This window comes from Sminthopsis crassicaudata, chromosome 2 (genome assembly GCF_048593235.1).
Source record: "Sminthopsis crassicaudata isolate SCR6 chromosome 2, ASM4859323v1, whole genome shotgun sequence".
NCBI lineage: Eukaryota > Metazoa > Chordata > Mammalia > Dasyuromorphia > Dasyuridae > Sminthopsis > Sminthopsis crassicaudata.
The window spans coordinates 481,070,044-481,346,697 of record NC_133618.1 but is presented as its reverse complement, the minus strand read 5'-3'; the positions used below and the strand labels follow the sequence as shown (position 1 = coordinate 481,346,697).

General features: G+C 35.7%; 5 protein-coding genes and 1 long non-coding RNA gene across 9 annotated transcripts; 3 read left to right on the top strand and 3 right to left on the bottom strand.

The window, feature by feature from the left end:
• The first annotated feature begins 78,577 nt into the window (after positions 1 to 78,577).
• C2H16orf87 (chromosome 2 C16orf87 homolog) lies at positions 78,578 to 93,044 on the top strand. Of its 2 annotated transcripts, XM_074293297.1 has the most exons (5): positions 78,603 to 79,087; positions 83,902 to 83,998; positions 88,107 to 88,289; positions 89,230 to 89,248; positions 91,831 to 93,044. In XM_074293297.1, the coding sequence occupies exons 1-5, from the start codon at positions 79,022 to 79,024 to the stop codon at positions 91,850 to 91,852; spliced, it is 387 nt and encodes a 128-aa protein (XP_074149398.1). In that variant the 5' UTR covers positions 78,603 to 79,021; the 3' UTR covers positions 91,853 to 93,044. The 2 variants fall into 2 exon arrangements, with proteins under 2 accessions (XP_074149397.1, XP_074149398.1); XM_074293296.1 differs by lacking the exon at positions 89,230 to 89,248 and having other exon boundaries at positions 78,578 to 79,087.
• Positions 93,045 to 131,970: 38,926 nt separating this feature from the next.
• On the bottom strand, positions 131,971 to 185,167 carry LOC141557525 (uncharacterized). Its single transcript, XR_012486814.1, has 6 exons — positions 185,089 to 185,167; positions 176,867 to 176,986; positions 172,354 to 172,474; positions 135,848 to 136,049; positions 133,675 to 133,760; positions 131,971 to 132,475 (listed from the first exon to the last, which is right to left on the bottom strand). It is a non-coding gene; the product is annotated as an uncharacterized LOC141557525 (long non-coding RNA).
• Positions 154,256 to 208,526, top strand: MYLK3 (myosin light chain kinase 3). 3 transcript variants are annotated; one of them, XM_074293292.1, is made up of 13 exons: positions 154,256 to 154,386; positions 172,811 to 172,901; positions 173,798 to 174,218; positions 179,670 to 180,178; positions 182,578 to 182,683; positions 184,836 to 184,929; positions 187,635 to 187,744; positions 190,606 to 190,747; positions 198,270 to 198,340; positions 204,006 to 204,134; positions 204,815 to 204,967; positions 206,423 to 206,555; positions 207,293 to 208,526. In XM_074293292.1, exons 1-13 carry the CDS (start codon positions 154,303 to 154,305, stop codon positions 207,371 to 207,373), a joined length of 2,124 nt encoding a protein of 707 aa, XP_074149393.1. In that variant the 5' UTR covers positions 154,256 to 154,302; the 3' UTR covers positions 207,374 to 208,526. The 3 variants fall into 3 exon arrangements, with proteins under 3 accessions (XP_074149393.1, XP_074149392.1, XP_074149394.1); XM_074293291.1 differs by lacking the exon at positions 154,256 to 154,386 and adding an exon at positions 162,368 to 163,096; XM_074293293.1 differs by lacking the exons at positions 154,256 to 154,386; positions 198,270 to 198,340; positions 204,006 to 204,134; ... (1 more) ...; positions 206,423 to 206,555; positions 207,293 to 208,526 and adding exons at positions 162,368 to 163,096; positions 196,192 to 196,550.
• Positions 208,527 to 210,358: 1,832 nt separating this feature from the next.
• Positions 210,359 to 219,371, bottom strand: ORC6 (origin recognition complex subunit 6). Its single transcript, XM_074293295.1, has 7 exons — positions 219,074 to 219,371; positions 218,253 to 218,382; positions 216,111 to 216,274; positions 215,766 to 215,855; positions 211,984 to 212,099; positions 211,415 to 211,483; positions 210,359 to 211,013 (listed from the first exon to the last, which is right to left on the bottom strand). Exons 1-7 carry the CDS (start codon positions 219,136 to 219,138, stop codon positions 210,895 to 210,897), a joined length of 753 nt encoding a protein of 250 aa, XP_074149396.1. The 5' UTR covers positions 219,139 to 219,371; the 3' UTR covers positions 210,359 to 210,894.
• Positions 219,371 to 258,226, top strand: VPS35 (VPS35 retromer complex component). Its single transcript, XM_074293294.1, has 17 exons — positions 219,371 to 219,731; positions 225,266 to 225,364; positions 237,328 to 237,424; positions 238,022 to 238,145; positions 241,158 to 241,340; positions 242,380 to 242,593; positions 242,979 to 243,062; positions 243,736 to 243,845; positions 245,383 to 245,479; positions 245,576 to 245,724; positions 246,888 to 247,095; positions 247,363 to 247,518; positions 250,613 to 250,735; positions 252,960 to 253,139; positions 254,182 to 254,421; positions 255,124 to 255,267; positions 257,221 to 258,226. The coding sequence occupies exons 1-17, from the start codon at positions 219,729 to 219,731 to the stop codon at positions 257,398 to 257,400; spliced, it is 2,391 nt and encodes a 796-aa protein (XP_074149395.1). The 5' UTR covers positions 219,371 to 219,728; the 3' UTR covers positions 257,401 to 258,226.
• Positions 258,227 to 263,726: 5,500 nt separating this feature from the next.
• LOC141552930 (histamine H3 receptor-like) lies at positions 263,727 to 272,607 on the bottom strand. Its single transcript, XM_074284840.1, has 3 exons — positions 272,380 to 272,607; positions 271,655 to 271,876; positions 263,727 to 265,065 (listed from the first exon to the last, which is right to left on the bottom strand). Exons 1-3 carry the CDS (start codon positions 272,605 to 272,607, stop codon positions 264,196 to 264,198), a joined length of 1,320 nt encoding a protein of 439 aa, XP_074140941.1. The 3' UTR covers positions 263,727 to 264,195.
• Positions 272,608 to 276,654: the final 4,047 nt, after the last annotated feature.

Below are 276,654 nucleotides of genomic sequence, written 5' to 3'. Positions count from 1 at the left end.
GGAGCTGACTCAGATGTCGCGATCTGGCCCCAGCTGTAACCTGCCTGACCTTGTGTACATTAGCCCACACCAATGAGTGCTCCCTTACTAAGAATAGCTGGAAAGGACTTCGGACGTCACCCACGCCCTCAAGCAGAGGAGGAAATTTAGACTCCAGAGAAGTTTCTTACAACATAGCACAACGCGCATAAATGGTGGAGGAGCCGGCATTGGAAGACTTCAGACTGCAGACCTCGTGGGGTTTGCACTGTGTATCGTTTCCCCGGACATGTGTGCAGAGCCCACTTTTGACACACACACATACCTCTGTGCCCTACAATACTACTGTTTTTTGATCAGGTGATTGGAGGGGGCCCAGAGGCACACACAGCTAGGAAGTATGAAGTGTCCCAGGCGGCATTTGAACTCGGCTCCTCCTGATTCCAGCGCAAGTGATCCATTCAAGCTGTTTTGAGACTGGTAGATTTAATGGACGGGGGACTAAATCCTCTGAGAGCCCTAAGGATTTGCAAAAAGAGATTTGATTCTTTGGCTTCTGAGGTCTCTAATAGATCAGTTGATTAATCTACATTAACATGATCAATTATAGATTTCAGATTGGCACCTCGAAGCAATTTATGTCCCTAGAGAATGAAGTAATTAGACCAAAATTACCTAGCCATTATTTGCCAGTCATAAGACTTGAATTTGGGTCTTTCCTCATTCTAAAGTTGGTCCTCTAGTCCCTAAGCAACTTTGTCACTAAAACTACGGCCCGGGGCCACTTGGGCCCGCTGAGGATGTTTATGCAGCCCGGGGTTATGGCAAATGGGCTGAGTGGTGGAGACAGAGTGTGAGCTTTTGTTTTTACTATAGTCCGGCCTTCAAACAGTCTGAGGACAGTGAACTGGCCCCTATTTAAAAAGTTTTGACGACCACTACTAGAGACTTCACTGTTAAGGAAATAGGACCAAAAGTGTGATATCATGGCCATGTTCGAAGAATTAGATTAAAGGTAGAATCTGAATCTGAGGCTACTCTAAATTCAGCATTCTCACCTCATCCTCTCATTCATACTACTCTCCATGATTTCTTCCAGTTCTAAATCTTGCCATGCTGGAAAATACTCACCAAAATAGTATGTCTCTGATACATGGCCTTACTCTCACTATTATGCCATATGTCAATAATTGGTAAATTGGTCAAAATGATTGTTATGAAACTAAAAATACCTGATTCATACAAATGAAAATATTAGATTTAGAGTTAGAAGGGATGTTGGAGATCACTTAATCCAATCTTTTCCTATTACAAATGAAGAAACTGAAGCAACTTTTCTTTAAAAAAATTTTTTTTAGGTTATACACATTTATTTTTTTTACATATTTCCATATGTCACATTGGGAGAGAAAAATCAGAACAAAATGGAAAAACCATGAGAAAGGAAAAAAAATGGTGAAAACAATATGCTTTGATCCTTATGCAGTCTCCATAGTTCTCTCTCTGGAGGTGAATGGCATTGTCCGTTCAAAGTTTATTGGAATTGCCTTGAATCACTGAATTGCTGGGAAGAGCTAAGTGAATCATAGTTGATCATTACACGATCTTGCTGTTGCTGAGTACAATGTTTCCTTGGTTCTGTTGACTTCATCCAACATCAGTTCATGTAAGTCTTTCCAGGCTTTTCTGAAATCAGCTTCATCATTTGTCATAGAACAATAATATTCCATTACTTTCATATATCATAACTTATTCAGCCATTCCCCAATTGACATGTATCCATTTATTTTCCATTTATTTTGCTACCTCAAATAGAGCTACTACAAACATTTTTGTACATATGGGTCCTTTTCCCTTTTTTTTAATGATCTCTTTGGAATACAGACCCAATATTAACACTGCTGGATCAAAGTATATACACAGTTTTGTAGTTCTTTGGGCCTAGTTTCAGATAGCTCTCTGGAATGGCTGGATCAGTTCACAACTCCACTAACAATGCAGTAGTGTCCCAGTTTTCCCACATCCCCTCCAACATTTATCATTATCTTTTCCTGTCATCTTAGCCAATCTGAGAGGTAATATTTCAGAGTTGTCTTAATTTGCATTTCTCTAATCAATAGTGATTTTGAGCATTTTTTCATATGACTATAGATGACTATAGAATGATTTGTATTCTTATAGATTTGACTCACTTCTCTATGTATCTTAGAAATGAGGCCTTCATCAGAAACACTGGCTGTAAAAATAGTTTCCCAGCTTTCTGCTTCCCTTCTAATGAAGGGAATTATGATAATTATGGAGGAAATGGATAAAATGTGTGCATTGTGAGTTTAGAGAAAATAGCTTTTCCCTAGGAAGAATAATCTTGGGCATTCTCCAACTGATAAATGGTCAAAAGATATGAACAGACAATTTTCAGGTGAAGAAATAGAAACTATTTCTAGCCATATGAAAAGATGCTCCAAATCATTATTAATCTGAGACATGCAAATTAAGACAATTCAGATACCACTACACACCTTTCAGATTGGCTAACATGGCAGGAAAATATAATGACAAATGTTGGAGGGGATATGGGAAAACTGGGACACTGATATATTGTTGGTGGAAGTGTTAATACATCCAACCATTCTGGAGAGCAGTTTGGAAATATGTGCAACTGTACATACCCTTTGCAGTGCTACTACTGGGCTTATATCCCAAAGAAATCTTAAAGAAGGGAAAGGGACCTGTATGTGTAAAAATGTTTGTGGCAGCCCTCTTTGTAGTGGCAAAAAACTGAAAACAGAATGAATGCCCATTAGTTGGAGAATGGCTGAATAAATTGTGGTATATGAATGTTATGGAATATTATTGTTCTGTAAGAAATGACCAGCAGGATGATTTTAGAAAAGCATGGAGAGACTTACATGAACTGATACTGAGTGAAATGAGCTGAACCACGAGATCTTTATATGTTAGGATTCTTACAAGGTGCTAAGTGGGTTGTCTAATTTAGCATGGTACTTAACAGTTCTCTAATTCAGAGTTCACACCTTTAAAAGAGCATATAAAAGGACAAGCCCACTGGAAACTCCAGGAGATTCAGAGTCAGGTTTCATCCCCACTTCCACCTTTGTGCTGGCTGGAGACATTCAGGCAAGAGTTCTAGGGAACCAAGGAGAGAGGAAGGCCTCCAGAAAACTAGCTGAGCCCCAAGTGAAGGAGATAAGATTTTGGAAGAGACAATAAAGGAGTTGGAATTTAACTCCTGGCTGCATTTGGGACGATTGAACTGAACTGAAATTAAGGCTGCCTACAGAAGCCCCCCCAAGAGATCTGCTCCAAGAGAATGATTACAATTTAGAGAAGAGAACATTACATTTTGGCGCCCAAATATGGGACAGATAAGATCTTGATTTCAGTAGAAAAGCCTCTGATCCTGATCCAGTGGAAAAGTCTCTCTGACCCAGAAATTAGGGTGAGTATAACAAGGAAACTTTGTCAAAGAGCTAAAGTAGAATTTCAGCAAAATGGGGCAAATTTTTAGAAAACAGCCTTCTGTTTAAGGAAAATGTTTAGAGAGCATTGTCAAGGTTATGAAAAGCCAAGGATTGATTATAATTTTGGAGCAGATCACTGAACTTTTAGAAACTATATAGTACATATCTCCTTGGTTCTTTATGGAAAAAGAATTGGATCTAGAGGAATGGAAATTAGTAGGAGAGCAACTTTGTCAATACTATAACAAAAATGGACCTGACTCAATTTCCAAAGACATGCTTAATACATACAATTTAATACAACTGGCTTTAGGAAATTATAGAAATTATAGAATAAGGAAAAAGAAGAAAGAGCAGAAGTGCTAACTAAACTAGGTGAAAAGGATGAATCAGATAACAATAGAGTTAAGTATAATTCTGAGTATGGAACTTCACAACAGGAGCCTTTCTCATCTCCTCCTCCCTTCATGGATGGAGGGAGAAGGAGAAGGGGGAGAGGCAGTAACACAATCAGAACCACCTATTAAACAGCCTATGACAAGATTAGAAAGAGCATTGGTTAAGGCAAAAATGAAGAGGATATATCTGATTTTATAGATCCATATCCTGTGATTGAAGAGCTTGACTCTTCAGGTCAAAAAAGGAGAAGATACACTCCTTTTGATTTGAATAAAATTAAGGATTTGAAAAAAGGTTGCACTCTTTATGAGGCCATATCATCTTATGTTAAGATATTACTAGATAAGTTGTCTTATGAAATCCTAACCCCAAATGACTGGAAATCCATAGCAAAGGCATGTTTAGAACCTGGAAAAATTGTTGTGGTTTTTGGAGTATCATGAATTATGTAGGATTCAAGTCAGATTCAATAGGCAAACAGGACTTAACACACAAGTCACTTTTGACCAACTAGCAGGTGAAGGTCAGTATGGAGAGAATCCAGAACAGATTAATTATCCCATAACAGTGTATGAGCAAATTTCTAAGGCTCAATAAATGTTTGGGGTTCCCTCCCTGGACAGAAAGATGGAGGTGAAGCCTTACAAAAATAGAGCAAGGTCCCAATGAACTTTTGTGGATTTTGTGGGATGTTTGCAAACAGCTGTCACAAGAGCTATTGGAGAAAATGCAGCTATAGAAATAATGACCAGACATTTGGCTAAGGAAAATGCCAATGAGGTTTGCAAAAGAATTATATGGGGACTATACAAAGATGCTCCTTTAGAGGAGATCATAAGACGCTGTGCTACAGTGGGCACAAATGCTTATTATGCCCAGACAATGATGAACATGGAAAGACAGGGTCCCTCTTGGCAAGGGACTTCTAAAGAAACTCATCGATGTTTTCAATGTGGAAAAGTTGGGTATCTAAGAGCTCAGTGTAGATATGGAGATAAAGTGAGAAGACAGGATGAGAGAAGACCTAAAACCCTATATCCAAAATGCCACAAGGGCTTTCACTGGGCCTCAGAATGTAGACAGACCCAGGGAAATGAGAGATGGGGCCTAGCTCCAAGCCCTCAATCAATAGATAGGTGGGGCATGATGGCAGCTGAATTTACACCCAGAGAGTCTTTAGAAGGTCAGGACTCTGATGAGATCAATTAGAAGAAAAGTAATCAGATAGTAAAAAGGGATTACATTTGGGGAGAATACAGGGTAGTGTCCAGTGCAAACAGCTCCAATGTAATTGCCAGATGATGAGCAGAAATTTAGAAAGTGGTAAATAGAAGGGAATTAAATAGGTTAACTGCCTGGGAGAGAGGGTTTGCTTGTATTTCTTCAGATGGAGAAGGAATCAGATGGGTGCCAATGAGTTGTATTCGCCTTATCCATCAGAGACAGAAAAGGAGAAAAACCTCAAAACAAAGGAGAAGATCTAAGAAACATCTGACACTGAAAGAGCATGACTAATGATAAAGACTGTTGCAGGACTTGAAAACCAACAGGAATCATTGGATTCACTAACGCAAGATGAGACTGTTGCAGGACATGAAAATCAGCAGGGATCATTGGATTCCTTGAGATGAAAAATTGTTGATGAGACTATTGCAGGGCTTCAAAACTTGCAGGAATTATTGGATTCCTGGCACATTAACTAATGGACAATGGATTCCTTTTGGACTATTTCTAGGACTTATGGATATGTATAATTCCTCATGTGTTATGTTACTATGTGCTTATGTGATTTATGTAATTATGTGTAATACCTCCCATATTGATGAATTTATGTATACCTGTTTCAAGTGACCCCCTTCAGAAACGCACTAATATGATTTGATTTCCCATTTCCTTTGAGGTTTCATTTCCCTGAGAAGTCAGGGAGGGTGTAACCCTCCCTTTTTATGATGTTTTCACTTCTTTTTTGAGCAGTCAGGGAAAGCATGATCACCTTCTTTTTGGGGTTCTCACCTGTTTAAGAAATCAGAGAGGTCATGTCCACCCTATGTTCTAAATCAAAAGAAAAGGGGAGATACTAGGATTCTTACAAGGTGCTAAGTCGGTTGTCTAATTTAGCAGAGTACTTAATAGTTCTCTAGTTCTGAATTCACACCTTTCACACCTTTAAAAGAGCATATAAAAGGACAAGCCCACTGGAAGCTCCAGGAGATTCAGAGTCAATATTTGTTCCCCTTTCCACCTTTGGGCTGGCTAGAGATATTCGGACAAGAACTCTCGGGAACCAAGGAGAGAGGAAGGCCTCCAGAAAACTAGCCGAGCCCCAAGTGAAGGAAATAAGATTTTGGAAGAGACAATAAAGGAGTTGGAGTTTAACTCCTGGCTGCATTTGGAACTATTAAACTGAACTGAAACTAAGGCTGCCTCCAAAAGCTCCCCAAGAGATCTGCTCCAAGAGAATGATTACAATTAGAGAAGAGAACATTACAAGTATACACTTCAACAACAACAATACTCTTCAACAATGAGATGAACCAAATCAGTTCCATTTGTTCAATAATGAAGAGAACCAGCTACACCCAGTGAAAGAACTATGGGAAACGAGTGTGAACCACAACATAGCATTTGTCTAAGCATTTTTGATTTCCTTCTCAGGTTATTTTTACCTTATTTCTAAGTCCTATTTTTCTTGTGCAGTAAAGTAACGGTATATCTATATCTATATCTATATCTAGATATATCGTGTTTAACATATACTTTAACATATTTAACATGTATTAGTCTACCTGCCATTTAGGGGAGGTGTGGGGGGGGAAGGAGGGGAAAAGTTGGAACAGAAGGTTTTACAAGGGTCAATGCTGAAAAATTATCCATGCATATATCTTGTAAATAAAAAGCTATAATAAAATAAAATTAAAATTAAAAAAAAAAGAAAGAATAACCTTGGAAGTTAAAGAAATAGAGCTTCCACTTTGTGTAAATAGAGTTCCTCAGCCTAGTAAGGATAGGAAGAGTCTTACTGATTTTCTACTTGAAGTAAGCCTCCTCTATCTTAGAAATTTCTTAGCTTACCAAGAAATTATAAGACTAACCTCAGAAAAATGCATTATCCTGCTAGAATGAACCTGGTCTCTGCAAATTCTGAGATTTACCACATCCTAATTCCAAAGGTAGTATATTCTCTACTCCTTTCCCTGTGACTCAACCTCCCAATGTAAAAAGTGAAGAGTTATCTCATCTGAAAGGTTCCTTTTGTTGGCAAGATAGCATTTATATGGTATTTTAAGGTTTGCAAAGCACTTACAAGTATTATCTCATTGGCTTCTCAAAACAATCCTATGAGATAGTTGCTGTTATTATCCCTATTTTATGGTTGAGGAAAATGAAGCCAACAGAGGTTAAGTGACACACAGCTAGTAATTGTCTGAGGCTAGATTTGAAATGAAATTTTCCTGATTCCTGTTGTTTTTACGCAAGGACTTGGATCAAAGTCTTACAGAATGGATAGGCATTAATGGTTAATGCTCTGTATCATTAAAAAAAATTTTTTTTTAAATTTTCAATAGTATTTTATTTTTCAAATACAGGTAAAGATAGTGTTCAACAATAATTTTTGTAAGACTTTTTTTTTTTTTTTTTTTTTTTTTTTTTTTGAGGCTGGGGTTAAGTGACTTTCCCAGGGTCACACGGCTAGGAAGTATTAAGTGTCTGAGACCAGATTTGAACTTGGGTCCTCCTGAATTCAAGGGTGGTGCTCTATCCACTGTGCTACCTAGCTGCCCCTGTAAGGCTTTTGTGTTCCAGATTTTTCTCTCTTTCTCCTTCCCTCCTTTATTTTTCCTCTGTCCTCAAGACAGAAAGCAATCTGACATCGGTTAAACTTACACAATTCTTCTAAACATGTTTTCACATTTGTCACGTTGTAAAAAAAAAATCAGACCAAAAGGGAAAAAAACATGAGAAAAAAAAAAAAAAAGTGAAAATACTATACTTCAATTCACATTCAGTTTCCATAGTTCTTTCTCTGGATGGAGAATTGCCTTAAATCACTGCATTGTTGAGAAGAGCCAAATCCATCACAACTGATCTTTACTCCGTCTTGTTATAGTGTACAACGTTCTCTTGGTTCTTCTTGCTTTACTCAGAATCAGTTCATGTGAGTCTTTCCAGGATTTTCTGAAATCAGTCTGCTCATTATTTCTTATAGAACAATAATATTCCATTACATTCATATATCAATACTTATTCAACCATTCCTCAATTGATGGGCATCCACTCAATTTCCAGTTCCTTGACACTACAAAAAGGAGTGCTACAAATATTTTTGTACATATGAGTCCTTTTCCCTCTTTTATGATGTCTTTAGGATACAGACCCAATAGTGAGACTGATGAGAACTAGATAAGGGGTACCTAAATGAAATTAGGTTTAATTGAAGTCCATTGCAGGTTCGGGGCACAGGGAGTCAAATGGAGCTCCCCTGCAACCCCTTTGGATTTGGCGCAAGGATACAGAGTTAAAGAAACTCCTGATGAGGAAACCCCCTTGACTAATGAAAATCATCAGTTTTTCCCTGACTTGCAGAGTTACTTTGGCACTGAGAAGTTATATGACCAGAGTCATAGTCAGAAGGTGTAAGGGGCAGGTCTTGAACCCTAGACTCACACTATTTGCCTAAGCAGCATTTTCTTGGAGTATTGTCTTACAACAAATGCTTAATGTTATTTGAGTTAAATTGATATATTCAGGCAGGACATCTTATCCCATTTATTTGCATAAATCCAAGAGCCTTACTTACGGATCAGAAAGTTGCTCAGAGAATAAAGAATTAGAGAACTAGAAGTTATATTTTGGGGGGGATGTTTTCATCAATATAGATGAGGATATTAGATTATTTTCTCTTAAGGCCAATCCTTTAAATAAGCAGCTTAATAACTGTATCTTCTCTAAATTTTGTTCATTTTCTAGCACTTGGTATGGTGCTTGGCACACTGTAAAAAGTTAATATTTTCAATGATATTTGTATCATAATACTCTCAGGCATACAACAGAACATCTGGCAATTAGATACAGATTTTCCCCTCTCCATAGTTTTCCTCAAATTATGCATATATTATACATTACTATTCTACATATTATGCATGGGCAAGTTCTAAGCCTGTTTCACCTAGAAAACATACCTCTCAAAAATGTTATTTTGATCAGTTAATAAAGAAAATAAGTGAGCCATAGGAAAAATTATAGTCATAAATTTAGAACTAGAAAAAGCCTCAGAAGTAACTTAATTCAACTCCTGTTGTACGAGAAAACTGAAGCAGAGGAAGGTTGGTTCCTCTATCTCCCAATAGTAAAATATTGAGCTGAACTACCTAGAATGCTGAGAATTGAGTCCATTTTCCCAACTAGATAGCCTTCATTCTTCTAATAATTCTTGTCCCTATTTCTGACACAAGTTCTTTTGTCTGTACTATTTTTCGTAGCTTTTCTCTCAATGTTCACATATTCACTTTGCTATAAGGAACTGAAATTGCATTGGAGTAGGCACTCAGTGACAAAGTCTCAGAACCTCAGTGTCAAAAAAAGATTTCAGCAGTCATTTGGTCCAGTTTATGAAAGTTATGCCTAGTCTAGACTTTAGTAAATTTGCAATTCATAAGGGGTAAAGTGAAGAGACACTCATGGAGAGTGACCTGCTTTTGTGTGAATAGAAGAGTCCTAAACTTCTGTGTAGCTGTTTGCATATGAAAAGGATAGGAGAAAGCCTCTGGGAGGTTTATTAGCAATCAGGAAGGACAAAAAACTCCTCTCATAGTGATGGGAGTTAAGGTCCCTTTAAGATTCCTTTCTAATTGCCCAACCCATGACTGACCTTGATTCACAAATCCTGGTCAAAGGCACCCTTTGAATATCTGGGCCCAGCCCCACTATCAGCTCAGCTTTCCCCAGCCCTCACCTGATCTGAACTAACTAAAAAGCCCCCCAAGAACTTAGGGGTACCTCCCATCATCTTCTAGGTATAAAAAGGGCCAAGCCAGAGCCCTCTTTGCAGGAGCCCTCCCAGCCAACACATGGTATCCTTCCAGCCATGTAAGGGTTCCTGCCCGCCCAGCAGCCACCTTTGGCCCTGGCGTCTTTCTAACTGAACTTTACTTCCAAATTTCTACAATAAACCTTTTATTTATCCATCTAGGTTTTCGGGCCTGTAAATTCATTTAGAGGGCACACTGCGCCTCATGGGATCTTTGCACTGAGAAATGGGGTTTCCCCCTTTTCTTTCCCTCATTAATAGCAGAGACCCTGAAGGAGTAGAGCTGGAAAGACTTCTGCCAGTCCTAGGCTAAAGATTGTACCTGAAACCAAAGCTGAAGATGGTAGGACATGATACCCACCCACTGAGGAGTGAATTCTGGGAATAGTAGAGTAGAGGGACCCTTTCCAGCAGAGATGCCCTGCTCTGTGAGAAAAAAGCCCACGTTAATCACTCTCCAGCACAGATGGCACAACCACAGGAACTTTGTGAGGACTCCACAAAGAGAAAAGGGACATTGTGTCTCTGTGTTTGTGAGGTGCCTTGGTCATATTTTTTGTATGTATCATTACCAGTGAATTTTATGTTTGAGCCCACTCTTCAAACAGAAACTGTGCATTAGTGGGAAAGCATATCTCCATCATAAGGTGGAAATGTCTTTGTGTTTACTGCTTTTACTATTCCACTTTAGTAAATACATTTGCTTCTGTTTGAAGCCAAGGCAAAACAAATCTATGCTCCAACCACAGATGCAGAAAAGGGTAAAGTTGATCAGTTCTATGAAGGCCTACAACATCTAGAAATAGTACCCCCAGAATGTCATATTCATCAGAAGAAGGAATAGGAAGGAAAGGAAAAGATACAATGAATGCGGGATTCCAGAGAATAGCAAGGAAAATGAATGAGCAAGCTTCAATGAACAATATAAATAGAAGAAAACAACAAAATGAGAAAAATAAGAGAGTTCTTTAAGAAAATTAGAAATATCAAGGGGATATTTCATGCAAAAATGGGCATGATAAAAGATAAATATATCAGGGACTTAACAAAAACAGAAGTGGTGGCAAAAATATACAAAAGAGCTATATAAGAAAGATCTTAAGCTCATCAATAGCATAGTTACTGATCTAGAATTGGACATCCTGAATATTAGCTATTTTTATTGTTTTCCTATAAATCTTAGATATCAGATGCTTATTAAAGATTTTTAAACCATTTACCTTCATCCTTGAAAAAATTGATTTTGTTAGTGAAAAAGCTTTTCAACTTTATGAAATCAAAATTATCTATCTTTTTTTTTTGCATGAAGAGATCTGAAAGATATGTGGCCAACGTGAACAGGCTGCAGTGTATAACCCCTAAAAACCTTTGAGGAAGTATAGGAGTGAAAATATCAAAGAATTAGACATTAGGAAGAGAAGATGGGCTGATTAAGTAAAGAGGGTGAGGTATGAGGTAGATGGTGAGAATGCTTCAGATATCAGGAGAAAGCAAAGAAGATTTTCATAACTTGAGTGGATTTCTTATGGTGAATCAATGGTAAAACGAGAAGAGTCAAACCCAGGATAGAGAGACATAAATAAGTTACCTCTGTATCACTGAAGGGAATGTTCAAATCAATGAGATCACAGATCCATTTGAGTATGCACTTTGATCTTATAATGGTATATGGCATAAATTTTTTCATTTAAACCTAATTTCTGCCAAATAGCTTTCCATTTTGTCCAATTGTTCTTGTCAAATAAGGAATTTTCCCTCAAATTATGTATATCCTCAGGTTTATTGGACCCTATTTTATCTGCACCTAGATTGTGTAGAAGTTAGAGAACTGCACCAGAAGACACTTAATAACTGTGTGACCCTGGGTAAGTCATTTAATCTTTGTTTGTCTCAATTTCCTCAGCTGTGAAATGGGGATAATAATAATACCTACCTCCCAGGATTGTTATGAAGTTAAAATGAGATAATACTTATAAAATGTTATGTAAATTATAACTATTATTATTTCTTATCTATTTGTACCTGTTTACTTTTTCATTTTTAGGCATTTGAAAGATTGTTCTGAGTTTCTAATAATATTAAGAGAAATTCAGACCAAAACAACTTTTCATTTTCACCTTATAGCTACAAAATTGGCAGAGATGATAATTGAGGGGAATAGTTAATGTTAGGCCATAGAAATACAGGAATACTATTATATTCTTTCTAGAACCATCAATTAATCCAATCATTCTGTAAAGGAACTCAGAAGACTAAAATGTCCATACCATTTTACTTAGCCATCCCACTACTAAATACATAACCCAAAGGGGTCCTATGCCAAAAAAGTCTCCTAGCAGCACTTTTTGCTAGTAAAGAAATGGGAACAAAGTGGGTGCTCAATGATTGGGAAATAGCTAAATAAATTTCATGATGTGAATGTAGTGGAATGTGATTTTACTTTAAGAAATATCAAAATAAGAATTCAGAAAAATGTGAAAAGATTCATATGAAGTAACATAAAGAGAACCAAAATAATATGTAGAATGACTACAATGACATAAATGAAAGAATAATAGAACTAAACTGAATAGTGTATAATTATAATGACCAAGCTTGACCCCAGAGAAGAGTAGAGATTCAATGAATCAATTAACAAGCATTTAATAAATACCTATTATTTGCTCCAGACACTGGGTATACAAGCACACAAAAATAAAATAATCACTACTTATAAGGGATTTACATTTCAGTAAGGGAGAACAAGAATATACACATATATCTAGCATCTATGTATACATCTACATTTATATGTACATTAAATATATATGCAAACAGTATATGTATATACATATATGCATAAATATATACATATATAGACTTAATGAATAAGTATATATGCATATACATATATATCATATGTATGTATATATGTATATATATCATATGTATCTATATATATACATATATATCATATGTGTATATATATATATTATTGAACCTTTGGTTATTGGCAGATTGCACAGTGGATAGAAAGGTGTATTAAGAGGTCAGAAAGAAATCAGTTCAAATCCTGCTTCATATATTTACTAAATATATACATATATGTGTGTGAGTAGGTATACAGATGCTTACTTGTTAAGTTCAAGTAGTCATACATTTTAAAATTAAATGTGTTTATTTAAAATGTAAATGCAAAATAGCATAAAAAAAACAGAAAGAAAAAAAAATGTCATGTGCCCAGCAGAACATAAGGAGGGTTCAAAATGTATAACAATAAATTTCCCTTTCAAGAAAGCTTCTCTGTAGGCTTTCCTTTATTCCTTGCTATGCACTTTTTACTTTATTTTTTTTTCCTTTTCCTCTCCCCACCTCCCCCTGTAGAGGGAGGGCAGATTCAGTAGGTAAGAATTACCTGGGGATTGGTTTCTCAAAGGAAAAGACTTTATTGTCATATAATAGGATAGGATCAAGCAGTATCAGGAGCCTGGTTGGTCTAAGGAGGTACATCAGGATGAATATTTTATAAATAAAGGTAGAACTAAAAGGGAAGATATTTACTCTTTGGTTGTTGGTTAGACTCTCTCAAGGGAGATATTTACTTAACAATTGATCAAATTTTGAGAAAAATAAGGAATAAAAACATGTTGCAGGACCCAAGCATCCTGGCAGCCTGTTTACTAGGACCCAAGTTCCTTACACCTGGATGTATGGTCAACCAAGTAGTTATTTTCCACAGCCCAAGCCCCCTTGCACCTGTTCTGGTGGGCAACAACAACTTGTTTCTCTTCTCTAATTACAAAGAGTTAAACATGAATATATTTATGTGTACACACACATATACATATATATATGTTTATTATTCATATATACACATACATAGACATCCACATCTAAAATAGTATTAATATGGCTAATAAATAATGTAGATTTTTCTCTTGATTCAATCTTTTTCTTTTTTTTAAATTATAGCTTTTTATTTACAAAACATATGCATGGGTAATTTTTCAATATTGATCCTTACAAAATCTTCTGTTCCAAATTTTCCCACCTTTCCCCTACCCGCTCCCCTAGATGGCAGGTAGTTCAATATATGTTAAATATGTTAAAATATATATTAAACCCAGTATATATATATATATATATATATATATATATATATATATATATACACACATACATACACACACATACTTATACAGTTATCTTGCAGCACAAGAAAACTCAGATCAAGAAGGAAAAAAAAAACTCTGAGAAAGAAAACAAAAATGCAAGCAAACAACTATAGAAAAAGTGAAAATGCTATGTTGTGGTCCACACTCAGTTCCCACAGGCCCCTCTCTGATTGTAGATGGTTCTCTTCATCACTGAATAATTGGAACTGGTTTGAATCATCTCATTGTTGAAGAGAGCACGGCCATCAGAATTGATCATCATATAGTCCTGTTGTTGCTGTGTACAAAGACCTCCTGGTTCTACTTATTTTACTTAGCATCAGTTCATGTAAGTCTCTCCAAGCCTCTCTGAGATCATCCTGCTGGTTGTTTCTTTCTTTCTTTCTTTCTATTTAAAAAAATTATTATAGCTTTTTATTTACAAGATATATGCATGGGTAATTTTTCAGCATTAACAACTGCAAAATCTTTTGTTCCAATTTTTCCCCTCCTTCTCCCTACCACCTCCCCCAGATGGCAGGTAGGCCAATACATGTTAAATTTATTAAAGTATATGTTAAATACAATATATGTATACATGTCTGTACAGTTATTTTGCGGCACAAAAAGAATTGGACTTTGAAATAGTGTACAATTAACTTGTGAAGGAAATAAAAAATGCAGGCGGACAAAAATAGAGGGATTGGGAATTCTATGTAATGGTTCACACTCATTTCACAGAGTTTTTTCGCTGGGTGTAGCTGGTTCAATTCATTACAGCTCTAATGGAACTGATTTGGTTCATCTCATTGTTGAAAATGGCCTCATCCATCAGAATTGATCATCGTATAGTATTGTTGTTGAACGATCTCCTGGTTCTGCTTATTTCACTCAGCCTCAGGTCATGTAAGTCTCTCCAGGCCTTTCTGAAATCATCCTGCTGGTCATTTCTTACAGAACAATAATATTCCATAATATTCATATACCACAAATTATTCAGCCATTTTCCAATTGATGGGCATCCACTCAGTTTCCAGTTTCTGGCCACCACAAAGAAGGCTGCCACAAACATTCTTGTACATACATGTCCCTTTCCCTTCTTTAAAATCTCTTTGGGATATAAGTCTGTTGTGACCCTGGATATCTTAGAATTAGCTGGAGTCAGAATAAGCAAAAATCTTTATTCTTGTTTTGGGGTCGCTCTCAGGGCATAACAATCTCCACACCTCCTTCCTCTCTCTCCACTGCCAAGAGAATGAATATCCTCCTCCTACTCTATCTACTGATCTCACTTCCCCTTCTTTTCCACACCCAAGGATGGAGCCAACACAGAATAGTTAATAGGGTCATCCTCCAAACATGTTAATAGAGAATTGTCCAATTGGTGATTAGCCTCAAGTGCTAGATTACCTTGCATCTAGGTTAAATATATCTGCTCAGTTCTAGCCCTTTACATCTCCCACTTTCTTTTTTTTAAGACATAGGTGGTCATGCCATCCCTGACTTCTCAGGAATGGAGGTTAAAACACCGAAAAGGAGGTGATCACATCCCCCCCCCCCCAACTTCTCTGGAAGGGAGATGAAAGCACTAAAAAGGAGATAATCACACCCTCCTTGACATCTCAGGAAGGGAGATGAAAAGTACCAAAGGGAAGTGGGGATTGCTAGCGGGTTTCTGGGCTGAAAGATCTTATTAGAGACAGGTATGCACAAACCCATTAGCATGGGAGGTATTACACAAAAACATAGCAATAATACACAAACTATTAGTGATCACTCTCCCCACAGTCAGTGCAGGCTCGATGTGGTGTAATAAACATGAATTGTACATGCAAATAGTGATATGACAAACAATATAAATCAACATGGTCTTGTAAAAGATTTCCAGAAGTCCTAGAAGGAGGGTATGTAAACAACAGTCATACATACTCCTTCTTCAGCAACCAAGAGATCGTCCAAAACCAATCTATTGTCCATTGTTTCATGTGTCAGGGAATCCAATGATCCCCACAAGTTTTTGAAGTCCTGCAACAGTCTTTTTATATGTTAGGGAATACAGTGATTCCTACAGGTTTTGAAGTCCTGCAATAGTCTTATGTCTCAGAGAATCCAATGATTCCTGAGGGCTTTCAAGTCCTACAATAGTCTTATGATGTCTCAGAGAATCCAATGATTCCTGAGGGTTTTGAAGTCCTACAACAGTCTTATGATGTCTCAGAGAATCCAATGATTCCTGAGGGCTTTCAAGTCCTACAATAGTCTTATAATATCTCAGAGAATCCAATGATTCCTGAGGGCTTGGAAGTCCTACAATAGTCTTATCATGTCTCAAAGAATCCAATGGTTCCTGAGGGTTTCAAGTGCAACAATTTTTGATGTCCATGAGTCAAACACCATAACTACCATGCTCTTGCAGTAGTGGGTACAGTCAGCAGCAGAACCATCCGATGTTTCTTGGGTCTTCTCCTTCATTTCAAGGGTCTGCTCCGTCTCTCTCCAATTGACAAGGCAAATACAGCTCGTTGGCACCCATCTGATTCCTTCTCCATCTGTAGAGATAAAAACAAACTCTCTCCCCCAAGCAGTTAACCTATCTGGTCCCTTCCATTCACCATTTTCTGGGTCTCTCAACATGACCTGGCGATTGTCTAAAGACAGTGGAGCTGCTCGCACTGGACACTGCCCTTCTAGTAGGTTATAAAACCTGTCTGCTGGAGCCAGTGCATCTTTGTCAAAAATTTAAAAAATTAATGGTATAGAGAACTAAATTTAGAAGTTCTCAAGGGTTACCTGTGGCTCCCCCTTTCTTTTGTTTTTGGAGGAGTGTCTTAATATCTCTGTTTCTTCTCTCTACTATTGCCTGACATTGAGGATTAAAAGATATGCAAGTGGTATGTAAAATCTTATACTGTGCACAAAACTGTGCAAAATGTTTAGAAGTATATGCAGTATATTCAGGTCCATTGTCTGTTTTTATTGCTTGTGGCACACCCATAATTGCAAATGCTTGTATAAGGAATTCAGTGACCACTTGGGCTGTCTCTTTTGCTGCTGGTATTGCAAAAGTGAATCCTGAATAAAAGATAGATGACCAGAAGATTTATAATGGGACACATCCATTTGCAAAATTTCATTAGGTCTCAAACCATAAGGATTCTTCCATGGAGGGAGTGTGGGAGCATGGATAGGAAGGCAAGCTGTACAGGCTTTTGCTATGCTCCTAGCTTCTTCTCTTGTTATTCCAAATTGTAAATATAAAGCTTGGGCAGCCTGGTGATATTTAGAATAAGATTCTTGGGCTTCTTGAAATAAAGGAGTATTGGCTAACATAGTTAGAAGGCTATCTGCCTTTGAATTACCATCAAAAATAGGACCTGGAATCCACTATGAGAGTGGATGTGCAAGATATAAATCTTACCTGGATGCTTTCTCACTGGCTCTTGAAGTTCCTTAAAGAGCTGATATAAATTGGAGGGTACAAATTTTATTTGGGCTGTGGCAATTCTTTGTACCACACGTACTGAATAGGCCAAATCAGATCTTATATTTATGTCTCCCAGATAATAAGTAAAAGCTAGAATGATTGCATACAATTCATTCTGCTAAGTGGACTGAAAAGGAATTCTGACTACTTTCTAGTTAAGTCACGAGAGTATACAGCACAAAAATTATGTTTGGATGCATCTGTAAAGATAGTTGGTCCTTTAAGAGGAACTTTAGAAACTTTTTCTTCCAGAATCCATCGCCAATTATGTAACAGTCTGGTTATCTTTAATGGAGACCCATGTGATAAATTTGGAGCCATGAATAATAAAATTTGCCACTCTGGGATGGTTCCACAGCACACATTAACTTGTGTATTAGTATAAAAAGTATATATCTTGTCAGGCCTTATCCCAGATAATTGTCCTGCTGGCTTAATAGCCTTTAATACAATTCTAGCCACAAGCACTGGGTAAGGAGTAAGGCTCTGTTCTGGTTGTCTCCTTGATGAAGGACTGCTGTGGGTGCCTCTTGCATAGCAAAAACTGATATTTCCAAGGGTTTTTGAGTGACTCTTTCAACCACATTGGATAAAGCCAGTTCAACTTGTCTCAAAGCCTCTTGAGTTTCTTTTGTAAGCTGGCATGGTGAGTTTAAAGCACTGTCTCTCCTTAAAATGTCATATAATGGTTGCAATTGACAGGTAGTCAAGCCAAACACAGGACACATACGTTGGATATCTCCTATCAATTTCTAGAAGTCATTTAAGCTGTTTAGCTTCTCTGTTCTTAAGGAGAGTTTTTGTATCGTATTGTATTTGTATTGTAAGCACCTTAGGATATATCCTTCATATCCTAAATATTGAAAAGGAGCATGTCTTTGAATTCTTTCTGGAGTCATATGCAATTTATAATTCCTTAGTGTTTCTATGGTCTTTTGTAGACATGCTTTTAACATTTGTTCCTCAAGTGCACATCCAAATATATCATCTATGTAATGTAATAACATTACTTTTGGAAATGCTTTTTTTACTGGAGTAAGAGCAGCAGCAACATACATTTGACACATAGTAGGACTGTTTTTCATTCTCTGTGGCAAAACTGTCAATTCATATCTTTTATAAGGCTCAGCTAAGTTAACACTGGGCACTGAGAAGGCAAATCTTTTCATATCCCCCTTATCTAGAGGGATAGAATAGAAACAATCCTTAATGTCTATAACCCATAGAAGCCATTCTCTAGGCAATTGAGTAGGAGATGAAAGTCCAGGCTGAAGAGTTCCCATAATTTCCATCTGTTCATTTACCTTTCTTAAATCAGTCAACATCCTCCATTTTCTAAATTTCTTTTTTTACAACAAATATTGGGGAATTCCAAGGACTTAGAGAAGGTTGTAAGTGTCCTTGGTCAAGTTGCTCCTGTATTATGTCTAATAAGGCCTGAATTTTATCGCTACCTAAGGGCCACTGTTCTATCCACACTAGTTTATCACTTTTCCATTGGATAGGAACAGGTGAAAGTGGTGGCAAGCCTTCAACAGCAGCCCTGCCTAAAAACCCAAAGTACTCATTTTTAACCCTAATTGTTGTAAAATGTCTCTTCCCCACAGATTGATGGGGATTTTTTCAACTATAAAAGGAGTAAAAATTCCTGTTTCAAATATCCATCTCAAAGAGGTAGCACTAACTTCAGCTGCTATTGATCCTCCTACACCAGACATGTAGGTGTCTGCCTTAATCTTTGGTCAGTAACTAGGCCAGTTGGCACCTCTAATGACTGTGTGATCTGCACCTGTGTCTACCAGTCCTTCTAATGGTATGCAATTTATATAGATGGTGAGCATAGGTCGATCAGCTGTCACAGCTTCTGTCCAGTATATTCCTGAGTTTTTTTGCTTGGAGTCAGAACATGGGTGACTATCACCAGGTTGCTTATTAGGGGTCTGTATCAATAAACTCGATGCTACTACTTCCCCAGTTGATAAGTCACACATTGTCTACCTGTGTTAGTGACTGGGATATTATCTACACATTCCCCAGTTTCCCACATCAGTGTATGAATGAACACTGTTTTGTAAGTACTCTCAGGAGGTGAAATGGTCAAGCCTACTGTGCCTGGAGGCAAGAGATCCATAGGCTGGAGAGGTATCACCATTGTCCCAGCTGCATACAACTCTATCCTCCCTAATTGTAATCCCTTTCTCCCCTCAAGTTGCTTCCTGGATGATTGGTCATATCTGGGTATTGGACTTCTAGGCATTCTCTGGGTGTGGCATTGGCTGCCATCATGCCCCAAGTGCTTTTTGACTGGGGCCCTCATCCCGTTTCCCTGAATCAGTCTAAACTCTGATGCCCAGTGGAAGCCTCTGTTGCATTTTGGACATGGAGTTTTGGGTCTTGTTCTCATACCCTGTTTTCTCACTCTGTCTCTATGCCAACATTGCACTTTCAGATGTCCTACTTTACCACACTGAAAGCATTGACAAGTCTCTCTGGAAGTCCCTTGCTAAAAGGGACCCTGTCTTCCCATGTTGGGATCTTGGGAAGTCTGCATCATAGCCTGGCTATAAAAGATATTTGTGCCTACTGTGGCACAGCGAATTATGATCTCCTCTAAAGGAGCATCCTTGTGTAGTCCTAGTATAATTCTTCTGCAAACCTCATTAGCATTTTCTTTAGCAAATTGCCTTACCAAAGTGTCTGTTACTTCATTTTCACCATTAGTCTGTGTGACAGCTGTCTGCAAACATGCAACAAAATCAGCAAAGGGTTCATTTGATCCTTGTACAATTTTTGTGAAGATCTCGCCCTTGTTGTTTTTACTGGGGAGAGAAGCCCATTCTTTGATAGCAGCAGTAGCAGCAATTTGCTCATATGCTGCTATGGAGTAATTAATTTGTACTGAAACTTCTGCATAAGAACCTACACCTGTTAGTTGGTCGCAGGTGATTGAAGTATCAACTCCACTTTGACTATTTTGTTGGGCTTGTATCCTACAGAGTTCACTATATTCAGAAAGCCACGACAAGTTTTGTCCAGGTTCTAAGCATACCTTTGGTATAGAGTTCCAGTCACTAGAGGTCAAAGACTTCATAAGCCAAATTCTATAATATCTTAACATAAGCTGATGTTGCCCCATAGAGAGTGCAAGCCTTTTTCAGGTTTTTGAGGATATCTATATCAAAAGGGTATGCATAGTTTGATAACTTTTTTGAGCATAATTCCAAATTCCTCTCCAGAATGGCTGGATGTATTCATAATTCCACCAACAATGTATCAGTGTCCAGTTTTCCCACGTCCCCTCCAACATTCAGCACTATCTTTTCCTGTCATTCTAGCCAATCTGACAGGTGTGTAGTGGTATCTCAGAGTTGTCTTAATTTGCATTTCTCTGATTAATAATGACTTGGAGCATCTTTTCATATAGCTAGAAATAGTTTCACTTTCTTCATCTGAAAATTGTCTGTTCATATGCTTTGACCATTAATCAATTGGAGAATGGCTTGAATTCTTATAAATTAAAGTCAATTCTCTATATATTTTGGAAATGAGGCCTTTATCAGAACCTTTGACTGTAAAAATGTTTTCCCAGTTTATTGCTTCCCTTCTAATCTTGTCTGCATTAGTTTTGTTTGTACAAAAGCTTTTCAATTTAATATAATCAAAATTTTCTATTTTGTAATCAATAATAATCTCTAATTCTTCTTTGGTCACAAATTCCTTTCTCCTCCACAGGTCTGAGAGGTAAACTATCCTATGTTCTTTGAATTTATTTATAATCTTATTTTTTATGCCTAGACCATAAACCCATTTTGACCTTATCTTGGTGTACAGTGTTAAGTGTGGGTCAATGCCTAGTTTCTGCCATACTAATTTCCAATTTTCCCCTGCTGGTTGTTTCTTACAGAACAATAATATTCCATAACATTCATATGCCACAGTTTGTTCAGCCATTCCCCAACTGATGGGCATCCACACAATTTCCAGCTTCTTTCCACTACAGAAAGAGCTACCATAAACATTTCTGCCCATGTGGGTCCCTTTCCCTCTTTTAAGCTCTCTTTGGGATATAAGCCCAGTAGAAACACTGCTGGGTCAAAGGGTATGCACAATTTGATGACTTTTTGAGCATAGTTCCAAATTGCTCTCCAGAATGATTGGATACATTCACAATTCCACCAACAATGTATCAGTGTCTTATATTTCCCACATCCCCTCCAACATTTGTCATTATTTTTTACTGTCATCTTAGCTAATCTGACAGGTGTGTAATGGTGTCTCAGAGTTGTCTTAATTTTCATTTCTCTGATCAATAATGATTTAGAACACCTTTTTATATTACTAGAAATAGTTTCAACTTCTTCATCTGAAAATTGTCTATTTATATCCTTTGACCATCTATCAATTGGAGAATGGCTTGGATTGAATCTTTTTTTTTTTTTTAACTTTGACTTTGTCTGAGATCAATGATTACTACCTCTAATAAATTCTACTCCTGACCATTGTTCCTGTGTTTGTGTATATCTCTTGTTTCCTATCTTTAAGTCTTCTACTTTTACTTCTATCCCTTATCCTGCCTTACTCCTTCCTCCCTGCTCCCCTTCTTCCTTCCCAATCCCTTCCTTATCCTCTTTTCCAATTCCTCCCCCTTTCCCATTATTCTACACACCTCAAACACTCCTTAATCTACACATCCTTCTATACCCTCCTCTATCCCATTTCCTCTTAGATTTGGATGGTGCTTTACAATTTTTGGTATATGTAGGTATTATTCCGTCTTTAATTCATTATTGATGAGAGTAGGATTTCAGAACTATAAACCTTCCATCTAATTTCTCTGTATCCGTTCTTGCTCTCACACCTCATTTGTATAGTATAAAGAATATTACAGACACATACACATACATGCATATATATAAAGTTCTATTTTTCCTTCTTGTTATATGATTTCAGGACAATTTTCTTTAATTATTTCTTGTACTATTTTGTTCAGTTTGTTTTTTGGTCATAGCTTTTAGATAGTTCAATTATTCTTGTTTTCCCTTATTGATCTGTTCTCCAGATCTATTGTTTTTCTTATGAGATATCTCACATTCTCCTCTATTTTTACATTCTTTAAATTCTATTTTATTATTCCCTGATCTCTTATAACTTGACTGGTTTTCCATTGACTAGCTCTAATTTTCAGAGTAATTTTTTTCCATATCTATATCTATATACACATACATACATATATATATGTATATATGTATGTATATATATACTTTTCTTCCATACACTTCCATATAGATAAAATATATATAATATACACACACACATATATATATATAAATAATTGTGTATATATCTAAATATACATACATACATATATACACACTTGCTTGTATATGTATTCGAGTGCTTATACATGTATTCATTTATACATATAGTCTATACACACAGAAAATATCTGTTTGATATGTCTACTAGAAAACTGGTATTTAGCAGGAATATACTGCTAAATGTTTAAGAACCAGCTCTCTCCAAACTGTCATATTTTTACATTTAATCTGCTTTGTTAATGTTTTCTCCATCACTTTCTTAAGCTTAGACAGTCAGTCAATGAATAACCATTTACAAAGCACCTGTGATATGTCTGGCAATATAAATATAAGCAAAAAGAAAAACAAATCCCTACACCCTAAGAGATTTACATTCTAATGGGAAAGACAAACACATGAAAAGAAGCTGAAGAGATGGGAGTGGGGGATGGGATATGACAGAAAAGTATGGAGTGCAGATTGTGGGAAATAAAAAGTTGGTTGGCCTAAGTGCCCTCCCAATAGAGGTTTTGGGGGAAACCATTCAATCAGAGGGAAGGGGTCCAACTGTAGAGGATATAAAATCAACAAAACAATTAATGAAGTCCTGATGTAGCATGTTTTTCTTTTTCGTTTTGCCCAGGCAATTGGAGTTAAGTGACTTGCCCAGGGTCACACAGCTAGGAAGCCTTAAATGTCTGAGGTCAGATCTGAACTCAGGTCCTCCTGACTTCAGGGCTGGTGCTCTATCCACTGTGCCATCTAGCTGCCCCACAATTTCTTTCTTTCTTTTTTTTTTTTTTTTTAATATTGTTTATTGTTTTATTTATTTATTTTTCCTGAGGCTGGGGTTAAGTTACTTGCCCAGGATCACACAGCTAGGAAGGGTTAAGTGTCTGAGATCCGTCCTCCTGATTTCAAGACTGGTGCTCTATCCACTGCACCACCTAGCTGCCCCCCCCCCCCATTTCTTAAAGATAAAAATAAATTTGCATATTAATGAGACGGATGTGCTCATTTATTTTTATATAAAGAATTAAATCTTGTGAAGAAATTAAAATCATTTCTAATCATATGAAAAGATGCTCTAGATCACTATTGATCAGAGAAATGCAAATTAAGACAACTCTGAGATATTACTACACACCTCTGAGACTGGAAAAAAAAAAATGATGAATGTTGGAGGGGATGTGAGAAAACTGAGACACTGATACATTGTTGGTGGAATTGTGAATGCATCCAGCCATTCTGGAAAGCGTTTTGTAACTATGCTCAAAAAGTTATCAAACTGTGCATACCCTTTGATCCAACAGTGTTACTACTGGGTTTATATCTCAAAGAAATACTAAAGACGGGAAAGGGACCCACATGTGCAAAAATGTTTGTAGCAGCCCTCTTTGTAGTGGCCAGAAACTGGAAACTATGTGGATGCCCATCAATTGGAGAATGGCTGAATAAATTTTGGTGTAATGTTATGGAATATTATTGTTCTATAAGAAACAACCAATAGGATGATTTCAGAGAGGCCTGGAGAGACTTACATGATCTGATGCTGAGTGAAATGAGCAGGACCAGGAGATCACTGCACACAGCATTATCAATATTATACAATGATCAATTCTGATGGACATGACTTTTTCCAACAATGAGATGATTCAGGCCAATTTCAATGATCTTGTGATGAAGAGAGCCATCTGCACTCAAAGAGAAGACTGTAGGGACTGAATGTGGAACACAACATTCTTTTTGATGTTGTTTGCTTGCATTTTGTTTTCTTACCCATTTTCTTTCCTTTTTAATATGATTTTTCTTATGCAACAAGAATTGTATAAATATGTGTACATATATTGGATTTAACCTATATTTAACATGTAAAACATATATTGGATTCCTTGCTATCTAGGGGAGGAGGTGAGAGGAAGAAGGAGAAAACCTGAAACATAAGGCTATGCAAGAGTCAATGTTGAAAATTTATCCATTCATATGTTTTGAAAATAAAAAGCTTTAAAAAAAAGAATTAAATCTTTTTTTAAAAAATAATTACAGTTTTTATTTACCAGATATTTGCATGGGTAATTTTACAATGTTGACAATTGCCAAAACTTTTAAAAAGAATTAAATCTCGGTGGAATATTTGATATCTTTTACTGTTTGCAGAATTTTCAAGTTTAAGAACTTTGATCTATATGAATATTGAAATCAATATAAGGACAGGATTTTGGGAGGAGAGAAAGATGAGTCAGGTGCTAAATTTCTTGAGAAAGGAGAGAGAATAATCTAGGTGTTAGTATATTATGATTATCATATTTTTGTTTGATTAGAAAACTTTAATTGTGTGGACTTCAAAAGAAAAAAAGTTAGGAAGGGAGGGGGAAAAGGAAACATCTGGAAGTGATGATAGGTAACAAAGAGTGTTCAGATTTCCCTTACAGGTCCACTAGGGATGAGGTGAGGGTGAGGGAGCGAGAGAAGGTAGTGCCAATGTTGGGGAGAATAACTACAAGTGCATTATCAGCAGTGGAGACCAATTCTCTCTGAGGCATAATAGACTGAAAGAATGTAAGAGAAAGAGTTCTAGGATAAAAGGGAGTTTGTTTAATATGAAATGAGAATCCCAGAGGGTACAGTGGAAGAGGTGAACAGGGTTGGATTGGGGTAAGAAGGATGGGGTGACAAAAACTGAGGAGGACACAAGGAATGATTTTCTCTTAAATTACCTCTGGTTATTATTGCTGTGGTTCAGTTGTTTTCTGAGATGTTTAACTCTTGGTGACTCCACTTGGGATATTTTTTTTTTTAAGAATTAATTTTATAATTATAATTTTTTTTGACAGTACATATGCCTGGGTAATTTTTTACAACATTATCCGTCACTTCTATTTCAAATATTCCCCTCCTTTCCTCCACCCCTTCCCCTAGATGGCAGGTATTCATATTAAATATGTTATAGTATATCCTAGATACAATATACTCATTTCCCAGTGTTCCTTCTCTGGGTGTAGCTGATTCTGTCCATCATTGATCAATTGGATCTGAGTTAAGTCTTCTTTATGTTGAAGATATCCACTTCCATCAGAATACATCCTCATACAGTATTATTGTTGAAGTGTATAATGATCCCCTAGTTCTGCTCGTTTCACTCAGCATCAGTTGATGTAAGTCTCTCCAAGCCTCTCGGTATTTCTCCTGCTGGTCATTTCTTACAGAGCAATAATATTCCATAACCTTCATATACCATAATTTGCCCAACCATTCTCCAATTGATGGACATCCATTCATCTTCCAGTTTCTGGGCACTACAAAAATGCTGCCACAGACATTTTGGCACATACAGGTCCCTTTCCCTTCTTTAGTATTTCCTTGGGATATAAGCCCAGTAGTAGCACTGCTGAATCAAAGGGTATGCACAGTTTGATAACTTTTTGGGCATAATCACTTGGGATTTTCTTGACAAATATGCTGGAGTAGTTTGCCATTTTCTTTTCCAGATCATTTTACAGATGAGGAAAGTGAGACAAATGGGGTGAAATGACTACCTCAGGATCACATAGCTAGTTAGTATCTGGAGCCAGATTTGAACTCAGAAAGATGAGCCTTCTTGCCTCTAGGCCCAGCACTCTTATCCAATGCAACACCTAGATGCCCCACAAAATTGATTGAGCATCTATAATATTTTAGGTACTTAAGATACAAAGACAGAAATAAAATTCTGTCTTTAATGAGCATTTTATTTGTCATATCTGACTATTTATGACCCCATGGACTATAATACACCAATACTATCTATTCATGGGGTTTCTTTTTTTTCTCAGTAGTATTTTATTTTGGATGGAACTCCCCTGGCTCACTGGGCAACTCTCCCCACCTCAGGATATTCCTTTACTTAATATCAGGAAGCAGTAGAGGGGGAAAGAGGCCCCATGTTCAGGGACAACTGAGGGCTGGTCTGGGGGTGATATGGGTTTTCAGCATTCATTTTTGTAAGATTTTGAGTTCTCTCTCCCTCCCTTACCTCCAGTCTCCTCAAGACAGCAAGAAATCTGATATAAGCTATATATGCATGAACAATTATGGGGTTTTCTTTTTTCTTTAGTTTTTTATTTTATACCTTTTTTTTTTTTTTGACAGAACATATGCATGGGTAATTTTTTACAACATTATCTCTTGTACTCACTTCTGTTCGGATTTTCCCCTTCCCTCCACCCCGTCCCCTAGATGGCAGGCAGTCTTATACATGTTAAATATGTTATAGTATATCCTAGATACAATATATCTGTGCATAACCGAATTTCTTGTTGCACAGGGAGAATTGGATTCAGAAGGTAAAAATAACCTGGGAAGAAAAACAAAAATGCAAACAGTTTACACTCATTTCTTATGGGGTTTTCTTGAAGAAGATACTGAAGTGTTTTGCCATTTTCTTCTCCAGTGGACTAAGACAAGTAAAGATTAAGTTACTTGATCAGAGTCGCATAGCTAGTGAGTATCTGAGATTTGAACTGAGGCTTTTCTGACTTCAGGCCCAGAACTCTATCTACTTAGCCACCCAGCTGCCTTCTGTTTATTACAGGTATAACTTATATGCTCTGTTCCAGATCCAGGCTGCTACATCTGACCCTCCAGATTCCAGGGGGTTACTCTGAAGAGTTGGGATGTCTTCTATTGCCATTGGCTCAAGCCCTCAATGTCTGTGTCCTCTCCCTCCTATTGATAAGGGCCCATCTCTAGAACCTCAATGCCATTTTAACTACTGAACACCAATTAGCTTTTACAAACATATATTCCCTCCTCACTCTCACCTTGTTGAGTGTTTAGATTTAAGAAAATAATGAAGAAAATGTGAATAATGCAAATTAAACTTAAAAGCATGTCATCCATTTTTTTTCCAAGGAGCTGTTTGTTAAACATTTACTAGCACACCACTGTATAGGAACACTAATGGATGGCAGAAGAGGAGAGAAGCTCACAATTTCCAAAGGTAATTCAGAGTGTGATATGGGCAAAACTTGGATCTGTTTTTTCACTTTGGAGGCCATAGAAAGGTTGCTAGCTGGGTCTATATCTGGGTTATACTGTCATACTAAATAGATGCATTTGATTAGTTTTGCTAAACTGCTTCTCCCCTTTTTTATCTTTTATTTTTTGTTACAGGATTAGTACTCTGGATAGGAAGGGGAGGACGGAAGCAATATATTGGGAAATGAAAATGATCTAAAAATAGAAGATAACAATATAATTTTTAAAAAAATGTAGACAGCTGATTCATACTGTTAGAGAGTTTCTAAGAATGGAAATTAGAATTAAACTCAGCACTTGTAGCTACCCCACCAAATGTAGTGATCAACATACAGCCAATATGTATCAGCCCACTACTCTCTGTATGTCTCTGTCTCTTCTCTATCTCTATGTCTTTTTCCCTCTTTCTCTTTCCCCCCTCTCTCTTTGCCTCATTCTCTAATTTTAGAACTTTTCTAGTCCACCAATGAATATCGGATTGTTAGAGACCAGATCCTTAATCCCTGACTAACCTTCTTGTAAGGACATGCTGTGGGTCTCAAGAAAGACTGGGTGGGCAGGCTTTGACAGACCAGCACATCTCTACAGTTCTCAAAAACAACTCAAAGCACACATCCTACTGATCAATAGGATCACCTTCTGTACACAAAGAACAGTACAGCCACACAATGTGCTGGGCATGTTCTTTTGAGTGCTTCTATCATATTGTACAAGCTGTTGCCAGGCAGGGATTTGGTCCATGTCTCTCTCTCTCTCTGTTTAGCATTCAGCAAAGTGTTCCTCTCTCAGGCAGCAAAGCACCGAAAATGTCCTGGTGGTGATGATGCTAAAGGTAATAATAATGATGGGGATGAGGATAGAGATGGGGATAACTGATGGTCATGATCATGGTGATGATGGGGGAGAGGTTGCAGCTTTTATTAACTGTTGTTTATCTTCCAAGGGAAGGCCAGGACCACTAAGTTAATTGTCCTTATTTTTAGCAACAAGTCTAATTGAGAAGCAGTGTGTAAGACCCAGGTTAACTATACCAACAAAAAAGATCGGAAGTTCTCTTTTATAGAACACTAGTTGACATTTATACTGCTTCTCTCAGCCATTGCTTTATTTGATCCAATAGTTCTGTGAGGGAGGTGGGGTAGATATCATCATCAACACTTTACAGGTGGGGAAACTAAGGCGCAGAGTGATGTTCAATAGCCCGCCCAAGGAGCAGAGCCAGAATTCAAACCTAGATCTCGATTTACATATCCAACACCCATCCACAACAACCTTGTTGTGTCACATACAAATATGACAATCCTCACCTGCTACCACTATCAAGTGGGACTGGGGCTGGTTGCCAGGAAAGATGCCCTCTGCATCCCACATTTCCTTCTCTGTACTGAAGCTACCCTCAGGTTGCCTTTTTGTAATATCTTTTTTTTTCTTAACAATAGTATCTTTTTTGTTCATTTAATTGAGTTTGATATATTTTTTTAAAATTTAAGGAAGGTCAACAGGCAGTGCCAGCTGACTTATCCATGGCTACCTATCCAGAGATAGCCCTGTTTTTACAGAAAGGGAATATCACATGGATGAGTATGGTATTTGTTGTCTGCCAATGGGATGGAATAGTCAAGTGATGCTGGGAACTATATGAAGTGGGTAGCTGGACTCAGATTCCAAAATTCATAGAAGGGATCTCAGGATTTAGAAGCCAACAGAAGCCTAAGAGATCATCTGGCCCATCTGGCCCAACACTTTTCATTTGGCAAATAAATAAACTAAAACCCAGAGGGAAAACAGACTTGCCAAATGTCTAGTAATAGTAATTACTATTAAATGATAGTAAGCAGCAGAGCTGAAGCCGAAATTGAGGACCTCTGTTTGCAAATCAAGGCTTTTTCCTTCAAGCTACTATTGAAGAAAAAAATATTAATTCTAATACTGTACTCTACATTTAGGCATCTGACTGTCAGAAACAATTTCATTTAACATTCATCAATATCCAGGTCATTTCTATGAGATTTCTCATAGAGAGATATTCAAACTGGCACAGTTCACTATGCCTCCTGATATAACTCCCTGCCTCAGCTCTCTGCCTAAGACAGAGATAACATTTATATGAATCGTGAAGAAGGAAAAGATATCTTAAAATAAAGTCTGGGTTAACATTTCAGAATGGAGAGAAGAATATTATTATTATTATTATTTTGTAATACTTGTCATAGTGCCTTGCACATAGTAGAAGCTTAATAAATGTTTTTGATTGCCTGACTACATGCTGTGGGCCTTAAACATTCCTCAAATGAAGGTTAACATTCTCCTTATCACTGGTCATTTATTAGGGACTACTATGTGGCAGGCATGGGGCTAAGTACTGGGGAACACACAGAAGGGCAAGAAACAATTTCTGCTTTCTAAGAACTCACACTCTAATGGAGGAGATGAAATATGAATGACTATGTACAAAACCAGATATATACAAGGTAAAGTGGAAGTAATCTCAGGAAAAAAGCACTAAGATTGAAGAGGATTTGAGGGAAAGGCTTCTTAGAAGGAAGATGAGACTTTAGCTGAGGGTTGAAGGAAGCCAGGGGGCCAAAATAAGGAGGAAAAGAGTTCCTGCCATGGGACAATGGACTACTTCTTTTTCTTTTTCAAATATAATACATCGTTTCCTCCCTTCCCCTAGGAGGAGAAGTGATAAAAAAAAATAAATAAATCCCAGAATGATTACAATCCAGAGACTAATCTTCTAGATGTTTTGAGAAATGTGATATTTATCAAGGTAACTTATTCCTGATTGACTTTCTTAACAAAATGGAAGACTAGTAGTTTAATAGAAATGCTTTTAACCTCATAATATTTTGCCTAAAGTTTCCAGTGATAGTTTCTTAGGGATTGAAGTGAGCAGACTCTTGCTTAGAACCCATTCAGGCAAGGTGAAGAGAGAAGAAAGAAACTAAGACCCTGTAAAGACCAATATACGGAGTATTGTGGTTTTTGTAAGTTGCTTCAAAAGCTTATTTTAAGATGATTATAGCCTTTTGTCAAAGTTGGCTATAAGGAGCAGCCCTTTTTGTATTGGCAAGGAACTGGAAACTGAGTGGATGCCCATCAGTTGGAGAATGGCTAAATAAGTTATGGTGTACAAGATCAGGTCAAAATGGGTTCATGATTTAGACATAGAGTGTTATTATAAGCAAATTAGAAGGACAAAAGATAGTTTACCTCTCAGATCTGTGGAGAAGGAAGGAATTTGTGGCCAAAGAAGAACTGGAGTTCATTATTGAACACAAAATAGATAATTTTGATTATATTAAGTTACAAACAAAACTAATGCAGACAAGATTAGCAGGGAAGCAATAAACTGGGAAAACATTTTTACAGTCAAAGGTTCTATTAAAGACCTCATTTCTAAAATACATAGAGAATTGACTCAAATTTATAAGAATTCAAACCATTTTTCCAATTGATAAATTGTCAAAGGATAGGAATAGAAATTTTCAAATGAAGAAATTAAAACTATTTTTAGTCATAAGAAAAGATACTCTAATTCACTATTGATCAGAGAAATGCAAATTAAGACAACCCTGAGATACTGCTGCATACCTCTCAGATTGGCTAAAATGACAGGAAAAGATAATGAAGGTTGGAGGGGATGTGGGAGAACTGGGACACTGATAGATTGCTGGTGAAGTTGTGAACTGATCCAACCATTTTGGAAAGCAATTGGGAACTATCCCCAAAGGGCTATCAAACTGTGCATACCCTTTGATCCAGCAATGTTTCTACTGGGCTTATATACCAAAGAGATCTTAAAAGGGATCTGTTTATGCAAAAATGTTTGTGGCAGCCCTTCTTTGTAGTGGCTAGAAACTGGAAACTGAGTGTATATCCATCAGTTGGAAAATGGCTGAATAAGTTAAGGTGTACGAATGTTATGGAATATTGTTCTGTAAGAAATGATGGATGATTTCAGAGAGCATGGACTGATACTAAGTGAAATGAGTAGAACCAGGAAATCATTGTACACAGCAACAACAAGATTATATGATGATCAATTCTGATGGATGTGGCTCTTCTCAATGATTCAGATGATTCAGGCCAGTTCCAATGATTTTGTGATGGAGAGAACCATCTGCACCCAGAGAGAGGACTGTGGGAACTGAGTGTGGATCACAACATAGTATTTTCACTCTTTTTGTTGATGCTTGTTTGCATTTTATTTTCTTTCTCATTTTTTCCTTTTTGATTTAATTTTTCTTATGCAGCAAGGTAATTGTATGAATATGTATGCATATATTGGATTTAACATATATTTTTACCATATTTAACATATATTGAATTACTTGTCATTTAGGGCAGGGCGTAAGGGGAAGGGGAGGAAAAATTGGAACAAGGGTTAATGTTGAAAAATTATGCATGCATATGTTTTTAAAATAAAAAGCTTTAACAAAAATTTAAAAATGAATAAAATAAGTTATGGTATATGAATATTATGAAATGTTATTATTCTATTAAAAACAACCAGCAGTATGATTTCAGAGAGGCCTGAGGAGATCTACATGAACTCATGCTAAATGAAGTGAGCAGAACTAAGTGAACATTGTACACAGCAACAAGAAGATTACATAATGATCAACTATGATGGACCAGGCTCTTTTCAACAATGAGCTGATTCTGGTCCTTCCAATAGGCTTGCGATGAAGAGAGCCGTCAGCATCCAGAAAGAGGACTATGGAGACTATATGTGGATCACAACATAGTATTTTCACTTTTTTGTTGTTGTTTGCTTACTTTTTTTTTTTCTCATTTTTTTTCCCTTTTTGATATGATTTTTCTTGTGCAGCATGATAATTGTGGAAATATGTATAGGATAAATGCAGATGTGTAACATATTTTGGATTACTTGGTGACAAGGGGCAGAGTAAGGGGAAGGGAGGAAGAAAAAAAATTTGGAACACAAGATTTTGTAAGGGTGAAGGCTGAAAACTATCAATGCATGTTTTTTTAAAGTTTCTTTTAAAAATTATTATTGTAACTTTATTGACAGAACATATGTGTGGGTAATTATTTACAACATTATCTCTTGCACTCACTTCTGTTCCGACTTTTCCCTTCCCTCCTTCCACCCCTCCCTCAGATGGCAGGCAGTCTTATACATGTTGAATATGTTACAGTATATCCTAGATACAATATATATGTGCAGAAACAAATTTCTTGTTGCACAAGAAGAACTGGATTCAGAAGGTAAAAATAATCTGGGAAGAAAAACAAAAATGCAAGTAGTTCACGTTCATTTCCCAGTGTTCCTTCTCTGGGTGTAGCTGATTCTGTCCATCATTGATCAATTGGAACTGAATTAGCTCTTCTCTATGTTGAAGATATCCACTTCCATCAGAATACATCCTCATACAGTATTGTTGCTGAAGTGTATGGTGATCTTCTGGTTCTGCTCATTTCACTCAGCAACAGTTCACGTAAGACGCTCCAAGCCTCTCTGGTTTCTTCCTGCTGGTCATTTCTTACAGAAAAATAAAATGCTATAACATTCATATACCACAATTTACCCAACCATTCTCCAATTGATGGGTATCCATTCATTTTCCACTACAAAAAGGGCTGCCACAAACATTTTGGCACATACAGGTGCCTTCCCTTCTTTAGTATCTCTTTGGGATATAAGCCCAGTAGTAGCACTGCTGGATCAAAGGATAAATGCATATGTTTTGAAAATAAAGTTTGTTTGTTTTTTAAAGTGGCTACAAGGTCAAGACTGATTTCTTGAAGTAAAGGAAATATTTTTCCAAGGCCTTTCTCTAAGAGATTGGGACCTATTTTTGTCACAATTCTGATAGCTCCATTGACTTGGTCTAATAACCATATACATATGCATATACACACATATATGTTTATATAAAAGATATACATATTTTGAAATTATTTTAAAATTAGAAACTAAAAGTTCCTCTTATTAAGGACTCTTTTTATTTATTTATCTATTATTTATTTTTTTTAATTTATTTTTTTATTAATTTTGTAATTATAACTTTTTTTTTGACAGTACACATGCATAGGCAATTTTTTTTTTTTTACAACATTATCCCTTGTACTCCCTTCTGTTCCGAATTTTTCCCCTCCTTCCCTCTACCCCCTCCCCTAGAGGGCAGGCATTCCCACACATATTAAATATCTTATAGTATATCCTAGGTACAAATATATATATATGTGCAGAACCAAATTTTGTTGTTGTTGTTGCAAAGGAAGAATTATATTCGGAAGGTAAAAATAATCTGGGAAGAAAAACAAAAACAAAAAAATGCTCACAGTTTACACTCATTTCCCAGTGTTCCTTTTCTGGGTGTAGCTGATTCTGTCCATCAGTGATCAATTGGAATTGGATTAGCTCTTCTCTATGTTGAAGATATCTACTTCCATCAGAATACATCCTCATACAGTATTGTTGTTGAAGTGTATAATGATCCCCTAGTTCTGCTCGTTTCACTCAGCATCAGTTGATGTAAGTCTCTCCAAGCCTCTTTGTATTCCTCCTGTTGGTCATTTCTTACAGAACAACAACATTCCATAACATTCATATACCACAACTTACTCAACCATTCTCCAATTGATGGACATCCATTCATTTTCCAGTTTCTAGCCACTATGAAAAGGGCTGCCACAAACATTTTGGCACATACAGGTCCCTTTCCCCTCTTTAGTATCTCCTTGGAATATAAGCCCAGCAGTAGCACTGCTGAGTCAAAGGGTATGCACATCTTGACAACTCCTTGGGCACAATTCCAGATTGCTCTCCAGAATGGCTGGATTCTTTCACAACTCCACCAACAATGCATCAGTGTCCCAGTTTTCCCACATCCTCTCCAACATTCATCATTATTTGTTCCTGTCATCTTAGTCAATCTGACTGGTGTGTAGTGGCATCTCAGAGCTGTCCCAATTTGCATTTCTCTGATCAATAGTGACTTGGAACACTCTTTCATATGAGTGGAAATAGTTTTAATTTAATAATCTGAAAATTGTCTGTTCATATCCTTTGACCATTTATCAATTGGAGAATGGCTTGATTTCTTATAAATTAAAGTCAATTCTCTGTATATTTTAGAGATGAGGCCTTTATCAGAACCTTTAACTGTAAAAATGTTTTCCCAATTTCCAAGGACTCTTTTTAACTCTTGATATGGTTAGAATTTAAGATGATCATAACTATTTGCAATTTCTTTTGAGTCTTTGTGACAATTACAGCTTTTTTAAATGAAATTCTTGTTTCCATACTGTTCAAAGTATCATAATGATTTCTAAAAGGAAATCATATCAGAGGTTTTGATAGTAGGATTATAAGATTACAGTTTTAAGGGTGAAGTCAAGGGTGATATGTTATCCTATTTGCTCAGAATCTCTTGAGAACAAACGATAGTATGTTCATTCAGTCAAATGTTAGTTGAAGTGAGCTATTGACCAGTAGTCCAAAAAAAAAAAAAATCCATTTACCCTTAGGCTTACATAATGTTTCAAATTGAGTTAAAGTTAAACTTGTGATGATTCAAATAACTAAAAGGTTCAAAGCAAAGTTAGACACAAGGGCATTTGAAAGGATCACCATTGACGTAATTCTTGGGGAATTATATTAAGTAAATATAATTGAAAAAATTGTATTATCAGTTGCTGTTGATTTAAAAAAAGAACTGGCTTGGATACCACATTTTTAATCAAAGAAGTTACTTGAAACACAATAGACATATACTCATTACCCTGTGCTAGAAAGTGAGATGGAAGAAAGGGAATGAGTGAGAGAGAAGGCAAAGAGTAAGAGGGGGAATGGAAAGAGAAGGAAAATAAGGGAAGTAGAGAAAGGGGGAATGAAAGAAAGTATGGGAGGGAGAAAGGAATGAGAGAGAAAAAAGAAAGAGGAGGAAAAAGGACAAAAAATCAAGAGAGGGAAGAGAAAAAGGGAAAGAGAATTCAGAAAAAAAGTAAGAAAGGAAATGGATAGAAAGAAAGGAAGAGGAAAAAGAAAAGATGGAAAAGAAACAGAGAAGAGAGAAAACAAAATGTCTTTCTTTTAGAAAGATCATTTTAAAGCCATATTTCCATATTTCCTTAGTTTCTTGCTTCCTGGTTTTGCAAATAGTTTTAACCTTAACTCTGTTGCTTTTGGCACTTTGGAATGGTTTCAGGAAAAATCCAAGCTATCATATTCTTGGCAGTTCAGTGAAATAACTTTATTTGTTAAAGTTCATTGATAGCACAGAGAAAATATTAAGCATGAGAGAAATATTTTTAAGATGTCTACTTTCTGAGTTATTTGCTACATGAAATAAAGCTGTCTTCTACCTAAAGGATCTCATGAAAAGTTTTTTGAATTTAGTAATTAAGAAAATTGTTGAATACCCAATGACAGTCTGCATTTATGTTTTTATTTTTAAAACTTCAAAGCCTTCCTTCTTTACCTCCCTTCTCCCAAAAAAGTTTCATCTAGTCCCTAAACAAGGCAACTTTCCTATTTCCATCTGAGGAACATGGCATAAACTATGACATAGGCTAAATTACTTTGTGGGTTGGACCCCCAAACCCAGTATTTTGTCCTTTCATTATCCTTTGGTAATGGGGAATTAGGATCAGCTTTTGGCTCTGCCATTAAATTGGCTCTGTAGTCTTAAGCAATCTCTTCCTTTCTGGGCCCTATAAATGAGAGATTGGACTCTAATGTTCCCTTGCAGCTCTAAAATCTATGATTTATTGTTTCCTTGCTATGTACTTTTTAAGTTTTAATAAGAAGCTCTGAGTATTCTCTGACACAGTAAAATGAAGGTTGCCAAAAGGCAGAGAAGTTTTGATCAAAAGTCAATAATTATTAGAAGAGGAGAAATGATGGTCTCCTGAGACCCAGGCACAGTGAAAGGGTCTTCTCCCAGACACCATTTCTCCCATTCACTATCTCTCCAAAAACTCTGTTATTTGGCAGAAAGTTCCAAAATGAGACTTAGGCAGTTTCCAGTTCCCAGTTTTTGGAATACGAGGTGACCTTGCTTTGTAGGTAGGCTAACTCTAATTTGGAAGAGACCTCAAAACTTGGGTTCTTAATCTGGAGTTTATACAATTAAAAAAAACATTTAGAAAGTTTCAATATAATTATTTTCCTTGTTAACTTTTGAAATTTGTTTTATGCATCTAAAAACTTTTTTTTTCCATGAGAAGGGATTCATAGGTTTCATCAGAATGACAAAATGGTTTATCACACAAATACTGAGTAAGAAAGAACTTTTGTGTTAGAGATTATTTGTTCTAACCATATCATTTTAGAGAGGAGGAACTTGGAGTTTGTCCAACCAATAGTGATTTGTCCCAAGTAATGCAAATACCATAGGAAGGAAGATCTTTGGATCCAAATTCAATGCTTTTTCCACTGTATCAGGTGATTTCCCTTTTTTTGGCTCAAAAAGTCTCCTTCACCCCAGAAAGCATCACTTTAAAAACTAGAAATACTGGATCATTCAGTGGGGAAGAAAGCCATGCAGTTAAGAAAAGCAAATTAGTTTGCAGTGAGAGCAGCAGAATAATGAGGACTAGAATTAGTGGGTACAAAGAAATTTTGTACAGCTCTTTTAAAAAAATGTATCTCTGAAACAAAAGTATCATTCAAAACAAGAAAATGAAAACATCTTTATTTTTAGAGCAACACAGACTAGAAATGTGATCTAGGCCCTTTCATAGAATAATGAAATCTGAGATCTAGAAGGGACTTTAAAGATCACCAGAATCCAACCACTTTATTTTTTTAAATTAAATTTTATTTTTTTATGTAACAAAAATTATTTTTTCTCCATCCCACTTTCCCCCAAAATAAAACAAACAAAAAATCTTTTGTAACACATATGCAAGTCAAGCAAAACAAATTCCTAAGTTAACCATGTCCAAAAATATATGTCTTTTTCTACATTCTGAGTCCATCATTACTGTGTCAGGAGGTGATTAACATTTGTCAAATTCTAGCTGAATATTGGGTTGATCAGAGTTCTTAAACTGTTCAAAGTTCTTTGTCTTTACATTGTTGTTGATATTATATAAAGTCCCTTTATTTTATAAGTAGGGAAACTGAGACCTACTAAAAATGGTAGATCCTTCTTTTCAAAGGCTCTTGATAGCTGAAAGTACCAAAGTTTCTTAGTCATATCTCAGGTATATGCTTCTGGGATTTTATTTTCACTTACTTCCTAATACTAGATTGGCTTTTCTCCAGCTTCTCAGTATGCTTCAGGGGCACTTTCTTCTGCTACCAATATGGTAGGTTCTAAAGATATTTAACATTGTATTAACATTAGTATAGAATATAGACTAATAAATTTGGAGTCAGAAACATTTGGGTTCAAATCTCACAGCTTATACTTAACTAGTTGTGTGACCCAGACTTTGGAGAGGGAGTGTTTTTCTACCATCTTATTAAATAAACTTTGGTAAAAGTTTAAAAATTAAAAAAAAAAACTCTAAACCCCAAATCCTAATACAAAACTAGTTATGTGACTCCAGACAAGTCTCTGTATGTCTGAAACAACTCTCTAGTGTTTATTTCCTAAATCACTGCAATCTGCATTGATGGAGTCCAGTGGTCCAATGTCAGGAATTCCTCACCTTGACAAAATGATAAATCTTTCCATATTCTTATATTGGTATTCACTTTGACCAAGGCAGAACATGATTGAGAAGTTTAATTTCTTGTCTTCCTTCCTACATCACATGTTACATAATACATTTCAGAGTTATTTTGGTAGTGATTTATGATTCTCAGTCTTAAATAGCACTTCTATTATCCAGACAAATACCATATAATATGCTTGGGGCAAATAGCATAAAAGGAACTCTCACATCAGCCTTAAAAATATTTTGTAGATATCTTTTTTAATATCACATACATTTCTCAATATATTCCAGTCTCTTGAACATTCCTAGGTTAAGTCATAACGAAAAAAGAATAAAAAGTTCAGCATAGCTAACTTTTTCAAAATTATCTGACATTTTATGCTATATTCTATACCCATTAACCCTACTTCTGCTAAGAGGTTGTGGGGGAAGATGCCTTTCTTATATGTCTTCTGTGGGACCTAGCTTGGTCATTGTAATTTCAGAGCATTTGGCTTTCATTATTTTGTTATTGTTCTTTTTATTTCCATATTGTATTCTTTTTCTGATTCTGCTTACTTTATTTCTCATCACTATATTTGTCTCTGCACACTTCTCAGTATTCATTATATTCATCATTTCATGTGACATAATGATATTCCATCCATTAACATACCACAATTTGTTTAGCAAATGATGGCTACCTACTTTGTTTCCAGTTTTTATTATCACAAAAAATGATGCTGCAAATATTTTGTTGTTTATGGGGCTTTTCTTTTTTATCATTGACTCTCTTGGGGGAGGTACAAACTTAGTACTAGGATTTCTAGGTCAGGGATATGGACACTCAAAATCACTTTTTAAAATAAAATTTCAATATTATTTTATTTTTCCAATTACATGTAAAGGTAATTTTTAGCATTCATTTTTGTAAGATTTTGAGTTCCAATATATTTTTTTCTCTCTCCTTCCCTTATCTCCCTCTCCCCAAGATAGCAAGCAATCTGGTATAGGTTATTCACATTAATCATCAAATTTACTTTTTAAGATAAATTCTGTTTAGAAGATGATAGAAATAGATCTTAGAAAAGATCTCAAACACAAAGACACAGAGTAGTGAGAAAGCAGGGCACTGTCCAGTAGAGGAGACTAGGGATAAAAGGAAAAGCTGCTGATCTAGGAGAAATTAGGGAAGGACAAGGCTGAGGTATAGCTGGGGAAGTGGGAAAAGGAGGAGGCAAAAAGTAGTATGTCATTTAGTAGTATGGAAGCAGACAGATCTCTCTTCTGTTAGAAATATAAAGAAAGGATTTATCTTTGGAGTAACTGAAAAGAGAAACCTATTTGTATTTTTAAAAATAAAAATTCTGTAATAAAAATTACATCCTGTAGGATCCTTCTATATTATGTGAGTGCTTTGATTTTTATTGTTGCTTTTGGTCACTCCAAAACGACTGGGATCAGAGAAATTCTCAAAGCTGTGGGGACATCCTGACTACCTTTGCACCTCTTTGCTAAGATTTGAATAATCTAAATTTTAAAAAATTGTTTCTAGAAGACATATTCCTAAAATACAGAGGACAGAATTTTCTTCCTCATTGGCTTTCTATTTTAAATATTTTTTCTCTTTAACTAGGTGCTAAACATAGTTGCTTCTATCTGCTGAAAGGATGAGACTCTGACAAGAATCTCTAAATTTTGGCAACCTATACTAAATCCCAGATTCTCTTGCCCTAGTGATACGGCTCTGTTAGCTCTTTCCCTCTTCATCATACAAGTCTACTGTAGGCATACGTTATAGACAATGTAAACTCTCTTGTTACAAAATCTATTCCTCATTCTATCAAGATGACCTAGTTGAATACAATTTACTGTTCTACTAGAGAACTGATAACTACTGGATGTTTCAGTTCCAGTATCTCATTGGGTCTAGAAACTGTATTTCTCTAAACCATGGTTTATTTGTTTGTTTTCTCCTTTAGCTGTAACATTTGTTTGGCTATTCTCTCATTGCTTGGAGGAGACAGATGCGCTCTGCTTAAGCAATCAATACTGAAGGAAAAAAAAATTAAAATTGTACTCTGTGATTAGGCACTAGTCTGTCAGAAACTATTTAACATAATTTAAGATTAATCTAATTCTGAGTAATTTCTGATTTAAAAAGAAAGAAGGAACCAAACTATCTACGTTCCAAACCCATTTTAAATAACATTTATAGAAATCCAAAAATGAAAATCAAGATATATAATAATGTACTTCTGAGTTAACCTTTCTCTTCTCCTTGGGAATCAATAGGATTTCTCTTGTATTCTCTGTTGTATCTGAGAATCCAAACTGAATTGGAAGAGGTTAGAATATTTCCTGTTGAATAGAAAAGGATACTTTGCTTAAGGTCTAATTCATTCATAAGATAAACTGAGGAGATTGCCCTGAAAGGGTGAATATTTTGATCTGGTAAGAGGATAGAGAAAGATAATTAAAGTCATTTCTAGTTCAGTTTGGATTTTCAGATGTAGCTCTGTGGGGAAATTCATACTGATTCCCAAGGAGAGAAATGCAAGAGGAAGGGAATATGGTTATTCGACCATTGGGAATGTTAACCCAGTAATGTATTGTTATCTGGTTAACATTCTTAATTTATTCAACTAATGAAAGGTCCTTTTTCTTTTCACCCTAACCTATCCTACTTTCAAACTAGAAAGTAATGAAAGAGCAGTTATTTCTTTTCTCCCAGGAGTTAATACTGGCCCAGGAGGAGGTAAGGATGGGACACTAGAGGAGGGAGATAATTTATTTTCTGTTAAATATGTTCTCTAGTTGTGCTATGCTTATTCTTTCTTCATAGATTGTGAGTTTCTCAAGATCAGGGACTTTTGCCTTTCTTTGTGTCTTTGGCTTAACAAAGTGCCTGGCACACAGCAGGTGCTTAATAAGTGCTTTATCATCTGCTTGCCTGAAGTACTCTTAGGAGATATCACCTTCTCTCTAAGACTGAACCAGATGATGATAGTTTCATAGTTCTTCATACCCAAAGCAATATAATCCCCGGATGCCTCTTCATATTCTATGGAACCACTTTTTACTGGTAGTACTTAAATAAATCTCTATTGCTGACTAAAATAGGGTAAATTGTTTCACATATCTCCCTCCCAGTTCCTTATGGGGTACCTCCCACTTGTTCAGTATCTCCCAGTGAATCTTTTGGTTTAGAGATACTCTTCCCATTTCCTCTCTCTATTGTTTCCTATTTGTTTCCTGTTGCCTTCTCCCTCCATGCACTGGAAAATAGAGGGAAGAATTGGGGCAAAGATCTGGGATAAGCTATGACACATGAGAGTGCACATGTATACATATAGAGAGAAGGAATTGAAGAAGTAACCTGTAATTACATTTTTAAAGAATGATATAAATATAAATTGTAATCATTCTTAACAATCAGATTCTGAAATCATGGAATTTAAGACTAGAAAGACTTAGAGATCAGTGGATTACAGATTTTAAAACTAGAATGACCCTTAAAGGTTATCTAGTCCAGTTCTTCCCCTACCTACTCAGTCAAGAACCTTGCCTCTTATATCACTGGAAAAAAAAAAAAAAAGTAATTCCCTTCAAAAAAAAAAAGCTCCTCTTTCTCCCCTCTTCCTCACTTCACATCACCCAGATACCTTCCAGCACTATTTTTTCCTTCACAAAGGTGAAGGACAAAGGTCTTCCATGAAGATGTCATGGTCCTCTTCATTACTAAGATAAAACCTTCTACATCCATGAGTTATCCCATTCTATATATGTCTTTTCCATCAGATTGCTCCTTCTAACATCCTTAATCTCTCACTAATTTTCAATTGCTTCCCTACTGCTTATAAATTCTCCTACATCTCTTTCATCCTCAAAAAAAAAATCCTTGCTTGGTTTGTCCATTTCCCTTAGATATCACCTATTCTGTTAGTTGTCTCTCCTTTCTTTCCTGGTTAACCTCCTTGAGTAGGCCTTCTACAATCAGTGTCTCTACTTACTTTACTTTTCTCTTACTCTCTTTTTAATTCTCTGTAGTTTAGCTTCTGACCACAATTCAACCGAAACTCCCCTCTTTAAAAGGACTAAATCTAAAGGTCTTTTCTCAATAGTTAATTTTTCATCCTTCTTGACCTCTCTGCAGCTTTTGACATTGTTGATTACCTTCTTCTCCTTGCTAATTTTTTCTTTGTAGGTTTTTGGGACTGTTTCTCTCCTGGTTTTCTTCCTATCTGTCTGACAATTCCTTCTTATTCTCCTTTGCTGGATTTTCTTTCAGGTCCTACCTGGAAGGTCTTCCAAAGCTGTGTCCTGAACTTTCTCTTTTCCTTCTATATTATTTTACTTGATAATCTCATTTGCTCCCTTGGATTCAATTAGAAAAATCACTTAATCCTATTTTCTCCAGTTTCCTCATCTGTAAAATGAGCTGGAGAAGGGAATGATAAACTATTCTAGTATCTTTGTCAAGAAAACCCCAAAAGGGATCATGGAGTCAAACAAGATTGAGCAACAACTCAACAATACCCTCTCTGCTGACCTACAGTCATATCTCCAACTGTCTATTAAACATTTCAAACCAAATGTTCTTTTTTTATATATAATTATACCATTTTTTGACAGTACATATGCATAGGTAATTTTTTTACATTATCCCTTGTACTTCCTTCTGTTCCGAATTTTTCCCCTCCTTCCCTCCACCCCCTCCCCTAGATGGCAGGCATTCCCATACATATTAAATATGTTATAGTATATCCTAGGTACAATACCTATGTGCAGAACCGAATTTTGTTGTTGTTGTTGTTGCTGTTGTTGTTGCAAAGGAAGAATTGGATTCAGAAGGTAAAAATAACCTAGGGAGAAAAACAAAAAATGCTAACAGTTTACAATCATTTCCCAGTGCTCTTTTTCTGGGTGTAGCTGATTCTGTCCATCATTGTTCAATTGGAATTGGATTAGCTCTTCTCTATGTTGAAGATATCCACTTCCATCAGAATACATCCTCATACAGTATTGTTGTTGAAGTGTATAATGATCTCTAATTCTGCTCGTTTCACTCAGCATCAGTTGATATAAGTCTCTCCAAGCCTCTTTGTATTCATCCTGTTGGTCATTTCTTATAGAACAATATTCCATAACATTCATATACCATAATTTGCCCAACCATTCTCCAGTTGATGGGCATCCATTCATTTTCCAGTTTCTGGGCACTACAAAAATGCTGCCACAAACATTTTGGCACATACAGGTCCCTTTCCCTTCTTTAGTATTTCCTTGGGATATAAGCCCAGTAGTAGCACTGCTGGATCAAAGGGTATGCACAGTTTGATAACTTTTTTTGGCATAATTCCAGATTGCTCTCCAGAATGGTTGGATTCTTTCACAACTTCACCAACAATGTATCAGTGTCCCAGTTTTCCCACATCCTCTCCAACATTCATCATTATTTTTTCCTGTCATCTTAGCCAATCTGATAGGTGTGTAGGGGTATCTCAGAGTTGTCTTAATTTGCATTTCTCTGATCAATAGTGATTTGGAACACTTTCATATGAGTGGAAATAGTTTCAATTTCATCATCTGAAAATTGTCTGTTCATATCCTTTGACCATTTATCAATTGGAGAATGGCTTGATTTCTTATAAATTAGAGTCAGTTCTCTATATATTTTGGAGATGAGGCCTTTATCAGAACCTTTAACTGTAAAAATGTTTTCCCAATTTGTTACTTCCTTTCTAATCTTGTTTGCATTAGTTTTGTTTGTACAAAAGCTTTTTAATTTGATATAATCAAAATTTTCTATTTTGTGATCAATAATGATCTCTAGTTCTCTTTTGGTCACAAATTCTTTCCTCCTTCACAAGTCTGAGAGGTAAACTATCCTATGTTCCTCTAATTTATTTATGATCTCATTCTTTATTCCTAAATCATGGACTCATTTTGATCTTATCTTAGTATGTGGTGTTAAGTGTGGGTTCAAATCAAATGTTCTTAAATTTAATATGTTCAAAATTGAATTTATTATCTTTCCTTACAAGTCTTCCTTTCTTCCTAAGCTTCCTATTATTGTTGAGTATACCACCATCTTCCCAGTCACAACAGAAGTATCATCCTGACTTCTTATTCTCTGATCTTGGTGAAAGTTTTCATCACTCAGACTACAGACTTTGGTTAGCCTCCCTGTCTCAAGCCTCTAGTTACTCCCCAGTCCATCCTCTACTCAGATATCATAAAAATATTTTTAAAATACAGCTCAAACTAAGTCATTTTCCTATTCAATCAACCTCAATGGCTCCCTATTAGAAAATTATTTATTTGGCTCTTAAAGCTTTTTATATCCAAATCCCTCTAATCTTTCTAGTTTTGTTATTATTTACTCCTCTCCACATATTCTCTGATCTGGGTTCCTTACTATTCTTTAAACAAGATACTCTGTCTCTTAACTATATGTATTTTTACTGGATTTCTCCATGCCTAGAACTCTCTCCTCCTCATTTTTGCCATCTGGTTCTCTTCAAGCCCCAGATAAAATCTCACCCTCCATAAGAAGCCTTTCTCAGTTCTCTTTATTGCAGTGCCTTCCTTCTTCAGTTTATCCTGAATATATCTTAATCAAACATAGTTGTTTTCAAGTTGCCTCCCTATTAGACTTCATAAGAGCAAGGACTCTTTTTTGTTTGTTTGTTTGTCTTTCTTTGTATCCCCATTACTTGGTATGGTGCCTGGCACATGGTGAGTATTTAATCAAAACTTGCTGTTCACTTATTAATCTTTTTATTTTACTGATGATTAAAAAGATTAGAGACCTTATGATTTGCCCAAGATTACACAGGTAGAATTTGAACTCAAATCATTTTAATCTAAATTTAGGAACTTTCAACTACCCTGTCTCTCAATTATTTAATCCATCTCTTCAATTAATAGAGTAAAACTCTGAGGATTGGCTGTATGAGGATATATGGCCACAGATGCAAATAATTTGACCTAAACTTTGCTAAGCCAGCTTTAATTTTACTAGGTCATGTCAGTACTTATAAATCCTGCCTATTGAAATTAGATATGGACCTACACTTAATACCATATACCAAGATAAGATCAAAATGGGTCCATTATTTAGGCATAAAGAATGAGATCATAAATAGATTAGAAGAACATAGGATAGTTTACCTCTCAGACTTGTGGAGAAGGAAGGAATTTGTGACCAAAGGAGAACTAGAGATCATTATTGATCACAGAATAGAAGATTTTGATTACATCAAATTAAAAAGCTTTTGTACAAAGAAAACTAATGCAAACAAGAGTAAAAGGGAAGCAACAAATTGGGAAAATATTTTTATAGTTAAAGGTTCTGATAAAGGCCTCATTTCCAAAATACATAGAGAACTGACTCTAATTTATAAGAAATCAAGCCATTCTCCAATTGATAAATGGTCAAAGGATATGAACAGACAATTTTCAGATGATGAAATTGAAACTATTTCCACTCATATGAAAGAATGTTCCAAATCACTATTGATCAGAGAAATGCAAATTAAGACAACTCTGAGATACCCCTACACACCTGTCAGATTGGCTAAGATGACAGGAACAAAAAATGATGAATGTTGGAGAGGATGTGGGAAAACTGGGACACTGATACATTGTTGGTGGAGTTGTGAAAGAATCCAACCATTCTGGAGAGCAATCTGGAATTATGCCAAAAAAGTTATCAAACTGTGCATACCCTTTGATCCAGCAGTGCTACTACTGGGCTTATATCCCAAGGAAATACTAAAGAAGGGAAAGGGACCTGTATGTGCCAAAATGTTTGTGGCAGCTCTTTTTGTAGTGGCTAGAAACTGGAAAATGAATGGATGCTCATCAATTGGAGAATGGAAGAATAAATTGTGGTATATGAATGTTATGGAATATTATTCTTCTATAAGAAATGACCAGCAGAATGAATATAGAGAGACTTGGAGAGACTTATATGAACTGATGCTGAGTGAAATGAGCAGAACCAGGAGATCATTATACATTTCAACAACGATACTATATGAAGATATATATTCTGATTGAAGTGGATATCTTCAACATTAGGAAGATCTAATTCAGTTCCAGTTGATCAATGATGGACAGAAACAACTACACCCAGAAAAGGAACACTGGGAAATGAGTGTAAACTGTTTGCGCTATTGTCTTTCTACCCAGGTTACTTTTACCTTCGGAATCCAATTCTTACTGTGCAACAAGAAATTTGGTTTTACACACATATATTGTATCTAGGATATACTATAACACAGTTAACATGTATGGGATTGCCTGTCATCTAGGGGAGGGGGTAAAGGGAGGGAGGGGAAAATTCGGAAAAGAAGTGAATACAAGGGATAATGTTGTAAAAAAATTACCCAGATATATGTACTGTCAAAAAAAATTATAATCATAAAATTAATTTTTAAAAATCCTACCTATTAAAACTCCTTTACTTTCTCAGCTGATTAGGTTTATAGTATAATGAATTTTGATTCATAAACAAAGTTTAGAATTTGAGTTGTTTTTTTTTTTTCTTTTTTTCTTTTTTTTTTAACTGTGAGTTTGGAGAAGACCACCCATTGGCAACATTAGATTCTCTTCTGCATACTCACTGTTAAACCCAGAAAATAAATGACCAAAGAGCCACAGAAGTTAAGCAACAAGGTCGTACAGTAGATAGAGCACCAGCCCTAAAGTTAGGAAGACCTGAGTTCAAATTTGGCCTCAGACACTTAACACTTTCTAGCTGGGTGACCCTGGGCAAGTCATTTAACCCCAATTGCCTTAGCCAAAAAAAAAAAAAAAAAAAAAAGTGAATGTTGAAAACTATCTTTACATGTAATTGGAAAAAATAAAATATATTAAGTCGGGGAAAAGCAACCATTCAACTCTGAAAAAATAAAATAGCTAACAGTGATCATTAGCAAAAAAAAAAAAATTCTTTATTCCATTAGAGGGAAATGAGACATTTATGCCTACTACATTAAGGCTGAGCCTTGATACCTGACCAGACAAAACATCAACAGTAAGTTATTACTGCTGTAATAAAGAGTAGTGAATCACAATATCAACAGTGACAAAAAAAAATCTATTCATAACAGAGCTTCTGGGCCTGCTAGTGCTTGCCTGAACTCAGGGATCATAAATTCTGTGATTTATTTGCTAGAGAATTTATCCAGAGGGAGAATGCAAAGGATTGTTGTTATGTCAAACTTGTTGGGTCTTAGCTCTGGAAAACAGGATGTCTCCTACTAGTAAAAAAAGGGAATGGAAATGAGAAGGGTGGTCTTAGCATGAGAATCCTGACATTACTAGGGATATCAGTGGTAAAAATGTGATAAAGGGATCAAGGAGGAATGTCCTTGAAAAGTTTCATGAGTTTCCTAATCAACCTGATGAGATTATGAGGCATGACCATTTTTTTTGGAAGCATCCAAAGGACTTCTTTCCATGAAATTGGGCTTATGATTTGCTGAAGCTATTTCCAAGATGATTGATTGACTGGAAATCAAGCTGACAGACTTTTGTTAGACAAGTTGTAACACAAATATGGAAATATATTTTTTCCATAAAAGACTGCACAGATCTCACCAATATCATATTGCTTGCTGTCTTGAGGAGGGAAGAAGTCAGGGAGAGAGGAAGAAAAAATTGGAATATTTACAAAAATGAATGTTAAAAACTATCTTTACACTTATTTGGAAAAATAAAATACAAAAAAAAAAAAAAGGATCTTCACACTCTGGTTTATGAGTGAGCTGTTAAACTAGTTCTTTTCCTTTTGTAGCTTTGGTTTTTTGCCAAGTGTTTTACAAGTTGCATCTTGTTTGGAATTCCCCTGTTCAGAAGACAGTAGGGAGCAACAAAGCAATTGTAGAAGAAGAGGGGTGGCACAGAAATCTTCCTTCCTTATCTTCCCATGCATATGGCTCAAGAAGGTTGTTTCTGGATAATGTTTATAGCCCCCAGTTCCTATATGGAAGATGGGGGCTTTTGAGAAAAAATGTGAAACTACAAGATAGCCTTCTATCCTGAAAAAAGGGATTTCCTGAATAACAGGAAATTTTTGTTTCCTGCCATCACCAGCTCCACCACTTCACATATATATGCTTCTTTCAAAATGTATTTTGAAAACTAATTTGACATTAGGTATGTTTGTCTACACCTATAGTCAATCCCTACTACTGAGGAGGCTGACACTAGTAGATCACTTGAGTTTAGGAGTTTTTGCAGAGTGTTAAGTTAATCTTGTGTCTATCCAAAGTTTAGTACCTATATGGTAAGACCTCTGATGGCAGATAGTTACCAAGCTGTCTAGGGGAACTAATTAGGCCAGACTGGAAATGTAACAGATTAAAATTTCTGTGTCAATCAGCAATGGGTGACCATTGTATTTTCAGCCTAGGTGAAAAAGGAAGGAAGGAAGGAAGGAAGGAAGGAAGGAAGGAAGGAAGGAAGGAAGGAAGGAAGGAAGGAAGGAAGGAAGGAAAGAAGGGAAGAGAAGGAAGGAAGGAAGGAAGAAAAAAGGTAGGGGGAGGGAGATAGAGAAGAAGGAAGGATAGGATTGGAAGAAAGGAAGAAAGAAAAGAAAAAGCTAATTTGAAGCTCAACTCCTACTGATGGTAGTTATCTAGAATTCTTTAATTTCTTGAGTAAAATACCCAAGGCAGTTATGTGAAACAGAACAACAAAAACTAAGAAAATTCCCTTCAGGGAAAGGCATCACATTCAAAGTTTTGGTTAATAAAATTGTTTTCAATTAATATACACATTCAGTTACTTTACTCAACTTAATCATATTCCTTAACAGAGAGGAAAGGAGTCCCTATTCTGATTCCTGCACCACAAAGTAGAAATGACATAAATTCTCTGAGATGTACAATATAGAACATATTAATCCAACATCTTATTTAAGCCATTAAGAACTATTTTACCATCCCTGGGGCAGAAAAGACAGTGGTAGATCAGAAGCCTGAGGAGGAAGGGACTGAGAAGCTGGAACTAGTCATTAATGATCGTTGGTCTGGACTCCATTTCTATCAATTTCTTACAAGACTATAAGTTATTCTTGACTCCAGGAAACTAGAGATTTTACAGTGTGCTTTTCTTTTCAAGTCTTAGGTAAATCATTGATAATCACATGGAATGGAATGGAACCATTCTTCGAATTCTTAGACTCAATCCCCACTGTAGTTCAAGGCTTATTGTCAGGATCAACTGACAATCAATCATGATCAAGGGCAACTTTGGCTCAAATGGCCCATTTTCAAGAGGAACTTAAGGTCAATTAGATTTTTGATGAAGTTAACTATGGGCCCAAAACTATCCCATTATATAAATATATTAATGTACCTTTGGATGAATCATGATAAGCAGATCTTGTCATTTCTACCAGTACAAAAAATAATCATTTGGTTAAAATAACTAGGCATGTCCATAAAAGTTATCTAGTAATCAGACTCATTCATTTGGTTAAAGTAATTAGGTATGTCCATAAAAGTTACCTAATAATCAGACTCATACATTCAAGTTGTTTATATTCTTATGTACTTGCTATAAAGACTTTTATTGCAAATTCAAGATGGACTCATTCATGTGAAATGTATTCCAATGACAATGAGTCATGAGGATCCTCTCAATAAATGAAAAAACAACTCCTTGACTCATAGTAACAATAAAAGTGCCTATATGATCACCTTCTATTTATTTCCCTTTAGCACCAAGGATAGGGGTCATGATGTTAGACATAGAGTTGGAAGGGACCTGAGAGGCCATGTAATCCAACCTCCAATGGAGCAGCAACTTTTTTTTTAAGTTTTATCAATACTCTCCTTCTCTCTTATATCATCAATACCAATGACCTCCTGCATAGATTTCCCCCCTATAACTAGGAGTTGTAATTAAACAAATTAAATAACATTAAATTTAAAAATTTTAAAACAATAAAATTAACATATTGGCAATATCTATATAATAATTAGCTCTTATGCAACAAAGTGCTTTAGGTTTTAACATATATTATTTCATTGAGTCTCTACAGCAACCTTGGGAGATAGGTGTTACCACAATTCTCATTTTTCAAATGAGGAAACTGAGGAAGATAGGCTAAGTGATTTGATAGGGATCAAATAGCTATCTGAATTGTGAGGAAACATTTGAACTCAACTCTTTTGACTCCAAGTTCAGCAATATATCATTTAACTGCTTTTGTAAACCTCACTCTGTGCCTTCTCTTTAACAAGAGTAAAGTCATTTTTCAGTCATGCCTGATTTTTGGTAACTCTATTTGGGATTTTCTTGGCAGAGATACTGAAGTGGTTTGCCATTTTCTTCTCCAGCTCATTTTATAGATGAGAAAACTGAGGCAAACAGGATTAAGTGCTTTGCCCAAGGAGTCACAACTAATAAGTGTCTGAAGCTGGATTCTGATTCCAAGCCTACTGTACCACTGGCCTATTATTGATTGAAAATCAAATATTTTTTCTTTATTTCATTCTTTTCAAAATTTCTATTTTATTATATGCATGATTATTAAAATAGTAGTACAAATATGCACTTTATAAATAAGTATATATACACACTTTGGGATACAAAATTTTTTTTTAATTGATAGGGATACATAATCAAAGAATTTCAGAGAACATTGCCTTAAAGTCAAAACAAATAACTTCATTAAAGAGAGTTCTAAAATCTTGCAATGTTACCTTATTTTCCATTAATTGTAGTTATTATGTAAATTGTTTTCTTGGTTCTGTTTATTTGGTTTCTGCATAAGTTCATACAAGTCTTCTCTAATTTTTCTGATCTCTTTACATTTGTTATTTCCTGTGATCCAATAATATTTCATTACATTCATATTCCACAGCTTGTTTGGCCATTTTCCAGTTGATTGGCACCTGTTTTACTTTGTGTTTTTTGCTACTACAAAAATATTGGTATGCCTATTTTTTTATATATGGATATTGTGAAGGAAATGAACAAAAACTTTTTTTTTTTTTTACTGTGAATCTGGAGAAAACATTTCCCTAATTAGAGCTATAAAATTGTGTAAATACAGATTAGGGCAAACAGAAGGCATAAGACTTTCTGTGTTAAAGGAGGCTTCTATTATCTTAGAAATGTTGTTCTATAAGTATATATGATAAGACTTCCCCTAGAGAAATTCATTATCTCACTGGAACAAATATGGTTTTTGCAGTTGCTGAGACTCCAAGGTTAGCAAGTCTCTCTCAAATCACCAGACATCCCATTCCTATTACTTGTTCTCCCAAATAAAAAAAGGGGTGAATAGTCTCACGTGATAGGCATCTTTTGCTGACTATAAAGTCACTTCAAGGCTTTGTAAAACTTTATGTGTATATATCCAACAACTGATATTAATTCAATTTTTTCTTTTCTGAACTTGCCTTCTGATTAATTGACCTCTAGTCAAAGGACCAAGGTGAGAAGAATTACTCTTCAAGAGACCCTATGAGTTGAGGAATTCTTCAAGACTTTTTGTCTTTGACCTCTTTGGATATAGAAGCAGAAGTGATATCACGAGGTCAAAGTGTTCAGCTAGATGAATGCATTTTCTAATACTTTTTCATGCTTTCTCCAGAAATGAAGGACCAATTTACAGCTCCACTCATAGTATATTAGTGTGACTGTCTTTTCACAATTCTTTCAATCTTAACTTCAGAAACCATTTTCCTAGATTTAACCAACTTCTTTCTGCAACTCTCAAGAAATAAATTTATTTCAGATCTGACATTCTCCTAGATTTAATTATACTCGACAAAATCCACAAACAATCTGTTAGGATTTGCCCTTACTATCAATTCTTGTACATTTTGAATCCAATGCTGAATGTCAAGGACATATAAGTTGCAAAATTTTGCATACAAAATATTTTTGGGGCTCCATGATACCAATCTTTGAGTTTTGCTTAAAGTTAGATAGCAATAACTACTTTGGGCCCTGATGTAGTAAATTAATTTATAAGCTATTTATAGTTTTTCTTCTGCTTAAAACAACTTCCTACAAATGACTCAGTTTTCAGCTGGAAGAGAAAACTGGAGATTAAAATTGGCCTTTTTGTACAATGAAGTTTAAACTGTTCTTTTGAATAGTATTTTCCTTGCTAATTTCAGAGCTTGTATGCAGTAATTAAGGACAGCCTGCTAAATAAAACTTCGGCTTTCAAGATGATCTAGTTTCCATTACTGAAGTTTCCTTTTCAAACTCAAATGCTTAATTCCCTTAGGCTTTTTGCATTGCCACTAAACTCTATTTCTATATTTTATGTTTTCCTATCTAGGTTGGAAACCTTTCTCTAATCTGCTCTGTTTCTTTCCCACTCCTGAACAAAAACAGCAAGTTGAAAACCATCCAAAAGAGCACATGACTAGAAACACATTTTATTCTGTGCTGATAGATACATAAATCTTTCTGATTTAAAGTAATTTTGGTCAAACCTTTATTCCCCTTGTGTTCTTAGTGGAATTTGCTTGAATTCCAGAAGGATAATACTTCAGGCCACCTTTAGGTCTGTTAAAAGCACCAAACAAGAAAAAAACTCTCTTAGGTTACCTGAGATTTTCATCTGTTCATGTTTTCTGATTTTCTTTTTTTCCTCTATAAGAAACAAAATATCTTACCAAGAACTTTACTGACTCACTGATGAATGCAGTAAAGATTTATTTTATATTCTTGCAAGAATGGGTACATAGGTCAGTAGACACACCTTTGAAACTCTAAAGGCACACTATCCAGAAGCACAAGTCCCTCCCTATCCATTAATTGGATATTTCAGAAGTTACACAACATGAATTCTTTATTTCCTTACATAGCTAGTCCTTACCCCAAAGGAACTTACATTCTGGAAGGAGAAGATAACAAAGGAGGGCTAAGGGCAAAGAATAAAAGATTCTCAGGCTACCATCCCTGGTTACAAAAATTGGTCCCTGTCCCCAAAAAGGGGTAAAATAAACCTCCACTCTTGATTATTTTTAGATTTTTAGATTTTAGATGTATATTTTTAGTTTTCTAATTTAAGTTTCATTTTTCCAATTTAATTTTCTGTGGAAACCAAATAAATATCCATCCATTCCCCGCATTTCTGTCTTATTCTTTAGATAAAGGATTTTTTTCCCCTAAAATTCATTCAGCAAATGTTATTGAACAATTATTATTCAGTACACAAAAGAGCAAGTATTAAGTACTCACCTAGAATTGGAAGAGATCTTAAAGGTCATCTAATTCAACCTCATTTTACAGATAAGGAAATTGAGATCTGTAGAGATTAAGTGACTAGCCCTAAGTCATATAGGTAGTAATAATGGCCAACTGCCCGAGGTCTCTCACTGCTACCCTATAGAAGGTGGCTTAACATCTTAGACTTGGGTTCAATTCAATGACATAGTTATTCTTGTCCCTGACAACAGATTGTATCTAACTCCCTCTAGCTGTCCTATAAATGTGTATTTAGGGTCATAAAGGTGTCTGTGGAAATCCTTGAGTGAATCCCAGAGAATCTGACACACTTTGGAAAACATACCAGAAGTGTGATAATTGACATTTGCTGGAAAGTATCAGTTGCATAAATAAGGAACAATGGTATATGTTGAGGCAGCTAAATAACACAGTGATAGATAGAGGTGATGGATCTGGAGTCAGGAAGGCCTGTGTTCAAATTTGGCCTAATACACGTACTAGCTATGTGATCTTGGGCAAGTCATTTAACTTCTGCCTATTTCACTTTTCTTAACTGTAAAATGGGGATAATAATAGCATCTTTTCCCCAGAGATCTTATGAGGATCAAATAAGATATTTATTTTTTAAAAAGCGCTTAGCACAGTGCCTGGCATATAGTAGGCACAATATAAATGTTTATTCCCTTCCTCCAGACTTATATACAAAAACATATTTATACACACATATGAGTTAAAATGTTGAGAAACTGAGAAATACACACACACACATACATACACAGATTAAAATATTGGGGAACCAGTATTTAACTGGGGTATTTCTCCCACTCTTTGTTTTGTATCCAGGAATTTGGACTGGGTTTAGTCTTATTGGCGTCTGTCTTCTGAGAGGAGTTAGAACCCCTTGTCTCATACTCTTTGGTTTAATAAATGCCCCATACCACTGCTCAAGGTTATAACTTAGGTTATGGCTCATATCTAGTGCTTTTCCAACTATAAAATAATCAATGTACAGTATGAATCAGGTATAAAACAGGTAATTAATTTATTCCTTTACACAAAAGAAATGCTAAATATAAAAGATTCACTTAGCATTTTAGAATAACTTAAAACAGGATTTGGTAACAGCTTATAATCATTATTACTACCTTTTGGGAGGTTAATATATGAACAGTATCAGACCATGAAATAATTTGCATAACTGCTAATTTTACATGTCACTTCAGCCCTTTATTGTCCAAACACTATTAACTCTATGATAGAGTAGTTCTTGAGGATCCCTCTACCACCATACATCTCTGATGCAATCTCAACCTCTCAAATTTATAAGGTACCTCTCCCCCCATGTCAAAAGAGATACCCGTTCACCTAAAATTAGGAAAGAACAAAAAAGATAGTCCAAATTGGTAGTTAGTCATTGGCTTATTTAAGCAAAACATGTATTTGGGATCAGGGATTAGGTCAAGCCACTCTTTCTACTCCCATAAATCTCTTCTCCACTCACAAAATCACTACCCTAGTTCAGCCCCATCATCACATTTTGCATGAAATTTTGTAGTAGCTACCTAATTGACCACCCTGTTTCAAATTTCTCTCCCTGTAACCTTCACTCAGCTGCCAAAATGAACTTCCTTAAGTGTGAATTTGACCCTGTCACCCCCTTGTCAATAAACTCTAATGCCTTCCTACAACCTCTAAAATAAAATATCAGTTCTCTGTTCAGCCTCTAAAGCTCCCCATAAACTGGGATCTTTCTAATTTTCTATTCTTCTTATACTTTTTTCCCCTCAACATTTTTTACAACCTAGCAACATTGGTCTATTTGTTTTTTCTTAAAAATGTTCCATCTCTTAGCCCCTTGCCTTTGTCCTGGCAATCCTCCATGGCCAGAATGCTCTCCCTACTCACCTTCCTCTCTTAGCTTCCTTTTCTTCTAGATTTGGCTTAAATCTTGCTTTCTGCAAGAGGCCTTTCCTGTTGCCTCCAGTACATATTAACTATTGTCTTTCCCTTTAGGATTCTCCTCCTCCTCATTCTTATTTCTTCTTCTTCTTCTCCTCCTCTTCCTCCTCTTCCTCTTCCTTCTCCTCCTCCTCCTCCTCTTCCTTTTCTTCTTTTTTTAGGTAATAGGGGATAAATGACTTGCCCAGATGCTCTTGACTCTGGGGCCAGTACTCTACCATGTACTGTGCTACCTACCTGCCCCTCTAAGATTATTTTCTATCTATTCTATATTTTGGCTCCAGGCCACTGATAAAAAGCAAGTCACTCAAGTGAATTTTTTTTTGGTTCTCCAGTGCACATAATATTTAACTTTATGTTAAACTATACTCTTTGAAGTATGTAATAGTATTATATCTTAAAAAATATATATACCTTAATTAAAATACTTTATTGCTAAAACATGCTATCATCTGAGTCTTCATGAATTGTAATCTTTTTGCTGGTGAAAGGTCTTATGTCATTGTTGATGGCTGCTGACTTATTAGGGTGATGGTTGCTGAAATTTGAGAATGGTTATAGCAATTTCTTAATAAGACAACAATGCATTTTTCTGCATCCCCTGACTGTTCATTTCACAAAAGATTTCTCTGTAGCATGCAATGTTGTTTGATAACATTTTATCCACAATAGAACTTCTTTCAATATTGGAGTCAATTCTCTCAAGCCCTGCTGCTGCTTTGTCAACTAAGTTTATATAATATTCTTTACTATTATTGTGCTTCAGTGAATAGGGAGGCCAGAGGAAAGGGAAAGAGTTGGAGAGCAGCCGGTAGATGGAGCACTCAGAACACAATTATCAATTAAGTTTGCCACCATAAGCAAAAATTGTGGAGTCCCAAAACAATTACAGCATCAAACATCAAAGTAATATCAAAAAACATCTTAATGGATATAATAATAAAGAAAAAAGTTTGAAACATTGTGAGAATTACCCAAATGTGACACAGAGACGTGATGTAAGCACTTGGAAAAATGGCAAGAGACTTAACATAGTGTTGCCACAAATTTTTAATTTGTAAGAACAAAAATAACTCCCCCACTCTCAATATCTGCAAGAATAATAAAGGGAAGAGCAATAAATGAGATATGCAAGTGTCTCCCCCACTAGAATTGTAAGAATTGGGACTGTTTTGCCTTTCTAGCATTCTCAGTGCCTAGCACAGTGCCTGGCTCACATTAAGCACTTAATAAATGCTTGTTGATTGATTAACTGGATCTGTCATTTCATCCATGTAAGGAGTTCTCTGTGATGAATTCTCTCTATCAGAACAGATTTATGCCTTCTCTTCAACATATTGTCTTAGACAGTTGCCTAAATAAACGCTGTTAGATTGTGGGTGTCTGGAGGGTACATAGGACCAGTTTCCAGGAAGTGTTTCCTAGCCAGAGAAGACAATGTAATGACTCAGGTTTTTATAGCACTTTAAGACTGCATAGTATGTTATGAACAGATCTCCTTTGATCCTCAGAGCTCTGCTGTGAGGTAGGCAGCACAAGTACTATTTTCATGGAATCTCAGATCCTGAAAGGACTTCAGAGGCCAGCAAGCTCAACAAATCACAGAGAAAGGAATTGATTAAGTCAGCATCATATGGCCAGAAAATGGCAGCGTCTGGGATTTGAACCTAAGTCTTCTGACTCTACATCCTATTGACTTTCAGTGATAACAGTAATAATAATTGTTATTTGAGGTTTCAGGAATTAGAGAATGCTTCATATCCACTAATTCATTTGAGTCTCTCAACACTCTTCTATAAGACATGTTTATCTCCATTGTACAAATCAAGATGTGAGGCTCAGAGAATTTAAATGAATAGTGCATAGTTACATAGCTATTAAATGTCGGAGGCAGGATTTGACCCTTGACTTTTCTAATTTATATCATTCTCTTATTCTGGAAAAGCATCTGGAAATCATTTGTGAAGCAGAGTAGCTCAAAAAATGCTTTCTCTTACTTCTGTTCTTTCTGCCTGACCAACACCTCTTCCTTCCAGCACTTATGTGGGGCCTTGAACACTGTAAGCGCTTAACAAGAATTGGTTGATTTGATCTATTGAATTAAGCTATTATTCTTTGCATGCTTTTCTTTGCTTGTATATGTGTGTATTTGCTATGTATAATCTGTATCAAATTGCCTGCCTTCTCCATGAGAAAATAAAGGGAAAGAATTTGAAAGTCAAAATTTAGAATAATGAATGTTTTTTAAATGTGCTTATAATTAAAAAAAAATGTAAAATGTGTGTGTGTACTCACCTGGATTGTTACTCTACCTGTTTAATCTTACTGATCATCTCCCTGAGACTAACACCCAGGGAAATGTTTTGCTTTTGATGCCTATAGAGGAACCAAGTAGGAAGCTGTGGCAGTGGGAGGTTACAGAGCCAAGGAGTGACAGGCACAGATGAAGAGCATAAGAAAAACTTCACAGACTTAGTCTTTATGCTGAGGAGGAGGGGGAAGTGGAGAATTCCATGGGATTGTAAATGATGAGACTGGAGCATCTCCCTGCTGCAGGGGACAGACTCTGCTGAGGGAGTCAGCCATGGGCTAGTCAAGGGCACCACCTAGTGCCATCACATAAGCTCTGCATTTTCAGTGGGCCCAAGGGCTCTTCCATGATTGCAGAGAGCCTGTCTGGTTATGGGTCAAATATTGTATCACATTACAAGAGAAGATAGAACATCGGCATAAGAACTTTGCAGTTTTAGAGGATTTTAAGGTTACAAAGCACTTTCCAGAAAACAGCCCATGATCAGAGCCTTAAGTCTTATCCTGAGCATCCTAGGCAAATTTCCTTTTCTTTTTCTTTCTTTCTTTCTTTCTTTCTTTCTTTCTTTCTTTCTTTCTTTCTTTCTTTCTTTCTTTCTTTCTTTCTTTCTTTCTTTCTTTCTTTCTTTCTTTCTTTCTTTCTTTCTTTCTTTCTTTCTTTCTTTCTTTCTTTCTTTCTTTCTTTCTTTCTCTTTCTTTCTTTCTTTCTTTCTTTCTTTCTTTCTTTCTTTCTTTCTCTTTCTTCTCTTTCTTTCTTTCTTTCTTTCTTTCTTTCTTTCTTTCTTTCTTTCTTTCTTTCTTTCTTTCTTTCTTTCTTTCTTTCTTTCTTTCTTTCTTTCTTTCTTCTTTCTTTTCTTTCTTCTTTCTTTCTTTCTTTCTTCTTTCTTTCTTTCTTTCTTTCTTTCTTTCTTTCTCTCTCTCTCTCTCTCTCTTCCTTCCTTCCTTCCTTTCTTCCTTCCTTCCTTCCTTCCTTCCTTCCTTCCTTCCTTCCTTCCTTCCTTCCTTCCTTCCTTCCTTCCTTCTTCCTTCCTTCCTTCCTTCCTTCCTTCCTTCTTTCTTTCTTCTTTCTTTCTTTCTTTCTTTCTTTCTTTCTTTCTTTCTTTCTTTCTTTCTTTCTTTCTTTCTTTCTTTCTTTCTTTCTTTCTTTCTTTCTTTCTTTCTTTCTTTCTTTCTTATAACCACTTTAATTTTTATTAGCTCTTGGAAATATTGAAAACTATTATAATAATGATAGCATTATACTATTTAGGTTGCTGACAGAAAATCCTCCAAAGCCTGTCAAATACATCTGACTTGGAATACCATAGGCAAAGAATTTCAATTAAGTAGTTTCTGAAAATTGAAGTTTGGCTAGTGACCGTCTTCATTCTGATTACTTTCTTTATTGTTTAGTGGGATTTTGTTCAGATATATCTTAGTTTAAGCAAACCCTAATTAGAAAAAGCCAAATTTACCAAAAAAAAAAAAAACCTGAGAAAGAAATAAAAAGAATACATAAATTAGGAAGAGAAGATTCTCTTTGCAAATTATAAAATTAATTCTGTATCTGGGAGGCAGTATGGTACAGTAGGAAGAACACTGGCTTTGCAGTGGGAGGATGTAGGTGTGAATCTTGACTATACTTTATTAGCAGTGTGAATTGGGGTAAGTCACTTCACTTCAGCATCCACCTCTGTAAAATAAGAAGGTTGAACCACATGATTCATTTGGGTTATAGATTTAGAATTGGATATAACCTTAGATGTTTTCTATTCCTATTGAACAGTAAGATATTTTTATGTATTTAAAAATGATTCATGAAATCCAAAAATTGGATGATAACTCAGAGAGAATCTGGAATATAAAATGTCTGTAATATACTTTAGAAGCTCACTAGCTCTTGGGTCAACAAATTCCAACTTTGGGTAACTTGTTTCAGGAATCCTTTTATTTGGGTTGTAAACATGTAATTTCCACACAAATTTTCTGAAATGTAGCTTTTGCATAGAGGAAAGTATATGCTTTGGTCGAAGCACATTACATATTTCCAATTACCCCACTCTTATAGGGTATGTTTGTGGGCACTTAAATTGACAGACATTTATTGAGTACTTAATGCAAGTCTAGCATGTTACTAAATCCTAATTGTGTGTTCATGTGAACAAATAGTTGTAGCATTGTTTATGGTTTAGATTATCTTCTCATTTACTGTCTAAAGATCACATTTACTCCTATTCTAGAGCTCAATACTCAATACAATGCCATTTGTCTCTAGAGTAAGGACAATATGATTTTTTTTTGAGGGAGGGAGAGGAAATGAAAATAAAATATAATTGGTAGAGTAAGATTCCACCCTGATAAAACCATAAGCAAATCTAAACAAAATAACCCTCCACCCAAAAAAATGAGGTCTAGACATAGGAATACAGAATCAAAGATTTAAAGATGGAAGGGCTATCTAGTCCAATCCCCTCACTTTATATTATTAGAATATTTTCAAAGGAACAATTTCTTCAGTCATTTCTACTTCAACTCTGGAATTTTTTGTAAGTAGGTGACCTACTTAAGACAATGATTACTGACCTATTTAAAACTCTTCTCATAGCCTACAGTTAGTATTCCATATGATCCTGGCTGAATTTGAAAGGAAATTACAGTCCTTTTTCCTCTTCTTCCCATGCTTATCCAATTTAAATTTAAATCTTAAAATTAAAAAAAATTCCAAACACAGTAACTGAATATTACACTGGCATCACTGTGTTAGAAGAGTAAGAATATAGCTTTTAGTGCATTGGGTAAATCTTTAATGAAAGATTTATTTAAAAACAAGATTGAACATTTCATTAACTAAGAAGGTTTAAAAATGATCAGTACAAAGGACAAGATGCCCATACATAATGTTGCAATTATGTATGCAATATCTCGAGATCTTTATATCTCAACATATTGAGGTATAAACTGAGGAACCATCAACAAAAATTTAAAAACTTAAATGATTATGCATAAAAGTATGAAATCCAAATTAATACAATTTATTGAAATGTGTAAATTGCTTTGTAGCATCCCCTCTGGACTTCCCCTATCTTTCATTCACAGAATGAGAAGCCAGGAGAATGACTATCATAAGACTCAGGATGATCAATAGGTCAGCCTGAATATTGCTTGGGAGCCTCCATCAATGTGTTTACCTTTGATAGTCAGCCAGGAGACACAATTAGTTCAAAGCAAAGGCATTTACTGAGGTGGCATTGTAAGAACAGCTGCAACAAAGCATTCCTTCCTTAAACCCAGGTACTTTCCCTCACAACTATATAGTGTCAGTAAGAAGAGCGGGCATTTGCAGACAGTACTTTAGTAGAGAGTATCTCCTGTTGGGAACATGCATAGCCTAGGCAATTCATACTTCTGGTACTGCAGGGCCCTGACTTTCTTTCCTTTTCTGTGGAATCTTCAGGCTGCTCCCCAAAGGCCCAACTCCTGATGTTAGGGACTATCTCTTTTCTCATTGTGCACAAGTCCCATTCCTATGGTCTCTTTCTTTTAAAAAGGGTCACCAGGTGTACTGCTGATCTTTTGTCAATGGCTAGCTAGCTATCCCCTAACTCCATCAATTTTGAAAGAAGAAATTGTTCACATTTAGTGAATGTATGTATATATGTATGTATGTATGAATGAATGAATGAATAAAAAAAATTAAGTACTTACTCTGTGCCAAGTACTGGGGACACAAAATCAATGGATATTCCCTAACCTTAAGAAGCTTATATTAGAATAATAGGAGGAAACCCTATGTTTAGATAGGAGCATGGTGGACAGAGAAAAGTATTTTGGTTTAGAAAATTATAGAAATGGTTAAGGCAACAATAGGGCAACCCACTGATCATGGTAAAGAGGGAGCAGAGTACAGATACATTTTTTAAAACTTAATTTAAGATATCAATACTTTTTCCCTTATCTTCCATAGCTTCATTAACCAGAGAAATCAATTGATCAAGGAGGTCCTAAGAGACTCTTTCCCACTACAGCTCTAATACAGTTTTGAGACTTGGATGGATCTGGGATTTCATTTATAGGAGTTTTTCTTACAGTGGTACAAATCATAAGCCATTTTTCTCAGTCTGTGCATCCTCACAGGAATTTCCCCAAAAATGTTAAGAGACTGATGTCTTAATGTTGTTTGGACACCATTAGAAAATATGAGGGATCTCTAGTCCAACCTTTTCATTTTTACAGATGAAGAACAAAAAGCAAGAAAGGTTAGGTCATTTGTCCAATGTTATGTAGATAAAAAACCCATTAGAGGCAAGCTTTGAATCCACATTCTCTGAAACTGGATTCAGTGCTTTCTATTGCACCATGCTCTTAACTCTCTGATGATACCTAATCATAAAAGAAAACAAGACATTTAACATATAATAGCAGAAATTCCAACAAACATTTATTAAGTTCTAATTATATACAAGTTATCATGTATCCACAAAGTCATAGATGTAGAGCTGGAAGGACCATTAAGAGGTATCTAGTTCAATTTTCTCATTTCCTCATTTTTCAGATAAGGTTAAATATCTCTCTCATAGAAGAAGTAGGATCTGAATGGTGAAGTTACAATTTCAGATATGTTCTTTCCACATGTTGCCATACAAAAGTAAAGACAGAATAAAACAATGGTATAGAGGAGAAGGACATGTTACAAAGTCAAATTTTATGTTTTTAGGAGTGAGATGAATTCAAAACTTTCTGGAGGAAAACTATAATAAATTTATTTATTTTTGCTGAAGCAATTAGGGTTAAGTGACTTGCCCAGGGTCACACAGTTAGGAACTGTTAAGTGTCTGAGATCGGACTGGAACTCAGGTCCTCCTGACTTCAGGGGTTGTCCTCTATCTACTGTGTCACCTAGCCACCCCAAATTTATTTATTTTTAATACACTTTATGAATCATGTTGGGAGAGAAAAATCAGAGCAAAAGGGAAAAACCATGGGAGAGATTAAAAAAAACAAAAAACAAAAAAAAGTGAACATATCATGTGTCGATTTACATTCAGTTTCCTTAGTTCTTTTTCAGGATGCAGATGGCATTTTCTGTCCAAAATCTAGTGGGATTGTTTTGGGTCACTGAACCACTGAGAAGAACCAAGTCTTTCATAGTTGATATCACATTCTTGTTGTTATTGTGTACAATGCATTACTGGTTCTGCTTGTTTTATCCAGTACCAGTTCATATAAATCTTTTCAGGTCTTTCTATAATCAGCTTGTTCATCATTTTATAGAGAACAACAAATTCCATTACTTTCATGTACCACAACTTGTTCAGCCATCCCCCCAATTGATGGGCATTTTCCAATTATTTGCTACCACAAAAAGTGCTGCTACAAACATTTTTGCATATGTAGGTTCTTTTTTCCTTCTTTATGATTTCTGGAGGAGAACTGAATATTTTTCTTGTCCAGATTGTAAATTCTGTGAGGGCAGGAACCAAGTTTTATTTATTTTTCCTTCTATTTCAATGACTGGCATAAGCCTCTGTACATAGTAGTAATTTACAAAACATCTGTTGAATGGATGAAGGAATAAAGTCCCTGATCCCCAGGATATTGTAATCTCTATTATTCATAGTTGTCATGAAAGGATTGACCAATGAAAGCCCAGTCCTTTCAGCATACTAAAGCTGAATCACAAAGATTTGTCTGAAACTTGATCAGAAAGGGGTCTTTTCCTTCCCTACCTCAGATCATGTACAGTATCCTGATTTTCCTGTGAGCTTGCTATAGGATTATAAAAAGAGAAACAAAAATAAAAATCACCCACCAAAACCTTTTTAATAAGCAGCTGAGCCAGAAATGGGTGTGCATCCAAAAGGCTTGCATGTCCAGTCAGGCAGGAATTGCTATAAGCCTCCGAGTAGTTGAAGAGGTAGTAGCTAACCACTCTATCTCCTCATTTGGAGTGGGATGTGTCTGCCATCACACTGCTGTTTCTCTTTTGAGTTTATTTTTTCCTGGTTTAGAATGTCAGAGACAGAACAAATCAAATTATGACATGGTGAGCTTCAGGAGGCCAGAAAATCAACTACTGGCCCAGGAATTGAGGTCATGGTAGAGTTTCAAGTAGATGCAGCAGCAGAACCTGGTGAAGAAACAGCTCTGAGTAGGGGGTCTAACACCTGTCCCACACATGATGATGCTTAGTTTTTGCTATACCGTCTCAGTAAATACCCCTTTATTTATAATACAACATCTAAGTGGTGTTAATTATATTGAAGAAAGATCAACCTTGAACTGATATTGAAGAGATACCACCCTGGCAATTAATGTTATGGGAAACACACTAGAGGGGAGTTTGTGAAAAATGATAACAGACAACTTCAGATGCTCAGATTTACTCATAAAATCCTGGGGGAGGAGGGGAAATAGGAGGCATGCGCTGAGTTCCAGAGTGAATCCAGAGCTTACCATTAAAAAACAAAGTTCATCTACTACTTTATGGGGTCCAGACATCAGGACAATATTCAGGACAATAGAACTGGGCAATTGCTAGAAGTTTTAAAGGATGGCTTAAGGCTGAGTTCAGAAGACAGGACAATTACTTAGCACCAAGTGAAGTTTAGGAAACAATAAGGCATGAAAGAAAATCAGAAAATCAAAGAAAAGGTAAACCAGGGAATACCTTCTAGTCTTCTTAAGTTTTCCCAAGTCTAAACAAAAACAGGCAGGTTACAGACAGAACTGCAAGGGAGGAATTTCATCACTGCCCTTAGAACCTACGGCTACCTTGCAAAAACTGGCAGTTATTTAAAATTACAGATTTTTCAATGAGTTTTCTCAAGAGAGAATTCCTATCTATAATGCATTATTATTATTTTTAATAATATATGCATGGGTAATTTTTCAACATTGTCCCTTGTAATCACTTCTGTTCCAACTTTTTCCCTCCCTCCCTCCACCCCCTCCCCTAGATGGCAGGCAGGCAGTCTTATACATGTTAAAACATGTTTAAAGTATATCTTAGATACAATGTATGTGTGCAGATCCATATAGTTTTCTTGTTGCACAAGAGAAATCGGATTCAGAAGGTAAAAATAACCTGGGAAGAAAACAAAAATGCAAGCAGTCCACATTCATTTCCCAGCGTTCTTTCTCTGGGTGTCGCTGGTTCTGTCCATTCTTGATCAATTGGAACTGAATTGGATCTTCTCATATAATGCATTATTTTAAAAATCATTAATATCTTTATTCTTAAAAGGTAGAAAAGGAAAAAAAAAGTTTAGTAAAATGGAGTCCAATTGTATATATCATATTCCCCACCCATAATTTCCCTACCCTTTCATGATACTTTTTTTTTAAACAAATCAGGTTTGAGGGCTTTGAGATGTTATGGCAGGCAAAAACACTAACTTTTAATCTTTATGACGAAAATCTCTTTCTATAGTATTCCATCTTTATGTAGAAATGGAATAAAAGAGGGAAAAAAGCCTTTAATACTATATAATCTCACACTCAAATCCTCCTCTGATGCTATATTCAAGGGAGAGGTGATGAGAGTCTTATAAAATTATGCAGGCAGAGAACACTTGCTCTGGAAGATCCTACCAGCTGGGATTTAATGGTACATTGCATGTCTTACTAAATTCAGAGTTCTTCGGAAGAACATCTCAAATGTTCTTTCCAGCTCTTGAGTTCTGCAATCATTAATGTGCTATTTGGGTTTAGGATGTCAAGGAACACAAAATCTCATACTAAATTGATCTAACCATATTGTATATTGAATAATATATAAATCTTGGACTCATTCAGACTATCTATATTTATACATAGGAGAAAAGGAGAGGTGCAAAAGTACCTCTTTGCCCAATCTTTGCCTAGACCAGGGAAGTGAAGCTGCATGGGCAATTGCTCCCAAGATATAGACTATCCAGACACACTTTTACCACTTGCGATGGGACCACAGATTCTAGGTATATAATTTTTTAATAGATGCTTTTTGTTTTTTAAGTCACACTAATTTCTGAATATATTCCTCCCCTTCCCTTAACTCAATAAGCCAACTCTTGCTTAAAGAGAGAGAGAAATTTAAAAAGAAAAAAAAATTCAGCAGAACCACAAACAATTCAGATAGTATATATCCATACCTGGAGTCCTCCATCTGTATATTAAAAGGAAGGAGGTTCATTTTTTCAATTCTTCTCTGAGGTCAAACCTGGTTATTATAATTATGCAATATTCAGTTTTGTTTTTCTGTTCTTTCCATTTACATTGCTGTCGTCATTGTTTTTTTCTTGGTTTTGCATACTTCATGATGAATCAGTTCATATTAAACCTCATTTTTCCCTGAATTCTTCATATCTATTTTCCTTATATCTAATAATATTCTATTTGTATACCACAATTCTATTATATCTATGTACCACAATTGAAGAAGCCATTCTTCAATCAATGGGCACCTATTTTGTTTCTAGTTCTTTCTACCATGAAAATTTTGGTACATTATGACAGATGTGTGTGGCCTTAGGCAACTCACTTACCAATGTTTGCCTCAGTTTCCTCATCTGTAAAATGATCTGGAAAAGGATATGGCAAACCACTGCAGTATTTTTGCTAAGAAAACCATAAATGGGGTCATGAAGAATTGAATAAAACTGAAATGACTGACCAACAACAAATCAGGTGGACTGCCAGATCAAATATGATAGAAGCTTTCCTATCTACAGACACTTTGTGTCATAACTGGTCAGACATCAAAGCTCATAAGCTTTATCAGACTTCTAAAGGGATCTCTCACACACACACAAACATTAAGAACTGCTCATTTTAGGCTGTCTTGTGTTGCTCTGTCAAATATTTTTATTTTATGAAATTTTTTTTATATATGTGAGACCTTTCTATTTGATTTTTACCGCCTTGAAATCTATATCGACAGCAGGATTGCTTTGTAAAAGAGTGTAAGAATTTGATGACCTTTTAATCATACTATCAACTTGCTTCACAGCAATTCATAGATCTACCAAAGGTGTATAGTGTATTTGTCCCTGTTTCCCAAAAGAAGGTTTGGTTGGAGAGGTGAAGAATTGAAGCCCCTTTGCAAATGTGTTTATCTTAATTAAATCAAAAAAGTCAGTAAACACTATTGTTTATAAATCACTTCAGGATGCTTTTGGGGACTGTACTCTTGAATATTCATAAGTCACTGGAGCTGTCTCTATTTTATCATCTTCTTCTAAGTGAAAGGGCTGATCTAACAAGCCTGCATCAATTAGGTTATTGTTTAGGTGATGAATATTTTGATCACTAAGAGAAAGAAAGGCCTGCTTTAATAAAAAGTCTGTTTGATTTTGGAGTCAAACGATCAAGTTTCCTTCCTTCTCTTTCTTTCTTTCTTTCTTTCTTCTTTCTTTCTTTCTTTCTTTCTTTCTTTCTTTCTTTCTTTCTTTCTTTCTTTCTTTCTTTCTTTCTTTCTTTCTTTCTTTCTTTCTTTCTTTCTTTCTTTCTTTCTTTCTTTCTTTCTTTCTTTCTTTCTTCCTTTCTTCCTTTCTTCCTTTCTTCCTTTCTTCCTTCTTCCTTCTTCCTTCCTTCCTTCCTTCCTTCCTTCCTTCCTTCCTTCCTTCCTTCCTTCCTTCCTTCCTTCCTTCCTTCCTTCCTTCCTTCCTTCCTTCCTTCCTTCCTTCTTCTTTCCTTCTTCCTTCCTTCTTTCTTTCCTTCTTTCTTTCCTTCTTTCTTTCCTTCCTTCTTTCTTTCTTTCTTTCTTTCTTTCTTTCTTTCTTTCTTTCTTTCTTTCTTTCTTTCTTTCTTTCTTTCTTTCTTTCTTTCTTCTTTCTTTCTTTCTTTCTTTCTTTCTTTCTTTCTTTCTTTCTTTCTTTCTTTCTTTCTTTCTTTCTTTCTTTCTTTCTTTCTTTCTTTCTTCCTCATAAAAATGGCTTTTTATTTTTCAAAATACATGCAAAGATAGTTTTCAACATTCACTCTTGCAAAATCTTGTGTTCCAAATTTTTCTCCTCCTTTTACCTTCCCCCTCCTCCAGAGAGCAAGTAACCCAATATAGGTTAAACATGTTCAATTCTTCTAAATATATTGCCACATTTATCATGCTGCACAAGAGAAATCAGATTAAAAGGGGGGAAATGAGAAAAAATAAAACAAGAAAGCAAACAGACATCAAAAAAAGATGAAAATACTATGCTATGATTCACATTTAGTCTCCATAGTCCTTTTTCTCAATGCAGATGGTGAAGTTTATGGGCATTGATATCTAGTCAGTTATGTCGCAAAGCATTTGTAGACAAGAACATTTCTATCAAATTTGATCTAGCAATGGGTCTCATTTGTTGTTGCTCAGTCACTCTTTGTGACTCCAGTTAGGACTTTTTTAGGAAAGATACTAGAATAGTTCACCATTTCTTTCTCCAGCTCTTTTTACAGATAAAAATTTGAGGCAAACAGTGCTAAATGACTTGCTCAGGGTCACACAGTGTCCAAGGCCAGATTTCAATTCATAAGATAAGTCTTCCTTACTCCAGGCTTTAATAACAATGGGTTTAGTAACAATAGTAATTTTGAAGTTGTGATGAGGTTAAATTATATTTTAAGATATCTATAACTATAATATGATATCTATGAAAATATAAGTGATTTCTCTTCATAATACAGACACAAGGATGGTTAAAAATCTTGTGGTTTATTATCTACATTCATCATGGGTGGAACTGCTAAATTTACTTTAGAGGTCATGGAAAGTTAGGTTTTTTTTTCCTATAAGTTCACAGACACCCCTGAAATTTATCCACACACCCTTTGGGGTTTATGGACTCCATGTTAAAATCCTTTTGTCTTAAAGGCTTTCCTCTGGCAAGAAGTCTCTTAAAGATTGCCTCAATAAAATGACTAATGTGGAAATGTTTTACATGATTGCACATATATAATATATGTTGAATTGTTTATCCTCTAGGAAGTAGGGAGGGGAAGGAGGGATAGAATTTAGAATTTAGGATCTTAAAGAAACCCAAAAATATTAAAAATTTATTTTAACATGTAATTGAGAGCAACAAAATATTAATAATTTTTAAAAATTGTCTTGACAGATGCAACAATTCTCTGATTATTATTAAGCAAAGCATAAAAGAGAGATATGTATGTTACCTGAAAGTATTCATCATTATCATAGATAATATCCTATTCAAAGTCCAAACAGAGGAGACATTCACAAAGATTTCCTCCAGTTTGCAAATGTATTTTACTGATTACATCAAACAGAAGTTGCTTTAGTGAGACCTATCATAACTCAGGAAATTGGCCTAATAATCAAAACAGGAAAAACTAAATAAAAAACTTATTGTCCAGGACATGATATTCTATTACATTGCAAGCTAGACCACTGAATTAAAATGACAAATTTCATAATAATAAAATGACAAAATGACTGATTGAAGAAATGCAGATGGAAAATGAAATGGGTCCTCAAATGAATAATAACAATGCTCTAATAATGGAATACATGTAGCCCTTTAAAATTTGCAAAGTGCTTTATACATGTTATCTTATTTAATCCTTGCAACAACTCTAGAAGTTTATTATTATTATTATTATTCCCATTTTATTGGTAGAAAACTAAGGCAGACAGATATTAAATGACTTGCCCATGGTTATATATCAAGTAAGTATCTAAGGGAGGATTTGAACTCAGGTCTTTCTGTTTTCAAGTCTGTACCATCTAAATGAGAGAAAGAGAGTGGTCTGCATTAAATATGGCAAAGTGTACTTTGCTAATAATAAGGCTAAGCTACTCTTTAGTACAAGTATTCTTTTTTCTTTTTTTAAAGCTATACAAAACTAGTGATAATAGATAGTAAAAAGAGTAGTAGATTTGTAGATGGAAGATCTGGGTTTGAATTCCTATTTTGCCCTTTGTGATACTGAACAAGTCACTTAATTTTTCTGTACCTCAGAGTCTTCCTCTATAAAATAAGAAAATTGGAATAGATGCTCTAAGGTCCCTTTTGGGGTAGCAGCTAGGTAGCTCAATGGGTAGGAAGTCTGGCCTGGAGTCAAGAAGATTCACATTCCTGCGTTCAAATCTGATCTCAGACACTTATTAGCTGTGTGACTCTGGACACGTCACTAAACCCTGTTTGTCTGAGTTATCTATAAAATAAGCTGGCGAAGGAAATGGAAAACCAGCACCGTATTTTTGCCAAAAAAACCCCAAATGGAATCATGAAGAATCGGACAGGACCCAACAGCAACAAAAAGGTGGAACTTCAAATTCTACTTCTATAATCCTGGCAATGCTCTGTGGTTGTGAATCTTAGAATATCACAGTTTTTGAAGATTGCATATTTTGCTTTATATTTTAAAACATCATTCCAACAAAAGGTCCCTAGGCTTTACTAAGCTGATTAAGGGGTCCATGACCCCTGGTAACAAAGGCTATCATTGAGGTATATATACCAGTATGACCTGACAAAGGAGGCTTCCTGTTCAGGTAGTTAAGAGAGGAAAAGTAAGCGATAACAGGAGATAACCTGAGGGCTTGATGAAGACTATTGACATCTGTGGTTGATCCATTATAGAGAATAATGAAAGAATGAACAATTTTACACAAAGGAGGATGAGGATGAATTGAGATTTGTCCTGATAGTGGGAATTCCCACCATCCAAGAATTCATATATCCACTGAAGTATAATAAAATCATGTTTCTCCATCATTTCATGATTTACTTGTATTGTACACAACAGCCATGAGGCAAAGTAAATATTATACACTTCACTTTACAATGGGAGAAACTGAGGCTCATTAGGTTGGTCCAAAATCATGCAGATAGGAAATGTCAGAGCAAAGATACAGACTCAGGCCTCTGACTCCAGGCTGCCAGGCTGATTTTGTATGACCTGTTCATTCTTCTAGTTACTTTGTTTTCTAAATAACATAAAAATCACATGCATTTGAAGAATTGTCATGACCCAGCAAAGCAAAATAACTTGTGAAGCATTCTGTGTTCTAATATCATATATAAGAAGGAACATGGGAGTTGAAGCTACTGGGATTTCTAAATGTCTTTTTTTCAGGGACAAAGTAAATTATTCCCTTTAATTTTCCCTTAGGTATTTAATTAAGGATAGCTCATGTCCTAATTACAAGAGAGAACAAGAAAGGGCTTTAAATAGATAGCCCGATTTATAGAGTACCTAATACCTGTAATTAACAGGGACCTTCTCTCAAGTAATTGCATATTTGTGAGGGTAGAATCCTATCATCCTTTTATGCTCATGTAGGAAAGATCTATTGAAACACAAGAAATTACACAAAAAGTTAAAGCAGTTTCTCATTTGTGACACAATCTTTTTGTATTTTTTTCCTAGTTTCTAGTTTAAGTTGCTTTTTCTTTTTCATAATCTAATTTAAGATAATGACAGTTCATATTTATTTAGTGTTTTTGAAAGATTTATTTTCACATACATTATTTTACTTGATCCTTATTTAATACAAGGATTATTGGCCCCATTTTGCAGATGGAGAAAATGAGGTACTAGAGTGACTATTCAGTCACACAGCTAATAAGGGGAACATCTGGGACTACTCTGGTCCTCCAGTTTCATTCAGATTTAGAGTTTTTCACTATGCAATATATCATAACAGGAACATCACCTGTGTTCTGTGTAGTAGTCACAATCAGCTATATTTTTCCTCTACTTGGACTAGCAAGGCTTGAGTATCCCTTCCTATGGAATCTCCCCTTCCCACTAATTTTCCTGCCAGTAACCTCTTCCCATGTCTCAACCCTACCTGTGAGGCAGATATACTTTGTACTATTATATATATATATATATATATATATATATATATATATATATATATATATATATGTATATATATATATATATATGTATATATATATATATATATATATATTTATACTATTATGATGAACAGGGATTCACTGTTACAGCTCTTTTTATTAAATGGAGGATTTATTGGCCTTATCACTAAGCTTTGTGGCCCATTGAGACTTATCATTTGTCCCACTTCTGAGCCTCCTGACTCAGATTTTGTCATTTGCTCTGATACAGCTCCCTAATGACCATCCCATCCCTCCTGTAGCAGAGCCCTCCAACCTATGTTGTCTCCCCCATTTAGAATGTGACTTCCTTGAGAGAAGGAACTATTTTGCTTTTTCAATTTATATCTCCAGGGTTTAGGTACATATCAAGTACTTAATGTGATTTTTTCTTTCATTAATTAACTAATCTGCAACTGAGGTAGGATAATTGGGGCTTTGTTCTAGGGTACTAGCATCCAGAATATGTATTTTCTTCCCATGGAGGTTCTCTAGCACAATGGCTTCTGTCCCCTTGCCCATCTCCTCTCACACCATTCCTGCTTAACAGTTATTCAGATTCCTTTCCTTTCTTGGCCCCGGGCTACTATTGTCAGGATCATTATGCCAAGACCACCCCTCCTTTTTACTATTAGAAGATACCCTGTTTTCCAAAGCTAAGACCCAGCAAGAAAGCTGTGCCCTGAGCTAGGCATAGCAACAATCCTTTGCCATCACCTTCTGAATGAATTCGGGGCAGCAAAATCCCAGAATTGTTTTGCACTAGCATCAGGTCATTCCTGAGCTCAAACACTTACAGGAATCCTGTTCTGGTCATAAAGCCCTGCTATGAATCACACCAGTCTCATTGTTGCTATTATCCCTCATTGTCAGGGTCACAGGTCACTATATAGCCTTTACTGTATGTATTAAGATTTTGCCTCACTAAAACAGATCTTCTCAGTATCAGAGCAGACCTTTACACATAGCTAGTTTTCCTCCTCCAACAGGAATGAGCAAAGTTTTTGCTTATCACTGCTGTTAGTTCCATTTTAAATTTTATTTCTTAAGAGTTAACAGTGGTTGTGAGAAGCTGTGTGAGCTCTTTAATATTTTTCAGTTAATTGTAGTTGTGATAACCTTTATGAGTTCTTTGGGATTTTCAGAGTTAAAGGCTATTGTATAATCTTTTTGATTCTCAGGTCACTTATTCTCAGAGATAAGAAGTTCCTCCTTGCTATTATGTTTACCTTCTGGGACTTATCTTCTCCCATTGCCATGTTTACATGTTTTCTCTTTTGACCTCTCCCTTTCTCTCAGCATTGGAAGGCCATGGCTTGTTAGCTAGCATGAAGAGTTTTAGGCCAGATTTTCTAAAGCATTACCCATTCTTGATCTAGCATAACTGACTTCCTCCAGGGTGAATTGTCAACTACTTTTCCCTTCACCTAAATTTGCCTCAAGTTCCAAAATGATTAGTTAAGACTCTGCATATATTCCTTAGAACCATTTGATAGGGTATTGGGATGTGGTCTTTCAAAGATGACAGATTAAGGGCTAGTCAATGTTTAGGGAACAGTACAGTTTGAAATTTTCTGTATTTTGTTCTTAAGTATCCAGTGTAATTTTTTTTTTTTTAAAGAATAACTGAGATGAGTGCCATCCTTTCTCTTACCATCCATGTGCTCTCACATGTCTTTAGAGAACAATGAAAAGAGCATTGAACTAGGAGTCAAATAACCTGGATTTTTGCTAGTCCTATTCTTATCATTCACTTAACAAATATTTATTCTAACTGTGTTCTAAGTATCCTTATTTCAAAGATCTGTGATTTTTTTCTTGTGGCCACCAACTCTTGGGTAACAATAAGAGCTCTTCCAGAAACCCCATTCTGTCTCCAACTCAGCTCCCTTAAATCATTCAACCATGAATCAAATTCAACCCTTGTAGAGAATAATGACAACTACTTCTGAGTGCTAAAACCACAGACCCAGAAAAGACAGTATTTGCCATCAAAGTCTTTGGTGCTGTCAATGGTTCCATACCAGCTTGTATAATTTTATCTGTAGAAATGGTATCAAAGAAGAAACATCATTATTATTTGCTTGCCACTACTCCTATGGGACTTTTCCATTTGTCTTGCAGCTGAATCTTCTAAATATATTATTCTCACCTTAGAATGTGAGCTCCTTGGGAGAGCAGACTGTCTTACTTTCCAATTTATATTCCCAGTGTTTAGCCTATGACTTTGCACATAGTTAATATTAGCTTTTAATTCACTGACTCAGTTATTCATTCATTCATTTCATTCCATTCACTCTTTGTTCTCAGAGACTGGACAAACACATTTAAAGATTATTTGGGTAGAGGAGTGCTAGCAAGCATTCTTAGTTTTCAAGGTAAGGGAGTGGGAAAATGGCCTGAGCTTCATTTGACTGTATCTTTTTTGCATGTCCACTGTTGACTATGAATGTTCCTCTCTTGATTTTGTCTTTCTTTTCTCTCTGCTCTTCCATATACTACCCAGATCGACCAGTTCAAAATTCCTGATATGGTCAAATTCAAGATGTTTCTTCCAGAGCCACAAAAATGCTGTCTTTCTGTGGGATTAAAAACCCAGATTACTGGTTAAGGTTTCAGGGTTGCACAGTGCCTTCATGAAAATCTGTTCAAACCTGTCCCAATATCTGGTTGTATGAGTACACATGGAATATTTATTCTACATAATAAGTACAAATTAGTTTAAAGAAATAGAGGGTAAGTAAAGAGATGAAGAGGGAGAACATTGTAGACTTGGGAGATGGTGAGGACAAAGACACTGGAGATGGAATGCTGCTTTGTGGGAGGCTGGACCAGAGTGAGGAAAGGGATTAAGTATATTAAGACTGGAAACGTTGTAGCCCCTTAGTAAAGGACTTTAAAAACTAAATAGAATTTTTATATTATCCTAGAGGCAATAGGGATCCATTGGATTTGTAGTGAGTAGAGAAGTGCTGTGATCAGGATTTTGCTTAAAGAAAATAATTTTGTTATCTGTAATATGGAGTGAGGACAAATTTGAGCTAGGATAACCAAAAGGAGGCCATTATAATAGTCCAAGTGAGAGGGAATGAGATCCTGAACTAAGGTGGTAGCTGTGGTAGTGAATATTCTGATAATTCTTTCTTTGCTTTGGATGATAGGATCATATAAGACACTTAGAAGAGACCTTAAAGATCATGAAGTCTAAGTCCTCTTTTTCTAGAGATAAAGAGACTGAGGCCTTGAGAGCTGAAATAACTAAGAGAAGATTGTAATTCTTATGTCTTTTTATATTTCTTTGTATTCTTCAAACTTCTGTAAGAGTATCTCTGGAATTAATACCTCTGTTTTCTATGAGTTAACCTACCAGGCAGGTATACTAGACACAGAAAAAGCATGTTTGCTGAAAGGAGCCAATCAGGAGCCTACTTACTATGAGCCAAAATTGGTTCCCTCTCAGGTGATTTTGCTGATGTTTGATGACTGACCTTGCTGAAGTTCACACCCCAAACTGACTGAACCCAGTCTTTTGGTCAATTTTTTCCTACAAAACATCCTGCTTTTACATTCCAGCCTGTTCCTGGGAAAGGATATCCATTTTTTACTCTAACTCCTCCCCAAACTTCCCCTTTTTGGTTTTCAATCATAAACTTGTTCCTGCTTCTCCTAGGCTATGGGCTCCTCATGCTTTGTATGTTGGGGTGTCTCAACATTAGCATATGATTTTCCTCCTAATAAAACTTTTCTGTTTTTAAACTCAGCTTGAACTCCTCTGCATTTTGAGGGGAAGGCTTTGCTTAGTTGACACTGCCTATGTGCTAGGCCATGGGGACACAACAAAAAAAGTCATACCTGCTGCTTTCAAGAAACTTACTTCTATAACAGTATATTTATATATGTGGATATATATATGTGTGTGTGTGTGTGTATATACATATATATATATATATATATAGATCCAACATATGTATATATGCTATGTGTTAGGATTCTTACAAGATGCTAAGTCACTGGAATGGATATAATTATCTAATTTAGCATGGTACTTAACAATTCTCTAGTTCAGAGTTCACATCTTTCACACCTTTAAGAAAGGATACTTTTAAGGGCTCTCATAAGTCCAGGGAGTACCCAAAAGCCCATTCTCTGGGAGGATATGAGGAGCCAGGATTCAGGAAGGAGTAGTCAAGACTTCATTCCCACTTTGACATTCGTGCTGGCTGGAGACATTCTGAGAAGAGCCTATTGGGGAACCAAGGAAAGAGATAGGCCTCTATTAAAGCTAGCTGGACCCCAGGAAAAGATTCAAGACTTTGAAGCACACAATAAAGGATCTGGATTGTAACCCCTGGCTGCATTTTGGGATTGTTGAACTGAACTGAAACTAAGGCTACCTCCAGAAGCTCCCCAAGAGCTCTCCTCCCAGAGAACAACTACGATTTAGAGAAACAGAACATCACATTTTGGCGCCCAATGTGGGGCCTGATTCCAGTGGAAAAGTCTCTCTGACCCAGAAATAAGGGTGAGTAACAAGGAAACTTTGTTAAAAAGCTAAAGTAGAATTTCAGTGAAATGGGGCAAATTTTTAGAAAACAGCCTTCTGTTTCTGTTCAAGGAAAATGTTTAGAGAACATTGTCAAGGTTTTGAAAAGCCAAGGGTTGATTATAATTTTGGAGGAGATCACTGAACTTTTAAAAACTATGCAGGTCATATGTCCTTGTTTGTCTATGGAAAAAGACTTGGATCCAGATGAGTGGGAATTAGTAGGAGAGCAACTAGGTGAATACTGCAATTCCAATCCAAACTCAATTTCCAAAGACACACTTAATGCATACAATTTAATACAACTGGCTTTAGGAAATTATATAAGTTATAGAATAAGGAAAAAGAAGAGGGAGCGAGAGGGGGAGGTGTCGACTAAATTAGGAGAAAAGGGGGATGAATCAGCTAAGAATTCACAGCAGGAGAAATTAGATCATTTCCAATCCCCCGAGTTATCTCCCTTAATTAACCCTTCATGGGTGGAGGGAGAAGGAGGAGGGGAAGAGGCAGAAACACAAACAGAATCACTTGTTAAGCAGCCTATGACAAGATTAGAAAAAACACTGGTCAAGGCTAAGAGAGAAGGACAGGATGTAAGTGATTTTATAGATGCATACCCTGTGTTCTAAATCAAAAGAAAAGGGGAGAAGTTAGGATTCTTACAAGGTACTTAACTAATGGATAATGGATTCCTTTTGGACTATTTCTAGGAATATGCTCCTTGTGTTATGTTACTATGCATTTATGTAATTTATGTAATTATGTGTAATACCTCCCATACTGATGGATTTATGTATATCTGTTTCAAGGTCATGACACCTTATGTTCTAAATCAAAAGAAAGGGGGAGATGTTAGGATTCTTACAAGGTGCTAAGTCACTGGAATGGATATAATTATCTAATTTAGCATGGTACTTAACAATTCTCTAGTTCAGAGTTCACACCTTTCACACCTTTAAGAGAGCATACTTTTAAGGGCTCCCACAAGTCCAGGGAGTACCCACAAGCCCATTCTCTGGGATGATATGAGGAGCCAGGATTCAGGGAGTCAAGACTTCATTCTCACTTTGACATTCGTGCTGGCTGGAGACATTCTGAGAAGAGCCCATTGGGGAACCAAGGAAAGAGATAGGCCTCTATTAAAGCTAGCTGGACCCCAGGAAAAGATTCAAGACTTTGAAGCACACAATAAAGGATCTGGATTGTAACCCCTGGCTGCATTTTGGGATTGTTGAACTGAACTGAAACTAAGGCTACCTCCAGAAGCTCCCCAAGAGATCTGCCCCCAGAGAAGGATTACAGTCTAGAGAAACAGAACATCACAGTTACACACACACACACACCACACACACACACCACACACACACACACACACACACACACACACACACAAACAGAACAAATTCATAAATACAAAACAATTCAAATAAATAATAAGATGCAGAATTCGTTGAAAAACACAAGAATATGTCATGCAGTTACCAACATCATGTAAAAGGTAATGGGGGAGGAAGAAAAAAAGGAAAAGAAATTTACCAATGTATTATATATTTAAAAGGAATAACAACTTATACATAATACAGTTGCAATTTTGTGGGCAATTATCTTTTTTATTGTCATGAAGATTATTGTTTTATTCCGTCAATAAATTTTTTTTTTAAAAGAAAACAAACTGTAAAACTAAGTTTTGAGGGAAACAAGGACCTAGGCAGTAATGCGTTCAAGCCTTGGGGATAGCCTTTGCAGAGGCAGGGGAAGGAGACAAGGGCCATTTTGCCTGGGCAGTGGAGGACCCTGAAGGTAGATTGGTGTCGGATTTAAAGTCTTACTTATAGAGAAAATATTCAGCATCCGTAGCATTTTGTTGGATAATGGGAGGTGACATAGTCAGACCCGTATTTTGGGAAAATCCTCCTAGTAACTGAATCTTCTCTCTCTATAAATGGAGGGGACGACCCGTTACACAGAAATACCCGACCACGCTCCATTTTCCAGATATGGAAACTGCAGCACATAGCATTTGTGGAAGGTCACACAGCATGTTAGTGGTCGTTGAAGTTTGAACACTAAATTCGATGCTATGCTCCCAGGGCTGCCTTTATCTGTAAGCTCAGCCTTCCCGCTCCTTTCTCCTTATGAGATAGGGGTGGGGTCCTGGCTAAACTGTCAACTACTTCTCTCTTCTGATTGGTTAACTCTTCCCTTATTACCACTAAGCCCCTCCCCAACAGGGGGCCTGTCTGTCAGGCAAGGCGAGGGGTGTGGTGTTTGTCACGCCGGCGCCTCGCGGCCTTCTGTCCCCGCATTCCGCTCCTTGCCGCCGTGCGCAGGCGCGGCGCTCCCTCTATATTTCCCCCTCCCCCCCAAAAAAATCCAGACAGAGATCCACACACTAGGATATGCGAGTGCGCGCAGGCGGGTTTGGCTGTGTGTCTTGTGGTCGGGTAGAGGGGCTTGAGGGGCTAGAAGAGGGGAGGCGCGGAGGCTGAGGATGGGATGGGTCTGACCCTTCATCCTGCAGCATAAACGCTCCCCACCCCCACCCCGCCTCCCGCGCCCCTCCCCCTCCGGAGCTCCGCCCTCCTCCCTTCCGAACCCCCGAGGGCGGCTCGAGCCCCTAGCTTGCTCGGTCAGTCTGAGTCAGTCAGTCAGTCAGGACGCGCGGGGCGGGGCTGAGGCCGAGGCCGGGTCGGGCTGCTGAGGAGGGAGGGGAGGAGCTGCCGCCTCCGCGGCCAAGGGGAAGGAGCATGTCTGCAACTAGAGCCAAGAAAGTGAAGATGGCCACCAAATCCTGCCCAGAATGTGATCAACAGGTGAGTGCCCCTCGCCGGCTCCCCGGGCGGTGCTGGGGGCCGCGGTCAGGCCGGGACGGGCTGGGCGGGAGGGGGCTCGCGCGGCGCCGGCGAAGCGCGTGCTGGGCTGGGGGTGGGGATGGGGGGGCACGAGGCGGGGCGCGGGCGGCCGGAGGCGGGGCGCGGGCGGCGGTTGGCCAGAGGCGGTTGGGGCTGGAGAAGGGGCCGGGTGACCGATCCGGGTGGCAGGGGAGGGGGCAACAGTCCCCGCTGTCTTCTAGGTCCCTTGACTTAGGGGGCGGAGGCAAGATGGAGAGATAGTCTCTGAACGTGGCCCTCGCTCCCTTTGGGGTGCTCTGGGGTGCCCCAACTTACTTAGGATAACTCGGGCAGGCACCCCGGAGGAGGGGGCTGCTGGGGCGGAGGAGGAAGCCCTGCTGGGATCTTTTTTTGGGGGGAGCTCCCTTCCCCCCAGGTTAGGGATCTGTCCCTCCTTCAGCAGGGGACTGTCCCTTCCCCAAAAGGGGAGGTCCGATATGAGTAGGCAGGGCTAGTGATCTTTGGACTGGCTTTTCTCCCACCTGGCATTTAGGTTTGTCAACCCTTCCCCCCTTTTATTATTTTGGGGTGGGGGCTGTCAGCAGACCAACTAAGAACTACATTTATTCAGCACTTATTGAATCCTGCTAACAATTCCTGGAACTGCAAGAAAAATAAAAATTCGTTCAATTCAGCACAGAACGTGTTAAACTCCTAGGTACTGTGCTAGGTGCTGGGTAATGCCGCCTGCCCAGCGCTTACTGTCTTAAGAGGTGGGTCAGATTGGGGAGCAGAGGGAAGGGGAATGAGATCACAAAGATAAACAGAATACAAATAAAATATGAGTAAGTGGAGTATAAAGGATTTAGAGCTGAAAGTGCCTAATAGAAATTCGATTCCGTAAAAGCATTTAATTTATTTACATGAAATTATTTAAGAGATCTGGTTGCAACTATGCATTTTTGTAGAAGAGGAAAGAGTCTTGGAGGGAGTAATGGACTTATACAGCTGGAATTCAAACCTAGGTTCTTGACTCCAAATCTGGCGTTCTTTCTGAGCTGCTTCAGATGAAGACATGGAAAATGGAGCAAGTCCTATTCCTCCCACTCTGGAAAAAGTCATTCTGTACATAGTTACCACCGGTGTCTAGACTGGATTAACTGCTAGTCCTTGCAAGCCCGTTCTGCCAATTTGGGCTCTGAAGGGCACTTTGTCTACTTGACTAAAATAAGATGGCTGTGAGCCGGCAGGTTGGTGCAGATGGTTTCTAAATGAACATTTAACGCCCACTGTCTTCTGTAGGAGAATAAATGCCAAATGTCTGTTACTTGAATCTAGGCCCCCAGCACTGATTGTGTACTCTTGCCACATTGGGTTGCTGTGTTCAGTTTTAAAATATGTGAGTGGTTGGCTCAAATATCTTGCCCCTGTGTGATGGAGGGGGCCACTCTAATCTGACAGCAGAAGCTACAGTTAATGAGATTTAACTCGTTATTTTTGAATTTTGAAGTCTGTTCTCTAAATTGAACGAATGACTTTCCGTCTCTGATTTTTGAATGGGAATTGCTCTGTATCATGTCACTTATGCTTAAATCCCTCCAGTTTTAAGGTTTCTTAGGTGTAAAAAAAATCTCATTTATGATGTCAAAAACATAAATCACTTTTATATGATGATTTTATTAGAATGATAAAATGCAGATTTGAGTATTTTTCACTTGTACCACTGTGGAATATTTTCAAAATGACTCCCTCTTTTGTCCTCCTTTTTTTTTCTTTCCTCTTTATCTCAGTAATTTTCTTGCAGCTATTTTTCGAAATGATTTTATTTTTAAAAGCTAACAGTACATTACATACTTTTAAGGAGAAATCTTGTAGGTTGACAGTGATTCTGTAATTTTTTTTTAAAGATCTATTATGGGCATTTGGTGAAAATGAGGATCAGAGAAATGTTGGGCAGTTTGTGCAGTTCTGGTGTTTGTCAGCCATACCACTATGCAGATTATCTAGCAACACACAAATGATTTAGTAGTTTTACATTCATGGTTTCCAGAGCAAAGAATTTCCGTTCCTACTATTTTTCTTTAATGGACAAAAGAGGGGAGGGAAAAATATTAATAAAATTCTGACTCATATTTTGGCTTGTTTTATTTGCCTTTGCAAAAAAAGTTATTTCCATATTAAATCGTTTCCATTTGTTCTGGTTAATTGTGTAGAAGTTTAAGATTCGTGTGGTATGCATTATGTGTTCTCTCTTATGTAGGGCATGAGTCTTTGCAAATTTTGACATGTTTTATTTGGCATAAAGCAAAGTAATGTTTTAGGAAAAAGCTGTAGCATACCTGTTTTTACTATCCTGACTGGAGAAAAGAATAGAGAATTTCTAAGGAAGATTTGGCCTGAGGCCTTATAAGTAATCAAAATAGTGTTTGGATTTTTTATGATAAATCACAGAAATGCTGTTACTGTTTCAAAATGAAATAGCCTTTCATGTAAAGAGGAGAGGACCAATTAGACCTGCCATTGTTTTTTTTTTTTTTAATCTAGTGTATCTGTTCAGTTGCATGACATATTTAGGAACTAGGAACTAAGGAAAATAATACATTAAAATAACTTTGTAATGGAGTGTATATTAAATGCTATCTTATGGAAAGAAGCTGGGGAGAAAATATCTAAATTTTCTGGTATCATGTAATCCTTTGTTGTGTAGGTATGTTATTCTTTGATTTGAATGTAAGCTCTGTGAAGACAGGAATTGTTCCTTACCCAAACTGTGTGCCTCATAGTGCTTAATAAATGTTTGTTAAATGAAATGAATGAATAATTCTGGTTAGAAATATTCTTTTTTAACTATGCTTTCTAGAGCAGATAAACTATAAAAAGCCAAAGTTTTTTTTTTTTTTTAAAATAGGTTAAAAGAGTATGGGATGATTTTTTTTTTTTTATTGCATTGAGTTGTATCACAGATTATAGTACATGTCTTTTCTGTTTTTATTACATTTAACTAAAAATTCTTAATTTGAAAATACCTCATTTAAATGTTTATTTTTTATGGCCTTTAGTAATTTGGGGAATGCATATTAATTGCACAACAAAAATATCTAAAGTACAGAGGCTGAACAAACAGAACCACAAGTTTTCATTTTCTTTGTAACATCTTTGCTAACGTGTACCAAAAATGCAAAATAGATAAATTTAAACTTCTAACATTTAAACCCATAATGCTTTTCATCCTGAAAGTGTTTCCCGTCCATTAACCACATAGTCTGCCTAGCCAATTTTGTGTATTCAAGATTCTTGTCAGCTCTCCGGTATCTTTACTCATGTGTATGTTTCTGTTTTTCCTTTAGACATTTTTTTTTTTTCCATTTAAGTGCTATTCCATTGGACAGATAGCAAACATTAAATCTCTTCCATGGAAAAGAAGTTAGAATTCCTAGCAGGGCAAATTTAAATGAAGTACTCAGTAATGTGGTTATTTTATAGCCTTGACAAAATAAGACCCAAGATTTTTTCCTTATAAAATTTACCAGCTATACTTTGGAAACTGAAACAAAATAAGTAGACTGTAAAGAATTGGTGAAACTATACTCATACCAAAAATAACAGTAATGTTTTGGGGGTTTATTTTTTTTTAAATCCTGATTATATGCTTAGAGTATTTCATTTATTACTAGCATCAATATGTAAAATTTAAGAATTTTGTAGGAAGTTACACAAACTCTTTTTATAATTAATCACATAATAGTAAATGGATATTATCTGACTTGCCTGGCTGTTTTATGAGAGGTTATTTTATTAGAAGGTTATAGGAAATCATTCTGTTGCTTTAAAAAAATCCCCAAAACTTTGTTAAACATTTTAGAATATAGCAGCTCTGAATTAGGATGTTATCTAAGAAATAATTTTTTGATAAGTGTATAGGTGGTTGGTTTAACAATAACAATTTGAAGAAAAAACCAGGCCAACATGTATGTAAATTCTAATCCTCATATACAAATTTGGGCTTTTTCTTCTGTTGAAGGTAGTTGGTGGTGTTATTGAATAGGGTTTGTCTGGTTTCCTGTGTACAAGAAAGAGCACTATTTAGAATTTATTGAGATGAATCAGTGCAATAAAAGTCTTGCCGAATGGGAAAAGATCAGTTCTCTGGAGAATCTTCCCCCACTCTCTACTCTCCTCTTTTTTTAAAGTTTCTTGGAGGTCAGGGTTTGTTTTTTTTTGTTTTTTTTAAGTTTAATAAATACCTGAGTTTGTTATTGAAATTGCTTACTCCAACTTCCATTATTGAGGAGCCACATATTTAAAAAACTGATTATTGATCTTTTTTGAGAAGCGAAATTAAATTATTATAGAGTTAAATTGTTAATTTTTCTTATATAGAAATTAAAAATAACCTTGTTTGGTATTCTTCAGCAAAGTTAAAAAAACTTCTGCCAGAACTGTAATTTAATTAGATCAAATGTTTACATAAGATTATAAACCATTCTGTAAATACATGAATAAAAAACAATAATATAACTGAGCCTTTTAAAGACAGAACAGCAGGAGAATGGGTTTCTTTACTATTGAATTGCAGTTTTCTAGCTATAATCATTTAACTGGTAGTACTGAGATTAATTTCTTTTATATGGTACTGCTTTTCGGGGGAGGGGGGACAGTCCATGTTCAGTTGTCAGGGCTAGCTTAATGGAAAGATAATGGGAAAAAATTTCCTGAGTGTTTCTGCATTAGTGATTTTTAGATATGAGGAAAATCTTGTGTTTTAAAATTTTAAAATGTGTTTCCATTTTTTCCAGGTTCCTGTAGCATGTAAATCATGCCCCTGTGGTTATATTTTTATTAGTAGAAAGCTTTTAAATGCAAAACACTCAGAGAAATCACCATCTTCTGCAGGTAACCCAGACTCTTTACTATCAATTTCAATTTGGTGAAAAAAACTATAAATGATCTTTTTTTTTAAATTTATCTAGATTTAAGTCTGTAAAATTACTGTAAACTTAGAAATCAAAGTGTTTATATACACATATGCATATATATGCATATATATAAAAAACTTTCTGAAATCTGTTTGTGGCATTGATATTGATTTATTTGGTTTTTAACTGAGGAAGGGAGTTAACCTTAGTGCTGGTAAAAAGTCTCCCAGAGATGTTTTTTTGTTTCGTTTTCCCTAATTCTAGTTTGAAAATTAATGAATTTGGAAATTTCAAAGTACTAATTAGTGAATTCATTTAAACCTCCAACTCTATATATGCTAGGGATAAACACATCAGACTACCCCTCTGAGAAAATATGTTGGGGGAAAGGCAAAGGGAGTAGGCTTTTTATTAATGTAAACATCCTTGATTTACATATGGTTGTAGTCAGTACTTTTCCTAAAAGATATTTTATGTGAACATGGGAGAGGTTGATATTTAAAGAAGTCTTATGATATATTTCAAGATATTATGTATAACGCTCACTTAAAATGAGGTAGGTCTAAAGCACCTTTGAAGCATTTGGAGTTACAGAACTCCAAAGGGCAAATTATCCCCAAAATATTTTACTTAGAAAACTTTATCTATCTTGAATTACTTTTATTTTGTGTTTTAGAAAATAATTTTTCCCATTAATTAGAAGTGCAGTAAAATTCTTCAGTACCATATTCTTTTGCTGTGATGGGACACCTTTACCTCCTTTCATTGTGATGATAAATAGACTGTCATTTCAGACCAATGAAAATCATCCTATATAGTAGAACAGATTTCAGTTCTTTGCACTGCATCATAGGTTTTAAGAGAAGTTAGTGAAGGCTGAAATAGAGGAGTCTTTATTGAGGAGGTAGAAATTGAGCTACATCTTATAGGATGGGTACTAATGAATAAATAAGAGAAGATGAAGAGAATTGCTGACAAGAGTAACAGCATTAACAAAAGCACTAAGGAGGTAATGAATATAAACTGTTTAGTGCATAGATAATTGGAATGGAAGGTGTGTTGTACAGCCATAAAAAATAAAAGTTGGCAATGCATAGTGATGGGACTAGATTATGGGAAGCCTTAAAAGCCAAGCAGAGCAGTTCAGACTTGATATAGTGGATAGGGAGAGGCCTTAATTGGCTTTTGAAGCAGAGTTGAAAAGAAATGACCTATTTAGAATGAGAGGTGAGTGTTGTAGAATAGTGGAAAATAAAAGTTGATTAGGTAGGAGGGGGAACCATTTGATGGAGGGCTTTAAAAATTAGGCAGAAGATATGTTAGACTTGATATGTAGTAGATTAATTTCTAAGTAGGAATGTGGCATGAAATATTTTACATAAGATGATTTTATCATTGGTATAGCTTAAATTAAAAGAGATAGCAAGCAAGAGGTTGTTGAAATAATCCAGGTATAAGATGATAAAGGTTTAGACTAAACCATTATAACAGGATGGATATAGGGGACAAAGAAGAGTAAAGAGGCACAGATGACTTAGTTTCTAAATTGGGGAGAGGGGTACTAGACAAATTGTGGTACTATTGACAAATGGCATAGTTAATAAAGGAGCTAGTTTTGTTAAGGGCAAAGAGATGTTGAGTTAAAGATGTAAGATATTTATGTGAAGATGTGCTGTATTTGGAAATATAAGATAAAAGAGATTAGGAGACTACTTTTTAATTAGGAATCACATAGTAGCGATCTAAACTTTATGGGAGCAGTCGAGTCCCACAAGAGGAGTAAGTATGGATAGCATAAATAATGGTGGGAAAAAAAAGATTGACAAGAATTGATCAAGAAAATAAAACCAGAAAAATAAAAGTCTCATAGAACGATTTTGCTCTTACTATAGTTAAAATATCTTCTCTCTTAAATGGCTACTACCACCAGCTCTAATCTAAATTATTGCAACAGTTTCCTAATTGGTTTCCCAGCCTCAAGCCTTTCACTACTCTCCATTCTGCAACAGTGAAAAAATAATTTTACTTAAGCACATATCCAAATGTGCTCGTGACTTGCCTATTCAATCAATGTAAGTGGCTTTCTACTGCCTCCTTTATTTAACATTTGAAGCCTTAGATAACCTAGTCTCCACCTTTTCTTTTTCTGAGATCCAAACAGATTTACTTTCTTTCTCTCATTTCAACTTCAGTCTCTGAGCTTTTTCACCACTAATTTTATATTTATGCTTTGTATATATATATATATATATATATGTGTGTGTATATATATATATACATTTACCACCCTATTTATAATGTGAGCCCATTAAGAATAGTCATTTTATGTACATATATCTCTGGTATTTTGAATACAATGCCTGGTGAGGATTAGGTGCTTACTAAATATTTGTTGATTGACTGACTGATAAAAATACCCAAGAAAAATTATATGAACAATGTTGAATAGTTGTTCCTCATGTGAATAACTTCATCTATGAATAATAATCAGAATTTGGTGGCAAATTTAAAATTAAGTTTCTTAAATTTCTGAAGGGTCCCTAATTAGATAAATTAGATGAACTATAAAATACCAGTTTTTGAAAATAAGCTATGAAAATAAATTTTCAATAAGTAAAAATTATAAAATTTTCTACTTACTGATAAATATACTTTTATGTTACAGTTGGAAAATGAAACTAGTGTCCATTTAAATTTAACTGATTTTGAATATGAAGTTCAGATACTTAAAATACATTGACTATAAGTTATATATATCTAGCAAGTTGGGAGGTGGAACAAAACTCTGAGGTATGAAATTTGGTCTAGATGAAAATGTAAATATTAACAAAATTCAGTTTCACAGGGTAGGGTGGTTGTTCTCATAAATGTTAAATCATTTTATTTATGGTTTTACCTACTGCCTTCCTTCTCTTCCCATCCTTTTTGGGGAGAGGAAGAGATGAAAAGAAGTATTTGAAGATACCTTTGAGAATTTAAATTTTTTGGTAGTTGTGTGATAAATGAAATCCAAAATTTTCTCTGTTTTTATATGTTGCTATGAGAATTAACTGTTCTTTGACACATACTAGAGAGAGAAGAGTGAAATTTTCTTTAGGTATTTCCATTTATTTTGCCCTCTTTTTCTATAATAGAAAATTTTTGGAAAATTAATTTTTTTTGTTTTATGGATTTCATCTCTAAAGGTGTATTTTACAGTGATGTTTGAATAATTTGTTAGAAAATAGAATTATTAGAATGAATATGCCATTTCTATTTCCTACAACAATATTTGCTTTTTAGTTCTAAGACTTGAACTTCATATACTATAATATCAGAGACTTATCAGAGACTCAGTATTCCACAGAGTTCCAAGCAATATGGTATAACTCAGTTTATGTTAACTACCTCAATATAATTTTTTATTTTATTTTCTTATTTCAAATTAAGATAAAAAATATCCCATTATACAATTATATAGAATATAAAATATAGATTGTACCTGGATTTATAATGTTTTTCTTTTCAGTATTAACATTAATATTGATATTAGTGGTAAAATATCACCTTTCATTCCAGTAAAGACTGGCAGGGAAAAATAGCTGCTTGTTTTGGTGAAAATGCTTCTTCAGGGACTAAAATGAAATTACTTAATTTGCCTAAATAATATTGAGAACATGATCATTCACTATTCATTATAAGTTAAAGTTAACCTTCTGAATCAGAATCAGGTATTCATATTTTTAAACCAGATTTGAGGTGGGGAGAAAAAGGGAAGTGGGAAGGTTCTTGTTGTCTCCTTTGCACTTCTACTATTTGATTTGGGGGGAGGAATGTGGGAAGTTGTTGCCTTCTTATAGGAGTTTGGAATGAAATTGGGAAAGAAAGAACTTTTCCCCTAGAAACATTCCTCTTACTTTAAGCATGGCCAAGATTTAGAATAAATTGAGTTTGTTTGTTTTTTTTTAAACAGGCATTCCATAGTTGTGTACTTAGACTCTTTTGAAATATCTATTGCCTTGTAGAAATTTGAATATTTGGAAAGAGATACCAAGCCAAAATTTATTATAGCCTTCAAATTTGTGATTTTTTTTTTGTCTATGCAGAAAATAAGCATGATGCCAAGAGAAGACGAACAGAGAGAGTTAGGAGAGAGAAGATTAATTCAACAGTAAATAAAGATTTAGAAAATAGAAAGAGGTCTCGAAGTAGCAGCCAATCAGATCATATCAGACGAGGAAGAGGAAGACCTAAAAGTGCATCTGCCAAAAAACACGAAGAAGAAAGAGGTATGTCCAAATGTACCATCACTGGCTTAGAGTTTGTTTTTTAAGTATTAAAATCTTTTATCATAACTGTATAGAACTCATCAAACAATATGGCTTTGGGTTTTGATCACCTGAATTTAAGAAGATTGTCATAAATGCTTTATTTTTCATTATAAATTAGATTACCAATATGTGAACACATATGTGTTCATATGTGAATTACATGTTCCCGTAATCATCATATAGCTTATAAAATCAATAGAAATTTTATTTTCCTTGCTAAAAGTGAAGAGAAAGTTGAGTTATTCAGCTAATGTATCTGATTTCATTGGCTTTCAAGTCCAAGAAACAAAATATGAAAAGTGCTAAACATCCTATTTGAAATATTTGGACTATTTTTACATGTAGTTTAACAAAACAAACTTAAGTTGACAAACCTTTGTTTTTTTCCTTAATTTTTATTGGTAAATTTTTTTTTGTTTTCACATGACTCTTATTTCTCCATATAGCCCCCTCCTAGAGAGCCATTCCTTATAACAACAAAAAAATTCCCAGTTCATCAAAACAAAGCATGCTTCAACCAAGTCTGACTTTGTTTTGAGTTCCAGGCCCACAATTTCCCCCATTCCTTGCCAAGAAGGGGAGGAGAATAAATTTTTTTTTAAAGAACTAATCTGCATTCTGCTAGTAAGTTGTTTAGAAGAACTGTTGTCTTACAGGATTTAAAAAATTTTTTAAAAGATTGCTATTGAGTGCTTTTTTTCTTTTTAAGAATGAAGTTTTGAATTGTTTAGCTTTTCATAATAATTAGAGGGCACCATTTGAAAAGTAAAAAATCTTTGCTGTTTAATCTAAAGCTAGTTTTTACTTATAAAGAAAAATTCTGATCAACAGTTTTTCCTTAACTTTTAAAAATTTACTTATTCATAAATACTTTCATTGAATCCCTGTTTTTTTGTAGGACTTGGTAGATGCTTTAGGTAAGTATGATAAATAAGATATGGTCCCTCTTCTCATTGATAAGTTTAATTGATGTTTAATAAGAGAAATAAAATTTATGCAAATAACCATGCATAGAATATTAAAGTTGTAATTATGCATACTATAATATGAAAATATTTGACCATTTTTGAGGGAGCCTTTGCTTAAGTACTTTTTTTTTTCTTTTGCTTCAGATAGATATTCTTAGATGAGTAAAAAAAGTTGAATGTGCTTCTTGTCTGATAGAATGATTGGAAGAAAAGGCTGTTATGTTAAGGTTAGGAAATGTGAAATAGAATAGAAAAATCAACAAAGAATGGGGAAATGCTGTTTCATATAGAAAATAAAATAGTTCCTTTGGTTATTAGAAAAGGGATTATAGCCTAAAGGAGAGATAGACTAAGAAAGTATTTGAGAGTAGGTGACAAAGAGAGAATGAGGGAACCAAGATATAATCACTTTTAAGTCAAATGAATTTATTTGTATAGTATTAGGATCTTTGAAGTATCCTTTTTTCTTGATGTGCAAACTTTTTTTTTTTTAAAGGAGCAAATATTTGGAGAATGAAAGGTGTTTTCAGTTTTCCAAAATAGAAGCACTTTTTAAAGAAAAACAGCTAATTTTTGGAATGAATGAAATGCCTTTTTTTTTTCTTTTTTTAATATTTGTGTGTTTAGATTTTTTAAAAGGCAAGCAAGTGAATTAAATCTACTTGTGTGGATATAATTGGAGTCTTTTATTAAGAATTAATGCTTTCTAAATCTATTATTATGTTGTAAAGGTCAACTTGTGAAAATGTGTGCCATTTCTAAATATTATAATTGGTATTTCATAGATTTTAAAAAATGGTATTCCTGACAAGTCAGTTAATTTACTTTCGGTTTTAGCCTATAGTCCTGAACTTCTTATCTATAAACACTATCTACAAACACTTAATACTTGAAACATTTTGAAGTAAGTTATAACTGGAAGACAACTAAAAACAATTTTCTTTAAAAGAAGTTTTAGGGTTTTAACATGTATGAGTTAACACCTAAAAGGCTTATTTGAAAAATAGAAATATTTCTAAGTGTCCTTCATGTTGACTCTATTTTTAAAAAATGGTTAAAGAACATTTTTCAGATTTAGTTTGAAGTTTATTATTATAGTGCTTAGGAAGTCAAAAGTTCCCATAATACAATTGCTAACCTTTACCCAACAAAAAAGTACTTAAATGAATTCTCAATTTTGAATTTGTTGTGTGGTTTTAATATTTTTAATTATGTAGGTATGAAATTCTGGCAGATTCATAATTATTCAACATAATTAAATTTTATTTTTTTATTGAAGTTTTTTATTTTCAAAACATATGTAAGGATAATTTTTCAACAATGACTCTTGCAAAACCTTGTGTTCCAATCCCTCCCCTAGCTGGCAAGTAATCTAATACATGTTAAACATGTTACAAAATATATGTAAGTTGAATATAGGCATACATATTTACATAATTATCTTGTTGCACAAGAAAAATCTGATCAAAAAGAAAAAAATAATAAAAAAATAAAATTCAAATAAAAGAAGTGAAAATGCTATGTTGTGATCCATACTCAGTTGCCACACTCCTCTTTCTGGGTCTAGATGGCTCTCATTGGAACTGGCCTGAATCACCTCATTGTTTATTCAACATAATTTTAATACAAAGTTTTACTACTGCATTTAAAAAATAAAAATACCTTCTTCCAGGCGGCTAGGTAGCCCAGTAGATAGACTGTTAGATTTAGAGTTAAAAAAAAAAAAAAAACTTGAGTTCAGATTCAGCCACAGCTATGTAACCCTGGATAAGTCACTTAACTTTTCCACTTTAGTTTCTTCATCTGTATAATGTAAAATCCTCACAGGATTGTTGTGAGGATAAACTGAGATGATAATCTACAAACCGATTTTTAAACCTTAAGCTATATTTATATTATATTGTTTCACAATTAAGTAAGCAAAATTCATATTTACTGTTAACCCATTCAAAAAAAGTCAAAATTCTTCAATTTAGAAAATGAGGATAGTTGTGAATGGGGTGCTTTGAGACTTGAAATAATAAAACTAACATATAGCTCTTTAAAGTTTGAAAAATGTTACATATATCATCTTAGTGACATTAGCTAGGCTGGCAGACCTTTTATTATAATTTAAATTTTCTACAGTTGTGGCCTAACAACAAAGTAAGCAGTTAATGTATTTATAAAGCTGTACTTGTTTATCAGAGGGGGTCATCTATCATTGTGGAAAAGATCAAATCTATTTTAATTTAAAACACTGGACTTCATCATAATTTGGGCAGGGAAATATTTTAATTTTAGTATTTATTTATTGTTAAGGAACCTGAGTTTTAAGTTTTCACATATCCTCAAAACTGGTTCCAGAAAATAATCAAATATTTTAATTATTCATTGTTACAGAATTATTTTTAAAATGCAATCTTTAGTTCTAGAACATAGCATTAATAAATACAACATTTTACATCTATTAACTAGTACTTTAAGGTGATGCCTGATTGTTAATTGAATTTACCACTAAATGTAATAATGTTTTAACTTTCTTTTAACAGAGAGACAGGAAAAGGAAGTTGACATCTATGCTAACCTTTCTGATGAAAAGGCTTTCGTATTTTCAGTCGCCTTGGCAGAAATAAATAGAAAAATTATCAATCAAAGACTTATTCTCTAATACTTGTCTGCAGAACTTCTGGAACTTTCTTCAGGATTACATCGACAAAATCTCAAATTCTTAAAGACTCTCAGGAGTACTCTGCCTGCATCTACAAGGGCCATTGATTCTTTCCTTTCCCTTTTCCCCCTCCCTTTTATCCTTTACATCATTTAGCCTGTGCAACAGTTTTTGGACAGAGTTGTAGACTTGGACTTTTCTGTGTCTCTCTTGTTTACCAAGAAACAGTGTCAGTGTTTCATTCATGTCTGGAATATGTGACTACATTTGGCCTTTTGAAAATATATGCCGGATGAATGAAAAGGAGAGAAAAGTGGAGGAAAAGCAGGAAAATAAAATGCTTGATAGCATTTAGATTTGCCACCAAAATATTTTAAATTTTTTCAGAGTGATTTTGCTTTTTAAAATATATTTCAAATTTTTCAGCTCTTTAACAGTTTACATATGTACAGTTCATCTAACCTTTATTAATAAATTGGTAATTGTTATTTTATTGAACTGAGTATTAAGAGAATATATAATGTAATTTTTCTCTTAAATTAAGGTTTGTTCTTGGTCTTTTATTTTTATGGTTGAAGGTCTAGAGTCTAGTTTGTATCCTGGTGATGCTTCTAGGCAGCTAGTTGATAAGTTGGGTGATACTTGAAGATAAATATTAAGGATATGTCATACAATTCAGAAATATCACCATGTCCTCTTGAATATGATTTATTTCTTGGTTGAACAAAAGTTTTTTTTTTTTTCTGCTCAAGTTGGTGCCTGTTAACCTAAATATAAATTATATTTATTATAGGCAAAGTGTTTCATGGTTACTCATTTTTAAGCACTAATGTTTTATCTGGATGGATTTATATCCAATATCTTCAAAATGATTAAAATGTAACAACCTCATTCTCTGGAAATAAAAACTCTTAAGGTAAAACTAATAACATAGTTTTAATAATATTGGTCAGCCCTTTGTTCTAGTGAAGATTGTCATATGTATTTTCATTTCTTACATTTTTGCAATGTGTGAAATGTTAAATTGTTACAGCTTATCTATTTTGCACTAAATGCTATTAAACTCTTTATTCATAAACTTAATGATTTAACATATTCAATCCTCAGCTCTTTCTTTAATAAAATCCAAATTAATGTGGTTTATATTAAGGTCAGTGAATAAAGTTAGGAGTCTATTTCTTATTCCCAATCACTTTCATGTCTTTTCTGCTCCATTTCAACAATACTACTACTATGCATTATATGTAGGAGAGGGGGGGTGGGTATCCTAAAAAATAATCTACTTCATTTTTCTGCTATTGTAGAAACCAGAAGAGGAAGTTTAGACTTGTCCCAAAGTAGTATTAATGTATGATTCTTAAAAATAGAGTGACTCTGGGCAAGTCATTTAGCCCCAATTGCCTGTCAGAAAACAAACAAGCCAAACCAAACCTAAAAATTACTAGAAAAGTCATTTTAGGATCTTCATTAAAAATAGTGATATAGCAGTTAAGGTACTTGTAAAGAAAGATTGTCATATGCAGAAGTGGTTAGTTTCATTTTATTTTCAGATATTTGTTCAGATATATTCAGATAATATTTCAGATATTGTCAGATTTTGTTCAAATAAGGAATTAACAATGTAATTGCTGTGAAATTATTTGCTTAAAATTTACATGAGGAAAAGGAGCATGCTAAAGTTTTCTCTAGTTGAAACTGAATTTAATATATTTTATCAATTATATTGCCTTATTAAAGCAAGATTTTTCTTAAAACAGTATAATTTGGATATTTTATATGGTTGATCAGTGGTCTCAGAAATGGGCCTTCACTTTTGGTACAAAAATTGATCATTAAAATGAACTTCTAGTCAGCAAATGTTTTAAGAACATGGCAGTTAAAATGTATGTCTACTAAAATACTTTAAAAATTCTGAATTTGTTCTATGAATATATGGGTCTGTTCAAGAGCTGTTCAGTCTTAAATATAAGGTCCATATAGAACTCATTTGGGAACTAGTCAGCTAGCTACTTTTCTATTTACATCTTATATTTCATTTTTTAAGATTTAAAAAACATGTTCTCAGTATTTGGAAGCTGAAGATTTGATCTTTTTTTAAGATCTTGTTTTGTAATTGTAAATTATCTCTGTGAAGGGTCAGAAACAGAGAATTTTACATGTCCCTTAATTTTTTGGTCAGCTTTTGAACAGTGTACACATAAAAAATAATAACGCTTTTGCTGATATGACAGGCTGAACTCAACACAATTGAATGAATTAATATACTTATCTTCCCAGGGCCCACCTACAGTGAATTAGGTATTTATCTTCCTAGAGCCCCTCCAAAATTGATTTATTTCTAGTTTATTATCTTTGCCAAAATGATGACTATGAAAGTAAAATGTTATCATTTCTGATTTTATTTACTTTATTAATGATTTGGAACATTTTTTCATTTTCTATTTGAACTGTAAATGTTAAAATAGAATCAGTTTAGGACTGATAACTTTTGTATTATTCTCTGGGTCAAACCATTTCTATAATCCTGTGTTTCATTCTAGACATTAGATTTTAGGAAGAAGACTTGTTTTAGCTGAAGGGGGAGGCTAGGGTGGCTTAAGGGTCTCAAAAATATATAGTATTCTATATGAGAATTAGTGGGGAACTGAAGGTGTTTAGCTTAAATAAGAAAAGATTGAGGGGAGAAGAGTGGATAGTGTGTCTTGAATTTGAAAAGTTATATAGAAGAGGGATCTGACTTGTTTTGCTTGGATTCAAAAGACAAAGGAGATGTTGCATAGAGGCACATCTAAACAATATAAGGAAAAATTTTCTAATAGCACTATTTTAAAGTGGAATGAACTACCTTAGAATGTACTAGTAGGTTACCTCTTCACATGAGATCTTTAAGCAGGGCCAAATAACCACTTTGTTAGGTAAATTGTAGAGAAGATTTATTATCAAGGCAAAGATTGAATTAGATGACCTTATTTTTAAGTATGCCCCTCTTTCTACTCCCCTATCCCCTATCCTCTAGGAACTATCCCTCATAATAATTAAACCTTTTAATTTTAAGATTCTGTGCATTGATTTTAATGTTTTATTCTTAATCTGAAATTGAGTATTATTAGTAAAGATATCTTAACAATGAAGCAATTTTTGTATGCTTTTAAAATACATGCTGAATTTGATATGTGTGCCATCCTGGGTTAGTTAATTCTCAAAGAATTTATCTTTAAAATGGCCATAATAATAAACCTCGCCATCTACAGGTTAACAAATGATCAAGTCCTATCTTTTAGAACAATAATCCAGTCATAGAGCTTTTGTTTGAGGACAATGTAACAGCTAAAGAGATTGCCTAATATATTAATGAAACAAATTTTCAGGCAGTTACCATTTTATGGTTTTGTTTCCGATGAGTGAAAAAAGGACCACATCATACTAAAGAGGCTAAATAAAACTACAGACTTCCCTCAAGATGGCCGAATGACCACTATATAGGGTGGTATTTATCTCAGGTTTCACAGTGTCAGGCATCTAGGTAGTGTAGTGTATAGAAATCTTTTGAGTCAGGAGCAGTCAAAAACTGCATCAGCTGCTTGATCCTTGGAAAGACACAACCTCCCTAGATCTGTTTACTCATCTGTAAAATGAGATTGGAATCCATAACCTCCAAGGTCCCTTTTCAGCTTCATAATCTTAGCCACTGTCTCTTCACACTGACTTTTGAGAAATCTCTTTTCTTTTTGAGAAAATCTTTAAATTAATCTATAGTGTAGATTAATAACTTCCATAAACAAGATCTTTTTGGTTTGGCCACTTGCAGCAGTGGTAGGTCTTCCCAGGAGGCTTCTTAATTTATTACCTAAAGGTAACTTGTCACTTTGAATTTTAATGATAACTTGCATAGTTTCACATTTAATCACATAATATAATAGCTGCTATCACATAATTGCTATTTTTGCACAAAAGGCTTCTGATGCCTTTCATCATTGTCTAAAGGTAATCCTGAGTTTTTGAAGGCTTGATTATTAGAATGATGGCATCTTCTCTTAAGCTGGAAAAACCTTCAGTTCATAGGCTTAGAAATAAATTCTGCTTATAGATAATTGCGGCCATGATTTTGATCATGAAACAGATAAAAATGGCTTTTGAGTCTTGGGCAGCCCTCTTCCATGCACTCTTACCTGCAGTAAAATTATGGGTCCAATTCAGTGTTTATCTGCTTATTTGTTCAAATACACTGCTTATCCTAACTAACTTCTAACTAAATATCTAAGGTAATATTATTCATCCTTTTTTTTCCCCTATGTGGATCATGAAGATAATCCTTTTTTTTAGTGGAGATGGATCTCAGTGCTCTACTGTATGCCATTATAAGAGGTAGAAGAGTAGTATGTGTGGGATAGGATTCTAGGAATCGGTAAGCCCTGGGATGTAACTAGATACAATTAATACAATTCTTTCTTCACACAGAAGGATTTGGAAATCCTCATCTACGTTCATTTTTGTGTCAGCAAACACTTGGGAAACTGCATTTTCCCTGTGTTGTGCTTTCTCAATAACATAGAATATTTAACAAAGTCAGTGCTTCCATTAAAGTAGCTTATGTTAATATGTATCCTGGATACTCTTTGTTGACTCAGAGTCTTAAGTTTAGCTACATTTTTGCTCTACTGTAATATCAAATGTTAAGAAATAGCAAAATCTTGAATTCCTTACATCCTGTCAAGTTTGTGACTGAAAGCTTAGTCTACTGTAGCAAAAATATGAAAACTAGTTCCTGCTGCATGTTTTCATTAAGCATACTTTTAAACATAGATCTTTTTTAAGAACTGGAACCTTAAGAGTTTGTCTAGTCCAACACCATTTTATAGATGAAGAAACAAGCCCAGAGGTCATAGCTTGCCAAATGACACGAGTAGAAGAGCTGGGTTTCAAAGTCAGGTCTCCTGTATCCAAATCCAAATCCAAATACTTCATAGATCTTTCTCACATAGAATTTAGATGAGAAAGCCAGTTTTATTTGGTTGCCTTTTTTGTTGTAGTTGCTAATACAATAAGATTCCCCACCCCCAATTCTCCACTCTTTTTCCCCTGTGAGAGATTTGAAATTTTTCTTGTGCTTTCAAATTGTCAACTCTAGTGTGATATTCCCCCTTTTCCCTCTAATGATCCATATTTTAATATAAAATTAACATTTATGCTTATCAGATTTTTTAAAAGGTATGTTTGACTTAAAAATTTATCTTTGAAAATTCCTTATAGTATAATTATGCTAATAGTAATGTTACAATCTTACTTGAAAAGTATTTTAACTTGAAAAAATCTTTTGATTTTATATTTTAATTTTTAAGTATGCCCTTCCCTCTCCCCCCCTATTCCCTATCCTCTAGGAACTATCCCTCATAGTAAAATGAGAAGGAAAAAAGCAATTCAGCAAAAGTAACCAACATATCAACTAAATCTAATGATATATGTAATATCCCACATTCCTAGATGCCTAAAAAGTTGAGAGGGAAGATAATATATTTTTTCCAGCTCTTTGCAGCCAGACTTGGTTGTTATAATAGAGTTTAACTTGTTGAGACACTAAAATAGTGGGAAGGGCACTGGATACAGTCAAAGGACTAGAATCCTAGAACTTTGAATTCTAATTCTGCCATTTTCTCTTTATATTTTCTATGTCTTAGTGATTCCTTATGACTGAAGTCATGGTGTCTGTAATACACTAACTATGAAAGCCTATCACACTGTCTCATTTTTACCAATGATAAAATTTTATAAAATATTATTTTGCTTTTCTGAACTTAACACCAAATAAACATTTCTCTATGCAAAGTAGACCAGGAAAAGGATCGTACATGCAACTGTATATTTCTCTTATGTAGAGCTTGCTTTTTTAGGTATATGTAAACTAGTTTTCGAGCTTGGAATATTATTCCTTAACTATCCTGAGTGAGGGAGGGAATGATGACTCATTTTAACTGTATGCAATCATGAAGGATAGAGTTAGAATAGCAAGATTAAGTAAAGGACAGATAAGATTCTGTACCAGTGTCTCCTCCTCAGAGGAAAACAAGGTACTTAGCTTTAGGAATGTTCCTGTACCCTTCAAGGCACCCTTCAAGGCATGTCATGATCTCTCCTAGAGAGGAATAGGCAAGATTCTAGAAATAGTAATTGCATCCTATAAATTACATTTAGATAATGTTGATATATACACCTTATATGGACATCACATACCTTATATATAAAATTCAGCATGTAACTTTAAAACTGACCTTATGTGTATATTTTTTTCTTCCCTTCAGATCTTTGCATTAAAAAGATACTTAAAAGACCCACTTTTTGTTCTTGGCAATCCTTACTCCCTGGCACTAGTGTATCCCTCCCATTAAAAAAAAAAAAAAAAAAAGCCTTGTGAAAAATAGGCATAATCAAGCAAAATAAATTCCTACATTATCCATGACTATGTCTCATTCTAATACCTTGAGTCCATTATCCTTAATCAGGAGATTTGTCATTGGCTTTCTGGAATGATGGTTATGGTGTCGATCAAAGTTAAGTCTTTCAAACTTGCTTACTGTGTTGTGATCTTTGTATCATAGTTCTCTTGGTTCTGTTTAACTGCATTGGTTCATACAAGTCTTTCTAGGTTTCTCTAAAACAGTTCATTGGAAATAATTTCTTAGAAAAAATATTGTTAAACATTCATATGCCATTTATTTAACTATTCCCCAACAGATTATCTCTTTAGTTTTCACTTCTTTGCTACAATTTAAAAAAAAGCTGCTTTAAGAGTTTTTGCATAAAATTAAAACAACTCTGAGGTACCACCACACATCTCTCAGATTGGCTAAGATGACAAGAAAAGATAATGATAAATGTTGGCAGGGATATGGGAAAACTGGGACACTAATTGTTGGTAGAATTGTGAAATCTCTCTATTCTGGAGAGCGATCTGGAACTATGCCCAAAGGGCTATAAAACTGCATACTTTTGACTCAGCAGTGTCTCTATTGGGTGTGTATCTCAAGGAAATCTTAAAGAAGGGAAAAAGGACCCACATGTGCAAAAAGTATAGCATCTCATTTTGTGGTAGCAAAAAATTGGAAAATGAGTATAGATGCCTATCAGTTGGGAAACGGCTGAACAAGTTGTGGTATATGGAGATAATGGAATATTATTATTTTATAAAAAACAATGAACAAGCTTTTCTAAAATCGAAAGGCCTAGAAAGATTTACACAAACTGATGATGCTGAGCGAAATAAGCAGACCAAGGAATACATTGAATACAGTAACAAGAAGACTTGGTTCTTTTCTGTGGTTCAGTGATCCAAAATAATCCCAATAAACATTGGACAGAAAATGCCATTTTCATTCAGAAAAAGAACTAAGGAGACTGAATGTAAATAAACACATGCTATGTTCACTTTTTTTTTTTTTAATCTCATGGTTTTTCCCTTTTGCTTTGATTTTTCTCTCCCAATGTGATTCATAAAGCAATATGTATTCAAAATAAATAAATTTACAAAAAAGAAAAGGAATTAAAAGAATAGCTGCAATTTATATAACTAGTATGTATTGTTCTTTAAAGGAAAAAGAATAGAAAAATGATTTATAACTTTAAAGACTATCATTACACAATGCTTATATATATATACATATATATATATATATATATACACACACACCCACAAATTAAAAAAAAAAACTATGAAAGAAGTTTTTCCTTTTTCTTTGATCTTTTTGGTTTACCGTTCTAGTCATTATCTGAGTCATGTACAGTGTACTAGTGTTTTAGGCAGAGTTCCAAATTGCTTTTCAGAATGGTTGGACCTCTTCACATTTCTTCCAACAATGCATCAATATTCCTATATTCCTGAAACCCCTTCAACAGTTGTAATTTCTCTTTTTTGATCAACAATGCCATTCTGATGGAGGGAACCTCAGAGTATTTTAATTTACATTTCTCTGGTTATTAGTATTTTGAACAATTTTTCATATCTACCTTATTTTGCAAATGAGAAAACAAACCTGGGAGAATTTGCTTTAGGTAACAGTGAGAGAGTTGGGATTAAACATGGTCCTTCTGAGTTCACATTCAGTGTTATTTTCATTTTACTATCTCTTACATAAAACTATCCTTACAAAAATATAGGAAGTCATAGAATCATGGATTTAGAACTGGAAGGTTCAGTAAAAGTCATCTAATCCAGTTTTTACAGGTGAAGAAACTGATGTTCAGACATTTGAGCTCCAAATTCAGTGCCTAATCACCAATTCTTTGAAAATGTTGTAGCCCAATAAGGTTTTATTATTGGTATAAGTATTCATTTATGTTCAAATCTTTATGACTCTGTTTTGGGGTTTTCTAGGCAAAGATATCTCAATAGTTTGCCATTTTACAGATGAGGAAATTGAGGCAAACAGGGCTAAGTGATTTGCCTAGGATCACACAGTGTCTGAGGCCCTATTTGAACCCAAAGAAAAGTCTCCCCATTCCAAGCTCTATCCCATTATAAAGTAGTTTTGCCTTTAAGGCAAAGTTCATTGAATGGTTAAGATAGGGCATTCTTTAAAGGTCAAGAAATTCTTCCTCAATTATTAAAATGATAAATGGAGTTTACTTAAAATATTATATTATTGAAATTAATTAGCTAAGTTCTTTAATTCACCCAACCCTTTGGATAGATTCAAAGATAAAGGAAACTCAAGCTAAAAGTCTGAATAATATTAAATAGTTGGACTATACTGAACCTCAATAAGTTTCCAATTTATTTCTTTTGAAAATGTATTATCCACTAAAATAACTTCAAATAATATTATAATCAACTAAGGGTGCTTAATATCTATATGCATTCAAGCTAATTTTAATATATAATATATAATTTTCAGTCACCTTAAGGGCTCATCAGAATGTTTTATATTCATTCTCATCCATTTTCTCTCCAATGAATTTGTAATTGGTATGTGTGCCATTTTTTTGGTTTTATGTTATTTGTTTCAATATGTACTTCTTGAGTGAATTTGATTTATTTCCCTATATAGCCAATGATTTCTGAGGTTATGGTTTAATGTAGTGGTTCAACTATCATCAGGGGTAGAATAGATTGCTTTAGAAATACCAGCCAGTATTACCGTCAGTAAGCATAATATGTAATGGAAATAAACTGGAACCTTTCCCAATAAGATCAGGAGTGAAACAAGGTTGCCCACTATCACCATTACTATTCAATATTGTATTAGTAATGCTAGCCTCGGCAATAAGAGTTGGGAAAGAGATTAAAGGAATAAGAGTAGGTAATGAAGAAATCAAACTGCCACTCTTTGCAGATGATATGATGGTATACTTAGAAAACCCCAGAGATTCTAATAAAAAGTTATTAGAAATAATTCACAACTTTAGCAAAGTTTCTGGGTACAAAATAAATCCACATAAATCCTCAGCATTTTTATACATCACCAATAAATTGCAACAGCAAGAGATAAAAAGAGAAATTCCATTCCAAACAAATGTCGAGAGCATAAAATATTTGGGAATCCATCTACCAAAGAAAAGTCAGGGATTATATGAACAAAATTATAAGGCAGTTGCCACAAAAATAAAGTCAGATTTAAATAATTGGAAAGACATCCAGTGCTTGTGGATAGGCCAAACAAATATAATAAAGATGACAATACTCCCCAAACTAATCTATTTATTTAGTGCTATACCGATCAGACTCCCAAGAAACTATTTTAGTGAACTAGAAAAAATAACAACAAAGTTCATATGGAAGAATAAAAGGTCGAGAATTTCAAGGGAATTAATGAAAAAAAAGTCAGATGAAGATGGTCTAGGTATACCTGATCTAAAGCTATATTATATAGCAGCAGTCACCAAAACCATTTGGTATTGGCTAAGAAATAGACTAGTTGATCAGTGGAACAGATTAGGTACAAAGGACAAAAAAGGGTACAACTATAGCAATCTAGTGTTTGATAAACCAAAAGATACCAACATTAAGTATAAAAATTCATTATTTAAAAAAACTGTTGGGAAAACTGGAAATTAGTATGCCAGAAATTAGATATAGATCCACACTTAATACCATATACCAAGATAAGATCAAAATGGGTCCAATAATTTAGGCATAAAGAATGAGATCATAAATACATTAAAGGAACAGAGGATAGTCTACCTCTCAGACCTGTGGAGGAGGAAGGAATGATCATTATTGATCACAAAATAGAAGATTTTGATTACATCAAACTAAAAAGTTTCTGTACAAACAATACTAATGCAAACAACATTAGAAGGGAAGTAACAAATTGGGAAAATATTTTTATAGTTAAAGGTTCTGATAAAGGTCTCATTTTCAAAATATATAAAGAATTGGTCCTAATTTATAAGAAATCAAACCATTCTCCAATTGATAAATGGTCAAAGGATATGAACAGACAATCCTCAGATTATGAAATTGAAACTATATCCACTCATATGAAAGAGTGTCCCAAATCACTACTAATCAGAGAAATGCAAATTAAGACAACTCTGAGACATCACTACACTACATTGACTCTAATTTATAAGAAATCAAGCCATTCTGTCAGATTGGCTAAGATGATAGGAACAAATAATGATGAATGTGGGAGGGGATGTGGGAAAACTGGGACACTAATACATTGTTGGTGGAGTTGTGAAAGAATCCGGCCATTCTGGAGAGCAATCTGGAATTATGCCCAAAAAGTTATCAAACTGTGCATACCCTTTGATCCAGCAGTGCTACTACTGGGCTTATATCCCAAAGAAATACTAAAGAGGGGAAAGGGACCTGTATGTGCCAAAATGTGTGTAGCAGCTCTTTTCGTAGTGGCTAAAAACTGGAAGATGAATGGATGTCCATCAATCAGAGAATGGTTGGGTAAATTATGGTATATGAAGGCTATGGAATATTATTGCTCTGTAAGAAATGACCAGGATGAATTCAGCAAGGCTTGGAGAGACTTGCATGAACTGATGCTGAGTGAAATGAGCAGAACCAGAAGATCACTATACACTTCAACAACAATACTGTATGAGGATGTATTCTGATGGAAGTGGATATCTTCAACATAAAGAAGATCCAACTCACTTCCAGCTGATCAGTGATGGACAGAAACAACTACACCCAGAGAAGGAACACTGGGAATTGAATGTAAAATATTAGCACTACTGTCTATCTACCCAGGTTACTTATATTTTCAGAATCCAATACTTAACGTGCAACAAGAAAATTGGATTTACACACATATATCTAGGTTATACTGTAACACATGTAAAATGTATGAGATTGCCTGTCATCTAGGGGAGGGAGTAAAGGGAGGGAGGGGAAAATCTGGAAAAATGAATACAAGGGATAATGTTATAAAAAAAATTACTCATGCATATATACTGTCAAAAATTATAATTATAAAATTTAAAAAAAGGGAAGCAATAAATTGGGAAAAGATTTTTATAGCTAAAGGTTCTGATAAAGGCCTCATCTCCAAAATATATAGAGAATTGACTCTAATTTATAAGAAATCAAGCCATTCTCCAATTGATAAATGGTCAAAGGATATGAACAGACAATTTTCAGATGAAGAAATTGAAACTATTTCTAGTCATATGAAAAGATGCTCTAAATCATTGTTGATCAAAGAAATGCAAATTAAGACAACTCTGAGATACCACTACATACTTATCAGATTGGCTAAGATGACAGGAAAAGATAATACCCCAAAGAGATCTTAATAGGGAAAGGGACCTGTATATGCAAAAATGTTTGTGGCAACCCTTTTTGTAGTGGCTAGAAAGAGGAAATTGAAAGGATGCCCATCAATTGGAGAATGGCTGAATAAATTGTGGTGTATGAATGTTATGGAATTTTATTGTTCTGTAAGAAATGACCAGCAGGATGAATACAGAGAGGCTTGAAGAGACTTACATGAACTGATGCTAAGTGAAATGAGCAGAACCAGGAGATCATTATACACTTCGACAATACTGTATGATGATCAATTCTGATGGACGTGGCTCTCTTCGACAATGAGAGGATCCAAATCAGTTCCAATTGATCTGTAATGAACAAAACAGCTACACTACAGAAAGAACACTGGGAAATGAGTATGGACCACAACATAACATTTCCACTCCTTCTGTTATTGTTTGCTTGTATTTTTGTTTTTTTCTTCTCGGGTTTTTTAAAAATCTTTTTTCAAAATCTGATCTTTCTTGTACAACAAGATAACTGTATAAATACGTATACATATATTGTATTCAACATATACTTTAATATATTTAACATGTATGGGACTACCTGCCATCTAGGGGAGGTGGTGGAGGGAAGGAGGGGAAAAATTGAAACAAGTTTTTGCAAGGGTCAATGTTGAAAAATTACTCATGCATATGTTTTGTATATAAAAAGCTATAATAAAAAAATGCTAGGCAGGGTGGTTTAGTAAAATAAAAATTGGATCTAGAGATAGGAAAAAAATACCAGCCAATTGTTCTTTTGCTTCTATGTGCTGTCCTTATTTTTTTAATTTAAATTTAAATTTTATAATTATAACCTTTTTTTGAACCGTACATATGCATGGGTAATTTTTTACAACATTATCCCTTGCACTCACTTCTTTCTGACTTTTCCCCTCCCTCCCTCCACCCCCTCCCTAGATGGCAGGCAGTCTTATACATGTTAAATATGTTATAGTATATCCTAGATACAATATATGTGTGCAGAACCGAATTTCTTGTTGCACAGGAAGAATTGGATTCAGAAGGTAAAGATGCAAACAGTTTACACTCATTTCCCAGTGTTCCTTCTCTGGGTGTAGCTGATTCTGTCCATCATTGATCAATTGGATCTAAGTTAGATCTTCTCTTTGTTGAAGATATCCACTTCCATCAGAATACATCCTCATACAGTATTGTTGTTGGAGTGTATAATGATCTCCTGGTTCTGCTCATTCCACTCAGCATCAGTTCATGTAAGTCTCTCCAAGCCTCTCTGTATTCATCCTGTTGGTCATTTCTCACAGAACAATAATATTCATATACCACAATTTACTCAACCATTCTCCAATTGATGGGCATCCATTCATTTTCCAGTTTCTAGCCACTACAAAAAGGGCTGCCACAAACATTTTGGCACATACAGGTCCCTTTCCCTTCTTTAGTATTTCTTTGGGATATAAGCCTAGTAGTAGTGCTGCTGGATCAAAGGACATGAATAGTTTGATAACTTTTTGGCATAATTCCAGATTGCTCTCCAGAATGGTTGGATTCTTTCACAACTCCACCAACAACGCATCAGTGTCCCAGTTTTCCCTCATCCTCTCCAACATTCTGCATTATTTGTTCCTATCATCTTAGCCACTCTGACAGGTGTGTAGTGGTATCTCAGAGTTGTCTTAATTTGCATTTCTCTGATTAATAGTGATTTGGAACACTCTTTCATATGAGTGGAAATGGTTTCAATTTCATCATCTGAAAATTGTCTGTTCATATCCTTTGACCATTTATCAATTGGAGAATGGCTTGATTTCTTATGAATTAGAGTCAGTTCTCTCTATATTTTGGAAATGAGGCCTTTATCAGAACCTTTAACTGTAAAAATATTTTCCCAGTTTGTTACTTCCCTTCTAATCTTGTTTGCATTAGTTTTGTATGTACAAAAGCTTTTTAATTTGATGTAATCAAAATTTTCTATTTTGTGATAAATAATGATCTCTACTTCTCCTTTGGTCACAAATTCTTTCCTCCTCCACAAGTCTGAGAGGTAAACTATCCTATGTTCCTCAGATTTATTTATGATCTTGTTCTTTATGCCTAAATCATGGACCCTTTTTGATCTTATCTTGGTATATGGTGTTAAGTGTGGGTCCATATATGTGTTGTCCTTATTAAAAAATAATTATGAACTAAAAATCATCAATAAAGATGCACATTTCTATTTACAAAAGTCAGAAAGAGAATTATTATATAAAGCTGTGAACTTGCTAGAGTTTTGAAAATATATTTTGAAAATACATGATAATACCAACACTGAATCCTTGTTGACTCTGATCCCTTCTAAACTTGCTCTCTTCTTTGTATTTTAAAATATTTCATGTTCTTTTCTTTTTAATGTCACTATCCTCTACTTTCTCCACAAATAAAAGCCCAACCTTACAACAAATATATGTAACCAAGCACAACTATCCTATATTGTATGATTGTGTCTGAAAATGTATTTCACTCTGTATATTAAGTATATCACTTCACTAAGAAAGTGGGAGTCATGTATCATCATTAGTCTTCCAAGATCATTATTAGTTATTTCACTAAGTCTTATGAAATTTTCACTTGCATTGTATAGGTAGTTCTTCTGGTTCTGCTTTTTTCACATTGTATCACTTCATACAACTTTCCTCTGTTTTTCTGAGTCCCTTTTTCTTTCCCCTTTTCTTGGTTGGTGGTCTAATCATCTATTACATTCATTCATTTTAATTTGTTCAGCCATCCCTCTTTTGATGGTCACTCCTTTAACGTCCAGTTCTTTGCTATAACAGCAGATGGCGCTATAAATATTTTTTTTCAATTAAGTCTTTTCTCTTTGTCTTTAATCTCTTTAATAAGCATAAGCCAAAAGGTATCAACAATTTAATGACTTTGGAAACATAATTCCAACTGCTTTCCAGAATAGCTCGGCCACTTCATAGCTCAACCAACAGTGCTTTAGCATACCTTTTCATTCGTGGGTCCTCCCAACCATTGTCATTTTCCTTTTTATGTTATCTTTACTAAACTGATGGGGGTGAGATAGACTATCAAAAGTTTAATTTGTTCTTCTGTAGGTATTAGTGATTTGAAACACTTTTTCTTGTGGTTATTAGATTTCTTCTTTTGAGAAATACTTGTTTTTATCCTTTTTTTTGCATTAGAGAATGACTTTTCTTATATATGGTTTCAGAGGTATTAGACTGGCTACCAAACTACAGGTCTATAGAGCCATGTGCTGAGCTCACTGTGTGCCTGTGAAATCTGGACAGTGTGCCTGCACTATGGCCGGAAACTGAACCGCTTCCATCTGAATTGTCATAGGAAGATTCTGAAGATCGCCTGCCGGATCAGATTCCAGATACTGAGGTCCTTTCTCGAACTAAACTGCCAAGCATTCAGACTCTGCTGCAGAGAGCACAGCTCCACAGGGCTGGCCACATTTTTCCAATATCAAATGTATACTTGCCAAAAAAATGTATTTTATGGAGAACTCACAGCTGTGTGAGCAAGCGCTTACAAGGGGGTCAGAAAAAGCCACACATAACTCGACTTTAACATAAGTGATGTCATCTTGGTTCTCTGATACAAAGGACAACCAACCATAAACATACATGTTTATACATTTTTGTACTCGTATGCATAGATATGAGATACAGCTTGGAGCAATAGATAGAACTTGACTTAAAGCCAGAAAGACCTGAGTTTAAGTCCTACCAAGTAATACATATGGCAAGTCTTTTAACTTCTCAGTGTTGGAGGCAACCCAAAAAGGTGTCATAAAGAGTCAGACATGACTGAAACACAACTAAACATTTCATAGTGTATTTTGAGATTTTCCAATGTTTTTCATTTTTCCCTTGAATTTCTGATCTTTTTTGTTGCTGTTGTTTAGTCTGATGAGTTTTGTTATAATTTCATCTAGTTCTATTAAATAATGCTTTGGTAGTTTGGCTGGGCACTGAATAAGAAGATTAATTTATGTAGATAGTCAAAACATTAGCATGGTCCAGCCATGACTAGTTAATTCTTCTCCAATTACTTATATTTTCTTTTATTTCTGTAATAGTTGTATTTATATAATTCCTGTATCTGTCCCAGATATTTTATAATTTTGAATTGGTTTATCTTTCTGCTGGGTTTTATTAAGTACAAAGAGCCTGATGATTTTTTTCAGAATACTGTTATTGTTGTTTTTAATATTTAGCAAAATCTCCAGTTAAGTGAACCGTTATTATCTGTAAAAATTGAGAATTTTGTTTCTTCTTTGCCTGTTATTCATTCAATTTGTTTTTCTAAATGTATCTTAGAACTCTATCTATCTATCTATCTATCTATCTATCTAGAAAATTAATCTATAGCATTTTAGAACTATCACTCACTGATTACTTCAGGCACCATTCTATAGAGACTGTCACTGGCTAAAAGTTTTTCTGTTTAGGGAGATGTCTGTTTTTAGGTACATTTGTGAGAGTTCACTCTGGACCTTCTTTCTCCACCTCTGACAACTTTCAACCAGATTACCTTATGTTGGACACAGTATAATTCTAGTATGCTGGAGCTTGACAGAATTGTTTGATAAATTTTCAGTGTGAGCATGTATACCTTAGAAATCAGCGCTTGATGGAGAAAATGTTAAACTTTGAAATGTCTTTGGTTACACTTCCCCCTCTAGAGAACTGATTGTTAAATATTTACAAGCATACTCCTTATTGAATGCCTCTCCTGGCCTTTAAATCTTTCTTTCAAGCTCATCTGAGTTAGTGCTGGCTTCCTTAGTAGAAAAGTGTATTTAAAATCTTTTTACAACTGAAAATATGAAGAAATAATGTTCTTATCTAAAAATCCTTTATGGATTCCTTTTGAGAAGGTTGATGATAGGTAGAAGACAAAAAAGGTGTTTTTTTTTTTTTTTTTTTTTTTTTTTTAATAAAGAAAATGGATTAAGGGTAATAACCAAACTTAACTCTTCCCTTGTTCTGACATTACCTCCTCATTCACCTGAAATGATTAACATTAGGACTTTTCCTTCCCAATTGATAAAGTATCAAGGTATATAAAGCAGTATCAAGAGAACAATATGTGCAATAATAAGAAGAAAATGAAGAAAAAAAGGACATCTAAACTGAACAGTACAATAACCATCTTAGTGCTGGAGTACACATAATGAAACATCTTTCCTTAAAATAAAAGTGAAGGACTCTTGAGTATGGAATGTTGTTTCTTTTGTGAGATATGACTGATTTCAGATAGTTTTGCCTTTTAACAGTTAAACTGTAAGACACTTAGCACAGTACCTGGCACATAGACACAAAATATATGTGTATACATAAATGTATGTTATAATAAATGTTAGATATTATTATTGTTATTTAGGAAGGTGAAATCAGAAAGTGATCTTGATATAAAAACAAATCATTAATAGAACTTTTGAAAAAGATATAAAATTAGCTTTTAGAAGGTCCCTTTGTATAACTCCAGGTGCAAGAGGAGTGGTCTTGGAGGAAATGTAATGGTAACTTGGTTATTCAATAATTTTGGAATGTTACATATTATGGTCTTTTTCTTGTTCAAGATTCCTATAAATGTTTCTTGAAATCATCTTGGGGCAATCATGTTGGAGAACATGGAATAATATCCCAGTTTAGACATTTCTTTCTCTAAGCTAGAAATGCTTTAGAATATAGATTTATGTTAAATAAAATTGTTTCTGGCAGTTGGGAACATAAAAAAAAAACAACAGAGTAGCTTAATATTTTTTTTTCTTTGACACTGATGAAATATTTTTACTAGTTTTTACTTTCTGACCATCTTTTTATGCATTTCTAGATTTCATTTTAGTCAGTGCATATTTGTCATTGCTTTAACTGGGGCTAGTTTCAAATATTTGTTGAGGTTTCTAAGGAAGAACTGAGCCTCTGTACATACTGTATAACAGTGATATCTTGACCAGAAATCTCCCTTCCTATTTCTTCAATGAACAATCTTAAAATAAACTATGACTTAGCTGGGTTTATGCCAAGCTTTCTACAGATTCATTTCCTTCCCTCCTTCTTCCCTCTTTTCCTTCCATCTCTTATGCTAAGCTATTAATTTTCTTTCTAATTCTTTCTTCCCTAGCTTTCATTTCTTTTCCAGTTTTTCCTGAAACAACTCACACTCTATTTATAAAAACATTTTAAACTGGGTTGGTCTTTTTTTTTCCTTTTGTAAATTCTTGTTTTACTTTTTCCAGGAGCTCTGATTGAGTTTGTATTCAACCTATACTAGTTTCTGAGGCATTGCTTGTAGATATTTTGAGTTATTTTCTTCCTCATTTGTGTCTTGTGCATCTCTTCTATTATGGTAGCTCATTATGGCAAACTTCTTTGTTCTTTCTTTCAGGCAACTTCCTGACTTCAGATCTGATGTTAGGTCCATGTTCTGCATACTTTTGGAGGAAAATTCTGATTCTCTTGCTGCTTTTTTAGGGTATTGAGTATTGCTTTTTTAAGATCTCAGGAACAGACTGGTTACTTGCAAATTTTCAGTGCTCCCAAAGGAGTCTAATCCAGGAAGAAGTCAAATTGCTACCTCCCTGGTCTGAACTCTGCAAGTTCCTGACTTGAGTCTGAGACTGTAAAAGAAACTTGCTGTACTCTAGACCTTTATCAGCTATCAGTAAATTCTCTTGGTTCAAAATGGCAGAATTGTATGTTCCCCTTTTACCTGGGTTTCCTACTTTGGTTACTCCTCTGTAGGCTGTGCTTAGGAAATGAGATTCTGATTTGAGCCTGAGTCTGAACTGCAACACTACTGATGACTGCTGCTTTATAATACAGTTTTAGGTTTGGTATTACTGAGTCATCATTCTTGTATTTTTTTCATTGATTCTCTTGATATTCTTGATCTTTTATTCTTCCAGATGGGAATTTTGTTATTATTTTTTCTAGTTCTATAAAACAATGTTTTGACAGTTTGGTGTAGCACTGAACAAGTAAACTAATTTAGGCAGAGTAGTCATTTTTATTATATTAGCTTGGCCTAAGCCATGAGCAATTGATATTTTTCCAATTGTTTAAATCTGACTTCATTTATGTGAAAAGTGTTTTGTAATTGTGTTCATATAGTTCTTGGATTTGTCTTGGCAGATAGACCTCCAAGTATTTTATTTTGTCTACAGTAATTTTAAATGGAATTTTTCTATTTCTTGGTGATGGGCTTTGTCAGTAATATACAAAAATGCTGATGATTTATGTGGGTTTATTTTATATCCTGCAACTTTGCTAAAGTTGTTATTTGCTTCCAGTAAGTTTTTGGATGATTTTCTAGGATTTTCTCAGTATATCATTATATCATCTGCAAAGAATGATAGTTTTATTTCCTCATTGCCTATTCTAATTCCTTTAATTTATTTTTCTTATTACTAAAGCCAAAATTTCTAGTACAATATTGAATAATAGTAGTGATGAAGGACATCCTTTTTTCATCTCTGATCTTATTAGGAATGTGACTGAGCTGTACCATTCCTGCAGCTGCTACTGTCTAACTTCCTTTTTCCTCAACAGACCTCCCAGGGCATCTCTATTATGCTCCTCTCTCCCATGTTTACAGATCTACGGATCTCTGTTTGTCTCTCTATGCTGATCTGCGCCAGACAACGAGCTCATTATGGATTTCCATGTTAGGATTCAGTCTGGTTCAATTTATAGATCTGTTGGGAGAAGTTGTGGATGGGAGCTCAGCTACATGGATTCCTTCTATTCTGGGATCTTTGCTCCTGCCCCAAAGTGCTATGCAACCATAGACAGGGTATTCAAATGTCTGGCAGTGATATTTCAGTTTTTATCTGAGCTTGTGGCACAGCTGCCTATAACTAAAACGTAAAATTTAATCATTAATCATCTAGCAGTATGGTGTGGATGAAGCACTGAACTTGGATTTAGGATGACTTGGATTTACATCCTTAGTTACTTACCAGCAATGTTACCCTGAGCAAATAATATCTCAAAACTTTATATTACTTCATCTGTAAAATGGAGATAATAACACCTGCCTTTTTCAGTATTATATTAAAGTTCAAGTGAAACCATGTGAAATACTTTGCAAACCTTAAAATGCTATAGAAATGTCCCAAATGTGGACATCATTCTAATAGCTGTGAGCTATCAGACTTGAATTTTAATTGGCAAAATGTTTGTGGCATCCCTTTTTGTAGTGGCTAGAAACTGGAAAATGAATGGATGCCCATCAATTGGAGAATGGTTGGGTAAATTATGGAATATTATTGTTCTGTAAGAAATGACCAACAAGATGAATACAGAGAGGCTTGGAGAGACATCAGTTGATGCTGAGTGAAATGAGCAGAACTAGGAGATCATTATACACTTCAACAATGATACTGTATGAGGATGTATTCTGATGGAAGTGGATATCTTCAACATAGAGAAGAGCTAATCCAATTCCAATTGATCAATGATGGACAGAATCAGCTACACCCAGAAAAGGAACACTGGGAAATGAGTGTAAACTGTTAGTATTGTTTGTTTTTCTCCCCAGATTATTTTTTCCTTCCAAATCCAATTCTTCCTTTGCAACAACAATAATAAAATTCGGTTCTGCACATATATATTGTACCTAGGATATACTATAACATATTTAATATGTAGGGAAATGCTTGCCATCTAGGGGAGAAGGTGGAGGGAAGGAGGGGAAAAATTCAGAACAGAAGGGAATACAAGGGATAATGTAAAAAATTACCTATGCATATGTACTGTCAAAAATGTTATAATTACAAAATTAATAAAAAATTTTAATTGGCAGATATTGATCTAATAATTAACAAAAATGGTTAAACACAGAACAAAATATATAAAAAACATATTAGCTAAATCATTTGCAATTTCCTAAAAGGAAAAAAAATCAACACATTTTACTAAGATAATTTTATTGTTTTTATATTCCCTTGAATGGGCATAGGTGAGAAGAGTACCAGGCCTGGAGTCAGGAAGATTCATCTCCCTGAAGGAAAATCTGGCCTCAGATACTTTCTAGTTGTGAGATACTGGGCAAGTCACTTAATTCAATTTGCCTTGGTTTCCTCATCTGTAAAATGAACTGGAGAAGGAAATGGAAAACCACTCCTTCTCTTCGCCAAGAAAACTCCAAGTGAAATCTTGGAGAATCAGATATAACTGAGAAATAATAACAAATTCCCTCTGATCTTTTATATATATACTTTTTTGTTTGTTTTAAAATATCAGTGCCTGTGATTTCCTTGATATGGGTACTTTCCAGGGAGGAACTTTTCTCTGCCAATGGAGAACAGTGCATATTCCTCAATTTAGAGAATCTAAACCACTGTGACTAAGTGACTTCTTTGATCAGTTCTATAGCCAGTATGAATCAGTGGCTATCTTTTTGACTCTGAGGCCAGCTCTCTAGTTACTATGAACACTAATTCCAACTTGTATTTTGACTGCTTTTCTCTTCAAAACTACCAATTTAAAGGCAAGGAGGGAAAGCATTCCTATAAATAATAGAAGGTAAGCCTTATATTCAAGTAGAAATTTAGTCACAAGAAGCAAGAATAATATCTTTGCTAAAGGTAATTAAAAAAACAAGTTTGAAAATTGGTAAACTCAAAAGTCATACATTTTCTCTAGAAATCATGCATTAGACTCAAGACTACTTCAGACAATGACTGGCAACATGTTCTTTGAGGTGAGAAGCACATAAAGAATCTAAAAAGATTTTTTTTTTTTAAAGAACACTTCTAATTTTGAAATGGAGCTGGTCAATGCAACCTCTTCCTACATTTTTACAAAACAAAAGCCAAACTCTTGGGTGGTTTCTAGGCAACATAATAAAAGTCACAGTTTATACGCAACCAAAAGATAATATAGTTTTCCTACTCTACAATAAATCCCTTCAAATGTGGCACAGAATTAAGATTTTTTTTAAATAGAAAATATATTTATAGCTCTAATGACCCATAGAGGAAATAAGTGCCGGTCAAATAATTTATTCCTGAAAGCTTTCTTTGTCAAAAGTGGTTCTCTCATTGGGTAAATGATTTCACATTCAATCCAAAGATGTGTTTTTTTAAATATGTGAAAAGGCCACCAGATAGACCTCATTAACTTGACAACAATAGGAAAATCACTGGATTCCAGAAGCAGAAAATTTTCTGCTATGTGGAAACGTATGGTTCAGCTATTTTGCCTCTATCTCATTCTCTTTTCAAATTTAAATGTTTGGCAGCATGACTTCCAGGAGACTTGAAGAGTTTATATATATATGCATATATATGTGTGTGTATATATGTATATGTATATATAGATATATATGTGTATACATATTCATGAACACATGCAATATATATGTATGTGTATATGTATACATGTATATTTCAATCACTTCTGTTATCACTGGTGAGAAATCTGTTTCAGAGTCTTTTCAGTGTTCACAGTGCCATTGGCCTATCCTATTTCTTGGCTGAACAGCTGTCCAAGATGTAATTATGAAGTATTTTTGGAGTGCTATATATGACATACAGTATTTTGAAACAATTCATATAGTTAGGTATGTACTAATTATTGTTTTTAAGTTACTAATCCATATGACCTTCAAGGATCCATAAATATTTTTCTACGCCTACTATGTGCCAGATGCCAGGCTAAGCTCTAGAGATGCACAAAAAACCATTTCTAGTCCTAAAAGAACACACAAACTAATAGGAGAGACAACATGCAAAAAAATTATATATAAACAAGATGTACACAGGATAATCTAGAGATAATAGAGTGAAGAAGGTAGCATTAAGGGAAAGGTTTCTTGCAAAAAAGGTAGGATTTTAGCTGAGATTCAAAGAAGTCAGGGCATTTAAGAGGTGGAAATGAAGGAGAGATTTCTAGCAGCTCTCAAGGGAAATTCATTTCTATAGAGTAGAATACACAATAAATACATAAAAGAGTTCTACAACATAAATACAAGCTAAATTTTTTTGTGTGGTGGGGAGAAGACCAGTCATTATATTGTTCATTCTGGACCAACTCTTTGTGATCTCTTTTGGAGTTTTCTTAACAAAATTATCAGAGTAGTTTGCCATTTCTTTCTCTAGTTCTTTTTACAGATTAGGAAATTGATGCAAATGGTGTTAAGTAACTTGTGCAGGGTCACACAACTAGTGTCTGAGGTAGAATTTGAACTCAAGTTCTCCTGACTCCAGGCCTGGTGCTCTTCCTATTGTGCCACCTAATTGTCTTTCCAGTTAACTTTAAAGGGAATAGGAAAGATTTTAAGTAGAAGAGGGCTTCTTAAACTTTTTCCACTCGACCTATTTTTGCTCAAGAAATTTTTATGCAACCCTGTCTCAAATCTGAGCAGAGGTACTTCTGGAAGCATTCATGCATGCACCATGCAAAGTGCGCATGTTATGTGTTCAGAACCAAGATGGGAGTGAAGTGGTTCAATGCAATATGGACAAGCACTGCCAGAAACACCTTGGTTTCATTACACATTTGATTTTGAATTAATTTTTGATTGTTGCATTCAGAAATCTTTTACTTTTGCCAGATTTTTCAAGACCCCCAAATTCAACTATAGGACCTTCTATGGGGTCTTTACCCAGTTTGAGAAGATATGATGTAGAAGATAATATTTGATGAGACAACATTTCAAAACCTATTGGATACAACAAAAGCAGTAATCAGAAGAAAGTTATATTTCTAAATGCTTATAGTAGTAAAAGAGAAAGAATTGGATATGAAATTTTAAAAACTAGAAAAAGAACAAATTAAAAATCCCCAATTGAATACTAAATTGGAAATCTTAAAAATTAAAGGTGAGATTAATACAATTAAATGCTAGAAAGCCTTTGAATTAGTAAATAAAAGTAGGAATTGGCTTTATGGGGAAAAACACAATAGACAAAGCATTGATAATATGATTTTTTAAAAGATTAAAAAAAGCTATATATCACTAATATCAAAAATGAAAAGGATAAATAACCCCATTAATGAAGATGAAATCAAAGCAATTGTTAGGAATTATTTTGCCCAATTATATGCTAATAAATTTAACAATTTAAGTTTGAAGTAGAAGAATAGTTGCAAAATACACATAAACAGAAGAGGAAATAGAATATGCTAAAAAATCTATTTTAGAAAAAGAAATTGAATAGACCGTAAATGAGCTTCCAATGGGAAAAAACATTGAGATCTGATGGATTTACAAATGAATTCTACCAAACATTTAAAAATCAACTAATTCCAATATTAAATAAATTATTTGGAATAATAGCTAAAGAAGGAGTCCTACCAAACTCCTTTTATGAAACAAATATGGTTCTGATATCTACAAGAACAAAAACAGAGAAAGAAAATTTCATTGTTGAATATAGATGCAAAAATCCCCCCAAAAATATACTAGGTAGAAGATTATAATAATATATTACAAAGATTATACATTGTAATCAAGTAGGATTTATACCAGGAATGTGGGAATATTTTAACATAAGAACTATTAACATAACTGATTATATCAAGTATAAAAGTAACCAAAAACAATATCAATAGATATAAAAAAGCTTTTGATAAAATACAACACTCATGCTTATTTAAAACACTTGAAAGCATAGGTATAAATGCATTTTTCCTTAAATGATAAGAAGCATCTATCTAAAACCACCAACAAGCAAAATGGGAATAAATTAAAATATTAGGAGTGAAACAAGTATAGCCATCATCTCCAATATTATTCAGTACTATAATAGAAATGCCACCAATAGCTATAAGAGAAGAAAAAGAAATTGAAGGAATCAGAATGGGCAATGAAATAATAAAACTATCTCTTTTTTTGTAGATAATATAATGATGTAGCTGAGAAATCATAGAGATTCAACTAATAAACTAGCTGAAATAATTACTGATTTTAGCAAAGTAACTGTAAATAAAATAAACCACATAAACCATCAGCATTTCTATATATCACCAACAAAACCCCGTTAAAAGATACAGTAAGAAATGCCCTATTGAAAATAACTGTAATACAATAAAATATCTGGACATACACCTGGCAAAACAAATTCATAATTAATTATAAAACAGTTTTAAATACAAATAAAGTCTGACTTAAATAATGGAGAGATATTAATTGTTCTCAGGTGGGCAGAGACAGTATAAAAAATTGACAATTCTACCATATTTATTTGTTACAATCCAAATTAAGTTACCAAAAATTGTTTTGTTGACCTATAAAAATAATAAAATTTATTTGGAAGAACAAAAATTCAAGAACATAAAAAGAATGAATAAAAATGCAAACTTTAAAATTAGATGGATATTTGTTTGAGAGAAGACAGAGAATTTCTGGATGAATTAGGATTGATTTCTCTGAAAAAACACATATGGTAAAAAAAAATTCCCTAGTTAAAAAAATAAAAATGCAAAATGGGGAGGTTTAACAATACCAAATCTTAAACTGCATTATAAAGCAGTAATTATCAATGCTATCTGGCAGAATGGATTAAGAAATAGAAAGGTGGATAAGTGGAACATAATAGACACATAGTACATAATACTACAAATAATCATAGTAATGTTACATTTGAAAATTGTGAAGATTTAAACTTATGGGATAAGAATTCATTATTTAGTAAAAATTGTTGGGAAAATCAATAAGCAGTCTGGCATAAACTGAATATTCCAGGATAGGTCAAAACAAATACATGATATAAAGATATAAACCAACATATCATAAATAAATTAGAAGAAGATAAAGCAGACTTATGAATAAGAGAAATTTATGTATAATTGAGAGAACATTATGAAATGTAAAATGAATAATTTTGATTACATTAAATTAAAAAGGTTTTGTACAAATAAAATCAATATAGCTATGATTAGGAGAAATAAGAAAATTGAAGAAAAATGTTTATAGACAGTTTTTCGGATGAAGGTCTCATACCTCAAATATATAGAGAACTTTGTCAAATTTATAAGAATATGAGTCATTCTCTAGTTGATAAATGAGTGGGTAGTTTTTCAATGAAGAAATCAAAGCTATAACTATTGATTAGACAAATGCAAATTAAAACAAATTTTGAGATTTTTTCTCACATCTATAAGATTGGCTAAAATGATAGAAAGGGAAAATGACTAATGTTGAAGGGGACGTACAAAAATTGGGACACTAAAACACTGTTGGTCAAACGTTAAATTCTAGCCATGTTGGAGAGCAAGCTGAAATTATGCTGAAAGATTTATGAAACTGTATACTCTTCGACCCAGCAACATCACTATTATGTTTGTTTCTCATGATGATCAAAGAAAAAAGAAAAGAACCTCTATGTTATAAAATATTCTGGTGGCAAAGAACTGGAAACTGAAGGAATGCCTATCAGTTAGGAAATGGCTGAAAAAGTTGTAATATATTATTGTAATGGAATACTACTGTGCTTTAGGAAATGACGAGCAGGTTGATTTTAGGAAAAATCATGGAAAGACTTACATGAAGTGATGAAGAACGAAATGAACAGAACCAAAAAAAAAAAAAAATGAAGTTGCAAAAAGAATAAATTAGAGATAGAAGAGATTTGCTTGTAAAGAGACCAGTTAGAAGGACCAAATAGTTAGTTAGTCCAGGTAAGAGGTGATTAAGGCCTGAACTAAGATTGTGTCCATGTGAGTAAAGCAAAGGAAACATGTGGAAGAGTTAGTTTGGAGAGGAAAAATAACAAAATGTGGTAACTAACATATTATGTGCAGTGAGAGTGTGTGAGAAATAGTAAAGAATAATATCAATATTACTAACCATGGTGACTATAAGTATAGTAATTCTTTCTACTGGGGAAAAAAAGCAGGGAGAATTTAGAAGAGACTTTGGTTTGAGGAATAATTTCCATTATAGACATGTTCAGTTGAGATGCCTATGGAATATTTAGTTTGAAATGTCCAATAGGCAATCAATGATGTAGTATCAGAGCTCAGCAGAAAGCCTAGGGCTAGTTATATAGACTTGGGAATTAACCACACAGTGATATATCTTGTTTGTTCCTATAGTCAATGCTTACTCTATCCTGCCTTTTAAAAAGTTTTTTGGGGTAACATCATTTCTTATATTTCTGCACTCCAAGGTATCTTGTTTATGTCACAGTGACAATTGGTATTCCATTCCTTAAGTGAAGTTGAATTAGAAAATAATTCAAAGTTACTCATAATGTGTGTGCAAGAGTCCCTGGAATATTCCCATTTCTGTTGCTAGGTGGCAATCAACTTCCAGTGATAACTTACTAAGTAGATGTCAGTTGTTTACGTTTGGGATTCTAGAATCTTCAAGGAATTCTCTTGCTCAGCAAATAATACACATTTACTTCCTTTCCTCTTTGGGGTTTGAAATACTATTTTCTAAAGTGAAAATAAAAATGAATATTTGGGTTCATGGATTAGACTTGCCATATTATATTACAAATAACCCACTTACTGGTATCCTGCTACTAATCAAACCTGCCAGTGAATTCTGCTTTTAATTTTATAATAAGGTATTGAGAAAAAAGTGCTCCAACTCTGTCAATATCTTCAACAATGAACATTTACTTAGTGCCCCTGGATTCAAAGAAGCTTTCTAGATGTTCCCTTTATCTAAGATGATATATGTAAAACTGGAAAAAACCTCAGAAGCTACCTAGCCCAATCTCCTCATTTTACAGATTAGGAAACTGAGGCTCAGGGAGTTTGAATGACTTTTCCAGTCACACAGGTAAGTATCAGAGGTATAATTTGAAATATTCTTAACCCTTCTCTTCATCCTGCAGAGGAGATTATAGCAACATGTCACAAAACATTTCCCTCAATGTTTAGCACAAGTTTTGTCCCTTCCAAAGGGATCACCCTAACTCTAAGTAATATGTCCCCCTTCTTGGGCATCTGTAGCATTTAATTTCTTTTTCCATTAATAAATGTTATTTTAACTTTCATAGGCAGGAATGATCATTCAAACAAGTAAACAAAAACAAAATAAAATATACATGTATATTTGTGAGCTGTGTATACATTTGAACTGCTTCCCATATGTGGTAGAGGAGTATTAATGTGTAGCTCAAAGGGAGGCAGAATAGATACATCTAGCCTTTTCTCTACTCACTTTTCAGCAAAAGGAGATTAATTTCTTCTAGGAGGGGGCCACAGGAAGTGGGGGCTGGAAGCTTAGCCTACTCTGTTCTTCTTAAAGAAAGTGGATATGGGGCTAGAATTATATCTAAATATATCTATATATCTTTTAAGTGTTATTAGTCTAATGGGTATAGTTTTCAGATTCAGTTTTCAGGTTCAAGTTAAACTTCAGATTGATGTTTATTAGGTTAAAGAGGATCTGAACCATTATATCCAAGGTTTGATTCCTTTCACACTGATGCCAGTTCCATAATGAACATAATGAACAAAGAAAGCCATTTATCCAAGCCTATAATAAAACAGAAATCAGAAAAGGTATACATAGGAGACTATACACTAGGAAGAATGAACGTCTCTCTTCTGCTCCCCCTAATTCTGTCTTATTGCTCAGAAAATGCCATACCAATAGACTTTGGAACTTGGATTATATACAGGCAAAATCATAGTTCTTCTGCTATTCATTTTGTCCTTTAAAGAGGAAAGATAAAGGCAAAATCATTGGAAAACTGATTCCTTTTTATTAGATCTAACACAAAGAACTGGTTTCAACCTGCAAAAATCTGAACCATACAATTTATCTCCATTTGCCAAATCACAAAGCTCTAAATAAAGGCTTGTAAGCTAATCAAACCACTGAAAGGAAAAAAAAATAGCTTAAATAACACAAAATTAGAAAGTGATTGCAAATTTATTACTGAGTTTGTTGTTAACATATTTTGATAGGTTTTTTTTTTGCTTTTTCATTTTGTATCACTTCTACAAGTCATAATTCTTGAATTCTTCATGTTATTTCTTGCAAATCAATAATATTCTATTATAGTTATATTCAAATAAACAATTTGTACAGTTCTACATGTTGTAGAAATGTATATCTTATAAAAATTTTAAAATGCATTTTAGCTTGATATTTCCCTCCTATTCAATTATGAGTTCATTTCAATATCTATTTGACATGCATGTCAAAGATACATGTATTGATGTGATGATGTGCCAGCTATTCAAATAGATATCTATATAAAAAAGTATTTTCACCCCTTTGGCTTTTCCTGTGCAAAATTTTTAGGAGAGTTTTTTGGAGTAATTATGGAGTTCCATGAGGAAACTTTATAATATTCTAAGCTTTGATGCAATCATTCATGTTGTCTTTATACAACACCATCTGAATGACTTTATCATCTTTGGGGAATCCTCTTCTATTTGGATCCTGAGGAAAACCATTTGTGAGCAAACATATCTTTTTATTACTTGCTTAACATGAAAAATCTGAGATTAACTTAACAAAATTATATCTATGCTTATTTCATCAAGAATTTTATATGATCTTAACATATACATGATTCTTTGTTGTTAATTTGACATAGGGTAGAATATTAGAGTTAATCTATGTTTCTTAGATTAGAGATTTTGAATAAGTTTTCATGTTTGAGAAATGCCTTAATATTTATTTTAATTTTTTGAGGTAGCTAGATAGCACAGTGGCTGGATTGCCAGACATGGCACCAGAAAGACATGAGTTCGATTTCTACTTCAGATCCTGGGCAAATTAAAAATCTGTCTTCTTTTGTTTCTTCATCAGTAAAAAGGGGATAATAATAGCACCTATCTCCCAGGGTTGTTATGAGGATAAAAAAGATATTTGTAAAATTATTGGGAAATTTTAAATAATTATAAGTATTAATAGTATTTGTATTTATTATCACTGACATCACTATTGTTATCAACAGAATAGGCTTATTAGTTAAAATCAATTATTTTGAATCATTATATTATCTTAGCTATTATTAATAGTATTCTTCATCTAATTTCCTACTAAAGAATGACTATTATAAATAAAGTGTCAGTCTTGTAGAATTTTTTATTCTGAACTTTTATCAGAAATGCTTAGCAATTTTTCCTTGTTTTCTTTTTCTGGTTACATAACTTTTTGTTGTGCAGAAGCTTTTTGTTTTTATATCATTGTTAGTTGAATTAATCTATCTTGATTTTTATAATTACCTCTAAGTTAAAGATGGTTAAAATTTTGTGCTCTTTCTTTAACTGTAAAATAATAAATAATAAAAATAAAATAATAAATTGTCTTCTCTTTATGATTAAAAAAATAGATCATTGATTCATTTGAGATTGTGATGAATTATGTGAAATGATGGCTTGCTCTTAATTTTTGCCAAGTTGCAATTTGTCTTTCCCAATAGTTATTGTTGAATAATGAATATTTTTTCCTCTGGGTTTTGTGACACTGGCTTTGTCAAACACTATTCTACTATATGTATTTGCTTTCAACTCATTAATTATCTATTCCTGACCTATTTTTCTATTTTTATACAGTATAATTACTGCTGTTTAGTATATTTTAAGACTTAAGAGTACAAATTTCTCTTTTTCCAACCCTTACTTTTTTATAATTTCCTTTGATGGTCTTTATTTTTTGTCCTTCCATATCAACTTTGAAATTATTTTACACAATTTTATGCAGTCTATTTTACACAGTTCTATGAAATATTTCCACTGCAATTTTGATCATGATAGCAAAATATTTGTAAAATGATTTGAGTAATGTTTCTTTAGCCTGACCTTATAATTTACATAGAATATTTACTTATTAAGTTCTTTAATTTCTGTAAAAAAGAATTATACTTGTCTTTTTATAAATCTTATGTATATTTTGGTAGGCTACTTACAATATATTTAATATATTTTTTTCATGCTTAAAAAAAGCTTTTTGAGAAATTGGCACTCAGATAATATCATAGGAATTCATTTGGAAGGATCTACAGAGGCTATGGAGTTCAACATACATTTGATAAGAATCTGCTTTTTGATATAATCTGCCAAGTGTTTTCTTGTTTGAAGACTTCCTGGAGTGGCATTAGGCAGCAGTAATCAGGGCAGAGCTGCAGTGCTCAGACAAGGACAATCCAGTTCTATGGGCTCTGTAATCCCTAACACCTTGTCTTGAGATACCAAAGTGCATCCTAGAAATCCAATATTCTGAACTTCAATGATTTAGGGATCCACCTGAGAAGGTGGAAATCAGAGCAGGAACCAGGGAATCTAAGGGAAGATCAGGCAGAGATAATCAGCTCTCTAAAAAGAATAATTGGAAACACAAACTGATCTGGTAGAAAGCCCCAATTCAGGAACTAAGGCTATAGAGATGAATACATTTTTTAAAAAACCCACAAAATTATATTAAAAATTATTACAATTATAGAAATGCCTCCACAGAAGAATCCATTATATCTGAAGCAGTGACAAAGGAAAAAATAGATTTTCCACAAGAACTACATGAATAATTAGAAGAAATGAAATAAACACTCTGGAGGAAAGAATTCGGAGAATAAGTAGTTGAGAAGATATAGTGATGACCCTTATCCAAGAAATAGACTCACCCCAAACTAGAAAAGATTAAAGAGAAATCAATGACTCCATGAGATAACAAGAAACATTAAGATGAAAAAATCAAAAGATTGAAAAAATAGAAGAAAATATGAGATATATGATATCATAACGAGAGTACAAACCCACATGGAGAGCCTATTTCCAGAAAGGCATGATGACATGAAACAGTAAAGATTTGGAGCAAGTGAAGACATCATGTAAGTGGCTCGGCTTTCTTGGTGATGTGATTTAAAGGAGTCTGCATCTTTGACTGGATATAGAGCCAGAAGTAGTTATAGAGCAAAACTGGGGTGCATTTAAACAGGCATTTCTAGTGCATTTCTGTAGGGTCTCCTCACCTCCTCAGCTGCTGACAATGGAGAAGGAGGACAAAATGCTGAGTTCTTTTGGTAGAAAAAGGATCATAAGCTCCCTTATTCTCTGCACAAAGCTAAGAATACATAACCTTGCTATTGCTCCAGTTTCTCTTGTGTTCATTCTTTCCTGCTTCTAGGCAAAGGAAAATAGAGATAGCTATAAAACTGTGAATTTTGAAAGATTAGAACAGCAAACTACCAAAAGGTCCAGGAATGGAGTCCGTATCAGGTTTTGCACCCAGCTTGTCCATCATTAAGCTCCCAAATTGAGAAATGATTTTCAGACCTAGCTCATCCACAAGAGGTCTGAGGCTTCATCTAGCAATGATGCTTCATTTGTTGCTGTGGTTGTTGTTTTAACATTTTGCAAAATTTTGAGTTCCAAATTCTTTCTCTCGTTAACCCTTCCCCATTTGTTGAGAAGGCAAGTAATATGATACAAGTTATATGTGAAGGCATGAAAATATTTTTATATTAGCCATGTTGCAAAAAAAAAAAACCTCCAAGAAAAATAAAGAAAATGACAAACAATATACTTTGATCTACATTCAGAGTTCAACAGTTCTCTCTTTGGAGGAGGATAATATTTTTCATCATACCTTTGAAATTGTCTTGGATCATTGTTCTCAATCAGAATAGTCAAATCTTTCATAATTGATCAATATTATAATATCACTGCTACTATATATACTGTTCTTGGTTTGTTTGGTTTTTTTTTTCATTTCACATATAAATATTCCCAGGTTTTTCCTGAAACAAGTGATACCACATTTGGTTGTGAACTTGGTGAGGGTAATAATAGGTAGAAACTGTCAAGTCTGAGTCTACTTTCCCCAGAGACTGAGATGGGATAAATAATAGTGAGGTATTGGGAGAGGAAATATTTATACTTCTGTTCTTTGTTGTATCTTTAAAGTAAAAATCTCTTTGTAGAAGATAGATAATATTAATTGGTTAAATGGAACTAGGGAGGTAGTCACTAGCTGTCAACAGTGAGATAACATAGTGGAAAGGGGCCTCAACCTGATAACATTAAAGAAAAGATACCCCAACCCCTGAGGAGAACTCCTACAATGCTGAGGAAAAAATGTATCCCTCCTCATTCAGGAAGAGTGAGGTTCCAAAGTCATTGCTACTTCAAAAACAATTGACTTGGAAAACATCAAGGAGAGATAATACAAGAAACATTGGAATCTGTGAAAAACATGATATTAAAACAACACAAAAAAAAATCTGGACATTTTGTTTCAAGAAGTTACAAATGAAAACTGTCCCTATCTATTAGTATTAGAGGGCAAAGTAAAAATAGAATCCACTGATCTTCTCCTAAAGGAAACCCAGGAGGAAAAATTCCAGGAATGTCAGGGCCAAAACCCAGAGTTCTCATATCAAAGAAAAAGAATTGTATACCCACAAAAAAAGCAGTTTAAGTATCAAGGAACCACAATTAGGATCATATAAGATCTGGCAGCTACATAAATAAGAGGAAATATTGGAAAACATTTTTCCAAAATGCAAAAGAATATAAGCTTATATCCAAGAATAGCTTATCCAGATTCATTCATTCAATCATTCATTTATTTTTTTTGGACTAGGTGAAAGAGGCCTCTCTACCTAGTATTAATCACTTAAATAGTTGTAAGTTCAGTAAAACTGCTGAAGACCTTTACTTAGAAAACCAGAATTCCTCAGGGAGGGGAGGTTTGGGTTGGTTCTGTTTTAAAGATTGGAAGAGAGGGTAAAAATAAGGGATAGTAAAAAGAACCACATTAGTGTTGAAAGGAGGAAGAAAAGAGGCAGATCTTTTATTGTTATAATTGGGCTGCATGAAAAGATAGACAAATATGGAAGAAGGGATTAGGGATTGGGCCTCAGATGAACTTGTCTGTTTTCTTAAATGAGCAAAGAAAGATTGAATAGGCACACACTGTTAGGTGTAGAAGTATATCCAACTCAACAGGGAAAAAGTGGGGATGGGGTGGGGGAGGATTAGGACAATGGAAAACACAGGGAAGGAGTAGTTACAAATAAAATAAACTTCCTGATCCTGAAGAAAGGATTAAAAGGGAAAAAAAAAGAACTAGAACCCAAAGCTTGTCTCTTACATAAATGAGGAATGATTGAGCAAATTGTGGTACTGTCTATACATATAAGGGAATTTGATGATTCCTTAAGGAATAATGAAAGAGATGATTTCAGAGAATCTTAGCTAGTATAAACAGATGCAAAGTGAAGTGAGAAAAATTATAAGAATAATTAATATATAAGGATAACAATATTGGAAAGAAAAATATCTTTGAAAGTTTTAAGGACTCTGAACAATACAACCATTCAAAACATGCTTCCCAATAAACTGGGAAAAAATGATAAAGGCCTCATTTCTAAAATATATAGAGAATTGACTCAAATTTATAAGAATTCAAGCCATTCTCCAACTGATAAATGGTCAAAGGATATGAACAGACAATTTTCAGATGAAGAAATTGAAACTATTTCTAGTCATATGAAAAGATATTCCAAGTCATTATTGATCAAAGAAATGCAAATTAAGACAACTCTGAGATACCATTACACACCTGGCAAATTGGCTAAGATGACAGGAACAAGTAACGATGAATGTTGGAGGGGCTGTGGGAAAACTGGGACACTGATACATTGTTGGTGGAGTTGTGAAAGAATCCAACCATTCTGGAGAGCAATTTGGAACTGTGCCCCAAAAGTTATCAAACTATGCATATCCTTTGATTCAGCAGCATTACTACTGGGTTTGTATCCCAAAGAAATACTAAAGAGGGGAAAGGGACCTGTATGTGCAAGAATGTTTGTGGCAGCCCTTTTTGTAGTGGCTAGAAACTGGAAACTGAGTGGATGCCCATCAGTTGGAGGATGGATGAATAAATTGTGGTATATGAAAGTTATGGAATATTATTGTTCTATAAGGAACGACCAGCAGGATGATTTCAGAAAGGTCTGGAGAGATTTACATGAACTGATGCTGAGTGAAATGAGCAGAACCAGGGGATGATTATACACTTCAACAACAAGATTATACAATGATCAATTCTGATGGACTGGGCTCTCTTCAACAACGATGATTCAAATCAGTTCCAATTAATTGTTCAGTGATGAAAAGAGCCATCTACACCCAGAGAGAGGACTGTGGGAACTGAATGTGGTTCACTACATGCATTTTCACTCTTTTTGTTGTTGCTTGCTTGCATTTTATTTTGCTGCTTCTTTTTTTAAAAATTGGTTTGATTTGATTTTTCTTGTGCAGCACAGTAATTGTATAAATATGTATGCATCTATTGGATTTAAGATATATTTCTACCATTTTAAAACATATATTGGACTACTTGCCATCTAAGGGAGGGAGGGCGTGGGGGAAGGAAGGGAAAATTGGAACACAAGATTTTGCAAGGGCTAATGTTAAAGAATTGTCCATGCATATTTTGAAAAGTAGAAAGCTTTAATAAAAAAAACAACAACAACAACAACAAAAAAAAACATGCTTCTAGAGGGTCTTATCATGTGACCCACTTCTGTTAAAGATGCAAGAACATATAATTTTGGACATAGGCACTGTTTTGCTTGACTATCTTTATTTGTTACAAGGAATGACTTTTCCCTCTTTTTTTTTCCTCTTAATTTTTAATGGGAAGGATTTTGGAGAGGATGGTTAGCAATATTTTTCTTTAAATTTTTCAATAATGTCCAATTCTTCATGACCCCAGTTGAGGTTTTCTTAGCAAAGATACTAAAGTAGTTTACCATTTCCTTTTCTAGCTCATTTTTTACTCATTAGGAAACTGAGCCAAACAGGGTAGGGGGTCACACAGATAGTAAGTGTTTGAGATGAGCTTTGTACTCAGAAAGATGAGTTTTTCTGACTTTAGGCTTAGTGTTCTATCTAGTGAGCTACCCAGTAGCCCATAGCTAGCAATACTGATGCCTGATGCCAAAAATCAGAGAATTTTAAAAAATGCCCCCAAAAACAAAACAGAAAAGCAGAAGGAAGCACAAATAGGCAGAATAGTTTTGAAAGTAATCTGTGAAAGTTATTATATCTTTTTTTAAAAGTAAGTGGTACAGAATAGAGGTTCACAGTATCATGTAGAATGCTCCTTCTGTGTACTGCTTATATTAAAAATTTCCTTTTTTGTGTTTAAATTCAGAATTTTTTTTTAATTAGTAGGGGGAAAAAGGAAAAAAAAACTTTGTCTTCCAATATGTTAAAATTTTGAACTTTATGTCATTTGCAAATGTCACCTTTTAGTCAATTTTTCTACCAAATTTTTTTCTTTTTTTTTGTTGATGGTGATATATAGAAATTTGATGATTTTATGGGCTTATCTTCTATATCACTTCTTTGCAGAAACTACTCATTATCTGTTTAATTTTTTTTTTTCATTTCTCCTCTAGGATTTTCTAAATTAACCATCATAATGTTTGCTTCCCTCTTTAGCTTCCACCTGTTTAGCCTCCTCCTAACCTTTATTGCTTTAATTCTTTTTTTATGTTGCAATTATCAACATTTATAGTTTTGTGTCAAATAATTAATGATGAGAACAAGCAACTTAATTTATCCCTGTTCTTAGGGGCTAAGGTTCTAAGTTTTCTCTGTTTCAAAAAATTCTGGTTTACAGATTTAAATATAGATTTGTTGTATGGAGAAAAAAATCACTTTATTCTTATGTATTTTCTAATTTCTTTTTTTTTTTTTTTTTTTTTTGCTGAGGCATTTGGTGTTAAGTGACTTGCCCAGGATCACAGAGCTAGGAAGTATTAAGTTTCTTATGCATTTTTAAACATAAAGGAATATTAAATTTTATTAAATTATTGAAGAGTTTCTGTATCTATTGATGATAGATTTAAAAAGTTGTTTTTAAGAAGAGAGGAACATAGTATAAGGAAAAAAGTTAGAACTAGAATAACTCTTTATATAAAGAACTATTTATATCTTACTTCTGTCATTTTATTTAGTTTGAGTTTGAGGCACACCCATTCAGGGATTAAGGCTTGTTGCTTTGCTTAAAAAAGCCAAGGTCTTCCACTGCATCCAGGTCCATCTCCAGTCATCCTGATCTATGTCTGGCCACTGGACCCAGATGCTCTGGAGTGGAAAATGAGGTAGGTGAGTTTGCCAGCCCTCCATCAATCCAATTCACTTGCATGTCATGGCATCACATCCCTGATGTCATCGTCCTCTTCAAAAACAAAGGACAGAACAACAACACTTTACTAGCTAAATTTCCACAAGCAAATTATCTAATTTCTATTTCTTCACCTCTAAAAGGGGGACAATGTCTATAATACAAACCTCATAGAGTTGTTGTAAGAATCAAATGAAATAATAAGTGGAATGCATTTTGTAGTCCTTAAAGTGTTTTGTAAATGTTAATTACTGAGATTTATTATGCTATTGTTTTTCCTTCACATCAACCTAAAATTCTTGGAATAAATCTAATTTGATCATAATAAATATTTGTGTGATTTATTGCTGTATTCACCAATTTTATTTGATTTTTTTTGCACTCTCAGAAGTGGTTAATATTCATTCCCTTTCCCTGAGGTTGTGAAGAATTCTTTTCTCATTTGTGATGTGGTTTTAAAAAAATTATATATATATATATATATATATATATATTTAGGTAATTGACCCATTTGGGACATATTATAGTGTACCAAATAAGATGTTAATCTATTTCTATTTAGTCAATAAGCATTTATTAATGTCCCATCAAGTGGTAAGATGCTGTACTAAGCATTATAAATACAACTATGAATACAAATTCACATACCAGTTCTATTTTAGCTTCTGTCACTTGACACTTAACTAGCTGTATGACATTAGACAAGTCACTTAACCCCATTGCCTTCTTCCCTCCTCCCCCAATAGTAACTGCCCTCAAGGAATTTACAGTCTAATAGGGGAAGACAACACACACACACACACACACACACACTCTCTGAAAAAAGGCTGAAAAAGGAAGAGAAGGAGGAGGAGCATTGTGGAGAATTCAAGAAAGTCCTTCAAGCAATGCAGTCAGGTGAGAAATGAGGGAATGTCTGTGAGGATCTCTATATTTATATAAAGCAAAAATTCTCAATGGTTAAATATCTACTGAATTTATTTATACCTTGTTCAAGGCACTGTACTAGCTTTGCTTCTTTGAATTCTGGTGATACCATGACACTATTGAACTCAATAGACAGAATGTTCAACGTGGTCTCAGGAAGACCTGAGTTAGAATCCTGCTTTAGATACTAGTTGTGTGATTGGGAAAATTACTTAAACTCTCTTACTCTCAATTTTTGTAATTTGTAAAATGGGAATAATAATAGTATCTATCTCATAAGGGTCATTGTGAGGACCAAATGAGAGAACATGAAAAGTGACTGGTGACCTTAAAGCACTTTATAAATATTGGTTATGATTATTTTATAAAATGTGAAATCTGAAAACTAACAGAAAGGTTGCTTTAAAAAAATAATCAATGTGACTATATATTCAAAACTATTAAAAGAGAAATTAGTGTTCTTATTTCCCAAAGCTCTGTTCTGAGCTGTCTTCTGTAGAGAGCTGTAGAAATGATAATTAATCTTATCAGTTCCCAGGAGTTCAATGATCATTTCTAATTGAATAAGTCTGATATCTAATATCTGGTCCTAATCTCTCTTCCTAACCCCAGGCTTGAATTGCCAGAAATACATATACCATAATATGAAAGAGTGAACAAATCTGAAGAAGATCTATAAAGGGGCATACACTGAGGGAATGCAAATGGCCAGGAAAGATGTTTGGAAGGGCAATTAAATTTATTTTTTACTTTGAACTTAAATACTCCCCAAATGGTATTTCCATATACCCAGCAAAACACATAAAAAGTATTGTATGTCAATTTATGAATCTTGATTTTATACTACTCAGCTTGTAAAGTATATACATTTTATATATTTAGAAACTGCACTGATTTTCTGTGCTTCCTTAACGTTCTATTCTCTTCTATGCCCTTCCTTTCCTCCTTCCTCTCCTCCTCCTCTTCTTCTTCATTCTTCATTCTTCTTTTTTCTTTTTTTCTTCTTTTCTTCTTTCTGCAGTCCCATGAAGCTCACAACACTGCCACCAAATTAGAGTAAAATATAATTAGGAAATATTTAACAAAATAAATAAAAATGCAACAAAACATAGATAATGAGTTTTCCAAGTCAATCTGTGATCCACAGAATTTCTATTTGACTTTGACTCTACTGCTCTATCCATACAGAGCTGACTTGTTATGCAATAAATGGATTTCAGATGTCTCAGGATTACCCCAAATCTGGTAAATTTACCTGTGTGTTTTTCTGTGTTTTTCTCATTTGTTTCACAAAGCTTCTAAAAGCGTCATAGTCTTTATCTTAAACTTCTCTGTGCAAGCCTGATTGTAGAGTTGGCAGTTTCTTATGGGGCGGCTTTCAGCATTTGCTGGGCTATCTGAAAAGGAGACACCTGCTACTTGTGTTACTTAGTAACCAAGTTGATCCCACTCTCGCACTTGTGGCTAAATGTGGTACAGGGCCTGGGTCCAGACTCTGGAGCAGGAAATAGAATATAATATCCATCACTAGGGAAACAATGGCCTAGGTTCCTGATTTAACCCTGTGCTAATGAAAACAGTTCACTGAGCTGGTCAGCAGAGAAAGGGATTGCAGTCCTGAGTGATTAGGGAGGGGGTTAGTGTGGCTGTCCGGTTCTCAGTTTTCTCCTGAGTACCCTTGGTTATATCCTTGGGCAAATCACACAGCTACCCCAGTTCTTAGTTTACTTGTTAGTAAGATGGAGGTGATGCTACTTACCTATATCACTGAGGAATTATGAAAGCAAATATTTCAGAAAGACAATTTGACATCCATGGATGGAAGGCGGTATGTAAGTGCAAATAATATGTTTATTTTTAAATGTAGTTAGAGTGCTTTCAGCAAAAGTGCTAAGTAAGTGACTGATCCAACCAAATGAAACAATTTTGGGAACCAATAAAAGGATATAGTGTAAGGAAGAGGGGAGATAACCTAAAACAAACTAAATGTTAAAATTTCTTGTTTTTATGAGTGAATTCATTGACCATTTTGTGTTTGTTTTTTGGAATTATTCTCCAAAGTTTCTATTGTTGTTCATTCGTAAACATCTTTGGCATCATTTTGATTTTTTTTTTGGCAAAAGTTTTTCAACTTTCAAAAGCAAAAACATCTCCAAACCAAAAACATAAGGCAAAATGAATTGAAAAGTGAAGTTTGTGTATTCTAGAGGAAAGGATTGCATTTATTTGGTAAATTGTTAAGAGGAAGCTTTGTTCCACCAAAAAGAAAAATCAGGCATAGTTACCATTACTTTGGTTTATTTCCTTCATGGAAGAAATTCTCAGCCTCATTAATTACTATTTATGTATCTTCAGTTCATTAAAGTCTCTACAATTAACATGCAGCTTTCGTGCCATTCCTGAACATCTTAGTTTCCTGCCAAGTTGGGATCTTTGAAGGAGTTAGTCAATCATTTATAAGTTCCTTTGGTCAGTTATACATTTCTCTGGTGTGTGTTATCTGCCCAGGACATTTTTAAAAAATAATCCAGGTATGCATTGACCATAATTCTTTTTCAAAATTTTATAATAGCAAGAGTCCTGCCTTAAAATTTTAAACTTCTTATTTTGAAGGTATCCTGATTCTTTGTAATGGAGGAAAACTCTGGTGGGGTTTCAACCTTTATTATGGGATCACTTGATGGAAGGGTCCAAAGAGACATTTTGTAGGATTCTCTTCTCTTCTTCCTTTTATTCCTTTGTTTTGGAGATAGTAATTGTGCAGGAGTTACTATATATTTGCTGATTACCTGCAGTATGAGACATTGTCATCTATTATAATTGATATATAAGACTTCAGGATTTACAAAAGGTTCCATATACATCATTTGATCCTAATAACAAATCTGGCAGTTTGGTGTTATTATAATCCACATTTTACAGATGAGAGAATTGAGGTTCTGAAAATTAAATTACTCACCAAAGGACTGCAAAGCTAATAAGTGTTTCAAGTGGACTTTGAACGCAGCTATGCCAAATTCCATGTCCAATACTTTATCTAATACTATAGTTAAATGTTAGTATGTTTTCTAATCCATCCTGTCTATCCCTGTCAAATTAATCTTCCTTAAATACTATCCTACTCAAGAACTTCCAGTGACTCTCCATTGCAGGCCAAATCAATTGCAAATTACTCTGTCAAGTTTTCAAGGCTTTCCCATAATCCATATTATTCTGGCCAATCAAATTCTCTCTTCAGCCATCTGCTTTGCCAGGTGAGCCTCCTCATAATCCTAGACCATTACTGCCTTTCTTGTTTCTTTTCCTTTAATTATGTCATCCTCTTTACCTGTATTCCCCCTCCTTTCTGCCTATCCAAATTCTGCCCAAAGCCATCTCATTCTTTGGGAAGCTTCTGTGCTCTGATTATTCCTTGACCTACTTATCTTTGACTTCTTATAGAATTTATAATTTATACCATACAATTTATATTTTAATACCATCTAAATTATTATATCCTATCAAAATGATCTGCTTTGATGTACAAAACCTCCTCAGTCTTTTAATGCCTCACGATGGCATGAAGGTGATTCTGATTTCTCATAAGCTATGCTTGTGGAGGTCATGAATTCAATTATGCTAGAGAAACTTTGTGTGAATTTATTGTCTGTCCATGAACCAACTCAGCTAAGAACAGAGGGGCTCATCATCAGAAGGATAGTTACTTGCTAATCATGGCAACAATTGAATCAAAAGTCCATATTGCTCATGAATCTTCATGAATCCCTAGTATTTACCAAATATAATTTAGATTTCTCTGCCCAGTATCCAAAGTTCTCCACCATCTAGAGGTATTCTATCTTTCTAGCCTTAACTCATATTATTCTATATTCTAGTCATAATAATTGACTATTTGCTCTCTGAATGTACCCTGTACTATCCTGTGTTCTTGCCCTTTTACATATTATTCCTTATGCTTGGAATGCCCTCTAATATTTTTAGAACTCACCAAAAATGTCACCTTCTCCATGAAGCCTTCCTTGAGTTTCCAAGGCAGCAAGAATCGTGGATCTCATATGGCACCTTGTTTTGTAACTATAATGAGATTTTCCTGTGTTAATAGTACAGCATGTGCATCCATGCTTGTGTCTTATTCTCCTACTGAATTATAAACTTCACGAGGACAAGGACCCTGTTTTATCTCAACTTTTAAAATAACAGGTAACAATATAGAGCTTTATTATTGACAAAAGTGCTTTCCTCTAGAATCCCTATAAAAAAGATAGTGCAAGTACTATTATTCCCATTTCACAGATAAGGAAAGAGAGGTTAGAGAAGCAAAGTGACTTTTTAATAGTCACATGCTAGTAACCTCAGAGGTAATATTTGACCTCAAGCCTTCTGACTCCCCAGCCAATGAATCTTCCAGATATCTCCTACCCTATCTCTGTATATGCTGTATACATGGATACACATGTTATACACAGTGCTCTGTATACATTAAGAGTTTGTTGAGTGAATGAGTGAATGCACTTTCCTCTATTATTTGCTGTTGTTACTTGCATGAGTGATATTTTTTCACTCCAACTGGACTTTGAATTCCCTGTGAGCAGGGGCCAAGTCTTATGTCTCTCTTTTGACTGCAGTGCCTAGAACACTGTTGGTGCTGGTGGTCATGTGGAGGGAGCAGCTAGTAAGTACTCAGCAACGATTTATTGATGGATTTAAGTGAAACTTTGGCCTTTTAGGAGCCATATAGTTACGTGGATATGTTTATAATCTATTTTGGTTTTCTTAAGTGCCATATCATAACCCATTCAACTTTATAATTTACAGTCACCTGCTCTTTGTGAAGGTTGATTATATGCTAGATAAATTGCATATAAGAGCTCTCGCCAGTGATGGGAATGTGAGAGATCCAGTACAATGTAATTTGGGGCATTTCCAGCCTTAACAGCATGCATGTGATTTAATTGAATATGGCTAAGGATCCCAGACCCAATAATTTTAATTTCCATCACTCTTCACTCAGAGGAGCCAATTCTAATTACAGACTTTTCCCCACATGCATTTCTTGGTTTCATCCTGGCAGAACCTTGACTCTTGCTTAATAACTTTCTGGATGACTGGGCTTGGCTCAATGTGGGGAAATTTGCCTGTAATTTAATAAGTAAACTGTATTGGTGTACAATCTTCCTCAGCTTCTTCATGCCTACAGCATCTTTCCACAGACATCAATAACACCTGGAACCTATGGTGTACTGACTACCTCACTCCACCCTACCTGCAAGAGTAATTGGCCCACCTCCCTTCTCCACCAAAGCCTGAATAATTAGTTGCTTAGTCCACAGAAGCTCTGAGCTTCTATAAAACAAAATGTCTTCTTGCCTTTAAGATTTCCTAGGCTAAAAGAAAATGAACTGAAGTTAGCTTCCTTTTTTAAGGAGAAAGGGATATAATTGAAGAAAGAGGGCTATATTTCTTTCTCCACTCCTTATATCAAAATTTATCAGTCCCGTATTCTATTATCTCAGAACCTTACTTTGTACTAAGGGATGGTTATCCAATCTGAAATACTAATTTTGACTAAGCCGTTAATGGGCTAATACACTACTTTCCCCAGATGAAATATTTGTCTTTAAATAGGGGCCTTATAGAAACATAATTTCTTAATCTAAAGATGCAGCTTTAATGATGTGACTATATTCACCATATATGTGTATACACACACACACACACACACACACACACACACACACACACACACACACACAGTAACAACAAGTCAGAGAGGGAGATATTTGGGACCTAGATGACATTTTGGATAACCCTTCAGTTAAGCTATAAAAGCATTTGCCCACTCCAAGGGCCAACTCTGTGAATAATGTCATCAACATTCCTTTTTCTAAATCTTAGAGACAGGAAGGAATAATTGCCTGAAGCTGACTGAGTACATCCAGGAGGTACAGCTATGGGATAAAGGTGTTTTAGGGTATCAGGTCACTTCTGTTCTCTCCCAGCCCCGGAAAGGCAAAACCATAACAATTTTTACCACATGTATTGAAAATTCCTTCTTGCCTTTTTGGGGTTGTTCATTCCTGTCTGGGTGAGAGGGAAAACTGGCCTAGACTTCACAAAGTTGTGTGATTGATATAATTGTACACAGAGCTTGAAAAACTCACATTGCAATATCACGAGAGCAAATTTTCCAGATCTGGTTTCACAAGATAACAATTTTCCTTATGTTTTCCAAGCAGAAGCTTCTTGTCATCATAAACACAGACAATTTCAACTTTACTAAGAGAGAGAAGGAACATCTTATTCACCCATTTCCAAGGATCTTTTGTGTTCTATTTAGGATGCAGCTTATATATTGCTTTTTGTCTGAAAAGAGAAAGTAAGGAAACACCTGAATGTTCTTGAGGAATCTAAATCAGTAGGCTCAGAGGGTGGAGAATTGGCACATGTAGTCACTAAGTCCCTATCAGTGATCTCCAAAAGATCACAATATGTATGAAGAAATGATTCAGAATTACAGAAGGACACTGCCCTCCTTTTCCAAAGGGAAGATAATAGAATTTGCAAATGACAAGTCAATATACTTGATATAGTGACTTTTGGAAAAATTCTCATATGTATCATTGAAGGAATGGGTGAGAGAACAACTAGAAAAGGAAGCAAAGAGTGATTACAAAGAACCAGAACAGCTTTATTAAGAATATTAAGAATAATTCATGTGAGATTTGATCAAACTTTTTTGAACAATACAGTGATTGGAAGGAGTGCAAAATCTAGAGTCATAGGACTGAGGTTTGAGTCTTAGCTCCATCACTCTGTACTTTAATGAGATCTCTCAACCTTTTGGGGCTTCATTTGTAAGATGAAGGGACTGAACAGCTTTATGTGTCATTTTAGCTCTGGTCTCTTATTTTACAGTATGATTCTATGATCATGTAAATAGGAACTTCTGCTCATCAATCTTTAGGCTAACACAGAAAAAGTGAACAACTAAGAAAATTTTTTGTTTTATATATACATATACATTTTCACACAAACACACATCAAGGGAGATTGCTTAAAATCAAAAGCATGAACACAAGAAGAATAACATTGTCCCCCATATACTTTTCAATATGTTATGATCATATCATCTCTGTCAAAAATCTCTAAATTTCAAATTGCTGTATTAGCTTGTTTTTTTTTTCCCCCATGATACAATTTTCTATTATCTTTCCAGAATGGATGTATAAACCATTGCCTAACCCTAGTATTTACAATTCCTAATGAAGTATCATCTCCAAATTTAATTAGTGCATTTTTACTTCTCTTGCCAGAATATTCATGATAAAACAAAGCCCCGGTTTGCTAATGATGTGCCCTATACTGTTTTTTTTTTTTTTTATTTATTTCTCACAACTTCATCCCTTGTAAATTTTTCCTCCTAAACTTTCCATATTATCTTTTTATTTTAAATTACTGTGAACTTATATCTAAAATCAGGTGGATTAATTTGTCAAATAAGTGCTTCTGCAACATTTAAAAAAAAAGAATTGGTCATTCTAGGCTAACCTAGTTTCCCTTTTTGATAAGCTTATTAGGCTATTCAATCAGGAAAGTGCTATCAATACAATACATTTTGATTAAATTTAATGATATTTTAAAAATGTTTGTTGATTTAAAAAATATTACTGACACTTTCTAATTCCTTGTTCTCTCCCAGTAATACTTTTCTTTCTTACTAAGAAAAAGTTAGGCAAAAAGCAAAAAAATAGACAGAAAAAAATTATGTGACCATATCTGACAGTCTGTACAATATTCTGGACCTGTGGTGCCCCAAATTGGAACCAATATCACTAATTGACTTTGTCCTGGGTTCTGATGTACCTTAGCCTTCTTTTCATTTACGTTATTGTGTTTTCATGCAAAAATACAATGAAATTGTGTTTTCATTTTTTCTCTTGGTTTTCCCTTCTTCACTCTGAAGAAGTTGGTAATTTCTTTTTATATAATCAAAATTTCCTTCAGTAATCTTTCTCCTCTTAGAGAGTCATCTCATATAACAAAATTTTAAAAGAAAAAAAAAACAAGGAAAAACTCAGCAGACCTGAACAATACTATGAGAAAGTCTAAAAATATATGGGGTGTATCACCTTCATGACTTCTCATGTCTGTAAGGAATAAAGGAAGATTTTCCTCTCATATATCTTCTTTGGAGCCATACTTATTTTTAAAAATAAAATAATTTAACAACATTCACTTTTGTGGTTATTTTTTCTATTTATATTGTCATAGTCATTGTGTATATTGCTTTCTTAGCACCTTTTACTCTGCATCAGTTTATCTTTCCATGTTTCTCTGAATTTATCATATTCATAATTTTAAAAAATACAATAATATTACATTACATTCATGCTTTGCAATTTATTTATCCATTTCCCAATCAATGGACATCTCTTTCATTTCCAATTCCTTGCTAATCAGAAAAGGTGATGCTATAAATTATTTAATGTACATGGGGACAGTGCTTATCAATGATCTTCATGAGTTATAAAGATCTGTAGGTCAGAGAATATGGACATTTTAGTCACTTTATTTGAATTTCCAAATTGTTTTTTTATCTACAGCTTTGTTCCTATATTACCATATTACCTCCAACATTGACCCCCCCCCCCATCTATTTTCACCTATTTGCAGAGTGTGAAGAGAAATTTCAGGGTGATTTTGATGTTCATATCTCTTATCATTAGTGATTTGGGGCTTTCTTTCACATAGTTATTAATAATTTGTAATTCTTTTGAGAATTGCTTTTCCCATATCCTTTGACCACTCATAGGTTGAGAAATGTCTTTCAGTCATGTATTCATTGCTTAATGTTAAAAACCCTCATGAGAAAAATTTAATATTTTTTCCATATGATTTAGTTCATGTAATCAAAGTTTTCCATTTTATCTTTTTTTTTTTTTTGATATCATACAAAGTACTTATGTAAAACCCAAAACAAGCATCTTATGTGGTAGGAACTTTCTTAATACATAGAGGAATAAGGCAAGAATGCCCACTTTATTTAATATAGTTTTGGAAATGTTAGCAATTATAGTCACACAAGAGAAAGAAATTAAAAGCATAAAGTTAAGTAAAGAGGAAATAAAACTAATTTTTTTGCTTATTTGCTGATGACATGATTTATTTAGAAAATTCTAGAGAATCAGTGAAAATGCTAATTGAGACAATAGTTTCAGCACAGATGCTAGCTACAAAACAAAATAAAAATTTAACAGCATTTCTATATAATAATAATAATCCAAGAGACCAAAAAAGGAAAATCTCTTTCCAAACAACTACAAAATAAAACATTTGGAAATCAATGAATGAAAGTACATGTACTATATACCTGTATATATTCAATTACAAAGTGCTTCTTAAAGAAATAAAGAACAGCTTAAATAGTTGAAAGAATATTTAGTGCTCATGGCTATGCCATGCTAATACAATAAAAATTACAATGCTACTAAAGTTAATTTATAGTTTTGATGCTATACCCAGTAAACTATCAAAGGGATATTTTGGAGAACTGTAAAACAATAATAAAATTCATCTGGAATATAAAGAATAAACATGAAAAGAGGTAAAGATAAAAGGGCTTCTAGATCTCAAATTATATTGTAAAACAGCAATCATCAAAACCATTTGGTATTAGTTTAAAAAAAATAAATCAATAGAACAGACTAGATAAGAAAGAATGAGAAATGTGAACTCTATAACCCAGTGTTCAACAGACCGGAACACATAAATTGTTGGGGAAAGAATCCCCTATTTGAATAAACTGCTGAGAATACTGGAAATTAGACTTAGTCTAATACCTTATGCCATATTCTATAATAAATTCTAAGTGGATATGCATGTTCTTAATATTAAAGTTCGTAGAATAAAAAAGTAGAAGAGAAGAAGATTATACACCTCTCTCAGCTATGAGTAGGAGATGTATTCTTAACCAAACAAGAGATAGAGACAATTACAAAAGTTTGCAGGTTCTACAGCTATTTCCCCCCCAAAATTTGCTAGCTAAATACTTTGGTGTCTATAATAATGGCCTAATAGGATGATGACATATGATATCATATTATATGATATCAAATGGAATCATAATAGATTAAAATGTTGAGCAAATCCTAATAAAATGAAATTTAATACATTTCAAAAATCAACTTCACAAGTACAAAATATCAGAGTCGTGTTTAGATAACAGTTTTTTTTTAATAAAGAAAAGAGTTTTATAGGACTGCAAATTCAATATGAAACAACAGTTGGCTATGGTAGCCAATAAAAAAAAAAGACTCAATGAGATCTTAGGTTGTATTAACAAAAATTTAATGTACAGAAAGAGAAAAAGTAATGGTTCTTTTTACTCTAAACTTATTGAATCTTTTCTGGGCACCTCATTTTAGAAAGTTAGAGAGCACTTAGAGGAGAGCAACCAGAATAGTGAAGCATACTGAGATGATGTCACATGATTTTCAGTTGAGAGGACTAGGAAAAAAATATTATCTGGAAGAGATAATATTTGGTGGGATGGGGGTTAGGGACAGTAAGGAGGAAACAGGCAGGTATATACTGGTGAAAGTTTAATAGTCATTGGGGGGGAAAGAAAAAGAAAGAAAGAAAGAAAAAAAGAAAGAAAGAAAGAAAGAAAGAAAGAAAGAAAGAAAGAAAGAAAGAAAGAAAGAAAGAAAGAAAGAAAGAAAGAAAGAAAGAAAGAAAGAAGAAGAAAGGAAAGGAAGGAAGGAAGGAAGGAAGGAAGGAAGGAAGGAAGGAAGGAAGGAAGGAAGGAAGGAAGGAAGGAAGGAAGGAAGGAAGGAAGGAAGGAAAAAGGAAGGAAGGAAGGAAAAAAGAAGGAAGGAAAAAAGAAGGAAGGAAGGAAAAAAGAAGGAAGAAAGGAAGGGAAAGAAAAGAAAGAAAGAGAAAAAAGAAAGGAAAGAAGCAAGAAAGAAAAAGACTAGAAATTCTTGCTTTTGTGGAGTTCATATACATATATTTGATGAGGCATTTGGATTGAGTGACTCGCCCAAGGTGACACAGGAAGTGTTAAATGTCTGAGACCAGAATTGAAGTCAGGTCCTCGAGACTTCAGACCTGGTGTTTTATCCACTGCACCATCTAGTTACCCCGATAAAAAAATTTTAAAGTGTACAAACAAGAAATACAGGTATCTTGAAAGTCTTAATTCAATATTGAGCTTTTAAAGCTGAAAGACTATTTGCTGATACTTCAAATTGTGCTCATCTTCTCAAAATTGAAGGAACTTCCATGAAGTGATCTACTCTTTTTCTAACTTCCTTTCCCAATGCTTATTATTAATAAACATTATAATATACTCTTCTGATTCTTTACCTTAGCATTTCCATTTACCTGAATTTTCTCTTAACTGCAAGGAGGTCTAGAGTTAGCCAGAGATAAATAAAAATGTAAATTAAAGCAGAGAGCCAAACTTTTGCCTAAATATCAGCAGTTTACCTAATTTGGGGCTCAGAGTCATTGAACTCCTAACTTTTCACTTAATACAAGCTCCCTAAAGCAGCAGAATGGGCAGCTAGGTGACACACTGGTTAGAGAGAAACCTTGGAGTCAGGAGGACCTGAGTTCAACTCAATTAGCTGTGTGAACCTAGGCAAGTCGCTTTGCAATAGCAAATAGTATTTTTGCCAAGAAAACCCCAACTGGGATTGTGAAGAGTTGGACACAACTGAAACAATTCAATAACGAAAGCACAAAAGGAGGGAACCATATGGGAATGGATCTGAGAACACGCTAGGCTTAAAATGAACTAATTAGTATACCAAGATGTCATACTAATAAAAAGTCCCAAAAATGGAATAGGAAAGTGGTATTGGATTCTCCCTTTGCTAATTAGTGACTTCAAACAGAGACAGCACATCATCTTGATTTGGATTGGACCAAATTGTTTTTCTTTTTTTTTTTTTCAGTCAATTCTTTAAAAAAAAAAAAAGACACTCAAGAATCTGGCAATTCACCTTCTGCCTTTGTCATATGTGCCTCTCAAACAACAGAAAATAACTATGGAGCTATTCAAAGTGCAGGCTTATTTTGGGAAAGGGAAGGCTGAGTTAGTGATGCCCTCAGGTGGAGAAAATTGCTTTGTAATACCATTAGCAGCTATCCAGTTGAACTATTTTCCTTTCAATCTTTGATTCACCAACCCTCTAAGGACCCCGAAAAAGTACTTTCAAAACAATAAGGATGGAATTGTAGTTTGGAGAATCACACTGTAGAGGGGAGAATAGATTTTTCATTCCCTGAAGATGATAATTTATTAGGGAAAGGTCTCAATCAGTCACTCAGTAATTGAGTATTAAATGTCTACTATGTACCTGACACTATACTAAAGATTGGATCCAGTTTCCTGGGTTTGGTCTTAGAATGAAATGAAGCACTTATAGGTTATTTCATCAGTCAATAACAGGAAGCTTACTTAGCTATAGAAAGGAGAGAATCTTTATCAAGCATGCAACAGCAATTAAGGTCAGATATGGAAACTGTTAGTCTGCAGAGCAGGGGGCAGTGATTGACTTCCTTATCTACCAAATCTAAAGGGCTCTAACTCAACATGAGTGAACTTTTTATGCTCTTTGGTGACTAGGAAACTAGGCAGAGGCTATCCTGAGCCTGATCAAGGGAGCTATAGCTTGAGCCTTAGCTACCTGGACTAATCAAGTTCTGGGATAGTTTGTTGCCTCTCAGGAAAACAAAAAAACAAAAAACTAGCCTGTCAAATTTGGGGGTGGGGAAACCCTGATAGATGTCACATTATTCAAGAATATATACCAAATAAAGCTTCTTATTTCACAGGTGTCCCTAAAACCAGTGAATATGCATTTCTGTAAATTCTCATGTCTTTTCACTGCAATATATTCCTTTAGTACTATGATTGCTATGAGATCTGTGAAATCATATCCTTAGAGCAGGATCTTTGCATAAACAGGGGTACCTTTCTCTTCCACCTTATCCTTATCACAAAGTATTTATTCACTTTGACAGGAATAACTTTGATTAAGGATTTACAATGTACAGAGCTCCATGATAGATAATGAGAGAGATACAGGGGTAAGAAAAAATACTGCTCTAACCTTGCAGAAATTACAATCTAATAGAAGGATAAGGGACAGAGGATAATTCTGATGGTCTTGAAGTTTATGAAATAAGGTAGACATTATTGACTCAGAAAAACATTCAGAGTCCACATCTCCAACCTGGGTACAGCAAGGAGTAAGTCAGTTTGAGAAGCTGATTGTCAATATAACTGAGATTGTATGTTAAGGCTTAGCATAAGGTAGAGATGCAACTAATGCAGAACTGTAGAATGTCCAGGTTGAAGGGAATTGTAGATACCATGGAGTCCAATCTTCTCAGTTTATTTATGGGCAAACTGGAGCATGAGAATGAGAAGGTTGTTTTTGTTTTTTAATTTTCAATAGTATTTTATTTTTCCCAATACATGTAAAGATAGTTTTCAACATTCATTTTTGTAAAACTTGGTGTTCCAAATTTTTCTCCTTCTCTCTCCTTCACCTCTCTGTCTAAGACAGCAAGCAATCCAATATAGGTTAAACATATGCAGTTCTTCTAAACATATTTCCATATTTGTCATGCTGTACAAGAAAAATCAAATCAAGAGGGAAAAAACACAAGAAAGAAAAAAAGCAAACAAACAACAAGAACAAAAATGGTAAAAATACTATGCTTTGATCAACATTCACTCTCCGAAGTTTTCTCTCTCTGGATGCGGATGGCACTTTCTATCATAAAACTATTAAAATTGCTTTGAATTACAAGTTGTTGAAAAAAAGAGAAGTCTATCATAGTTGATCATCACATAATCTTGTTACTATGTGTATTATTTTATTGGTTCTTCTCACTCAGTGTCAGTTCATATAAGTCTTTCCAGACTTTTCTGAAATCAATTTGCTCATTATTTCTTATAAAATAATACTATTTATATACCATAACTTCTTCAGCCATTCCCCAACTGATGGGCATATACTCAATTTCCAATTCCCTGTTGCTACAAAAAAAGGGCTGCTACAAATGCTACAAATTTTTGCACATGTGGGTTATTTTACTTCTTTTATGATTTCTTTGGAATATAGACTCAGTATTGAGACTGCTAAATCAAAGAGTATGCACAATTTGATAGTCCTTTGGGCATACATAGTTCCAAATTGTTCTCCAGAATGACTGGATCATTTTACAACTCTACCAACAATATATTAGTGTCCCAGTTTTCCCATATCCCCTCTAACATTTATCATTATCTTTTCCTGTCATCTTGGACACTCTGAGAGGTGTGAAATGGTACCTCAGAGTTATTTTAATTTGCGTTTCTCTATTCAATAATGATTTACAGCATTTTTTCATATGAGAAGAAGTGATTTCTTCATCTGAAAATTGTTCATATCCTTTGACCATTTATCAATTGGGGAATGACTTGTATTCTTACAAATTTGAATCAGTTCTCTCTATATATATTTTAGAAATGAGACTTTTATCAGAAACATTGGCTACATTATTTTTCCCAATATTCTTCTTCCCTTCTAATATTAGCTGCATTGGCTCTGTTTGTGCAAAACTTTTTAATTTAATGTAATCAAAGTTGTCCGTTTTGAATTTCTTAATGTTCTCTAGTTCTTTTTTGGCTATGAATAGCTCTCTTCATGGATCTGAGATGTAGATGATTACTTTTTCTTCTAAATTGCTTATAATATGTCTAAATTATGAACCCATTTAGACCTTATTTTAATATAGGGTGATAGATGTTGGTCAGTGCCTAATTTCTGCCATAATATTTTCCAATTTTCTCAACAATTTTTGTCATAGTGAGTTTTTTTCATTAAAGCTGTTTATTTTTAAAACAAATGCATACATAATTTTCAACATTCACCTTTGCACAACCTTGTGTTCCAATATTTTTTCTCTTTCTCTCCCCTCCCCCCTCCCCTAGACAGCAAACAATCCAATGTGTTAAACATGTGCAATTCTTCGATACATATTTCCACAACTATCATGGTTCACAAGAAAAATCAGATCAAAAAGGAAAAAAAAATGAGAAAGAAAACAAAATGCAAGCAAATAATGATAAAAAAAAGGTTAAAATACTATATTGTGATCCACACTCAGTCCCAACAGTCCTCTCATGCAGATGACTCTGTTCATCATAAAACCACTGGAATTGGCCTGAATCACCTTGATGTTAAAAAGAGTCACATCTGTCAGAATTGATCATTATATAATCTTGCTGTTGCTGTATACAATTTTTTCCTGGTTCTACTTACTTCACTTAGCATCAATTCATATTATTCTCTCCAGGCCTCTCTGAAATTATTCTGCTGATCATTTTTAATAGAACAATAATGTTCCATAACTTTCATATTACATAACTTATTTGGCTATTTTCCAACTGATGGGCAGCCACCTGGTTTCCAGTTTCTTGCCACTACAAAAATGGCTACTATAAACATTTTTGCACACCTAAGTTCTTTTACCTTTTTTATGATATCTTTGGGATACAGGCCTAGTAGAAATACTGTTAGATCAAAGGGTATACACAGTTTGATAGTCCCAAAGGACTATGGACATAGTTCTAAATTGCTCTCCAGAATGGTTGGATCAGTTCACAAACATAGTGAGTTCTTATCACAGGAACTGAAGTCTTTGGTTATCAAACACTGGATTACTATAGTCATTGATTATTATGTCTTTTGTACTTAACCTATTCCACTTATCCACTACTCAATTTCTTAGCCAGTACCAAATGATTTTGATGACCACTGCTTTTATAATATAGTTTTATGTCTGGTATGGCTAGGTCACCTTTCTTTGCTTTTTTCCCCATTAATTCTCATGATATTATTGACCTTTTGTTCTTCCAGATGAATTTGATTAATATTTTTTTCTAGTTCTATAAAATAATTTTTTGGCAGTTTGGTATGGCACTGATTAGGTGAATAATTTAGATAGAATTGTCGTTTTTATTATATTAGTTTCTCTACCTGTGGGCAATTGATATTTTTCCAGTTGTTTAGATCTAACTTTAATTGTGTGAAAAGTATTTTATAATTGTGTTCATATAGTTCCTAGTTTTGTCTTTGCAGGTAGATTCCCACATATTTTCTATTGTCTAGTTATTTTAAGTGGGATTTCTCCTTCTTTCTAAATTGTTGCTGGGCTTTGTTGGTAACATATAGAAATGCTAGTGATTTATGTGAGTTTACTTTATATCCTGCAACTTTGCTAAAGTTTTAATTGTTTCTAGTTTTTAATTGATTCTCTAAAATTCCCTAAATACACCATCATATCATCTACAAAGAGTGATTATTTTGTTTTTTCATTACTTTAATTCTTTTCATTTCTTTTTCTTCTCTTATTGCTAAAGCTAGAATTTCTAGAATATACTAGAGGGATTTGTTATTTTCTTCTCCAATGGATTAAGGCAAGCAGAGGTTAACAGGTTCACACGGGTGAATTTCTGAGGCTAGTTTCATGATCCCATTTGGAGGTTGTCTTGACAAAAATTTTGGAGTGGTTTGTGCCATTTCCTTCTCCAGCTCACTTTACAGATGAGAAAACTGAGGCAAACAGGATTAAGTGACTAGTTAAGATCACACAACCAATAAGTGACTGAACTCATGAAAGATGAATCTTCCTGACTCCAGGCCCAATATTCCATCCACTGAGCCATGTAGCTGGGCTAGTCATTTAACCTCTGTTTGTGTCAGTTTCTTTATTTATAAATGGTGATGAAAATAACTTCCACCTTCTAGGTTATTGTGAGGATCATATGAAATACAATTTGTAAAGTCCATATAAGTGCTAGCTATTATTTTATGAGCAAAAGCAGGGAGGTGGAAAACTGGAGAAGGAACTGGAATGAGAAAGGGAAGGGTGTGGGGACTGAGAGAAACCCGATTGGACTGAAACATAGAATACTTAAAGGGAATAGTATGAGATAAGGCTAGGAAGATGGGAAGATTGTGAAGAGTCTTAAATAGAAGGATCAGGTGTAATTGTGTCAGGGAAAGTTCATTATAACTGGAAAGTACATTGGATAGAGCCTTGGTTTTGGAGTCAGAAAGACCTGAAATTGAAACTCATCTCTAACACTTCCTGGTCCTGCTCTGACCAAGGCAAATTCATTAAACTTCTCAAGGTATAACTTGGGCATGGGAATGGTAGTGTGATGAGATAGTAACTGAGCCCCTTAAACGTGACTGGCCACCAATAGCTTTGCCTTCCTACTACCACTTTCTTGTAGTGTATTCTGTCTAGATAACTCATAAAAATATTTTTTAAAAATCATTGTGGCTATTCCCACTGCTTTCTAATTTTCCTAAGTATCCTATATAAAAAGACTGTCTATATGAGGTTGGAGGATGACATTTAAGATGATTAAAATTTTGTCTTTCTTCAATCTTTTATAATAGATGCCAATCTAAGATATTTGAGGAGTGAAAAAGGAGAATATTGAAGTTGGGAAACAGAAGCAGGAAGGGAAAAAAGAGCAGGAAGGGGAAAAGGAGCAGGAAGGGAAAAAGGAGGAGAAAGGAAGAAGAGAGAAAAGAGGAGAAAGAAAAAATTTTGAACATCAGTGAGTGAAGAGAAATGAATGAAAGGAATGAGAGAAAGAGAGAGGGTGGAGGGAGGGAAAGGAATAGAAGAAGAGGAAATAGAGTTGGAGAAGATGAGACAAGGAGAAAAGGATAGAAGGAAAAAGGAAAGAGGAGGAGAAAGTGAAGCAAGGTAGAAAAAAGGGAGGAAGGACAGAGGAAAGTGAGATGAGGAGAAGATGGGAAGGATAAAAAGAGGGGAGAAGGGAAGAAGAAAGAGAGAGGGCAAAAGGAGAAAGAAAGAGAGGGAAGAAGAAAAGGAAGGAAGGAGGGAGGGGAAGAAGCAAGTATTTATTTTGTGCAACACAATGTGTACTCAGGAGGACAGAGAAAGGGTTAAAGGAGACAGAGTAGTGGAAGAGGAAAGAGGTGGAGGAGAAGTAAAAAGGAGGGGAATGAAGGGGGAAAAAGATAAGATAGAAGAGAGAGGAAGGGAGAGGAAAGGAGAAAAGAGCTTCCTCTGTTACAATATCCATACTGATCTTAAGGTTAGAGGAGAGAAGAAAGAGAAGAGAGGGAAAAGGGAAAAGAAAAAGAGAGGGAAAGAAAAGAGAGAGGGGTGAAGGGGAAGGAAGAAGAGGAGAAAGAGGAGAAAAAGGTAGAGAGAGGAGGGAGAGGGGAAAACAGAGAGAAAGAAAAGAGGAGGAGAAAGAAAAAAGGGGGAGGGAGGAGGAGAGAGATTAAGGAGACAGAAAAAGAGAAGGAAGAATTAAAGAAATCTCTATCTTCTACTTTCTGTTTTCTAGGATGTTCTCTAAAGTCCATCTTTAAATCCTATAATTTTAAATCTTTCTCTGTTTCAAAGCCCAGCTCAAGTGTTACTTTCTTGATAAATTGATAAACTGAATCAAGCTTGAGGAGCCTTTCTTTGGCCAAATCCCCCTCCCATTGGCCTATGTTTGAGATTTTCCCATTTCCTTTTCCTTTGTATCAAGGCACAGAAGGCTTGACAGTGGATAGAGTGTTGGATGGAGCATCAAGAGATCTGAATTCAAACTTCATCTCCAAATTAAATCTCACCTTATCTAACTTGTTTTCTCATTTGTAAAATCATGAGGAATGGGTATAGATAGAAAGCAAGAAAAAAGGTATGAGTGGAGAAAGGACCAAATCAGGCATTTTCTAGATACAGTGAGGAGGTTGGGACTTTTTTTAAATGGGAGACTGTGAGATAGTTTTATTTCAGTATAAAGATTTTACTGGATTGAATAGATCAATAGTATTCAACAATGTGGTCCAGAAGCCAAGAAAGTGAATTCAACTTTAAGTTGTATTCATAGAGGTTTAGTGTCATCTAAAACATTCCTTTCCTGTCCTCCTTAATGTTAGTGCTTTCTTACTGAGATTATCTGCAATTTATCTCTTATATGTACACATTTGTTTCTTTATTATGTGCCTCCATCATTAACCTTTCCTCCTTTGGACTGGGAATTCCTTAAGGGCAGGGAGTATTTTTTGCCTTTCTTGGTGTCCCCAGTGCCTAATACATAATTGGTATTTAATATATGCTTGTTGATTTGAGTAGATTTATTAGCTCACATCTCCTCTGTTCTTGGATACACCACATCTACAGGATTGCATTCAGTTCTGGGTATCATATTTCAGGATGTTGATAATCTGGAGTGTATCCTGAGGAGGGTGACCAGCATTTTGCCCTACAAGGGTAAATGGAAGCAACTGGGGAGGTTAAGGCTCAAGGAAAGATGAATTAGAGACATAACACCTTTCTTCAAGTATTTGAAGGACTCCATTTGGACAAGGGATTAGATTTTCTTTGCTTAGCTTTGCAGGGCAGAATTACATGCAGTGGATGAAGATTTCAAAAAGTCAGCTGAACAAAAATCAGTCTAGTTCTATGTAATGTTCCTACGAGCTAGCTCTTTGGAGCTAGCCTTGGTCTTAGTGGAGGAGTGAAATAGGCAGGAGAGCCACCAGGAAGATGGTCAAAGATGAAATGTCACATTTCCAGTCCTCTCAGCGCTTAAATACCTCAGCATGATTACATCGTTACAGCACACTATGTATGTGTGGACTAGAGAACTATTACATCACTATACTAATTACATGTGAACTAAAGAACCATCATCTCATCAATCACATTGAGTAAACACCCTGTTGTAAGTATCCTTGTTTCAAGTATACTTTTCTCAGAGTTCCGGCCCTCTACAGATCTAAGCCATGATGATCCTTATCCCAATTCCCACCCCTACTGACTAGTCTGGTCCCCAGAGCTTGGCTATCCCACAAAATTCTAGGCAGTATCTGGAAGGAGCAATGGGATGTCGTTCTCTAATGTAGAAATTCTTAATCTTTTTTTTTTCAAAATATTTTTAAATGCATAAAATAAAATGCTTAGGATTATAGAAGAAACCTATTATATTAGAATACATATATCAAAATACATATATATATATTTTTTAAGTTCAAAGATCTTAGGTTAAAGAACCCTTACTCTAGACTCTTACTCTAATGCTTAGATATTTACCAGTGTGCTTTCTCCCAAGGATTATCAATTGAGTATAATCAACCAGTCTTAAGTAGTTTTTAAGAAAGGGAAATCTGCTAAGACGGTACATAAGAACAGTGTGCAAAGCATTACCCCTAAGCCTGTGACATGCTCTTGCTCCAGTATATACAGTCCTGGGAAAACTGGGCTCAAGCTCAGAGAGCACACATGGCAAAGGGATAGCTCATACTTCCTAGTGACTGAAAGAAATTTCCTTCAGTCATAGGGTAGTCTCTTTTCAAGGCTTCTTATAGAGCTGTGAGTCCATGTCTGTCCTTGGCTCCTAACAATGCAAACACTAGGAAGATGTCATTTAAGATGCTGACGAGAAGATGAGAAGATTCAAAATCCTTTGAAGTTGGCAAGATTCTCAGCTTGAAAGGAAAACCTCAGAAGGACATGTGACCCTTCTGAGGTAAAGGTTGAAGTCTCTCCTCCTGTCTTGTACTACTCCCTTTCCCCAAAGATGATTCCTTCTCAGGGGTTTTAGCTAGAATTCCACACTCACTCAAATTTCTGCAATTTTCTCCTGATTTCAACTGATAATTTATATATGATCCCTGGAGTTGCAGCCCAAATTTCCTGACCTATCTGAACACAGTTCTTGGACAAGTCAAAGTCCCAACCTTCCTCTCCTCCCCCTTCTCCCCCAACACCTGAATTTGTTCAAGACATATTCTTGATTGATTAATTGAGATATATCATGCTCTATTTAAGGCATCTAAGCTGAAATGCTGGTAGGGTGGTTTCTATATACAAAGTTTTGCATATAGGAAAAAAATTCCTCATAATTAGAGCTGTTCCAAAGAGGAATGGACTGCTTTGGGACACAGTGAATTCCCCTTCAAGAGATTTTCAAATGGAGGCGAGATGAAGATGTTTTAGAGAAGATTCTTGTTCAGCTACCGGTTATACTATATTAGATGCCCTCTGGGTTCTGTCTCCTTTGGCTTTAAAATTTTATAATTTTGTGATAATTGTTTACGTGATGCTGCTCCAGAAGCCTGATAGTCACAGGGACTGGAGGGCCCACACAGTGTTGGGAGAAGGTATCACTTTACTTTCCTGGGCCATATTTAGAAAAGGCTGTGGAGCCCAGAGGGGGCTTGTTCTAGGATGAGGGCCAAGTACCCTAGAGGAAGACAGCTCAACCTCCTGTTGGGTAACAGGCAGCCACATCAAGGAGGGCCATCTGTTGTCAAAGTCAAAGTGACAGGAGGAGAATTTTTATCTGCTCGAAGTTCCATAATTTATTTTTGAAATTCCTGTGGGTGGTGTACATAAGACTTCAGGGCAGGCCAGAAGCTTAGCTTTGTTCTCAAGGCAAGTCAGTTCTGCTCTTGCATTTTCCTGGGAATCCCCTATCTATGACAGTTTAATGACAATTCAATTTTATTCAGCATTAATTGAATGCTCATTATGTGCAAAAGAAGAATAAGGAAGATGAAAGTAGTGCTGGGTTTTTTTTGGTTTTGTTTTGTTTTGTTTAAAGCTGGGATCCGTAATCTTTTTTGTGTCATTGACCTCTTTGGCAGTCAAGTGAGAAACCCATGGAATCTTAGAATTCATAAAATAAAATAAACAGGATTATGAAGGATATTGAAATATTTTGTGAAAAAAGTTTATGTACTCTAGGTGAAGAGCTCTTGATCTAAGGCGTTGTTTTGATTTGTGTTTCTGGAAAAAATAGTGGGGAAGGAAAAAGAGAGAGAGAGGGAAACAAAAATAGAGACATGGGGGGGGGAGAAAAGACAGATATAGAGACAGAGAGAAAGAAAGAAATCAAGACAGAGAGACACAAGAAGAAGAATAAATATATATAATATATAAATATATAAATAAATATTAATAAATGTTTTTCATTACTAGTTTATAGTTATCTAGCACTTTACAATCTATAGAATACTTTCCTTATAACAACCTGAAAAAGTAGGCCATGAAGATAAATATATTTTCAAAATATATTTTTATTGGTATATTTTACATCATCTAAATTTTTCTTTGCATCTCATCCTCTTTTTCCTTCCTGAGAAATGTCTCATACAACAAAGAACTATTTTTAAAAAGAAAAAAAGGCACAGAAAAAATCAGCATAACCAAACAATACATTGAAAAAAAATCTGACAGCATAGGCAGTATTTCATAGTTGTGTTACCCCTTCTCTCCTCTGCAAAGGAATTGGGGAAAATATCCTATATATCTTTTTGGAACCAAAGTTTATTCTTTGTAATTTTCACTTTTGATTGCTTTGTGGTGGTTCTTTCCATTCAGATTATTGTCATCATTGTGTGGATTATTTTCTTGGCTCCATCACTGCATAGAGTATTTCTATACTTCTCTGTATTTACCACATTAGTGTTTCTTACAGCATAGTAACATGACATTCCATTCATGTGCTGTACTTTCTTTAGGCATTTCCTAGTCAGTGGCTAGCTACTTTGTTTTTCAGTTCTGTGCAACAGAAACTGCTGCTATAAATATATATGGTATACTTGGAATCTTTACTTTTACCAATGACCTACCCAGAAGATGATAGATAGATATAGAGATAAAGATATCTCTCTCTACATATATGTATAAATACAGATCCTGCATGTATATACACATATAAACATGCTTATTTCTAGTTTGAAGAGTATGGATATTTTATGTACTTATTTGCATAATTCTGAATTACTTTCTAAGGCTCTTACACTAATTCATTGCTTTCCCAACAGTGGTACAGATGCTCTTATTCACATCTTGTAGCTGAGGAAACAAAAGACTAAGAGAGGTTATTACATAGCTAATAAGTGGTAGATCACATTTGAACCCAGGTCTTCTGATCACAAGTTACCCAAAATGTGATTGGGTATTGACTAAGGCATTTTAGGATAATTCTATTCTGTTGTTTTCTCCTAGATGAGAGAACAATTGTAGTCTGAACTCTTGGAAATTAGGTTTTGTAGCCAGCCTCTGAGTAATATCCTTTTCTGTGTAAGGAAATGTGTCATTCCAGTGAGACTCCTCTAAGTTTCAGTTTCTCATTCTGTAAAAAGAGAAAGCCTGAATTTGAACATGTCTTAGGTCACTTCTAGTTCTAAATTCTATGGGGTGGTAGATACTTTCTCTAGCATCTGTAGGCTTTATTCCTTATTCTTTTCTTATATGGAGAAAAGGGTTCAAAAGTTTCTCCCTGAAACTCTTGGGGATTGATATATTGGTGACTTGTAAAGAGCATAACTTAAAAATTCCTACAGGAGATATCTCCAGGGACAATGATTTTTCAATCTTGGGATGGAAATATAAACTGCAAAAGGCTGTTGATCTGTTCTTTTCCTGATTTTCTTCTGTTTTGGAGGGTTTCTTGAAAACATCAGAAAAGATATCAGAATCACAGATTTCAGAGCTATCAAGGGAACTTAAAAGTTGTCTAGTCCAATCCATGCCTGGACAGGAAGCTTCTTTAATATATCCCTAAGATGGTTTTACAAAAACCTGGGAAGATCTGTAATCAGAAAAGAAAAATCATTAACTTGGAAAGTGTAACTCTGAACAACCACAATTACAAAATATTCTTAATGAAACATGATGAAAACCTTCCAGAAAGAAAATTAATGGGCTCAGAGTACAGATGGAAGCATTTTTTCCCCTCATTTTATTGTATTATATTTCAGTGAAGAGGAACTTAGCTAATGGAGAAATTGGTTTTACGTGACTATACATATTTGTAATAAGTTTTATTTTTCTTTCCTTCTCATTGGGTGGGGAAGGAGACAGTGGGAGAGAAATTGACACTGAAAAAAAAAAAGAATAAAAAATCTGTGCTTTAAAAATAAATAAATAAAACATTCATCTATATTCTGCTTGAAAATCTCTAGTTTTAGGGAGCTAACTACCTTCCAAAACCTATCATTCTGCTTTGGGGCAGCTATTATTGTTAAAAAAAAATTTCTTTAAATAGGGCAGAGATCTTCCTCTCTACAACTTTCACTTTATGCTACAGGTTCTGCCCACTCAATCAAAGTAGAAAAAAAATCTAATCTTTTTTTTTTTTAATCCAATAGAAATCTCTTCACATAAATAGAATACAACTTTGGAAGGGTTCCTTAAGGTCTCTTCTAGCTCGAGAATTCTCTGGTTAAAGACAAGTTTGAGCTATACCAAGTAAACTCTTACAAAGCCTTCCAGTGACTTCACAGTCCCTGGTTCAGTGGCCAGTCACTCCCTTAAGTGGCCCAGGAAGTAGAGGCCCCAAGAGAGGCAGATAAATCCAGTGCGGCTGATAAGGGAGTGAAACTCTCTGGATGCCTGTTGTAGGGACCGAGATAAGAGGAAATTCTAGGCTTATCACTGTGGGCCGAGTTCTAGCGAGCTCCATCCTGGCGGCCTGCCTCATTTGCAGAGCTGCTCCAGGATAGATGGGCAGGGGGCCACGGCGGGCAGAAGTAAACAAGCTGTGGGCACTGCTGCAGGAATGGGGACCTTGTACCAGGCGCCAGAGCCCTACTGCTCAGACCCCGGGGGACGCCGGAGGCCTGACCATGTGCAGAGGTTGGCGGTAAGGGCAACGCTTCCCTCTTTCCCCAAGTTCAGATTGAAGTGGAGGTCTGGAAAACAGGCTCTCTGGGGTCCTTGGAAAGCCCTGCACGCGCACACTTCCCTTTGATGGGCAGTTTTTGGACAAGCAGTGTGGTTGGGCAATGGGTAGTCAGTTACCTTCACCATACAAAGGAAAGAAGTGTAATTGGGCAAGTAGGCCCTAATGGTGGATAATCCTGAAGTCTGTGTTTCTAGGGCCCTCTCTTTACTCCTTTTCTATGAGATTCCCTGATGTTAATGTGTACTTTCTCATACAAACCAGTACTTGAAGAAGAGGTGGGGTCAGGAGATGTGGGAGAAAAAATACCAGGAGGGCCCAGGAGCCCTTTTATTGTTTAGTTGTTTTAGTTATGTCCTATTCTTTTTTGTTTTTTAAATTATAGCTTATTTTCAAAATATAAACATGGATAATTTTTGACATTCATCCCTACAAAACTCTGTGTTCTAATTTTTTCCTCCCTCTCCCCCAGCAAGTGATTCACATATGTTAAATATGTGAAATTCCTCTATACATATTTCCACAAATATCACGCTGCATAAGAAAAATCAGATCAAAAAGGGGGAAAATGACAAAGAAAAAAATGCAAACAAACAAGAACAGAAGAGTGAAATACTATGTTCTGGTCCACATTTAGTTCCCACTGTCCTCTCTCTGGGTGCAGATAGCTTTCTTCATCACAAGACTGTTAAAACTTGTCCCATTCTTTTTAATCCCATTTCAGGGTTTCTTGGCAAAGATACTGGGATAGTTTGCCATTTCCTTCTCCAGTTCATTTACAGATGAGGAAACTGAAGCAAACAAGGTTAGGGGCTTGCCCAGAGTCACACAACTAGTAAATGTTTGAGGCTACATTTGAACTCAGGTCTTTCTGACCCAGGGCTTGGCACTAACCACTGAGCTATTATCTCTAGTAGTCGGCATCCCTCTGTTAGATTGCAAACTCCGTAGTGGCAAGAATTGCATCTTACCTATGCTTTATATAAGTTGGCATCCTACTGGACAGTAGGCACTAAATAAATCCTTGTTAATTGAATGAAGTGTTACACGAGTGCATTGTTGTTGGGGAGACTCAATGGAGCACAGGAATCATAGAGAAGTCTGTGAAAAAGATAGAGAGTCGACCTCTCTGCCCCAAGTTCCCAGACTATTTGGCATGGACATAATTAAGCAAAATCAGGATGAAAGAGCAGCGTGGTAAACATACCTTTAAAAAAAAAAAAAGCCCTTTCTTGGGAAAAAGACCTTAGGGGCTTTGGTATCTATTTTTCAATGAACCATAGAAATCTAGAATTAGAGTTAGAAGTGATCTTTGAGGTCATTTGGTGCAGCACCTACTAATAATTATGAACATTTTCCTACTAGAATAAATAATGATAATTATAAAAATAAAATAAATAATAAAAAATTAAAGATTCAGTTTGATTTTAAGTGTTTTTTATTATTTTGTCCTGAAAAGCTTCTAATAATGCATGGATAAGTGGATAAAAAGTTGAATTTAGAGCAGGAAGACATAAGTTCAAATGTGGCCTCAGACACTTATTAGCTCAATTTCTCATTCTCATTCTCATAAAATGAGGAAGCTTGGATTTGAACATGTCTTAGGCCCTTTCTAGTTCTAAGTTCTATAGGGTGATCTATTCTTCTCTAACACCTGTAGGTTTTGTTCAATGATCTAGACAAGTCATTTAACCTCTGCTGCCTCCTTTCCTCATCTGTAAAAAAACTTTTGTAATAATAGTATCTCCCTCCTAGGTTGTTGTGAAGATCAGATGACATAATATTAATATTTGCAAAATGCTTTGCAAAGTTGACAATTCTATATAAATGCTAGCAACTATTATTATTATTATTATTAAAGCCAAATTTGTCTGCTGTTGTTCTCCTTAAATAACATTGCTTTTCTCATTTATTTACCTTTATATGTGCTGTACCCCATGCATTTCCTTCTCATTCCTTGCTCTTAGAATTTTTAGCTTCCTTCAAAGACTCCACTACCCAGGAAGCATCCTCTCCACAAATCTACAACTATTGTAAACCTCCCCTCCTCCCCCCCTACCACTTCCTCCATAAAGTGTTCTCAGTAACCCCAGAGTTACACTGGGGGTAACTCACTTCTCCTTATACCTAATATGTTCCTTATACCTCCTTCCTGAAATAACTTCATTTACAGTTTTTATTTTACTCTCTAAGTACCTGCCATACCCCTCCCACCAGGAAAATGTGATGAAAATAATAAAGCTAGAATTTATATATACTTTTAAGATTTGCAGGGCACTTTATATACATTAACTCATTTGATTATCATAATAAAACTGTGAGGCAAGAAAAATCATGATTTCTATTTGAAAACCAAGGAAAATGAGGGTGGGAGAAATTTTGAGAGTAGGATGGGGGTGAGATTCACAGAGCTAACTACTGAAAGTGGGTTTGAATCCAGATCTTCCAGGCACTGTCTATTACACCACCTAGCTATCTTGAAGGCATGGATTGGGTTTTTTGTTTTTGTTTTTGTTTTTGTTTTGTTTTTGTGACTCCAGGGCTTTCCACTGTACCTAGAGCATTTGTTGTTGTTGTTCATTCACGTTCCACTCTTGGTGACCCCATTTGGGATTTTCTCGGCAAAGATACTGGACTGGTTTGCTTTCTTTGTCCAGCTCATTTAACCAGATAAGAAACTGAGGCAATCAGGGTCAAGTGACTTAGAGTCACACAAAGATGGAACTTCCTGACTTTAGACCTGGTGCTCTATCCACTGTAGCAACTAACTGCCCCCAGTATATTATAGGAACTTAAATACTTGTTGAATTGAATTGAATTAATCCTTTGAATTTATGAAGATGAGGCAGCTAGATAATGCAGTAGATAGAGCACAAGCTTAGAGTTCAAATTCATCCTCAGACACTTACTATATGTGTGACTCTGGGCAAGTCCCTTAACCCTGTTTATCTCAGTTTCCTCATCTCTAAAATTAACTGGGGAAGGAAATAGAAAACCACTTCAGTTTCTTTGCCAAGAAAACCCCAACCAACCATGAAGTCATGAAGAATTAATCACAAATGGACAACTGAACAATCACAAATTTATATAGTCACTTATAAAGCTTTTTCAAAGATTGTTTTTTCATCTTTCCTGAGCAGTCTCTCGGGCTTGTTAAAGAGAGGATTTTGTTTTCTGTTATTTAGAGAAATTCCTGGTGGGAGCATTTGCTTAGAGTAATCTCAGTAGAAATAGTGACTTGATGGAATAAATCTGAACTGGTCTCCAAGGTTTGATTAAAACTCCAAAGACTTGTGGAGCGCCTGTAGAATGCAGGGTTCTGGGCCAGCACTAAGGGGATGATAAAGATAAGTAAGACACATTTTCTGACCATTCTAATGGGAGAGATAAGTGGATAAAGATAACTACAGCATAAAACAGAACATGTTAAGTGCTATGGGGCATCAGAGGAGAAGAGATCACTTGCTTTGGGGATACAGTAAACACTTCATGGAGGAGCTACCGACAGTTTTGCAACAGGCTTAGGTGTGGGAAGAGGAGGCTTCACATTTAGAATGATATATGAGAAAAGACACAGAGATGGAAAAGCATGGGATGGCAAGTCTAGTTGGCTTGAATTCATGTTAGGTATCTGAAATTCTAAAGGGAAAATTTAGGATCATTGCACTGCCTTACAAGAGCTGTGATAGATACTTTAAGTGACTCAGGAGGGTGCTATCGGTTCAAAGGATGTCCTTGATAAAGAGCAGTGAAAGGATGAAAAAACTGAAGCTTAGGAGTCAAGTCATTTGATTTTTTTGATGTGTTAATATTTTTATTTCCCTCAATTACATGTAAAACAATTTTTTACATTTATTTTTAAAATTTTGAGTTTCACATTCTGTCCCTTCCCCCTTCCCCATATTAAGAAAGGTAGGTAAAACATCTCCATAAAAGTCATGCTCAAAAGAAAACATAGATCCCTTCCCCCTACACATACACCACACCAAAAAAGAAGTTAAAAAAAAAAAAAAAGAAGAAGCATACTTCAGTCAAGAGTCAAATGATTTGACCGAAGCTGCACAAGTAAGTAATAGAGCCAATATTTGAACAAACATCCTCAGTTTAATTATTAGGTCAAATCCAAATTCAACCTGGTATAGTTCAATTAAACTTTGTAGCACAGTAAAAAATGTTGAAAATGGGGAATCAGAACATCAGGTTTTTCAAAGGATACGCGCATTTTAGTATTTTTGGAGCATAATTCCAAACTGCTTTCCAGAATAGCTAGGCCATTTCGCAGTTCTACTAACAATAGCACATTAACGTGCCTGTTTTAGATCATTGTTAATAACATTCATCAGTGAGGTATTAGAGTAAATAATTTTCCTTCTCTATCAACTGAATTTTTCTTAATTACTTCTTGTATTATTTTTGCATCATGAATTACAAAGCTGGTTTGAGAGCATGTTTCATGTGACTACTTGCCTCAGATGCCAAGATAGCTAGTTATAGCTTAACTCAGGATTCATTGAATTATTAAATTCATTTTTTAATAATCTAGATTATTATTGTATAAACTGAAATTTCCCTGGTATATATTTTCTATTTCAGGAAGAAATGTTTCTCATAAATCTTCCATCCTTAGTTTCATCTCCTTATATATTGCTCCTTCAGCCTAGAATGCTTTTGGTTCTTCTTTTCACCTATCCAAATCCTTACCAATCTTCAAGGATAGCTGAATACCTTTCTCCTCTAGAAATCCTCTCTTGATCATTCCAGCCCACAATGATTCCTCTCTTCTCCAAACTCCTTTACCACTTAGAGCCTATACTTTGTGCTTTCCTTAAAAAAATTATTATGTCTTTTATCTTTATTTTACCTTTATATCCAAATATATCCCTCCTACACCATTTCCCCAGAGAGATATCACCTTGTCACAATCATTTAAAAATTAATGCAGAAAAAAATCATTTCTGCAACCAATTGCCACATCAATAGTACCTAACAGTAGATGTAATAGTCCATATCCATAGTCTCTTACCTCTGCAAAGAAGGAAGGAACCTACCACATACTTTTAGCATGTGATGATAAACTAATACTATTCTCTAACTACCTACACAATTGTTGATTTCTCCAACAGAATTATGATCTCTTTGAAGACAAACTGTACCTGAAACTTTTCTTGTATTCTGTACGGTATGACACTTAATAGAAATTTGGAATCACAGAAAGTTAGAGAAAGAATATTAGAGGTTATCTCAGCCCAACTAATTCCAAGGTGACAGCTGAATTTGTTGTATATAATTCAATTCAACAAATACTCATTAATGTGTCAGCAGTAGGTTAAGTACACATTATTTAAGACAGAAAATGGTCCTTGCCCTCTGGAAGCTTACATTAGCCTGAAGGATTACATTTATTCATTTATTAAATATTTATTTAGCACCTACTATGTGTCTTCCACTGTGCTAAGGCTGGTTATAATATGAGTGTTGATAAGTAAATATGAATTAAATGGAGGAGAGATAGCACTAACAACTCAGGGGACCAGGGAAGGCTTCCCAGAAGATATTACACTAGAGTGAGCTAGGAAGGAAGATGAGATTTCTGAAAGGTAGGAATGAGGCAGAAGCTCATTCTAGGACTGGGTAAATGCCTTGTAGTTAAAGAAGAAATATCAAGTTCATAGGGGAAGAGAGGGAGAGGTAGTTCAGATTAGTTGAAATATAGAATTCATAAAAGAGTAATGTGAAAAAAATCTGGAAAGGTGGGTTAGAACCAGATTGTGGTAGACCTTAAAAAACGAGAATGAATTGTTTGGTTTTGATTTTAGAAATAATAGAGAGCCACTGATATTTTTTGAGCAGAGCTACACAGTTACAGTGACATCATTGTAATATAACACAGTGATGACTACTTGGAAGGGTGTGGTCTCATATGCTATACACCATCTTATCTCCATGTTGTATTATTAAGTTCAGTTTGCAGAAGGCCCACGTCTCTTATGGTTGATTCAGAGTAAGACTGTAATGCATGCTGAACACATCACAGATGGCAAAAATCATAAGATTTTAGAGCAGAAAACGACCTACCAAATCCTTACATTACATTACATACAATCCCTACATTACTTAGTCCAAGAGGAGAGAAATGACTTGCTTAAAATGATATAGTGAGTTAGAGGCACAGTCAGGGTTCAACAAAGGTTCCTTGATGCTCAGTTCAATGCTCATTTCTTTGTAACACATTAAGGGAAAATAATACCCTGGTTTGATTACTTTTTCTTTTTGTAAGAGGTAATATTGTTATTTAGGTGATGTTTTCCTTCCTTCCTTCCTTCCTTCCTTCCTTCCTTCCTTCCTTCCTTCCTTCCTTCCTTCCTTCCTTCCTTCCTACCTTCCTTCCTTCCTTCCTTCCTTCCTTCCCTCCCTCCCTCCCTCCCTCCCTTCCTACCTTCCTTCCTTCCTTCCTTCCTTCCTTCCTTCCTTCCTTCCTTCCTTCCTTCCTTCCTTCCTTCCTACCTTCCTTCCTTCCTTCCTTCCCTCCTTCCTTCCCTCCCTCCTTCCCTCCCTTCCTGCCTTCCTTCCCTCCCTCCCTCCCTCCCTTCCTTCCTTCCTTCCTTCCCTCCTTCCTTCCCTCCTTCCTTCCCTCCTTCCTTCCCTCCTTCCTTCCCTCCTTCCTTCCCTCCTTCCTTCCCTCCTTCCTTCCCTCCTTCCTTCCCTCCTTCCTTCCTTCCTTCCTTCCTTCCCTCCCTTCCTCTCTCCCTTCCTGCCTTCTTTCCCAGCCAAGATCATCTTCTTAAAACTTCCTTAAATTTAGAATTTCATTTTCTCTATCCCTATCTTTTCATTGATTGCTCCCCTATCCCTAAATATTCTTCCTCTTTAAATAAAGACAAAATTCCATTTCTTGGAATGCTGAGCTTCTGTCAAAGTTCAGCTCAAAGGCCTTTCCTGAATCCATTCCTTGGTAATGCACCAGCTTCGTCCCCACCCCTGAAATAACTAGTTTTATTTCATATTATTTATCTGAAAATGTACTATTTTTCCTATATTTAAGTTTCTTGAGAGCAAAGAATATCTCATTTTGTCTATGGATCTTCACTGTCTAGCACAATGTCTGGCACATTGTCACTTAAGACATATATATATATATATATATACATATATATATATATATATATATGTATATATGTATATATGCATATGTCTGTATTTCATGTATTGATGTGCCCAGAGAAACATTAGTCCAGGCCTCTGGATACTGATGTGATTATAGATTCAAAGGATTTTAAAAGATAAAAAATCTAACACAATTTAAGATGCTTTCTTCTGGGTCTTTACTCTCATCAGCAATTAAATAGAAAGGCTTTTCTTGCTTTACATTAACTGTTCTTCAAGCCTGGATATGTCACTCATTCCCTGTGCTTCCATAGACAAATCACGTCCTCTCTCTTGGGCCTCAATTCCTAGGCTCTAAAATTTTCTCATTCCACAGGGAAGCGGGTGCTGAGTAACTGCACGGTCATCAGCTGGCAACGAATTACTCTCAGTTGAGGTTGAGGAGGAACCCCTACAAGGAATGTAGCTCCAGGTTGTCAAGTGTATCTTGGTGCCAGGAAAGAATCGGAGGTTATTGTCGTTAGGTTCTATTTTTAAAGTCAAGTGATAGGTGGCTGGAATGTGGCTCCAGCATTCAGGGTCTGCACGACCATTCCTTACATCCCAATAATATTCAGAGGGATAAACCCGGCCTTCTTGGGCTCTCTTTGCCTGGAGAAAGTGAAGTTGCCTATAAAGGTTTTTTCTTTTCTGAAAGTTCATGTCAGCCCCAAACCAGGTGATGTCAATTCTGCAGATATTTGCCCATCAGCAGCCTCTCAGAGAGGAATTTGAAATGTTGCTGTGACGTCAAAGTGCCCCAAAAGAGGGACTCGGGCCAAGTATTGCCTCTCACTCTTGGGCAGGCCCTACAGAGGAGAAGATAACAGAAAAGCACAGTCCCCTCCTCCCAGTAACAGCAATGTTCAGGGGGCTAAAGAAGACAGCCTAAAAGCCTCTTGAAGCCATCTGAATTCCAAAGGAGAGTGAACTTGACACAAGAAATAATGCATTTCCAGGGGCCCACAGTCTAGTTGGCAAATACCGACCTTCACTAGACTTCCTGGTGATCGTTTCTTGCCTAGTCAAAATGTCGGAATCCTCCAAGGAGAGCACAGGGACTAGTGGGGACGTTGGGAAGCCCAGGTTGCCGGTAAGTGGCAGGAGTTGTTTAAATACCATGGACAAAAAGTTGAACTTGCTGAATGAAAAGGTAGACAAACTTTTGAATTTCCAAGAAGACGTGGCAGGAAAACTAGAGAGTGTGTATCAAGGCATCGGCAACCTAGAACGGGGCATCAGCCAGATAGCCGCGGCTTCCACGGCAGAGCTCCCCTGGGAAGGTCTGACTCAAGCCCAGGTTCAGCCGGGATGCCCTGAGATGCTGGAACTGGTGAGGGCCGTGCAGCAGGACACTTCCCGACACAGCACCATGCTTGAAGGGCTCGTCAAGATGGTCACCGCAGTGGACAAAGCCATGGCTTTGATCGGAGTGCTTTTCCAGAATTCCAAAGTGGTGGATTTCCTTCTGCAAGGCAGTAATCCCTGGAGGAAAGGAAGCTTAGCTGATGCTGAGAGTCTTGAGGAGGTTGGTTTATATTTTCTTCTTTCTGCACTGTCCCTTGTCAGAAGAGGACCCATGGTACGGACATGGGTGATGGCTTCCCTCATATAATTCAGCATCAGGATTGGCAGTAAGGTCTGGAGTACTGAAGACTAGACTTTTTCCCCTCACCATCTTCTCTGAATGAATCTTCTTTGGGGAATTTGTTTGGGTGCCAAATTCTCATATCTTTGTGGAATCTTATTTAATTGGACATCATGAGGTGGAGTGAGAGTGATAATTCATAGGGTCATGGGATTTAGAGCTAAAAGCATAAAGATCATGTGGTCCAGCCCTTCCATTTTACAGATGAGGAAACTGAGGTCTAAGGAAGTTGAAGGTCTTGTGCCGGGTGGCAGAAATAGTAAGATCTGACTATGTCACTCCATCCTCTACATAAGAAGTTTCAGATTGCCCATAGAATGAAATCCATATTCCTCTGTTTGGCAAATGTCCTTCAGCCTATCTTGGCAGACTTTTTGCATACTGCACCTCTTTATGCCCTTTGAAAAGTTCGGACTGGCTTTCTTTTTGTTCCCATATAGAACATTCCATTTCCTATCTCAAGACCTTCAAATGGATAGTCTCCCATGCTTTCCCTTGCCAACGCCCCTCACTGGAATCCTTAGCTTTATTCAATTCTTGGCCCCCATCTTCTATTCAAGACCTATCCCAGTCACCTTCTGAAAAGCACTTTATGTTTATCTTCTTAATATTTTATATTTACTTCGATGTCAACCTAATTTTCCCCAATAGAATGTAAGGTTCTTGAGGTTTCACTTTTGACTTTGCTTCTCTAGTACTTATTTAGCATAGTGCCGAGCTTGATGAATGCGTGCATTGGGACACTGTGTACTCTAAGTATAATTCCAGAACTCTTTTCAATATTGTTAGAGCTATTAGAGATTTCAGAGACCTTCTGGCTCAATTTCTTCATTTTATAGAAGGGGAAATTGGAACTCAGAGAGTGGAAGGGATTTGAATCATTTCTTCAATGTCATTTATGACATGATGATATATTCCTTGTGTGGCTCTTATGCTGTGATAAAGAAAAGGATGATGACTAACCTTAATGAGAATTCCAAGGAGGAAAAAAGCTACCATGATAAGTACAGGGCACACTGTGGATCATGAAAGGAATCTCTCTTTGATAATCCTATAATACCCTTCCTTGGACTGGGGCTTTTTGAATGGGTGACCTTATCCAGTTTCTTTTTCCTCCCTCCTTCCCTCCCTCCCTCCCTTTTTTTCTCCCTCCCTTCCCTTCCCTTTCTCTCCTTCCCTCCTTCCTTCCTTCCTTCCTTCCTTCCTTCCTTCCTTCCTTCCTTCCTTCCTTCCTTCCTTCCTTCCTTCCTTCCTTCCTTCCTTCCTTCCTTCCTTCCTTCCTTCCTTCCTTCCTTCCTTCTTTCTTTCCTTTCTTCCTTCTTTTTCTTCCTTCCTTTTCCTTAGGGAGAGATAAACTGGTCACATGGGGGTATCTACAATGAGGGGATTAGGTCAGGACTCTTTTCCCCCTCAGTCTGTCACTAAAAATACCTGCAGATTCTCACCTCCTCTAGGTCTTTTTTCTTTCTCCATTCTCCAGTCCTATCTAACTCTGTTTGGGGTTATCAGTGTTCTAAAAACAGTCAGGCCCCAGGTGTCACTGCCCAGAGGCCCACGTCCGTGGGCAAGACTGCAGAGCTGGCATTCATTGCTAAGTGTTGTGCAATCAGAAACATTTGTTTATAAAGGCAGAGGGGAGAGACTGTCAGATACTGCCTGACTGGACACTAAGTGATGGAACACTTAGCAACACCCAGACTGCCTGGAGCCACAAGTTCAAATCTATTCAGTTATTCATAATCCTCCAGGAGGAGATAGCCAGACTAGAAAGGGTACAGTGGAGATTACCTGGAGCTGGAGCAGCCAAACCAGGCTGGGAAACAGTCCATGAACCTCGGGGGAAGTTTTCTTTTGGAGGAAGGGCTTAAAAGAACATGCTCTAAGGGCAGCTAGGTGGTACAGTGAATAGAGCACCAGCCCTGAAGTCAGGAAGACCTGAGTTCAAATTTGGTCTCAGACATTTAACACTTCCTGACTGTGTGACTCTGGGTAAGTCACTTAACCCCAATTGCCTCAGCAAAACAAAAAACAAAAACCAAAACAACATGCTCTTAAGTAAAAAGGAGTGTGCTCAGTTGTGGTTGGACGTATTGCTTGTGTATTATCCTGCATCTTCTCCTTTTTTTGTGGCTAAATTTCTTGAAGAGGTCATCTATCATAAGTTCCTTCCCTTCAACTAAAACTTCTCTTTCCAAAGTTACTGATGATCGCTTAATTGTCAAATCAAATGGCCTTTTCTTAGTACTCATCCACTTGATCTCTCTGCTGCCTTTAATATTGTTAATCATCCTCTTCTTGACTCTTTTCTCTCTTGGTTTTCATGACTCTGATCATTCCTGGTTCTCCTCTTAACTAACTAATCCTCATCTGTCTCTCTTGCTGGATCTTCATCCAGATCATCCAGATCTTCATCTTCAGCTTCATGCTCCCTAATAGTGGATGGCCCAAAGGGTCTATCCTGAGCCTTTTCTTCTTCTTTTATGTCCTCTTTCACTTGGTGATCTCATCAGCTTTCATGGTTTCAATGATGATTTCTATGTAGACTACTTTCGGTTCCACTTGTCCAGCCCCTAAACTGTTTCCTGAATTCCGATCTCATACCTCCATCTGCCTATTGGGTATTTCAGCCTAAATCTGAATGTCCCATAGGCATCTTAAACTCAATAAGTCTAAAACTGAACTCATCATTTTTCCTCCCAACCTTTTCCTTTTCCTAAGTTCCCTATTGTTTTGTTGTTCACCCATTTCAGTCGGGCTTGACTCTTTGTGACCCTATTTGGGGTTGTCTTGTTAGAGACACTGGAGTGATTTTTGCCATTTCCTTCTCCAGTTCATTTTCAAGATGAGGAAAGTGAGGCAAACAGCATTAGGTGACTTGCCTAAGGTCACATAGTTAGTGTCTGAAGCCAGATTTGAACTTAGAAAGAGTCTTCCTGACACCAGACTTGGCACTCTATCTATTGCACCACCTACCAATCCAACTCCCTCAGTACTATTCAGGATACCACCTTGCTTTCAGTGTTCCAGGCTTGTCTTCCTAGACTCCCGACTCTCTCCTTTCATATCCAATCAGGGTCAAGTCCTGTCATCTCTATCATCATATCTCTTGTATAAGTCCCCTTTTTTCTCTGACAATACTATCTCCCTAGTATAGTCTCACAGGACCTCACACCTGAAGTATTGCAATAAATTTTCCTGCCTTATGTCTCTCCTGTTTCAATCCAATTGATATTCTTCTCAGTTATCAAATTTAATCTTCCTTTAGATACAAATCTGACCATTTTACTATCCTATTCAATAAACTCCAGTGGCTTCCTATTACCACCAGGATGAACTATAAAATCCTCTTTTAAGGCTTTAAATAAAGACCTTCATGATGTCACTCCTTCCTATCTTTTCAGTCTTCTTATACTTGCCTCCACTCAAAGTACTGTACTGTGTAATCCATTGACACTAGCCATCTTGTTCCCTGATATTCCATCTTTCAACTGGATATTTTCAATGGCTATCCCCCATGCCTGAAATTCTCTTCCTATTTATCTCTCCTCCCTTGCTTCCTTGAGCTGACTTCCTCAGCTAAAGTCCTACCTCCTGCAAAAAGCTGTTCTCCATCCTCCTTAATCTTGGTACCTTCATTTTAAGACTACAAATTTGTCACATTGTGTTTAGCTTATTTGTACACACTTTTTTGTATGTTATCTTCTGCCAATTAGACTGTGAGATCTTTCCTCCTTCATTCCTTTTTCCCTCCCTCCCTTCTTCCCTCTCTCCCTCTCTTCCTTCCTTCCTTCCTTCCTTCCTTCCTTCCTTCCTTCCTTCCTTCCTTCCTTCCTTCTCCTTTATGTTTTTGTGAAATGACTTGTTCTGTGTAAGAGGTTACCTGTGCTTCCAGGGCCATCTCAAGGTCCATCTCCTCCCTCAGTTTAGGAAAAAGTTGTAAATAGCATTTAAAGACCAAATGAATTTTCTTCTCTCAGTCCCCTTGGCTTTGAATCTTGTCAAGCATAAGATACTTTATCATTCTTCCTATGAACTCAGATCACAGATTCTGAAATAAGATTATTCTATTCTAGAGAGTGTCCTTATTCTAAGCATTAATGCACTTGCTTTGAATTTGAGGGAGGCAGAGTTCAGATCTTGCCTTTGCCCTGTATGCCCTATGAGATGTTGGGAAAATTACTTAAACTTTTTACAACTTCAGTTTCCTCAGCTGTAAAATATAAGGATCAAACTGAAAGACTTTCAAAGTTGCTTTAAGTTCTGAATCTCTAAACCTATATTATTCAGAGAATATCTAGACGGTTCAAGAGATGACATCTGGAAAACAAAGAAGCTCTTTATGTATTTCAGTGAGGAAAGAGCTCCGCATGGTCCTTATGAACCTCAACTCTGATGCCTTGCTCTGCTGTTTACAAGCTATGTCACCTTAAGCACTTTATTTCTGTGCCTTAGTTTCCTCAAATTATTATCACGAAGGAGATTGATATTTGTTCTATTTACCTCACAGAGTAGTCATGAGGAAAGCAAATTACTCTAACACCCTCTAGATGCATGCCCATGTTCATGTATTCTTACAATCCTATGAGAAGCACAGTGGGGAGTGCCTTTTACAGTAATGAACTTAGCCTTAGAAGGCCAGAACTGAAAGCAGCCTCATGGATCACTTAGTCGAACTTCATTTTAGGAAAAGGCAGATAGAACGAGATCATAGAAATAGTAAGTAGCAGAGCTCTCCTGGAACTCCTTCCTAACAACAAAACAGATGTTAATGGATGTGTGATCATTAGTTTCAGCCAGTGTAGTACCATGAATAGAGAGATTTAGAATTATGGAGATCTAGTTCACGGTTCATCTCTGAACTTTACTCCATAAGTGACCCTGGGCAAGTCACTTGGTCCTCAGTGCTGTAAGCAATTCTCTAAGACTAGAGACCCCTCAGTCCCTCCCACACTCAGAGGACACTATAATCAGAAGTACCATCTCTCAGAACTAAGGGCAGACTAGCCTTCCCTCCCTTCCCCTTACCTCTATGAGGCCATATTGGGGCGGGGTGGGGGAGGGAATCATTCTAAAACTCTAGTTTTTCTCTGAGGGACAGTTTCAACCTTTCCATTCCTTCTGGCTGGGACCTGCAAGGGAGGGGAGGAAAGGGTTTGGTCAGTGCCCCCACTGGAGCAAAAACTTTGAGCTTGTGTGGGGGTGGGGAAGGAAAGGGAGAGATTATAACATTTCAACCCAACAAGGTCTGCCAAAGGACACAGATAATGACTTCTGCTTCCTGAGGATCAGGTCAGACAGAGGCTTTGCAGAAAGGGAGCAAATGGAAAGGGCCCTACAGAGCTGGGAATAATAACGTTGCAGTTCAAAGGAGACCCCAAAAAGGTTCGGGTTCAGACTAATGTCGCAAGATGTTTCAAAAGAATCTCTAGGGTCAGACCCATCTCCAAATCAAGGAATTGTAATACCAATTAAAGTGGGCTAAGTTTCAAAAGAATTTAGCAAAGAACCAGCAAACAATTTACGCAAAAAAGTTAGAGAGTCCAGGTGCTTCAAGTCACCTATGTGCTAATTTTATGGTTTAGAGGTAGATTTGGTGTGTACCTCAGAAACTTTGTTATCACTGACAAACAGATTGTTATCTGACAGCCAGCAATGTTTATAGAACTGTAGCACTCCCAAGGGACCTCAGGATTATCACTGCATCTTCCCTAGAAGTTAGGGGATATTTTTTAACCATATCACTCTCAAGGCCAGGTGGTCCTGCTATTGCTATCTCTCCCCTAGAAGCTGACCCCCCACCAATAGTAAGATCAGTCTGAGAGATAATAGTACTTACCCCTTCAATCCCTACATTCTGCTGCAAAAATAATCTTTCTCAAGCAGAATTCTGATCATGTCACTGCTTTGCTCAAACATCTTTAGTAGTTCCCTATTGCCAGTTAGCAATTATATTACAGCCAGTATAGTGGATGAAATAACTAGACTTGAAGTCAAAAAGACTCAACTTCCTGAGTTCAAATCTGTCCCTAGATACTAACTGTAGGATCCTAGGCAGGTCATTTAACCCCATTTGCCTCAGTTTCCTTATCTGTAAAATGATCTGGAGAAGGAAATGGCAAACTAGTTTGATGTCTTTGCCAAGAAAACCCCAGCTAGAACCATGAAAAGTCAGACTCAATTGAAAAATAACTGAATAACAACATTTCCTGCTGAGTCTAGTTAAAATGACTCTAACTGGCATTCAAGGCATGGGTAGAAGGAATTTCTTTACCCACATGAAATCATGAGTCAGCTCTTCTAGTCTCCTTCACCAACAGTCACAGCCATATCCAGAGCACAATCTCATTAAAAGAAGCATCTTTCTGCTTTGCACAAAAAGGCAGCATCCTGCCTTTCCAGCTTTATCTTCTATTGCTGACCTATTTGTATTCTATTCTCTATTCAGAAGGGACAATTCTTTGCCCCACCCCAAACATATCCCTTGCCCTCAGACCTTTATGTCTTTGCTCATGTTGTTCATCCCTTGGTTTATGTTTTTATGTCTTGGTCCTTCTCCTTTCCACCTCCCTGTTGAAAGATAATGATCTTTTTTCGAAGCTCTCACTTAAGCACTTTGTTGAACAATTCTCTAAAGTGTTCTTCATGTAACATTGTATTCTCTACTTATTTGAGTCTGGGCTTTAACTCTCCAACTAGACTGAAAGTTCCAAGAGGGCAAGAATCATATGTTTTGATGATTTTGCATTAGTATAATGCTTTGCAAGAGTTAAGTAGAAGGTTAATTAATTTTGGTTGCAGTGAAGTGAGATTAAAAACAAGAGGAGAAAAGAAAGAGGAAATATAGGGAGATAAAATAGGAAAAATAATGAGTTAGTGGTATTTATAAGGGAAGTGTATCTCAAGAAGGGTTAGGAATACTTAAATTCTTTTTTTAAAAAATATTTTATTTTTCTCCCAATTACATGTAAAAATAATCTTAAACTTTCATTTTAAGAAAAATTTGTTTCAAATTCTCTCCCTCACTCCCTCCCTATCCTCCCCGCTTCATGAGATGGTAAGCAAATTCATAAAGTTTCTATCTGTACAATTGTGTGAAGCATATTTCCATATCAGTCATGTTATAAAGTAAAACACAGACAAAAAACACAAAAGAAAATAAGAAAGTGAAAAATAGTATGCTTCAATTTGTATTCAGACTCCATTAGTTCTTCTCTGAAGGTGAATAGTATTTTTCATTATGAGTTCTTCGAAATTGTCTTGGATCATTGTTGTATTGCTGAGAAAAGCTAAGTCACTCACAGTTGATCATTGTACAATATTGCTGTTACTGTGATCTGTTCCTCACTTTGTATCAGTTCATGTAAGTCTCTGCAGGTTTTCTGAAATCAGTCTGCTCATCATTTCTTATAACACAATAGGAGTGTTACCTTTACAATCATAAATCACAATTTATTCAGCCTTTCAGTTGATGGACATCCCCTCAATTTCAAATTCTGTCATCACAAAAAGAGCTGCTATAAATATTTTTGCACAAATAGGTCTTTCCCCCTTTTTTGATCTCTTTGAGACATACACCTAATAGTGGTATAAATCCCTTTTTTAAAAAAACTGTTTCCCAAACCAGGGGTATGGGTTGTAGCCATCTTTCTCCTTTGCCCATCTGTACAAGGGCCTCTGGGAGCTAGGTTTTCCTTTTCCCAAAGACTGTGGCCAGGTAACAGAAAAAAGCAGAATCATAATCTAGGTATGAGTCCCCCAAACTTCAGACTTCTTCAAAGGAAAGAAATATTAAGGAGATGGAATATTATTTCTGCTCCACTTTAAAAACTGCTTTTGTCATTACAAAGAGAAAATAGGAAGTTTTTCTTTGGGAATTCTAAAGTAGAGACAGATATGCAAACAGAACCAGACTTTGATTGTAACAATGTCAACCACTACTTTGGGCTTTCTCAGAAGAGTGCCAATAGAGATTTTCAGAGCTGTGTTTGTATGCTTTTATAATAGTTGACATATCTGGGAGTCATAGAAAATAAGGGCTGGAAGAGATTTTAGAAATCATCTTTTCCAATTCCTTCATTTTTACAGGTCAGAAAACTGAATTGAGAAAAGCAAAGTGATTTACCTAAAATTATATTTGGAGCTAGGGGTAGGACTATGACTTAAATACAAGTCTTTTGACTCCAAGTAGAGTCAGCACTACTTATACTTTATTTTTTCTTGAGACTTATCTTGAGGTGAGATTGGAATGTGTGTGTGTGTGTGTGTGTGTGTGTGTGTGTGTGTGTGTGTGTGAGAGAGAGAGAGAGAGAGAGAGAGAGAGAGAGAGAGAGAGAGAGAGAGAGAGAGAATATATGCAAATATGTGTGTGAGAGAGAATATTGCGAGTGTGTGTGTGTGTGTGTGTGTGTGTGTGTGAGAGAGAGAGAGAGAGAGAGAGAAGGAGGGAGGAGGAGAGAGATAAGGGAGAGAGAGATGAGGGAGAGAGAGAGGGAAAGGGAGAGAGACTTTTTAATGACAGGCTAAGCATGTTGCTAAGCATGCTGGGGATATAAAAATGAACAGCAAGATAGTCTCTGTTCTCAAGCAGAAAGATAACACAAAAGGAGAATTAAAGGGGGGGACTAGCCACTGGCTCCCCAGCATAGTAGAGAGGTGGCTAGGAAGTGTGTGGAGATTTCATTCTTCAGCAAGATAAGAGGAATGCTCACTATTAGAGCCTGGTGATTCAGGAATGGAGTCCAAGATGGGAATTATGAGTTGAATGAAAGCAAGCCAAGAGTCAAATTTCCACTTGGCTCCCAGAACATACCTAGGCACAAAATAGGCTCTCAATAAATACTCATTAAATCCAGCTTCCATTTACATGTTTTGATCTAATAGTTAATGACGTTCATGTTGCTATCCAAAAAGAAATGCAATCTAGCTCCAGTGGAGTTTCATTAGAAGGTGCTTATTAAACTTGAACTTTGAGAACTTAACTTTTCCAAGGTAAAAAAGACTTGTATCTCCTTGGGCAGAGAACTAGTTTATTACTAAGATCAGAGAATTTAGGACTGGAAGTGATTTTAGCGATTATGTAGTTCAACCCCTTCATTTTACAGATGAAGTGAAAGTAGGGCCTAATAGGCCACTCTTACCAGCAGAGAAAAAAAGGCTCTTCCAAGACCACCGAACTGGGGACTCAGGAAATCTAGGTGAAAATTCCACCTCTTACATTTATTAGCTGTGACCTTGGATCTTTCTGGGTTTTATCTTCTTCTGTAAAAGAGGAATAATAATACTTCCATTGCTAATTTCACAAGATTGTGGTGAGAGAAGTACTTTGTTATTAATCCTTTAAGTTCCATAAAAGGGTGAATTGTTTCTTTAGGATCCTAAGAATCTAATATTTATGATTTGGAACTGAATGAGAGTTTTGTATTCCTCTAGCCCAATACCCCCATTTTATAGATGTGGAAACTGATATAAAACAACATGTCTAAGTTTATACCAGTAATAATCAACAGAGTAAGAAGTGACCTCATCTCGTTTGCCTGAACACAAATTTTTATTTTACACTGTGTAATGATGTCTGTGATAATGCTTGTTTTTTAGAACAAGGAGAAAGCTGAGGAGAAAGGAGCTAAACCAAAGCAAACCCTTAGCACTCGAGGAGTGCAAGCTGAGATCAGGAGGCCTTTGGAAGGTATGTGAGAACCTTTCTATTACTCCCTTGTCCTGGAACATTTCCTGCACCCACAATTATCCATGTGACCCAGGAGCATAATCTTGTTTTTGTCCTCTACACTTTGATGACATGGAAGTTCTCAGGGACAGTCAGGACCAGGGAACTTTGGAAACAGTTTTATTTAGCAGATATTTATTGAGCACCTACTTTATGAATAGATATATACTAGGCACTTCGGGGCAAGAGAAAGGTTACAGAAAAAAGAGAGGTCATTTCCTTTCTCAATGAGTTGATCCTCTCTATTCAGGAGTTCTTAGCCTGTGATCTATGAACTTAAAAAAAATTGATAACTATTTCAACATAGTTGATTGTTTTTGTAATCCTATGCATTTTGATTAATACTTTTAAAACAAATATTTTTTTTTTTCTAAGAAGGAGCTCATTAATTTTACCAGACGGTCAAAAAATTCCTGGATACAAAAGAGTTAAAAAGTCCTTTCTCTGGAAGGAGACACACAGCATGCACAAATGAGGCTGTGTTCAACATTCATCCATTCATTTTACAAACATTTATTTAGATCCTAATGTGTACAGGGCACTAGGCTGGTCATTGGAAGAGACGAAAAGTTTAGATTAGATGTCTCTCCCCTCAGAGGGCTTACAGTTTAGTAGATGTTAAGAATAATTACAAAACTATGTATGCTATTGGCGTAGAAAAAAGTAATAATTTTGAGTAAGAGTGTTCTTTTGCAGGAGTCCTCAAGCCTACCTTGGGATAGAACATTTTATTTTTAGAATTTATACAAGAAAAAGATAAGGGAATCTGGTCCATGATTCAAATCAACATACTTTATGCTTCACAGTACGTGATATTTAATTAACTTGAGATTTTTATTGTCTGTTTTTCTGTTTAGAAAACCAAAAAGCAGAGTTGCCAGAGAGGAAGGACAAGAGGCTGCCCCCAGTGACCTCTAAAGATCCTCAAGTTAACTCAAACCCTCTCGAAGGGGCAGGGGCCACCCTGAGGAAAGAAGATGAAGCTTCCGTCCAAGCTTCTTGTCAGAGGCCTTCATCAGCCAAAGATGTAGTATCCAGAGACCCAGAGAAAGCTGGTACCATCGCCCTTGTGCATCCAGATGGGGCAGTGACTGTTCCACAAGGAAAAAGTAAAATCTCCCAGGTTCAGGTGGCCCCCGAGGGAGTGGAACAAGGAGGAGACACGCCTGCTTCTTGGCCATCAGAAGAGGAGGCAAAGCCAGGTCCAGGACCCACCACTGAGGTCTCAGGAGCTTCTTCTCAGCCCGTGGGAGCTCCGGGTGGAGGGATGCCTCCAAGGTAGGGACTGATTATCCTGTCCATGCCTATAATTTGCAGCTACCTGTCAGACTTTGGTCCTCATCTGTAAAATGAGGGGATCAGACAAGATGACTTCCAAAGTCCCTTCCAGCCCTAGATTTGTGATCATTATGATTAAATATTATTATGATTAGATATATGTGATCCTAAGATCACACACTAGCAGAGCTGGCAAGGACCTTAGAAATCATCTAGTCCGAGTCTTCCCCCCCACGTCTCCCTGGATTTTACAGATGAGTCACCGAAGGCTAGTGAAGGAAAGAAAGGCCGGAGAAAGGAAAGATCAGTTCCTTTGTTGTAGGATTCAGTTTTTTTGACCCCAAATCTAGAGTTCTTCCTTTTGCTTTGAACTTACCTCTTCTCCACCAAGCCCTGACATCTTCATTTAAACTGTATCAAAATCACTGAATCACAGAGTTCTAGTGAGTTGGAAGCAACCTCAGGGACCCTCTGGCAAACCATTGTAGAAAAAGAATCTCTCTTATAACATATCCTACAAATAGTCATCTCACTTTCACTTGAAGACCTCTATTGAGGAATCCTCTACCTTCTGAGGTCTCTCATTCCACATTGCAATATCTCTGATTATTATTAAGTTCAATCCTAACCCCACCCCTATGCAACTTTTATTCGTTGCTTCTAGTTATTGTCATTGGGTTCAATTTAAATTGGTCTGGGGCAGCTAGGTGGTACAGTAGTTAGAGCACTCCTGGAGTCAGGAGGATCTGAGTTCAAATCTTACCTCAGACACTTAACATTTCCTAGCTGTGTGACCCTGGGCAAGTCACTTAACCTCAATTGCCTTGCCAGGAAAAAAAAAATCTGAACTGCTCTAATACCTTCACTACCTCCTTCCTCACATCACCCAAGACTTTTCTTTCCCATCTTCTTCCAGTTCTTTCAACTGATTTTTGTAAGGTATGGCCTCCTTCACCACCCTGTGGTTTTTCTGTGTTTTTCTGAATTCACTCAGATTTTTAAATTTCCTACTTAAAATTATTGCCCCAAACAAAATACAGTTCTTTAGATATAGCTGAACCAGAATACAGGATTGTCACTCTGTCTCTATCGGCCTTTTTAAATATAAACTTGTATAACATTAGGGTTTTTGACTCATGTCATACTATTAATGAAATTTAAGCTTATGGTTCACTAACACCCCCAGATCTTTTTCTTAGTTATATTCACAATTATTTTCTAGCCAGAACTCCCCTATTCTGTGATTCTGAGATTGATTTATACCCATTGTTTTATTTAATTATATTTGATATCTTCTACTAACCTGCTGAGATTTTTTGGGATCTTGACTCCATCATTTAACATGTTAGTTATCCCTCCTAGCTATGTATTGTTTGCAAATTTAACAAATACCTATAACTGTACAATCATTTATCCCATGTCTCTCTGTTTTATCCAGAAGGTTAGGATAAAAAAGACTTTTTTAGATATTTTGTTAGAATATAAACACAATATATTTATAACATTACTCTCAAGTATTATAATTAACCTTTCAAAAAAGGAAATGAAGTTAATCCATCATTACTTCTCTTTATTAAACCATGCTGCCTTTAAGTGATCACAACCTCTTTTTCTTTTAAAATTTATATTCAATTTCCTTTTATTTTCAGTTCCAGATTTTCTCCCTCCTCTATCTTTCTTCTTTAATTCTGTTCCTCATCTTTTTTTTTTTTTTAATGTTTGTATGAATGTATGTATCTCTTGTTTCTTATCCTTCCTGCCTCTCCCCTGTTTTGCTTTTATTCGGCTATCTTGCCTTCCTATTAATCTACCTACCCTCCAATGATTCCTTCCTTATCCTTTCTCCCCAACCTTTCCCTTTGCCCTCTCATTTCTCTTTTTATAGCCTTCCAAGTTTATGTTATTCCCCTCTTTATCCCATTCCCATTGACTTACCTATCCTTTTATTCTCCCTTTTATCCTATTTCCTCACTCTCTTATTTCTTTATAAATTCAGAAGACTTTTATTTCCCTCTAAAAGTATATGTTGTTCTTTCTTTAACTCATATGGAAAGACTTAATTTTCCCCCACTATAAATAATGCTTGCTCTTGATTTTAGATAGATATTACTTATCATTTTTAAGAATTTATTTCTATTTTCCTAATGTTTTTAATAGGAATGGGGATTGTATTTTATGAAATACTTTTTCTCCGTCTGTTGAAATAATCATGTAATTTTTTTTTTATTATTGCAGTGGTCAATCATATTTGTAGTTTTTCTAAGTTTAAACCAGCCCAACATTTTTCATATAAATCCTTCCTGGTCATAGAGTATAAACTTTGTGATATATTGTTGTAATTGTGTTAGAATATTATGTAAATTTTTTCACATTAATATTCATTAGCAAAATTAGTCTATAATTTTCTTTTTTTGTTTTGGCTTTCCCTAGTTTAGGTATTAAGACCATATCTGTGTCACAGAACAATTTTGTAATGCCCACAAGCCATGTCTTTAAAATGTGTTCTAAATTTTTTCCAAGAATAGAAGTCAGTTTTATTAGTCTAGAATGGTCAGATATTGCTTCCTCTTTCCGTAAAATTAGGGCAATGTTTGCCCTTCGCAATTCTATGGTACCTTTATTATTCTCTGATGCAATCTAAAACTTACCACCAGGTGCTTGGTAGTCACATCTGTGGTTCAGTACTTTATTTGGACCTCTTTTAGATGATTGGATTTGAATCCCGACTCAGTAAGTCATTTAACCTCTTTGGATCTCATTTCCTCCATCTGCAAAATGAGAAACTTGAACTAGATTATTTCTGAATTCCCCTCTAGCACTAATTCCTATGATCTTGTGGCCTTGGGTATAGAAAGGAAGAGGAGGAGGAGGAGGAGGAGAGAAAAGACAGACTTTACAATTTGGTCTCAGATTGGCTGTGGGGGCATTTGACCTGCTGGGCAACTTCCCCTTTTCAAAGACCAAGCCCCAGTAATCTGAAATTAAACCATCCTTGGGATTTAATTCACTCCTCTGTGGAGGATCAAATATCTTTGTTTGCTTTGGCAATTGGCAAAGTTAGGGTTCTTCATTTATCTGTCATTGTTCCGAGGGGAAAGGAAACATGAGACTCCCTGAAGTCAGGAAAGCCAGTTGAATTCCTGGCCAACAACTGCTGGGAGACCCACCTCACTCAAAGCCCCTGAGTCTGGGTTGTGGACTGAATTTTAAAGGATAAAATCTGAGGTAGTGAGGAGATGAGATGGAATTACTGCCGTGAGCCTTCCAGGAATGCAAGTGCAATGTATAGAACCCAGGAAAAAGTAACAGCAATTTAGGGATTAGAGCAGAACTGGAGCCTAAGAAAGTGTGGTCTTGGTGTCAGACTGAGTGATGAGATGCCCTGGACTGATTTTCAGGGAAATCAGACACCAAGACATAGTTCTTTAATGAGAAGTCTCTGTGTGTTTGTGTGTGCAGTGAGGAGGAGTTTTAACATGGAGATGAATGGGGTTCAAAAGGAATGGGAAGGTGAGTTAAAAGTGAAGAGAGAATAAAAGGGTCCCTGGGCCTGAAGTCTCTATAATTTCTCCAATAGCTTAGGGCAGGAGTAAGCTCAGTTAATAGCTAGCATTTATATAATATTATAAGGTTTGCAAGGAGTTTTGCAAATAGTGTCTCAGTTTATCCTCACAATAATTTTGGGAAGTAGGTGCCTATTGCCACTTTACAGATGAGTAAATTGAGGCAGACAGAAGAATCTTGCCCAAAAGGCTAGTAAACATTTGAGGGTGATTTGAATGGAAGCCTTCCTGTCTCAAAGTCTAGTCCTCTGTCCACTGTGCCCGCTTAGCTCACTCTCAGTTTTCTCATCTATAAAATGGGGCATCACTTTCCCCTTCTACCTATTTTTCAGGATTGTAAGGACAAAAGGTGACATCTGCAATGAGAGTTAGTGTATAAGATCATATCTTTGCTGTTAGGATCATTGAGGGCAAATAGCTGTAAGCCTCCTTAAAGGATGGCTCAGAGGACCTTAGAATACAAAAGTGTTTGGGTATAGCATGTCTATTACTTCCCTATCCCTTATATCAAAAGGATGTGGAAAGGATATCCTATCCCTTTGATCCTGACAAGAACAATGTAATTTTTTAATTTTTTTTTTTACATTTCCCCTATTTTCCAGTTAAGGCAAATGAAGTCCATCAATTGGAAGTGGCTTGCTCAAGATTACATAGCAAGTTAGAATAAGGCTCAGAATCTTTTCCTGACTAAAAACGCAGCATGCATTTTCACTGAACTGTGCTGTTTTTTAAATCTCATGTTCACATATTATTATGTGTGGTCTTCAACAGAAGGTGTCTATAGATCCGGGCCCCGGCAGAAAGGACCCAAACATACTGATGTATCCAGGAGAGACAAGGGCAACAGCCTGGTAATAATCCAGAGCCATGTTTACACCCACACACCAGGACTTTCTCCTCTGAAAAAGAAATCAGGAATTGCTTACAGAGTTACTGCCAGGTTTCAAGGTCACCCTGAGGAGGAAGATAATGTGGCAAGAGAGGGAACTGACTGTACTGAGCAGGTGACCCTAAGTATGAAATCCACAGGCCAGCAGGGAACTTGAGGGCATCTGGGCCACCCCTTGAGTTCATGCTGGGCTAAATCAATTGTCTTTTCACCCAGCGCAGAATCTCTGAATTGGTAAAATAATCATGAGGACCAGGATTCCCTCTATCCTGATATGATCAGTAATCATAGACTATCCTCGAATCATAGACATGAAAGAAACCATAAAATCACAGGAACTAGAAGAGAACCTAAAGGTCACTGGTGAATCCCCTTTCATTTTACAGATGGGGAAATTGAGACCCAGAGTCTCTGGGGTGTACACATCTAAGTGACAGAGCTGGAATTTAACCCATTGTTCTTTCTATTCGACAGCCTTAAAGAAAGTCAAATTCAAAACCCTCATTTGACAGAGAAAAATACTAAGACCCAAAGAGGAGAAGTCACAAGACTGTGGGAATTCAGCAAGAAGGCAGCTGAGCCAAGGCTTAAAACTGGATCTCCTGGCTCTAAATCCAGGGCTCTTTCCATACACCACACTTAACGAATGCTTTATTATCCTAACATTTTCATGCATTTGACCTCTCATTAACATGTGACATCAGCTACCGTGGGAGGAAGAGGAGGGGATGGAATCCTGGTCCACTACACCCATATGTCACATTTGTATAGGGCATTATGGTCACGAGGCACTTCCACATCAAGTGTCTCATGTGAGTTTCCCCACAAAAGTCCTGTTAGATAGGCTAGATACAGATTATTGTTTCCATGTCAGAAATGAGAAAACCAAGAATCAAAGTGGTTAAAGCTGTTAACACATGGGAGAAATGGTGATAAAGGCTCCCTGTGGGAGTGAATGTAGAAAGATCTTCTGTCCAATGAGAATTCTCTTCTCTGCAGGTTTTCCATCCATGTTCAAGAGACAGATACGCCTGGGGAGATGTTGGTGAGCCGCATGGGAGGTCGCTCCTCAGAGAAGGCCCCTGGACCCAAATCCTTAGCATCAACACCCCCTGATGGGGGAGGAAGTCCAAGTGGACAGGATGTATGGGTTCCCTTAGGCTCTTTCCAGCCCTCCAGAACTGATTCCACTGTTATTGGCCTCGAAGGGAAGTCTACAGAGACAGGACAGAGTGAGCACAACCCTCAAGGCAAGAAGAGGGGAAGCTTCCCCCTTGGGACTAATGACCAGAAAGCAGAGGATAAATCTGAGTCAGAAGCTGGGTTGGCAATGGGGAACACCACTGGCCAGAAGGATAGGAAAGAGAACACTGAGAGTTCAGCTAAGCAAGAGAAAAACCCAGGAAATGGAGCCCAGGAGCCTAAAAATGTGGCAACAACTGTAGATGGGGAAACCATGGCTGCAGGAACAAGTATGCACTATGAGAAGGCAGGTGGTCTGGTGCTGGGTAAGTAACTCCTTTTGTGGTCTCTTTAGGTGCCTCTGTATAGGGCTCTCTACCAAGGCAGCCCAAAATCAAAGTAGATTTCCCTTCCCTGTTCTGCCCCTCCCTTCCCAGTTTCCTTTTCCTTCCCTTTTCTTCCCTTCTCTTGCCTTTCCAACTTCTCTCCCCTTCCCTTCCCTTCCATTTCTTTAAAAAAAAGTCCTAATCTATCCAGTATAAATCCTGACATATAGTAAGCACTTAATCAATCTTTGATTGACTAGTTGTTGACATCACAGATTCTGTCTCTTCTTGGGAAGACTATACTTTGAAACACTGAGCTACAAATCCTGAGACCCTTAACTAGGACTCTGACCCTGAACCTCCCACCCAAAGGACAACCATTTAGAACTTTATCTCATAAATAAAATAACATGCTCTGTTAGAAATGAGATTGATTTGTCAATATGATCCTTAAAAGCAGAAATTGCATTATAGATTCTAGGGAAGATTAAGTTGTAGTGGAAAAGAGTGTAGAGCAGCCTCATAATTTGACATGAGAGACACCTCAAAATATTCCAAGAAAAGCAATCTCTTCCATTGATTTACCACAATGCCCTACATTCTCACCATTAGCATTCTTCCTTTGAATTAAGCTTTGAAGGCTTTTTTTTTAAAAAGCAAATATTGGTTGAGGAGGAAAGGGACACATTATTTCACTGGACTATGTGCTACTTAGTAATATCAGCATATGTGATAAAAAAGAAAAAAAACTTTAAAACTGATATCAATATAACTCAATTCCCAGATTAGCCAATTGTCATCTTATTGTGGAGGAAGTAGGATGCAAAAGTCAGATGCCTTTGTACTTATCCATGCTTATATTTTAAAAATAACAACAATCAATCAACCTCTAGAAAAAGAAAAACTTAATGAACATGAAATTCTATTTAAGTTTTTTCAACCTCCTTTTTTATCATTACATATATTTTAAAATAATTTTATAACAGTAATTCCTATTAATATAGAATAAATCTTCTATAAATATTTATTGTTTATATATATTTATTATATATTATATAATATATTTTCCATTTGATCTTCATAATAACTGCATGCTATTATTAGCTCCAAAATACAAATGAACATGCTAAAGCCTCAAAAAGAGATTTGCCTGGGATGCCACAGTTATTAAATGGCAGAATTAAAATTCGAATCCAGGTCTTCCAGCTTCAAGTCCAGTGGTTTTCCTATCACTCCACACTGGGTACAGATGACCTCATGTTCTACTTTCTTCACTTGGCCCTTTTTATATATTCATTTCTATGTATCGATGTACCCTATGATTATTGCCAGTGACAACCGTCACTTCTGCAGGACATTGTGACCACATTCCAGTCGTTCAGAGAGGACTGAATGTACTAGGACCTTGGAGAGCCTCACTCGGGGAGTCCCAGCTTCCCCAATGACTTAGCTTTGTAAAGCAAGGACTTTCCCTTCCCACAACTTTAGTTTTCTCATCTACAAAACAGAGAGATTTGTTCTACTTACCTCCAGAGCATTGATGTGAGAAGCCAATGAGAAAAATTGTGGGGAAGAATTAATGCTTTGGGAATGGGTGTTTTTATTATTATTTAATGTATCCATGATTTCATTAACATAGGGGGCTCCTGGTGAGAAAACTCCCCTTACCAGGGCAGGTTGCTCTGCATCTTCTAAGAGTTCCTTTGGTGCACTTAGGAGAAAGTGACCTTTCTCATACAAACCAGCATATGGTGAGGCAAGATTTAAAACTAATTCTTTATTTTAATGTTTACTCTCTCTTTTTTATATAAAATTTTATTGATAACTTTTGTTTCATGGTTGCCTTATTTTCCCACTCTATCTCTCCCCATCTTTGAGAGCCATGCTTTATAAATTTTTTTTAAATATAGGAAAAGAGAAAAAAAGCAAAAAAGCAATTAATACATCGAAAGAAATTTGACAATATATGCAGTACTCCATGCCTGTGGATCCCTCGCTTTTGCAAAAGAGTAGAGGGTGTTATCTTAGAAAATAATTTTCTAAGTTAAGGCTAACTCTCTATCCCTGAGCTCCTAGCTTCTTAAACTTGGTTCACAACCTCATATGGGGTTTTGTAACTGAATATGGGAGTGTCACAAAAGTATGATTTATTATCAGTAAATGTTTGATTTATATGCCTATTTATAGACCTATATACCTGGGGCCATGTAAAAATTTCTCAGGCAAAAGGGGGTTGCAGATGGACAAAGTTTAAGAAGCCCTGCCCTAGACTATGCTGCTCTCATTATTGTAAATAACGCCCAAACTAAGGTGATTATGAGATTGCTGAGAGCTGTCTGCTCCCTGCCAAGTCTTCTTGAGTGATGAAGGTAGGGGATGTTTGCTTGTGTTCTCTTTAGATGACAGCCCGGCTCCCCCAGCCCCTTTTGAACACCGGATAGTGAGTGTCAAGGAAGTACCAATCATCACAGGCTATACCGTGTGCCAGCATGAAGTCTTGGGAGGGTAGGTGGACTTCTGTTTTGATGGGTAGGGAGGTGGTTGGTATGGGGACTGGTGCTAGGATAACTGGAGAACTGAAATGGGGAGCAGAGATGATTGCTAGTGTTTTTTCACCAATCTAGCTCCAGGCAGGACACAGCTTAATGGATTGTGGGTAATTTAAGACCATGAGACTGGATACAAAGTCCCAAGTATCATTGCATTAAGAACTAGAAGGGACTTTAAAGAGCATATAGGGTGAAGAAATTTGCTTCTAATATATATATATGTGTGTGTGTGTGTGTGTGTGTGTGTGTGTGTGTGTGTAATATAATGTATATATAACAATATAAAATAACATAGTAAAAGTCAGATAGATAGATAGATAGATAGATAGATAGATAGATAGATAGCATAATAGTCATTACCCTGATCTACACAGCCCGAAGGACAGGAATATTCCATTTCATCTTTCATCCAGATTTTTCCAATACCCTAAAGCCCAACTTCTTAAACTATTGTTTATGACCCCATATGGGGTCTTGTAACTGAATGTGGGATTGGCAAAATTATAATTTATTAGATGAAAATATTTGATTTGTATACCAATTTTATATACCCATATACCTGGGGTCACATAAAAATTTCTCAGGTGAAAAGGGGTTGTGAGTGGAAAAAGTTTAAGAAGCTCTTCCCTAAAGAGTGCTGGTTCCTTCAATTTTAGGGGATCTCCTTTACCCTGATTTTATTTAACTACTTAACAGTCAGATTAGCTTTTACAAAGAAATGTTTAGTTCAAAGACACAAAAAGAAAAAAATATACAAATACTACTTCTCCTCTCCCAATATGCAGGGGCATAATCTCCTCCCCCCCCCCCCCCCCCGCCCCTTACATCATCTCAGTTTTTGGAGAAGAGAGAAACATTAGGCATACAACTTAACTTAATTCCTATATAGCACAGATCCACCAAATCCAAATTCTTCCTGGGCTTGAGACTGGAGCCCTCTGGCTTCTTAGGGTTTCCCTGCTGAGCTGGCTGCAACATTTGGTCTGGAGTTTTGCCTCCAAGGTCACCACGACTTATGGTTGTGTCTGGGGACTCTGTTGCTTGTGCCTAGAACCTCACAGGGCCAACTAAGAAAACCAAAACTCTAGGCCTGATTCTCAGGACCACAGGGCCTCCCTCCTCCAGCTCTGTTCATAGTGTCCATGCTGTGAGTAAATGGGACTTCAGCTTCTTTGATACCAGAAAGAAAGAATGTCCTGTTTTGATGTTCTGAAAGACAAAGACTTTTTTGGCCATGAAAAAGTCAGTGGAGAAGAGGCTATTCCCATGTGGTTGAGGAATACAGAATATTTTTTCTGAGAAGGGGTCTTTCACATGGATACCCTCAACTTAAGTGATTTGGGTATATGCAAAGCAAAGTCCTGTGATGGTAGGAAACAACGGAGCTAGGGCTTGAATTCAGATCCCATGACTCTAAATCCAGTGTTCTTTCCACTATTCATTGTTCAGAAGATAATGAAAAACATATGGGATTAATTAAAGTCAGGAATCCTGAGTTCTGGTCCTAGTTCTTCCATTAAGTGGTGGTGATCTTGGGGAAGGAGCTTCTGACCGTTATAAAGGAAGAATGTTCATTGAGATGATAGTTTGAGAATTGGAAAGCATCTTCCAACCTTGGTCATCTCATCCAGTTTCTTTATCTTATAGATGAAGAAATGAAGGTCCAAAGTAAATTGCCAAAGGCCCACACAGGAGCCAGGACTTGAACCCAGGTCCTCTAACCTCTGACTCGGTTCTAGGCACACTGGACTGAAGGTCCTTAGGGGTTCTGGGTTGAAAGTCATGATTCTTTTATTAAGTAGCAATGATCTTGAACAAGACAACTCCATGGAGCTGCAGCTTCTCTCCCTGTAAAATGAGGGGGTGGGATTAGATCTTTTCAAAGGTCTCTTCCAGCAGTCACTTCTACACCTGATGATCTTTTGCTGGTACGGAGAGCCCGACTCCCTATGTTTACATTGTCATTTAGATTCTCAGGTTTCTGTTTCCCAATGGCCCCACTACCTACCATTCACATGGATGACTAAGGTTTGGGATTACTTCAGCTCTGAGGGCAGGGATGATGAATGTTTCTTCTCTGAAGGCTTTTGTGCATGGTATCTCCTCAGGGGAAGATTTGGTCAAGTCCACAAGTGCACCGAGAAGTCCACTGGTCTCTCTCTGGCAGCCAAGATCATCAAAGTAAAAAATGCCAAGGACCGGGTAAGGAGCCAGCTCTGAACCAAGCCCTGCCCACCTCCAGCAGAGCTGGGATTTACCCGCAGGCCCTCCACCTCCAAGTCCAGCTCTTTCTGTCACAGCCTCTTGATACAAGTTCCTCTGTTTAGTATTTAGGGTCCTTTACATTGGGCTCCTGCCTACCTTGTCCAGGTTATCGTACATTTGTCCCTGTCACGCCTGTTGTAGGCCAGCCAAACTGGCGTTCTTTCCGTTCTCAAACGTGGTCCATCTGCCAGCTATTGGGTATATCACAGTGGGGATTCCTTTGGGGGGTGGGTTGGTTGCTGAGATACCTTCTAATTCTCGAATTCTGTGATTCTGTAAATGTACATGTTGGGAGGGATAGTTAAGGAATTGTAAGAGAGATCTTGTTACCCAAAAGATCTTGTTACATTAGAACAAACATCGAGCTGATTTGATAACATAAAATTTATTAGGAAAAAACATTTTAAAATACTTTAAATTTAAACTTAGTTAAAACATACAACCAAAAAATATTGCAAGTATTGTACTTACTGTGTATGTGCTATGCAGTATACAACATACTTTTCAGTTATTATCTTGTTTGAGCCTCATAATAATTTTGGGAAGTCTGTGCTATTATTATCCCCACTTTACAGAAGAGGCAACTGAGGCAGACAGAGGTAAGCCATGTCCACGATCTCACAGCTACTAAGTATCTGAAGGATTTGAGTTTAGGGACTCCTGCCTGGAGTTCTTCCTCTGTGCACTATGGTACCACCTAGTGGCTGTTCAAGGAACACAGAACTTAGTATTTTATTTAGCAAAAACAAGCAAAAGAATTAAAAAATAAGCAAAAATTGTATTCCATATTCAGAAACTGTTGGAAGGCCTACTACCCATAGTTATATTTTAATAGCATAAATTTAAAGTATTACACAGAGATTTTTAAAAAATCAGCTTTCCAAGTACAAGATGGTGGTAGCATGGACAAAATTCCTCTTAAAAGATATAAAATTATTGACTTATTAGGAAGCTACAGGGTGACATGATTGCCAAGACAGCAAATTCAATCTCAGTGTATTAATAATAGCCAGAATGAGGAAGGCAGCAGCTCTGCTTACTACGTAGGTAGTGTAGGTATGGGGAAGTAGGTAGTGTAGAGGACTTGGAAAACCCAAATTCATATTTTATCTAGATTTTTACTCACTGCAAGCAAGTCCTCTGTCTGCCTCTTTTTCCTCATAATAGATAGCATCTACCTTGCAGGATTATTTTTTTTAATAATAGTTTTTACTTGCCAGATATATGCATGGGTAATTTTACAACACTGACAATTGCCAAACCTTTTGTTCCAATTTTCCCCTCCATCCCCCCCACCCCCCCAGATGGCAGGTCGACCAATACATGTTAAATATGTTAGAATATAAATTAAATACAATATATGTGTACATGACCAAACAGTTGTTTTTGTAGGGTTATTGTGAAGATCAAATGAAATATTTGTAAAATGTCTTGCAAACTTTAGGGTAAATTTTAATAGTTGTTATTGTTACTGTGCCATGCTCTGATCACACTTGAAATGTCTATTCAGTTTTGGGTGCTGCTTTTAAGTAAAGGCATTGATAATCTAGGGGGTGTCCAGATAGTACTGAGACAGCGAAGGGTCGTACTATCACGTCATAATTAGACCAACTGAAGTGACTTGGGAGATTTGGCCCCGAACAATAGTGTCAAACTCAGATGGGAAAGGGAGCTACTGAACCATATATAAGGATCCCTGTGAGCTGCAAATTGACTCAGAAAAACCACATGTTTATATTAGCTATACTTTATCATGTTTTAATTTCTTGTATTAAACATTTCCCTATTTCACTTCCATCTGGTTGTGGCAATGTTTTGGCACCTCTGACCTAGAGAAGAGACGATGTTTGGGGCCATCAGAGCTATTTTGAAGTATCTGAGGGACATGTCTGAGACGGATCAGACTTATTCACTTGGTTTCAGAGGGTGGAACTAGCAGTAATATATGGCAGGCACAGGGAGGCAGATTTTGGTGCCAGGTGAAGAAAAATTTCCCAATAATTAGAGCTTGTTAAAGAGTGGAGTGGAGACTCGGTACATCATATGCTCCATTTATTGGAGGCCTTCAAGTAAAGGCAAGATAATGTTTTGTCAGTCAGCCAATGAGCATTTATCAAGTACAAGTACATGCTATGTGCCAGGCCCTATGCTAAGAACTAGGGATCCAAAGAAAGGCAATTCTCTCCTCAAAACCTCCCTTCCACCTCCCCAAGAAACCAGTCTCTATTCTCAAGGAACTCCCGGTCTATTTGGAGCAGACAAACATACAAAGAGCTCTTACCAATAAGATAGATACAGGACAAATTGGAAGTGATTTCAGAGGGAAGGCCTAGGGAAAGGCTTCTGGAAGAAGGTGGGATTTTGGTCGTTGTTGTCCTTTGTCCTCAAAGAGATCCAAAATGACATTGCTATGTTGGGGTCAAGACATAACAGGTCCGTCTGTGGCTGGTCAGACCAATATGAGGTCAGAAGGCTTTATCACAGGTCAGAAACAAAGAATCCTTGTGAACATGGGCTAGACAGAGGAGAAAGGAAAGCAGGAGGAGGGTATGTATGTGTGTGTGTGTGGAAATGGGGATTTCAAACACTGGTTTATCTTATCATCTCTAACCCCATATTCCTAAAAATGCTTCTCTTCCCAGGAGGAAGTAAAAAATGAAATCAACATCATGAACCAGCTCAGTCATGTGAATCTGATTCAGCTCTATGATGCCTTTGAGAGCAAAAACAGTTTTACTCTGGTCATGGAATAGTGAGTATAATCCCAAGGGAGGAAGTGATGGGCAGAAGCTCAGGGAAAACACTGTGCTCTCACGGAGACAGCCAACATTTGCAAAGAACTCCACATTTATTGCCTAGAATTAACTAGGACTCAGGAGTATGGTCTGGAGTGAAGGTGTCAAATATGGGCATACCACAGCAACACTCCCAAGTGCTGCCTGAACCTAACTAACATATAGTTGGATAATATTTGACAAAATAAGCAAAAATACAATAAAACATAGATATGCTGATATGTGACTTTCTTTTTTTAATTAAATTTTTTTATTTTCAAAATATATGCATAGATAATTTTCAACATTTACTCTTGCAAAACCTTGTGTTCCAAATTTTTCTCACTCCCTTCCCTCACCCTTACCCCTAGATGGCAAGTAATCCAATATATATTAAGCGTTCAATTCTTCTATACATATTTTCACAAATATCATGTTGTACAAGTAATATCAGATCAAAAAGGAAAAAAATGAAAAAGAACAAAGTGCAAGCAAACAACAACAAGAGTGAAAACACTATGTTGTGATCCACACTCAGTTCCCACGATATGTGTTTTTGTAAGTCAATATGTATCCAGGGGGCCTCTGCTTCTATTTGAGTTTGATCCGAATAATCTGGAGGAAGGTTAATGGATTTTAAGGTAGAGGCAAAGGTCCAGATTCCTGGTGTTCCACTTACTCTCTGTGTGAGCTTAGGCAAGTCATTTCCCTTTTCTGTGCCTCTTTTCCCTCATCTATAAAGTGAAAGGTTTAGACTAGTTGTTAGCTAAGAAGGCAGAACAAAATACTGTGAGGTTTGAGGAAGGCTGGGATGGTAACAAACTCTCCAAACAGAAGAAGGCATTTAAGCTGTGTCAGCTGAAGGATGGTTAGTATTTTAATAGACAGAAAGAAGGGTTATTCTGGGCATAAAAAAGAATAAGCAAAGGCATGGAAGAAATCATGGGACATGTTAGGAAAATGATGAGTAGTTCAATTTTGCTGGTGCAAAACACTAGTAGGAGATAATTAGGAAAACAATAGTAGAAGATAAGTTGGAGCAGTATCCTGGAAAACCTTGGACGCCAGGATCAGGGGCATGAGTTTTATTTTAGAGAGAGTCAAAAGCCATTGAAAAGTTTGATCGCAGGAGTGACATATCCAAGTCTATGATTTAAGAAAGCTCTTGATTTTTCTTTTGCTCTGACCTATTTGCTAAGTGAGGCAGCTAGGCTCAGAAGATAGAGCACTGGGTTTAGAGTCAAATTCACTCTCAGATATGTGTGACTCCAAGCAAGTCCCTTAACCCTCTCTGCCTCAGTTTCCTCATCTGTCAAATGAGCTGGGGAAGGAAATGGCAAACCATTTCAGTATTTTTGCCAAGAAAACCCCATGGACAGTTTGTCTGTGCTAGGGTCTAAAGAGTTACAAAAAATCAGATTGAACGACAGAATGAAAACAATTTGCTATGTGATCTAGGGCAAGTTTTCCTTCATCTCCATTCCCTCAGCTTCCCAGTTTCTATAATCAAGGTTTGGTAAATGGAATCAAGCAGAGCTAGATTAGAAACTTGTTATTAAATTAGATTCTAGATGATTTATGATCTCCGAGGCCAGAAAGGACAGAGCCATAATCAACATGTTTTGATAGCAGAAAAATTCTTTGATGGTTGTTGATGATTTTTTTTTTTCCATTTCCAATTTCCATTCTACCTACAATGAGCAGAATGAATATATCTGAGTTTCTTCTCTTCTCCCTTTTCACCAGAAAATAGTAAATTTTGACCAGAAAATGGTAAGCAGCAGTGGAAGCAAGAGTAAATATACTGGGAATTATGAGGGAGGAGTGAAAGGCTGCTGTTTAGTTCATTGGATTCAAAGCTGCAAAAGACTTTAGAAGTCACTTAGTTCAAACCCTTTGTTTCTTTTAAAAAACATTTAAAATTATGTCTTGTTTTTATAATAACTAATAGATTCCACCTCCCATTTCTTAGTGGTGTCATACTTTGTAACAAAGAATCAATCAATTAATAAACATTTATTAAACATCTACTGCGTACTTTGCGCTGTGCTAAGTGCAGTCCCGAAACCTCAAAGAATTTACGATCTCCGACAAATGTAAAAAAGAGAGAGAGAGAGAGAGAGAGAGAGAGAGAGAGAGAGAGAGAGAGAGAGAGAGAGAGAGAGAGAGAGAGAGAGAAATAAAACTGTTCCAGGAAAACCAATCAATATATCAGTTGAATCTGGCAGTATATGTAATAATCTTCATCCAGAATCTCCCAAATCTGCAAAGAAGGAAGGTGAACTTTCTCAACTCTTTTCCAAGCTCAAACTTCTTGGTTATGATAAGCATATAATCTTTATGTGTTCTTTCTATTTATATGATTGTAGTTATTGGGCATATTGCATATTTTTGTTCCATTTACTATCAGTCTTCTGCCTCTTTGAATTCTTCATATTAAAAGTAATCTATTACTTTCAGGTTTGTCCATTTTTTAAAACCATTCCTCAATTGGTAATCATTTGTTTTGTTCTCAGTCTTTTGCTATCATGCAAAAAATTGTTGCTATCAATATTTTGGTATGTATGGGACTTTTCTTTCTGTTTTTGCTTCTTGGCAACTTTCTCATTTCATAGATAGATTTAAACCCTGATCAAATGCACTTAGCACAATGCCCAGCACATAGTAAGCACTTAATAATTCTTTTCTTCTTCTTTTGATCTCCAAATATAGCACTTTCTCAGGCATTAAAATAGCATTATTATTATTAGATCTCTTGTTATAAGTAGAAAGATAGGGATGGTCACAATAGAATCTTCTTAGAAATTTACTGACATCTTCTTTTGACTTGAATCTGCAGTGTTGATGGTGGTGAGCTATTTGACCGAATCACAGATGAAAAATACCACCTGACAGAGCTAGATGCTGTCTTATTCACCAAACAGATCTGTGAAGGCCTCCACTACTTGCATCAACATTACATTCTGCACTTGGACCTTAAGGTAAGAATGGATCCTAGAATCACAGGCTCTTGGAATTGGATGACTCCAGCAATTATCCTAGAATATCAGTGCTAGAAAGGATGTCAGGGGCCATTTACTCCAACCCCTTCCTTTTACTTGGACGACACTGAGAGGATAAATAAATTGCTCAAATTTATATAGCTAACTCATGTCAGGGCATGGGCTAGAACACATCTCCAAATCCTTCATTTTCTCCAGTACACTTCAATTGCTAGGAACTTAGTCTCGCATCTTAGAAGCTACTTTGGTAGAAGAAAACTTTTTACTCTGTATTTTAGGCACAAGTCAGCCTTTTATTAATTTAAATAAAATGAGTTCTAAACATTTCTGTTTTGGGAAAGATCCCAAGTAGGCAGTTACGCAATGCAGCTATTAATCTTTCTTGGAATTGTAATTTGTGATAACCTCAAACAAAAGACAAAATTTCATAGTTAAGATTGAGCAAGAGTTCAGAGTTTAGGTAATAGTTCAGATAATGGTCTGCTTCATTAATCTGAACAACAGTCACTTAAAATGTCTTGGAATCCTAAAGAATCATTCCCTAAACCAGTCAACCTGATCAAAGGTGATTATAGTCAAGGACTTTACTTAGACTAAAGTATCAGTATCATAGTTCTAAGCCTCTTAATCCATTTTTAGGACCTTAGAATTTGTTTTAAACCTTACAGTTTCCTTACACAAAAGTGGCAGGCTATTGAAAAAAGAGAAAAAGGATTTAGTAAAAGGCATTGTTTCCCTAAAAGTTTAACAAATGTCAAACCTATATCTTTCTCCCAGGATTGGTCAAGTATACTCTCTTTATAGAAAGAATGAAATCTCAAGATTTTGACAGATTGGTTTAGTTTTCTAAATGAATAGTAATAATAATAATAATAATAATAATAATAATAATAATAATAATAATAATAATAATAATAATAATAATAATAATAATAGCAATTAGCTTTCATATACCTCTTTAAGGTTTGCAAAGCACTTTACATATATTATCTCACTAAATCCTCTGGAAAACCCCAAGAAGTAGGTGCTCTAATTATCCTCATTACATAGATAAGGAGGTTGAAGAAGATTAGAAGAGGATGAAAAACTTGCTCAGCATAACACCAACCTACATTTAAATACATATTGTTATGCAGTCATATCCAACTTTTCTTGGCACTATTTAGGATCTCCTTGGCAGAGATACTGGATCATTTTGCCGTTCTTTTACAGCTGAGGAAATTGAGGCAGATGGAGTTAAGTGACTTGTCCAAGTTCACTCAGCTAGCCAAATTTGAACCCACAGAGATGAATCTTCCTGATTTAAGGCTCTGCACCCTATTCACTGCATACCATAAAAGTATATAAATGTAAGTCAATAACAAGAACAAATATAGATCCCTGGGGCAGGATTTGAACTCAGGTTTTCCTGATTCCAGTACAGCACTGTATTAGGAAACTTGTTAATCACCATAATAAATAATAATAGTTAACATTTGTATAGCACTTACTATGTACCAAGCACTGTGCTGAGCACTTGATAATTATTTCATTTGATTTGAATAACAATCCTGGGAGTGGGTACTATATTATTCCCATTTTATAGATGGTTAAATGACTTGCTTGAAGTCATCCAGCTAATTAACTGTCTGAGGCTGCATTTGAACTTAAGTCTTCTGGACTTCAGGTCCAGACCTTTTTTCACTGTGCCTCCCAGTTGCCCTATTTATTATTTCCAATCTAGCCAGATTTCACGTCATAATCTTCCCTCTGAGATAGGATTTAGGAGTTCAACTAATTCCCACATAATTAGTAATATTTTTAGGTTATGGATCATAGTCACTTGGCTGGCTGACCCGCATAGAATTTAAAAAATCAATTTTGCTTGTTTGAGGAGAGAGAGATATTTGTGAGCACTAGCACATGCATGGACTTAGCCATGGACAAACACAAACTCTTCTACAACTTATCTGAACTGAAAATGTAATTATTATTATTATTATTATTATTTTTTTTTTTTTTTTTGCTGAGGCAATTGGGGTTAAGTGACTTGCCCACGGTCACACAGCTAAGAAGTATTAAGTGTCTGAGATCAGATTTGAACTCGGGTCCTCCTGACTTCAGGGCTGGTATGAGAATGTGATTCTTAACAGTAGCCCTAAAAAGATAAGTACTCAAGCAATCCTAAAAATGAGAGGAAATCAGATGACCTTTTCAGAGGGAAGAAGAAAGGAAAAAATTGTTGCTATCAATATTTTGGTATGTATGGGACTTTTCTTTCTGTTTTTGCTTCTTGGCATCTTTCTCATTTCATAGATAGATTTAGAAGGAGAGAGAGGGAACACTGTACCTTCATCCACCAGAAAGGAAGGGAACAGAGCTATTGATTGTCACTGTGTCTACCAGGAAAAACCCAAAGAGTGAATTCTCAGGAAAATCATAGTATCTTTCAGCTGTATCAATTAATAAGGGACAGCTGAGAGCCATTACCTTTGTACTTTGGACAAATTACTTAATCAGTGTGAGCTTCAGTTTTCCTCATCTGTAAAAGAAAAAGGTTGGATAAGAAGGCCTTTAAAGTTCTTTCAAGCTCTAAATCTATCTTATTTTCTTTATCTGTAAAATGTGGTGGAAAAGGAAAGAGCAAACCACTCCAGTGTCTCTGCCAAGAAAACTCTAAATGGGGCCAGGAAGTGTTGAAGACAACTGAAAACAACTGAACAGCAACAACAAGAAGGATGAATAAAGCTGTGTAGAGAGGAGGTGTTCTTAACCTGGCTTCTAATCTGGGCCCTTATCACTAATGAATAGTCTGCTAATTTTTAAAAATTTTAATAAAAAAAATTTTTTTTGAATAAAAGTTTTAATTTTCAAAATACAGATAAAGATAGTTTTCAACATTCACCCTTGCAAAACCTTGTTTCAAATTTTTCTCCCTCCCTTCATTCACCCTCTCCCCTAGACAGCAAGTAATCCAATATATGTTAAACATGTGCAATTCTTCTATATATATTTCCACATTTATCATGCTGCACAAGAAAAATCAGCTCAGAAAGGGGGAAAAAATGAGAAAAAAACCAAAAAAGCAAGCAAACAATAACAAAAAAATGTAAAAACAAAAAACCCCAAACCCCCCAAAACTATGTTGCGATCTACATTCATCCCCAACAGTCCTCTTTCTGGATACAGATGGCTCTCTCCATTACAAGATCATTGGAACTGGCCTGAACCACCTCATTGTTGAAGAGAGCCATGTCTATCAGAATTGATCATCATATAATCTTGTTGCTGTGTATAATGATCTCCTGGTCCTGCTCATTTCACTCAGCATCAGGTCATGTAAGTCTCTCCAGCTCTTTCTGAAATCATCCTACTGATCATTTCTTAAAGAACAATAATATTCCATAACATTCATATATTATAACTTATTCAGCCATTGATGGATGTTCACTCAGTTTCCAGTTTCTTGGACTATAAAACGTGCTGTTACAAACATTTTTGCACATGTGGGTCCTTTTCCCTCTTTTAAGATCTCTTTGTGATATGAACTCTTTGCAACACAGAACCAGTAATATCACTGCTGGGACAAAGGGTCTGCATAATTTGATAGCCCTTTGGGCAGAGTTCCAATTGCTCTCCAGAATGGCTAGATCATGAGCAGTTAGTAGATGGATCCCAGAGAAGATTAGAGCCCTGCTTTATTTAATGTCCAGAGCAATTCTGCTGAGAATGGGAGAGGGGGCTGGAATTACACTCCTCCTGGAAAATAAAGAGAATATTTCTCTCCAAAAGAGAGAAGTCCTCTTCAGAAGTCATCTTCTGATGCTCATGTGCTAAATACACTAAGATGATTCCTAAAAAGTTTTAGTCCAGTCTTTTCTTCACTCCTAGCTTCTCTGGCCCTACCCTGAGGAATTCTGGCTTCTTCAGATTCTCCAGATTCTAGAGATATCTGTGTCTTCCTGGCTCTAGTTTCCCAGATAATGTTAGAGTATCTTCAGGGCAGAGAAGGGGAAGGGAAAGGAAGGGAATTAGCATTTATATAGTCCCTGCTATATTCCAAATACTGTGCTAAGCACTTTGCAAATATTATCTCATTTTATCCTTGCAACAAACCTGAAAGATAAGTGCTATCTTTAATATTTACAGTTGAGGAACTGAGGCAGGCAGCTGGAGTCACATAGCTAGTGTTTGAGGCCCTATTTGTACTCAGATGGGATCATACAGAGTTGGGGACACCACTGAAACGGATGAATACTTTCTGACTCCCCGTGCATTATGCATCTAGATGCCCTTTAGGAGATAAAAGACTAGCTGGAAGTGGCTTAGAAGCCATTTTACTCAATGCAAGAAGTTTGCAGCTATTCAGAATTTTAGTGTACACAGGCCTTTAAAATAGGTATCAACTCACTAATACATTGTTGATGGAGTTGTGAACTGATCCAACCATTCTGAAGAGCAATTTGGAAATATACCCAAAGGACTATCAAACTTTGATCCAGCAGTGTTTCTACTGGGATTCCAAAGAGATCAAAAAAAGGGAAAAAGACCTGTATATGCAGAAATGTTTGTGGCAGCCTTTTTTTTATAGTGGCCAGAAACTGGAAACTGAATGGATCCCCATCAGTTGGAGAATGGCTGAATAAGTTATGATATGTGAATGTTACGAAATACTATTGTTCTATAAGAAATGATCAGGAGGATGATTTCAGAAAGTCCTGAAGAGACTTACATGAACTGATGCTGAGTGAAATGAGTAAAACCAAATCATTATACATGGCAACTATGCGATGATTAATTCTGAAGGACGTGGTTCTTCTCTACAATGAGGTGATTCAGGCTAGTTCCAATTATTCATGATGAAGAGAGCCATCTACACCCAGAGAGAGGACTGTTGGGAACTGATTGTGGATCACAACATAGCATTTTCACTTCTTTTGTTGTTGTTTGCTTGCATTTTGTTTTCTTTCTCATTTTTTTCCATTTTGATTTGATTGTTTTGTGCAGCAAGATAATTGTACAAATATGTATGCATATTTTGGGTTTAACATATATTAAAACATATGTTTAACATAAATTGGACTACTTTCCATTTAAAGGAGGGGGTGGGGGAAGGAAGGAAAAATTGGAACACAAGTTTTGCAAAGGTTAATGTCAAAGAATTATCCATGCATATGTTTTGAAAAATAAAAAAGCTTTAAAAATTATGAATTTATAAGTTAATAATAAAAAATAGGAGTCAACTGACCTTTTTGTTTTTGCACAACTCAGTAATGGTTTTTACATTTTGAAAATAAAATAACTTTATTTTAAAATGTAAAAATCATTCCTATATTAACGATCTAATAAAAAAGAGGTGGAATATAAAACAAATTTTTTTTTGTTGTTATTGTTCAGTTGTGTCCCATATTCTGATCCTATTTGGGATTTTTTTTTTTTTACAGAAATACTGGAGTGGTTTGCCATTTCCTTCTCCAGATCATGTTAAAAATGAGGAAACTGAGGCAAACAGGATTAATTGATTTACCCAGGGACACACAGCCAGTGTCTGAGGCCACATTTGAACTCAGGAAGAGTTTTCCTGGTCCCAAGCCCAGTGCTTTATGTACTATGGCATAACCTAACAGTCCAAATTGTTTGCCTTGTATCAGTTTTTCAGACATTCCATGATCTTCTGAAGTCTGTCCAAGCTCATATTTGTTGCTTCCATGATAACTTTCTCTATCTCATCCTCTGATGTCCCTTTTTTCTTTTGCCTTCAATCTTTCCATAAAAAAAAATAAATAAATAAAATAAAAAAAAATAGTTCTCACCCTTTTTGGTCTCACCCTTTCAACTCCTCCTTTAACAAAGAAATATTTATTTTAAAGATATAAAGCAAATATATATACAGCTTAGCCCATTTCCTATAAGCAAATGATTAGGTAGATTTAAATGCCAAAGAACAATATGAACATTTATATTGGATGGTAGCATTCTGTAAGGACAGAACTCTTTCACATTAAAATTTCTGTCTGCACTTTTACAAAACTCACTTAATATAGAATCTATCAATATTATCAATACTTATGACGAAGTTTAAAATTGGGGTACCTAAATGAAATTAGGGTTTAATTGAGGTCTAGTGGCAGGTTCGGGGTATAGGGAGTCAAATAGAGTTCCCCTGCAATCCCTTTGGATTCAGCGCAAGGATACGGTCTAAATGAGGTCTAGTGTCAGCAAGAGTCCCTTTAAAGGAATTTACAGACCCAAAAACCTAGATTGATAAAAAACGTTTATTATGGGGTTTGGAAGTAAAGTTAAGGTCTAGTTCGTAAAGGGTGTTAAGTAAAGAGAAAAGGGCACCGGAACCAGTGTTCCAGTGGGCAGTAATCCTTAACATGCCAGGAGTAAGGCTGCCATGTTTGGAACCTCTGTCAAGAGAGGACTCCAGAGTGGCTCTTTTATAATGAGAGATTTAACTAAAGGGGCCAGTGGGTGGAATCCCAAATTGGCTCAGATCTGGGTGGGGGCTGTGAGAGCCCAGATCTCCAAATGGAATCTAAAGAGATGCTTTTGACCAGGATTTGTGAATCAAAGGTCCTAGCTTCTTGAATTGTTAATGCATCAGCTAGGAGGAGCTGGGAATCAGAAAGGAATAAATCCATTTGAAAGCATTAGTTTCTTAAAGGGAGCACAACCCACATCACTTATATATAGAGAATTCAAAATATGAAGTATCAGTCAAACAACCAACAAATGAAGTTTGCAAAATGATAACAATAGAATTGACTTGTACAGTACAAAGCAAACTATAACTATAAAACAAATAGACACACAACTTAGTTTGGTTCCTTCCTCTAGAATACAATCCCAGTTCAAGTCCTAAACTCCACCCCTGGGATTTGAGTGCAGACTCTGTGGCTGCAACATTATACCTTGAATACTGGACTTTGTCCAAGGTTGCCTTGACTCTTGTTCCTAGGTCAGCCATCTAGTAAAGTGACATGGCAAGGTGTTAGGCCATCTGAGCAATTTGTGTGGACCATAAAGATCCTGGGGGTGGGTTTGGGACAACAAATTGATATGACCATTTTGTATGTACCTTTTAAATCTGTAAATGCCACAAATCAAGGTTTGACATTGCTTTATTGATTGATTGTCAAGATTTGAGAAAGTGATGGGAAAAAAATCTTACCAGTACACCTTAAAGTTAACAGTTGTGTTACAGTACACCTTAAAGTTAACAGTTGTGTTACAGAAACATTGTTTTCTGAGAGCTGATTACCAGTGCACCACTGACTTTAATCTATCTACATTCACTGTAGTAGAAATTAAAACATATTAGCACACTGTGAAAATAGTTTTGATCTTGCCAATCCCTGAAAGGGTGAGATCCCCAAACTGTTGCCCTAATACATCTGTTCATTCAGCAAACTGTTTTGTGCAGTAAATGTTCCTTGGTTAAGTAACCTTTTTTGAGTGCTTCATTCATCATAGGGATAACAGTCATTTGTCAAATTCTCTTTTTGGTCTTTTCTAGCCAGAGAACATACTATGTGTAAGTCAGATGGGAAACCAAATTAAAATTATCGACTTTGGGCTGGCCAGAAGGTAAGACCATTTCACTCTGCATATTAAAGTAATTCAATAGTCATTATTAAGCACCCGTTATGTTTAAGACCTTGAGTAAAATGCTGGGACTAAAGGGGAAAAAAAAAGAGCTGCTTGAACATAAACAAAATAATTATCCTTGGCTTCTTTTTAGAAATAGCTTAAACTGACACTTTCTCCAGAATAGAAGATTAACCTTATATAAAGAAATCTGGTCTTAATTGATCATCTATATATTAGCCTGTTTACAAAAAGGTGAAGTCTGTTATTTCATTTACCAGAATAAAAACAAAGGAATAATATAAATGTAGTGTTTTATAACTTTCAGGAACCTTCTAAGAAAAAAATTTTCTGAAATTTTAGCTTATTGCACATTAAAAAAAAAGAAAAAAAAGGAACAATAGGTGTCCCTATCTTGCCCAAGCTAAAGTACAGGGATTAGTGACAGAGCCCTCTCATCCTACTAGTGATTGACTTAAGAGCTTTGATTTGTTCTAAATTCCTCCTCCTGGTGATCCCCACTCCTAGGTGGCTCATCATATTAATTACCTTTCTTAGTTCTGATACCCAGTCAGCACAGCCCACAGTAGCTTAGCCATCACCTGAGAGAAACAGGAATTATAGGTTTGCACCACCATGCTGTACCTCAATTAAATTCAGAAAATATGAAACTCTTTACAACAATTAAGAATATTTTTAAAAGGAGTAAGGCAGAGGTAGAGATGGAGGAGGAAGGATAAAGGGTAATGAAAAGAGAAGAATTTCAGAGTTCAAAATCCTGAAGACAGCACAGTTATAAGTAGTGTAGATAAAGGGAGAGAATCTTCAAAGAACAAAAGTTTGGGAGTGATGATGGCTGAGGGGAGATTTTCAAAATGGTCATGAGGGGGTATCGGTATGTTTGCTCCTGCTGGGTAAACAGGCAGAGGATGGAGGCCAGGGATGCAGTGAGGGCCAAAGATAGAAGGAAGTCCAGGATGGAAAGAAGCTTATTAAAAATAAAACCTGGCTCCTAAAGGCACAGTGGAATGGGTGAGCTTAGCAGCCTTGGGACTCAGGAAGGTCTGACAAGTGGCAGTCAAAGCCTCTGAATAACAAAGTTTTCAGATAAAGTTGGTCTCCAACCCAAATTTCCAGATTGTTTTTACATTAGTCCTCTTCCTGTCTTCTAAGTTCTAGCCAAATTGGCCTAGTTATAGTTTCCTATCTACCACATTCTGTCTCCTCGACATTTGCATGTAATAAAGTAAAGAACAATATCTTTGATCTGCATTCAGGCTCTCCCAGTTCTTTTCTGGAGATGGACAGCATCTTTCATCATAATCCTTCAGCCTTGCCTTGGATCATTGTATTGTTGAGAATAGCTAAGTTATTCACACTAAATAGTCATACAGCATTGTTATTACTATGTATAATGTGCTCCTGATTCTACTCATTTCACTTTTCATCCGTTCATGTATGTCCAGATTTTTCTGAAACCTTTCTTATATCACAATAGTATTCAATCACAATTAGATACAATAGTCTGTTCAGTTCTTAGGGATTTGGCAAAATGTATGAACAAAGCACTAAGCTCTTGGGGGCAGACACCTATTTTCATATACAAATACACAGAATAATTACCATAGTTTGCTTATATTACAATTATCCTTTGGATTAACTATGTTTCTAAATCATCTTACAGGAAGAAAAATAGGAGACAGTAACCCTAGGGGAGGCAGTTCAGTTTAATTCATTCATTTTCATCACATATTAAGAATCTACAGTATGCACAAAAGATTATAAAGGTTAGAGATTCATGAGACAGTTTTCAAGGAATTTGAGTTACTTGGAGAGATGTTACATATGCTTGAAAAATTAATTCAATTTATAAGATAATTCTTTTCTCCCTCCCTTAATCTACAAAGGCTACATACTCATTTCCTGAAAAATGTTTAGAACAATGGTTCTACTATATTGCTCCCATGCTTAACATTCTTTATTGGCTCCCCATTGCCTAAATTAAGGCCTTCCAAAATCTGATTCCCACTTATTCATTCCAAGCTTATCTCAAGATTGATTCACTCCATTTTTTAGCTAAAATGTATTATTGATTTTTCAGTTGGTTCCTGATCTGTACTCTCTAACTCCCCACCCTCCCACCCCCCAAGCCTAGAATATACTGCCTCTAAATGATTGAAATCTCAAACCCAGCATGTCAAAAATGTGACTCATCTTTCTGGATCACCCTCCAACTCACTGATTTTTTCAAAGTTCCTTTTTTTGGATCCATTTAGCTTCATTTTATTTTCAGTTCCATATTCTTTCCTTCCTCTCACTCCTGCCCCACCACTTAAGGACACAAGAAATACAGAAGTCATTACAAATATGAAGTCATAAGAAAATAATTTCCACATAAGCCATGTTCTGGGACTAAAAACAAACAGGAAAAAGGCAGAAGAAAACATGCTTTAATCTGTTCTCCATGAGGAGATGGACAGCATTTTTCTTCATGAGTCCTTTGAAACTGTGGTGGGTCTTTGGGTTGATCACTTACTAAATCTTTCACAGTTAATTATCTTTACAATACTGTTCTTACTGTGTAAATTGTTCTGTTCATTTTGGATCATCTCATATAAATCTTCCCCACATTTTCTAAAATCAACCCCTTCATTATTTTTTATAGCAAAATAGTGTTCCATCACATTCATATACCATAATTTGTCCAGCCATTCCCCAAATGATGACCATCTCTCCAGTATCTAATTCTTTGCTCCCATAGAAAGAGCTGCTATAAATATTTTTGTCCATATGAGTCCTTTTACTTTTTCTTTGATCTTTTTGGGGATATTAGTATTGTAGATAAAGGAGCATGTATAGTTTAATAAGTTTCTGGTGTAATTTCAAATGATTCTCTTAGAATTATTGCACTAGATGACATTTCAACCAAGAGTATATGAGTATTTATTTTCCTGCATCTCTGCCAGCATTTCTCAGTGTCAGCTTTGCCAAATGGATATGTGTGAAGCTTTACCTCAGAAAAAAATTGTTTTGATTTGCATTTCTCTAATTTTGTATCAAGTAAGGGACTTTTTTGCTGAGGCAGTTGGGGTTAAGTGACTTGCCCAGGGTCACACAGCTAGGACACGTTAAGTGTCTGAGAGCAGCTCAGGTCCTCCTGACTTCAGGGCTGCTGCTCTATCCATGCACCACCTAGCTGTCTCAAGTAAGGGACTTTCAAAGACCACTGGATACATGAACTCAGGGTCTGCCTTTGCTATTCACAGAGCTGTCTAAGAGCCTTGCTGTGAGAGAAAACCGCACTCCCTCAGGGAATCCATTTCATCTGAACCCTTTGTTGGCATACCTGGGGATCCTGGGAGTGGTCCAATAGAATAAGGAGAGGTGATATGTCAGAATAATAATTTTTTTTTTTCTTTTTCTGAGGCTGGGGTTAAGTGACTTGCCCAGGGTCACATAGCTAGGAAGTGTTAAGTGTCTGAGACCAGATTTGAACTTGGGTCCTCCTGAATTCAAGGCTGGTGCTCTATCCACTGCAACACCTAGCTGCCCCATGTCAGAATAATTGCCAAAATATCTTACATTATCATTAGAAATACATGGTTGCTTAGTGAAGATAAGAATTTAAATGAAGTACTTTCACATGTGAATATTAAATCCTAGCACAGTAAATGGAGGATTGAGAGGGAGCTGCCTCCCCAGAGCGTATTTGTGTGTAGCTATAACATTCAAATCCAGCCTCAGACACTAGCTGTGAGACTTTGGGCAAATTACTTCACCTTGCTTGCCTTAGTCTCCTCATCTATAACATGAGCTGGAGAAGGAAATGGTGAACCCTCAGACACAAATGAAAAGATTGAACAACAATACTGGTGAGGAGCCAGTGGGTTCCCAGAAATGCTCCCCACTTTGGAGTGGGAAGTACCAGCTTGAGTGGGTAGCCTAGGCAACGGGATTCTAGGGCCTGAAAAGAGGCCTATCTCTGTGGGTTTTGGAAGGCATTCTTTCTCTCTTGCATCTGTCTCCTTAGCTGCTGAGTCTCTTAGCACAGATCTGACTCTTGTTCACTAAAGAAGCAGGCCTGAGCTGTAGTCTTGGTCCTGCCTCCACCCTCTCCAATTAGATGGATATCTGGGAACCTGAGGTTATTACTCCTCAGACATTATGAGGTACCAAACAATCCCAGAGTGCTTGGCTCTGCCTCTCGGATACTTGCCTTCAATTAAAAAAAAAAAAAAAAAAAAAAAAAAAAACAGAGCAAGAAGGGAGTCCGGCAGAAAAACTGAGATTCACCCCTCATGACCCAGGTAGTCATGAAGTGGAAGTCAAAACCCGTTCCTCCAAGAAGCCATCTCTAAAGACTCTGCCCTCACCTCCAAAGCTCATCACTGCAAACAGTTTTAACCAACTGGAAGAATAACATTAAAAATAAAAGCTGAATGCTTGAAATGATAATGACCAAGTTTGGCCCAGAGATCTGTGAGAGTGTGTCTTGCCCGTTTCTTTAGAGTGCCTAGTGAACAAGGCCTCTGCATATGGGAGGCTGCATACAAAGTCAGAGTTTTTCAGTCTGTTGGTTGTTATTCAAATTTCTTCCTTCCTCCCTCCTTCCCTCTCTTCTTTTTCCTTTCCTTTCCTTCTTTCTTTTTTGGCATAGTGATGCTGTTCTAGAGGTGGAAAATTGAGGTGTGAGAATTGATGTGAGAATCCCCTCTGGTCTCAGTGCTGGTCCAATATGAAAAGAATTCACAAACCCACAATCATAGTGGCAAAAAAGTTTTTCTTCTCACTAAGCAGCTTTCTCTTAATAGACAAATCTCTCAATGAGATTTGCAAATAATGTGTTAACAAATCTATTTTATGAGCTGATCTTGGTTGGCTGGAGGCAGTTTGAGCTGATTATCAGACCAAGATTTCCCAAATTGAATGAAATCACTTTGAAGGCTTTTTCCAGAATTTGGAATTTCCTGAATGGGGATCCGCCCATCCAAAAGATTGGGTGATTTGCCCAAGATTTCCTGTTGAATAATGCTGCTTTATCTTAGAAAATGGCCCATCTGAAAAACATGCCCCCCCTCAGACTCTGGAGTCTGGGAGACACCAAATCTCCCTTCTTTTTACAGATCAAAGGGGACAGAGTTTCAGAGTGATTGTTACAGATTAAAGGGGACACAATTTCAGAGTTCACCCCCACCCCCTCAGTAGGAGATAGCTCTTTGAAAGAAGAGTGGGTGTGATATGCTGGGTAATGTAGCTGGTATAAAAACAAAAAAATGCCAACAAAATTTTATTTTAAAGAATTTTCACCTTAATGATTTACTACTTATTTGCGAATGGTATCTTTTCTGTCTCCCCAACCAGGAAAGCTCTCTAAGAGCAGAAAATGTGATTATATTATTTCTTTTGTGTCTTTCTCATAGTACCCCTTGGCTCTGTATTCCCAGTTTCAGTGTGTGACCAACAGGGTAAAGTGGGGGAGAAAGGAAGAATATATTATCTCCTCAACATTACAAAGGATTCATAGAGTGGTGTCAAGCTAGTATGGTTGTCAGAGGAATCTAAATTCAGAGATATCTCCCTAGAGTCATGTTTACCTGTTGCACCTTTTCATCTCTTCACCAACCCCTTTCTCAGAGCTCTGATGTTCCCTGGACTCTGGCTATAGGTACAAGCCTCGGGAGAAGCTCAAAGTGAACTTTGGCACCCCAGAATTCTTGGCTCCTGAAGTGGTGAACTATGATTTTGTCTCCTTTCCCACTGACATGTGGAGTGTGGGTGTCATCACGTACATGCTGTAAGTAATTCAGGTTGACCAGTAGTAGTTCAGCAATGATGAGAAAACTCCTATGCTGGGTTTGGACTGGGAGGAAGTAGCTCCATCATTCAATTGGTTGGAGATTTAAGTATCCAGATTCAACATCCTCAACTTCCTATGATCATAGGTCTCTGGCTCCAGTTTGAAGAAAATCTCTTGGCTCTCACACCTTTTGGTTTCATTACAGCTTGGGTCCTTTGCAGACACTGTATCTGGAGACTCAGACCTGGAAGAGAACTTTGGCTGCTTATTTCTTATTTCTCTAACATCCTATCCTCTATACCTAGAGATGATAAAACTAAGTTAATCACACATCTGGGTAGCAGGACTTCTGGGAAAAGACAGGGGAGTATTTTATGTAGTCTGGTTGCTTCAGTTATCTCCAGATATTTTTATTGAACCAAAGTTCAGAAGACTAATGATTTGAGATTTGGGTCCAAATTGTGATTGGAGAAAGAATGGGGGAAAGGGATCAGTATAAGATTTCTCTAAAACATGTTGTACTACTCCTGGATCTATTCCTTCAATTTTCATCAGCTTTCTGACCCATAGAGATGTAATCAGGTGTTTTCTTTCATACATACCCCCTCCTTATTCCTATTTAAATGTTATTAGTTATTTCATCATAATGTGCTGGTGGCCATCTATTTCCTTTCTAGGCTCAGTGGCTTGTCTCCATTTCTGGGGGAAACAGATGCAGAGACAATGAATTATATTGTGAATTGTAGCTGGGATTTTGATGCTGATGCCTTTGAAGGGCTGTCAGAAGAAGCCAAAGATTTCATTTCTAGGCTCCTGGTTAAAGAGAAGAGGTATGTCTTTTTCAGAGAGATCTGAGCTTACCAAATTGGGAGAACCCTTGTAAAGAACACGGTTCATTTCAGAAACCATGTCTTGGTTCTGTTGGGAGTAAAAGATCCCATTTTTCTATATGAAAATTTCTTTCCTAGTTACTTAGTCCACACTTCAAAATCCACACTTGGACTGTCAAAAAGGGAGAGAGAAAAAGAATCTAGAAAAAAATGCCTTCACAGAATGAAAATATTTTCTAAATGCATGAGACTGATTTTATATGCAAATACCTACACAGGAGAAATATTTGCAAATGGTTATTTCCAAGTACTTATACATGTAAGGGTATTGTATAATTAGAAGGAAGGAAAATCTGCTTTCCTCCTCCCCCATTTTTTTTACACTTAAAAGCAATAAGAAGATATATCAAGTGAATGATGTAAGTTCTACAGTGAGTATAAAATAAAAGACAGCATAGCACAATGACAAGAGTTACCCTCAAAGCATTTATGTGCTATGTGGCACTGAGCATTAATAACTCCCAGGACTCTAAGCAACTAATTTTAAGTTGTAGAGAAACTTGGCCTGCGTAGGAAAGGGAATCCCTTCACCTGGGAGCTCCCTATAGCAATGAAATCTCAGGTCCATTCAATATCCTTATAAAAAATCCTAAGAATGAAAAGTATTTGACATACTGGGCAGTGAAGAGCTAGTCTTGCTACCAACCCTCTTCTAGGTTATCATTACCAGGATGGTTTTAGGCAGCTGAGTGGTGCACTGAATAGAATATTAGACCTGGCATGTGAAAAATCTGAATTCAAATCCTGCTTCAGATACCTACTGACTGTGTGCTACTGGCAAGACACTTAATTCAATTTCCTCATTTGTAAAATAAGGATAACAGGATCTCTTCAAGGGTTATACTGAGGCTCAAATGAGATATGTCAAGTATTTTGTAAATTGTAAAAGTGATGACTGCTAGTTTAATAATTTTTGATTTTCAAAAAATTTCAACATGAGAAATTATTTCTAATTCAAATGTTCAAGTTTACATTAACTTTTATAGGAGGTTCCCCTTTTTGATTCACATATATTTAGTTACTTTTCTTCTCCAGAGTAGACATTGCTTCCCTAAACCTCATTCCCTTGATACTACAGGCTATCTGTGCCTTTTAAATTACATGGAGTGAGGGAACTTTTGATTAGTTTGGTAGTACATGGGAATTTTTAGGAGGATTTGATTAACTTCCTTTATTAATATCCAATAATCACAGATTTTGAGTTGGAAAGGACTTGGGTGGCCCTCTGGTCTAATCTATACAAAAGAGGAATCTCCTTTATAAGATAGCCAAGGGACCAAAATCTATCTACATAAAGGATCAATACCACTAGCTTTTGGCTATATTTGGGGTATCATTTCTCAGATTTCAGTATAGTACAACCAATTGTCTAATTTCACCTGTTTGGTTTTCCAGTTGTAGAATGAGTGCTGCACAATGTCTGAAACACGAATGGGTGAATAATCTGCTGACCAAAGCCACAAAGTCTAAAGTTCGGCTCAAGTCCCAAATACTTCTACGGAAATACATGGCTCAAAGAAAATGGAAAGTAAGATTTTTGTTGTAGTTTTGCTTCAAAGGAAAAAAAATAGGTTCTCTTTTATACTTCCTTTAAAAGCACCTTGGCTATATTAGCACTTGATGTTTCTAATACAAGAGGTCAAAATATTTTCCTTCAAGAAATCTAAATCAACAATCTAAAATACTGGTGGCATATTAATCAATGGTTGGTATATTTATAACTGAAAAAGCCAGAAATTTTGAACCCATGTTCTCGTTGGTGTCAGCAGATCCCCGACATGGGATTTAATTGCCTGATATCTCCACAATTCAGAATTGAGTGAATATGTACTAAATTAATTTCATAGACTTAAATTGACAACCACAGCTATGTTACCTTGTGTATCATATAAGAGAGCTTTAAAAGACTATCCTCAGCATAGATTGCATTCTTACTTAAGGCTAAATGTAAAAGTACAGGGTTGTTAGGGCAAAGCCAAATAAGGCTACTTTAGATAATCAACTCTAAGGTCATTAAAAGAGAAGTGTTTGGTATTCATCAAGTGCCAACTATACGCAAAGTTCTGTACCAGGGGCTAGGGGAAGTACAAAGTTGATTAAGAAATAATCCCTGCCCCTATGGAGCTTATATTTTAGCAACTTTTCAAATTTGATAGTTGGAGGTCACTAGATAAATCAACTACAAATAAAACAAGAAATATTTGACCTTATTACCTTGTTTTACTCAATCCTTTCCTCTGAAATGAAAATTTTCTTTTTTTCAAGAAACACTTCTATGCAGTGACTGCAGCCAACAGGCTTAGGAAGTTTCCAGGTTGTCCTCAAGCCTCATCTATGCTGCTTTGAAAATTCTGCAATACTGAAGGCTAGAGATGAAGCTAAGACAGACTACTCTTTGTATAGTGATCTGGCCTTTTGCTATTACTGTATTTGATTTCCTGTTTTTAAATTGTGTAAGTACTATGACTATGGCCTGGATATGAACTTGCTATTAAAGAACTGCCTTAAAAACTTTACCAGATGATGACAGTAGGCATGTTTAATGGGTTAGGGAAAAAAGATTCTGTTTTAAGAGTGTGATTAGTATCAATTTTTAACTTGTTCTGAGTTACAATTATAGTCCTATGTGGCATAGGGGCAAGATATTCAGTATTTTCCTACAGTATAAAGTGGAGATTTCTTTTTGGTTTTGGTTGTTTAAGTGGTACTGTATAATGAAGTTTCAGTACAGGGGTTCTTAACCTTTTTGGGGGGGAGTTTGGTGAAGCCTAGAGACCCTTATCAGAATAATGATTTTAAATCCATTAAATACAGAGGATTACCAAAAAACCAAAAAAAACTAATCATATTGAAAAGTAAGAAAATATTTTTTAAAAATTTATGGACCTCAGGTTAAGAACCTATGCTTTAGAGCAGTGGTTCTCAAACTATGGCCTACGGGCCAGATGCAGCCTGCCAGGTTATGGCAAATGGGCTGAGGGGCGGAGACAGAGTGTGAGTTGTTTTTACTATAGTCCAGCCCTCCAACAGTCTGGGGGGACAGTGAACTGGCCCCCTATTTAAAAAATTTGAGGACCACTGCTTTAGAGCATAGCAACACTGGGTTAGAAATCATGGGAATTGGTACCAAAAACCAAGGGATAGAAAAGAAGTGTTTTACATGATATTTTCCCAAAGGAATGGGATTGATTGTCGCTCAACTTTCAAACCAAAGTATAAGGCAATAACAAAATAGTGAGGAAAAATTTTTTATATATAGTTCTTTATATGCTTAAAATTTGAAATACAAAATGCAAAGTTATGTGTATGCACACATATATCTGAATATATCTAGGTATGTGTATATACATACACACATATCTATAGGTGTGTGTGTGTGTGTGTGTGTGTGTGTATGGAGAAAGAAAAAAAAAATAAATAAAAACAGCAAGTGATCTAGATGGTTTTTTAATTTCAATTTTGCCTTACTGTTCTAAATGTGAAGCTTGGCAAGCAGTTTTAGAAAACTACAAGTAACTCTAAAGCCTTTGGGTACTTAAAAAGTTATCAGAAACCAAGATTTCAATTGTTGGGGGCCGTTAAACAAACACTGAATAGAATTAATAGGGCAGAAGATTTTTGGCTTAATTTAAAAGGAATGACTTTTTCAATACAAGAATGAGTTTGTCTTGTAAATGAAGAGAACCCGCCTTGAGCCAAGAGGACCTAGATTACCTCTGATATATTGGCTGAATTCTGGGCAATAATTTTAACTTTCCCAGTATTCTAGATTACTCTCAAAGATTGAAGTTTCAGAAAAAGGTGCCAACACGCATTGGTAGAGGGAATTTTCTTATCTGGGAGTTCCCTATACCACTGAAATCACAGGTTCAGGCCCTATCCTAATTAAGTCTATTATTTCCTTTTATTTTTCTAACTCTAAATTTTTAGAATAGTTTTTCATTTCTTTGTCCCCAGGTGTTATGAACAAATTTTAGGAATTTTAGATTTACTAGCAACTTGACTAGAAATTTTTATTATTTTGAATAAGAATTTTTCACGCAGGAATAATAGTTTTGTATAAAATTAGGAATGCAAATTGACAATGCAAAGCAAATCTAAGTCCCATTTAAGACTCTTTCATACATTTCTTCTACTCATTAAAGGAAAAAAAAAAAAAAAAGACAGTCTGAAACACAAAACTGCTTGAATATAAATAATGAGCAATAATAGAATGTAAAGTCTGTTGGAAGCCAGGAATTTTTTCCTCATTGCTGGTTTTTCTTCCTCTTTTCATTCCCATTAATTGTTTCCCTTTCAAGTTCAAGTAAGAAGGCAAACTATTTTTGCACACAGATATTGGCATTTTTTGATTGCTAAATGACTTTCCTTCCAAAGGGTGGGGAATTGCCATTTTTCAGCTTGAGCATAAGCATTTGTATTTTTTAGGAAACTAATTTTTGCAAACTTTACTTGTAGGTTACAAGTTACAACCATGTAGTTAATTAGATAGTTTATATTTTTGTCTTATAATTTTTAACCTTGTCCTGTTCAACTGCTCTGTGACTTAAAAAAAAAAAATCTCTAAGATTCTTTAAAAGTGCTTTTAGTCCCTTCAGATTCCACAGAGGCTGTGTATCTTGCAAAATTGGAACATATCCAAGGGGTGGCATAATAGTGCTGGAATTGAATAGAGTAAGAGTTGGGTTCATATCTTGGTTCTAGGGCATCCTTGTATTTGTGACCACTGGTAAATCCCTAAACTTCTGGGTGTTCCAACATGTAGGAAGTTATACATGAGCTGATCATCTACTTTACCAGCAAGGAATTTCTGCAATCAGAGTATAGAAGTTAATGAAATCATATCTAGAGCAAATAAACAAATTACGTGACTACCTTAAGCATCTAGTAATAAAATGAAATTTTAAAAATTGGGCTCAGCAGTTTTGTGTTTTATTCTTTGAAGATATGTAATTAAAAGGTAACCAACTAACCAACATAAAATTCTATTTGGTACCACTTCCCAGATCTTTTCACCTTCTATGAAGGCCAAATGCCATAGGTTTATTTTTTAATGTTGAGTATATAAGTGCCATTGCATCTGTAGCTTGTATATATCTAAAGCTTAAGCACAAATAAATCTTGGTTCATTTCTTGATTTTGCAATACTGTCCTTATTTACAGTCTATTATGTGACCTTCTTAAATCACTCTTAGTAGGGTAGCTAATACACTACAGAAAAATTCAATTTTCTTCTCAGATATCCTGCTAGAGTAGGCATTATTTTGCCTAAGACGAAAATCATTCCTTATTTATGGCAAAATGTTTCTTAAACAAAAAGCTAAGATAGGCTGGACACAGAAATAAAATTTATTACCTCAAAAGTCTCAGTATTTCATTTAAACAAAAGATTCTATGATTCTAAAAACTGCAAAAACAATCAAAAGCAGACATTAAATCATATGAAAACCTATTTGTATAGTTTTAAAATGAGAACTTAATGTATTATCTAGACAATAAGTTTCCTTAAACTCCTTGAAAAGGGAGCACACATACTTCATGGGCAAGTGGAAGCTATATGCCAAATAACACAGTTGACTGTGTCAAGTTTATTTCCAATTCAGAAGCCAGCTCTCACAGCCTTAAATGTGACTTTTGTGCTACCTACCTTCTTTTAAGTAACCTCACCAAAATATGGAAACTCAGAATGGAGTTGAAAAGGTTTTTCTTGGCATCACATGTTTGGTACTGCCTAGGAAAAAGAATCCCAAGTATATTAAGGCAGTGTTTTTAGAATTCTTGCTCAAGAGCAAATGCTAATGACCCATCAATGCTCACTGAGGAGGAAAGAATCATGTTTGGTGGCAGGTGTTATCTGGAAACTGAAATCACTTCTTTTGTGCTTTAGTAGCATTTTCTAAGATTTTTCTTTTCCACTCTTCATAATCTTGTTTTGAATCTTCACTTTGCTGGGGCTTACATGGAGACTCTGCTTCATCCTCTATTTCTGTAGGAAAAATTTGAAGACATTAAAAATTCTCAAAATTAGCAATATGAAAGTTTGTCTCTTTTAAGAAACTGGAACAGACACCAAAAAAATACCAATGTTAAAACTAAAAATAATCCTGAATTTCTAAGATTTAAGTTTTTCAAATATATAAGCGATAAATTTAAATAGAAAGCTAAAAGTTTCAGTTTTATTTATTTATTTTACTTATACACTCCAACTATTCTAAGAATTCTTCAAACTTTTTCATTGCTTATGGTAAGGTAAACTTTTCTAAAATGGCTAGCTGATAGATTTTATACTAGATTTGATAATAGAGTATATTTAAATAATTGCTAGAGTTTCAATACTCCCTTAAATTAATTTCATTTCACAATGACTTTTGTCATTGTGACCTTTACCTTTCTTGGACTGTTCAATTATAATCTTCTTTCTTTTGGCTGGTGGAGAAGCTGAACTGCTAGATTCTCCTTTAAGAAAAATAAAAACAAAACAAAACAAAAATAAAATAAAAACATTATTGATATTATTTTTTTTTCCTTCCCCACATCCAGGTATGAAATCTTGAATCTTGTATGCTTAATCTCCAAAAAATCTTACATTCTATTTATATCATTAGATCTATGGATTCCATCTTTGTAAATGAGGGGAGAGACTGGATGAACTTTAAGGCTCTTTCTTGCTCTAGCCTATCATCTTGCCTACTCAAATGCCATTGGTTTTATTGGAAATGGGGAAGGGAAGCAAAGACATTTTGAGGTTTTTCTTTGGCTTGGTTTCTTTTGTAAGACAATATGTCCCAGTTGGCAGATAATTACTATAATAATCTGACCTATGTGCATGAATGGAGCATATTATAGCATTTGTCTGGGGAACCAATCTATGTAACACAAGCTTTTTTTTAACTATAAATGTGTAATTGTGGTAATCTGGCTTAAATTCACAGAAATATAAATTGCAGAATACTTACCCTTAACTTGTTGCTGTTCAAACTTTTCCAATTGTTTACAGAGTCTATCAAAAACAGCTTTCTTTACACCAGATGTAGCCACTATTTTGTCTTTATTCACTTTTATCTTTAGGATCCTATAAAATAATTTATTTTCTTAAAATAGTTAATGCCCTTTTCTTGTCACTTCCACAATAGCAATACTAGAAAATAATGATAGCTGACATCTCTTTAGCACGTTAAGATAACAAGCCCACAAAAACATTTTATACAATCATTTGATTACTACAATTCTATGAAAGAGTGATAAATATTTTTATATCTATTTGATTTATGATGATGATAATATTGAACCATTACGTGGTTCAATTTGTACCTACATATATGATAATTCAATCCAAAACATTTTCCATTATACTATATTTGTTCTTTATTTCCCTTGTATTATCAGCGAGGGTTCTAAGTGTCTAAAAACTGTTTTTTCACTGTTCATTCCGAATATAAAATTTTAGCCTATAGAATGCTGTTCATCTTGGAAAATACTCATTCTATATTGGAATCTCTGCTATAAAGAGGACATATGGGAAGACTAAAGAATGCCAGAAGGCTATATTCGTTTTCTTAAATTTTTAGCTGTTTAATATATAAAGAACTAACATTTTTGGCATACATATCACATTATTTTCAGGTGCTTGGCTCATTTCATTTCATTGCTTACATTTACTACCTGGGACCAAAAGAATTTTCAAAGTGAAGAAGCCTGTCAAATCTTTTCTTGCTTAATACCTGTCCTATACTTCAGAAATGTGAGCACATTAGGAAAAGACTAAACCTTTCCTAATATAATGGTTTGGAGTTCCCCCCCCCCCCATTATGCTAATTAATAATCTCTATGTAGATAAAAAGGCCAAACGACTCCAAAATCATTTAGTTGGGTAGAAAAACCCACACCCATATTGCCTTTTAATTTTAACGTGCTTTCCAGCAGAAAGCAAAGCAAAAAGATATCTTTAGGAACAGAAATCATGAACAATTACTATTTAGAGAGAACCACTGGGGCACAGAGTATAGCAATTAATCATGCATACTACAAATTAGAAATTGGATCTTTAAAAAGTGATGATTAGATTATTACCCATACAATCATTAATATTTTGTTTTTTGGATCTACAACTAGCAAACTATTAATTGTTGCTAATTAGATGAGGAATCAGATTTTAACATTCATATGCAGATAGCCCAGGATATAAACACTCAACTTGTAAACATTCTTTACTAATGAAATGAACACTGTGTAACTTTCTGAAAGGGGAGGAATTTGCTTGCTGCCACTATAGCTATAGCAAGGAGAATGATATTATCAGTTAGAATTTGGAATGCATTTCTCTATATCATGTACCTAAAGAGTAACTAAGTACCCAGGTTAAGTTCTTAAAATCCTGACTAATTCTTAATGATTCTTTTAATTTTCAATAAAAAAAAAATAAAAATACAGTAATAGAAAGTATTCTAGTTGTGAACATACAACATTTCTGCTGCTTAACAGATCTGTAATCTATTAAATGGCATGAGAACTCCCTCCACTGGTGCAGACTGCAAATTACCCAAGTTTTCTTCTCGTCATCTATAACATTTCCCACAGGGATAGGTTCAATGCATTGGTGACCTTTCTTTGTCTTTTAATACTTGGTAGGCATCAGCACAATATATCTGTCTATCCATCATCCTTTCCCTATATGAATAATCTGACTCTTTTTCCAGCTGCACATGTTGCCAACCATGTCTTTTATGCCCATAAGTCATTGTTGATAATAAACTACTATTTCATACAATATGTACTTTTCATACATTTTCCCTTCCCCCTCTGTGTCAAGTGCAATTTGGATTTTTCTATGATTGTGCTACTTCATGATTTGTAGCCATATCACATTATGAGAAGAATAGTGGTATTAAAAAAGATGGGTCTTTGTGGCAAGGAACAATATGGCATCAGTGAAAGCAATGTACAATTTCCCATCCTTCCTCTTACTCTTAATCAGTTCTGGGCCCAGCTCACTGTCCCTCTTCAAGATACATGAATGGATTTATCACCCAGCCTATGACATTTATTCTTTTTTTTTTTTTTTTCAAACATGCTTTATTAAAGCCCTGAAGGAAAAAACAAAAACCTGTCATTTCCCAATCATTCCCAATGTCTGCCTTTACCTCTACCTCATCACAACAAAGAAGCACAGTAAGCAAAATAAATGATAATTGATCATTTATGACAATGTATGCCTCATTCCATTGTCAAGTCACCTTTTAACTGTGAGAAGAAAAGCATATTTCACTCTCATTTCTCTGACATTTTGAATGGTAAGTATAGTAATCAGAGTTCTCATATATAACACATTCTTTTTAAATGAATTTTTTAAAATTAAGAATGTGATCAACAAATACTAACACTTTAATATACAAAGTACAGTGTTTTATATGAATCTGTCAACTTATTTTAGTTTTTTTTTTTAAAAATTATATAAAATTTAACATGGTAACAACAAAATTACCGTGTTCTCTTATAATTTTCTTCTGTGTATTTTAAAACCTTTTTGCTGATGTTCTTTTCTTCCATTTATTTTTTGCATTTGGATCACCATTCATTAATTTACTATCATCAAAAGATACACAGTCAAGCAAATTAACATACTGGTATGTCTCAAAATATATGGATTATTTTGAACATCTAGTCCATCATTTCTCTGCCAAGAATGTTTTATTAGTCTTCTAAAGTCATGGTTAATCACAGATTAATTCACTGATCAAATTTCTAAAATCTCTAAAAGTTGTTTGCCTTGATGTTATTGTATTCACTGTTAAAATTGTTTTTCCAGTTCTCTTTATTCTACTCTGCATATTAGTTCATATGTATCTTCTTAGATTTCTCTGAATTAGTGTTATTCATCATTTCTTACAGTGCAATGATATTCTATTACACTTATACACCATAACTTATTCAACAATTTGGCATTTGATGGGTACCAATTTTGTTTCAAATTCCTTATTACAACAGAAAGTATTGCTATGAATATTTTGATATACAGCTATCCTTTTTTCTGAATTTGATCTCTTTAGGTGAGGTATATGCCTTGAAGTGCTGACATTGCTGAGTCAAAGAGTATGTATAGTATATATAGTTTAATGACTCTAAAGGTATAAGTCCAAATTGTCTCTCAGAATATTGGATAATAGGGGCAGCTAGGTGGCACAGTGGATAGAACACTAGCCCTGAAGTCAGGAGGACCTGAGTTCAAATCTGGTCTCAGACACTTAACACTTCCTAGCTGTTGTGACCCTGGGCAAGTCACTTAACCCCCAACTGCCTCAGCAAGGGGGGGGAGGGGGAAATATATATGGATAAATTCATAATTCTACTAACAATATATTAATGTTCCTTTACAACACATTTTTTAAAAATCGGTTTTTCCCATATGAACTATTAAGGTACTTTTGAGTGGTAATACCTAAAAAGGAAACCTTCTAATCAGAATTCTATTTGCAAATAAAAGCAAATCTATGGGTATCACCTGGATTCTGTGTAGGACATTGTCCATGACTAACTTTGGCAGGTACAATATTCTTATTTTATGCCTCACCTGATATTGATATTCAGAATGTTACTGGACAAAGTTATGTCTGTGGTTGTATCCATCAAGGAAACTTGCATGATCTAGCATAAACATAGTTGCCACTATATGGGAGAGGATTTTTAAGGCTAAGTTTGCTTTACCAAATCAATACTTAAAAAAGAAAAAAATTATCCTTACCTGCATGCTGAATACAATGCAGCTGTTGTGAAAAGGGGCTTGGACAAATCTAGATCTACTTTTTGTATCTGGGGAAGGCTGGCTTCATACCTATGAAAAAGCAGTGTTTACAGTATTCATTAGAAAAGTGGTCCAGATTCTAAAGTAATATATAAATAGAATAAGCATGATTTGTAAGGCATAACATAAAGGTACTAACATCACTAAACATTTGTCAGTTTTAAGTGTACTAATTATCTCTATAGGCCATAAGCTTTGATAACAAAGCTAGATATTTTTTCAAATCAAAAATTTTAATCTGTGGAACGCCAAGTTTGCAATCACATAATTCTTTATTCTTCATACCTCTGCAGTATCTGTGAAGCTATGTTTACTGCTTCCATGCAGTTAAACTGTACAGCTAAGTCTTTTATTCCAAGATTTGAATTCAGGCCCAGCAAACACTCAAAAGACTTAAGACAGCTTTGATACATCTTCTTGTTCAAACCAGAAAGTTTTACTAAGTAAGTCTTCCAAAAAGAAAACATGAACATGATTATGTCAATAAATGCAGAAAAAGCCCATTATAAAGTATAATACATTTTTGTTAAAAACCAGACAACGTAAAGACATAGGACAAATTTAAAATGTGATTAAAAATATTTATCTAAAAACAAAAGCTAGCACTATCTGCAATGGGAAAACATTAATATTGTTCTCAATAAACGTAAGAACATGCACGTCCCCCTTTCCCACAGCTATCTGTCATAATTTTAGAAATGTCAGCACTAAGACAAGAGAAAAAAAATTTTAATGCATGAACAAAAGCAAAGAAATATAATTATCCCAATTTGCTGATGGCATGATGGCTTATTTAGAAAATCCCAGAAAACAGCCAAAGAAACTGTGTAGCAATAATAAAGTAGCAGGTTTCAAAAATAAATACAAAAACTAGTAACATTTCTATATAGTAATAACAATCCAAAAGCAAAAATAGGGAATAATTCTTAACATGTAAAGGAGGCAATAAAAAAAAGTTGAAATAAATTGGATGACACGAAACTGAAGAGTTTTTGCATAACCAAAACTAATATAACTATAATGATGAGGAAAAAAAATTACATCAAATGTCTCTGGAAGACCTATATAGGATATTAATAAAAATATTTAAGAGCAAGAGCCATTCCTCAATGGATAAGTGCTCAAAAGGTAGGAACAGATTTCTGAAAAATTACAAACATTGGGCTATTGACTTTAATTGTTTTTGATTCTTCCTTATCTGGTTTGTTCTATTGATTGTATTTTCCTATTTTTACCCATAAGAAATATGGCTTATTAATGACATGATAAGAGATATAGGAATGAAAATAACTCTAAAGGTTGGACACTACATACCCAGCAGATTTGCAAAGAAAACAAAATAGTATAGTCAGTATGGAAGGAGGTTGTCAACAACACAATAATATGCTCTTGATGCAGTGTGTAAAGCAATTTAGAATTGTACTAAGAAAATGATTAAAATGTCCATATCTTTGCTCTAGTGATTCCATTTCTGGACACATATCAGGAGGTTAATGTCAGAAACAAATACCCCCACCTGCACCGGCATGTTTATAAACAAAGAATGAAAAAAAGTAGATACACATTGCTTGGCATATGGCTAAATAAAAAATATACATAAATGTCACGGAATATTACTGTACTATATAAGAAATATGATGAATACAGAGAAGATGAATATGAAAGCAAAGCAAGCACAACCAGGAAATCACAACAATGACTACAATATAAACAGAGAGAAAGAAAACAAAACCATCAAAACAATTATTATGACCAGGCAAGAGAAGATACCTATACTCAATTTTTTGGCAGAAGTAACCCTCAGTATAGAGTATTGGGTATAATGTTAGATTTTTCTGATATGTTGGTTAGTTTGTTAATCCTTTTTTCTTCCTCTCATTCCTTTTTTCAAAATAAGGGATGGCTTTGTTAGGAAAGGGATATAGTAGAAAATGTAAATGATGTGAAAACAAGAGATATAGATACAATGTTATTTTTAAAAAGATGTCCATGCCATTTTATACAGACATCCTATTATTAGGCATATGCCCAGAGGAAAGAACGACTAAAATATTCATAACAGCACCTTTATGGTAACAAAATAACTGTTAAGAAAAGTTACATAAGCTGTGGTTCATGAATGTATTAGAATATTACTGTACCATGAGAAATGAAAAATATAAAGATTCCTGAGAAGCAGCTGAAGATTTATAGGAACTTATGCAGAATAAAATAAAATAAGCAGAATCAGTTAAATAATATGACTCCTGGGGGAGAGAGAGAGAGAAGTAAGACACAGCCTCTGTGTACAGAATAGTATATTCTATTAAAAGCAGGTAAGACATATACAAATAACTATGGTTTATATAATGTATACCCTGCGTGAATTTAAGAACGAGAAGCAAATAAGTGGAAAAGTCGTTATTCCGGTGAAAGGGAGTCACTTACTCTGTCTAAAGGCCATTTCACATTGGTGGCAGCAAGGTCCAAACACATGACTGCATTACTTGTTTCTGTTGTATGAGCAGACAATCCAGTGCAGTTTACTTGGGAGAGTCGCAGGTACTCTTCAGCTTTCCTATGTTACAATATTGAAACTATCAATTATTTCCTGTGCAATAATGGTGATAGAAGGTTAAATAGATTTCGCCATCATTCAACTCTGCCTGCAAGCTGCGGTAAGAAAGTGGCTGTTATCAGTACTCTCCTCATTTTTCCTGTAAGTGAATCGCTCTAGCAGGAATGTCTTCAGAGCTACTGACAAATGATTATCCTTTCCCCTAAGTGACTTAACCTCTCCGTACGACCCTAGGCAAACGCCGAGAACATCTAGCGATGACCAGAAGTGACAGAAGCTCCCGATCCCGCGGACTTATTTTTTCTTTGGTTGACTCTATTCGGGGTTTTCTTGGCACAGGTTCTGGAGTGCTTTGCTATTTCCTTCTCCAGCTCATTTCTGCCACTGAGGAAACTGAGTCAAACAGGACTAAGTGACAACTATTAAGAAGCTGACTATGAACTTGGGTCTTCCGGACTTCACGCTAAGTCCTCCCACTCCAGCTGCCTCTAATGATCACAGAAATCCGGTTAAAAGTAAAGGTAGCGGCAATTACTCAGGATTAGCATAGTTTTCCCGCGGTCTCCCCCGGGGGTTTCTTTGAGGCACTGAGGGAGCGCGAATTTAGGGTTAGCGCTTTCTCCGCAGGGTGGCCCCGGAGAGCCGTTCTCGAAGCACCCCCTGGTCCTGGGAGCCCGGCCCCGCCACTCACCTCAGGATAGCTGGGTCCGTGATACCCAGGCGGGGTCCGAAACGCGCTACGGGCCCAGGCTCCATGGCGCACAGATAACGAGGAGAGCTGAAACCCTCCGGCCGGAAGGACGAAAGGCGCGCGCCAAGCGGCTCACCCACCAATGAGAGCCTGGCCTGAACCCCGGGACGAGAATAGGGCAGTTTTTCCTCACGAGCCAATCCGCGGCCTTCATCTGCGCCTGCGTTTCTTCCGGGATAGATGTGTGCTGAGCCTCTATCCCACCTTTTCCGAGTCTTCCTTCCGGTCCAACGCTCTGTAGCCCAGAGCGAGTCAGATGATTCGCTGTCCCGGCAAGCGTCTCTATACTTCCCATTATTCAGATGCCTTCCTACGTCTCTCCTCCCAAGGCACACTACGGCCCCGCCCCCTAGTTCCCTGGAGAACGATTGGCTGTTGTTCCCGTCCTTTAGCGTTCCCGTCCGTCGTTTGGGCGATGAAAGCCAATGGGCGAAAGCGATCCCGGTTTCTGGGCATGGGCCAATGAAGGGGCGGTCTGAGGGGGTGGAGAGCGGGGAAGTGGAAAGGCGGGGCCTCGCGGGGCTGCAGCGTCACGTGACGGCGCGGGACTCGACGCGGGGCTGGTGCTGCTTGCCGCAGGCTCTGGGCAGTCGCCATGGTGAGTGTTAGGGGGGCAACGGGGACCCCTAGAACCAGTTCTTCTTTCCATTCCTCCTTCGCCTCTCACCTGCTGTGTCCAGCCTCGTAGGGTCAATGAGGCGGTGATGGGGTAGGCTGATAACTCCGGGGCTGGGCCGGCCTGGGACCGGGGGCGGCCAAGCGAAGGCCTCAGGCGGGGCCGTGTCCAGTGAGGGAGGGGGCGTGGAGTCCCAGGTAGCTGCGGCCCTTCACCGAGTGGCAAGCAGCTTACCTGGGACTGCGGCGTTAGGGAGCAGGAGCGGTGGAGAGCCGTAAGGCCGGGAGCCGCTCCTGTCATCCCGCCGCTGCAGCCGTCCCGCTATCGGGAGGAGCAGACTACCCCACCGCCGGGCGAGGGCCGTGGAGCGTCCGCTGTCCTGCGGCCGAAGGGAAGCGCCGATTCCGCAAACGGCACGCTTTGGGCCCTGCACCCTCTCGGCCGTCTTGACTTTGCTGTCTGTGAGTGGCAATGAATAAAAGGCTCAGTACCTCCTGGGCCCTTGGTTGGGCCAGCCCCGCCACGTTCATCTGTCAGACCTGTCCTGCTGTCAACTGGGAGCCCACCCCTCATCGAAAATCGGTAGTGCCCTATGTAAATGAGCGCTTGAGTACCTCGACTAGTGTCTGGGTCACTTCGGATTTCTTGTCTAGAAATGAAGGTCCCGTTTCCTTATTTTAACCTGAGCAACCATTCTCTAACTTGCCCCACCCCGTATCTGAATATCTAATCAGATCTCTTTATATCCGAAGAAAATGAAATTCAGGCCTTTGTATTGCTTGTGATTCCTTATTACCTTCTGAATTAGGTTCTGACTACTCTACCTAGGCATTCAAGGCTCTTTATAACTCTAGGCAGAGTTCGCCTTTCCAACTTTATTTCCAGTTCCTTTTCATTCACTCTTGACCCCCTTCATTCCTCTGACCCCCTCCTCCAAGCTGCCTGCTTCTCTTTGTCCTGCAACAAGCTCTGTGCTCTCAGAACTCTATTGCTTTACTCAACCTGTTTGTCATGTCTGGAATGCCCTCAGTGTCCGTACCTGTTGAATTTCACTCATCCCTTATAGTGAAATTCTTTAATGTGTCCGTATGTTCTGGTGTCCTAGCTTTCTTTTAAATTAAAATCTCTATGAATAAGTGGGACTTTGCACCACTATAATGCCTACTAATGCTTATGTACAAAAGTAGTTCCTTAATAAATGTTTTACTATTATTTGTGATCTCTTCATAAAACCAACTTATTCTACTTAGCTAACCTAGTTACTGTAGCAAATCATGGTGAAACTGGTGATAAGCAAATTTTAACTTAAAAATTTTTTTATTGATTGTTATAAATCACTTTCCTGTCATCTTGGATCTTGACTTGGTTTTTTTTAATTGTTATACGAAAACATTTTTTAATGTTTGTTTTAGTTAAAATGACATAATTATCTATCTTAGGAGAATTCAGTACATCTGAAATTAGGCTTTCCTCTGGGGACCAGAGATTATGGATAGTTTGTCAAAAAGTGCGCACATCTATAACATCTGGATTAAAATGTTACTTTTATAAAATGTTGCAGGAAAGCCTATTCTTTATATCTAACATTTGTAAATATGGGAAAACAGATTTTGTCAGAATGAGGTATTTTTGTTTGAGAATTTAATCCATTATTGCAAGTTGCTTAGCCTCTGTATACTTTGGGCAGTCCCTTAAGACCTAAGTAAGCCCTAGCAATAACTATATTGTTCTTTGTAGCTTTTTTAGAAAGAATCAGTCTGTTTTGGGAAGTAAAATATAATATTTTTATTGTATTAAATTTATAAATATTTAAGAGTGATAAGCACCTAAGAAATATCTGGAGAAACTTACAAACTGAAAGGCTAAAAAAGATTGAAGGAATAATAACCAAGAGGTACTTAAGAAATTATAAGTTTTTTTGTGGGACAAGATGTAAGAAACATTTTTTTGGATTGTCAGTTTTGTATGCTACTTGTGTGTATGTTTGTCATGGGCAATTGGTGCTAAATGACCTGCCCAGGGTCATACAGGTCCTAACTCAGATATTTGTGAAACATCTGAGATTTGAACTCAGATCCTTCTGACTCAAGGGCTTTATTCACTGTGCCATCTAGCTGCCTCTGTGTGGCTGGGTTTTTTTTTATGTGTTTTTCCCTCTCTAGTATCAATGGTATGATTTTTCCGTGTCATTGATAATCCTATGGTATTTGGTAAAGTCTTTATTTTGCATCTTGTAATATATATATATATATATATACATGTATGCCTTTTCAAATTAATTAGATATTAGTATTTTAGGAAGGGCTTCCTTTAGAGAGTAGTATCTGAAGATTATTATGTGGGGTATGTGTGTATGGGCATTTGGTGTTAAATGACTTGCCCAGGGTCATACAGGTACTAACTCAGATATTTGTGAAATATCTGAGATTTGAACTCAGATCCTTCTGACTCAAGGGCTTTATTCACTGTGCCCACCTAGCTGCCTCTGTGTGTGTGTGTGTGTGTGTGTCCCTCCCCCTCCCCCCCTAGTATCAATGGTATGATTTTTCTGTGTCATTGATAATCCTGTGGTTTTTGGTAAAGTCTTTATTTTGTATCTTTTATCATATATATGTCTTTTCAAATTAGATTAGTTTTCAGGAAGAGCTTCCATTAGAGCGTAGTATCTGAGGAACATTTTTTAAAAATGTTTTTGGATTTTGTATTGGGAAAATGGCACAAGATTTATAATCTTTGTGAATACTATCTGTTAAATTTCCTTTGATTCTCATATACTGTTGTTTTACTTGTTTTTTATTTTGGGTAGGTGGCATCAAAAGAGATTTTTTAAAGCCTTAAAAAAGATGACATGGTTTTGGTTACAACAACAATTTCAGCTATAGCAAAATTTCACACCATAACAATTTCTGCACTAACTTTAATAATTAATTATTTATATTCTATACTACTTGTTATAATAGATTTGACTGGTGTAGAGAACAGGAAATCCCACTTTCTTTTTTTCTTAAATACAATGATTTGTAGGTTAGAGCAAAGGTTATCCTTCATGGGTATTCTTCAGCAAGTTGTGCAATATACCTGTTGAGATTATACTAAATTTCTTGAAATATGTATGGCCACAGATCATCTGAGCATTAAGTGAAACATAAGACAGGGAGATATACTAGCTAAAGGCATTTGACGGGATTCTTTATAGATGGTTGAGGTCCTCCAGATACTTTTGTTTGTAAATGGCATTATTCTTATTATATTGACTCCTTCTGTACAGAATTTCCTTGATGAAATCCAGTGTTATTGAAGAAATTGCCTTAGTAGTCTATTCATTTAGTAAAAGTCAAGTGGGTAAAAAAAGAATATCACAAAAATGAAATATAGTGAAATGCTTACAGGCCTTTTCCTTTGTCAGCTTCTCAGTTATCTATAGTTAAGGTAATATGCCTTGTTTGGTGATATATAAAGTATCTTGTAACATTGAAAATTTTAATATTGCTATTATCCTTTTCCATTAAAACTATCTTTACAGAGTATTAGGACTCTAATGACATTATGGCCTCTTTAAGTAAAATGTAAAGAAATTTTACTGATTTTGTGGGTATAAGTGTCTAAAGGTAACAAAAATGCTATTTACAAGGGATTGTCTGAAAATGCAGTGGAGTTAAATTTCTGGCCCTACCTAGCATTATTATGCTGCATTCTTTCTGTTTTGCCTCCTAAATAAGTATGAGAAACTTTCTCCTTTCAGTGGATCAGATTTGGAAGGAATCTTACAATTTATCTGGTCCCTCTAGTCCACAACCTGACAAGTAAATATTGTCTTTGACCTCTTGGGAGATGAAAAACACTACTTCATGTGTTAATCCATTCTACTTTTGGTTATTAATAATTGTTAGGAAGCTTTCCGGTTGTTTTGTTTTGAAAATCACAATTGAGGATAACTTCCAGACTCAAAATATAATTTTTAAATTGGCAATTTAACTTGCTAATATTTTTCTTAAACTGGCATAAGACCTAGTAAAATCATCAGGAAAAAACTTTTAAAATGGTAATATTATTTTACCCATGGGTACTCTTTAGGCCACCAGAATCCAATGTTAAATTGGATTTTAGAATGCATATTTCCTTTATTATGGCTTCAGAATCAATAGTTTTGGTGGTCTTAGCTAATACACTTCATGTTCTTTCATGAACTATTGTCCTCTAGGTTTACTTTGAATATATATTTTATACCATTTGTTTTTATAACATTTGATTTAAAACTTTTTAAAACATTTAAAATTACTTTTAAAATATATATATTTTTAATTTTAGCATTTTATGCTACTTGAAGACACACAAGCTGTGTGCATAATATTAGTTTGATCTAAAGACTAGGTTATTATAAATTAGAGATTAATATTTATTCATTTGTTGAAAGGAATGATAGTATCATAGAATGATAAATTTAGACTTCAAAAAGATCTCAAACCCTCTAATTTTACAGATGAGGAAATTAAGTTTGGGAAGTGGTGACTTGCCCAGGATAATCCAGGGAAATAGTGGAACTGAAATTATAATAAAGGATCTTTGCCTCCAAATTCAGGATCCTTTATACCAGATCACATTACTGAATGATATCTGCCTTGTAGTTATATTTTTTCAATATTGTACTTCTGTATTATGTAGTCCATATAAGTAAGGAAATATCTATAACCCCTTTGTGCTTACTAAGTGATTTGCTCACAGCGTTTTTTGGTGATAAGTAGTATGAGCATTATTTTCATTAGTTTTACATATGAGGAAATTGATGAAAGAAGTTGTGACTTGCTTATAATTAACAGCTTTTAAGTGGTAGAGTCAAGGACCTGAACTAAATTCTACTGTTCTTTTTAATATAGTTATGTTTTTTTCGAATTGAAATGATATGGAGAGGACTTCCAGCATTAGTAATTAAAAGTAATTATAGTTTTAAAATTATCAACATTTATTTAATATTAGAGGTATCATGGGATCAATTGAGTCGTGTTATATAATATTTTAAAATCTTGTTTCCTAAATGTTTCTTTTCCCTTGTGTATTGCTTAAGGAAAAAAAATAGTACTTCTACAATTTAGTTATTGGATCCATGATTTCTCATGGGAGAGTGGCCGTGCCCATGGTGATTTATAACATATTGCCATAATGCAAGCATCCTGAAACCAGCAGCACATGCTTCTTTAAGAGCAGACTGGAAACCGAAGCATTTATTGTAGATGTGACTGTCCTCTCTTGGCATCCTTAGGTCGTTAGCCTAATATGTGAATATGGACATAGCTTTCTTTGTGTTCAAGCAAAAAAGCAAAGGTGGTTGGTTCTGAGAGGTAGATGGGCCTTAAAGGAACCTAGATAAGGTGCTGTGGCTAAAAACTGTTGTGGTTTTACACATATATATGTATGTGTGTATATATATATATATATATATATATATATATATATATATATATATATATTTGTCAGAGAAAATGTGCTGGTAAAATTTTCAACTGTTTTTCTTTTTTCAGCCTACAACACAACAGTCACCGCAGGATGAGCAGGAAAAGCTCCTAGATGAAGCTATTCAGGCGGTGAAGGTTCAGTCATTCCAGATGAAACGATGCCTGGTAAGAATGATGTTGAAGAGACTTCTGTAACTTGTATCTGGTGTAATGCTTATTACATTATTGTAACAAGGGAATCTGTCATTAAAAATGTGTTTTTTTAAAAATAAAATTTTGCTGCCATGAACTTAATTATTAATGTTTTGATATATAATAAAAAAGGATTGCATTTTAATTCATGCAGTTTTACAGTTTTTAGAAGTGTATATTCATTAACAAGATAGTAACAACATTGCCATATGTTTTTAAGATATTTTATTGATAGTTTTTTCAATTCGTTTGCCAAATCTACCAATTTATTCCCGTTAACTCCCCGCTGCTTACCTCAGTGAAGGTCAACTGGCTCTTACCTTCACCAGGTCTTTGGACACCTTCAGCTCTGATTATCTCAATCAGAGAGCTACCTCTTTAGAGGTTCCCCCCCAAAATACCCGAGTCACTCAAGTATGTGGCAACAGGTCTTTATTCTATCCTATACATCATGGAGTTCTCTCTGGAGTTCCCTTGGAGTTCCCTTCGTCCTCTTCTGCAGCCCCCTTTTTATAGTCCCCAGATCATGTGTCTGAGAGTGCACTAGCTAGAGCATAATCAGCAAGAGAGAGGAGGCTTTTTCCTCGTTACTGAGGTTTATTCAATACCATCAACGCCCGGTTTGTCAGGCTCTGGAAGAATAAGCCTCTGAGTGTCTCTTATACTCTGCCCTTGAGATCTGCCTTTTACTCTTAACAACTCCCTTTTCTTGTTTAGTGGGGACCACTTAGAGGAATCAGAGTACTTTTCAAATGAGTTACCATGCCCTTTATGAGTTGTATTACAATTTTAAAGGTACAAGGCAATAATAATATAAGTATTAATATGAAAATAGTAGGTGTCAATAATGATCTTTGGCATAATTAAGACTATGTTCAAACACTGCTATCCAGGTGGTATATGGATAATCATTACAAGCGTAGGGGGTCTTTTGTGTGGACATCTGCAAATTGTAGTAGAGGCATCAGTACTCCCTAAAGCCATCCCTAATTTCCACAAATCATAATGAGGCACACCCCAAGGTTTAGCATAGGGAGCAGGCACTGGAGCCTGTACATATGTAATATTTCTTGGTATATAACCCCAAAATATTAGTCTAATAGGTGTTCCCAAATGACACATAGGGACTCCTGTAGAACAAGGCCTATTGAGGAGCCAAGTATCAGGCCTCCGCTGAGGGCAATGTGGTAGGGCACTTGGTGGCATTAAACCCCTTATGGAATTCACTGATGTTTTGTCTATAGGGTGTGCCTGTACAATTCAACCCATGTGGGATGATATATTAAGTCTCTTGGGATATTTAAAATCATGTACCATATGGAGACCTGAAGAAAAGTTTTGAGGTTTCAAAGCTATACAGAATTCATCCCCTTTCCCTGTGGTTATACAAATCGGAGAAATAGTTACAATGAAAGAATAATTAGATACGATAGTTCCTCGAATGCTAATGGCAAGCAACAGAGGGCCTTCCAGGAGCTGAGACGCATTATCCATCACCCCAAAATGTGGAGTAAGTTCCCCCTATCCTACAAGATGTAATACTGGAGGATGAGGAGTTACAGCCCATGTCCAGTGCCCTTCTTGATCAGCATCAACATCTTGAGCATTTGTTAGCACTGTCCAGTTACGTGTCAGAACCCCAACTGTTCCTGGAGCCTTTGAACTCAGCTCAAGAAGTGTAAATGCAAGCAGCAGTTGCGCCATATTCCCATTATTCTTTCTTTACAATGCTCTACTTCTCTTGCCTCTGCGTCTCCTCCACCTCCTTCTCTTCCTTTTCTGCATCTCCTCCCACTGCCCTGATTCTCCTGGCTGGCACCCATTGTTCCTCTCTAGTACCATCTGCAAGGACAAGAGCATACCCCGGACCCCAAATCCTAACCGTCCCTGGATCTGCCCATGTTCCTTCTTCTCTCTTCCATAGAACTTTTTTACCCCTTTATACTGATCTTCATATTTATCTTTCTGTAAGTGTGTAGGCCATCATTTCTCATAAGTGTGCCAAAATCGAATTGTAGGGGTTAAATCATCATCCACAAATTGCATGTAATTATATATGAACACTGTTTTATTCAGTGCACTCTGAGTAAGGCGCCCTTTTGGCCTTCCCCACAACCCTTCCCTTTCTTGTTTAACAAGGAGCGTTTTAAGGAACCTATTGTCATGTTCAACAATGGCTTGACCATTAGGATTGTATGGAATACCTGTCACATGAGAAATGTTATATTCACAGCAGAAAAACTGAAAATCTTTAGAAGTATAAGAAGGACCGTTATCTGTTTTTATTTGTTGGGGTCCCCAATTACTGCAAAACAATGATACAAATGTGCCAAAATATGTTTTAAGGTTTCTTCAGGTTGAAGAGTAGCTAATAAGAATTTTGAATGAGTATCAATAATTACATGGATGTACTGAGTTTTCTAATGTGTAACATCCATTTGCCAAATATCATTGGGTCGGTCACCTCTTGGATTATGAGTTGGATCAGGTTTATGTGGGGCAAAGGGAATACACTTCAAACATCTTTTGACTATCTCTGGTGCTTGTTGTTTGGAGATACCATAGAGTCTCCTTAAAGATCTAGCTGACAAATGAAGATTATCATGTGTTATTTGAGTGGCCTGTACTTCACTGAGTATATTACAGTTGTACAGTGCATCGTTGGCTATTTTGTTACCTTCAAATATTGGACCTTTACCATCTGTATGTGAATGTAAATGCATGATGTATATAGATGATTTCAAAGAAAATAATGTTTGTTGTGTTTGGTAAAATAATTGAGCAATAGTAGATTGGCGGAAATTAATGATAGAATTAGGCAAATTTTTTATCATAAGGCACGCATATTGACTATCTGTGATTAAATTAAAAAGAGGTGTTACATGTTGCAAGAAAAATAAAATGGCATAAAGTTCATTCTTTTGAATGGAATCATATTGAGTAGACAACACTTGTAAAGTGTTGGTAGAAGGTATATAAAATCTTGGTCGATGATCCTTAGTGGCATCAGTAAAAATATTTGATTCTTTAACAGGAGTCTCACTAATCACAGAATGTTGAACATCTATAGAAAGTTGTTTATAAAATTGAGCCTTCGCGTATAAGCCTCCGAGTGCCTCTTATACTCTGCCCTTGAGATCTGCCTTTTACTCTTAACACATTCCTTTTCCCCTAAGTAATTAATAAAAATAATTAAGCAAAATAAATCAACGCACTAGCCAGTCTGGAAAAAATCTACTGCATGTCATACTTCTATTCTGTTACTTTTATGCCCAAAGGCAGGAGCCAAAGACAGTTTGTATTTTAAATGCTCACTTTCAAAAAGCACCATGTAGCACAATTTAAACAGGCATGACACTATCTCTAGAAAGTTACAACTTGAAACAGTCATTGGTGGTACGGGCAAATGTATAGAAAAAGGATTGTAGAATATACACATTCTTCACATTATATTGGTCTTTGAAGAAAAAATACAATCAATTTCAAATTTTGGGTATTAATCTGTCTTTCCCAGTACTAAGTATTTTAGCTCTTTATGAATCATGTGGTATGTTTTTTTTTGTTGTTGTTGTTGCTGTTGAATACACTTAAAAGGCATTTTTATTCTTCACTTATGTTTACACAAATGAATCAATGTTGTTGGGTTTGTTTGGGTTTTTAAACTACTTTAACACCAAAAAAAAGAAAAAAAGAAACATTGATTCATTTGTATGTGTCATGAGGTTTAGTATGTTATATTTCAGGCCTGTTTCTCCACCATTACTTCTATTTGACTTCTGCTATTACCCTTGTTTGGAAAGAAGTTTTCTAATGGTTTATCTGTTGTTATTTTGTCATCTTTTCTTGCTACATTCAATTGCCTTTCATATATTTTTGTCTTTTGAGATGTTTGAGAAACAAAGAATTTCTTTAGATCTGGTTTTCTTTCTAAGACTGCTTTGGATGTCTACTTCCCTCCCTCCCTCTCCCTCCCCTCCAATTGAAGGTTCATCTTTTTTTGATTGATGGATAAGTTCAGATTTAGAGGAAGGTCACAGTAGGCTACATTTTGAGCTCATTTTAAAATTTCGTTCCCTCTTGTGTTTTCTGGTAGGTGCAGATTATATGGTTAGAAATTCCTCTCTTTTGTACTTGCAGATCTTTTCCTGGGTGCTTGCAGAATTTATTGTTTTTCTTTTTTTTTTTTTTTTTCCAGTGGAATTGTAAAATTTTACCACTGTGTTTTGGATTTTTTTTTTCTGCAGAGATATTTGTATATTCCTTTATTGGCACTTGTGTGTGTGTGATACATTATGGTATATAGATTTTTTGATTTGTTTTCTTCTGTTGTCTCTACATCCTGTCTCAATATGTTTTGCTTGAGTGAAGAAAATTCTTTTAAGGTTATTATGCTTTACTTCTTTTCTTCCAAATTATCCTTAATTTCTATGTATTTACATTCCTATTCAATTGTTCTCTCCTTTGTTTCTTTGGTGAGATTTTCGACCATTAGACTGTTGGCTAGCTCCCCAACAGCAGGAAGTATTTTTAGAGAGAGAGTTGGAGTGGATGGTAGGAGAGCTTTCTTTGAGCACTTAGAGCAGTGACTGGCACATAGTAGGTTCTTAATAAAATACTTATTGACATGACTATACAGTAAATAGCTTTGCATTGAATAAACTTAATTCTTTATTTAAAAATTGGGGGTAGGGAATGAGAACATATGCCTTAGTTTCCCCTCCCCTATTAGAATTTGCCAAAATTAGCAGGGTTGTGCTTTTTAGTTGGCTGTGCTATATATGGCTTGAAAAATTCCGTTCCATAAACATTTATTTATATACCTACATCCAAAACCACATATTTAGGTACTGGGTATACAAAGACAACTATGCTAAAATCTTTGCTCTAATGGGATGAGATGGACAGAGGGAATGTGAGAAGATATGTTTATCCGTATTTATATATGCATATGACTATATGTGTATAAAATACATATACCCATATATACCAATGATTGGGAAATAAGGGAGAGCATGATAACTACAAATGAGAGGTCACAGTATGCATGATAAATCTGATGTGAGAAAAGATAATTAACAGTATGAGTAAATGCATAATGATGAGAGAAAGCAAATCCACAAGTTCCAGGGCTAGAACCAAGATGACAGTGAAGCCAGGAAGTTGTTGAAGTTTTCCCAGTTTCCCTCAAATACTACATGAAACCAAGCCTCTGAACAGAGTCTGATGGAATGAAATCACTCTCCAGCTCAAGATAGATTGGAAGGACTTCAGGAAAGATTAGTTTCACTGGGGAGCAAGGCATAATTCAGCCCAGCTCAGATAGTGTATGGGAAAGCCAGTAAGAGATTAAGACCCTAATGAGAGGGTCTTAATCATAGCAGCTCAGCTGCAATGCAGAGTAGTGGGGCAGTCTTCCAGTCTCAGCACAGAAGGCTGAGAAATTAACAGCCTGAGAAACCAAGTTGTTGGCTGGAGAGAGAAGCTAGAGCTACCCTCTGCTGTGATCAAGACACCAAACACAAGGGGCCCTGTGATCAAAGCCAAGCCCAAGAGAGGCATAAGAAGCTTGGTATAGTGTTCGCTGGGCCTTAGGAGCAGAACTCAACCTTAACCGTCAAAAATGGGAAAAAAGAAAGAAAATGAGCAAGAAATAGAAAAGAATCTTAACCATAGAAAGCTACTGTGATGAAATGGAAAACCAAAACACCAGCTCAGACAAAAACAAAATGCCCACATGGGAAATCTCAAAAGATAACATGAATTGGTCTCAATCCCAAAGAGGCTTCTTGAAAGTGCTTGAAAAAAAGACTTTAAAAGGCATATTAGAGAAGTAGAAGAAAAGTTGGGAAAAGAAATGAGGTATGCAAGAGAGAGTCAACAGTGTGGAAAAGGAAAACAATTCTTTAAAAAGTACACATAGTTAAATGCAAAAAAAAAAAACAAACAAAAAAAAAAACCCTCCATTAAACAAATCAATCCTTTTAAAAAAAAATGGGCCAAATGTTTAAAAAAAAAAAATCCACTGAAGAAAACAACACCTAGAAAAGTGTAATTAATCAAATGAAAAAAAAGATGCAAAAGCTAACTGAAAAAAATCACATTAAAAACTAAAATGGGGTAAAAGGAAGCTACTGACTCTATAAGAATCAAAAATTAGTCAAACAAATCTAAAAAGAATGAAAAAATTGAAGAAAATTTAAATTCCTTTTGGAAAATAGATCCAGGAGAAACAATTTAAAAATTCTTAGTCTAACCAGGATGATTTCAGAGAGACCTGGAGAGACTTTTATGAACTGAAGCTAAGTGAAATAGGCAGAACCAGGAGATTATATATAATGATCAAATCTGATGGATGTGGCTCTCTTCAACAATGAGATTTAAACCAGTGCCACTTGTTCAGTGATGAAGAGAGCCATGTACATCCAAGAGAGGACTATGGGAAATGAGTGTGGACCACAACATAGCATTCTCACTCTCTCTGTTGTTGTTTGCTCACATTTTGTTTTTTTTTCCTTCCTTCTTGATCTGATTTTTCTTGTGCAGCAAAATAACTGTATAAATATGTATACATATTTTGGATTTGGCATATATTTTAACATTCAATATGTATTGAACTACCTGCCAGCTAGGAGAGAGAGTGGGGGGAAGGAGGGAAAATTTTGGAATAAAAGATTTTGGAAGGGTCAGTGTTAAACAATTACCCATGCATATGTTTTGTAAATAAAAAGCTTTCATAAAATAAAAATAAACAAAAACACCCTAAATAGGGTTTTTTTTAAAGAAAAAAAAATTCTTGATTTACCTGACCAAAACAATAACCTAGATAGCATTCTTCAAGAGATCAAGGAACATGCCTTAGTATATTAGAACCAGAGGATAAAATAGTCATTGAAAGAGAATCCATTGATCACTTCCAAAAAGAAATCCCACAAGGAAAACCCATAAAACATTGTTGCAAAACTCCAGAACTATAATTTCAAGGAAAAAATACTACAAGCTGCCAGAAAAAAAAAAAAATCAAGTATCAAGGATCAACATTCAGGATTACCAAGGATCTGGCAGCTTCTGTAATAAAGGAAAGGCGGGCCTGGAATACTATATTCTGGAAGGCAGAGAACATGGTATTACAACTAAGAATCAACTACCCAGTGAGACTGAGCATTATCTTTCAGGAAAAGAGATAAATTTTCAGTGAAGTACGAGGCTTCAAATCATTTCTCTTGAAAAAACCAGAACTAAATTAAAAGTTTGATTTTCAAATACAGAACTCAGAAGAAGCATAGAAAGATAAACAGGGAAAAAACCCACATTATTTAAAGGCTAAACTGTTTATATCCCTAGGTAGGAAAATGATACTTGTAATTTTTGAGAACTGTATTCTTTTATTGTGGCAGTTAGAGGGGGCATATGTGGACAGAGTGTGTAGGTATGAATTGACTCTGTGATGATAAAAAGACAATAAGGAATGGAAAATATTGTGCTGAGGGAAGAGGAAAGGGGAAGTAAAATGGGATAAATTAGGTCACATGAAGAGACACAAAAGACCTATTATAATAGAAGGAAAGGAAGGAGAAGGATGAGAATTGTCTGAAGTTTAATCTTGTCAGTTTTTCCTCAAAGAGGGGATAGCATTCACTTATTTGGGTATACAAATTTATCTTATCCTATAAGGAAGTACAAGGAGAAAGGAAGAAAAAAGGGAGGATAGAAGGAAGGGCAGAAACTTTAGGAGAAAAAGGTAATAGAAAAGAGGAGGGCTTATTGAAGGGAGAGCAGATTGAGAGTGGGATGGATTAGAAACAGAACACTATTAAGGAGGGACTGGGTGGAAAGAGAGAACAAAAGTATATATAGGAGAGAAAATAGGATGGAGGGAAATATACAGATGGTAATCATAACTGTGAATGTGAATAACATGAACTTTCCCATAAAGCAGAAGCAAAGAGCAGAGTGGATTAAAAACCAGAATCCTACAATGTTGTTTACAAGATGAGATGATGGCAGGACAAAAACCTGAGTCAGACCATAAGATCAGTTTGAGTGAAAAGATAAACATGTGAAGGTGAAGTTATGGAGATAAATTTATATGGTAGGTTGAAAATGTTCTAGTATAATTCAAGAATTTATATTTTATTTGGTAAGCAGTAGAGAACCACTGAAGATATTTGAACATAAGAGTAACTTGATCTCACTGGCTTGTTGTTATTTGTCCTTTGTTCTTGAAGAGGACCATTTACTTTACGAAGATGATGTTTTGTACATGAATTGGATTTTGGATACCAGTATAAATGGATGACCATGACAGAATGGAAGCAGATGGAGGCAGAAAGACTTATTTAGAGACTAATAAAGTAATCATGGTCAAGAAAAGATGAGGGCCCAAAGTAGAATGTGTAGTTATAGAAATAGTGTAGTGTAGAGAAGAGAAATCAGATATAAGAAATATGGCAGAAAGTAGAAACACTAGGACTTGAAAATAGATGTGTTAATTGCTGAGTGAGAGAAAAGGAACAATCAATGCTGACTCTGAGGTTATGATCCTGAGTAAATGGTTCCATGGTAACTTCATCAAGAGAAGTAACAAAGGTAAAAGGAGATACAGAAGTTTTCTGGGTTTTTTGGAGGGAAAGATGAATTTGCTTAAGACATCAGTCTTTAGATAGAAATACTTATCAGTCAGGTAGTTGGAAGCATAGAGCTGGTGCATTCATGATCTATTAGGTGAAGAAATAAAGGAATGATTAAAGACATGGGAATGAAGGTATAGTATATCTAGATGACACAGAGGGTAAGAGCACAAGACTTAGACTCAGGAAAACTTGAATTCATATTCTGCTTCAAGACATTTGTTAACTATGTAACCTTGGGCAAGTTAGTTAATACCTCCCAGTCTCAGTTTCTTCATCTGTAAATTGGGGGTAATAATATAACTTCACAGGATTGTTATGAGGACTAAATAAGAGTAGTGTGCTTTGCAAGTATTATATAAATGCTTGCTATTCTGAACAAATTGATTAGGTCCATGGAAAAAATTATAGGGAAGGATAAAGGAGAATAAGAATTAACTCTTGGAAAATAGTATTTTTTAAAAGTTGGGTGGAAATGAGCCAGCAAAGGAGGTAGAATGTATAGTCAGAGAAAGTTAAAGCACCATGAGAATGTATTAGAGGCTGAGATAGAAGAGAACATAATGTTGGAGGGTTATGATCAAATGTTGCAGAGAGGTTAAGAATGAGGAAAGCCATTTAGTGACTTTGGAAGAAGCTGTTTTCATTTGAATTGTGGGACAGAAACTAAATTGCAAGGGATTGGAGAATGGGTAATGAGGAAGTAGAAGCAATGTAAATGAAGAAGAAACATAATGGTCCACTTTTTAAATTCACTTTGAAAAAATATTGATGTTTTTGTTTTCTTTTGTAAGTCATTCCCCTATTGTAATAAAGAAAACCAGTGAAGTCAAACTAAATAGTACTATGACCATATTTATCTGTAAATGCCATTTAAAATCTTAATTTTCTCTTTATACTTAATATATCCTTAGTCTTTTCTTTTGTCTCTCTCCAGAGAGAGAGAGAGAGAGAGAGAGAGAGAGAGAGAGAGAGAGAGAGAGAGAGAGGGGTGTTTTTCATCATTTGTTTTCTGCAATCACTTTTAGGCTTTGGGTAAAATTTGAGTAAAATTTTTATTTATGTTGTTTTATTTTATTTTTTTAAAAAAATTATATATTTGTTTCCTAAATTTACATATTATATATAACATTCATATATTATATATTTATATTTTTCATTTATTTTTTGTGAAGTTTTTAATTATATCTCTTAATTTCATTCCAAGATATTTGATATTTATCATTCTGCTTTCCTCCCATTTCACCACATTTTAATTATTTCCCCAATTTTATATAAAACAATTTTTTTGCATTTGTTTTTAAAACTTTGAATTATGGATTCTCTCTCTTCCCCTCCTCCCAATTGAAAAGCCACATGTGAAATTATGCAAAACATTTCCATAAAAGTTTCGTTGCAAGTGAAAAGAGATTCTCCCTCCCCCCCTCCAAAAACAACAACAAAAAAAAACAAAAACCATCAAGAAAAATAAAGTTTTTTTTTTTTTTTTTTTTTTTTTTTTTTAGTATACTTTAGCCTGTATCAGTTCTTTTTCTGGGTATGGATAGCATTTTTTGTCTCAAGTCTCTCAGAATAGTATTAGATGTTGTATTGATGAGAACATCAAAATCATTCAAAGCTGATCATCCCACAACTTTGCTATTACTGTGTACACAGTACATTTCATTTTATTTGAGAGCTTATAGAAGACTTTGCAGGTTTTTTTGGTAGCATTCTGCTCATTTTTTTCTTATAGAACAATAATATTCCATCATAATCACATACTAAAATTTATTCAGCCATTCCTCAATTGATGTTCATCCTCTCAGTTTTCAATTCTTTGCCCTGAGAAAAGAGCCGGTATAAATATTTTTGTACATATATATATTCTTTACCTTTTTTGGGGGGAGGGGGAGGATTCCTGTTTAGTAGTGGTATTGTTAGGTCAAAGGATATGCATAATTTTATAGCCTTTTGGGCATAATTCACACCTTTCAATCATTTTTCATTTGGGGAATGGCTCTTATAATTTTTTGTAAAAAAAAAAAAAAAAAAAAATTTGGCTCAATTCCATGTAGAGAACTTGAGAAATTTGGCCTTGATCAGAGAAACTTGCTTTAAAATTTTTTTCATAATTACTAACTGTATTTTCCCCCTTTATTCTGTTATCTTTTCTTTCACCTTGTCCCTCCTCGTGTTTTGCTTCTGACAAGTCCCTCCCCCAGTATACCCTCTTTTCTGTCACCCTTGCCTCATTCTTTCCTTTTTTCCTATAGAGTAAGATAGATTTCTGTATCCATATTGTGAGAGAGAGAGAGTGTGTGTGTGAGTGTGTGGGTGTGTGTGTGTATGTGTTGAGAATAAGATTCATTCACTCTCCTTTTTCTTCTCTTCCCTTCCATTGTAAAAGCTTTTTTCTTGCATCTTTTATGGCAGATAATTTATACTATTCCACCTTTCTTTCCCTTTCTACCAGTATATTTCTCCCTTATCCTTTAAATTTTTTTATATTATCCCTTTATATTCAACTCATACCTGTAACCTCTGTCTACACATACTCCTTCTAATTTTCCTAGTAATGAGAAAGTTCTTATGAGTTACAAATATCATCTTCCCATGTAGGAATGTAAATAGATGAACCTTGTTAGGTTCCTTATGATTTCCCTTTCCTGTTTACTTTTTAATACTTCTCCTGAATGCTGTATTTGAAAATCAAATTCTTTATACAGCTCAGGTCTTTTTATCCCAAATGGTTAGAAGTTTATTTCATTGAATGTTCACCTTTTCCCCTGAAGGATTATATCAGTTTTGCTGGATAAGTTATTCTTGCTTGTAATTCTAGGCTCCACTGCTCTGAAATATTATATTCTAGTCCCTCCAATTCTTTAATGTAAAAGCTGCTAAATATTGTGTATTTTGAGGGTGGCTCCACTATAATTATATCTTTCTGAATGCTTGCAATATTTTCTCCTTGACCTGGGAGTATTGAAATTTGGCTAGAATATTCCTGGGAGTTTTCCTCTTGGGATCTCTCGCAAGAGGTAAAGAGTCTTTCAATTTCTATTTTACTCTTTAGTTCTGGGACATCAGGACACTTTTCCTTGATAATTTTTTGAAAGATTATGTCTAGATTCATTTTGCTTTCTCAAGACTATTTGCTTTGCATTAATTCACTTAAATATTACTCTATTTCTCTGAAATATTTGTTGTTTCTTAGGACAATTCTTAGGATATTGCTTAAAAACTTGCAAATCTTTGTAACAAAATCAGAGCCATTATGAAAGTAATTGTTTTTAACAGCTCTTTTTCTTGTTTTTCTCTTTTATTTAGGACAAAAACAAGCTTATGGATGCTCTGAAGCATGCCTCTAACATGCTTGGTGAACTTCGAACTTCTATGTTATCACCAAAGAGCTACTATGAACTTTGTATCTTTTGAAAACTTGTTAGATAAATATGTATGATCACAATTCTTTTTAAATAACCATCTTTTGTTAACCATTACCTTTCAATTATGTCTTTATCCAATAAGATATGCTAAATGGAGACAAGCAAAGCTTCGTCTAGTAGTAACTTTTTATATTTATAATCCTCTAGAGAGTAGGTTAATGTTAATCTATTAATGTTAATCTTATACATTTCAGATCTGACATAAATGGGACTGAATAATGTTAAATTGTCAAATAACAACCCAATAGGTTGCTGTTACTTCCTTCTCCCTCTCAAATATCACAATTTTGACCTATAAATCTTATTTATTTATTTTTTAACTTCATAGTCTTGCCTGATTCTGTCAGCATTGGTCTATAATTAGCTATCATTTTACAGCTTGGATTAATTTTAGGGGGCAGGCCAAATGCCTTTAGGGAACAACTAGTTTACTTTTAAGAAAAGAAGACCTAATAAAATTAAGAGTCTCTATACTGAAAATTTTATCTTCTAAAGTTGAATGTTAATAAGATTAGTATAAAGTGATGCTTAGATTGGACTAAATATCTTTGTAATCCTTAATCTTAAATTGAAAGATATGGCTATTTCTGATGAACTGCACTATTTGGAGGTCTACTTGACAGATGAATTTGCCAAAGGAAGGAAAGTAGCAGATCTTTATGAACTTGTACAGTACGCTGGAAATATTATCCCAAGACTGTAAGTAAAAAAGAAACCAAAGAAGTTTAAATGTTAACAAATATTTCCTCCCACCTACAGAACTTCACTGTAACATTCCTTTCTAAAGTACCACATTGCCAATCTAAAATTATTAATTTATTTCTTATTTCTTCCCAGTACCTAAATAGGAATCTACTACAAGATTAAGTTCAGTTTTTTTTTCTCAAGTTTTCAGAATAGTTAAGTTTGCATTTTATTTTATTGAAGATTATAAGTAGTTTAAACAGTTGTTAAGAGATTTAATGTCAATGTTTATTCCTTTATTTAGAAACATGACTTGCATTGTAACAGCTTAGTGTTATTTCTCACATTATAGTTCAGAATATTGGATTTTGAGTCAATAGTACTGTCAACACTTTGTGACCTTGGGCAGATCATGTAATCTTTCTGGAGTCTCCATATTCCACATCTGTAAAATGAGGAACTTTGATTAGATGACCTCCAAGGTTCTAAGTCTATGTTCCTGTGATTCCTCAAAATGAACCCTGCTTTCAGACTTCACTTTTTCTGATGTGTGTACCATCATACTTCTAAACACCTATGTTCAAAACCTGAGAGTCTTCCTTGAGTCCTCACTTCATTCCTTTCCCCTGAATCTTGTTGATTCTACATTGACATCTCTTACATTTTCCCCTCCTCTCCAAATAGCAACAATTCTCGCCTTTATCACCTGTCACCTGCAATAGTCCCTTGATTTGAGCCTTCTGCTCCAATCTATCTATTCACCCCTAATATCGGTTGTCCACACAACTGCTAAATTAGTATTCCTGTTGTATACATCTGACCACATCATTCCTTTGCCCAAGAATCTTCAGTAGCTCCAGTAGGGTGAAATACAAAATTATTCTAGCATGTTAAAAATAATAATAGCTTTTAATTTTTCAAAATATATGGAAAGATAGTTTTCAACATTCATCCTTGAAAAACCTTGTATTCCAAAATTTTCTGCCTCCCCACTCCCAAGACAGTCCTTCTAAATATATTTCCACATATGCAGTACAAGAAAAATCAGATCAAAAGAGAAAAAATCATGAGAAAGAAAAAAACAAGCAAACAACGACAAAGGTGAAAATACTATGTTGTAATCTATATTCGATCTCTATAGTCCTCTTTCTGTATGTGGATGGCTCTTTGTATCAAAAGCCTATTGCAATTGATTTGATTCCCTTTATTGTTAAAAAGAGCCAAGTCCATTACAGTTCATCATCACACAATCTTGTTAATGTGTACAAGGTTCTCTTTTGGTTCTGCTTACTTCATTCGGTATCAGTTCATATAAGTCTCTTCATGTTTTTCTGAAATTAATCTGTTCATCATTTCTCATAGAACAATAATATTCCATTACATTCAAATGCTATAACTTATTCAGCTATTCTCCAACTGATGGATATCCACTCAGTTTCCAGTTCCTTGCCACTACAAAAAGGGCTGCCACAAAATTTTTGCACATGTAGGTTCTTTCCCCCTTTTTATGATCTCTTTGGGATACAGATCCAGTAGAGACACTGCTGGATCAAAGAGTATGCACAATTTGATAGCCTTTGGGCATAGTTTGGAATTGCTCTCCAGAATGGTTACATCAGTTCACAATTCTACCAACAATGTATTAAGTGCCCCAGTTTTCCCATATCCCCTCCAACTTTTAATGTTATCTTTTCCTGTCATCTTAGTCTCATTAATAAGGTGACTACAATCTGAGAGGTGTAAAGTGCTATCTCAGAATTGCTTTAATTTGCATTTCTCTAATCAATGATTTAGTGCATTTTTTTTTTTTTTGACTAGAAATACATTTAATTTCTTCATCTGAAAACTGTCTATTCATATACTTTGATCACTTATCAGTTGGGGAATGGCTTGTATTCTTAAAAATTTAGTCAATTTTCTCTGTATTTTAGAAATCTGGCCCTTATTAGAATCTCTTCATGTTTTTCTGAAATTAATCTGTTCATCATTTCTCATAGAACAATAATATTCCATTACATTCAAATGCTATAACTTATTCAGCTATTCTCCAACTGATGGACATCCACTCAGTTTCCAGTTCCTTGCCACTACAAAAAGGGCTGCCACAAAATTTTTGCACATGTAGGTTCTTTCCCCCTTTTTATGATCTCTTTGGGATACAGATCCAGTAGAGACACTGCTGGATCAAAGAGTATGCACAATTTGATAGCCTTTGGGCATAGTTTGGAATTGCTCTCCAGAATGGTTACATCAGTTCACAATTCTACCAACAATGTATTAAGTGCCCCAGTTTTCCCATATCCCCTCCAACTTTTAATGTTATCTTTTCCTGTCATCTTAGTCTCATTAATAAGGTGACTACAATCTGAGAGGTGTAAAGTGCTATCTCAGAATTGCTTTAATTTGCATTTCTCTAATCAATGATTTAGTGCATTTTTTTTTTTTGACTAGAAATACATTTAATTTCTTCATCTGAAAACTGTCTATTCATATACTTTGATCACTTATCAGTTGGGGAATGGCTTGTATTCTTAAAAATTTAGTCAATTTTCTCTGTATTTTAGAAATCTGGCCCTTATTAGAAACATTGGATGTAAAATTTTTTTCTCCAGTTTTCTGATTAGTATTTAAAGCCCTCTAAAAATTTGATGTAGTTACTGGTAATTTTTTTTTCCTTTCTAAAACTTTTACAGGTTATATTTTCTTTTAATTCAAAAGGTATTTTGAATTTTCCCAGAATTCCTTTAATACTAATGTAAATGAAAGAAAACAAAAATGGAACCTTCCTAAAACACTATTTTAAAAAGTTTGTTAAGAAAACAAGATAGAAGATTTACATATTACCTGAATGAATGTGTTGTTAGACATTTGAGACTAGAGGCTTTATTAGATGACTTAATTGCATTTCTCCTTTCTAGACTTGCCTCTTAGAATTTTTTTCCTGGTCTGTACATTTACTTATCTTAGTGGAAAGATTTCTATTTTAATATTTTCATTTTTAATCAAATTTATTCTCATTTCTTCTAGCTACCTACTTATTACAGTGGGAGTTGTTTATGTCAAGTCATTTCCTCAGTCCAGAAAAGATATTTTAAAAGATTTGGTAGAGATGTGCCGTGGTGTACAGCATCCCTTAAGAGGTCTATTTCTTCGAAATTACCTTCTTCAGTGTACCAGAAACATTTTGCCAGATGAAGGAGAGCCAACAGAGTAAGATGATAATTGTGTTTGAATCACATACATAGCTATTTTTATGTTTGTTTTTTCAAATGAGTATTCCTTTAATATTTTTTACCCCTTCTTATTTCGCATGATTGTTAAATCAATGGCATGATTACTTCAGAAAGAAAATAGCTTTAATTATTAGTGTCATCATACATAGATGAGACCTATCATTTTCAAGGGTGCTCAATTTTTCAGGGTAGAATTTCTTTAAATCCAATTGGACTTGAGTCATAATCCATGAAATGATGATGGTCAAGTTTCTTGGGGATTAGAATTGTGGTCTTTACCTAGTTGAGTGAATTATATATGAATGTCCATTATATGAAAGAAGTACATAACTGAGAATGAACCACATCAATGAAAGAGTTTTCTCCTCATCTCTATTCCCTTGTGGCTAGAGAGACTTTCATTTAGAGTAAAAATTAGGAAACCTGGCTTACTACCTTTTTTATGCAAATTGACTTAATTTTTTTTTTTTGAGTGAAAAGTAAGGTCTGACCATTTTTTTTCTGTATTTGACATTTAGTTCTATAGAATTTTAATAATTTCATCAGCAAGTGGACCTATACTGAAATCTTCTAACTAATACTTATAGAGTACTGCAGTAACCACTATGGGAGTTATTAAGAATAGGAAGCTGTGTCTTTCTTCAAAGGACTTTAAGTCTTGCTATTGACATACAGATAAATTTGCATAAGAATTTACCTGGTCTGTGATGGGCATAAGTTTTCTTAAGACTTGTTAGCTTTAAGTAATATTCATTAGCATAAATTACTTCAGGGTGGTAGAAAAGATGGACAAAAAAAAAAAAATCACCTTTTGAATACCTACACTGCAAGTATATTATCTCTACATTTTCTTCTCCTTAAAATACAACAGAAGCAAATGATTTTGAAACCAATTTTTATAATTTCTAGCCAGAGTTTGCTTATAAATAAAGAAAAAAATGAGCAAAGGGAGAGGTTGGGTCCATTTTTAGGTACTGTTCAATTATAAATATACCAAATATTGGTTTTTATTTCAGTGAAGAAACAACTGGCGACATCAGTGATTCTATGGATTTTGTACTACTAAACTTTGCAGAAATGAACAAGCTCTGGGTGCGAATGCAGCATCAAGGACATAGCCGGGATAGAGAGAAACGAGAACGGGAAAGACAGGAACTTAGAATTCTAGTGGGAACAAATTTGGTCCGCCTCAGTCAGTTGGAAGGTGTAAACGTGGAGCGATACAAACAGGTTATTTGTTGCTCTTTATTAATTTTCTAGTTATTTCATTTGAAATCTATATTTATTTTTTGGTAGAAATGTTTTTAAAAATTGATTTTTAAATGGCTTCGAATTACTACATGGAAATAGCATTTTCGTTCTATTTCTAAATGGGTTTAGTTTGAATTAATGCTCACATTTATAAAGTATTTTAACTGTAGGTAATTGCAAGTTTTATATCATGTAAGTCTTAAAGAAAACAGTCTAGATGTGAAGCGTTGTTAAAATAAATTTTTGTGGGCTTAGCCAGTTTTTATGGATTATGCAATAACTGGGGGATAATTAGTTGGGACTTCAAAATTCTAAAGACAACTGAAAAATAAGTAGTCTTCATTTTCCTTATTTTCTATGTTAGATTGTTTTGACTGGTATTTTGGAACAAGTTGTGAATTGCAGGGATGCCTTGGCTCAAGAGTATCTCATGGAATGTATCATTCAGGTAATATGTTAATCTTCTATCTTGTTTTCTTAGCTAACTTTTAAAAATACTGTTTTAGAAAGGTTCCATTTTTGTTTTCTTTCATTTTCATTGGTATTAAAGGAATCCTTTTAATATGAAATATACTTGCTTGTATAAGTCTCTTTCCCTCAAAAGCATTTGGATTAATATTGTATTTTTCTTTTTTTTAGCAGCTGGCGTAGAGAATTAATGATTCGTATCCAAGTCTATAGCTTTTGCTAATTTCTCATTTAGATGGGGGTGAATTTTGGTTTGTGTGATCTCTTTTTATTTCATAAAATCCTAGATTTGGAACTGAAAAGAGATTTTTTTAGGTCAAAGGGTTCACTAGTTCATTTTATAGGTAAGGAAACAGATCCAGGGACATTAAAAGACTTGGCTAGTTAGTAAGTTACACAGTACAGATTTTTCTGATTCCAAAGCTCTATGTCATGCTTCCTATGTGCTTGTGTTTAGTGGATATTCCAAAGGTAACGTTTAAATATGAACCTTTTATGGATGGATCATTAGAATCTAGTTGTGTAAGATGTAAATTATGTTTTGAGAGATTACTGCTTTTGACTTATATAGAAGTTAAGTAAGTGGACTCTAGGAAATTGTATAAAGAATCCATTGTAATTGGTGGCACTTAATAATTGCTGTTACTTTGTAGGTCTTCCCTGATGAATTTCATCTACAGACTTTGAACCCTTTTCTTCGAGCCTGTGCTGAGTTACACCAAAATGTAAATGTGAAAAATATAATCATTGCTTTAATTGATAGGTGAGTAGGATAAAAGATTTGACTAAGCGTTTACTAAATTTGGGGAGAAGGACTCTTTGCCTTTGGAATAAAAGATTGATAAACTTCTAAATCTATTTGTTCATGTTCTTTCTTTTATATACAGATTATTTCTTTTTTTTTTTTTTTTTTTTTTTGTCAGTCATCAAATACTTTAACAAATATTTGAGTGTCTACCATATGCTTACTTTAGGCATGAAGAAATTGTAGCTCTTTATTGCAGGAAATAAAGTGCTGTTTACTGTGATCTTGTAACTAATATCTAAAAACCAAATGGATTTAAAAAATTTTTAACAAAAAGCACTGTTAGGTCATTTGATATTAACTACAAGGTCAGAGCCAACAGCACTTCCTTTGACTATAAAAGGAATGATGGATAGACAGGTAACTTTGGAGTTAGGAAGTGCTGCCTCTAACATATATATTAGTTGCCCAACGCACTTATCTTTCCTACCTACTAGGTAGCTAGCTCTTAGACCAGAAGTTGCAAAAAAGGTGCCAACCCGCATTGAGGGGCAGTTTCATTTTCGGCATATTTTCTTTCATGAATGAAATCATAGGTGCACTTCCTATTCTCCTTAACTGCCACACTTAATTCTATTGTTATTCATATGAGAAAATATGACCACAGTTTAGACTTCTGTAAATTAGTCATAGTGTTTTAAAGACAATAGAGCCAGATAGTTATCTCTGGGGTAATTTGATATGGATAGTATGGGTTGTAAGTGTTGTCTTTAAGTCAGAATGCTGGGTTAGATGACTTCTGTTAGTCCTGTTAATGGTGTGTTATTGCTCAGTTTATCTTAAGTATTAAAGACTTATGGTAGCTCTCTGTAGTTTTGTTAGCTTTTTTAAATGAGTGTATTTGTTATAAATTATAGATGTTAGAAGTACATTACTTTTACAGTTTGATTTCATCTATGATTTCAGTACTTTGTTTCCATGAAGAGTATATCATGGTGAATAGTGTGTTGGGCTTGAAGTCAGGAAGACTTGGCTTCAATTCCTACCTCTGGCTCTTTTAGCAACTTGATACTAAGCAATTCATTTAAACTCGGGCAAGTCCTTAGGACTTTGCTCTTAAATCTTCTTCATTAGAGGAGTTCTAACCCTGGGAATTCCCTCATACTAATAGACTCATAGATCCTATTTGTATATTCTCTTAACAGATTTAGATTTCTCAAGTTTATAAAAAAAATAGCATGAGAAATTTAGAGACTTTAAGGCTTGGCTTAGACTTTTTTTTTTTTTTAATTTAGTGTGGTAGGAAGAAGAAATAAAATCTATCAGAAAGGTATTCAATTTATAAGTGAGGATCTCCATAAATATTAGGTTGAGATGTTAAACCTCAACAAAAAAAGAGTTGATAGATGAAAGTTGCAAGAACATTGATTGAACATATTAGATAATTGGTATAGTACATATACAGTAGAGTAATACAGCATTAATATGTACAGAACATTTCTTTTGAACTTTCAGATAATCCATAAGGATTAATAAGATTATTTTCTTTTTTTAGATTAGCTTTATTTGCTCACCGTGAAGATGGACCTGGAATCCCAGCAGATATTAAACTTTTTGACATATTTTCACAACAGGTGGCTACTGTAATACAGGTATATGCAACATTTCCTCTTAAGTTTTCAGAACTTCTTCTGATAAGTTTTTTTCTCCAAAAAAACTTTTATGTTATCTTTTTCCAAAATTTATAGTCCAGACAAGACATGCCTTCAGAAGATGTGGTGTCTTTACAAGTATCTCTCATTAACCTTGCCATGAAATGCTATCCAGATCGTGTGGATTATGTTGATAAGGTGTTAGAAACAACGGTGGAAATATTTAATAAGCTAAATCTAGAACAGTAAGTAGAAATATAAATTTTTACAAGATGCTTTACACAATACTCCCTTTTCCTAGAATAGTTTTCTTTGTTATATTGTTTTTAGAAGACTTGGGATATAGCATTTCTGAGACTCTCATACTTTGTGATGGGAAAAGGGAAACAAAAGCTGACAGTATAAGTCAGCAGAGTTGCTTCTTTTATAAATAAATAAAAAGTATATATGTAAAAGTTAATTTTTAAAGTAGAAAGCCATTATATTTGCTGTTAATTTTTTTCTAGCTTGAGTTTTAGTATTGAAGAATTCTTTATTTTGTAAAAGCAATTCTCTTATGAATGCCCAGTGTGTAATTGACACTTGCCACAAAACTATGCTAAACTAAGTGATATCTTGTAATATATTGTCTGACCTAATGGATTTTTCTTCTCCCTTCCCTACCAATTACATGCAGATTATGTTTCCTTTTTTTCTCTCTTGAGTTGACCAGTAAGAATTCAGTTAATTTAATGTAAAGCAATCTTTCACGCAAACTTATGCTTACATATAAATTTCATCCTCTGTCAACCTTCTATAAAAGGACATAGATAAGGATTACAGAGAATAAGGTATAGGTGGATTGCAGTGTATCAAGTTGAAAGAACTTCCACATCTGTTGAGATCAAAGATCTTCTGAAGTGATAAAGTAGCCAAAACAGAAAATAGTTTAAAATGCTGAAAAGACAATATGGTTTACACCCGAGTCTTCCATCTATTTCACTCATTCTTGTTCCGTTATGAGCATTATGTTCCTAGTCATATATTTCCTTGGTATCTTTTATCTAACTTCTTTTATACAAATTCTTGCTGGCAATGTATCATTATAATCTTTAAACCCATAATCTCTTCTTTCATAAATCTCTTCCTTTGCTCAATTTTGATTTGGGAGATGATTGGATTGAACTGTAACTTATAGTTGTTTTTGAAACATCAGATTTACATTCATTTAATTGTTTTGTACTAGTTATTATGGGCATTTCTGCTGCTTATGTTTAGATGAATGTCTTCATTTCTTTGGAAGGAGTTTACTTGAGTTGTTGGTATTTTTAGGTTAAACTTTTCAGATTGCATGGGAGGAGGTGGAAAAAGCAACCCTCTTTTTGGTATGTAGAAAGATAATTTATTAACAAATTAATTTATATTGTAGTATTGCTACCAGCAGTGCAGTTTCAAAGGAGCTAACAAGGCTGTTGAAGATACCTGTTGACACCTATAACAACATTTTAACAGTTTTGAAGTTAAAACATTTTCATCCCCTCTTTGAGTATTTTGACTACGAGTCCAGAAAGAGTATGAGTTGTTATGTGCTTAGTAACGTCCTGGATTATAACACCGAAATTGTTTCACAAGACCAGGTAAGAGACAATGCCAAGATATATGTGTGTGGCTGTGTGTGCATATATATGTGTACATGCTGTCTTTTAAAAGTACTTTTAAATTGGCTTATAAAGAAGGAATTAACTGATAACTTATCAGGACAGCATATTTTAAAATGTAGTTACCTATGTTCTCATGTGCTCTCATTTTAGATCTTTAAACAAGAAACTTTGGTTAGTGTCTTGTCTTTAGTATCATTTTTGGTGGTAGGCTAATTTAATCAACATATTTGTCCTTTTCTATAGGTGGATGCAATCATGAATCTAGTATCAACATTGATTCAAGACCAACCAGATCAACCTGTGGAAGATCCAGACCCTGAAGACTTTGCTGATGAGCAGAGCCTTGTGGGGAGGTTCATTCATCTTCTGCGATCAGATGATCCTGATCAGCAATTTTTGGTATAATTTAATATATCCATTACTCTTGCCTCTATGAAATAATGTACAGCATATCATTGAACTCTTCTAATGTAGTTTGTAGTCTCTGTTGGAGAATTTTGAGAGAACTTAAAGTAGCTAGCCAGCTATAGTACTTAAAGGTTTGCAAAGTATCGTACATAGGTTAACTCATTTGATCCTCACAACAGCCCTAGGTACTGTTTTTCTTTAGTTATTCCATTTATGTATCAACATCTGTTTCTCAGTGTAGTGGGAAATATTTCAAGCTTCTTCCTTATCAGTGAGAAATAAATCTGCTCGCTTTTGGAAAATACATTAGTTTTTTCAGAACAGCCCATTATCTGTTCTCATCTGATTATTCCTTGTCTATTTTAATTTTAAATCATTGTCTGCATTTTGGAAAAATATTCAAGTGCACATACTTGATTTTTCTGGTCAAATTTGTGTGCTTTTCAACCAGAGGTAACATATTCATTTGAGTTACATTTGCAGCTTGAAAATAGTGCAAAAAATGCTAATTTTGTGGTTATTCATATTTAAACCCATTTCTGTTATTTGTTTGTTATGATAAAAATAAGATAAAGAGCTTCAAACTCCATCCATCTAACCTCCCACAACATCCATGCACAGATACATTGGAATAAAGTACTTAGATCATTTTTTTTTTAAATCAACAAAAATGCTGGTGTTAAAAGTTGTGCTCCTTTAAAAAAAGGTTGCATTGGGTAACTAATTTTTTTAGTTTTGGCCAAAGTGTATCTAATTACTGTATAGATTCACTATAGTAAGTTTGGCTAATAAAATTAAACATTAGATTTCTTTTGATATAGCACACTTTGAGAATGACCCCTGATTTTTAATTTAGATTGCAATTAACACTTAACAATAGACATGAAGAACTTGAGAGTCCTCCATAATATATTTTAATTTTGAATCAAAGGCTATGAATTCAGTTTCTGGCTTTGCTCTATTATTTTGTGACCCTGGGCATGTCATCTTCCAGGACATAGGTTTTTTCAGCTAAAAATGAGGAGTTAGACTAGCTACATTAGGAGTGTCCTGGATCCCTTTGGCAGGATGGTGAAAACTATGGATTTTCTCTCAGAATAATGTTTATAAATATGTAAAATAAAATATCTAGTATTACAAAGAAAGTGAATTTTATTGAAATTAGGATACAGATTTTTTTTTCCTCCTATCTATTTCATGGTGGGAATCCAAAGAATTCCTTGTCCATAGATCTCAGCTTAAAAACCTTTGAATTGGTAATCTAATAGGTTCTTTCTATCTCAGTGATCTATAAAGACTTCATAAGTAAATAAAGAACTGAATTCTTATTTAATGCTAATGTTTGAACTAAGAAGAACAGAAAAATACCAGCACTAGGTAGAGTTTTCCTTACATGAAAAGTGGACTATAATTGTAGTTGATTGACTAATCAGGTAACACTAACTTCAAATGAAAAGGTTTTTTTGTTGTTCAGTTGTTTGAGTTGTGCCCAACTCTCTGATACCCCATTTGGGTTTTTTGGGCAGAGATACTATAGTGGTTTGTCATTTCCTTCTCCACCTCATTCTGTAGATGAGGAAACTGAGGCAGACGAGTTATTAAGTGACTAGCCTAGGGTTACACAACCAGTAAAAATGTCTGAGGCTGGATTTGAACTCATGAAAAATGAATCTTCCTAATTCCAGGCCCAGAACTCTTTGTACTATGCCACTAAGTTAACTAGTGAAAAGTATATGTGTGTATACACTACATAGTGTAAGAGATTGTTCCTGCTGTGTATTATATGCAGAAACTTGAGTGGCAATATTGCCTAGTAGATGACTGCTTTGATTCAGGAAGTCCTCTGTTTGAATATTGCTCTAAACAAATCACTTAACCTTCCAAAAATGACACCTTTCTCATCTGTAAAATGGAGATGGTCTGTATAGATTCTTTTCTTACCTTGTTGTGAAACTCAAATGAAAATATATTTAATGAGTTTTATAAATATTAAATATATGTAAAACATCAGCTATTCTTACTTGTGGTTAGCATTTATTTGCAGACACCACATGTTTATTGTAAGGAAAAAGGTGAATGGCCATGAAGTCAGATCTCTGTTACTTAATGATTTATTATATAATTGACTTAATTACTTTAAGCTTTTATTTTTTCATCTATAAAAATGAGAAAATAAATCCTCAATTTCATCTTTTATTGAATGTTCTAAAAAACAAAGGCATTTTAGGGGGGCATACAATTCTATTTGCATTGTTCTTAATTTGATTAAGAGGATGAGCAGCAGCTACCTTTCTTTCCATTTGAAAACTAGTATTGCCATTTTTTATTTCCTTTCAGCTTTTTGCCTTAAATTAAAGCATTTTATATACTTCTAATTGGTTCTTTAATTTCCTTACTATGCTTTTAAGCGTAGACATTTTTACCTTTGTATTGCTATTAGATCTTTTTCCAAAGAATGATATTTTTTCTTGGTTTTTAAATAGATTGTGATATCTTTTTCTCCTGAATTTAGAATCCTCTCCTAAAGATAGCCTAAGATAGATGTGCCACCTAAATATGAAGTAGTGCTATTGCATGTGAATTAAAATTTCTTTATAGTTGTACTTCATATTTTAAAATGACAGTACTTGATGATGACCAGTGTTGAAATGAGTGAGTGTGATAGCAAAGACTAGTTAGGTCCCAGTCATGTTTATGAAGACTCATAATTAATAATTTTAACTGCCCTTTGCAGTGCCTGTCAATATATGAAAGCCTACCTTAGCAGAACCTGATCCACTAATGATAATCCTTTCAATTATGTGATAAAATGTACTTTTAAGTAAGATTGTCTTAGAGACCCAGGAATTAGAGATAGTACATCATTTCTTATGCTATAAATGGCCCTCAGAGTTTTAATTATGACTCACATATGCCTATATGAAATGGTTTTGTTTGCTGAATAAGTGAAAAAAATTCACTATCTGGTCAGTGAAATCTCCTAATAGGTGCCTAATTGTAGAAAAGATAAAGTTTTATTGATAGTGCTTAGTAATAGAGCCGTCATTCTAAGATTTTGTTTTACTTGTTTCTGTTTTGGTTGTAGATTTTAAACACAGCACGGAAACATTTTGGAGCTGGTGGGAACCAGCGCATTCGCTTTACACTCCCTCCCTTAGTATTTGCAGCATATCAACTGGCTTTTCGCTATAAAGAAAATTCCAAAGTGGTAAGTTTACTCTTAAGTGTGTGATTTTGTTTCCTTTTCCCCTACTTCCTGTGTTTTTTGAAATAGGGTGATCAGTTAATCAAGTCAGAACATGTTGAAACATTAAAAGCAGCATACTGTCTGTTATCTTATGAGAGCTTTTATTTTTGTTAAACATCATTTAAAAGAAATTAGTAACTTTATGTGTACTATAACACAATATGGTGATCTTTTAATGAGCATTAAATCTCTTTTTTTTATTTGACTATTCCAAAGTGATGCAGAAGTTTTATGTAAGAGTCGTTATGTTGCAGGTATTATGATATTGAGTTATATTGCATAATGAAAGACTATAGCACAAGATAGTAACTTTTCTTCTAAATGCAAATAATTGAGCCCACATTGTAATATGGATTTTAAAGCTATAACTAAGGCAAGCTAACTTTGTCTTTGGGTGGAGTATTGAGATGCTACAAAAATTGCAAATGATGTTTTAAAAAAATTATATAATTAAGATCTTGTGCACTTTGAATATATATTACTACACTTAGTAGTATGGAGATAATAAACTTAGTATCTAGATACCAGTAATAATTAAACTAGGAAGCTGATTCTTTCCTGTCCATCTCTTTCATAGATGCTCACATAGTGAATTTCCCAATTATCCCTTTCCTGTTGCACTCTATGGGATTGCTTACTGTCAGTATCCTGGGGTCTTTGTTGTTCTGTAAAAGAATGTCTTAGGTTCTCCTCTCCCATTCGATTGAATTTGTCTTGTATCATTTTCCTATCAGGAATGATAAAGTTAATTTTCTTTTCATCCTAAGAGCTTTATTCTGAGCACATTAAGTAAATAAAACAAATAATGAATTAGAATCTCTGGTGGTGGCTTTGGAGAAAATATACTTTATTTCATTTTATGTCCTAAACTTGGATAATCAAGCTTATTATGTTTAAGAAACAAGAAGATTTTATTTTATAATAGAAAAAAGAGCATGTTCTCTTTTAAAATTGTGGTCATATCATCTTAAATTAACACTTATTGTGATAAGGTGTATGGTAAAGGGAGATGAATTGACCTAACATGGAAATAGAGCATGTCAAATCTCCCCTGCTATAAGACTTGGCTTTGAAGCATTTTTCCACTTCCAGTCTGACCAGTTTTGTTTTTGTTTTTGCTTTTTTGATTAAAAAAAAAAAAAAAAACCTTTTAAAAAAAATTTAAGGTTTTTTTTTTTTAAGAATAGTTTTTTTATTTTTAGAATGCATGCAAAGATAATTTTAAACATTCATCCTTGCAAAACCTGTGTTCTAAATTTTTCCCCTCCCTTCCCCCTACTCTCCTCCCCTAGATAGCAAGTAATCCAATATAGGTTAAATATATACAATTCTTCTAAAACACATTTTCATAACAAAAAGATTTCAACAGGGGAATGGTTAAACAAATTGTGATACAGGGAAGAAATGTCAGTGTTATTGCCCTGTAAGAATTGATGGTTATGAAGAACTCAAAAGATGCAAGGAAAAATTATATGAACTGTTACAGAAAAAAAATGTAATAGACATTATGTAAATGGAAAAAATAACGTCATGTAATTATAAAAAACAAAAGCTTAGCCCTGGAGAATTGAGAACATGAATTTTTTCTGTCCTACTTTCAAAGCCCCCTATTTTCTAGCAGGCTGTCTCTTATAACCAAGATTTTTTTTTTTTTTTTAAAATGAGGAAAAAATCAGGTTAGCAAAACCAGCCAACACAACAACTGGGTCTGACAGTATTCTATATCCACATTCTCTATCTTCTGAAAATATAGGCAAGTGCATGTTCTCAATTCTTCTCCAGGGCTAAGCTTTTGTTTTTCATAATTATATGGCATTCTTTTTCCATTTACATAATAGCCGTTATTATACTTTTTTTCTTTTTCTTCTTGCTTTACTACATACTAGTTCATATAAGTGTTCTTTACGTCTTTTGTGTTCTTCATAATTATCAATTCTTATAGGGCAATAACATTGACAGAGCTTTCTTGTATCACTATTTATTTAGTCATTCTTCAGTTGAAAGTATAACAAGTGATAATCAATTTTTAATGTACTTAAGATTCCAAAGTTGTGGGGTGTGTCTTTTTGTTTATTTTTATATAGTTTTACATTCTATAATGTCCTTTAGGTATAAAATTTGTAAAAGTGATGAAGTGAATTTATGACCATTCAAAGTATGGTTTTGGTTTTTTTTGTTTTCTTAGGATGATAAGTGGGAAAAGAAATGCCAGAAGATCTTTTCATTTGCACATCAGACTATCAGTGCTTTAATCAAAGCAGAATTGGCAGAGCTGCCTCTACGACTTTTCCTTCAAGGAGCTCTAGCTGCTGGGGAAATTGGTTTTGAAAACCATGAGACCGTGGCATATGAATTTATGTCTCAGGTAACAAGTTTTAGTTTAGGTTATTTTGTAAGCATTTTTCAGTGTTCCGTAATTCAGTTTTGTTTATCAATAGTAATAATATGAACATGTATAACATTTTTGCTATTTAAAAGAACCAGGCCTCTCCCGGCTTAATGGGGTTGGGCTTAAGGAGAATCTCTTTTTCTAAAGTCACATTATCAGAACTGGGATTAGTTCCATAGAACATGAGGCTGAGGTCCTGGTTCCATCCCTGCATTAAGAAATTAGCCGGGGGGGAGGGGGGAAGGGGAGCAGCTAGGTGGCACAATGAATAGAGTACCAGCCTTGAAGTCAGGAGAACTGGAGTTCAAATCTGGCCTCAGACACTTAACACTTCTGGCTGTGTGACCTTGGGCAAGTCATTTAACCCCAATTGCCTCAGCAAAAAAAAAAAAAAAGAAGAAAGAAAGAAAGAAACTAGCCTCATCATGTTTCTTGATGACAAACTTAATCCTTAACCAAAGGTGGTTTTCTTCTGTTCTAAATCACAGAGTGTACCCTTACTCCTATCTTTTTTGAAGTTGTGTTACAAAAGGAATAAATTATGATTAGCTGGGTACAAATTCATCACTAGTACTTGGAAAACAGTGTCTGTCCTAGTAATAGCTGATTACTTGTGCTATCTTGGGTAGAGAGAAACCTGTGGTGGTACCCTAAGAGCTCCTGGGCTTTGTCATCTGCCATTCCAGTGTCCCTCAAGGACCACCAGGTCTTCCATCTGACCTGCAGAAGGGCCCTTCTCTATGTGGTGCCTCCCCTAATTAATGGTGAGCTCCTCAAGAGCAGAGGTTCTTTTACTATTTTCTTTTTATATCCTCATAGAACATAGTAAGCCCTTAAATGTTTTTCTGTCCTATTCTGTGCTATGTCTTAGCAAAAAAAGCAAAACACAAATACATGCAATTTCTATTTGTTGGGGAGAGATTCCATATAACTTGGAAAAATGCATAGAATAGCTACTGGAAATAAATGATGCTTATAGAAAAAGTTAGCAACTCACAATGTATATTATCTCTACAAGGCATTTTCTCTGTATGAAGATGAAATCAGTGATTCTAAAGCCCAACTGGCTGCCATCACCTTGATCATTGGAACATTTGAGAGGATGAAGTGCTTCAGTGAAGAGAACCATGAGCCTTTAAGGACTCAGTGTGCCTTGGCAGCTTCCAAACTGCTCAAGAAGCCAGACCAGGGCCGGGCTGTGAGTACATGTGCCCATCTCTTCTGGTCTGGCAGAAATACAGACAAGAATGGGGAAGAGGTGAGTCTCACGGAGTTTAGAGGAGTAGGGAACATGGAGAAGAGAAACTTAGTCTTGGTCACATTCTCCAGGGTCATCCTAAGCAGGTACTTATACAGTTGAGAGAGCAGGGAAAGGACATTGGTATGCTTTGTTTTAGAAATCCCTGGACAGATGTATTGAGTGAGTGTCAGTGGTATTGCTTACATTCCCATCTTCTGATGGGAATTTTAGGAATTTTTCAATACAGCAAGACTGTGTGATCTGATATTTTACTTTTATAGTATTTATTCAAAAAAAATTGCAAAATATATACCTAACTTTTAAAAAAATTGGCTTTTTTTTTTTTTAACATAACCTTCATTTCAGAAGATAATAATAACTAAGTGAGCAATTCCTATGTAATAAACAATAAAAAGAAAGGGGGAAGGGCAGTTCAGCAAAACTAATGGAAGCCTCAGCCAAACTTGACATTGTTTCATGCTTTCTGAGAAAGGAGGGAAGTACATTTTGTCATACCTTGAGGCCAAGCTTGTATCCCAGACTTTTTTTTTTTAAGCTTAAGAATAGAGTAGCCTAAAAGAACTATTTAAACTTGTTGGATTTTTTTTAAAACATTGAGAGAATTTCTTCCATTTAAAAAAAATTCTTAAAAGCAAAGTAATAATTATTTTATCACCAACCTCTTTTTTTATCCTCCCCTCTTACCCTCATCCTTTATAGCTTCATGGAGGCAAGAGAGTAATGGAATGCCTAAAGAAGGCTTTGAAGATAGCAAATCAGTGCATGGATCCCTCACTACAAGTTCAGCTTTTTATAGAAATTCTGAACAGATATATCTATTTTTATGAAAAGGAAAATGATGCGGTAAGTGAATAACATTAATGATGCCTATCTTATTGGAATAAGAGCAGATCTGAAATTTTTGCCTTGATTCTAGAACTTTAGGGCTGTCTTATCCTTCAGATTTACAGGTTAAGGAGAGGAGAAAGGAAATGCTTGATCATTGTTAAACTCTCTTTATTTTTGCATTTTATAATTTATGCTGGTAAAATAGCTGATAAGAATGATACAAAATGTATATATAATGCTTGTTACACTGTGAAGTCTGTAGTTGTTGACTGTTTAAACACAAAATTAAAAGAATACAAAAAGAGTTAAGAACATTTAAAGCACTTGCTACTTAAACCATGAGTAAGTTACTGACATTTGAGAAATTTTTCTTCAGTGCTATCACCAGAATGTCTACAAATTAACGTTTGATTCATACTCACAAAGCTGTCTTTGGAAAATTGAAATGACTATATAAAAAAATCTTATACATACATCTATATATCTATTACATATTCAGAAATTAATAACTGTTCTTTAAGCCTTACTTGTACGGATAGCATGTGGAAAAATCCCCCTACTCCCTCACCCCCTTTCTCATCCCTGGTCTTTCTAACCATGTATTTTTAGGAATGGAGTTTTGCTTATCCAGTTTCTCTTCTCATAAGTGACTGACTGTATGTGACATCGGTACCTGAGTCTCTGGACAAATGACCTTGAATTCTATTTATATTAGAACTTTTTCTGAAATTGAATTTACCTGTCTGATTTACTTGTAGCCTTGTATTGATCATTATTACTTTTGTGTCTGTATTATCTCCATCATATTATATGTTTTTATTCTAATAGACTTTCTTAGAAGTTTCTTTCTGAAAAATTCCTGGTATTTCAGCAGTGTTGCTTTTTGTGTATGTTAAATTGAAATACCTTATTGCGTAAACCATTGTAATCTAGACTTAGTTACACTAAAAAAATCACTTAACTAAACTAAGCATTCATCATCTATAGCTTATACCTCTTAGAATTCCTATACTGAGAAATTAATGTATTTATTATATGTGGTTTTTTTCCAGCTAAAACACAATATGTGTTCTAGTAATTAAAAAAAAAAAAAGTTCTCGTAAAAAGGCTCTTTTCTTGATATATTTAATTGCTTCAATACTTTAAAAGTTTTCATTATGAGTACTTTCTTCTTTACATAAAAGGATTAAAAAGTTGTTAGTTATTAGTCTTCTACTTTGAAGTTAATTTTTTATACATTTTTATATGCTTTAATTTTTTGTTTTATTTGGGGAAATTAAGAAGAGCCTTAAGAATTAAAATAGAATTTGTTGGACCTTTGCCAGTAACTTGCTAAGTGACCTTGGACAAATTTCTTTCTCTTATTGATGGAAGAACAGGTTGTGGTTGAGAAAATTCTGGTCTGCTTACTACTTGGGAGTGTTCATAAAATAGCCACCACAAGATATCCATGAGACCCCTAAAATCACTTGTCAGTGCTCCATATTCAGTTGTCATTGTTGTCGTCGTTGTCGTCATCTTCATCATCATGTATAACTTCTTGGGAACATTTCTCAGTGCATTATCCTAATAAGATCATACTTTTTTCTTTTACATACCATTTTGTTATTGCCTTTTTTTTTTTTTTTTTTTTTTTTTACCTTAGGCTCTGAAGCCAAATAGAAGCCTACATTAACTAGAATAAATTTTTAATTGTATATGTGTACCTAAGATTGCAAGACTTCTTGGGTGATAGCAATTGATTCCTGATGAGTAAAAACTATGTTCTTAATAATGCTTTTCTCTTAATTGTGGGCTATGTTTTCTTAATTTAAATTGGTTCTTTATATATATATATATATATAATCCCAAGATTAACACCATTTAATTAGTATATATATTAATATATATGTACTGTTTAAAATAGTATTATTTAATTCTGTCTTTATTATTAAAATGGTTTATGGAGTTATATGTATTTTATTGTAGGTGACAATTCAGGTTTTAAATCAACTTATCCAGAAGATACGAGAAGATCTTCCAAATCTTGAGTCCAGTGAAGAAACAGAACAGATTAACAAACATTTTCATAATACCTTGGAGCATTTGCGCTTGAGGAGGGAATCACCAGAGTCTGAGGGGCCAATTTATGAAGGTCTTGTCCTTTAAAAAGAAGAAACACAGACACACTGTACTTCTTTCCATTTACATACAGTATGGTTTTTTATTATGCTAGGTTATTTCTTCTCCCTCCCACTTCCCCCAATAGATTGTGCCTTTCAGAAATGCCAAGTTAGGTTATCTTTCTCTTATCTGTGATATATTTTATTCAGCACCTCCAGACACTCACCTTCAGGACCTTAACAAATTAATTCATTTCATAGGTATTCAAGTTGGGTCATCAAATGTTTGTCTAATCAGCAGAAGTAGCATGATTGAAATTTTTAAAAAAAAATTCCTCTGATCTTCAAGTTTCTTCTTTCAGCTACTAATCTTTTCTTTGTTTCTCTTCACTGTTTGTTGTTGCTTCTGTAGTTTTATTCAGTCCTAGGGAGTACTAATGAGGAAGTGGCTAGAGCTGTCTGTCTTTGTATTCTTATAGTCCATCTTGATTTTTACAAGAGATTTGTTTTGGGGGGTGGGAGGGATATTGTATGTTGAATTCAGCTTGAGCTTTTCTTTAAATGCAAGACAAGGCTATGTGTAATATTTTCCCTAAAACTAGAGTATATTAATGCATGTTTGAGAGTTTAAAAGTACCATGGTTAAAACCAGAAGTTTATATTTTGCAGTTTTGGACATCCACTAGGGGCCTATACTCTTTACTGGGCATATTTATCAAGGAAATTTTGTTCTAAATCGTATAAAAATAGAGAAATTGTGATCTATATAGTTTAAGTATAACCTTCATTATTGTAAATTTAGGGGAAAATGCATTACACAAGTATCATGATTTTGCACCAGTGTAACAATAAAATTGCTATAACAATTTAAAGTGTTTGTCCTTTTTTTCTTTTCTTTTATTTTTCTTGAAGAAGTACTGTTAGCATCTCAGATATAATTGAGAAAGTGATAAGAACAGTTGGATGTGTCATCCCAAGATTAACACCATTTAAAAACCTTAGTTGTTACTAGCATTTCAGGTTTCCTCAACCTCACCTAATGAGTGAACCTTCAGTGTTTGAAAGTTTGACCTTAACTAGACTTAACTAGATAGCAGTTTTGAGTGAGGGTTTAATATAAACATGCATATTTTTGTAAGTAAGGATTTATAAATATATGTGATGAAAACTGAGATGTTTTTGGGAAAAAATGATGCCACCTTTGGGGGGGGCCGGATGTAAACTGTGTCCCTTTTGGGGAGACTCTCAAACCTGGGGAAAAGCATACCTTTCTGAGACAAGCCCTTTCCAAGTTAAGTGGTTTCATTCAATTGGAGATCTTGGTCAGTTGCCCTCCAGTGACATAAACTGAAATCTTTTGGGGGACCCAGAAACTGTGCCCTCTTTTGGGGAGTTCCCAGATCCTGGGAAAGCCTTCAAACTCTCAGTTAATGCCAAAACATCCCATATAGTCAAGATTTTGTTAATCCATCTCTGCCAAATTCCTAATCAGGAGTTTTGCCCACTAAGAAAGCTTTCTTCTTAGTGAACAATAAAAATCCTTTTTTGCCACACAGATTTCGGGTTTGCAAATTTTTTCACATTGGACCTGCACTGACCGGAGGGGATTCCCCACCTCAATTCTCACACCTCATCACAACTACCACTAACTTCATCACTTGCACTTCATCATTTTGGTTCCCTGACCTGGAATCCCTGAGAATCTGGACGAGGTAAAGCCTTTTCTTGTTGTCTTTTCTATAGCTAGGACACTCAAATACCAGAAAGATTTGAGTCGTTGGAGCTCAGTGCTTGAGCATAATTCTCTCATGGACACCTATTTTGGAATTCCTGTGTTCTCTGAAAAAAGTCACCTTAATCAAGGAGCATTTTATCATCTCCATCTCTAGAGACATCTAGAGAAGGATGAGGTGCCATAGAATTGGGGAAACTTAAGTCTTGTGACAAAATGGGACAAAACACCTCTGTTTCTAAGGATCCTTCCTTAGGCAGTCTCTTAAAAAACAGAGACAAATTTGGCTTGAAAGTTCTCAAAACTAAGAAGCTTAAATTTGCTAGAAGGAAATCAAACTCCCTCCATCCTGCTCCTCTGCATCCCTATGCAGTCCCTATTAGGAGGCTTCTGAATCCCTTCCAGAACAGGACCTTATGCCCAACAATATCTCTTTAACTCTCTCTCTCACCTGAACCAAATCCTGAGACTCTTAGTCTTTTTTTTTCTCCTCCTCAGGATACTGATTTTACCCTCTGCCCCTGGGAGAAGCAGCAGAGTCTCAGGGAGAGACACTCAGAACAGAGGTGCTTCTTTCAATGTCAAATCTCTCTCAAACTAAGGAAAAACTTGACCATTACTCTGAGGCCCCCACCCACTTTTTCAAGGGGCCCAAGGCTAATGCCCTCCTTGATCTCTCCTGGGGAGATGTTAATATTAAACAATCTGCCCCAGATATATAGAGGAAGCTGCAGAAGCCAGTTCTGGGCCCTCAAATTTCTCCTCTGCTGTTAGAAACAGCTTTTGGAGTTGTTAATGATAGGGATCAAACTACAAAGGAGAGAGGCCGCAGAATTAAGACGAGATTTGGAGAACAGTCCCTACTCTTGGCTGCTGACATTTCCAGGAAGCAGAAAGGTTTGTGCTTTAGGTATCATGGAAACTGTCCAAGGAGATTTCCCAGTCCTTGTCCTGAGTTCGAGCAGGAGGAAAACTGGAGGAGGGACTACTTAGAGGGGACGCGCTACTCTCCAATGCCCTGCCCTCTGGCAGGAGTTAGGAGCTTGGTCAAGCTCCGCTCTCTCCACCACAACTTCAGAACGCTGGCTATTCCTGAATGTGGTCAGTAGGACCATTGAGTTTCTTTTTACTATGGGAGGTACTTCTTCATTCTCACTTTGGCACTCTGGTCTCACCTGCTCCTACCATAGAGTGGGGATTTCAGGGGAACTTAAGAACTGCCTTGAGACCTTTTCTCTGCCAGCTTGGTGACCTGTCATTTAAATTCTCATTTCTTCTTATTCTCTCCTACCCTTCACCCTTATTGGGGCATGATTTAATGGTGAAATTGGGTACCCAGTTTTCTCTTCTGAGACCACCAGATGGTCTTTTTGTGCTGCTCCCAAAGCTTTCCTATATTTCCTCTGAAATCCAGGAGAAATAGATTTCTCTGTTCCAGCTTTAGCCAGGATTGAGAAATTTCTTAAGCACAAACTTTTAGTTAGAGAATTCAGAGATTTGGAGCTGCTTAACTGCAGTCTTAGCTTGATCTATAATCCTGAAAGGCAGGGCCACACCCTGGGCGATGCCAGACTGGGTATCTATTTCTTAAGGGAACTGGAGCTGCTTAACATCCAGTATATGGATGATATTTTAATCTGCAATTCCACCAGAGAGGAGTCTCTAAATGAAGCCATGAAAACCCTAAATTTCTTAGCCTTGAAGGGCTACAGCATCTCCTTACCCAAAGCCCACATTGCCTGCCAGTGCATCAAATACTTGGGCCACAATGTTACCCCTACTTCTCACTCTCTAACCAAAGAAAGGGAATGCGTCCTTTCTCTTGGCTGATTTCAAACTGCTTTCAGTTTTGTTAACATCTTTACTAATTAGGTAGAAGTTTTTCCCTGCAGGACTGAGAAGGCTCTGGAGGTATCAAGGTGCTTGCTAAGCCTGCCTAGCTCCTTGTAGACAGACAAATAGTCCAGCTTTTTACTCCTCAGAACACACTGGAGAAAAAAAAGGGTGAAATTGTCTGTGTTTTTCTCTCTCTTCTACCTAACTTTTCCCACTCTTAAGGATGAGAAATTTCCCTCTGGCATTTTCTCTCTTACTTTTCTTGTCATTATGTAGTACCTGCCAGCAGTTAACTCTTTCTTAGCCTTTCAGCTAGGGAGCTCCAGGGGCAGTGGGACATTCAGGATTGTTGGGTGGGCTATCAGCATTTTCAAGGCAGCCCGAAGAGGGGACCTGATGTGTTTTTTGCACCAAACACATCTCAACCCTGGATGACACCCCACTTTTAATCTGCTTCTGAGATTTGTTTCCTCTAGGCTCCAAGCTATGAATTTCTTCACTACTTCAGCCTAAAGATCATGGAACACTCCACATCTCCTGGCCTAAGTTGCTGTAATCTTCAGTTCTTGCACTTCCTTCCTGGTCTGAACCCCTAGTGAACTTAGGAACAGCTCTACGATCCTTGTCAGCTTAAAGCAATTACAGAAAATGAGGTCTTTGTTACCCCAAGTGAATTTGGGGGGATTGCTTGAGGGGAGAAAAATGATGTAAACTGAGATTTTTTGGGGGGGAAATGATGTCACCTTTGGGGGGACCCAGATGTAAACTGTGTCCTCTTTGGGGAGACTTTCAAGCCCCAGGAAAAGCATACCTTTCCCAGACAAGCCCTTCCCAAGTTAAGTGGTTTCATACAATTGGAGATCTTGATCAATCACCTTCCATTGACATAAATTGAGATCTTTGTGGGGGCCTGGAAACTACCCCCTTTGGGGAGTTCCTGGATCCTGGGAAAAGCCTTCAAACTTCCAGTTAAGTGATTTTATTCAATTAGAGATCTCTTTCTGTTGGTCCTCTATTGATTAGCTTAGATAGCTCCCAGCCCCAGGCCATGATTTATCCCTTATAATCAAGATTTTGTTGATCCATCTCTACCAAATTCTTAATCAGGAGTTTTGCCCGCTAAGAAAGCTTCCTTCTTAGTGAACAGTAAAAATCCTTTTTTGCCACACAGATTTCCATTTGCGAACATTGGACCACAGGGGATTCCTTACCCCAATTCTTGCTACTAACCTCATCATTTACATCTCATCATATGAAAAGTTTTTGGTTTGAAGAATTCTTTTGTGTTACAAATAGTCCTTGTCTTCCAACTAAAACTCATCCACCTACTTCTTGTTCTGAGTTGCTAAGTGGCCAAGTTCAGAGAAGGTTTTGGGGGTGAGGGTTTCTGAACTGAGTTGTCTTTCATTTAAAGCCAAGTAAGGATATTTAAAAGTTGACTTCTTCATGCATAGTGAAATTCTGCCTGACTGCCTCCTCTGGAAAAGTCCTCCTCCTGATTTTTTGTTTGTTTTTAATTTGCAGTGTGGTTGCTCCTGAGAGTAAAAGCTCTTGAATTCATGCACTAGGAATAGTAAGTATTGACTCATCTTCCTCAATAGTTAGCATTTTAGCAGATACTTAAGGGATGTTTTAAATGTTTGGGGACTTTATGTTATTAATCTATGTTCCTCTATGCTTGATTTAAGTTTTCAATAAAAATAATTCAGAATTAAAGCATTAGACTTGATGTCAAGAGATCAGAGTTCTGATTTAGTAACTATGATCTTGGGAATTATTTCTCTTAACCTTTTATGAAAATGATATTTGTACTACCTCCCTCATAAGGTCATGGAAAAAGTGCTTTGTAAACTTAAAAAAAAAATTATATAAAGTTGAATTATTTTGTGCTGTTAAAAATCCACCTGGTTTGCAATATAAATAAATTTTAAAATATACAGAATTGGAATGAGAACACATTTGATGACAATGATAAAACCTGGATTATAGACCATAATCCCAAACCACCCCCTCCAAGGAAAACTGGGTTTGAGAATTTAAATGACCCTGCAATCCAGAACCCTTTTTGCATACCTAAAAAGACCCTTGTCTCCTTTTCTGTCAGAATAATCTTTGCGCATAAGAATCACAACAGAAATCTCTGCCCTTGTCTTTAAACAGCTGTAAAGATGTCAGATAAGGAAACAGGCTAACCTGATCTCTAACCTGCTTCCACCAAAACTAAAGACCCTACGTTCTTTTTGTTCACCACCATACACTCTGGATGCTAATCCCATGTGGTCAGTCGACTTTCAATAAATTCTCTGATTAAAATGATTATTTCTCAACTTATCTTTATATTGTAGCATAACAACATAAGTGAAAAGGACCATTAGAAATTCTTTAGGACAGTGATTCTCAAATTTTTGAAGACCATTTGATTGGACACAAAACGCCCTTTTGGACCGCTCATGACAAACAAACAAACAAAAATGAATGTTGCTGCTTGCCATGATATTGATGAGCTACCAATGTGAATTTCAGAAAATTAATATTGTTGGTTATCTGTAAGAAAAAGTATACCTAACCCATACTAGACTGGTAAGAATTTGGATGATTTTTGCAAAAAATATTTCTAGAAGGAGGTTTTTTTTTTGTTTTGTTTTTTGCTACTTAAGCATTCCAGTATTTCATGGTAAGAAATTAGCTAAAGTTTTTCAGCTTATGGTTTAAATTAAATTTACTTTTTTTTTTTTTTCTTGCAAGAGATAATAATCACATTCAAAGAAGCTGTGAGATTTTTTCTTGTTTTATTTTAGCTTGATAATTGTTAAATGAATTTTTATATTTGAGTTTTTAAAAGTAGTACTTTTATTTATCTACATGTTATTTTATAAATAGGCATTGCTTTGAGCATATAAGCACTGATGAACACCCACATAAATAAAAACATTTGGTATACTTATTGAGAAAAAAATAAATTTCTCTGTACAAATCTAGTCAATTGAACTCAGACTCCAGTCATTTCTAAATCTCCTGAAAATTTTTCCCAAGAAAATAAATTAAAAAGTGATTTTTCCCTCCTAACTCATCCCTTACCCAGATAGAATATTAAATTTGGAGTTATACTCGCAGTAATTTTCATTTGATGCTTTCACTTTTTGTTGCTTAAAGATTCTCCATGGTGAAAATGTAAAGTAAAGTGATTGATAGTCACCAAGTAGACTTCATAGACTCCATTTTAAAGAGAAATGAAGATTTTTGGTGATTGCAGCTTGCAGATGGGCCTTTTCTTCACCTAAAAATATGGGGGTGAATTTTGGCTTTACCAGGACATAGCAGTTTGAGGAAAGCTTTCCGAAAGCTCACGTGACAGAGTGGGTATAAAGCAGGATTAATGGCTGAATTTAGCCAAAGTAACCAAAAAGAGAACTCATAGAAAAAATGCTGTACACATGTCCCATGACACATAGCTCTAATGATCATAAGCAGTGTATAAGGTGCCCAGCATAGCCCAAATACGCACACAATGATGGCCAAAGATTTAGCCACTCTCTTGTCCCGAGAGAGCCGAAGGCGATTTGCCATTGTCCTGGTGATGTCTGGGTGCCTTGTAGCATTGCAAATACTTTCTGTGGCTTCATAGACTTGGCTTGCTTTGTTTTTCATTTTGATTTGTAAAGGAGGCAAATCTTGTGCACCCTGGATATCCAAGGAAGAGGGGCTATCATGCTTGGGACCAAGAGGCCCATTAGGGAAGAGGCCATGCTCTTTTTTCTTCTTCCTGTTCCACTCAGCTGGCTTAATAAAAAATATGACCTGTCCCTTTCTTTTTTCCAGAAAGTTCATTTCACAATTCTCTCTACTGGAGTCAAGATTGTCAATTCTCAGGAGTGTACGTTTTCTGATGCTGATGTAGATGCTTAGGTTAAAGTAGGAGACACTGATGAAAGGGGTGAAGAATTCAATGGTGGAAGCAATCATCAAAAAATACCAATTGTAGTAGAACTCAGCATAGCATTCTCCTCGGGGCAAGATGCTTTTTCTGGCAATGTACTCCCAGCAGATGATAGCAGGACCATAAAGGAGGAAAGCTGCTAACCATACTATAAGCATCTTAAAGACAGCATTTCTGGTCATTCCCTTCTGAGCTCTGTAAGTCACCTAGAGAGAAGAAAAAACAGAGGAAAAGGGCAGAAGGGGAAAGACCAGAATCAGGAAGCAATTTCACTGATTCATCTGAGATTGATTAAATCAACTCTTCTAACACTTAATAAATGACCTCATCAATTAAAAGAAGATACTACTGCTTGTCCTACCTATCTCATAGAAGTGTCATGAAGGAAGTACTTTTTATTCAGTTAACATTAGGCACTGTGCTTGACACTAAATAACAAAAAAAGTTTAGATAAGTCATCCTTTCCTGCTCTTGTTGATCTTTTTGTATCGTGGGAGGATAAAGCAAGAAACAAGTACTTATAATATTTAATATTGTAGTTGAATTCATTAGAGAAGTGCTAGTGAAGTATAAGGCAGGATTGGTAGGGGAGATCATTCCCAAATTTTATATCACTAGAAAAGGGAGAAGTTATTGTGAGACAATGTCTCCCCCCTATGGGTGCTTATTAAAAGCAATAAGAGAGAAACAATGAACTATGGAATTCATAGAAGAGAGAAATCATATGACTTTGGGAAAGAAATCAAGTAAAGCTTTATATAGAAATAGGCACTTGAGTTGGGTCTTGCATTAGAGAGGACTTGAATATATATCCTAGAGACAATAAAAAGACACTCATTAAATTACAGTGCTTCTTTTTGCATCCAGGAGCAAATATAAAATGTTTTGGTTTTTTTTTTTTTTTTTTTTTTTTTTTTTTTTTTTTTGTATTCAAAGCCCTTTATAATTCAGTTCTCTCCTAACTTTCCACTTAAGGTGTTATGTTTCTTATACCTTAGTCACTAACACATTTTCTTTCAATGATACTGACCTCCTAACTATTCCACTACAAGATTTTCTTGTCAGTTCTGACCGTTTTCTCTTGACTGTCCCTCTGTGTTAGAAATGCTCTCCCTCTTTCACTCCAATTACCAATTTCTCTAGCTTCTAAATCCAAATAAATCTTACTTTCTACAGAAAGCTTTCTACAACCCTTGTGCCTGTCTTCTGATAAGTATTTAATATAATTTATAATATAATTTAACACAAACTTCTTGAGGGCAGGTAGTGTCTTTTGTATCCTTGGAATTTAGCATATAGTGGGTGCTCAATAAATGTTTATTGATAGATAATAGGAAAGGCTATTTCAAGAGAGGGAACATAAGCAGCATGTAGATGATCATCTAGACAGACTAAGGAAAGAAATTAGTTTAGAAAATAGATAACAGGCCTGAAATAAGAGTAATGATGGAGACTTCAATTATTCCAAAATTTACTCAGGAGCACTTTCCTCCAAAAGCAGAATTGTAAATAATTTCTTAATGATGACATTTGAAAAATAGAAGCAGTAAGAATAGTTGCTATTCTAGATCTGTTTCTCATCAACAAGGAGGTAGAAGTAATAGAGACTTTGATAGAAAGTAGTCATTTCACATCAGGATATGTGAGAATGAACTAGGAAGCTAGAAACAGTGTGAAGTTAACTCTAGAAGCTGTTCTAGAGAACCAATTCCAGAAACTGCTGAGAATCAAGAAGTGCGATCTCTGCCTTGAAAACCTGATAGGGGCAGCGAGTTTGGGAAGGATGGAAGTTCTCAAAAATGAAATTCTGAAACCCCAGAAAAAAGTTCTATTGAAGAGGAAAGGGGGAAGAATTATTTTCATTTTGGACATCTAGGAAATTTAGCAACCACATTGAAGATATTTTAAAGGCATGTACAAGTGAACAGAACATTGTAGATAGAATCATCATTGTGTGATTATAACTAAGAGTCTTAGACCTACATAGAAAAAACAGAAAATTTTAACTTCCTTTTTCAGAAGCAGAGGAATATGGATGTGGAATATGGCACATATTATTGGTTGGTGCATTAGTTTTGCTATTACTTTATCTCCCCTCTTAATTTTTTATAAGGTATGACTTACTGGTGATAGGAAGGTATGTATTAGGAAATAAAAATATTAAAGATGCCTAGAAAATGGATGCAGGAACAAATAACAAATACACATGTGTGGGATGTTCCTGTAAGAATAGTGTTAATAGGGCTAAAACTCAGAATAAATTAAAGCTAACATTTTTTTTTTCTTAGCTAGTAAACATTTTAAGGACAACACAATGGTTTTTTTATTATCTTTGTTACTTTGGGGGGAGAATAAGGCTATAGCATAGTTCTTAGTACATAACAGTTGCATTATAAGTGCTTCTTAATTTAAAAAAGTATACTTCGACTATTCAGGAGAGACAAGATAATTATGGAAAGGTCGAAGAACCATTCACCCAATTTGCTTGCTACTACAAGGTAGTTAGAGAAGGAAGGCACAAGCAATTGGAGAGATCAGAAAAGAATCATGAAGGTATTGCTTGATGTGTGTCTTCAAAGAAGAGGATTGTACAAAACATGAGAGAGTATATTCCAGACTTGGGGGACTGTAGATGCAAAAGATTGGAGTTGGAAGCTGAAGTGCTACTTGAGCTAACCAATGTGGCTGGAAATTAGAGTGCAAGAGGATAGTAATATATAGTAAATCTGAATTTAGTGAATATAATATATCATAAACCTGAAAAGATAGATTGGGGCAGGTTGTAAAGAGCTTTAATAGATAAGAGTTTAAATCTTGGAAGCAATAGGGAATCAATGTGTTTTGAATAGAAGAGTGACATCAGATCTATGCTTAAGGAAAATCACTGACAGAAGTATGGAGGATGGACTGGAGCAGAGAGATTTTACAGAGGGAAGCCAATTTGGTCATGGCAGTAGTACAGTCAAGATGTCCAAGGTGATGGCTCTTTGAGTAAAAACAGTTAAGGGTGAGACTGTGAAGGTAGAAGGGTAAAGATTTGGCAAATGATTGGATATTTAGGTTGAGGGAGGGTGAAGAATTGAGGTTACTTCTAATATATAAGTATGGGGACTGGAGAAATTGTGGTGCTCTTGACAAAGTGAGAAAATTATAAGAAGGATGGGTTTATGAAGGAAAGATAATGAGTTCTATTTTGCATATGTTCAATATGCAAAATATTGAGACTTGAGATATCGAATCCAATAGATAATGGTTTGGATATTCAGATCTGTTTGTCATCTACTTAGAGATAATCAATCCTGGGAGATAATAAGATCAATAAGAGAATGTAAAGAGAGTAGAGAATGGGGCCCACTACAGTGAGAAACCTCATAGTGTATACCATGATATGAATGAGTCAGCAAAGGAGACTGAGAAGTCAAGTGAAAGGTTAACCAGGACAAAATGATGCCATGAAAATTCAGAGAGATGAGAACACCCTGAAGAAGTGCAAGGCCAACTGTCAGATCTTGCAGAGATGACAAAGAAAGATGAGAACTATTGAGAAACCATGCTATTTAGTAATTGATTGCCAGTTGGCTGATTGCCTTATTGGTAACTTTGGAAAGAACAGTTTCATTTGAATCATATCAGATGCCAGATTACAAGATTGAGAGGAAAGGGAGTGGAGGTAATAAGCATTAAAAAACAAACACATTTTCTTGGAGCTTGACTGAGAAAGGGAAAAGGACTATAAAACAATATTTTAGGATGTTAGAGTTTAATGAAGGTTTTTTAAGAATGACAAGAGACTTAGGTGTATTTTAGCATAGTAGGAAAGGAACCATAGCTATGGAGTGGATAAAAAAATTTTTTTTTAAAGGGAAGATGATTGAGTTAATATGCTGAAAAAACGTGAAAAAAGATGAAAGGCTGTAAGATACATGGCACACGTAGAGAAGGGTTGGTCTTAGAATAAGGGGTTCTGAAATGAAAAGAAGAGGAGAAGGCCTTCATTTAAATAGCTTCAATTTTCTCATTAAAACAAGATATTTAGTCTTCAGGTAAAAGGGAATGGGAAGGAGGAGGCTTGAAGAGAGAAGAAATGATAATATACAAATAGATTGGGAATGGGTTGAATAGCTATAGTTATTAATGGTTTGATGTCAACTTGAAGCATCTCTTAATAGAGTTCCCAGAGATTCATTCCTGGTTCTGAACAGTGACTTTTTGATCATTTTGATCAGTGACTTGGACACAGATATATACTCCAACACTTATCATTTATTGAATACTCATTATGGACAAGGCATTGCTTTCAAGTCTGCAGATGATATAAAACTAGGAGGAATAGCTAATCCTTTGAACAATCTGGATCCAAAAAATCTTAACAGGCTTTAACACTGGCTTAATCTAAAAAGGTGAAATTCAATAAGCACAGATATGTCTAACACTTGGATAAAAAAAAAAAAAATCAGTTCCATAAGTATAAAATGAATGGATGACACCTAGAGAACAGTTGATCTGAAAAAAGATATGGAAGTTTTAGCAGAATGCTGGCCAAAAAGTGTATTCTGAGTTATGGCAGCCCAAAAAGAGATTCTTTGGTCTTAGGTCAAATTGAGAAAGGCAAAGAATCCAAGACTCTGGAGGCAATACTGTACTCTGTTAAGGTCAGACCCACATTTGGAATACTATATTCTATTCTGGGTGTCACAATTTAGGAAGCACATTCATAAACTGAAGAGTATTCAAAGGACAATAGTTGGTATGGTGAAAGTTCTCAAGATCATGCTGTAGAGCTGTGGGGTCAAATTCAAATAGAAACTGAGGACATTATACCATATGTAAGGATTTCTGTAGGCCACTTTTTTTTCCCTTAGAAAACTATGTATTAACATTATCTGCATTCTGTTGTATTCTTATGTTTGTCCCTTCTTGGTCATATTTTAATCTGCTTCAGAAACTGTCAAGAGTGTCCCAGGTTATATTTGATGTGAAAGAACTGTGGACATTTAGCCTGGAGAAGAGAAGATATAAGAAGGAACATACTAGCTGTCTTAATGTATTTGAAGGGTTATCACATAGAAAAGGTTGAAGATTTGGCCCCAAAGACATAGGAGCAATATAGGTTGAAGTCACAGGAGGAGCCTTTAGGCCTACTGGGAGAACTTCAGGACAGCTAAGTAGCACATCAAAGAGGCTGAGCCTAAAGTCAGACTCATCTTCCTGAATTCAAATTGAACTGCACACACTACCTAGATGACTCTGAGCAAGTCACCCTGTTTGCCTCAATTTCCTCATCTGTAAAATGAGCTGGAGAAGGGAAGCGGCAAACCACTCCAGTATCTTTGCCAAGAAAACCCCAAACGGGTCATGAAAAGTCAGAAATAATTGAAAAAATGATTGAACAACATTAAAAGGAGAAATGCAACAATAAAAATGACACAAAATGGGCTGCCTCATGAGATAGTGGGTTCTGCCCTAAAAATCTTAAAGTAAACTCTTTCATTATATCCACTTCATAGAAGACCTCTCTTCAAGTACTATTTTGCCAGATAAAGACTTTCAACCTATACAAGCTACCATGTATTAAATTATTTTGTATACATTTTATTTGTGTTATTGCTTGTCCTTTGTTCTTGAAGAAGATCATGACATCACAGAGATAATGCCATGACATGCAAAGGAATTGGATTTAAGTGAGAGTACTGTGCAGAGTCACCAGCCTCACTCCTCCAAAACCCTCTGGTGCCAGTGACAAGATATAGATTAGGATGACTTTGTGATGTCCCTGGATGCAATGGGAGTCCTTTGCTTTTTTTTTTAAGCTAAGGTCTTTAACAGATTGACTGAAGCAAGGCCCAGTTATTGATTTAGAGATTTACAAGAGAAATGAGGCAAAGAATAGCCTTTTACCTAATTCCAAAAAAAAAAAATTAATAATAATAAATCAACCTGGGAGGGAAAGACTCTCAGGGTTTCCAGTCAAAATAGAAACAATATGTTAATTTAGGAAAACAGGATGGAACCACAGAGAAGCTCTTTGTGAAGTTAAACTAATTTACTAATAACTTATTCTCATGGCACTTTAAATGCCTTTTACATTACATACATACACATAAGCCCTGTTGTATTTGGATGCTTTTTGAGTTTGTGACTTGCCCAAGATAATCAAAACTAGAACTGCTAAACCAAGTTTTCAGATTGTAAGTTCCTCTGAACACTATTATAATACTTGAAGTTGTAGGAGACTGAAGGAGCTTGTTGGAGGTATTAAACTCCAGGAAGAAAGCCCCTTGCATTCCATTTCTCCCCTCCAAGATCATCCCTCTTGCTTAGCCTCTTGGAGGCAGCAGAGGTCTAGGGAAAAGAGCCTGGACATAGATATCAAGTGTTCTGGGCCCTGGTTTTGCTACTTATTTAACCCCTTTGTGTTCTGCAAGTGTAAATTCAGTCATTTTCTAGTTGACTCTCTGTTGACCTCATTTGGGATTCTCTTGGCAGGGATACTGCAATAGTTTGCCATTTCTTTCTCCAGATCATTTTACAGATCAGGCGAACAGGGTTAAATGCCTTGCCCAGGCTCACACTGCTAGTAAGTGTCTGAGGGCAGATTTAAGTTTGGGAAGGTGAGTTTTTCTTACCCGGCACTGTTCACTAAGCCACATCGCCACCGATTTAAAGGGTTGCTGATATTCCAATTCAGATATGAAGGCTATTCCCAAAGACAAGTTTGTTTTACATATGTCCCCAAATGGGAAATCAACCCAAAGCCCCCAGGAAGGGAAAGTGGGAAACTCTTAGCTCTCTTACCGCCCTGGTGACAGAATTGAACCTGTCAAAACTGATGAGGACGATGTTGAAGACAGAGGCAGTACACACCAGGTAATCCACCACCAGCCACAACTTGCACAGCCCCTTCCCAAACTTCCACTCTCCGGTCAAGACATAAGGGATGTAGAGAGGGATGCAGAATCCGCCTGCGGGGAGAGAGCTTTCAGTGCAGGACCTGAAGGGAAGTTCCCCCACACTTTTCTACTTGAATACAACATTTGAATCTAACACCTGGGGGCTCAGAGTAAACCAAAGAAGCGAGGGGCAGGTAGGAGCACAGCCATTCAGTCCTCAAGGCTTTATCTGAGAGACACCAAAAGCTTTCTTGAAGTAGCACCAATAAATAAAGGTTCTTAAGTAGCTGTTCTCAGGCTCAGTCTGAAGTAAGTTATCATTTCTAGCCAGAAAACCCTCTCACTCTACCATCTCCTTCAGTTATTAATCCTTTATCTTGTCCGCACCTCCCATCAGAAGTCCCATCCCTTCTTGGATCATGGAGTTGAAAGTAACCTCAGTGACCCCGCCTTCGTTTTACAGAGGGGGGAACTAAGGTCAAGAGATGGCAAGTGACTTGGCAAGTGGCAAATTCAAGATTCAAACGCAGGACTTCTACCTCCACATCCCGGGCTCTTAATTATACCGCGCTGCCTCAGCATCTGTCCCGCACATTCCTCTAACTCCTAGCTTGGTAGGGACTCCGCTACTCTGCTCGGAGTCACTCTAGGGCTTTCAGCCCCTTTTGTTCTAAGATCCAGCCCTAACCGCTTGACGGCCCATCCCTCCGCTTGGTCCCCGTACTCACCTACCAACAGGTCGGCGATAGCCAGGTTGAGGAAAAAGAAGTTTCCCTGCGTGCGCAGGCTCCGTTCCACCACGAAGGCGAGGATGACCAGAGCGTTGCCCAGCACCGTGGTCAGCACCAGCAGCGCCATGAGTGTGGCCAGCAACGCGACCACCGGTGCAGAGAACCCTCCGGGATGCAACGCGGGAAAGGGTCCCGGAGCCGGGTGTGAGTCTGGGACCTGCCCGAGTTCTGGGGCGCAGGAATTGCCTGAAGTATTGAATACCAGCTGCGGCTCCATCGCCGCACCCCTTAATACTTGGTCAGTAGTGGACCGAGGGCGGGGGTCAGCCCGCTCTGGAGGACGCTGGGGAGCGAGCAAGAGTAAGAGACGGAGCAGGCAAAGGGAGACTGTCTGACAGTGAGAAGAGCGGAGGAAGAGAGTTGAGAAGAGCAAAGGAGAGGAGTGGTGGGGGGGAAGGGAGAGAAGAGATTGGTAGAAGGGGAGAGAAGAAAAGGGAAAGGAGAGAGGTGATAAGAAAAGGGAAATGCTTGTGCCTGGAGGAGGGATCTGCTAAGCCTGGAATGGCCCCTAACTTTGTAAAGGAGAGGGAGAAAGGAGCGAGCAGACGGTGGAGGGAAGAAGAGAGCTAGAAAATGAGAACGATTTCCTCCAATTGCGAGGAGAGGGTCCTTCTCATTCCATCTCCTCTCCCCGTGTCTTCCCTCCCGTCCCTTCTAGAAGGAGGAGAAGCTCGGAACAGGGACTTTTCCCTTCTAAGTTTTAACTCGAGCAACACCGAGGATGTTTTTTTGTTTTTAATCTGCTTATTATAAGATGTTACAGAATTTGGGTAGGGGGCTCATTTCCATGTCTCAATGTGCCACTTGTGATGTGTATCTCCTTGATTTGATGTGACAATAACTATATAATGGTGGAGAATTGATTCATTACCTGATGAACAGATTGATTAAATGCAGCTAGCCAAATGAAATCATTCCGACTAAAGAGAAGAGAGCTGAGGAGGAGGGGAGGAACTGAATAGAAGAGACTCTCAGACAGAAATATGCCAAAAGCCTTGGGGACAGGGAGAATTGGACTTAAAGGCCAGAGAGTGAAAACTGGGAGAGGAGGAGAGAGAGAGGCCAGAGCCACCAAACCGCCTCATTATAGGTTTTGCCTTCTGATTGGGGAATAGTGTTCCAATCTCTAGGAATATGGCAGTGAGACTAAATTTTACCAAATCAATAAAGTTTTACTCTCTACATATCACCTGCCTGGATGGATGTAAACTTTTTATCATTAGATCCTTTACTAGTTAGGAAACTGACAATCATTTGGAGTATGTGACTAAAAATGATTTTAGGGGAGCTGAATCACATCTCTTGTTTCCTCAGAATAAAACCACCTTCTTTCTAGATCTAATCTTTTATGCTGTTTATTAGAAGCAATTTCCAACAAGCCATTTCCTGATTTGTGTGGTGGAAGGAGGAAATGACTAGGAAAGCAACTGTGGTCTCCATTAAATTAAGGCAGTATTGAATCTCTCACCTATTTGTAGCATAATAGGTGGTCAGAAGAAGGATCTTCACTGTCTTGATAATCAGCAGTCTTAGGAATTGCCCATTATAGGGAATGACAGTTTTACTGTGTTTTGTTTTGTTTTTGTATTGTGTGGGATAATTAAGTTAGGAAAACACTGACACTGTTAATTATCTGGAAGTATGTTTGCCTCTTTCTCAGTAGGGAGGTGAGTTAGACAGATATTCCTCAGTTAATCACCATAGTGGCTAAGGAGGTCTAATGCCCATTAAGGAAACACTTCATTGAATATGCTCCAAAGATGGGAAGAAATCATGTCTCTGTGATGTCACTTATCTTCTCTTTTAGATTATATATAACATTGCTTGTATCCATTAAAACAGATAAGAGGGTCCACAGACTTCTTTACTATATGAAAGTAGTATAAAGCTATTGATTTATAGGGTCAGGGCTGGAAAAACAATCTAAACTACTGCTTTGGTGAATCTTGAGGGGAGGTTGGGGGAGGCGCTTAAGCAGCATTGGTATAATGGAAAGCACATGGATTTTGAACTCAGAAGGCCTGGGTTCAACTCCTGCCACTGATATATATTTATTTCCTCAGTGACCTTGGGTAAATCAATTAACCTTAATCAGATTCAATTTCCTCATTTATAAAATTATAGGGATGGATTCATTACAGCCTATCTTGCTTCCTGCTTTCCATTGCCTGAAGGTTAGGTAACTTATATCATGACCTTTAAGGAGCTGGGGGCATCTAGGCTCTGCAAATGTTTCCAATTCCGCCACTAGTGGTGTTCCTTTGACTGTAAGGAGTGAGTCTCCTGTATTCCAATTCTAATGAGATTGGCTTTTGCAAAGGAATTTTTACTTCAACATCGTAACATATAAGCATACTTTCCAATATGTAGGACTTGATTCTCCTCTCCCCTGAGATAGGATCAGTCTCTGGAGAGGGAAAGAGAATGAACTTCACAGCTTAGTTCTGTTTCTGTAAAGTACAGTTCCTCCATCGAGAGCCTCCCCCACAAGCAGGCACCCTAGTTTCTCAGGGTTTCCCTTCTAAGCTGGCTGTACCATCCCACTTGGAATCCTGCCTTCCAGATCTAGTAAGCATCACCTCTGGCACCTAAAACTGAGGACAAACAGAACAAAATAGAGATACTCTTTCTCCCCTATAACCTTTTTCTTGGAGCTGGGGTAAAAAAGAGCATGCAGAGAAAGTTCTTCCCTTCTCACTGGTTCAGTTTATAGCACCTGTGCTATGTATGAACTGTGATCCTCATCCTGTGCAAGAAAGAGCAAATATGAAAAAGAGAGAGACTGAGCCTGTCTGGCCAGTTTTAAAGACGCAGCCTTTCTGGCTCTGTAGTCAATCAAAGAAAATTACCTTCATCCAAGTGGTAGGAGACATAGGGAACTTCCATGTTAATCCATCTGGGCATGTACAAGTAAGCCCAGTTAAACTTGTAGTAATTTTCCATTACATTTATATACTACAATTTGTTTAGTAATTTCCTAATTAATGGTGTTCTGTTCTCTCTCCCCATTCCCTCTAGACCAAGTTTTCATTTGCTGGATTTTTTAGAGTATACTATAAAGGAGAGACCAGACTTTGCTTAAGAGTTGGAGAAAGGATTACTTTCCTTATCCTTGAGCTTGTTAACTTTCATTAATTGAACTAATAGCTTAACTAATTAGTTTAATAAAAGCTCCCTGAAGTAAAAGAGAGAAGAAACTATTTGAATACATAGGACCAATTGTCTTAACTTCAAATAAAACATGGTGACCCAATAAGGAGCTCTCTAGTGACATTTAAGGGCATCATATGATATTATCTATTATTTTTATTGTTGTTATTAGTGTTATTACTAATTTATGTTGTAGGAGTAGTCAACAGCCCAGAATTCCATGATCGGGATTCACATAGACTGCATCTAATTTTGAGGACTACCTGTGAAAAATCATTTTATTACTTCTTACCCAGCGTCAACTCTGGGATATGACTTGTGCATGGATCTCTACAGATATGAGTAAATGGTTCCTTGCCTTGCCTACAAGCTCTCAAGGTAACATGCATTTGTCAGGTCTGAGACAACCCTTTAAATAAATAGGACTGATTCTGCATCAAACCTTGCTAAGTGTGCTGCCAGCTACCATAAATTTCCAATTTCCAATCTAGTTAAGACAACTGGAAAGATAATATCTAATGCAAGTTAATATGTGATGGATTTACAGAGATAGTTATAATCTTATATGGCTATAAAAGTTTGAAAAGGTAGCCATCACTGTAAGTGGGAGTAATCAGAAAAACATTTCATGGAGAAGGTGTCATGAATTGAGTTTTGAGGAACAAGTAGGATTGAGATAGATGAAGAAGAGAGGATGAAATAAACTGTAAATGAAGGTAGGAAATTAAAAGGTATCAGTCATTTATTCATCCAATGTAATTTGGCTCTTTTGCCTTAGGAGGGAATCCATAGTTCAAATGATACCTTCAAATATTCTTTTGTAGAGAAAAATCTACCCCATTGTTTGCTAGGAGCAAATTATGTTGTAGATGAGCAGTTGAGCTCTCAAATCCTCTCTGTTGTCATCCCTATATTATTTGCTATCAGACTCTTGCTTTATATCCTTGTTTGTGAAAGGAATTAA

Bases quoted from the DNA above. Each gene is read 5' to 3' on its own strand.
- C2H16orf87 (XM_074293296.1), top strand. From the start codon at position 79,022: ATGTCTGCAACTAGAGCCAAGAAAGTGAAGATGGCCACCAAATCCTGC. The intron at 83,999-88,106 runs GTAACCCAGACT...TTGTCTATGCAG, and splicing joins GAAATCACCATCTTCTGCAG to AAAATAAGCATGATGCCAAG. The intron at 88,290-91,830 runs GTATGTCCAAAT...TTCTTTTAACAG, and splicing joins AAAACACGAAGAAGAAAGAG to AGAGACAGGAAAAGGAAGTT.
- MYLK3 (XM_074293291.1), top strand. From the start codon at position 162,599: ATGTCGGAATCCTCCAAGGAGAGCACAGGGACTAGTGGGGACGTTGGG. The intron at 187,745-190,605 runs GTGAGTATAATC...TTGAATCTGCAG, and splicing joins TTTACTCTGGTCATGGAATA to TGTTGATGGTGGTGAGCTAT. The intron at 190,748-198,269 runs GTAAGAATGGAT...GGTCTTTTCTAG, and splicing joins TTCTGCACTTGGACCTTAAG to CCAGAGAACATACTATGTGT.
- ORC6 (XM_074293295.1), bottom strand. From the start codon at position 219,138: ATGGAGCCTGGGCCCGTAGCGCGTTTCGGACCCCGCCTGGGTATCACG. The intron at 216,275-218,252 runs GTAAGTGACTCC...TCTTTTTGGAAG, and splicing joins TGAAATGGCCTTTAGACAGA to ACTTACTTAGTAAAACTTTC. The intron at 211,484-211,983 runs GTAAGTATTCTG...TTTTTCTTAAAG, and splicing joins TGAACAGCAACAAGTTAAGG to GAGAATCTAGCAGTTCAGCT.
- VPS35 (XM_074293294.1), top strand. The intron at 243,063-243,735 runs GTAATATGTTAA...GTTACTTTGTAG, and splicing joins TCATGGAATGTATCATTCAG to GTCTTCCCTGATGAATTTCA. The intron at 254,422-255,123 runs GTGAGTCTCACG...CATCCTTTATAG, and splicing joins CAGACAAGAATGGGGAAGAG to CTTCATGGAGGCAAGAGAGT.
- LOC141552930 (XM_074284840.1), bottom strand. From the start codon at position 272,607: ATGGCGCTGCTGGTGCTGACCACGGTGCTGGGCAACGCTCTGGTCATC. The intron at 271,877-272,379 runs GTAGCGGAGTCC...GTATTCAAGTAG, and splicing joins CTAGAGTGACTCCGAGCAGA to AAAAGTGTGGGGGAACTTCC. The intron at 265,066-271,654 runs GTAAGAGAGCTA...TCTTCTCTCTAG, and splicing joins TCAATTCTGTCACCAGGGCG to GTGACTTACAGAGCTCAGAA.